This window comes from Myotis myotis, unplaced genomic scaffold (genome assembly GCF_014108235.1).
Source record: "Myotis myotis isolate mMyoMyo1 unplaced genomic scaffold, mMyoMyo1.p scaffold_m19_p_7, whole genome shotgun sequence".
Lineage (NCBI taxonomy): Eukaryota > Metazoa > Chordata > Mammalia > Chiroptera > Vespertilionidae > Myotis > Myotis myotis.
In genome coordinates this window covers 38,146,405-38,390,197 of record NW_023416379.1, presented here as the reverse complement: position 1 = coordinate 38,390,197, position 243,793 = coordinate 38,146,405, and the positions used below count along the sequence as shown (strand labels likewise).

General features: G+C 45.2%; 1 protein-coding gene, 1 long non-coding RNA gene and 1 pseudogene across 6 annotated transcripts; all 3 read left to right on the top strand.

The window, feature by feature from the left end:
- The first annotated feature begins 12,361 nt into the window (after positions 1 to 12,361).
- FOXO3 (forkhead box O3) lies at positions 12,362 to 129,249 on the top strand. 3 transcript variants are annotated; one of them, XM_036316213.1, is made up of 4 exons: positions 12,362 to 12,475; positions 13,656 to 14,401; positions 109,921 to 111,356; positions 124,671 to 129,249. In XM_036316213.1, exons 2-3 carry the CDS (start codon positions 13,784 to 13,786, stop codon positions 111,319 to 111,321), a joined length of 2,019 nt encoding a protein of 672 aa, XP_036172106.1. In that variant the 5' UTR covers positions 12,362 to 12,475; positions 13,656 to 13,783; the 3' UTR covers positions 111,322 to 111,356; positions 124,671 to 129,249. The 3 variants fall into 3 exon arrangements, with proteins under 3 accessions (XP_036172106.1, XP_036172104.1, XP_036172107.1); XM_036316211.1 differs by having other exon boundaries at positions 12,411 to 12,559; XM_036316214.1 differs by lacking the exon at positions 124,671 to 129,249 and adding an exon at positions 111,654 to 111,874 and having other exon boundaries at positions 12,411 to 12,559.
- Positions 64,467 to 78,556, top strand: LOC118659795. Of its 3 annotated transcripts, none has more exons than XR_004968705.1 (7): positions 64,467 to 67,478; positions 68,938 to 68,974; positions 69,074 to 69,227; positions 74,166 to 74,323; positions 74,910 to 75,014; positions 75,633 to 75,705; positions 78,404 to 78,556. It is a non-coding gene; the product is annotated as an uncharacterized LOC118659795 (long non-coding RNA). The 3 variants fall into 3 exon arrangements; XR_004968707.1 differs by lacking the exon at positions 78,404 to 78,556 and adding an exon at positions 76,449 to 76,658 and having other exon boundaries at positions 75,633 to 75,701; XR_004968706.1 differs by lacking the exon at positions 78,404 to 78,556 and adding an exon at positions 76,449 to 76,658.
- On the top strand, positions 84,862 to 84,979 carry LOC118660922 (annotated as a pseudogene).
- Positions 129,250 to 243,793: the final 114,544 nt, after the last annotated feature.

Genomic DNA, 243,793 nt, shown 5'->3' with positions numbered 1-243,793 from the left:
ATGATTTCATTGATTAGAGAGAAAGAAGAAGGGAGAGAGAGAGAGAAAGGAAGGAAACATTAATCTGAGAGAGAAACATCAATTGGTTGCCTCCTGTAGGCACCAGGACTGGGGATCGAACCTGCAACCTGGGTATGTGCCCCGACCAGGAATCAAACCCGCCATCTTTTGGTGTATAGGACGATGCTCCAACCAACTGAGCCACAGTGGCCAGGGCTGAGTATTTCTTGAATCCTGAAGTTAAACAAGAATGACATGTGACTTTTGACCTGGCCTAATTTCAGTATTAATGGATTGCAACTGTGAAAAGTGGAGGGTTACTAACTTAAAACGTGTATAGACAATCTAGTTCTTATACTTTTGAGAAGAGAATGCAATTCTAATTGATCACTTGGGGATTAGTTAGTTTTAGTTTTAAAAGAATCATTTATTGATAATACTGAGTTTATAGGAAGAAATAGGTGAAAATGCCCACCTCTTTCAGACCGGGCCTCATGGAATTCTTTTGCCTGTGATTTCCCCATATCAGGTCTATTCTCTGTTCAGCAAGTGAGGAAACTTGCTCTTACCACTGAGCCCAGAGAGTTGTCAGGTCTGGGGCACGGCTGTCAGTGGGGTGTCTTAGGCTGGTGACCTTCCCTTCTACTGGGCCCTCCTTTCCTCGGCCTGTCTACTGGAGAAAGGCCAGCCTGTGTGGCCACCATCTCTCCTGCTTCTAGGCTCCATGTCGGGCACAACCCTTCCAGTTGATTGTCATGGCAACCCATCCAGTCTTCAATAATATAATTTCATGGCACAACAAATGAAAAAAAAGGCCCAGCTCTAACCAAGTCTTTTAGTGGTTGGCAAAATTCCACAAACTCCACCAGAAATTCCATGCTCCATAGCAAATAAGAAGGCCAGACCAAAAGCAACCGGGTTTGGCTAGTCCCCTAAACAGGACAGGTACCCCAGGGATTATGTTCTTTTATGAAATTATTCATTTGGTTTCATTATTTGTTTCCAAAATGCGGAATGTATCAAGGTCATTTTAAGTGCAAGAAAAGCCTTCAGACTCTACATCTGCGGAGTGGAATTGCAAAAGGACGGACTAGATGCTGCACAAATGTGTGAGGTTCAGACGTTGTCCTTTCATAATATAACTCGTGTTTGGGGGCCTGGACACTTCCTCCTCACACATATCTTAGCAATTTTGTTACCATTATGGTGGCATCTGCTGTCTCTCCAGAAGTGAGCACTTGTAGCCCCTACGAAGGCACAGAAATGGAATTAGGGAATGTGAGCTACCAGAGCGTGGGAAAAGGAGTGAGGAGCCGTCTCCAGCACATAGAGAGCTACCTTCTGAGAAGAGTGGATGGAACCATCACCCAGAATTCCTCCTCTGTGGGGAGCTGGGTGCTCACAGGCCAGGCTCCTTGAACGCCATCTCTGAGTGGGGGCTGAGGCAGCTCGCAAAGTGGGTCCACGAACACCACCAGGACCCCTGCTCTGATAGGTCACCTGAAAGGGCTCCACCAGAACCTGAACTGACAGAGAAGTTCATCCAACAAAGGAGAAACTTCCTTTACGATGTCTGAAGCATTGCTAATGAATACATTCAAACTCAAATATACCACCCTCACAGCGACTGTGGTAACGTTACGTGGTACTTTTCTACACTGGGTTTTGTGGCAACACATGCACAGGCCTCATACTTAGCTTAAGAATTTTAAACTGTTTCCATCAGACTTGCAAAATTTGCCCAACTTTCACACTTTTCCTCTGTCATCTTCCTGTTTACTCCCTCTCCAGGCACAAATGTGGAGAAGCAATGAGCCCTAACACACACCCTGTGGGGGCTTTAGTAGCAAACTACTCCAGAAAACTTTACACCTCAGTGGACATGCCAAACTGCACCAGGGAGATGCAATATATTCCGAAGGGTAGTGAATGGCTCCATATGGCCTCGATGTCTTTTAAGTACCATATCTATGTTTTAAAAGTAATTTGTATTTAAGATTCCAATTACTGGGCATTTTTGGACACGTGCTCACTTCACAAGTTTTCCCAAGAGGAGAAATGGAGTAGATGAACCACCCACCAAGCTGGGTGCTGCCTGCTGCAGGCCAGTCAGCCGGCAGCGTTGCATTGATTCTGCCTTCAGGTCTCCTGTCCCTTGGAAGTAACCTGTTGGGTCTCACAATAGGATTTTCAAAACGTAGTCACCAACTCCGTGCTTCCTGCTGCTTTCAGGAGAAGAGCTGAGCACTTCCTTCAACTGGCAAACAATAACCTGGGTCCTGTGTCTTCAAGGGCCTAAAATCTTGTTGGGAAGAAAAAAGAAAATTAAAAACAAATAAGAAGTACTTTGATTTCAAACCGACTCAGGTATTTTTTTTTATAGCCTCTTGTTCCTTGCTTGTATTTTCAAGCTGCTATTTTATTTGATATATTTTAAGCACAGTATTTTCTATGTCTGCTTACTAAAATACTCCAAATCTTTGTGTGTCTGACCTTGCTTCCCTCCCACCCCCACTGCAGAAATAATTGGCATCACTGTGTAAGTTTAAGGCAGAAAGCATGATGGTTCCATGTACAGATATTGTGAAATGATGACCACAATAGGTTCAGCTGGCATCCATCTTCTCATATGGATACAACAAAAAGAAAGAAAAAGTATGAAGGAAAAAGAACTCTCTTAGGATTTACTCTTCTAACAACTTTCCTATATATTATAAAGCTAACCTTACTTTTTGCTTCCATCTGCTCCTAGGAAACCTTGCTTTCTTGTTTGTGTTGTGTTTCCTATCATGAACATCTGCTCCTGAAACTTTATCTGAGGGCACCCTTAGGGACTGGGGTTCAGGAGAGCCCTCCAGGGAGTTTGTGGTGGCTTCTGCCGGTTGTTTGGAGCACTCCAAACTTGGACTCATTAAGTTTTTTTATTTCCATGGTATCGTAAATTTGGGTCACAATCTTATATGCAGACAACAACATAGTTATGAACTTCCAAGGAAGATTTTTATTCCTCCATCTAGTCGCAGGATCAAGACAGGCATATATTGGGGGGTGGGGGTGAGGGGTGGGGTGCTCTCTTCTGCATAGCTGGTCAATTTCACATTCATCTTCACTTTGGTTCATTGGAGTCCCAGTTTTATGGGAGAAGATTTCTCTCTCTCTCTCTCTCTCTCTCTCTCTCTCCCCATATATGTATATATATGTTTTATTTTGTATGAATTTTTTTCCAGCTGTATTAAGATATACTTGGCATATAACATTGTGTAAGTTTACAGTGTACAATGTGATGATTCAGTATACATGTATAGTGAGATGATTACCAAAATAAGGCTAGTCACCTCACATAGTAGCCTTTTTCTGTATGTGTGTGGTGAGAACGTTTAAGATCTACTCTTTCAGTAACTTTAAATATGCAATATGTATTATTAACCATGGTCACCACGCTGTACCTTAGATCCCCAGAACTTAGGCATCTTCCTGCTGGAAGTTGGTACCCTTTGACTAACATGTCCCCATTTTCCCCAGGCGCTGCTTCTGTGAGTTGGGCTTTTTTAAAGATTCCAATAAGCGAGACCACATAGTGTTTGTCTTCGTCTGACGTTTCACTTAGCACAATGCCCTCAAGTTTCATCCATATTGTCCCAAATGGCAGGATTCCTTCTTTTTACGGTCGAGTGACATCCCATGGCTGCCGTATTTTCTTTACCCACTGAGCCCTCAGTGCACTTGGGTTGCTTCCATGTCTTGGCTATTGTGAGCGATGCAGCAGTGAACATGGGAGTGCAGGTAGCTTGTTGAGACGGTTGTTTGTTCCCTTTGGATACAGACCCAGAAGTGAGATTGCTGGGTCACATGGTAGCAACCTCCACTCGGTTCCCATAGTGGCTGCACCAAGGTACTCCGAGAGGTTCTTCTTGTGCTCAGAATCTTGGACAGCCCTGGGGCTGGCTCCCCCTCTGTCTCTCAGCCCCTGCACACCTGTTGCTGTGGAAGCTTCAGGACACTGGAGCTTGCTGGGTTTTCTAGGAGCTTGCTCAATCCCCAAGGGCCCCACCTTAATTTTGGTTTTGGTCTTTGTGGTTTTATTGCCAGCACCATGATTTATTTATTTTTAAAAAGTAGCCGTAACCGGTTTGGCTCAGCGGATAGAGCGTCGGCCTGCTGACTGAAGGGTCCCAGGTTCGATTCCGGTCAAGGGCATGTACCTGGGTTGCGGGCACATCCCCAGTGGGGGGTGCGCAGGAGGCAGCTGATCGATGTTTCTAACTCTCTATCCCTGTCCCTTTCTCTCTGTAAAAAATCAATAAAATATATTTTAAAAAAAGTAAAAAATATTATGCAGCTTTCATTTTCATCATGAGGTTTATTCTGAATATCTACTCCACCATATTAAATTGAAGGACTTTAAAAACAAGATTGGATCTTGTATAATCAACTGCTAAGCAGAGCTGAGTTACAGTTTCTCAAGTATTTCTAGTCCCTTCAGAACAAATCTTCATCCTCAGAACACCAGACTGTGGCTGAGTAGAGAAAGGGCAATGGTGTGCTGGCCAACTGACTCTCAGAAACAAAAAAAAAAAATAAAGAAGATGACTTGATTGTCGGCATTTGCCAATTTCTGTAGGGTAAATACTCTCATAATGGTCCATCTCAAGCTACCAATTTGATTCACTGAACAAAGAGTTTGGAAGAAATGCTCACAGTTGCTTTTTAAAATATATATACTTTTTTATTGATTACAGAGAGGAAGGGAGAGGGAGAGAGAGAAACATCAATAATGAGGGGGAATCATTGATCAGCTGCCTCCTGCAAGTCCCACACTGGAGACTGAGCCCGAAACCCGGGCATGTGCCCGGAATGGAAATCGAACCGTGACCTCCTGGTTCATAGGCCAACACTCAATCACTGAGCCACGCCAGCCGGGCACACAGTTGCTTCTCATGAATTGCAGTGAGCCAACTCTAGCATGCCACTGTAGAGGTAGAAGACACAGTGAGGGTAGCCAAAATCAAATGCCTAGAGGTTAGTCAGGATAGACAGATGAGGGAAGAGGACCTGGGGATGAGGAGGTGAACTGGAGAGCACATACCAGCTACTTGTGGCCATATGGTTATGGTGAGAGTGTTATCAGTTCCTCTAATTTTTCAATAAGGGTTAGATATCTGACTTTTAGGTGAAATCTCCTTTTAAAATGTTGGCAATTGACTTAAAAAGGACTTTAAAAACATGTGAGAGAGCCAAAAAAACAATCTGATGGGGCAGATTTGGCCAGACAACTACCAGCTTTCAGCTGGTTGGACTAGTGCTTGGGGTTATATGTGCTTGTCTGGTTTCAGCAGCCCCGTTTTTCTAGGCCAAATGGCCATATAAAGAAATACTGTTGGAAAGACAGTGCAGGGTTGGGGGAGGAGCACACGCCATGGATTCTGACAAACTTCATTTCAAATCCTGTGTCTGCCCACTCACTGTGTGCTGTAGGGCAAAACCTTGTAGAATCAGAGGCATGGTTCCTGTTGGGTTAGGTTGTTTACAGATAAAGTGAGATGTTAAGTATATGGTATCTGTCCCTTTGTGTGTAGGTTTTTCTTATGGCTCTATCATCTTTCTTAAGCAGAATCCAATTAGTTATAGCTGAGCACAAACACTGGAAAGTGCAGAAGAGAGACCTCTAGCTCAGTGTTCTCAACCATCATTGCCTCCAATTTATCTGGCAAACATTAAAAAAAAATATCAATGCTAGACTCAACACAAAGATTCTAATTCAGTTGATCTAAGATGGAGCCTGGGCATCACTATTAAAAAACCAAATGTTTTTGTTGATCTTAGGGAGAGGTAAGGAGAGGGAGAGATAGAAACATGAATGAGAGAGAATCATTGATTAGCTGCCTCATGCATGCTCCCTACTGGGGATAGAGCCCACAATTTAGGCTTGTGCCTGGACCGGGAATCAAACCGTGATCTCCTGGTTCATGGGTTGACACTCAACCACTGAGCCACACCGGCTGGGCTGGGCATCACTATTTAAAAAACACCTGGCTCAGAGGATCCCTAGTAGGGGGTGTGCAGGAGGCAGCTGATCAGTGATTCATCATTGATGTTTCTCTCTCTCTTTCCCTCTACCTTCCTCTCTAAAATCAATAAAAATATATTTTAAAAAAATAAAATTTTTTTTAAAACCGCCCTTAGTATTCTAATTCCAAATGCTTTAGATTCATAATCTTATTTAAGCCAAACCTTCCAACAATCCTAGAAGGTATTCTCATTTTATGAATGAGGAACTGAGGCTTAATCTATAATAATAAAAGGGTAATATGCTGATTCTACTGGATGCCCTTCCTGACAAAGCCGGGGCCGGAGGGAAGCCAGTGCCGGCAGCCGGGGGAAAGGAAGGCCTACTCTTGCATGAATTTTGTGCATCAGGCCTCTAGTGGTTAAATAACAGCTCAGGGTCACATAGCTGATAAGTGAGGAGAAAAGACTTAACCTGAGAGCTTGGCTTCTTAACCCTCATACGGTTCAGCATTACTGTACCTATCTCATATGGTCTTTGTGAGACTTAAATTAAGCACTGCAAATAAAGTGCTTCGTTTTAGGACTGGAACATATTAAGTGGCAAATAAAAGTTAGCTATCATTATAACACCAAAACAGAGAGATTCTTTCCCACTTTCTCTTGTTTATGAAATTCTTTGTCATGTAAATCTTCCATCTTTTTTGGATCCTCCTCTGTAAACATATATAGCTGTACTCCAAATGAAACATAAGACAGTCACTGTACTGACCTGGGGGGCGGGGCAGAAGGGGTTCAGAATAGGTTTCCCCAAGAAGAGCTACTTTGGCATGTGAATTATTTTGAGTTAAAGGCAATTGAGACCCTGTGGGTGCAGGAGAAACTCCTGCCTCTTCCTCACAAAAATCTAAATTGGGGGCTTTGCCCAAAATGAGAGTTATCATCAGAGATAAACTTTATGACCTACCTATAGGGCAAGGCAAACTTCTAGTTACTGAACACCTCATCTCAGGGGTGGGCAAACTTTTTGACTCGAGGGCCACAATGGGTTCTTAAACTGGACCGGAGGGCCAGAACAAAAGCATGGATGGAGTGTTTGTGTGAACTAATAAAAATTCAAAGTAAACATCATTACATAAAAGGGTACGGTCTTTTTTTTTTTTTTAGTTTTATTCATTTCAAACGGGCTGGATCTGGCCCGCGGGCCGTAGTTTGCCCACGGCTGACTTATCTCCTTCAAATGGTCTTCCTCCCCTTTGAAGCCCTAGGCACCTTAGGGCAAGATGCCATATATACCTCATTTTCCCTGTCTCTTAACTTCTCATATATGTGGGGCTCCCATACACATAGATGTATGTAACTTCCCATACATGCTAGTATGTATGTATGTTTCTCAATTTGGTCATTTTCTGTTGTTGATCTGTCTCATGTAGATTTAATTATTAGACCAGCTGAAAGAACCTAGAAGGGTAGAGTGAAATTTCTTCTTTTCCCACAGGACTCTGCCCGGGTATGTTATGCCTAAAGGAGGCAAAGAGGAAGAGAGAAGAGCCTCAGATACTTTTGGAGAGGATGGTGATGAAACCTGTCTGGAAGGGAAGCCAAAGCTCAAGCTCTTTGGTACATAATGTTCAGTAAATGTTTTACATGTAAACAGTTTGCTGAGAAGTAGAGAATCAGAGGAAGGGACTAATAAGAGTGTCAAAGGAAGGGGAGCAGCTAGCTATAGACGTGAATATTAGGGATCCTACTTTGCATTTCAGTCACATACAGGGTAGGGCAAAAGTAGGTCTACAGTTGTATGTGAAACAGAGTTTATTCTTATATTACTAGAGGCCCGGTGCACAAAATTCATTCATGGGTGCAGTCCCTAGGCCTGGCCAGCAATCAAAGTGTGAGCATCTGGTGTGGAAGGGCAGGTCCCAACTGGCCTCTGGGCCCTGGGCAGCACCTGGGCCCCTGCACTCCCGCCTTTGCCTGAGTCATCGGACCCCTGCCCTGCTTTCTCAACCCCTGGGAGCCAGGCAGCAGCCCCATCCCCCACCGCTGGTCATTGTCTGCATGGCCCCACTTGCACCCGCCATGTCCTGGCACCGCCCTGCTCACCTGCTCCACCATCCCACCACGGTCCCATTCTTGTCGGGGCCCATCAGGGCTGGCAGCGCCTCCACTGCTGCCCACTGCCAGCGTCACGCCGCCGATGCCCGCCATGTTCCGTGTTGCCCTCTGGCGGTCAGCGCACATCATAGTGAGTGGTCCAATTTCTGGCCGCAGGGACAATTTGCATATTAGACTTTTATTATATAGGATTGACTAGAGCAGGGGTGGGCAAACTTTTTGACTCGAGGGCCACAATGGGTTCTTAAACTGGACCGGAGGGCCGGAACAAAAGCATGGATGGAGTGTTTGTGTGAACTAATATAAATTCAAAGTAAACATCATTACATAAAAGGGTACGGTCTTTTTTTTTTTTAGTTTTATTCATTTCAAGCGGGCCGTAGTTTGCCCACGGCTGGACTAGAGGCTCAATGTACTAAATTCGTTCATGGGTAGGGTCCCCAGGCCTGTCGGGCCATCAGGGCCAATTGGGGCCTTCTGGCTGCCATCTGGGGCCTTCCTTCATTCCATGCCACCCCCTGGTAGTCAGCATATGTCATAATGAGCGATCAAACTCCCAGTCTCCCAGTCAAACTCCCAAGAGGACACTGTGTATTAGCCTTTTATATATAGAAATGACTGTATTACTTTCCATATAAACAACTGTAAGTCTACTTTTGCCCCACCCTGTATTTGTCTGGAGGCTTATACTGTATTTGCATGTCATGTCTTCATTGCTGAGACAGACATAAAAGCCCACCCAAGGGGTTAAATGAGCACTTTGCTGACAGGTAGCATGCTCAGTCCCTAGTATTTGGGCTCTGGACTCTGCTCAGCTTGTTTAGGTGAAACATTAAAAAAATTTGTGTTCCTTCAGTAACTGAATTTACAAAACAGAGTGGACAATTACTACCTTAATTTGTAGAAATAAACAGGGTATAAAAAGAAAGTGGGGGAAGTTTCGACCAAATATTCCACCTCAAAGGTCATGATGGAATTACTTCTTGACCAACCCCTTAACTTACTCAGCTTTCATATACTAAAAACTTGGGGGTGGGGGTGGGGGAAAAGTTTAGGGGTTTGGAAAAGGACCAAGGAGGCCTTTAAGATCAAAGCAATTTTAGGATAAAAGAGAACAATTACTAAAATTCAACTTCTGAGTTTTCAAAGGTTTACCATAGGGCCAAATTACAACGGCAAGTTCTTGGGGGTAAGATGCACATTTACCAAGTTGAACATTTATAGCCACTGCCATTTGAAGTTTTGAACCTCCATTCATTCGAAACTTGCCCAATACTAAATGACTCTTGTATTTGTCTTGTACTGTTTCTAACTCTTGAAATACTGAACTTTTTAACACTGTATGTCTTAACCCCTCCAACTAAGACTGTACGCTCTTGGAGAGAAATGCCTGTATTATGTCCCTCACCCCCATTCCTTACCAAGAGGGTCAACCTTGAACTCTTTCATTTTTTGGAACGCCCTTGGGATATGCATTCTGAAAACGGACACAACATGTTTTTAGTGAAAATCCAAATGGCCAAGAGCCCAGTCAGTGTAAATACATTCTTTCTACGTCCTCACTTTAATGACAAAAGATTGTTTAGATTTAGAGAAGAAAAAGAGTGGATTCATTTTACAGTGTGTTCAAGTATTGGAAACGAAGCCACTGAGAGTTCTTTGGATTTTATGCGGTATCATGGTGCAAAAGCGCAGGCCTTCCTGTTATCCTCAGAGCTGAACAACAGATTCCAGCTCCCCCCACCCCCATTCCCACCCCCACCCCCACCGCAAGGGCACTTGAAGCTGACAGTTGTTTTGCATCAGGGTCCGAACCACCAGGCTACAAAACAAATGCAAACTCAGGGCTTTTCAGCAGACAGGCCCACAATGAGAGGAGTGGAGCCTCACGCAGAGGAGCAACCCCAGAAAGCAGTGAGACGCCGCCTTTCCAGCATTCCGCGTCTGAAGACAACCCCAAATAACAGAAGCGCATTTGCACATGGACAGAACTGTAAGCCCGAGAGACGGACGGGCACATATGGACTGGGGACATTCAGAGCCAGAGAGCGAGGGCACAAGCCGCGCAGGGTGATGAGAGTCCACCTGCGGCCAGGGTGTTGTGTGCTAGTGAGCATGTGGGCGTGTGACATCTGCTCCGGAACCGGTGGCCGCGCAGTCTGGCCTGGCATGGCTTCCAGGTGGAAGAGAAGCAGGTGGCTCTGTTCCCGGAATGTGAATGAGGGAGCGGAGCCCGGGCTTAGAGAAGACAATGTTCCCTGGCGGGATCTCGTAATCTACGCCAAGGCTTGGACAGGGCATGAAACTCATGATCCAGCTTCCCGGCCCAAGCTTCGGACGGAGCCGGAAGCCCGCAGCGGGGACAGCCTGGATGGCCAGCAAACAGCGCCCCCGGGAAGCCGCGATGTGGGCGCCGCCGCGTCCCCCAGCTAGAGCGGCGGCTCCAAGCTCCCGCCACTCTCCCGCGCAGCCGGCACTACATTCCATTTAAAAATAACACCCACGTGCGCCGGTAAACAAGCGCGCGCGCTCGGCGGTGCCGCGCGCTCCGAGCGAGCCATTGCGGCGCGCGCCCGCCCTCCTCCCGCACGTGTCAGCCGACTCCGCCCGCGCCGTTCGGGCGCCGCTCAGGCTCCTCCCCCTCGGCTGGCCGCGTGCCGCCCCCGAACCCGGAGCGCTTGGCCGCCCTGGCCCTGGGGCCCCCGTGTGATGCCAGGCGTGCTCCGCTGAGTGCCCTCCAACTTTCCTCCTCTGACGCTTGCGCTTCGCGGCGAGACCCATCGCCCCAGGTGTGCTCCTTCCCTCCCGTCCCCACTCCAGCCCCCTCACGTCCCCCCACCGGTTAACTTTCCCTCCGCACGCGGAGGGCTGGCTTCTGGTTTCTCTCCTCCTACCTCCCACCACTCCTTAGAATTTTACTCGATTGTTTATTATTTGCTGGAGGGTGGGGGACGGAGGGGGGCGTCTGGGACCTGGAGAATGGTGGCCGCGGCCAGTCAGCGCGCGGCGTGGCTTGACGAGTAAGGGGCGCAGCGAATGGCTTCGCGGCGTGGAGCTCTGGGGTCACGCGCGTGTGGATACAATGACATCATCTGTTTGTACGCGTCGAACTAGCTTGGTGCAGGGGCGGGGCCGCACGTCACTTGAGTGACGGGCCCCGCGCAAAGCCCGGAGCCGGGAGTCGGCCGGGTGGGCGGGCTTCTGCGTAGGCTGGGTTGGGCTTTTTTTGTGTGTGTACGGGGTGCTGCGGAGCCCGCTCTAGACACTTATCGCCAGTGGGAGGATTTAAGAAAAAAAAAAAAATTAAGTTTTGGTGTGCAAGTAGCATGCAGTGCACAGATGAATGATTTCGGCACTGATCATTGGAAAAAGACTTGTAAAGAGGTCTTTTTTTAAAAAGTAAAAAATGTACAATTAGACGTTTGCAGTCATCTGCAAGTAAGATTCAAATTATTTCCCATTCACAATTGTTCAAAATCTGCTCTTGCGTTTAGGAATGGGGCAATCATTTGCTTTTTTTTGTTTGTTTTTCTGAGTTAGTTACACTTCTTCCCTCGTTTGCCATAAAATCCATGAAAAGTGAAACACGATTGCGGTCCGGCGTCCTGGGTAAGAGATTCAGGGCAAACCTCTTGGTGCCGGATCAAATCTGAGGGCGTCAGCTTATCGAAGTCCTGAAGGCTTGACCAACATCTTCACTTGTCAATATTTCCACGCCGAGGTAACCCTTGCCATCTGCGATCGGCATCTTATCTCGGGTGTTACTTGGTGTCGGGTTCTCAATGGGAATCGGACACCAGGGCGTGCCCAGAGCCCAGCGGAGGACGCTCTGGACGGGGGACCCTGGGCGCCAGGCGAACTGCCCCGAGTCAAGGATACCAATCAGCGGCACTGGGAAAGCGTTTGGGGCTCTGCGCCCCCCCTACCTTCCTCTCCTGGGCCCGCACCGCGCTCTGTTGTCGTTGAGGCTTGGGGGCCGGGAGGAGGAGCCCCGCGGGGAAGGCGGCGGGAGCCCGCCGAGTCCGGGCCCGCGGCGCGCACCGGGACACCCACGCCTGCGGCCCGGCGGAGCGGGGCCGAGCCGCGCAGGCGCGCACGCGAGCGCACAGACACACACGGACACCAGCACACCCGGGCTCGCCGCCCAGCCCTCCCCCTGGGCGGAGACCCACCCGCCCGCCGTCATCTTAGGTTGAGGCACCCTGCGTGTGTCTATAACTTTGTGCTGCTGCCGCGGCCGCCCTGCTCGTGGAAGGGAAGAGGAGGAATGTGGAAGGCGGCGGCGCGCCGGCTGACAGGCGGTTCCTCGGGCGGGCTGCGGTGGCGGCCGGAGCGCCTCTCCTTCGCCAAGGTTGCGCGACCCTCCTTCGCCGTGCCCCGGGCCCGCGCGGGATTGTGCGTCCTCTCCCCCCGTCCCTGAAGGGAAGGAACCGAGGTAGGCGCCGGAGCTGTGCAGCGGGGCGGCCGCCTTCCCGGTGACTCCGGATCTGCTTCCGAGCTGGGCCAGGCGCTTCCCTTTTCCCTCCCCGTGACTCGGTTTTGCGCGCCCCTCTTCTCTCCCGCTAGTGTTTTTAAAGGACTTGAGCGAAGGGGGGAAAACTGTCAAGATGGCAGCAGCGGGAGCAAGGAGGTGATGAACGTGCTGGTCCGGGTTTTCTTGCGACCCGGGAGACTTGGCGCTTCCCGACCTGTTGGAAGATTTATGTTCTGACTTGCCACCTCCCCCCCCCCCCCCCACTCCCGTCCTTTCCTGGGAAAGGGGTGGAGGGCAGAGCGTCCGTGAGAAAATAAACCACACAAACCCCCAAAGTAACCCTTTCTGCTAAGCTCGACCCTTGGCGAACACCCGCCGAGCTGCTTGCCCCCCCTTCTTCCCGTATTTTCTTTTTCGGTGGAAGTGACAAGGGCCCGTCTGCGCTCGGACCCGCGTTCGCCCTCGCGGCCCGCGGGCGAAGAGGGGAGAAGGGAGCTGCCCGCGCCGTCCCCGGCCTTGGGCCCGGCCCCCAAGAGGGGGTTGTCAGGGGGGCGCGGTGCTTGCAGGGCTGGGGGCGCGGAGAGGAGCCCTGCAAAGACGCCAGACTTTGGCCGCGGCGCCGCGGGGAGCACTTGAACGGGCCCGAGCGAAACATAAACAAACGCACGCCCGCCCGAGCTCGGGCTCGAGCGAGGCTGGGCTGCGCCGGCGCCCGTGCTGCCCGCTTTAAAGGCGCGGCCCGCGCCCCTCCCCCGGCCCGCCCCTCCCCCTTCGTCCCCGCCCAGCACCTAGCCCCGGAGACCTGCAGATCTGGCGGCGGCGGGGGGAGGGTGCTCCCCCGTGCGAGCCCGTCGATTCGCCTGCGTCTCCCCCGCGGCCTGACCAGGGGGCGGTGTCTGCTGCGCCAGGTTCGGGACGCACGTCTCCAAGTCTGCCTGCTCCTGGAAGGCGGGCGCGGCGCGGTCGGGAAGCGGCGCGGCGGCGGAAGACTTGCCGAGGACGGGGCTCCAGATCGGGATAACCAACTCCCCTTTTTTCTCCACTCGTACTTCCCCAGGCGGCGGCAGTAGCGGCGGCGGCGCCCGGGAGTCCTAGCCTTCGCAGCGTCCCCGTCCCTCCCCCGTCGCACCCCGCCCGGGCAGAGCAGGGAGCGCGAGAGCCCGAGCCGCGGGGCGGGCGGCGAAGATGGCAGAGGCGCCGGCCTCCCCGGCCCCGCTCTCTCCGCTCGAAGTGGAGCTGGACCCGGAGTTCGAGCCGCAGAGCCGACCGCGCTCCTGTACGTGGCCCCTGCAGAGGCCGGAGCTCCAGGGAAGCCCGGCCAAACCCTCGGGGGAGGCGGCTGCTGATTCCATGATCCCCGAGGAGGAGGACGATGAAGACGACGAGGACGGCGGCGGTCGGGCCGGCTCGGCCATGGCGATCGGCGGCGGCGGGAGCAGCACGCTGGGAGCCGGGATGCTCCTTGAGGACTCGGCTCGGCTGCTGGCTCCCGGAGGGCAGGACCCGGGGTCTGGGCCAGCCCCCGCGGCGGGCGCGCCGAGCGGAGGGACGCAGACGCCGCTGCAGCCTCAGCAGCCACTGCCACCACCGCAGCCGGGGGCGGCTGGGGGCTCCGGGCAGCCGAGGAAATGCTCGTCGCGGCGGAACGCCTGGGGGAACCTGTCCTACGCCGACCTGATCACTCGCGCCATCCAGAGCTCCCCGGACCAACGGCTCACTCTGTCCCAGATTTACGAGTGGATGGTGCGCTGCGTGCCCTACTTCAATGATAAGGGCGACAGCAACAGCTCTGCCGGCTGGAAGGTGCGTACCTACCTCGGGCGGGTGGTGGGACTCGCCGGCCTCCTGCGCAGCGCCAGGCATCCAGTCGCTTCGTGGAGCGCGCCTACCGGCGTTGGGGACTGGGGTTGGCCGAGAGCCTGGGCTGTGGGTCTTTGGGGAGTTTTGTGTGACCCCAAAGGAAGGGTACGTGAGGCGGCCTTGGGGGGGTGGGGGGGCGCGGGGAAGGAGGCTCCCTGGGAAGTGTCGGGCATGGCCAGGTTCTGAGAAGGGGCAAGGGACTTTGGAGAGAGAAGGACAGACGGACAAGAGTGCTTATGCTGTATTCCCGGACAGCGCGGAGCAGGTAGGTCCGAGGCCAACTTTGGAGTAGAATTCACCATAGTGGGGGTGCGGCGAGGACGCTGCGGTTAGAGTGCAGGGACGTGGGGTTGTGTTTGGGACTCGGTGCCTGGAGGAGGAGTTGGATTTGAGTTTTCCAGGAGCTTGGTGCGTTGTCACTAGCTGGGTGAGAACCCTAGGGTCCAAGTTTCGGGCTTGTGGGTGTTAACTTCCACAGGCATGAGGATATCACTAGAAAAACCAGTGGTTGCAAACATTTCCCTGGCGGGCTCTCTGTTAACACCTGTATTGCTCAGAGATGTCTTTTCAGTCAGCCTGCCCGCAGTAGCCTCTGAGATATTCTGGGGTCTGGAAGAGGGCAGCTCTGCCATCTCAACGCGGTGTGGCCGCACCTGCTGCTCCGGCTGAGGCCCGGACTCTGGCCTTGTTTGAGGTGGGGTCCAGGTGTGGAGGCCTGGAGGCTGGGTGCCTCACTTAAGCCTTTGGAAGGGAGGTTTGGTGGCAGGGCTGGGCTGTAATGGCTTCTGCCAATAAGTGAACCTGAAGAGAGGCTCTCTACTGTTCCTTTTCAGCCTCTTGGGGGCACTGGACACGTGGTAGGGAGAGAGGTGTGGAAAGGCCTATGATGTAATGACTTCCTGCAGTTGGGCACCGAAAGAGATTAGCTTCTGTGCCCTTGCTGATACCCAGCTGCTTTGCTCCTCCTGGCCCCTTCCCCCAAGATATGAATGTGTCAGTGCCAGGCAGAAGAGACTCCTGCGCATTTGGAGATACTAATTGCTTATCAGTTGCTTCTATTTGCAATTAGTTGCTGCTTTTTTTTTTTTTTTTAAATTAAAGAGGTAGTTGCTTTCTCCTCCTGTCCCTTTCTTTATTGTCTTTGGGGAGCCCTGTATCTTCCTGGGTTTCAATAGGTGTATAAAATAACATGTAGTGGAGAATTGAAGCGTTGGAGAGGAGGCTGCATATGAAAAACTAATTTAGTGTATTGAGTTTTAATTTGCTTAAAAATAAAATCCTTGTAAAGTTCCTTAAAAAAATTATGGCCAGTATTGGAGTGGCCTTGTTTAGATTTAAACCTTTTTTAGAGTAAACAAACTTTAAAAGCAAAATGTGTGCTTTGATATTATTCCACAAATCTGTTTCATTTCCTTTAACAAATGCTGACAGTATGAATGCTACATATGATTTAATTTTATTGCTTTGCAAAGGAGTGCCAGTTGTGTGATATGAGGGCTCTTTAGAGAAAGGCCGAGAGTTCTGTTTCACAGCCGTGCTAATGTTGATACCTTTTAAAATTGAGTTTCCAAGTGGATAGCAAGGGTTAATCTCAGTGTACAGTATCAGGACGGGGTGAGTTTACAGGATTTAAGAAGATAGATTTGGGGTTTTGGAGTATATTTCAAATTTCTCACACTTGGAATTTAGTCCTGCATTTTTTGAATTTGGTGCATAGATACTGTTAATTGCAAGTTAGCTAACTTTCAACTTAGTTAACATAGGGAGGGTTTTCAGCTTTCCTATGATTTTTGCCATTAAGAAGTAATTTCATGCTATTGTGCTTATAGGTAAAATTAACAGTTTGATAACATTGGATTTAAAAAAATATTTATGTGAGAAAGTGGTATTATCAAAAGTAACTGAATTGCTAATTATATTTTTATTATAACTTGCACAATTTGCAGTAGAGATTTTGGGCCTAGTCATAAACTTGGTGGTTTTATGTCCTAAACCATTTTTGGTCTCATAGTTCCTTTTTTCTTTCTCTGCTATCTTATTTCTCTTTAACCAAAATTTTATGAAATATTATACATTGAAACTCTCAAGCCTTAATATGTTTAATACAGGGCACACATTTTATGATTACTTTTACTGTAAATGGTTACATCAGTTCCACTTCTGAGTATTAGGTGATAACTAATTCTTGAAGACTATAGGGGTATCATTGAAAGAGTTTTTGTAAGATGACCTTTACCAAAAGATGCAGCCATGCAAGAACTTCCAAATCTTTGATGATGGTGAAGGCTCTTTGAGACTGGGGCTGGTTTCTTATTCTGATTATGACTGCTAGCCAGCCCTGTTTGTGCTTGTGGTTTGGTGGGGGCAGAAGACGAGGGAAAAGGGACAGGTCAGGAGCTGACTGTGACCCGTATTCATGGGTCCAAGTTTCAGGAGTTGAATCCTATCATGATTAGTCATTTTGGAAACATCTGTGTACATTTAAACCACATTACTTTCATTCTGAGTTATGTATTTGAGTCTTTAACCCCTAAAAATGTCTAGAATTCAGGTTAATGTCTCCTAGACAGGTGTGTACATAGGCACAGAGTGCAGGGTCCAGGCCTTACTTCTTTTGTGGCTTTTTAGGCCATTGCATTATGAGAGCCTGTAACCAGAATTATGACCCTGAGGTCATAGAATGAAAGAGGCCTTGGAGATCAGAATCCAATCAGTGGTTTGAAGCCCCGGTTGCATGTTAGAATCACCTGAGAGCCTTTAAAAACTGTCGATACCCAGAGAGCCTGATTTAATTGTGCTGGTGGGTGGATTAGTGTTTATTGTTTAGGGAGGGGGGGGGGAGGTTTGCAGTTTCTCCGGTGATTCTAATATACAGCCAGGATGAGGTTTGTTGATCTGGTTCAGTGATGGAAAACCTTTTGAGCTCGGAGTGTCAGCATTTTGAAAAACCGTAACTTAACTCTGGTGCTGTGTCACATGTAGAAATTTTTTGATATTTGCAACCATAGTAAAACAAAGACATATTTTTGATATTTATTTTATATATTTAAATGCCATTTAACAAAGAAAAATCAACCAAAAAAATGAGTTCGCGTGTCACCTCTGACACGCGTGTCATAGGTTCGCCATCACTGACTAGTTCTTTAATAGGTGAAGAGCCTGATTCTTGAAGTTAATGACTTTTCTAAGCTCACACAGCTAGTTAGTACAGAGGTAATTAGTAGCCACAGTTCTAGAGATCTTTGTTCTTAATCACGCTGTTTTCCTCTTTAAATTGATCTTTTTAAAAGGTCATTTACTAAGTAATGTGTACCCTTAACATAAGTACAGGTTGCTTTCTTGAAAAACATATTTGTCTCTCAATCTAGTCTTAGTTATTATTTCAGCATCAGAAAGACAGATGAATGTTGATGGAGGCTGAGGAGTGCATCTGTTGTAGAGCTTTCCAGTGCCTATCAGTATGCGTATTTGGGAACTATGAAGTGACAAAAGTGGCAAAAAAAAAGATAGCATTTTAACAAAAAGAGGATGTTCTTGGCTAACTTGGGTTTGTTAGTTACCTGCTGTGCCAGGGAGAAAGGTGATTGCTATCCCACAGGTTCCCTTACCTCAGGCATTAAAGTAGAAGTGAATAATCAGATGTGGTTAAGAGGGGAAAAGGTTACATTTCTTTTAATTCCCATTAAACGTACTTGCACTGCACCCATAATTAAACTGTTGAGAATGGTTCCTCCTGACTTGGGCAGACCTCTAGGACTCCAGCGTTTACCTTGTAAGGCCTGTTTACCACTTGTCTCCTACATGCACGCACACACCTGCATTGCCCGCGGATCAGGGCACTGAGATATTATGCAGCCATGAGTTTCTGTGGTGGCTCCCACAGTTTCACAGTTGTAGGCTGCTGCTGCTGCTGCTGCTGCAGAGGGTGACTCCTCAGGAGACCGGGTCTTCCTTCGCAGGATAATGTGCACCCGTAGAGCATCTTCCCAAGGTGAAGAGATGAGGGCTGACCTGCCACATAAATCTTGTTTACGTGCCCACTGTTGCAGTTTTTTTTAGATTAATGCATTCAGTTCCTTTTCAACATACTGTATTAAGAAAATGTTATTTTAACCGCACTTTTATGTTTAAAAAATACATATTTAAAGTTTCAAAATGACAAAGTCATAATAATTCCATATTGTCTCATAATTTTGACCTCAGTCACCTTTGGAGTAACTCGCCAAAGGGCCGGTTGTGGTGGTGTGTGAGGAATCTGTCTTCTGCTGGGCCCATGTTGCCAGAACGCTGTTTTGTAATTTCCTTTGGCAGTGCTGTCATCGTCAGTGATTCTCAACTAATACACTTCCTCTTCCTACAGCAGCAATACACGAGGGGGACTGTTTTCCTCTTTCTCAAAGCTGTGTCATCCACCTATGAAGTGAAGAAACTGGCCCTTTTGGACTTTGATCTGTGAGCCCTATGTAGCAGAGAGACTCTTTAAAAAAGAAGTGAAGTGTTGGTTTTGATATGTTTATCTCCTTAGAAAATGAAATGAAACTATGCAGACTTATTTTTAGGAGCTTTTAGGAGAGCTCTATTTTAAGAGAATGACACCATACAAGAACATCTTGTCGTTAAACTTTTTAATACTCGTGATTCTTACTTAAAACCTGCAAGATATTTTTATTTGGTAAATTAATGGAGAGGCCTTGTCCCACTAAAAAGTCATTTACTTGCTCTGGAAAAGTTAAGCAGACTCCATCCATCCAAAGATCTTGATTAAAAAATGCAAAGATAAGACTTTTAGGCCTGTGCGTTCTGGTGAGGTATCCCACTTACCCATTGCTTGTTCCTGAAGCTGGACAGAGTATGGGATTTATTTTGTTTTCATACACATTCATCTCACCTGTAGGGAACAGCCTTGATCCTATGCTTGACTCCTCATTTTTCTCCACACCTTTTCCTGTATCACAAATTGAGGGGTCCTGAAGATTCACTTTGGCTTCTTGCTGCTAAAGAAGTCCTTTGGGATGACATACATACAGGTGCGTGAGCATCAGCAGATATTACAGCTGAGGTACAGTAAGTGAGTAAAAGATTGAGAAGAGAAAACTCTTTTTACACATTTGCACCACATGCCATTTCATTCATTCAGCAAATATTTATGAGAGGCATACTGTGTGCAGGGCATTCTGCTGGCCCCAGGGATCTAGTAGTAGCATAAGACAAATAAGGTTTCAGTTCACAGGAGTTCACAGTCTATTGGGGGAAGACAGAAAATAAACATGCAAATATGTGCTCTGTGAACTTGTCCTTATTGTCCATTCTCTTGCCTTTTTTCACATGTGTACTTCTGCTTTCCCTCGTGTTTCAGCTCTGGCTTGACGCTGGCCTTCACTTCTCTGCAGATTGTTTTCAGCTTGCTTTGGAGATGCAAGGCCACTGTAATGTGGCTGCTGCTGTTTGGGAGAAGCGGGGCTTTCCCAAATTCACCTAGATTAGAGCATATCTGGGGCTCTGGACTGACACGGGAGCCCCAGTTTCTGTCTCATGGGGCCTGGTGTGGGACGGACCTCCCCCTGGAGAGCCGATGTGGAGCCTTGAGACAGACAAACTTACCTGCAGCTGTTCTTGCCTCAAATTCAGAGCTAAAGGAGGTCTTAGAGAGCATCTAACTATTTTACAGATGAGGAAACGGAGTTAAGAGTGTCCTCGCGAGCCCAGAGCACCACTGTTCAGTAACGTCTGCTGCTAACCCTTGTGGTTTCACAACTGTTGGTGTCAGTGCCTCCATTTCTGCAAAGTCTTCATTTGCTCCTAGGTGCTCCCCTCCCCCTCCTCTAGGCCGGCTCACACAAAGTGTCTGTGTTTCCCTTTTTTTCATTCTCAGCTCACCTTGCTGAAAAGGCCTACTTTATCCACCCGACCCTACCTGGCCCACGCCTGACTCGTGCCTGTTTCCTTCGTCATTTTTCTGTGACTCCTGTATATTCCCAACCATAGTGTAAGAGCCTTGAGAGCGCGCGCAGTGTGTCTACCAAACAAATAAGTGTTTCTGATACTTGGAGCTGCTTTTAGGATCACCATGTCCTCAGCCCATGAGGACAGCCTTTTCTAGGGTTTGACACTGAAAGGGGATGATGTGACTCAGGAGTGAGGTTATGTCACGTGCTAGAGTCTGGATACTTGTCGCTAGGAAGGTGGCCCAAGTCTTAGACCTCCTGTGTTGATGTTGATACGATGTAGTGTAATTATGAAATGATGCTCTACTATCTAAGGCATTTCTCACAGTGTCTTGTTTCCTACTGTAGACGTCCCTGAAAAAACTTGATCAGTGCCAGTCACAACCCATCACAGAAACTGAGGGAAACCTGATCTTGAGATGACCTTTCATTAAGAGAAAGTTGATATCCAGCTTGTCACCTGTGTGTGTATCGCACTTTATGCAGCATCAATACATACTGTCTAGAAAGAGTCACCACGGAATTGTTCTGCGTCACATTGACGTATCCACTTATAGGAGTCAAGTTGTTGTATAGAGCTAAGTTGTCCATAATGTTCTGCATTTGGGGGCATCAGTCTCAGACGTGTTGAGGTTTTATGTCCATGGATTGGAAAATAGATGCCACATATGAAGGAAGAAGAGAAACCACCTTTTCAAGAGGGACCTTTTCAGGGGGCCAGTCTGTCGTTCTTTCGAGGTAGAGTTTTCTGAACAGGTGGTTAGGCTAGTGATTGTGATAAAAGATCTCGATTTTGATCACATCACTGCCACAGACAAACTCAGTACCTTAACCATTTTATTCTGACCAAACAACTCTTATTTCTCAGCATCACAATTTCCCTAATTGGGAAAAGAAGTAAAGTAGCAGGCATCCATATATTTTTTTTTAAAAAATTTAAATTCTTAATTGTTCCATAGACTATTGTGATGTATTGCTCCATCAGTTCCCCATGGGTTGAGGGGATGGTAAAACGTAAACATGTGATTGGAATACTCTGGGCTTTTCTAGAGTGGGTGTCTTTTACTCTTCAGTCGGATTTCTTTTTTGAGACTTTTATCTTGAGATTTTTTTCTCTTTGTAGTGTGGCAGTTAACTAATATGCGATAACATTACAAAATGAAATGGACTACTCTGATGGCCTGAGGTCCTTCCAGTACTTGCTACTCGGGCAATCCCTTATGGTGAAGATGCCAGGTTAACTTCTGGGTGCTCACCAGGTCTGCATGTCCAGATGCACCCCAATCATGCAGTGGAGAGGTGAACACAGAGCAAGGAAAGCTCCTGGCAGCCTTGTTGGAGGGCAAGGCCAATGTAGGAAGTGACCCCTGTCCCAAGCAAATGAACTGCATTAGCTTTCCCCTGGAAAAGTGAATTCATAGAAAAATCCAACAGAGATACCTTTGGGAGTTTTCAGTACATGTTTGTAATTTCTTATTTATTTCTTTTAAGACCTTTACGTGTGTGTGGGAGAATTCATGTCATATTTTTCCTTGTGTTTAGAGAAATTAATAACTTGGTTCCTGATGCCATTGATAATTTATTTTAAATTCCGAGCCAGCAGAGGGAGTACACAAGATTTTAAGCTGATCTCAAGTATTTTTCCCCATATAGCTAAAGTGGTACCTTGATTAAAAACTATCAAGATCTAATATGTCATGCTTCTGTGTAGGCATATGTCATCGTGATAAAAGGATAGCTTGGAAGGGAGAGGGGCAGTTAAAAACCTTAGGTAACTTTTTAAAGGAAACCTTGGTCCTCTAAAACTCATGTTCATGTCCATCCCCAGTAGTTAAATGAAAGCCCTTTTAACTGAAAAATCTCCTCCCCTGCCTTTAATCTTATTGCTATTCTACTTCTGACGATATATGTGAATGTCCATCTATACCTAATACCAAATCTCAGAGAATGTGTCTAGATCAGTGTAATATTCTGTTCTAGTGCTGTTTTGGTTGAGACTTTTGATATTTTCCAAAACTTCAGTTTCCCATGGGTTGAGAGAATGGTAAAAACTACATCATTTCCAACTCAGATTTCGTAGTCCTGGATCCACTGGAGATCATAACTTGAATTTTTTTACATTTCTGTGATGCCATAATTTGTCATTTTCCTCCACTTTGCCCAAATTTTGGTTTTGGTGATTTACTTTAATTTGCGAGTTATAGTGGGTTGAAAAGTATCCCTTCCAAAATTCGTGTCTACCTGGAACCTTAGAATGAAACCTCATTTGGAAATAGGCTCTTTCCAGAGGTAATTGGTTAAATTAAGATGAGGTCATACTGGACTAGGGTGGGCCCTAACTTCAGTGACTGGTTTCCTTGAGAGAAGAGGGGAGGACATAGATGTGGAGAAGGCGGAGTGAAGGCTGAGGCGAAGACTGGAGTGACGCAGTTCCCAGCCCGGGAGCACCGGGAGGAGGCAAGGCGGGATCCTGGAGCCTGCAGAGGGGCATGGCCCTGCCAGCACCTTCAGTTTGGACTTACAGCTTCCAGCGCTGAGAGAATGAATTTTTGTTTTCTGAAGCCCCTACATTTGCAGTAACTTGTTGTGCTAACATTAGGACACAGAAGCACAGGGATGGAAGAGAGGGACAGGCAGGGTTGCAGGTAGAGAATAACGTTTTAATTAGATTAGAATTAAAATGTTAATCATTCATAGGCAACTTGCTGGTTACTTAAATTTCATTCTTTTTCCTGCTGTGAGGGGAAGCAGGGAGGCATGAGTTCTCCTTGATTTCCCAATTAGAACTATCAGAACGTTTCCCTCCCTCTCATGTCGGCCGGGGCTTGTCCTAGGCTGCCTCTCCACTTACTGAATTTCTTCTTGGCCCGGTTTGGGAAGCTGGAGGTGAGGCTTCACACCCCAGGCCTCACGGTCCTGGTGGAGTGTGGGCTGTGAGATTTACAGCACGGCCATGTGGCCTGGATGACAGCTTTGGTCTAGAACAGCCGGCCTTCCAGGCTCCTCACCGGAAGGAGGTGTTGAAGCGGGATCCTCTCCTCCCTGTTCCTGTCAGGGCTTGAGAAGACGGGGCCCTGTCAGGTTCATTATCTCCGATGGTGGTGAGGCTAATCCAGAATCTCTCTGAGTCCCCTCAGCTCCTAATTAACACCCGTCACTGCACAGTTACCCATTTTGTGTGTGTGTGATGAGAACTTTTAAGATGTACTCTCGTAATACATTCAGATGTGTAGTATTAACTATAATATGTAATGTGTATTATTAACTGCAGTCACCTGGTGTATATTTTATCCCCATTCCTTGCTTATTTTATAACTGGAAGATTATACCTTTTGAAAATAGCAGCTATTTTTTTAAAAAGTATATTTTATTGATTTTTTACAGAGAGGAAGGGAGAGGGATAGAGAGCTAGAAACATCAATGAGAGAGAAACATCGATCAGCTGCCTCTTGCACAACTCCCACTGGGGATGTGCCCGCAACCCAGGTACATGCCCTTGGCCAGAATCGAACCTGGGACCCTTCAGTCCGCAGGCCGACGCTCTATCCACTGAGCCAAACCGGTCAGGGCAATAGCTGCTATTTTAAAAGTTGCTACTATGTGCCACGTTCTTTACATATATGACCACTAACCCTCGAGTTAATCCTTGGGAGCACTGTCTTGCATGCTTGTTTTCCAAGTGTGGCTGACTCAGGTAACTAACACCCCTCTCTGCGAGTTGATGGGAGAGTGGACTTGGACCCGTGACTCAGGCTCCTTCCCTTGATTTTTGCATGAACTAGTAACTTCATGGAGTCAGTGGTGGGCTTTTAGTGGGGAACTGGAGGCGTGGCTTTAGAGTTCTTTCAGACACCTGTTGGTTTGGGGATTCATTTCTGTTTGGTCACTGACCTGTGTGACTGTGGTTTACTATGGGTCAGACACAAAGTGTACTACAGTGGGGCCTTGACTTACGAGTGTCCCGACTAACGAGTGTTTTGAGATACGAACCGTCTCTCGGCCGATTTTTTGCTTTGAGTTGCGAGCTAAAATTCGGGTTACGAGCCAGCTTCAGATACCCTACCGCTAGTTGGCGCAGCGAACGTCACAGTGAACGCCACAACATCAGCCCAGCATCACGTGTCTCACTCGTTCACTTTTTGATTTGACATACGAGTAATTTGAGTTACGAACTCCGTCACGGAACGAATTAAACTCGCAAGTCAAGGCCCCACTGTATTCAGAACTGTCAGAGTGAGACATGGTGTGAAGAAATCCTTTGGGTTGGGCGATTATCTCTGAGAAATTCTCCCTTGGGAAAACAGAGGGTCCGTGCTTCCATAGGCTTTAGGTAGGTAGGTGAATGGAGACACCACCACCAAGAAAAGCAGATTTCTGGGGGTGGGGGGTGGGGGAGGATATTTACAAGAAGTTCCTGGCAGAAGTTTGGCTGCGGAATCAGATCTCATAATTAAAGGTATTAAAAATATTTTGTGAGTGGTTGACTCTTTGCAATGCAGTTACTAGGGTTTAAGGCAGGCTGCCAAGACAGAAACAGAAAATGTTGCATAATGTAAGTTGCTGGCCAGGTTAAAGTGTTTATTTCTGTTGAAGAGCTTACTGCTTTTGTCTTCAAGGTAAAAATATTTATGAGTAGGACCTAAAATGCTGGTTTTAATTGGCTGCAGGAATTGCAGAACCCATGTGCCCGAAGATAAAATGTGGCTAGCAGAGTACTAATCTCATGTGTGTGTTGGAAAAAAATTCAGAACTCTCAGTTTCATAGTAAAGATAGGTGAGTACTGTCTGGATTGTGTCCAGAAGATAGACTGAAACCCTATGATAAATGCAGAGCAGGCAGAACGGTTCTTCCTGATAACTGAATACAGCCACGGTGTGGGGGAGGGGAGGGGCTGGAGGCAGTTGCAGAGGGTGGCCATGGCCACGGTAGACTTTTAAAGGTACAAATCTGGCTGTAAGCCTGAAGTTTAAGGAGAGCATAAAATTATATCCAATATAATTGCTTGTGAGATGTCTTCTTGAAAATTGGTAGTACATTAGAAAGATCAAGTGGATAGTTAAGTCATTAACTTACATAATTCAAGTCTCAAAACTGATTCCCCCCCCCGAATTGTCCTAATAATTGATTTTGAAAATGACATTTCTTTCATCATAAACGATCTAGAGAACTGCCTAGGTTCCCCATATTTGATACATAATCTTTGGCTGAGTGATGTTCAAAACCTCTTGCTCACATTCCTCTAATCTTTTTAAATTTTTTTATTTTACTTAATATTTGAAAAAAATAATCACTATGATAACTGTAATAGTTTTATAAAGTAAAATGCTTTCCATAGATCTCTTCATCAGAACTTTTCATGTTGGTAAATTCCTAAAAAAATGCACCCAGTTTAAAACTCAGTGTTGCTGCAGCTCTTCCAGGGTTTTTACCTCACACCAGAGCTGTCATGGGGCTGCCTACCGGCATTCCTTTCCCAGCGAAGGACTTGTTAATCTAACCCTCGTACTTTTGTATCTCAGTCTGTATTGGGTACCCCCCCCCCCCCCCCCAGTTGGTAGAATGAGAAGGCATACTTTTATTAACTGGTTATTTTGTAGTACAGTTCCCTTAACAAATTAATTTGCCATGTATGAATGTACCCTCGCATTCAAATAAATAGTGGTCCATGGACTCAATTTTTTTTTAAATATATTTTATTGATTTTTTTACAGAAAGGAAAGGCGAGGGACAGAGAGTTAGAAACATCGATGAGAGAGAAACATCGATCAGCTGCCTCCTGCACACTCCCCACTGAGGATGTGCCCGCAGCCAAGGTACATGCCCCTGGCCGGAATCGAACCCGGGACCCTTGAGTCCGCAGGTCAACACTCTATCCACTGAGCCAAACCGGTTAGGGCATGGACTCAATTTTAAGCAAGGTAATTTCCTTTAGGTAAAAATTGAAACTCTGAGCCTAAGCATTCTTCTGATTTTTATAACAGAATAATGACTGGGTGGGTCAGGTGTATCATTTGCGTAACCCCGAGAGGCCTGGAATGGGCTATGAGAATGTTGTAGGCCTGATTATTTTAAAGTTGTCTTTGAGCTGATACCAGTATGAGTGTGCTTGCTTTGGCACATGTGGGCTCTTAGGCTCCTGAGAGATAACTTCCTAGGTGAGCTGGTATACTTTTCTTGAAATGAGTGGCCTAGATCAGGCCTTCTGTCTCCAACCCTGTCCAATAAAGATAAGCTTACAGCCTTCTGCTTGAATAAATGCATGTCCTCTGCTGAACTGAATTATCTAAATCAGTCCTATTTTATGTCCTCCCTTTCCATAAAGATCCTTATTTCAGGCTGAAAGTCTAGGTCACTTGGGCCATATTTAGGTGTTACCACTTTCCTTCTTCACATCAGTTGCTAAGGAGAATTTTGGCACTTGATCATGGGCATCATTTAGTAGGTGTGTTCTTTGGGAGAAGGGGAGAGGTTTATTCCTCTAGTCTTATAAAATCAGGGAATGCTTTGAGTCAATTTGTGGGCAGTTGAGTACTGAGTAAGTGCAGGACCATGTGTTAAGTTAGGAAAGCTAACTTGTGCTAGTGAAAACTTTTCTAAATCAATTTTAAAGTGATTATTTAACAAATGAATGCTTGTATTAAAAATTCTCATTTTTAGGATGCAGATTTATCTACAGTATAGTTTTCTAGTCAAATAAAGAACTTTGAATTGATGAATCAGTTTTCGCTATTAACAAAGTGGAAGTACATCTAGATTTTTCTCTCTGGCCTCCCAGTGTTGATCTTGTTTATGTGAGCAGAAATAATTTCACCTGTCTGTCTGTGTTACCTGCCCTGAGGTTCTGTGTTCTGTTTTGTGTTCATCATTCTGACCTAAACAGGATCATAAAGCTTTCAAACATTTTTCCCAGCTTGTTACTTCATGCATCTGTGCTACTCAAGAAGGAAGAGGAGAAAATAACTCTCTCTTGATTTTATCATCTGCATCACATGATCTTTACAACTTTGAAAACTCATTTGTCAGTGTGGTTACTGGGAGGATAGTTTACCACGTGCTCTGAGAGTTACTTTTTCAGTCTTTTCCCTTGCCTTCCCTTTAAAGAAAAACATTTAATTTTGCTCAGTGATAAATTTTACCGTTTTTTTCTGGTACATGATTTCAAAGTTGATGATTTGTTTGTGAGAAGTTACAGGTCTTTGCCTTGTGTTCCTAGTTATTAACTCTTCTGACAAAAACACAAAGTAGCACATCTTGTTAAAAGGGTTTCCTGATAGGTCTTTGGACTGGTACCAGGTCTTTGGCAAATGACCTGGCAAATGCCTTTGGCAAATGCCTTGACCACCTAGCCATTTCAGGTCTTTGAACCCAAGACAGCTGACGTTGGGTTGATCCTTAGATCCATCTCAGACTAAACGTTTCAGTTTTACTTGTCCTAGTTGTTCCCAGCTGCTCGCTTATTCTTTTCTCTCTCCTTTTATGTTTCCTGGACATTTTCTATAGGAGGCTTCTCTCTTTCCCATCTACCTATTTTCTCTCTGTGACTTTTTCCTGCATCATGGTTTTCAACCTTACTGCATTTGAGAATTACCCAAGGAGCTTTAATAAACCCCTTGTGTCTGGGTCCCATCCTAGGCCAGTCAGATCAGAATCTCCAGGTATAGGGCATGGGCATCTATATTTTTAAAGCTCCCATCTGATTTCAATGGATAGTTAGGATTGAGAACCATTTTCTTAGAAAAATGAGAGATCTTGGCTGTGGAAGTTATCCACTATTTTTATATTGACTTTTAGATCTATTTTCACCTTCTCATCCATGGGAAGATTACAAGGTGGAGTTTGCTCCCTGGAAGCTCCGTATTAAAAGGAGCACCATCAATTTGGGATCTAGAAGAACAGTTGGCCTCCAGGACAAGGGCATCATTGCTTAACAAGCTGTGCTTATCTAGGATCTCCTCCTGTACTTCCTTTCCTATAAATGAATGTGGCTTTTTTAAAGTTTCCAACTCCCACTTGTTTTTCTAGTCTCTAGTGGACCCCAGTTAACTTATTTTGAAGTTTTCAGGAATTTGTTAGAAGAGATGGTGCTATTTCAAGTCATTGCGTAAGACTTGAAAACTGAGACACACAAACTTAGTGTTCCTTCTCTGTGCAACCTGCTCTGGTATCCCAGAGGGTCTACTGTAGCCTGGTGCCTCCGTTAGTGGTCCTGTAAGAGTGATCTCCAGATCAGCACCACCTAGGAACATCCAGGAATCTGTTAGGACTGCAGATTCTTGGGCCCACCCCAGGCACACTGAATCAGGAACTCTGGGCCTAACCATCTGTATTGTAACAAGGCCTCCAGGTACTTCTGCAAGTTGAAGTTTGAGAACCACTGCTTGTAAGTCCTTTGCTAAGTCTGGAATTCCTCTGAATTCCTAGGGGTCAAAAATCAAAATTCTCATGCCATCTTGGCTTCAGAATCCAGACAAGAGTGGGGAGAGATGAATAGCCAGGCTGTGGTTGTGTCTGTTGAAATGTAGCAGAGACCTAGCCCCCGTGAGTATTCTAGACTCGGACGGAGCCTCGTTGCTGTGTAGCTTTCTGCACAGAATAAGGGCACCCACCGCCCTGCAGGGTAATGAAGGGCCTGCTCAGGTGCATTGGGGGAGCCGAGTGTTCGTCCTAGTCATACATTGTGTGCAGAGGACTTGTGTTTAGCTTGGCTTCTTTCTGTTTTCCGATCTTTCCCCTTGTTTGTTTTGGTCTTTGGGAAATGTTCCTCGTTTTCAGACCAGCATCAGACAGGGGAGTAGTCGCACTGACTCATCCACAGACAGACGTGGGACATGTGGGAGAAAGATAAGATTAAAATGTGCTGGGTGTAATCAGTGTGAGAGGGTGAGTGAAGGGAAAGTGATGCAGCTCTCGTGACGAGGCCCGAGGCGAGGCCATGGTGAGGAGATGGCATCCATCTTGGCTCCGACACCAGAAAGGCACACGGCCTCTCCCACCACAAGGGGAAGCCAGGTAAAGATCAGAACCAGTGATGGCTGTGTGTGGGTATCATTGGATTCTGTAGTCCATTAAGCAGGGCCTCATGATCGGCCGTATCAGGCATAGCTGATGGCTTTAGGAATATAAATAGTGCAAAGAACAGTGGGTTGGCCAGGACTTGGAAGTTCATTTCAGGATCTCTTAGCAGCTGCTTAGGAATGTTGTCTGAGATTCATAAATACTCTTATATCTGACACATTAAAAAGCAAACAAAAACACAGGATTTGTTTGCATTATAGGATGTCGCATATTCTTCTGTAAGCAGCATATCTTTTCCTACAAGAAGTACTATCCGAGATGGTGTGGCTTGGGTGCTGCGCTTCAGAGGGGTTTCTCCTTGGGAATGGCAGGGCAGGCGCATCACTCCCCTCAGATTCCCCAGGATTCTTGAGAAGGATCAAGAGGGCAGGCCCAGGTGCGGAGACATCAGAAGGTTGTTGCAGTGGTGGGATAAGCTGCATCCGGGGACTTACGTCTGTGGCCAGCGTTTGGAGGAGGGTCCTGAATATCGTGCCATTAACACTGTAAACGGCCTTGGCCGGGTTGCTCAGTTGGTTAGAGCACTGTCCCAATACGCAGGTTTGATCCCTGGTCAGGGCATATACAAGAATCAGTCAATGAATGTATGAGTAAGTGGGACAACAAATTGATATTTTTCTCTCTCTCTCTCTCTCTCTCTCTCTCTCTCTCTCAAATGAATAAGTAAAAACAAACAAAACCCCACTGTAAACAGCATTCAAAATTGGGCTCCAAGGAGAGTACTAGGGACTTTGAGATCAGACATCAGTCAGATGCAGCTGGTGGGAACTTGAAGTGCTTAGGACAGTGGGATGCTTCCCACAGCTGCCACTGCTCATAGATGAAGCGTGTAAACACGTGTCAGTTCACTTCCATTTTGATTTTCCAAAAGGGTGCTCGCATATTTGGGGGACAGGGATGGGAGGGCATCTTGAAAATATCTGGTTTCTAGGATGCATTTTCAGAGGAGTGAAGTGCCTTCAGGAACAGTCAGGCTCCTACGAAGAAGCCTGTCTGTCAGCAGTCTCGAAGGCGTGGCTTCCAGCCCGAGGATCAGAGGGATCTGAGTGCTTGGCTCCTGTGGCCCAGATGTGAAGATGGTACTAGGGACATCTCTCTACTCAACACTCTTTGGAAATCCCTGCTGGGAGGCCAAAGAGGAGGGCTTTGGTTTTGAGAAGAAGGTCCCTGTGTCTCCGACTTCTGCATAAGGCTGAGTTGGGGAGAGTTGTAGTTGAAATTGGAAAGCTTTTATCCTTGCCCCACCAAAAGGGCAAAACCCATCAGATCTTTAGTCTGCATTGGTACAGATAGGTGTGAGGTGTGTAGTCACAGCCTTAGGTTTACTTATCATTTTCATGGTCATAACTAAAAGCTGCTGTTGACCGAACATTTATTATGTGGCAGACACTGCTGAGAGCTTTATAGGTATTAGGTCTTCCTCTTTACAGATGAGAACGTTGACATACAGGCTGGCTAAGTGACTTAGCCAAGGCTGGACAGTTGGTAGGTGATAGAGGTGAGATATCTGCATCAGCATGTCTCTACTTTGACAAAATAAACTCTAAAATTGCTAATTTATTCAAGCTTTAGGAATTTTGATTTTATAATACTGCCTGAGACTTCACTGGGCTGTTCCTCTCACTTCTCTCATTTTGGTTTAAAAAAAAAAAGAGAGAAAGGAGGGAAGCTTGCATGATCTTCTGTAAAAATTAAGACAACATGTGTTCTACCTGGCTTGTCACTCTTTCAGAACACATAAAGAACAGAGTGGAGTGTTAGGCTGTGGACGGGCATTCGCAGTGAACTCAAAGACCTTTAAGACTTGCACTCCTGTGAAATGCAATTATTCTTAAGGATGGGGCTTTCCAAATTGCCTGTTTCTCCAGGCTGCCAAACAGATGTGTCTTCCAAGGAAGGTGACCCAGGTTGTATTTTGCAGATTCAGAAATGAGACAGAGACGCTTTCACTCTGCACCACATCTGAGTTTCCCTGCAGTCCCTGCTTTTCCTCTCTTCCTTTCCCCTGTGGAAGCAGAAGCGGCCTAAGTGTGTTCTACCACCGGGTGAACAACCATGTCGTGCTTGGCCTGGTTTCGGAAGCAAATTGGTCATTCAGGTCTAGCTTTTATTCTCTTCTTTGGATCTGCTTCACACTTTGAGGCCCAGGACATTGTGTGTGATGGTTTAAGAAGGTGAACTGACGTGAACAGGTGTTGAATGATGGAAGCATCAGGACAAGGAGGCCAAGTTTCGTACGATGCGGGTGGTTAATTGATTGGCAAAGAGGGATCGTCTAGTGTTGGGTTTTGGCCCAGTAAAACTACCTTGGCAGGAGCTGGAGGGTTATAGTTGTTTGATTGTGATGACATATCAGGGGCAATGGCTGGATTTAGGACAGTTAGACCATTATGTAATTTCTTCAGAGAGCATTATCTAACAATACATGCGTACTCTCAGTTAAATGGTATCATTAATGAGCACATTTTATAATTAAAAATGGAACCATTGAGACACTTGGGGAGGAAAGTGAACCATAGCAGTTCATACTCTGGAATGAAAAAGAAAAAGCAGAGTTATTTTGTGGCTCTGGAATAATAAAAATAATGTTTTGTGATTTGATAGTGTTTTCCAAGGAGTTTAGAATTATGAATAATTTCTTCTTTGTCGAAGTGGGAGAAGCATTCTGTCTGTGAACTAAATCCCAGAGTCCCCTGTGCTTGAGGGGCAAAGGAATGAGAAGAAAGAAATAGGAAACTTTATGTTCCATCTTTTCTCCATTATCACCCTTTCATGAAAAATGATCTGCAGCTTGCTGCCAAAGCTTTGTTACAAGAACTTGGTTGTCTGGTATTTCTCATCTGCATGAAAAATAAAAAGCATCTCCATTTTCTCTGAGATTAATGATAAAGATAAAGCTTTCTCAATACTTTAAAATATAGGCTGCATACTCTCCAAGAAAAGCCCTTAAAACAACCAAGGCTATTTTTTGAATATTATATAAAGAGTTTTAATTGTCATATAGGGACAAAATATTTTCCTTGCACTCTTTTACCCCCACAGAAAGAAGAGGAAGTCAACCTTCTCTCTTGGTTGGCCTGGCATGGGTCATTTATTTACTAGCCACTTCAGTGCCTGCCAGTTGCTTTTAGATTAAGTAGAGGGATCATCCTAAACATCTTGTTCTCCAGATGTGGGAAGCAGGCCCAGCAGACTTGTGACTTGTCCTAAGACTCGCGGTGAGTGGAGGTGAAGGTGAAGCCTGTGTAAGAAGCCCAAGATTCCCAGCCCTGTGTTCTAGCAGGAGGCAGTGTTCCTCCGAGAAGTCACATGGAAGTCTCTGTAACTAGTTGTGAGAACTCGGAAACATCTCTTTTCTCAGTCGTTGGCAAATAACATTTTTCAAAGAGGTTAGACTTTTTTAAATGAAAATTTCGCATTCTGCCTGTAAACAGAGCTGTCTTAAAAGAGCTAGGGGAAAATAAGTGAGCTGTTTGTAAGATAATTCATTTACCCTATAAACCGTAATACCTGTCAGTTGGGTTTTTGTCATGTAGATAAGTGACTCCTAGAAGATATTAAAGGGTGGGTTTATTTACTTATTTATTTATTTATTTTTCTGTTTTTAATATATTTTTTATTGATTAAGATATTACATATGTGTCCTTGTCCCCACGTTACCCTCTACCCCCCACCCCCCCCCACCCCCGCTCATGCCCTCACCCCCCCGTTGTCCATGTCCATTGGTTAGGCCTATATGCTTGCATATAAGTCCTTTGGTTGATCTTTCCCCCTTACCCCCACCCTCCCCTACCTTCCCTCCAAGTCCCGACAGTCCAATCAATGCCTCTCCGTCTCTGGGTCAGTCCTTGTTCATCAGCTTATGTTGTTCATTATATTCCACAAATGAGTGAGATCCTGTGGTATTTATCCGCTCTCAAGTTCCATCCATGCTGTGGCAAATGGTAAGAGTTCCTTTTTCTTCTTCCTCTTCTTAAAGAATACCTTTCAGCATTTCATATAATGCTGGTTTGGTGGTGATGAACTCCTTTAGCTTTTTCTTATCCGTGAAGCTCTTTATCTGACCTTCTATTCTGAATGATAGCTTTGCTGGATAAAGTAATCTTGGTTGCAGGTTCTTGCTATTCATCACTTTGAATATTTCTTGCCAGTCTCTTCTGGCCTGCATGGTTTCTGTTGAGAAATCAGCTGACAGTCGTATGGGTATTCCCTTGTAGGTAACTGACTGTCTTTCTCTTGCTGCTTTTAAGATTCTCTCTTTATCTTTTGCTCTTGGCATTTTAATTATGATGTGTCTTGGTGTGGTCCTCCTTGGATTCCTTTTGTTTGGGGTTCTCTGCGCTTCCTGGACTTGTAAGTCTATTTCTTTGACCAGGTGGGGGAAGTTTTCTGTCATTATTTCTTCAAATAGGTTTTCAATATCTTGCCCTCTCTCTCCTTCTGGTACCCCTATAATTCTGATGTTGGTACGCTTGAAGTTGTCCCAGAGGTTCCTTACACTATCTTCATATTTTTGGAATCTCTTTTCTTTTTTCTTTTTCGGTTGGGTATTTTTTGTTTCTTTGTATTTCAAATCTTTGACTTGATTCTTGGGATCCTCTTTTCTGCTGCTGGATCTCTGTAAATTATTCTTTATTTCAGTCAGTGTATGCTTAATTTCTAGTTGGTCCTTTTTCATGTCCTCCATGGTCTCCCTATACTTATTGAGGGATTCATTAAATTTATCGGCGGTTTCCATAAAATTCTTGAAAAACCTTATAACCGTGGCCTTAAACTCTATATCCAATCGTTTGCTTTCCTCCATTTCTGCCATTTGTGACCTGTTTCTTTGTCTCCGCATTTTGGCAGCTTCCCTGTGTTGATAGAGTGGCCCTGTGCGCCAGGTGTCCTGTAGGGCCCAGTAGCTCAGCCTCCCCAGTTACCTGGGGTGGACACTCTTGGTGCACTCTTGGTGCCTTGGTTGTTGTAGAATCACTGGGAGGAATTGACCTCCAGGCCAATTGGCTGTGAGAATCAGCTGTGTCTAAAGTGGGAGAACTTCTGTGCTGAAGACACCCTTCTGGGGCAAGACTTGCTTCAGTGGGGCTTTGGTGCTCACTGAGTCTGCTCCCTGAGTGCGTCCCTTATGGATCTGAGGAGTTGCAGTCTGGATGGACCCCCTCTGACCACTGGGTACAGTGGCTCCTGGATCTAAGGAGGTGCTAATTCAGCCTCTGCCTGAGGCCACACAGCAGGAGCCACGCACGAAGAGGCTCAGCTGTGAAGCAATGCAAGCCGCTGCGGGGCCTTGGGCCTTCTCTTGGAAGTTCCAGGTCTGCCTGGTTCGGCTGCAGTTAGGTACATTCACATGCAAAAGCCTCTGCCGCAGCCTGGGTGGGTCGGGGTCTCAGGGAGTCAGAGGGCGGAGAAAGCGGCCATGGCCGATTCTCCGCCCGGAGTCCTGCGTCTCAGTGTTCCGGTAACGGCTGCAAGCACCTCTGAGGGAAAGCCGCCCTCAAGTTCGCTCGCTGCCGGACAGACCAGCTTCTCCCCGTATGAGACCTGGGTCCCCAGAGACTTCCCGGAACCGGAGTTCAGAGCCGTTGGGAGTTTGTGATTCAAAAAGACAGCCGTGTCCTCAGGCGCCACCCCCTTTCCTCGCGCGCGCGCCGCCGTACCTCTGCACTTCACCTCCGCAGCGCCTCTGGCTCTCAGCGTGCTTTTCTTTCCTTCTAGTTGTGGAATTTACACTCAGCCAGCCTTCCTGTTGTTCTGGATGATGTTTGCTCAGCCCTTTGCGGTAATTTTCAATTGTTGTGTGAGGCGACAATTTCCCGGTGTTTACCTATGCCGCCATCTTAGTTGCTCCGCCTACTTATTTATTTTTGAGGAGGTAATTTGTCAGGGCAGATTTTTGATATTTTGATTTCTCTTGCTTCCTATATATAAAGATAAGAAAGCCAAGTCTGACCCAGAAAAAATAGTGCAGTAGGTCAGTCCACCCCTCGATCTATTATTCACCACCTGTGTTAGGTGTAACTGGCCCCACATCTGCCAGCCCACTATCCATCTCACCTGGGCCCTGTATCCTCAGGGATTTTCTAGGGGAAGGACTCATCTGAGAAGCAAATTAATGCTAAATTGGTAATAGAACCTCTTGAGTTGTGGAACTGAACGCCTTGGATGTCATCTGATTTAACCCATTATTTCTGGATGAGGAGATTAAGGATGAGAGACGCAAAGGAGCTCACCTGGAAGGGCACAGTGACGAACTGACTTGGTGGTCACCACAGTCGCCACTTTTGGAGGAAGAGCCGGCACTGCTGTCATGAAGGCCTGAACATGCCTACACTTGTCTGGACACGCTCCTCACTTCAGACACCACTACATCATCCTCCAGGGAGGAGCAAGGCTTTGTAATTGGCGGTGGCCAGTGTGGAGGCATTCTGTGGAAATGTACCTGTGGGAGAGAGACATCCCCAGGCAGCCAAAATGCTGCCTTATAAACCTCCGGACCTGGGAGAGGGATTACCTGGTGGCAAAGGAGCAAGCTCCATCACTGTATCCAAAGTGACGGGACCTGAGTTTTCTAAGCGGTTGTAACTTGGATGGTTGTGACTTTGGGGGAAAGCATTGCACACCATGTAATGTTCCGACAATTAGGTGCCTTGTGCCAGAGGAGTGGGCACCGTTAGCTGAATCAGTGGCTTTATTTGGCAGCAGTTAGCGGCAAAGGAAATTCACAGTTTTACCAGTCGTAATGCTGGGCAGTCCATACATTAAGTACTGTTTGGTAGACTTGGATCTCTTTTATTGGGAATTAAATTCCCTAAGCAGTTTTCTGTAACTGTTAAAGTCCGAGTGACAGTGCTAAGCTCTTCTGCAGGTATTGGAGAAGTGTGGTAGTCCTTGTAACAAGCAATTTCTTTGGCTTTGGCATTGAGAGCGAAAGCCCCACTTCTGGTCACTATTAATGTTACCTGGAGATTTCAGTCTCAACACGGATTACCGAAAGGTTTGTAAAATGGGTTTCTAATGCTGTTGTGAATTTATCTATATGCGCTTTAAAGGCGAACTAAAAAATACAGAAAATTACCTGACTAAAACTCCTGTGAGCAAAGTTTTCTTAGTAGACACAAATGGTTTGGCAGTTCTGGTCTCTCGGCAGCAGGTTGACGGCCGACGGCTGTGGTGCTAGTTTCAATAGCCTGGGCCAGGGGCCAGGCCTGACCCCAGGACTCACATGGCATGATCATTTGGAGACAGAGCACAGGAACGGTCTGCCTGGGCCACACCCGTGTTCATTCCTTCACCTGTTTCAGTCCCTGGCACGGTGATGCTTGGAAGACCAGATGGATGTAGAAGGGGTCGATGCCTTTGCTGACTTTACAGGGTAGTCAGTGATGGGGGTGTGCACACAAAGTTGCAGCATTGCTTGGGAGGGCCCAGAGTCTCTCTTGCCTGTGAAGAAAGGAAGTCTTGATGCGCTGTGCATCATGACAAGTATTTCTGCCCATCCTTCCTCATTTTCACCTTTGGTAATGAAATTTCTGACGGTCTCTAGTGTGTTGTTGGAGTTAATTTTCTGCTGTTGATAAAAGCATTACAGTAATACTTGAAAGAATTCCTTGTAGAAGTTTTGCAACCCTCCAGGAAAAGTGATAAAACACAGAACCCCGCTTGCTAGGGAGGAGGGAGTTGCCGTTCCTTTCGTTGGGCTTTGTTATTTGTTTGTGTAACAAAGAATACGGAGTCTGCTTTTTGTAAAGGAGATAACTTGGCTCATCCCTAACGTGCAGAGTGTTGGGTGAATTAATGAGGGGAACACACGTACTAATACTATGTGGCACTTACTTGGTCTTTTGGACGATTTCACCAAGAATCTTGCCATCTGGGAACTCGCATTTATGGGGATGCAGAGCCAATTTTGTATGATACCGTTTCCAATGTGTATTTAAAGTGGTTTAGATTTTTATTTGGCTAAAACCTGGGAGGTTGTAGACTAATAGAGTAATAAAGATGACAGCTGTCCCTGAATAGCCTCAGAAGCACTCTAATGAGAGGTAAAAGGCGCAGGAATCTTATTTCATTTCATAGTGATGAAATTCAAACATGGTAGCTCGCACAGGATCATAGAGTTGAATTCACAGTCCAGGGCTTTGACATGTAGAGGAGGAAGACATTTCACTCTACCCTTCTAGGTTCTTTTGGCTGATCTAATAATTAAATCTACATGAGACAGATTAATAAGAGAAAATAACAAAACCTAATTACAAACATTTGTACTGGAACCCCACATACACGAAAGGTTCAGAGACAGAAAGTTAAAATGAGGCAGACATGGCACCAGCACCTCAGGCTTCAGAGGGGAGGAAGGTCATTTGTGGGATGATAGATGTTCAGTAACTAGAAGTTTGCCCTGCCCTATAGGTAGGTCATAAAATTTATCTCTGATGATAACTCTCATTTTGGGAAAGGCCCCCGATTTAGATTCTTGTAGGTAGTTAAGGGAGGGGCAGAAGTTTCTGTGAGCCTACAGGGTCTCCATTGCTTTCAGCTCAAAATAATCCACATGGCAAAGTAGCATGGCTTGGGGAAACCTGTTCTGAACCATCAGCCACCTAACATTGCTATTTCCAAAGTCTTTAGGTCATGAAGAGTCTTTGTCATCTTATTTTCTCAGCTCCTGGGAGCAGAAGTTTCCCACCTGGAGTTTAAATTCTGCTAGAGGTGCCTCAGTCTAAGCCAGATGGGTCCCAAAGCTGGTCCGGGCTCACAGGCCCTTTGGCCTGGGGACCAGCTACTGACTGCTGAGTGGGGATCCCAGTTGACAGTGCATCCACGGCTCCTTCCCTCTCCAGGAGGGGCCTCTGCCCTTCCTCAGCCCTTCAGCAGAGTGCGGCTGGGCTCTCACTCCCAAGAGAGCAGAAAGCCTCTGCAATGTGTGCCCCATACTTTTCCTCCAATTTAGAGATGCCTTTTACCTCCCATTAGTGCTTCTAAGGTTATTCAGGGCGCCTTAGGAGCAGCTATCGTTATTATTCTACTAGAGGCCCAGTGCACGAAATTTGTGCACAGGTAGGGTTCCTAGCGGCTGCCGGCCGCCAGCTGGAGCCTCCCTTCCCCGGCTACCGGCTGGGGCCTTCCTTCGTTCCACGCCACTGCCTGGTGGTCAGCACATGTCATAGCGAGCGATCGAACTCCTGGTGGGTCCAACTCCCAAGGGGACACTTTGCATATTAGGCTTTTATATATATAGATTAGTCTGTAGACTCCTAGGTTTTTAGCCAGTCAAAAATCTAAACCACTTTACACATTGGACTCATTATCACCCAAAATTGGCCTCCACAGAGTATGGAGTGTGCTTCCCCAGGCATCTGGACCTTTCATTCTGGCTCTGCCCTTATGCATCCTGAAAGGTTACATGGAGAGGGGTGTGGGGCACAGACTCATGTTCTGCCCAGGCCCACCTCATTTCCATCTTGCATTCTCAGTAGGTTCCTTGCTACATTATTGTCTCTAAAAACAACACAGATCTGCCATTTCTGGATGGAGCAAGCCTAGGAAAAAGCAAAGACCACCTTACCTTAAGATGTAAATTTCAGATTTATGTTTGTGCTCCAGTTGTACCATAGTGGCAACTTATAAAATTATGTGCAGTATAAAAGGATGAAGCCTAAGGGTAAGGACAGTATAGTACTTGACAGGTGCTAGAGTTAGGCCACCCACTTGGCTCTGGAGTTTCATAGCAGCTGAAGCAGAAAGGGACATAAGATCAGCTTCCACCTGTGTAACTGGCTTTAAATAAAAACAGATCGGTTTCACAGGAGAAGCTTGGCTTTTTCTGTTACCTAGAAACTTTTTTTCTTAGGACGTCATAAAGGGAGCACTGATCTAATAGATGACATTCTCATATTTGAAATGGAGTTCCCTAAGGTCATGAGCCAGTCTGCTTGTTTGAGTGTTCTTTTCTCAGTGATATATTTGTCTGTCTGTCTGGCCTTGTAAATCCTTTTCTGCAATGCCAGGAGTTTGGTTGGGTGTGCTTGGCTCCAGATTTAGGAAGTGACTGGACTTACAGGTGAAGCAATTGGATCAGGTTCTTTGGGAAAGTTCTTGGAGCAGCCCGTGGGAGAAAACTGGGACAGGTTGGGGAAACTGAGGAATGAGACAAGATAGACCGAAGGCAAAAGTCTTGGTATAAGGAATCGCCTGTCCAGTGGTCGGCAAACTGCGGCTTGCGAGCCACATGCGGCTCTTTGGCCCCTTGAGTGTGGCTCTTCCTAAGCCTTAGGAGTACCCTAATTAAGCTAAAACCTACCTATATAGTTTACGTTTAAAAAATTTGGCTCTCAAAAGAAATTTCAGTCGTTGTACTGTTGATGTTTGGCTCTGTTGACCAATGAGTTTGCCGACCACTGGCCTGTACCAAGAAGTAGTAGCAGGAACTCAGCAGAAGGGGCTGGAGTTGGTGTGCAGCAGGTGTGGTCTAGCCTCCAGCAGGACTCTGCGTATGAGACAGGACTGGTTCTTAGGAAGTTGGCTTCAGGGAAGGGGCTAGGGAGCCAGAAAGGAAATTGATTGAGCATTTATTGAGTACCATCCTCACAATAAACCTGAAGGTAAAGGTTTTCCTTTTTAATTGTTGAAGAAACAGGCTCAGAGCTAGGTCTGGTCTGTGATTGGTTCCCAGTAGGTGTTTGGTGCGTCCAGTGGACCAAAGCTCCCCCAGCTTCTGAGAGGCAGAGCAAATACAGACCCAGCCTGCCTCTGCCTGCTCCTGGTTCCCACTGCTCTGTCAGAGGGGGCTCTGTCCCTTAGAACAAGTGCTGGGGGCTGGAGCAAACCTCCAGGGGCAGATGAGGGGTCCTGACACTGCTTCTCTCTGGGCAGAATTGGTCCTCAAGCTGCTCAAGGGGGTGAAGTGGTTCCATTGAAGGGCATCAGTGTGGGCATTGATGGGAATGGGTTCTCAGGGAGCACTGGGAGGTTTGTGTGCCCATTTGTGAAACATATATTTTGCCAGTTCTACAGTAATATATATATGTATGTGTGTGTGTGTGTGCGCATGCACATGTGTGCACACGCATGCACACACACACACACACAGGCACGCGGGCATGCACACACAGATTCCACACTTTGCCTTTAAAGTGAAAGCTGTGGCTCAGTACTGCCCTTGTTTTCCTCCCTTCCATTTCAGGCCCGTCATGTTCAGCAAACAGACAAGGCATTGTTTAAAGTACAATGTACTCTCCTGCTTCTGCATTGTCATCAGAAACCCTTGATGAAATGTTTAATTTCTCTCTGAGGTTATCTGTTCTTAGTCCACTGGCCTGATGGTACATTTAGTTCTGGAACCTGGAACTTATCTTTTGCACTTGTGTTGCACAAAGTCAGTCACAGGACACAATATTTTTATAGAAAAACGTAAGGATTCCTGCATTTTGAGATGACTTGGTGTTTTCAAACTAGTAACATTAAGTGGGACACATGCTGGAGAAGGGCTTCCCCCTCTCCTCCCTCCTTCTCTAGCTTGTCCCCAGTCTAGCTGTCCACCCTTTTGCAGCGAGGCAGAGGGGACCTGTCTGCTTAGTGTAAGGTTCCTTCTAAAAATGAAAATAATGTTTAAGGCAGCTTTAGCAGAGTTAAAAAGCTCTTAAGTTCTGGTGACAATCGGTTAACCAGTTGCATTGCTTGTGACCTCATTTAAGAATGTGTTTTATTTCATCATTTTTAAATTGATAAATTCAACAAAGGTAGGGATGATAGGCATGAGTTGTTTTTTGAGTAAATTTTTATATATACTCTTTACTATATCTAAAAAATTCAGTTCCTATTTTCCTCTGCCCTGGGACTAATTCATTTGCCAGTGTGCTGATTCATTGGCATGGACCATTTTTGACTTGATATAATATTATTATTTTTAAAGCTAAACTACATGAAAAATTAAGATTTACAAAAAGATATAATCTGAAGGTTGTTACACAATAGATTTCTTTCATTAATGAGCTGTTACATTTTAGAAAATCAGATTTCAGAAATTCAGTTATGGTCAACTTCACAAGCATGCCCTTGTCATACCAAATGAGGCATGTATGCCTAGACACAAAGCTTTCTCCCTCTAGCCTCTGGTCAGCACCGCTTCTACTTTATATCTCCTAGTCTCCTCTTTCCTCCGTGCAAAAGGCGGAGGCTGAGTAAAAGCTTAGAATATCAAGACACACTGAGAGTGTCTTTATGGTGAGTCAAGTTACAGGGTCCTGCTGGCTGAGCCTCCCGGAGTGTAGTAGGCTGGAGAAATAGAACATACAGCCCGACCGGGGCCTTGCCCTCTCACGTACAGCATCAGCAGCATGCTTGCAGGATGCTTTCTGCTCTGCTGGGATGATTTTTTGCAACGAGGCCAACAAACAAAACAAAAACACAGTTTGTTGTGGTGTAACAAATGTGGAAAAGTTTGAAGGACTACTTATAATTTTTTTTTTTTTTTTATGGAAAGCAATGATAATATCTTAGTTCCTTAACATTTATTAAGTAAACATAGTGTTGTGGGTTCTGCAGTAGAACATTTGAAGATTGACATTCCTGAGGATATTTCCGAAGACAAAGTAGCCAAACCTGGTTTTGGTCCAGTGGGGTTGGGGTGGTTGGATCCCAATGGGTTTTGCGGAGAACAATGGATAGTATCATGGTGCCTGGGTCCTGTTCTACAAGGAGCTGTTTCCTGTGTTTCAGCTTTGCTTAACTTCTTCAGAAAATTATTGTTTTTGAAAATAAAGTGAAAATCTAAGTGGTAGGGAGGAATATAGGCTGTATTTAAACTGGCCTGTGTAGTTTCTCCTGGTCACACGCAGCCCACGCTTTGGAGCTCCGTGACGTGAGCCCCCCTGCCTGGGTCGGGAGTCCTGGCCGGGCCGGGCTGGGCCTTGGCTGCCCTGGGCCACACAGACGCATGTACAGCCGGGTCCTTGTTTACTTCCTCTCCAAGTGCTGGGGACATTCAGTACTATGGACTGTGCCTGTACAAGCACAGCACTCCTGCCAGCGCTCACTCTCAGCCCTGCCATTCCGGACTGTCTTGGAAAGTGCTTCATCCGTGAGGCAGGCTTTTGTTCTTCGAGTGCAGGCATTATTCCCCAGGTTCCAGTGCAGACTTGCAGGCCCACTCCCCTGCCTTTTAGCCCAGTGGTGCAACCTCAGTTTTCGCTGCTATTAACTTTAAGAGCCGGAGGAGGAGTCAGGGAGGCGGTGGATCTTGCTGGGGCACCGTGGCTGGCTGCACAGCACCAGATCCAGTGACTAATACTTGGGAAAGCGGTGCTTTCTTTCGGAGCTTACGGGAAACTTAAGGGGCTCTTGGATCGCACAATGTTGTCTAATGTGGATTCTAAGACACAGCCTTCTAATTCCAAGTGTGCAAAAAACCCCACCTGTTTTATACTGAATGTTAGTCAAGCTTAAGCAATCCTTTGCAGTTTCATGAATAATCAAAACAAAAGCCTGTTGCCCGGGATGAAACGTGCAAAAACCAGTGGTATGCTTTTTCCAAGGAAACGTTTTACCCTCTAGATATTTATTCTTAATCAAAGGATATCGTGTACTATATAGTAAGTCACAATAAAAACTCTTTTAAACATTAGTATTCAGGCAAAACAGGCACATAGATGTATAGAGTTAAATGTGAAGATCGCGACTCATTAACAGGATTTAACTTCAATCCTTTTTTTAAAAACAATAATACTCAAGTTAGAGGAAAGGGAAGAGGTAATAGAACAAGAGCACTTGTTTAAAGACTGTAATGGGCAAGAATTACAAATGGAGCATTGAGGCTGATATTTCTGTCAGAATTTTGAATGCCAAGCTCACCAATTCTAATATGGTTCAAAAAACTTTTCTCAGTTTAGTCTTGGACTTATTGCTCTTTTAGGAGACTCATGTTACAGCTTTCAGACTGGAGGGAATATTGCAGCTCATTCTAGGTCAGCCACCTCATTCGAGAGAAACTGAGGCCAGCACTTGGTGAGGGCCCAGGGCACCAAGCTAGGGAGTTAGGCGGAGTGGCCAGGAAATAGCCTGTTCTCTCCAGGCCCTTTCCTTTAGAAGACGTGCTGGCTGCCTGCCTGCCTCTGTGACTGCGACGAAGACCCGCGTGGGGCCGAGGAGGACAGTGGGGGCTGAGGATACAGAGATTTCTTTTTGCTGCTTCTGGGGTATGAGTTTCTTATTTCACAACCCAGGTGTAGCTGGGACTCACTGGGAGGTTTTCCCTAGTGGGTGGTCCGTTTGCATTCAGAATAACCAGGCCTGTTCCGGAGAGGCAGCCATCCTAATGCCGAGTACCACTTGAGGGATGTACTTTATGTCTGTTAGAACGATGCTTCTCCAAGTGTATTCCTTGGGAACAGTAGTAGACGTCATGATTTGGGAAGTCAGGTTAAACAAGATTTAAATGGTATATTTATTTTCTTGTCTAAACAGGACTTCTCCAGGTAGTCCCACCTCAGGGGAACCCCATCACGTCCTTCTGGTGGTGGGAGTCAGCGTGAACTCCAAAATTCTGACTAACCAGGCAAAAGCAGAAGGGTCAGAATCGTATGAAACTGTAGCCCCAAAGTTCACTTTTCGGTCAGGCATTCAGGAAGCAGCACATGAAAATTTGCTTGGATACAGTTTCCTCATAGTTCTTCAGCAGCTTGAAATACCATCTTGAGCTGGCAGTAAACAAAAATCTCAGGTTATCCGTTTTTCTTTCCGTCTGATTGAACAAGTTTATTGTATAGGGAGGTGGAACAAGATTAAACTTGGTGCTCCTGAAGCCAGAGGTTTGGGGGTCTGCTCTTTAGAGAGTCACTTATAGGTTCCAGTTACCTTGAAAGAAAGAAAGAAAAAGTTAATGTGTTTTAAAGTTAACCCTTGCCACCGTTTTATTAAAAAAATTTTTTTTTGGAAAATTGTGGTATATTGATCCAAAGGGAGTACTACTCTGCAATAAAAAGGAGCACAACATTGATACAAAACGTGGGTGAATCTCAGACTTATGCAGAAGAAGAGTAGATACTATCTGACTCCATGAATGTGAAGTTCTGAGGAGGCAAGACTAACGCATGGTGACAGAAAGCAGATCAGCGGTCGCCAGGGGCCGTGGAGGTAGGAGGAGACCGACTGCGAAAACTTGCTGGGGAGGTGAAAATGTTCCGTATCTCTGTAGTAGTGATTGCCCTGGTATGTACAAAAATTCATCCAACTGTATGCTTAAAATAGGTGCCTTTTTTGGGGTATGTAAATTATACCTTTAAAACGTTGATTTAAAAAGAAAAGGGAGTTTAGAAAAGGCTATGGGTGGAATTTCTTTGTGTCACGTGAAGAACAAACAGTACAAAGGCCAGTTTTTAAGCACCGTAAGGTAGGCCCTTTGCTTTCACATTTCTTGAGTTATTCCTGTCTTCACCATTACTTACGATGATCTCTCTCTTCTGCCTTCCTCTGTGTTTCGAGATTTGAGCAATAGAAATTCTTTCCTTTCAGGAAGTTAAGAGTTCTTGTCAGTAGGATGCAAGAATGCATTTTACATTCACCTGAAATTATTTTTCAAGTAGGAGGCTGGATTAGCCCTGATGGTTTTCTGGAATGGAAGCATGAGTGTAGGTGTGGGGGAGAGGGCGTGTTCCTCACGTAATGGTGCAGTAGTTCCTCGCACCTGTCTAAGCTCTGTGTGAACGCGAAAGGAGAGGGCCGTGAGTTTTGCTTCTGTCTGCCACAGCGGGGGGGCCTCGGGTTACACATTTATCGTGGTTTCAGAGTCTTAGAGAAGCCATCTGTTGAGAGGGTGCTGAGAATGGTCCCTGCGGTGGTTATTCAAGTGGGTGAGAGGAGAAGGATGCTAGTCCTTTCATTAGACTGCTCTGCAGTCTAATCTCAATCTCAGCACCATTAGGAGTCAGGGCATTTTTCTAGTGTGTCCACAGGAATATATAACTCAGTGGGTAATTTGAACATGTAGGTATTGGGAATATGGGTGAGTGTTTGTTTTTAAAGTTCAAGTCCTCCATGTGTAGTCAGAGTTGCCCTCTAAGAAAAAAACTAGCTTGTCCTTAAATGGATCGTGTTATCTGGATTTGGTACAAGTGTTTTTTCTTAGAAGGGAGGATTACACAGTATAGTAACAAGATGTTCTTTTATTTCCTGGTTTATCAGACGATGTTGATTGTGAAATAGGGTGTGCAGATATTTTAGATATTACTGTTTTTAAATAGATGAACTTGAAGGAGTGAGGAAAGATTGTGTCTGAAGGTTCACTGTGCCTTAGGCAAACTAGAAATTGAGGGGGGAGGGGAAGAAAAAAGGAAATTTTTTTTTTTCTTTGCCATGTATTTCTTTGGGGCATTTTTTGTTTCTGTGTTTGTATAGTGTTTTATTAACTGACTTTTCTTTAAAAAAAAAAAATCACTAAAGCAAAGAGAGGAGAGACCAGTACAGAGTTGTATGCCGATATATTCTCCCTTCTCTCTTGTTTTGCCCTCCTCCAAAAGTTGTGGGCAGATTAATTTGAAGTGGGGCGGGGGCAACTTGAGATTTTTAGATTGATTTAAGCTACAAGTTTGTAAAAAGATGAAAGCAGGTGAGGTTTGCGAAACTTTAGAGAAGAAAAAAGGGAGTTCCTGTTCTCCGTCCCCTTCTCAGGAGAGCTGTAGAATGTCAGAGGCTTGCTTTCTGCTCCTAAGGTTTAGAAGCCAAATAAAGAAAACAAAGCTTTCTTTGTTTTTTTTATTCATAGAATAAAGGTATGAAACAGCCTCATGGACCACAGTAGCACCGTCCACGTTCCCGAGGGGTTTCTGGAAGGTCAGAGGCCTTCAGCACTTTCCTTCCTCTCCCCACCTCAGCCACATCGCCCTCTTTGCTCTGGCCTCCCTCTAACATTCCCTTCTTTTGGCTCAGGCCATTTTTTTTTTTTAAGTTTTCTGAACTCTAAGAACATAGAGGGCAAATCCGAGCTCTGGTCTCCCTGGTGGTGGCCATGGTGTTTCTTTCCCCCGGGAGCCCCTGGGGACTCTAGGCCTGGTGAGTTGCAGGGACCTTGTCAGGTTGGGTCAGGACAGATGGGCCTGCTCATCCCCAAATCTGGCTTTGTTGAATCTGGCAGAGCTCCAGCAATTTCCAAACTGACTCCTGCTGGGGCAGTTTGAGATAAGAATGGGCTTCACCTGAGCAGTTTTGTGTGTGTGGGGGGGGGTGGGGGTGGGGGTGGGGGTGGGGTGGGGTGGCTCTCCCTTCCTCCATGGGCTGATAGAAACCATTTCAGACCATGTATAACAGTGGTCTGTACATGTCAGGGAAAATGTGATTTTGGTGTGTTCATGATCCCAGGGTATTTTTTTCATGGTGTTTTCCCAAACAGCACCAGTAAGAACTAAGAGTTCACTTTATCCTCCTGGTATTTTAATGTTGTACTCAAGGGGAGATCTTTTTTTTTTTTTTTTTTTTTTTTTTTAGAGGCATGACTTCCACCCCTCCCACCCTCCCCTCCCCCAAGCAGCTAGGTTATGCAAACCCTTGTGGAGCCAAGAATTGCTGAGGCCAAAAGCCTTCTGCTAACTTTCGTCGTGTTTATGAGAAGTGTGAGCATATATAGTGTTTTTAGGTAAGGTTGTGGGATGCAAATTGAGTTTTCAAGAATACTGGAAGTATTTCTGCAGCAGGAAGTAGAGTGAAAATACTTTTCATTATAAATGTCACCTCTCCAAATCTTAAGCTGAATTTAACTAATGATACTCAAAAACTTTGGTGCTGATAGTGAATTCTTTTTCCAGGCATGGTCATTGTTTTGTATGAAATACTACATAAATTTTTGTTTTAAAAAAAAACACACAAAACACCACACAAGCTATTGGGTACTGGAGACCCCTTTGTCCTTTCATTGAAATCATTTAAATATGAGTTACTGACACTAATGAGTTAGTGTCAGTAACTCATTATTTCATTTCTCTGTGTTAAAAGTACCTTTTTCTGGAGGAAGATAAGTTTGTTAAAATCACAAAGATTTGGTTTCTTACTGTAGAAAAGAAAGGAGTAATGAAAGCAGAAATCTTGTAGAACCTGCCTTCTTGGGTCCCCCATTTCTAGGTCTTTGGGATAAATCCTGCTTTTCTGTTTACAGTAATTTCTGTCTAAGGGAGCTTTTGTGTGCGTGCACGTGAAGTCCTAGTGACCTCTGTAAGACCATGTGCTGGTGTTAACCTGCCATTTCATCTTGTTAGTGATGAGCTTCACAGTTCTGGAAATTGATTTCGCATTCATGGGCCAAGAGTAGGATAATTCAACATTCCAGTAAAATAAATATTTTAATGGTGGCCACCCCGTTCCTTATCATTCTGCCAGACTCTACACAAGGCCATGCCGCTGTGTCTTTAGTTGTCCCAAAGGGGAAGTGCTAGAAGGTGGGTGTTGTTGGACTCTGCTGAGAAACTTCACATCTCACAGGTTGTAAGTTCTTGGCTAGATGAGAGAGAGAGCCAGACCTGAGAGTGTCCAGATGAGCCATTAAAACCAGTTTCCACCTGAGATTTACTCTTTCAACTTCTGTTCCCATGAAATCCTGAAGCCCACAGGTTGAGATGAGTTAATAGGCTTAGGCACCAAAAAATTGTTTGTGATTCTGCCCTGGATGGTGTGGCTAAGTTGGTAGGAGTGACATCCCGTACTCAGAAAGGTCATGGGTTCCTTTCCCGGTCAGGGCACAGGCCTAGGTTTCAGGTTCGATCCCCTGGCCCTGGTTGCGGCAGCATGTGGGAGGCAACCAATCTCACATCGATGTTTCCCTCCCTCCCTTCTTCCCCTCCCCTCCCTCTAGAAATCAATGAAAAATGTCCTCAGGTGAGAACAAACAAACAAAAAAAGAAATACAGTTGCTTGTGATTCTGAATGTGGAAGGCATTTTTTCTTTTCAGCTGTGAGGACACTCATTTAAGAGAAATTGCTTTCTTACTAAATGAAATTTGCTGTCCTTAATTGGATCAGGACATCTTTGTGCTGCCTTGTGGTATTCCTACCCATACCAGATAATGACTGTGTGAAATTAGGGATTCCATGAGCTAAATTTAAGCTCACAGTGAGGGGCAAAGGGATGCTATGATTCCATTATGTATTATCAGTCCTCTGAGCCCGGCATTCTCTTGGTTAGTTAGATACCCTGTGTTTTAATATTTAAAGGATTTTTAAAAATACAATTTTTTCTGCAATTTCAGTAGGCTTTGCTGGCTCACACTGTAGACCTGCGTCCCACACAGCTTGTGCAGTAGCCAGAGAGCTATTTCAGGAACAAACCTCATGTTTCCTCTAATTTTTAATAAGCACTTAGTTCTGCCTGACTCTTGAGATATATCACAGAGTCCATCACATGCCACCTACTACAGTACTAAAGGGGTACTAAAATTAGACTTCATGCTTTGCTTTTTAAAAATTAGTGATTCTTCTTCCTTTGCTGAAACGTATAGTCATCCATGTTTGTTAAATAACCTCTTCTAAACCCATAAATTCTAGGCTAGGATTTGAGAACCTTTAAGCTAAAGCAAGAAAGAAAAAAAACATAATAAAAAATATAAACATAATTTCTCTCTTGGAGTTTTGAGAATCCCAGTTATTTAGTGGGGTATGTGTTTTCCTTAAGGACCAGTTCCCTTGCAGTTCATAATATACACTGAGTGGCCAGATTATTATGACCACCTGACGTTTGTAGGCAAATTAGCTATAATTTCACGCTGAAGTTGCTAGAGGGCCAGACCATTATAAATAGGGAAGCAGGTTGTTTACCACGACAGTAGAAGTGATTTTTTTCTGAAGATATGGGTAAATAACGCGATTTAACAGCCTTTGAACGTGGGATACACACACACACACACACACTCTGAGTGGCCATATTATTATGACCACCCCATCCGTACTTCGTTGGGCCACCTTTTGCCTTCAATACTGCAGCGATTCTTCTTGGCATTGACTCCACGAGATGTTAAAAGGTGATGCGAGGAATCTGACACCATGCCTGATGAATAGCACTGTCCAGTTCTGTGAGATTTGATGGTTGTGGAACCAGCTGCCTGATGGCTCTTTTAACTTTGTCCCACAAATGCTCAATTGGATTGAGATCTGGTGATTGTGGGGGCCACCTAAGCAAGGTAAAGTCTCCCTCATGTTCTTGAAATCACTCCTGCACAATACGAGCACCGTGGCATGGCGCATTGTCTTGTTGGAAGGAGCCATCTCCATTGGGATACGCTATCAACATGATAGGATGAACTTGATCAGCAACCATACTTAGGTATGTTGTGCTATTCAGACGTTGTTCCACACGAATTAAAGGGCCCAAATCATGCCAGGAAAACATGCCCCAAACCATAACACTGCCCCCACCAGCTTGAAGGGTTGTACTCATGCATGTGGGGTGCGTGCTTTCATGCTGTTCCCGCCAAATTCTCACTCTGCCATCTGCATGATGCAACTGGAAACGTGATTCATTGGACCACATGACTTTTTCCCAATGCTCAACTGCCCAATCCTTGTGTTCCTGTGCAAATGGGAGATGTTTTATCTTGGTAACTGCAGACAGCAAAGGTGTTCGAACAGGCCTTCGGCTTCCATATCCCATACGATGCAGTGTATGGCTAATTTGCCTACACATGTCAGGTGGTCATAATAATCTGGCCACTCAGTGTATAATACTAGAGGCCCGATGCACGAGGATTCGTGCAAGAATGGGCCTTCCTTCCCCTGGTTGCCGGCACCGCCTTCGCTTCGGCCCAGAGCCACCTTTCTGCCTTCGTTCTCGCCTGGAGCTGCCCAGAGGCCTGGAGCGGCAGCTCAGTGCCTGCATATGCAAATTAACCCGCCATCTTTGTTGGGTTAATTTGCATTCTCCTGATTGGCTGGTGGGCATCTCAGAGGTATGGTCAACTTGCATCTTTCTCTTTTATTAGTGTAGATTGTAGTTTTTCTCTGCTTTAATTTTTACCTTCTTCCTCTTGACCCTCCCTTCTCTGTTAGCCAGTTTGGGGAGGGAAAAACCTCCTTGCTTCTCAGTCTGGAGCAGTCTTTTTGCCCTGGAATTGTGTTTTTCGATAGTTTCTTCATCTTCACTTGAGTTACTTCAGCCCCAGAAGAGGAATGGATTGGCTGAATTCTGCTGACTTGTTGCTACCCAGCTCTGCTGATAGGGACATCCCCGTGGGGTGGGGATGACAGGGGATTACCAAGCAGTTGCTGAGTGATAAACTGAACAGAGACAACCATAAGCAGGATACAGAAAAGCTGCTGGGACGTTGCCCCGTGCTCTGGACCGGCTGCCTATGTGAGGGCCTGCTGGGAAATGGGAAATCTAGAGTTCCCTCTTGAACAGTTAAGTACAACATGAGTCAAAAGCACAATTCCAAAGGTTTGGGGTTGTCCAGATTTGGGGGTGGTAGTGGGGCAAGAGAGAAGTGTTAGACATTTTTGTGGTGATTTACTTACTGGAAATTCACCATCATGGGAACAGAAATTTAGGAAAAGAATTCTAAATAGGTTCTGGGAAGGCTCCCATTCATAAATTTGGCAGACAAATGGCTTCCAGGAGTGCTAGCCAGATTGATACAGCAAGATGCGGACGGTTGGTAGTCTCTTTCCCTGTTACTGCGTCCTGATGATGGTTGGAGACTCCCAACCTGGAGCAGGGACCACCTCTGCATGATCCCTCATCTCCGTCACTCTTGGCTTCTTACAATGGCCAGGAAGGAAAGAATTTCTCTTTCTCATCTGTGCATGTTCTTTCTCTCTCCCCCTTATTTTTAGATGTCGTTAGTAAGATTACTGACAGTTATTATATAAGAAACTTGACATGTAAACCGAGTTTTTAGAAAATGGTATGCAGGATCTGTTTGCTTATTCCTAGACTAACTGCAAGTGCAAGTTACTTTTTATTCCTTGTACTCCACCTTCCTTTTATCCTGTTGATATTCCAGTTAATAAGTAAATGACCCTTCTGAAATGGAAACAGGTTCTGGAATGTTCTTGAAAGACATAACCTCTTTTAATGGAGATTTTCTTTTAAGACAGGGCAATTTTATATAAAAGAAGAATATATAATTCTCCTAGGTACTAACTTTGCTGCTTATTCTAGGACCAAAGTACTAGTACATATTAATTTCTATACACCTGTATGGTCTCAGCCTATGCCTAAAATAGGTGCATATGTGTGTGTATATATTACCTCTATAGTTTGCAGATTTATGTTTTGAATACAGTTATTTCTTTTTACTTGAATGGTGTCCAGGGTGTTCAGTTAGAAGGCAGCATAAATAGTTAAAGGTTATAGGCTGTTTATAGTGCTCTGCACAATGACCTTACACACAGTATGTAAAATATTACAATTTTTATGCATCTTGCTCTGGACCTCGACAGGATTGTGCTGTTTCTACAAGACACTCTGGTCTTTTCCTTGGTAATCAGCTACAGAGAGCTTTTCCAAGTTCATTGTGCCAGCTTTTGACTTCAGCTCACTGGATTTCGTTTTCTAAAACCTTTCTCCCACCCTCCTTAAAAACAACAACACAGCAACAACAACAAAAAAGACTTATTTCATTAAAATCTGACTCACAAATTTAGAAATGCTTTAAAATAAGTATCTGGGAAGCAAGCCCATTGCACACTCACCACATGTGGTTTCCGTTAAGGGCCATCCCATTTCATAGAAGTTCCAGCCTCTTCTTTCTGTCCCTTTTGTGCTTGACTGTGGACAATGGATTGTCCCATCTCAAGTTTAAAGTGTAGCCACATTTCAGCACCAAAGCATTGGGTGGCTGGTCTTTTCCTTAAAGACCCATCAGAATCTGTATCAGCCCTCTGAGCAGGATTGAGTTGCTGTGCCCAGCACCACTTACCCCTAGATATTCCTCGCTTTCAAGACTTCTGAAGGGAAAGCCATTCCCTCCCCCTCCTTTCCTCCTTCCTCCCTTCCATGGTATTTATTTTTTTATTGAAATATAATTGACATATAACATTATATTCGTTTCAGGTATACATGATGATTTGATATATGTATATATTGCACAATGATTGCCACCATAAATTTAGTTAACATCCATCACCACAAATAGTTAAAAAATTTTTTTGAGCCATTCACTTTAAAAGACTACTGACAAAACCTAGTTGTGTTACCTGGGAGGACTAACTGAACATAAGTTGGTGTTCCAGAAACATAAGCCTTTAAAAGTTTACTTCCTTTTATTATTAAAGTATATTTGTATGCATGCATATAAGCATAAGTGATGGATGTGGACAACAGGGGGTGAGGGTGAGGGCAGGATTGGGGGGATGAGGGGATATTGGGGGGAAAAGGACACATTTGTGATATCTTAATCAATAAAGGGGAAAAAATAAAAAAAATAAAACACATGCCCTTCTAAAAAAAAAAAGTATATGCGTTCATTGAAAAAAATTTGAAAGCTACAGATTGCAACAAGAACGAAAATAAAAATCACCTGTAATTCTTCAGTTTACTGTTAACATTTCATTGTGCTTATTTCCTAGTTGTTCATTAAGAATTAAGTATTATTCATATGGCTTTAGGAATAATTATGTATTATTCCTAAACCCGTTTTTTCCCCTTAAACCTCAGGGACTTTGTGATCCTATGTCTTAGCTAATTTTCATAAAGGGGGTGGGGGGAGATACTTTTCCACATCATTAAATAATCAATGATGACTTCATTAAAAAGAATAAACGTCTTATTTGGAAATAATTACAGATTCACATGCAGCTGAAAGATATAATACAGAGAGATCCCATGCCCCATTGCCTAGTTTCCCCCGGTGATGACATCTTGCAGAACTATAGTGAATACAAGCAAGTTCCTGACATTGAGAGTCAAGATACAGAACATTCCCATCACCACAAGGGTCCCTCCTGTTGCCTTTCCCTCACTTCCACCCTGAACCCTGAACCCTGGCAACCACTAATCTGCTCTCCAGTTTTATAACTTACTTATTGCAAGAATGGTATACAAGTGGAATCGTACAGTATGTGGCCTTTTGGGATTGGGGGTTTTCATTCAGCCTAATTCCCTGGAGATTTACCCCAGTTGTTACCCATATGAATAGTTTGTTCCTATTCATTGCTGGATACTATTCCATTGTATGGATAGATCACACTTTATCCATTTATCAGTTGATAAATATTTGGGTTGTTTCCACTTTTTAGCTATTTTGAAGAAAGCGGCAATGCACTTTTGTGTGAACACGGTTTCATTTCTCTGGGATAAATGCCCAGTGATATCATTTGAATGATGGCATAATTTTATTGTTTGAAATAAATGTCATTTATTTAGCTTGTTATTTCTATATGGATTGTTACACCCCCTGCTCACCCCACCCCCAGTTTTTCTGCAATTATAAATATCACTGATGACAATTTTATAGGTGTTAATGTACATCTTTTTTTTTGCAATTTCTTAAACTTTATTTTTGTTGTCGACACTATTACAGATGCCCCTGTTGTTCTCCCCTTTGCCCACTTCCACCTAACCCCTGTTCATGTGCCTTTTTTTTTTTTTTTCAGAAATGAAATTGATGCCTCAGAGTAGGCAGAATTTTAAAGCTTTGCTTCTTTGCTTCTTTTCTTTCAGAAAAAAAAAACAACCCCCCCAAAAAACCTTTTCAACTCCTGCCAGCAATGTATGGAAGTGCTCATTTCTCTCCTACCCTTGCCAACTCAGAGCATAGTTACTCTAAGAGATCTTTGTACAGCCGTGCCATGCCCTGTGGCAGCACACACTCAGCACTGGACTGTGGGTTTACTAGTCCCACTTCACCCAAGAAAACCTTTCAGAATAGCAGATACCCCAAGATCTTGTGTTTGCATGAAGTTTGGGGCTCTGCTGAGGTGGTTTTGTAGAGCCTCAGAGGATTTGGTATATGATGAATATAAAGAATTACAAGAAATCACTCCAAGTCCTCACTCCTGTTCTTGTGTGATGTCTCCTATTGTATCAAGAAGGAGCAGAAAAGGGTGGGCTGTCATAACTGGTAGCCTTAAAGAAAGAAAAACAAACCTCCGCGATGTGAGTCACTTTTTATAAAGCCTGATTAAAATACACAGCATAGGTGAGAGTGTGCATGTGTGTCTTATACAGTATAGTCGCTCATTTGAGAGGCCAGAGGTAAGTCTGGCCTTTTAACGAACTGTTAAGAGTGGGCAGAGTTGGTGAGATGCTTTTCCCCTCCTTTTTACATTACAGTGTTTTAGTGTTTCTATGTGACCAGGCAGTGATTTTGAAGCAATAAGATTGGGTTCAATTTTTGAAGCAATAAGAGAGGGTTAAGAATATATACCTACCAAAACTTGGGAAATGTATTTATTTGTGTTTTCTGAGATAAATGAAATCCTTGGTAGAATTCTACTTTTTGGTAGAAGGTAGCAAACACATTCCTCCAAATGTAAGACATTTTTTTCTCTCCTTTTGTGTTTCAATTCTGTGGTGGTTTTCTCCTTTCCCAGTGCTATGATATTTAAGATGAATCAGGCTGACTTCAGTAAAAGTTTTTTTACTCTTAGAATGGCAGATCTCTCGTGGAGAAGGTTGGATGATCTCAGAAGAGACTGTGCTCGCTAACTTGTTTGGTGTTACATTAGTGCCATCTGGAAAAGAAAGACGTCCCAGAAAATCTTTGTGACACTGACTAGGGAGGGTGACCTATGCGACTGAAAACATATGGCAGGGCTCCTCAAACTACGGCCCGCGGGCCACATGCGGCCCGCCGAAAACATTTATCCGGCCCGCCGGGTGTTTTTGCCGCCACTGTGTGCATAGGAATTTGTTCATAGTTTTTTTTTAAACTATAGTCCGGCCCTCCAACGGTCTGAGGGACAGTGAACTGGCCGGTCCCCTGTTTAAAAAGTTTGAGGACCCCTGGTATGGTGTTGAGGGTGACAAAACGTGCAGCAGTATCAGACCCAGACTACAGCGACTGAAATGGTGATGTCTGATCCTAATCGGAGTAGTTCTAGGAGACAAGTCAGCATCCTGCAAAATTGGCTGTTTGAGCAGGTCAGAAGGTACTGCAGGAGAGAAAAACTGACATTTTCAACAAACAAGATTGATTGCATAGATATTTCCAGAAAAACTAGAATGATGGTGGATGTGATAAATAATCAAGAGAAACTGAAAGACAACTGTATATTTCTTGGTAAAATTAAATGAGGTGAAAATTTAAAAATTCCTTTGTCCTCTTCAGGGGCAGATTAAATTTTCATGGATTATGATGCATTATGCTTCTTTTTTCTGTGGAAGAGCTTTCTGAGGCAGTTTTTGTGCCTTTTGGGTTTGGATAACATTTCACAGAGGCATGCCTTTGCCTGAAGTGAGTGAGTAGTTCTATTCTAAAACTGTATTGCAGTGCGGAGGCTGCATATGATTTATTAGTACATAATATCATGTTTGACATCAACCTATTTGTGAACAAGAAATATTCAGTTCACACTCACTGCTCATTATTGTGTTCGAACAACAAATTATTGTTACAGTTTAGGGTCTCTGCTAGAATTGAACAGCCTGTGAATTCAGCCAAAAAAATAAATACCTGCGCGCATACTCTCTCTCACACACACACACACACACACACACACACACCCATCCCCCAACCCCCAACCCCCAGGATGCTTCAGGTCCGGTTAAGTGTTTGAAGGTGTTTTTGTTGTTGCTTTTTGCTTGTCTGGTTGGGACCCTTACTTGGTGTCTGGAGAATGGCCTCGGCTCTGGTTCATCCCTGCGGAGATGCCCTCCTGTGCCACATCTGAATGCCACCAGTGGGCGGTGAATTTGAGACTTCTCCCATTTGTTGTGACATGGCTCACCTGTGGATTTATAATGGCTCAATGAGAAGAGAGAAAGGGGCATTTAAAGCCAAGGCGCCTCTTTCGAAGGTTTTTTTTTCCCACACTGTGCCGCAGGGACATGGCCTCTTGGCTTTATAATTTTTATTTTTAAGTTTAAAATGTCACGTAGGCCAAAACTAAACTTTTTTAAATTGAGCTGTGTGAAGTGCATAGCCACACTCTTTTAGTATGGGGGTCCTCCTATTTAACAACTAATTTTTGAGCACCCACTGTGCATCAGACATTGTGCTAGGTCCCTTACATATAATGTTTCTTATTTCTTAGAAAAGGAAACAGGCTTAGACCAATTAAAACCTTACCCAAAGGGGCACATGTAGTAAATACAAGGGTGGGATTTCAGATCAGATTACCTTAATATCACAAATGATTCAGGGATGATTGGAATTACCTTAGAGAAGATGTGCTTGCTGTAGCACAGTGAATATTCGGGGAGGGGGTTTCCTGTTTTGATAATCTGCTTAGATAAAATGAGGGACCAGGCCAGGACATGGGAGGGGGCCAGGATGGAAATACAAAAGGAGGGTGAGGTAGGACAGCAAATGAAAAGAAAATCAGGTTGAAGGGAAAAGTCATAGTTGCAAATATTTGGTAAAATTGTGGTACTTTCTTTCACATCACTCTGAAGACCAGAAAAAAGTCTTATCTTGTAATGTGAGTATGTGATCCTTGATAGCTAATTACTTTGCAAATTGTCATTGGTGAAATGTTTTGGATATTTTAATGTAGGAATTACAAGTAAATTAAGATGGTTTGTGTCACAAAGCAGCTTTGTTCTGAAACAGAACAACTATAAATTTCAAAGGGGTGGGGCCAGATCAGAAAACAACCCCCTGTGGTTTTAAGGGTTTGGAGGCGAGTTCTGTGTAGTTTGATAGGAGGCTGATCAGAGCCTCTTCCTTCGTTGCCAACAATGTTCATGACTAATTCCTGCTCTTGCCTAGAAATCCCGGACACTCCTGGAGATGAGGAATTCTTTCTGAAACTAATTCCATAGGACATCACCCCTTTCCTCCCCACTGCAGACTGTACCCTGGCTCCTCTTCCCAAGGGCGGTTCACTGGCATGTCTGTCCGGTAGGACGTGTTTTCTGCATGGCAATCGGGCCTCCGCACTTGTGACATTCCTCCCCCTCCCCCTAAACTCTCTGAGTTCTTGACACACAGTGGCAGTGCCACTGATAGCACAGAAATCAGAAGGAGAAAAGGAAAAGAAGTCTTCGCAGATGTGACGTGTCTGTACAGTTCTGTCACTAACAGCTTTCTTCTCCCCTGGAAGCAGCCTCGTGCACAGACTGGGAGCCAACAAACCTTTCCTAGCGCTTTTCCCAGCCTGTCCTACTTTCACCGAGGGCTCTGGGGACCAGTCTGCATGTTTCGAATGGTTAAAATGTGTATTTTGATCACCTTGAGCACATGCTAGTTTCACAGCTGTTTTAAGGGCTGGCTATTTGGCCACTGTAGTGTGTGATTACATTTTTGTTGCCCGCGGTGACACCAGGCGTAGGGGTAATGTCCCATAAAGGTAGCTCAACAGGAGTACATTGAAGAAGGCAGTGCTAGTTCAACCAGCCAAGTGCCCAAGTTCACTTTTTGTTTGTTTGTTTTGTTATTTGTAAAAATCAAAAGAACCCCTGGGATAGTAGAATATTTAGGAGCAAGGTGTTGTCATGGGTTCTCAGACTCACGGAATTCAGAGCTGGACTTTTTACTTATTAACTTGTATGTTTTGTCCTTCATACCCAAAGGGGCATACTTAGGAGATAAAAGGTTGGCTGTTGTTTTTTTTATCACTAATTGAAATATTATAGAACAATAATATTTTCTACACTCTCTTCTTTAGAAACTTGCTTTACTAATGCTATGTTTTCTAGTTCCAGTAAGGTTGCATGTTCTTAAAATTGGGATTGGAAAATGCATTTATTTCTAACCCTGTTCGTCTTGCTCTATTCCAGGGGTGGGCAAACTTTTTGACTCGAGGGCCACAATGGGTTCTTAAACTGGACCGGAGGGCCGGAACAAAAGCGTGGATGGAGTGTTTGTGTGAACTAATATAAATTCAAAGTAAACATCATTACATAAAAGGGTACGGTCTTTTTTTTTTTTTTTTTTTTTTAGTTTTATTCATTTCAAACGGGCCATATCCGGCCCGCAGGCCGTAGTTTGCCCACGGCTGCTCTATTCAGATGCTCAGGCGATTGTGGATAAATTCTGCGCAGTCTCCAAGGCCCAGGGGAGTCCCCCTATTCTTATTTTTCTGCTATCCTGACTCACAGTAAGATATAAGCATCCATTAGGGGCTCACAGATTAAATTCTTTGGATGTTGTACCTCAAATGGTAAGGAACAAATCTGTTGATTCAGCTCAGTAAATGTTTACTGATGCCTACTATGTGCCAGGCACTGAAGTAAACATTCTTTAACAGTGGTTGATCCTGGAAGACGAATCGATGTCATTGCCAGTTCCTCATTTCAGCACAGCAGCATTTTGAGTTGATGCCAGGTCTGACCTTCAGTCCTGTCCTGTTGCTGCCATTTTCCAAGGACCTTGGGATCATAGGATGTCAGAGTTGAAAGATACGTAGAAATTCTAGTCCAGTTCCTTCATTCTATTCATCAGGAATGATGTAGAGCTTCATTTGCATTCCCCCAGTCCTCGAGATCGCCTGAAGTTTCTCTCTTTTAGACCGAAATGTCTGTTTTATACTCAGAATCACCTTTATAATGCTTGAGTTGGGTGAAATCTCTAGCTCAGCCCCGTGGGAAACTGATACGTGGATAAATTGGCACTCCTTCTTAACGATGGTTGGGAATTGGCTATCACAGACCTGTTTCCTGGTATTACAAGTCGTTCTGCCAAAGAGGCTTATTCCAACGAGGGATTCTGTTTTACCCCCAAGAGGGGAATGGAACATGGACTAGACTAGAGAAACAGTCTAAACTAAGTGTGAGGATTCTTAAAGAACTTTCCAGAACTTGTTGGGTAAAAAACAACAACATCCAAAACCCAGTCCTCTTCTGATGCTACAGTAGTTTCCCTATCAAAAACAAAATCCAGAAACAAAAACCCCGCGGCAGAAATCAGGAAACCATATCTCCTGCCTGCTAGCCAGCTCCATGGGCTCCGACAGAGTGTACCCTTTAGGATCCCTTTTAGCTGTCTCTGGGTTTATTTGAAAACCACTCCAGTGTGTTTATAAGTGGTGGACAATATAAAAACTGTTTTTTGGCTTTGGTACTTTTATAGGGTTTAGCATTTCTAATAGTTCTTTTAAAAGTTTGAAGAGAACTATGCAATTTTCAGAGAGGGGGAGAAAAAGCTTAATTTTTAATTTTTCTTTACACCTACCCTCTCCGGGTTAGAAAACTGGCCCTACATTCCCTGGACAGATCTGTTTTGACCGCAGGATAGCTGTGTAAGCAGTTAATGCTCTACATTATAGAGCACCTTTTCTTTGTTAACCTGAGGTGGCCAGTGTGCTTCCACCAGCTGCAGGGTCTTGTCAGCCAGACCTCAAGGTTTTTCCTTAATCCAAATGGACAGTTACCAGAGGACATGATGCAGAAGAGGTTATTGGAGGTTAGTTCTTAAATGCCTTTAAGATCAGCCTACTGTAGTTCACATTGAGGAAAGCAATGGTTTGTAACTGGTAAGCTGAGTAAATGGATTATCTCTAAGCCTTGCCATCTTTAGCCTTTCTTCCTAAATAAATGGTGAATCGTCACGTCACTTCCAAAAGGTTTGTTTCGGTGAGTGCTTACAGACCAAGACAGGTCCCCTGAGTTTTTCCTAGGAGCAAAGGCTGTGGGTAGGAACGGTTGTGCTGAGAGAATGATACCCGCATTCATGGAGAGGTGCCAGGGTGTTACCTACCTAGGTACGGACAGCTGGGGTTCTAGTCCAGGTTTAGCTACTTAGTACCGGGGTGTCTTGGCATAGTTGTAAAGCTCTGAGTCTTGATCTGTTTAGTTTTAAAATTAGCAAACAAAATACTATCTGTCCTGGACATCTACTTCTTTCAAGGTGGTGGTGAAAATACAGTATTGAGATTGGAGGTCGTTAAGAAGGGAGGTGGTTTGCCCTAACCGGTTTGGCTCAGTGGATAGAGCGTCGGCCTTTGGACTGAAGGGTCCCAGGTTCGATTCTGGTCAAGGGCATGTACCTTGGTTGCGGGCATATCCCCAGTTGGGGGTGTGCGGGAGGCAGCTGATCAGTGTTTCTCTCTCATCGATGTTTCCAACTCTGTCCCTCTCCCTTCCTCTCTGTAAAATATTAGTAAAATATATTTAAAAAAAAAAAGGGGGAGGTGGTTAAATACCAGACAGGCAAGTGAATTTGTGTCTTACTGCATCATTTTGTATTTCTGGGTTGGCCACATGGGCCAACAAAGTGACCTTTTAAGTTGGAAGGTAGCTGTGTTCTCACCTGCCTCTTTCTTCATGCCACACCCCTTTAGTAGAGGTGCATCTGATTGCAGGTCCTTCAGTTGTAGCTTAGGGCCCGACAACAAAATACTTACATGTTGGTAACAAAGCCTAGTGAACTCAGCTGTTAACCACAGGGCTACTTGTTGCCTAGGCTAGGGTTCTTTTGTTAAACTCAGGAGATGCACGTGTTGAATTAGTAGAAAACACACACACATACACACATTCACACACTTTTGAAAAGAAAAAAGTTGGGGGAAACCTATTACAACCCCTCTTAATTTATGTGAGTTCCTTGCAAATCTGGTCATATGCACACGATCTATTTACTTAGCTCATTAAGAGATTTCTCTGCTCTTTGTTTGATGTGTTTTGTTTTTATCTGTATATACATTTTATAGTGATTATTTTAAATTATTACTTTAATAGGACAAGTATTGGATGGATTTATAATTTAACTATTAACCTCTTGGAGAGCTCTTTTTAAAACATTTTTAATATTGTTTAATGTTATAGTGATTGCTTTTATAATTTTTTTATATACATTTGCGTGGTTTTTTTAGTATATCTTTATTGATTTCAGAGAGGAAGGGAGAGGGAGAGAGTAATAGAAACATCCATGATGACAGAATCACCAGTCAGGTGCCTCCTGCACACCCCATACTGGAGATCAAGCCCCAACCCGGGCATGTGCCCTTGACTGGAATCGAATCCGGGACCCTTCGGTCTGCAAGCCGATGCTCTATCCATTGAGCCAAACAGGCTAGGGCACTTTTATAATTTTTAAAAGGACTGAATTAGGAGTCATAAGAATCGCTTGGTTTCTAACTGTGGACTCGTGACCAGAAACTCATAGTCAATTAGCTATAGGGAAATTTGCCCCACAAGAAAGGCAACAGAATTAAAAGGAGGATTCAGTGTTCATAAATCGGTATAAATGAGAGTCATGAGACTGGACCTCTCGGCCTAATAGGTTGAGCCTCTTCACCTTGGTGCTCTCTGAGTCAAAGAGGAAAAAAGAATTAGAAAGTACTGGGGGCGGGGAGAGAACGGATTCCCATTCTGTGGTCTTTACAAATACATGATAGGGGGAAAGGTTGGGCAGAATCTGACGCAAATCAGTGCAGTTTAAACAATTCAGAGAATCTCCACATATTTCTTACACTTTTGTTGCTGCCACTGCCAATCTGTAACCCAAAGAATAAGAATATGAAGACTGCTTTCCTACAATCCTGATGTTTGAAGCATTTGGATAATTTTACAGTGAAATAAAATTTTCTCTCAAAAAAAACCACACAAAACTATGGTAATTTTTGTTTGAAATTCACCTGTAGAAAAATTTAATCAATTTATTGAGTTGTATAATTTGAATACAATAAAACTGAACCAATTTAAGTGAAAATTTTGAGTTTTGACAAATGTGTACAGTTATGTAACTGACACCACAATCATGATATAAAATATTTTATCACTCTAAAAAAATCTCCTGGTGCCCCTTTTGCAGTCAAGTCTCTGCTCCCTACTCCAAGCCCCCAGCAAAGTCTGAGCTGCTCCTTGCCTTTTCTAGAATTTTATACAAATAGTCAGACTGTACGTAGTCTCTGTGTTAGCTCCTTTCACTTAGCATAGTGCATTTGAAATTCATCTGCGTCTTACTTTTATCGCTGGTTCAATGCATTTGAATTACCAAGAAGTGTTCCATTATATGAATATTCCAATATGTAAATATAGCACAATATTTTATCCATTGATAGACATTTGGATTGTTTCCATTTTTTTATTGTGAATAAATCTGCTATGAATATTCACGTTGAAGTCTTCAGGGATATATTTTTGTATTTGGAGTAATTTTTTGTGTTGCTAGATTCAAGTTGCTAACATTTGATTAACGATTTTTGTGTTTATCTTCATAAGGGATATTGATCCTGTACCTTTCTTGTAATATCTTTATCTGGTTTTGGTATCAGGGTAATGATGGCATCATAAAATGAAGTGGAAACTCTTCCCTCTTCTGCTTTCTGGTAGAATTTATTTTATCTCTTCCTTAAAATGTTGGAAGAATTCAATAGTGAATCTTTTAAAGCCTGGAATTTTCTTGGGGAGGTTTTTAATGAATTCACTTTACTTAATAGATATAGTGCTATTTCTGGCTTTCTATTTTTTCTGTAGTGGGTTTTAATGTCTGTATCTTTCAAGAAACTTGTCAATTTCATCTAAGTTGCCAAACTTATAATATTCCCTTAATTTTCTTTTAATGTGTATATGATCTGTAATGATGTTTTCATTCCTGATGTTGATCATTTGTCTCCCGTCTTTGTTCTTTATCAGTATGCCTACAACCTTATGATAGTATTGATCTTTTTAGAAAATCAACATTTGGTATCATTGGTTTTTCTTTATTACTTTTATGTTTTTAGTTCCCTTAATTTTTGTTTATTCTTTCCTTCTCCTCATTCTGGGTCTAATTTGCTCTTTTTCTGGTAACTTAAGATGAAAGCTTAGATCATTTATTTGAAACCTTTCTTCTTTCGTAATATAAGCATTTAAGGCTATAAATTTCCTGTTAACAACTGCTTTAGTTACATCCAACAATGTTTGTTTTCACATTCAGTTAAAAATACTTTGTAATTTACTTTGTGATTTCATCTTTGACCTATGGTTTATTTAGAAGTGAGTATTTAATTTCCAAGTACATGGAGGTTTTCCCAGAAAACCTTTTTATTATTGTTTTCTAACTTAATCCTTTTGTGGTCAGAGAACCTACTTTGTATGATTTCAGTTTTTTTAAAATTTATGGAAACATGTTTTATGGCCTATGGCCTGTCATCATGAATGTGTACTGGAAAAGAAGGTGTAATTGCTCTTTTAGGTGATGTGCTCTATAAATACCAATTTGATCAAGAAAGTCACCTTCATTTTGTATTCTGTCAATTACTGTGAAACTATTTTGAGGTATCCAGTTATAATTGTGGATTTGTCTATCCAGCTGTAATTGTGGATTTGTCTACTTCTCTTTTCAGTTTTATCTGTTCTAGCTTCATGTGTTTTGAAATTCTGTTACTGGTGGATAAACATTTAAGATTGTTATATCTTAATACATTGACTCCTTTGTTATTATGGAATAGTAGGGGCCCAGTGCACGAATTCGAATTCATGTACCTTGAGGTTTTGGCCCCCGCCTGGCCCCTCCCGCCATGGCGCCCAGTCCCCTGTCTGCTGGCAGCCCCGCTCCTGCCACTGCCGCTCCCACGTGCTGACGCTGCTGGCCCCACTTGCACTCACTGACGGCATGGAGTGATTGGGGCCGGCGCCAGCAACGGGTGCGAGCAGGGCCAGTGCTGTCAGTGGGTGTGAGAGGCAGCTGCTGACCCCAATCTCCCCTTAGGAGGAGGAGAAGAGGGAGGTGGAGAAGCCCTGAGGGGCGATTGGGCACCGGGTGCGAGCAGGACTGGCGTCGGCAGCATGTGCAAACACTGAGCGGGAGCAAAGAATTTTCAGTAACCACCAGAGGCTCGCCCCAGTGACAGTGCCCCGCCTTGGTCTGGCGCCCCTGCTCACCTGCTCCACCATCCTGCTGTGCTGATGCCCGCCATGATCTGCGTACGCCCCCTCATGGTCAGCGCACATCATAGTGACCGGTTGTTCGGTTTTTTCGCTGTTCTATTTGCATATTAGCTTTTTATTATATAAGATTCCTCTTCATCCTGGCAATATTCTTTGTTTGAAATCTGTGTTAATAAAGCAGGTATGAATATGGTGATTTCAGCTTTCTTTTGATTAATGTTAGTATAGTATATCTTTTTATCTCCTTATACTTTTCACCTGTGTCTTTATATTTAGCCTGTCTGTGTCTGTGTGCATGTAGACAGCAGATAGTTGGGTTTTGTTTTTGTTGTTCGATTCAGTCTGACAATCTCCACCTTTAATTTGGAGGTTTTTTAAAAAAAGAATATTTTATGTAGTTATGATTTGTTTAGGTTTAATTCTACCATCTTATTTTAGGTTTCTCTTAGTTCTATAAGTTCTTTGTGTCCTTTCCCCCTTTTTTCTGTCTTATTTTAAGTTAGGTTGTTGTTGTCATTTTAATGAATCCCTGTTATCTCCACTCCAGGCTTACTAGCTACATCTATTGGTTATTTTATAATGGCTGCTCTAGATTTATACACATTTAACTGTTTGTAGCCAAACTTCAAGTAATATACTACTTACATAGCGTGTAAGGTCCTTGAAACAATGAACTGCCATTTCTTTCTTCTAATTCTCATTTCTGTTTTACCTCTGCATGTTATAAACCCAATAATAAGTTATTGTTATTTTGTTTTAAATATTCATTATCTTTTAAAAAGATTAAAAATGAGAATAAAAATCTTTAATATTTATCTCTATATGGATCATTTCCAGCTCTTCATTCCTTTGTTTAAGTTCAAATGTCCATCTAGTATCATTCTCTTTCTGTTTGATGAACTTTCTTTTAACATTTCTTACACTTGCAACTCTGATGGTAGTAAATTCTTTTAGCTTTTGTTGGTAAAGTCTCTATTTTCACTTTTGAAAGACATTCGTACTAGGTATAGAATTCCGGGATAATATCTTCCCGTATTAAGGATGTTTCTCCATTGTCTTCTGTCCTGCATAGTTTCTGAAAAGCAGTTTATTTTCATTCTCTCTATTCCTTTTAACTAATGTCTTTATCTGACTGCTTTCATTTTTTTTTCTTTATCACTCACTGGTTTTGATGTGGTGTGCCTTTCTGTGGTTTTCTTTATATTTATTCTATTTAGGGTTTGTTAAGTTTTCTTGGGTCTGTGGGATCGTTGTTTTCCTCAAAATTTAAAAAAAAAAAATTAGCCATAATTTTTCAATTATTTTTTCTGTGCTCTCCCTCTCTCTTTTTGATTCTAGTTACACGTTAGACAACCTAATATTGCCTCCGTAATCTGTTAATTTGTTTTTCAGTCTCTGTGTTTTATTTTTGATAATTTTTATTGTATCTTAAAGTTGACTGATTGTCTATAATGTCTAATCTGCTATTAACCTCATCCAGTGTACTTTTTATTTCAGATATAAATGTTACTGGATTTGCTTTGTATCTATTTCTCTGCTTCCTTTTGTTCTACCTTCTTACTACGTGAAGTATATTTATAATAAATTTTTAACAGCTTTATTGAGACATAATTCACATTGGTATCTATTTACCCATCTAAAGTGTATAAGTCAGTGGTTTTTAGTACATTAATAGAATTGTGCTGCTATCGCCACAGTATAATTTTGGAACATTTTCATCACCCCACAGGGAAACTTTGTACCCATTAGCAGTCACTCCCCATTCTGTCTCACTTATCTGCAGCCCAGGCAGCCACTAATCTCTCTTGTCTCTAAAGATTTGGCTATTTAGGACACTTCATATAATGCAATCATATAGTACAGTATCAGTATAACTTTAGAACATTTTCATCACCACACAAAGAAACTTTGTACCCATTAGCAGTCACTCCCCATTGTGTCTCATCTCCAGCCAGGCAACCACTAATCTCTCTGTCTCTAAAGATTTGGCAATATTTAGGACACTTCATGTAAATGAAATAATATAGTATGGGGTCTTTTGTGACTATTTTCTTTCGCTTAGCATAACGTTTCCAAGGTTCATCCAGGTTGTAGCATGTATCAGTGCTTCATTCCTTTTTATTGCTGAATAATATTCCATTACATGGATATACCACATGTTAATCATTCATAAGTTGATGGACATTTGGAATGCTTTTACTTTTTGGCTATTATGAGTACAACTGGTAGGAATATTTGTGTACAGGTTTTTGTGTGGACCTATATTTTCATTTCTTTTGGGGATTCTGCCTATATATCAAAGGCATAGTACCTTATACTTTCTAACCTAAGTCCCTGAATAATGTCACTTCATTATCATGTTGATGAGAGGTGGTAAGAACTTAACTCTTGTTTATATCAATTAGCCTGTAGTAAAATCGGTTTCATTATATGTCGTTTAGCTTAAAGCCACAGACCCTTTTGACGGCATTAAGAGAAGACTTACTATAGCTAGGAGGAATTTCTGGGTCATATTGTAACTTTGAGTTTAACCATTTGAGGAACTGCCAAACTTTTCCAAAGAAGCTACACGAGTTTACTAACTTGTTTAATGCTCTTGTTTGCTAATTGTTGGTCATTTGTGCACCTGTTTCTATGGATTGATTTTTTTCCTCCTGGTTATGGGTTATTTTTTTTACTTTGCATTCCCGATAATTTTTGCTTGGGTGCCAGACACACATTGTTCGGTGCTAGGTTTTGTTGTATTTCTTTAAATAGTGCTGGACTTCGTTCTGGCGTGCAGTTAAGGTACTGGGACTTAGTTGTGTCATTTTGAAGCTAGCCTTTAGGCTTTGTTAGGGTGGGTCCAAAGCAGCCTTTAGTTTAGGGATGACTGGGCTTTAATACTAAGGTGATAGCTTTCTGAGGATTTTAATCTGATGCCATGTGTATTACGAATTATTTCCACTTTTGCCTCTGGAAGCATGAACTATTACCAGCCCTGTGTGAACTCTGGGACTTCTTAGACAAACCGTTTTCTGTTGCTTCTCTCCCTGACTTTAGGTAGTCTCCTCTCACGCAGATCAGAACTCAAGCCAAGGGTCTCAGGGACCTCTGGGGTCCCCCTCCTCCCAGGTGTGCTGCCCTGCCAATACTTGGCCCCCAAATACTGATCTCTGTCTCTTCAAGTCATTGTGACCGCTGAGTTCATGCTGTGGGTTGGAAACTGACTCCTGGCAGTGAGTTCAGGGACTTACAGGGATTGCCTCATTTGTTTCACTCTTCTCAGGAATTACGTCCTGTGCTGCCTTATTGTCCAATATTTGAAAAACAGTAGTTGCTTTCTATATTCTGTCCAGTTTTCGATTAGACCTGGAATCCATGATAAATGTGATGTCAGTGTCAAAATCTCTGACTATATTAACTGTTTAAAGCAGAACCTGTTGTGGGGGGTGGGGATGGGGGTGGGGGGGATTTGTGTAACTGTGGGGCCAAGGCAGAAAGCCTGCCTATAAAGCACAGACATGGTGCCTTTTGTTTCCAACCGAGGATGCGTGTGACTTGAAGAAGAGAGGCCCTGAATTGTCAGTATGCTAGCCATTGTTTGAGTAATTGCTCCTTTTAGTCATTCAAATAATATTTATTAAATACCCACTGAGTACTTGGTGCTCTGCTATGCATTACTTCTCCTTATTCCTACTTCTTAGCAGTTGGAGTATGCCAAACCAGTGAAATAAATAATTTTCATGTTCTGGTTACCAGTTGGATTCTTGGGATGTGTCTCCTAAGCTTTGACATTCAGAAACTGGAAGTGGAATATAGTATATTTTCAGCTGCAAAGTTGATCTCATTCCCTTACTGGCCATCTGTTTGTGTCCAAGAATAACAAAAATTTCATAGCCATATCTGTATTATTTAATTATTTAAAATAATGAATGGGCTGGACCATGCTTGTCCCACTTTTGAAAAAATTCCTCCCATAGGCTGTGGCTAATACCTCTGATTAGGAATAAAGACCAGACCTACATAAGCATATGTTGTATTACTGTATATGAAGTCATGAGGCTATGATTAATGGTCCTTAAGAATTTTAATGTGGCGTGTCTTACTCCTAAATCTCAGTTAAGCTTGGTTGCAAAGCCTGACAAATGAGTCTTTCGTGCATGCCAAGCTAAGACATGTCGCCACCTTCGTGGGGCCTCATTTCCTAAACCTGCCTGGGTTCCTTACAGGTTAAATTACAGGAGCAAGTTTGCTAGGAGTCATAGGGAATTTCCACAGGTCATTCTTAGAGCAGAATAGTTCAGTAGCATTCCTTGCCTTAGAGCCTAGTTCATTTCCTAAACCAGTTCTAACAGTGTCCCCTGTAAGACTTTGACATTAGTTAAATCCTTTCATTATATTCGGGGGGGTTAGAAAATCAGACCATGTTTGCATCCAGGAGCCCAGGAATACACAGTATCATCGACTGATTCCTGACTTAGAGGTCTCACATGGTTTCGTGCTGCCTTTTGGTTTGTTTTTATGTGTGAAACATTTTTCCTTAACACATTGAACAGTACATAATTTTTTGTCTGTGGTTTTCCTCACACAGGAGGGAGGCAGTTTCTTTAGGAGGAAAATATGTGGTGGTAAGTGGCCTCAGTTTATTCCATGTGGGTTGTAGACATTTCCCCTGAAAATGGAAGTTACTAGCTCTTTGCAGACAGGCCACTCTGTTTTTCCCATAGTCCTTTGCAGATGGAAGGGGCTGTGCATGTTTGAAGGCATCATGCTTTCCTGGTGGAATTGGGACCATTTGAATTAAGAAGTCATGTTTCCGAGTCAGAGGATGAGAACACCAAGTTGTTACTTATTTTGGAAAGAACTAATCATTTGTTTACAGTAAGAATTTTATTTTCCAACAGCTGCTTTTGTTGGCACCTTCTTCCTAAAGATTTCAAGTTGTAGTCTTAGATCTGGGGTGGGAGTAGAGAAGAAAAAATTAATATTGTTAATGTTTTACTTGATAAAAGTTGTTTTATTTGATAGGGGGCCTGTCTGGTATCTTTGTTGCTTGGTGTTTTATTACTGACACTTGGAAAATGATTCTCTCTTTGTGCCCTTGGCCTCTCAGAATATCCAAAATGTAGGCACTTTTAAAATGTTTGAATGAAGGACATGACCAAAACATTTTAAAATTATTATACCATGTCTTATTAAGATCATGTCTTGTGTATACTCCCATTTCTAAAAAGCGTTCTGTGGACAGTCATTATTTCAATTGTTCAAGTTGGATAATTTTGTTGGATGGAGAACCTGTGTTCTTATGAAATTGGAGTTTATGAAATAAGATCGGAAAAAAATAGAATGTGTAATTGGGCACATCCTGTACTGCTTTGTGAATCACCAAACCAGTGTAATCGCCATTAGGCACTTTGGAAACCAGACTTGCATGTCCTTGCTCTTCCTGAAAAGCTAGGAGTTGCCCCTGGTGGCAAGTCATCGGGGTGACACCAGAAGGCCCCCCCCCCCCCCCCCCCCCCCCGCTCATGTGAGTGAGCCGGCTGCCTGCTGACTGCTTGTATGAGTCACAAAGGCATCCAGTGCCATCGAGCCAAACCAGGGATTTCTTTGGTCATTTTAAGGAGTCATGTTGAAAATACAATTGATAAGGTAACATCCAGAAGAAAGAATTAAGTATATGTGTGGTGCCTGATATACCTCAGCTATTGTAGTGAATAATTGTTGGAATAAATCTCTCACTACCTTGGCCAATTTCTCTTCAGTACAAACCCACTTTGGAAGGAGTGAATGGGTCATTGGAATAAACACATTGAAACATTTTGAAAAAGTGAAATCCAAATGTAGGCCCAGATTCGGTGTTCACATCCTCCTGACCTTGTAATGTGTAAAAGCCTTTTATGTGTTCTTAAAATGTTATGCAGGGGGAGGTGTGTGTGGCCGTTTTTCTGGGAAGTGGGTGCATAGATAGCATCAGTGGACTTTCAGAGGAGTCATGTCTCCACAAGATGAAGAAGATTCACTGACCTAGGGATGGGTATGGTGGTAGAAAGCAAGCTAAAGTTTTAAACCCAATAGGAAGGGTGATACTTACTCTTGGAAGAAAAAGGAGTATCTATTGGCCTTCATTTGTGCCTGTCTGAAGCACCCCACTCACTGCAACCTCAAATCCTTTAAAGGGAAGACTTTGATTTCCCTTGTGGGCAGTAGTATTTCGAATAGCTGGTTAGGCTGCTGGGTAACACGGAGCTAATTTTTAAAGAACTTTTTGCCTTGGAGACACTTTTTCTTCCCCTTCGCCAGCCCCAGTCTTTAGCTTTCTGTTGAGACTCTCGGCAGTTCCCCAACTCCCTGAACGCCAGCCCTTTCACACTCCTGCAGTGTTGTCTTCAGCACAGCATTGCACAGTGGTTAAAAATGAGTTTGAATTTGAATCCAAGTCCCATTATCAGCTGTATGACTTTGGGCAAGTCACCTAGTCTCTTTGAACCTCAGTTTTGTTGTGTGTGTGTGTGTGTGTGTGTGTTTTCAGCTGTAGAATGGGGATGGTAATACTTATATTATAGGGTTGTTGAAAGGATTAAAGAGGTAATAGTTATAAAGTGCTTTGCATAGAGCTTCGCACATTATAAGCTTCCAGTAAATCTTAGCTGCTGCTATTAGATGGTGAGGGTGTTGATGAATGTGCAATTAACCTTTTCTTTTCCCAGTGTGATTGATTGTCAGCAGCCTGAGGGCAGGAATCATGTTTTATTCTTTTGTGTATCATCTAGACCTCCTAGAACAGCCGTGGGCAAACTACAGCCTGCGGGCCGGAATAAAACTATTGAAAAAAAAGACCGAACCCTTTTATGTAATGATGGTTACTTTGAATTTATATTAGTTCACACAAACACTCCATCCATGCTTTTGTTCCGGCCCTCCGATCCAGTTTAAGAACCCATTGTGGCCCTCGAGTCAAAAAGTTTGCCCACCCCTGTCCTAGAATGATATTATTGGTTGCTTTTCTCAGTGTGGGTCCAAGTGTCTGTGGGGCCACGAACAGAATCACTCCACACCATACATAGGTTTGTGTCTCACCTGCTGCAGTTTTTCTATGGCACAGTTTTCACCGAGGTGCTTGTCAAGTGCTTCTAGAGACAGACTTTAGTCAAAAATGCTGGAATTTTTGGCTCAGTTCATTGGCCAAGTCCAGTTTGACCTTTCAGTCATGGGTGTTTGGTGAGGTTCAGTCTTTCTAAGATTCTGTAGGTTTTTTACAGGATCAAGTCTGTATTTGTTGGATAATACAGACTTGAAGTTGGTTCTGTTCCCTTGTAAATAGGGGGAAAGGCATCTTCAAGTCCTGTGCTGTGAATGGTGCGTCAGCTGTTTCTTCTTGAAGTGTGTTTCCTACTGGCAGCATTCTCCATCCCCCTCCCATCCCCCATCCCCACCTCAGCCCTCAGCCCTGCCACCAAGCCTGAGCTCTTACAGGGTAATCATATCCTTATCTGGCTGTATACCTCTCGGAGCAAAGATTAATTCACACCAAAGAGTTGAGTAGCTTGTGGAAGTCCATGTCTGTCTTCTCCCTCTAAAAATAGTGAAATTTATAAAGAGAGTATGCAGAGGTGATACCTTAAGCCAGTGGTTCTCAACATGGATGGGGCTGAGTGCGCACAGGTCACTCCTGGGAGCGGCTACTGCAGTCTAGTGGGTGGAGGCCAGGGGTGCTTCTAAGTCTACTGCACAGGACAGTCACCACAGAGAACTACCCAGCTCAAATGTCAGTAGTGCCAAGGCTGGTAAACCTTACCTTAAGCCTGAGAGGGATGCAAGCCATCTTGTAACTTGTGGGGGAGAAAATTGAGGTCTTTATCTCCCCTAAGTCCGGCCCCTTGTGTGCTTGCCAGGGAGGCAGTGCCTCTGGGAGGGTGTGCGGTTGCAGTTCCCCTGAATTCGGCCTCAGGTCTCATGCAGTCGTGCTTCTGTGGTCGTGGGGATGGCTGTGGTCCTGATGCCACTGAGGAGTAGCTGCTGGAGAGTTGGGAAGAAAGGGGCAGAGGCGTTTGGAACTGAGAAATGGTTGTAGAGAGCCAGGGGGAGCGGGAGCTTTCTGTCTTGAGATTTGCTTTTGTACATGAGAGTTCACCTGAATCAGCTCAGAGAAGGAAACTGGGTCTTGTCCATATAATTTCCACTTGAGATCAAATCAGAGCAAAGAGCTCCTGCCTGTGGAGAATTACTGAGGATCTGGTTGAGTTTAGATGTTCTTCCCCCACTCATTTTTGGGGGTGTTTTTGTTTTTCAGCATCTCCTCACCCAAGGAGATAGCTTCATTGATTTTATAGAGAGAAGAGGGGTGGGGGAAGACCCAGACACACCCCGAGTTTGATCCTGAGTTTGGGAATCAAACTCGCAACCTAGGTATGTGCCCGACTGGGAATTGAACATGCAACCTTTTAGTGCATGAGACAATGCTACAACCAACTGAGCCACACAGCCAGGACTGTTTTTCAGCACCTCTGTTCCCCTTCCTTTACCTTCCCAGTTTTTTCCCTGGCCTTCCTTCTCCCCACAAGCAGAGACATTGAGGGACTTCTGCTCCTGTAGGGAAGGAGCCAGTACGCGTGGCAACAGCAGCATTCTTACTGGACTGCTTGTCCCTGTTGCTGTGATAATCCTACACGTCCAGTTCCCGCAGATCTCACGTGGACTCGGTTGCCTTACTCACTTATTGAGCAGGGCTGGCAGCAGCACCAGCAGCAGGCATAGATGAAGTGACTCATTTTGCATGATGTCTGTCAGCCCAGCCCTGTGTGCTGTGTCCCCCATTCAGGCATTCTGACAGAAACTTGCTTCTCTTGAGTTCTAGAATCACGTGTCAAAGTGACTTAAAAAAGAAAAGGCCGTATTCCCTTCCTGAGCTACAGTGGAGGCAGCAGGCACTTCCAGGACACGGGAGAGGCCGAAAAGGAGGCCTGAGCCCGGGCAGGTGCTGGGTGCCTCTGCTTTGTGGCTTGGTGCCCTTTCTCATCCTGGACATGTCATAAGACGGAAGCATGCCTCAGAGCCTATCAGAATCTGCTGGTGGTTTCCAGCGTCTGGTTTGGGGAGAAGGCGGTGGTGCTCCCAGGCAGCCCTCAGGAAGGCTCAGGGCAGACACCCCGCACCTCACCGCTGAGCTTAGATGAGGGCTTCCTTCCAGGATTTCTGGGTCACTGGTGAGTGTGGGTGGGATTGTAGGCTGTTTTGTGGGCGAGGGGAAGATACTTGTGGCAGGTAGGCTTTTGTGAACCCACCTGCACATGTAAATCTCTCCTTAATGTCTCACCTCCTCAGTTTGGGTGGAGAACTTGCCACCTCCAGGTTCCTCCCTGGAGACAGCTAAGGGCTGTCTCAAGTTTGGGCCAAATACCAGCTCAGCCCCATTGTGCATCCCTGGGCCTGGGCCTCAGCTGTGGAAAAGCTTGTTTTTTCCCCGGGCAGGCCTTGTCAGACTTCTGTTCCTGGGTGTTTATTGCCTTTTTTTTTTTTTTTTATGTCGTTACTGTGTGAAATCACATGGCCCCTCTCCGGAAAGACAAAGGAATCTACCCGTCCAAGCCACCCGACTTTGTAGAGAATACAGTTGTAACAAAGTTACACCTGTTTGTGCTGTTCTTTAAGGAGTAAATAATCTCAACTACGAAAATGAAGGGGGAAGGAAGGAAATTCAGGTCTCAGGCTGTGGGCTCATAAACTGGACTTAAGAAACGTCTTCCTCTGTTCATGGTGCGAGCTTTCTTAGTGTTTTCTTCTTTAGGAACAGTTGGTACAAGTGTTTTCTCCTTTCAGGTAAAAAATAGAGAACCACCTACAAGTTGTGTTGGTTTGTCCAATGGAATTAGAAGTAATGGAGAAATTTGTATTCCTCAGTGAAAATATGGCAGGTAGGAGTCCTGTGCCACCAAGATCCTGAAATCTGGATTGTTTGTATACTGCGACAGAGCATGGTAAGGTAGTGTTGGGGCAACAGGGACAAGGAGATTTTATTCTCCCCATGAACCTGTTGGGTATTTTGGGGGTGTTCTGAAGGAGGAGTCCTTTCAGGCTTGGAGAACTGTGTGTACCCTGGGTTTCCTAAGGACTAAGGGCTTCTCTTGTGAATGAGCCCCAGGCCTAGAAGCCCATGGGTGATGAAGTTTAGGGTGTATCTTCTTTCCTTACTCTGATGAGGCATTTCTTAGGATAGACTCATAGTAAGAGAATAACATTTTAAAAAATCTATTTGTTTATTCTAGAAAGATACAGCTCTTTGTGCACAAATCCAAGGAAGTACAGTGAGGATTAGGTTTTATAGTTATATTTCAAAATGAGAAGGGAGCAATTATCAAATTTATCAGACAAGTAGGTTGCATGGTTAATAAATGGCAGCAGGAATAAAGCCATGGGTCCAGGATGAGGGCACTCTTTAGAAAAGATTATTTGTAGTTATAGGGCACACCTCGTATGTGGGCTTGGAAATAATTAAAATTGTCACTTTGTGTTTTTTGTTGTTATTAATCCTCACCCAAGGATATTTTTCCCATTGATTTTTAGAGAGAATGAAAGGGAGGAGGGGAGACAGAGATAGAGAAACATCGATGTGAGAGACACTTTGATTAGTTGCCCTGACGGGGGCCAAGGATCGAGCCTGCAACCGAAGTATGTGCCCTTGACCGGAATCAAACATGCCACTCTTCAGCCCGCGGGCTGGTGCTCTAACCACTGAGCAAACCAGCTAAGGTGTTGCTTCATTTTTGAAGGGAATGATCAAAATGTAAAAAGTTAAAGTTGATATTGCATTCGGTGAAACTTTAGATGTGTTTTATATTTCTCAAAATAAGCTTTTTTCTCCTATGCATAGAAGTGGAGGTCACAAGTGCATCCTCCACAGAGTAGAAATGGGTACTGGAGTTTCCCTTGTATCTAATTATGCTTGTAGTTACTTGACATTTTACAGACTCAGTGAAAAGTTTATTCACTGAACACATGCCGTGTGCACGGGATTAAACAGTTTATCTGGTAATTGCTATAGTTTAAGCAGGAGTATGGATAAAACTATATACAGTGAACTAGCTTATATGTGCAGTTATGGCTTGCTTAATAATTGTTATCTAATTTCCTGGGAAAACTTGAGTTTCTTAACATTTCCATGCTTCTTCTTAGTGAGTTTGCTCAATTGTTTAATCTTAAAATATGATTGAAGCAATAATTTTGTTAGATTATTATGTGAGAGATCTCCCCTTTTGTATAGTCCTAACAATTAATTTCGTTCTCTAGGTCTATTGATGTGAACTAGTGAAGATCCTAGGTTGCTAATAGGACCACAGTTAAAAGGGCATTTGTGTGGTTGGTATGAGATACTTGTCTTCATTGTATTAATCATTTGCACTAACCAATAAGTTTTAAGTTCTTTTTTTAATTGATTGATTTTAAAGAGAGAAGAAGGGAGAGAGAGAAACATTGATATGTTGTTCCACTTACTTATGCATTCATTGGTTGATTCCTGTATGTGCCCTGACCGAGGATCAAACCCGCAATCATGGTGTATTGGAAGGACGCTCTAACCAACTGAACAACCCGGCCAGGGCATATTTTAAGTTCTAAATATAGGATGGTAAAATACAGGATATATAAAATGCTGAAAAGATTTATTTCTCTAAAAGTAAAGAAATCCTTCTCTGGGAAGCTGTGGTGAGAAGGATTCTACGCTGTACTGCCTGCGTCAGGTTCTCTGGCAAGATCTTCACAACTTTGATGTCCTGGAGGATAATGCAACTTGGGGTAAGAAGGCTGGGACCCCGCTCCACCTTGCCACCTGCCAGCCGTGAGGTCTTGGATGAGCGAGCATCTTTGTCAGCACCCATTTACCTTATCTTTAAGATAGAAATAGTATTGCTGTGTGCTGGGTTGCTTAAGTGAGATGATGGGACGCTGAGGTGGTGGGGCCTCCCCTGTCACATGTGCTCAGTATGTTAGGGTTCCTTTCCCTGCCTCTTACCTCCTGGGAAGGGAGGCCAGAGCGAATTGACTTAGAATTGTGTCTAAGTTCAGCTGGTGTGTTGCATAACCTTGGTTATCTGCTTTTCCTTTCAGTTCTTCCTTGGTAGACAGCCGGTTAAAAGCGGATGGGGCTAGGGTTGCAGAGAGGAAGCTGCTCGGAGCAGGCTTGGAGGAGAGGAAGTAGCCTGAGTCTATTCAGTGTCAGAGCACACTTCAGTATGACCCTGGGCATCCAGTGTCCATTACACCCAGCGCACTCTTTTAAAATGGCTAACATTTCAATGTTTTGGCATTGAAAAGTAAGCGTTAGTTATTTGAAAAATTTCTCTTATGCGTAACCCCCTTATTTTTCTGTGGTACAGGACAGGTAAGGTATATCAGTTGGCCTGGGTAGAATTTAAATCGGTGTTAACAGTGTAATCTCTGAGGATGCTAGCTTTCTTTCCTGAGGTGTCAGCCCAGGTACTTAACGGCACCTCCTTCTGGCAATTTTCTGGAATATCTGTCACTACGTTCAGGCACATCTCATATTTTAATCCGTGTTCCTAGGTTATTTAATGACTTGAGCACATATATCAGAGATAGACAGGCAGGCCATTGATTTTTGAGATAAAGAACAACTATATAGCCAGGGAGGGAATGACACAATCAGTTTATAAGTTAGAGTGGTTCAGGGTTATCTGCTTTCTCAGATTTTGTTGTTCTTAGGAATCATTGATTTCATGGATTTAAAAACAAAAAACAAACAACTACCTTCACCTTTCTGCATATTTCAAAGTGAATGTCCTGTGAGGATAATCTTGCTTTCTTTAATCTGGAATTTTTTGTTCCCCAACTGGACATTCTAGTATTTTGATTAGGATTTTAGGTGATTTTTAAAGTCTGTGTACTCTGACAGAACTCACTGTCAGCCAGATATACTTAAAATGAGGGGTATCTCTGAAGGTTTCACAGAGGAGGTGGCACGAGGGCAAAGACTGTGCATCTCTAGTTCACCCTGTAATTCTGGACCCTAACAGAGAGCCTGGTGTATGGTGGGTTCTCCAAACATAAGAGTTGTCCAAAGAGTAAATGACTGAGCAGCAGGAAGGCCAGGTAGAGAGGGGAACAGGTCTGCCAAAAGGTGTGTTCTATACACTGTTCTATAGCCTGTGAGAGGCCTTGGACGTCAGGCCAGAGGTGTGTTCTATAGACTGCTCTATAGCCTGTGAGAGGCCTTGGACGTCAGGCCAGAGGTGTGTTCTATGCACTGCAGGACAGGGGTGGTTGGTAGATGCCCCTGTGCATGCTGACATGCTGATTGATGGTGGCACTCCTGGGTCTAGCCAGAAGGAGGGCTCTGAGCTCTTGTGGACAAAAGGCAGGTGAATGGAGCAGGATGTGGCAGCCCAGTTGCTTTGAGTTGCTCTCTGGTGTATTGGAATCCGGTCTTTGTGTTCGACCATTTTCAGCATGTACCAGCCTGCCTTCACAGATCCCCAAAATGGACACACACAGGCTGGCCAGGGGTCTTTGGGGTTGAGGGGTGGGAGGACCTGGAATGAGTGTCAGGGCAGTGGAGCTGCGAGATGCTCCAGCAGTCGGTCCCTCCATGGGTTGCACCAGACTCAGCTATTCACTGACAACTCTGTCATGGCTGGATCTCGATACTGATTGCTGAGTGGGGTACGGAAAGTGCTCCCTTTCTTCCTAGAGCTTGCAGCCTTGTTGAAAAATAACAGCCAAAACAAACAAACAAACAAAACAGACTAAAACCCCAGGAGTATATTTGCAGTATCGCTCCAGGACTGAGAGCACAGGTGTTGGAGCCTGAGTGCCTAGGTTTAAAGGAGGGGGTAGGTGGATGGGTAGGAAGAGATTAACCAAAGAACTTATATGCATACATGCATAACCCATGGACGCAGACCATAGTGTGGTGAAGGCTTGGGGGTTGGGGCGGGGGGGACAGGCTAGAAGGAGTCAATGGGTGTGGGGGAAGAGGGTACATCTGTATTACTTTCAACAAAAAAGATAAAATTTTTAAAAATACTTGCTCTTTTACTTACCAGCTGCATGACCTGGGCTAGTGCTTAATGACAACCTCTCTCGGTTTGGTCATCTGGTGATAGTATCACCTATCTACGTCATAGAGCTGTTGTGAGGATTAAATGAGTCAGTATATGCACACCTACAGTGCTGAGAGTGGAGTTTGGCACCAGTAAGTGCTATAATTACTTGGGAGGTAGAGTCCCTAAGCCTCAGTTTCCTCTTCATAATGAGAACTTCGCAGGATTAAGAAGGTGGTGAGACATGCCTGCAGAGCATCTAGCACAGACCCTGGCAGGTGCTCAGGATAATAACCATTGTCATTCTTATCACTTGGTCCTGCCCCTTGGTGTAATTCCCTCTGTGAACTCTTCTTCCTCCTCCCCAGCAAGAGCTTGAAGTCTCTGGCTTGTGCATAACTAAGGTAATGCATGAGCTCAGCAGGGGCTTCCTGATGGCGAATCCACAGTAACCCACTTGCTTTCTCGGTCTTTTCCCCCCACATGAGAAGAACTAGCAGGGCCAGGACCTTGTGGTGTCCTTTGAGAGGAATGTCACCCCAGGGGTCGGGGGAAGTGTGTGTGTGTGTGTGTGTGTGTGTGTGTTTCACCATGGAGTTGTGTTGTGGAGTTTTGTTGCTCGGTGCATGACTTCTCCAGGCTCATGTGCTTCATCCAGGACTTGAGTGGGGACAGGTAAGAGGACGGAGGCTCCATCAGATTCTCAGCAGGTTCCTTGGTGTTGAAAGAGTTTAAACCCACACTATCAGCCAGTCATAATTAGGAAGAAGTGGGACAGCACCTGGGACAGGGTGGGGAGGACACCTCTTTCCTCCCCCACTAGGCAGTGGCAGGCAAAGGCAAAGGGGAGGAACTATGGGTGGGTAAAAGGTTTTTGCACAGCGAGTGCTGGTGGTCTTCTGATCTCTAGGGGGCCTTTGAATTTCTGGAGCTGGTTTGGAGGCATGGAGGATCCTTTTTGTCTAAGGTTGTGTCATGGTTTTGAGTTTGGGCCTTAGGGACAGACCTGGGTTTCATTCGGGAACTCCTTGACTTGCTGGCTGAGAACCTTGAGCAAGCGCTGTTTCTCATAGGTAAAATACCAACTGATGACACTGGGTTATGCATATTAAGTGCTTAGCATAGTTCGTGGCAAAAAGTATATGAAAACTTACCCATCACTATTGGGGGTGGTAACAGCAGTAATCACCAGCAGTAATCAGGTGCCAAGAAGATAGAAGGGGAAGCAGGCGGCTTCTCCAGGGGCAGAGATAACATTGCCCTCTAGATTGTGAAGGACGCTTCGCGGTAAGACCTTCTCCAGTTCAGTCCTGGAGGGAAGGCAGTAAGGTTGGAGTGAGGGTTGTGTGATCTTCGGTGCCTTTCTGTGGGCGTCTCTTTAGACCTGAGACCCAGTGGAATCGGGCGGGGGAGGGAAGAGCTGCCAGGAGGGAGAGGTTTTGTAGGTGGGATCTGTTCAGAGGGAGGTTTTTGTTTATTGCTCTCCTCCCACCGTTAACCGCGCACTTCGTGCTTGGATAGGATGGCGCTGTGAAGTCAAAGGACGGTAATGTTATAAGCACACACTCGAGCTTTCCAGAAGGGATTAGGAAGCAGTAACGGCTTCAGCTGGGTAATGTTTTTGCTTCGTGGTGAAACCTCCCTTTCAGCAGTATTGTTCTATAATCTTAACAGAGATTGCTTTTTTCCCCCCCTCCTGACAGGAGACATTAAATAAGTGAAGCATCTGCTCTTTATGTGCTTTTCTCAGGCTTTTTTATGAATAAAGCAGCACTTGTATTTAAGCACCTTTGATAGGAATTCAGATAACAAACCGTGAAAAGAGATCATTCTCACCCCTAAGTCCCTGTGGCCTTGACAGTGAACCCATGATAGAAGGGTTAGACACCCAGACCACCGGGTTGATTTAGCGACATTTTCCTGGTTATATAAATTCTGTACTTCTGGCCCTGAAATAGGAAGAGCTCACCTTAAGCTTTGGGGGTCTCCTTACTACTTCTAAGTCATTCTTGAAGGCTTAAAAAAATTTTTTTTAACATGACCAATTTTTAAATATTATATTGGTTTAAACTTTTGGCTCTTTCTGAGAGAAGATTGCTTCCTCTGGTTTGGTCGTAGATGACTGATGGCTACAGGGAAACCTAGGTGGGGAGGGAGGGGAGGGTATAGAAATTGGGGTGGGGTTTGGGGGTGAGGTACAAGTAGGAGTGGGAATCATTGTCACACAAAGAGTGAGAAAGGAATGAAGAGGAGGGAATAGAGGGAAGAGCAGGTTTGAAGACAAAGGGAGAAAGAGGACAGAAGGGTGAAAATAGGGAACAAGGAACAACCTAGAGAAGATAGAGTGTTAGGCAGGGATGGCCAGAGATGAGGCTGAGACAAAAAGGTGGAAGTGGATGGATGGGGAGTGTGGGGAGGGTGCATTCGATCTGGGGGAGACCAGTGCCTGAGGGATGCCTCTGGGGCTGTGAGACTTTCAAGGGAATTAGAACATTTTGGGTGTCCAGGGTGACATCTGGAACCTGGTTGAGCTGGGGAGCACTTGGGCATTTGTGTGTCTAATGGGATCACCCGAACTTTTGCGCTTTGGACAGTTTCGCCTGTCCTTGTATGTTAATTTTTCATTGTCTAGTGACTAAGGGCTATCTTTGTTGGCTCACCTGGTTCTACGTTTCCACCTCCTTTCTCGAAGAGTGCCTCTCTATAACTAACCCAGTGACTCGTTTCACTTTAAGAAGAAGGAAATGCTCTGTTAGACTTTCTCAAATTCTGCGCTCCTTTCTTCCTCTTTCTCCCCTGTTGCCACCAAGGATCATTGTCTTCCTGCTCAAGGATCCCTTGTAAAAAGGCTGTGTTTGTTAGTTAATTGATTAGAATGCATAAAATAATCGTGAACTTCAGAATCATCCTTTATTCCTTTTCTTGGGTAGAGGTTTGTTGGGTTTTTAAAGCATATAGAAGTGCCCAAGCCCATTTATTTTAGACATTTTAATAGCAGTCTTTCTAAAATACATTAAAGTGTACTGCTTTATTATGCTAAATCTGTGAGACTTAGTTTATCATCATGGATATCAATATTTTTTGTCCTCTTCTGGTTTTGAGAAGACAGAAGACTGAGGTAGTTAGGACTGTGGAGATATATACAGGGCTGGGCAAAAGTAAGTTTACAGTTGTTAGTATGGAAAATAATACAGTAATTAATAAATAATCATGCAAGAGTAAACTGTTTTATGTACACACGGCTGTAAACCTGCTTTTGCCCCACCCTGTATTACGTGTAGGGCGCCTGAGTGTAGTGGTGAGCAAGACTGACTCCTCCCTGCACTAGTAGGTGATGCAGACCTGAATGGTGATGCAGACCTCACTTACACATCCGTTCGGCCAGTTACACCTCTGCTCTGCAGACACCAAGTTCCTCCATCCAAATGCAGTTTTGGGTTTGATTTTTGGGGTGGAGGGCGGTGAGAAAGAGGGTCAAGAGAAGGGCACACAGTGATTTAACTGAAAATAGGATAGTGTGTTGGTCTAGGATTTTTCTACTCTCTAAATGATTATTTTGTCATCTTTAAAAAATACACTTTTTTTTTCTTGGAGAAGACATTAAATATATTTTCTTGTGGTTTTCTCGGGCTTTTTTAATGAATAAAGTAGCACTTGTCTTCAAGCATCTTTAGATAATAAACGCGTGGAAAGTGTGGTGCTATGCCTACAATGAAGTACCTCCTGACACCCCTCACCCTGCCTGAGTTTCGTCCACTTGGTTCTTGTCAGCATTTCTCTTTCAGAGTTGCTTCCAGGGGCCCAGTCTTTTCTAGCACAGGAAACGTGCCTAAAAGTTAGGACACTGCTTATGGAATTACTATTTATTCCTAGTTATTGCTGTCCTTCCTGGTACAGGAAACATGTCAATGGGCTGCTGAAGAGACTGTGTCTAAGGATGGATGCTGCTTACAGCATTACTGTTTATTACTCATCTGATAGTATGTAAAACGTTTTGTCCTTAAGCTGATGTGGCTCAGTGGTTGAGTGTCAGCCTATGAACTAGGAGCTCTCGGTTCAATTCCTGGTCAGAGAACATGCCCTGATTGTGTGCGGGGCGGGAGGCAGCCAGTAAATGGTTTCTCTCTCTCTCTCTCTCTCTCTCTCTCTCTCTCTCTCTCTCTCTCTTCTCTCTTCTCTCTTCTCTGAAATCAATAAAAATATATTTTAATAAAAGTTTTGTCCTTATAAAAAATATTTGGTAGAGGTGATCAGAAAAGAAAGCTGATTTTGTTTGCCAGACAAAGCACATGTCTCATTTGGAGGTGTTCTCTGGAGCAGACGCTCCCCAGGCACTGACTGCTGGGCCCCTCCCACCATTGTCAAAGGGCTGGCTTTTGCACACTGTGTCCTCCCATTTTCTCTTTCATCGGTATCTTAAGTGTGAGACTCTATGAACATTTTGTAACTCAAACTACCTCATTGATAAGAATGAGAGTGTGGTCAGAGAGGGTTGAAAATATTTGCTTAGCTTACGCATAAAATTACTGTTTGAGCCCCTTCAAACTTAGGAAAAAAAGGCTAACAGAAGAATAGAGTATATATTTTAACAGTTATCAAGATTTTGCCTCATTTATCTATACTTTTGATTTTTTTTCTTTAGAGCTTTAGCAATTCCTAGGCATGTTGTTTCACCTCTACACGCTTCCGAGTGCCCCCTGCAAAGCTGTAGACATTCTTACATAACCACCGCCCCATTAGGACAGCTGTATCACCACAGTGTGTTGGTATCATCTAACGTCCAGTTTATAGTAAAAAAAAAATAATAAAAAAATTTCTAATTGTGTAAAAAAAAAAAAAAGTATGTTCTTTTAAAACAGTTGTTTTGCTCTCTTCTCTGAAAATCAGAATCTGAACATGTGGTCCACACATGGGTTTTGGATGTTGCGTCTTTTAATCAAGAGCAGCCCCAGCCCCCTCCTCCATTCTTTTTTCATGCTGTTGACTTGTCGCAGAAACTGGGGTCCGTTTCGCAGGTCGTCCCACATTCTGGATATATCTGCTTTCTTGTGGTGCCTTTATCTTGTTCCTTTATCGCCTACATTTCCCAAACTGGGAATCAGCTCAAGAGGCGTGATTAGATTTAGGTTCAGCCTTTTTAGTTTCGCAGTGCCGCGTACTTCACATTGCTTCACACCAGGGGAAGCCTCCTTTATTTAATTAAACTTTTTATTAGCGAGCCCTGAGTTTGGATAAGACACAATACTAGGCACTCTGGGGACTACAGAGGCGAACCTAGCGTGGTCCCAGCTGCCTTCCATTTCTTTTGGTCGGCAGACTGTGGCCAGCAGTGAGACGGAGGATAAGAAACGTAAAGCCAGGGACCAGGAAGTCAAGAGTTAGCCAGTGAGTAAATACCTGGTATCAAGGGGCATCACTCAGGAAGCCTTTGAAATGTTAGCACTCTAAAGAAGTTAGTAAGAAATATCATGCTTTCTCCTATGCAGCAGCAACTCTGCTTTTCCTCAACCAGTCCATATCATTCTTTCCTGAGCACCTCCTCTCTCTCCACTGACCCCCAGTGCATTGTATTATCCGAGGTAGGGTACTATTGCTTTCTGTGCCTTTTTTATTCCACCTGGGTCAGGATAGGACCTGCAGACATTCCTGTAACTTCCCATATCTAGTCACTGAGGCACACAAAAGGCAAGAGAAGTTCATGGTCAAAGAGAACACGCACCATGTCTGAACTGGTGATTCACTGGTGCCAGTGGCTGTGTTTCTCTATCTTCTCCTGCCCGACCCGTGTAAGGTTAGGGCACGGAAACAGTGCAGTGTAAAGACTTCAGCTGTCTGGTGTACACCCGAGTATTTCTTTTCCTCCTTTTGGAGGCATGTTATTGGAGAGGTTTACACTTTATCAAGAATAAAGTTGAAACTTTAAAATTGTGTGTATGGCCTTTATAAAACTATTTCAAAAACCTATGAAATAATGTTACCATATTACAGTGATTTTTTTTTTTAACATAAATGTCTCTTCTGTACCCAATCTCCACCCCTTGCAAATTTTATTTTCCCACAAGAAAATAAAATTTCAGCTAGAGATGTCCTCTTACGTTGAGGCTTCATAATTCAAGAACGTAAGCAAAAGTGGAAATTCCTCTGTATATTCAAAATAAAAGGCTCTCTGAGGAATATCTTGTTCACTGCTGTCTTTCAGCATCTAGTACAGTGCTGGTTACTCTGCTCAGTTTTGAATAAATAAAACGAGATGTTGGGGCAGTTGTATTCACTCTCATTAAGGAATTGCAAGTAAACAATATGGTCATAAGTGAGAAATCCACCTTGGATGAGGATCAGGCACTAGGGGGTGAGGCTGGGGAGTGGGGGGTGGCACATAGCAGAGAAGGATTTATCTTATCTGCTGATGGTTTTCAAGTTGTATGTTTATAAAGTCCATAGCATTTAAGATATACAGTCCAAGCTTTGCACAATGGCAGTATCATGGCCAATGAGGTTTATCGGAGGTGCGATTATTGCTAATTATATATATATATATATATATATATATATATATATATATATATATATATATATATATATAATTTTATATAAAATTTAAAAAGCTGCTGAGTAATTCTGGATTTTGTTCTTAAAAGAAAAATGGCATTTCTTCCTTCAAAGCCAAGTTCTATTATAAACGACCGAAAGTAGTTTTGGACCAAGCTTTGATGCGTTTACTGCATGAAGGTCAGATGCTTAGGTCATTACAATTCTGTGCCCCCCTTTGTGCGTGCAATACAATGAGCTCTTTGATACTATGACACCACCCTCTCAAGATAAAGGGAGGCCACGTGTGTGTGGCATTAAGAGCGTGATCTACTCTTTTCTGGTTCCCTGTTAGAAGTGGCTATTGAGGGTCAAGTTGAGGGGGGAGAAGCTGGAGTAATAAATGAATGGCTTTTGTCTACCTATGTACTATTTGTTACTTTTCTTACACAAGTTGAATGTGACCTCTTAAAAGGAAAAGCTGAATGTCATAGAGCTAAGAACCAGCTGCCCAGAGCAGTTCACATACAGCCTTCAGTCTGGCTCCATTGCTCGGACTTTATCACATACTTGCTAGTAGAGTTTTGATTGCCTCCAAACATTCATCGAGTATATGACTTCTTTGCATTCCCCCGGGAACGGGTCCTTTTGCTAAGGAGACAGTGTGGGTTGTTGTATGTGGGCCCTGGAGCTAGTCCACTGGTGTTCAATACATAGATATTAGAAGACTGGTCCTGAGGCCGGATGATGAGTATATGGGGATTTATAATAACTCTCGACTTTTGCATATGTTGGAAACTCCACACGGAAGTTTTTGGTTTTGTTTTTTTAAATGAGCAAAAAACGCAATTTGCTTCACTGTAGACAGTTTGGTGCCATTTATATAGTTTTAAAACATTCAAAGATTATTACATATTGTGTGTGTGTGTGTGTGTGTGTGTGTGCGTGTATGAATATATATCCTTATGTAGTAAAAATTTTATAGAAGTAATAAATACTAACTTTAAGGTAGTGGTTACCATGAGGAGGGTGAGAGAGAAATGGAATGAGCAGGGGATACACAGGGTATTTCACCTGTATCTGTAGCATTTTATTTCTTTCAAAAAAAAAGTTATTTGAAGCAGATATGGCAGGATATTGAGATTTGTTAAAATCAAGCAGTGGGTGTTATATTGTGTATAATTTAGTTTTTGTTTGCTTAAAATATATCACAATAGAGCAAGAAGTATTCTTACACATGCCAGGAGCCGAGCTGCAGAAGGCGAGAGGGGGGCCTTCCCTTCCTGTTAGAGATGTGCGTCCTGTCATTCACATGGCGGTGGGGGTGGGTGGGGGGTGGAAACCAGTGCTGGCCACTCGCACAGCTGCATGATGGGAGGGAAGCCCTGGTGGTCAGGAGAGATGGAAGTAAGGAGGTCAGATTAAGGCAGTTGGCTATGGCACTGTTCTCTGGAACATGCTGACCTATTGCCTCATTAGAAAGTTTGGGCTAAGTCCTGGGGGATGAATCAGTTACAATGACTTGAGTGTTTGCAGGCAACAAGGAAAAGAGATTTTGAAAAAGCATCGCTTTTGTGTATAATTTAATAACTGGTTCCCTTGGTAAGACTTCTCAGAAAAAAAGAAAGCTATTGCACCTCCTGATTGGTTGTCTGTGGTCATCTTGTCAGCCTAGGGAGGCAAGCCCTCAGTTTGGGGAGTGAGAAGACCCATTGTTCTGAGGCCTGGGTTCATGGCCTGCTTCCAAAATGTGACGAGCACCTCCCTGCCTCCCCTCCTGTGTCTGGGGAGGAAGACTCTGAGAGGGCAGTGATCCTAGTGCCCCAAGTTCTGTTCTGTGTGTGACTTAGTGTGTTTACAGATAGTGGAGGTAGTGAGCATATTCAGTGTGAGCATGTGAATGTTAACTTGACCTCTTGGGGAATACAGACGTAAGATGTTCACTTCTTTGAAAATCTTATTCACTGAACCTCTCATCAGATCACTGTTTCCTAGGCTCAAGAGAACTCATTTAACAGAGGGAAAGGATAAACCCAACGTGCCTTACAGGCTCCATACAGAGCAAACCCTGTGTTGAGCCCACATGGAGCTGGGGGTAGGGAATGCATGGGGTTAGAGACCAAGCATGGCAGACCCTGCCTTTAGCACTTGTGTGCTGGTGTCCTCAAGTTTGAGGAAGGAGGAGCCTGGAAGCCCAGCCCTTCAACACCATGCTTCCCAGGAAAGGGCCTCCTCCTTTCATGGAGATGGAGGCCTGTAGAGTGTGTGTATTCAGAAGTTTGTGAGGAAGAGGTTTGGAGTGAACTCACTACTCAAAGAGACCTCCCTTTGGCTTGTGCCAGGTGAGAAATCACAGGAAGCTGAGACCGCCCAAACAGGCAGCTCCCAGCCGAGCACTGTTCTCGGGGAGGACTGACGCCTGTTCCAGGCTTCAGTGACTCCCTGGGGGGGTTGGAGAGGCTACAGGACCAGGGCCGTGGCAGCTCTGCAGCTTCCTCCCAGGCAGTCCCGCTGAACTGCCCTATTGCAGCTGTTCTGACTGAGCAGCCCTGGGATGGATGGGAGATCTCAGGCACGCAGGAATGAAGTGGGAGGTTCAGACCTCTGGGTGCTGGGCGAGATCCTGCTACAGTGCGTTGCCCTTCTAGTTTACAGCGTTATGTCTTCCTTTAATAAAAGTTTTTTTCCCCCCAAAGCTGGCAAAAAATAAAATAAATTGAGGTATTAAAAGAACACATGTAACTGAGAAGTTATTTTTCTGTCACCTATTTTTGTCTCTCCTAATTGTTTGGCTAGTTTAGCACCACTTGAAAAAATTACATTTAAATAGGATGAGTTCCCCGTGAGTGTGTCCATCAGTAGCTTCTCATGGTGCTGCTGGGTCCAGTGACACAGGAGAACGCCAAGTTAGAACGCCAGAAACCGGCCTAGCAATGAGGCTTTGTCCTGCAGTCCTGCTTCTCTTGTACCTTGTGACGGATTTTAAAATGTCCACACCCAGCCCTGGGTTCTCCAGAATAGTGGGAGCAAAGCTGGTCAAGAACAGAACGGTGTAATTAGCCTCTGAATGTTTGCATGGGTGTATAAAAGTAATATTAGCTGGGTTAAGTCCATATGGGGTTTACTGTGCATATCAAGACTGAGTAAAGAAATAGTTCATTTTTCTGGAGTTGTGGTTCTCTAAGACTGTATTTTCACCAAGAATTTGCTTAGCATTGCTTTCCCCTGAAATCTTCTCTGCACGTGGGAGTCGGAGTATGTCCTTTCCTCTGGTCCTGGTTTTTCTGTCTCCTCGTCAGTAGATTCTCGGTGTCTGTATTAACGTTCCCCCCCCTCCTCCCCTCAGGCACTCAGGTTGAATGATTGTGACGTCTGAGTTTCCTGATGTATTTCTAAAGGTAGTCATTTATCAAAAAGAACATCCTGAAATCCTCCTGCGTGTTAATAAAAATTTAATTTGTTAAGCAAATATACATCCAATGTCAAGTCAGTAAAACAGGACAGTAAATTGTTTTCAAATTTGTAAAACAAATAGGAGGGAAAAAATGAAAACAAAATATATCCAACTGTCAACAATGGCTAAGTTAGGGTGGTTGGAATGAGTAACTTTTTACCCTGTTTTTCACATTTCAGTAATGTCATTTTATGCATGCTTATATTTACTCCCCGCCCTCGTCCCACCCCCACACACATATCCATATGGCATTTTTAGGTGTGTGGGAGGGCTGTGGTGGACAGTGGTAGTTTCCACAGACAGTCCAGAGCAGAGGTCCTCAAACTTTTTAAACAGGGCGCCAGTTCCCTGTCCCTCAGACATTCCACACGTGCGCACTGCGGGCCCGGGACGAGTCGGCTGCTCAGCAGGACAGGCAGCGGCGGCAGAAACACCCGGCGGGCCGGACAAATGTTTTCGGCGGGCCGTAGTTTGAGGACGCCTGGTCCAGAGAGACCCAGAGATCCTCAGAGGGGCTGCAAGTCCCCGAGGGAGGGTTGGAGTTGTAGATTTCATTGGGGAAAAGGATTGTACTGCTGAAGATAAGATTTGAAAACCCCTGGTGCAGAAAAAGGAGTAGACCTCAGTGTCAGAGCCAGGACCCCTGACATGGGCCTGCCCAGCACTTAACGAGGAGTGTGACTGTGTGCAGCTCTTCAGTACTCTGAACACTGGTGTTCTGCCTCTGAAATGATGCACTAGGGCTGTGGTCGGCAAACTGTGGCTCTTTGGCCCCTTGAGTGTGGCTCTTCCTAAGCCTTAGGAGAACCCTAATTAAGTTGATAACAATGTACCTACCTATATAGTTTAAGCTTAAAAAATTTGGCTCTCAAAAGAAATTTCAGTGGTTGTACTGTTGATATTTGGCCCTGTTGACTAATGAGTTTGCCGACCACTGCGCTAGGGCGAGGTGATGTTTGAAGGCTCCTTACAGCTCTGACATTTTAGAATTCTGTTCAGGTGGTGTCAGAAAATAAGTAACTCCAGGTAAAGAGGCTGTGATTTCCAGCCTGTCCCGCTGCCCTGACCTGCAGGATGGCAAACCGCTTCGCACCCCCATGGTGTGGGGTTTGGGTTTTTCAGCGTGTATTCTAATAGCCACTCAGTGGTATACATTGCTGCTTTTACAGATGACTGTCGCTACTTTCGATGAAAGGTCCAGGTTCTTTAGAAAAAGTGGATGGTAATTTCTCGCATCCTAATTTTCTCGACAGTAGGAAAAGGGCCAAAAAAGTGGCCCCTTGTCCCGGCTAACAGGTCCAGGGCGTTGGCTGCCCTAACCCTTCCCCACTGCTGTGTCAGCGCTGTCTAGATGGCCTCAGATGGTGTGCGGAGGAGGCTGTGCTGGCATCCAGGTCTGTGACAGACCTTTTATGTTCATGGACCGAGAGGAAAGGTAACCTCAGATCTGTTCTTTCTCGCTGGAGACACCTGGAGCCCTGGCTGGCTCCAGTTTGGGCCTTTGACCCGAAGATAAAGTGTCCTCTTTCAGACACACCTCTCCTGGCAGATGAGGCTCAGCAGATCCTGCTTCTTTCATATGCAAGAGCTTTTTTTTTTTTTTTTTTTTTTTTTTAAATCTTTATAAGAGTTTATTTGAGCCAAATTAACAACATATGCCAGGGAGCGAGATTTCAAATGCTCCAGAGAACGGCAGTTTTGCAGCCTTATTTATTTATTTATTTATTTATTTATTTATTTATTTATTTATTTAAAGCTTAGTCTCTTCACCAGGACCCCTCTGGGGAAGGAAATAAGAACTCTTGCGACACCATTCAAGCATTAGCTTTTTTACTTTTTCAAAAACATTTTATTTCAAATTACATAAAGTATATGGTGTAAATGAAAAGCTTAGCTTGTACATCACAAGTGCATTGGACTTAAATAAGAGAAAGGCAGATGAGATCGTCTTATTTCTTGTTGCACACTGCTCTCAGAAAGCTTTCCCTGGGACAGAAAACCTGGCGTAAGTGTGGGTGCAGCGACCCCAGGTGATAGCAATGTCGGGGCCCTTCAGAGAGGAGCACCTTCAGGCACCTTTGGGTTTGCTCTCAGGTTGAGCTTAACACTCCCTCCCTCCTGCCCTGAGATCCTTGCCCCCACACAAAAAATCCAGCTACTGAAACTACTGTAATTCCATATATATGCACATATGTGTGTGTGTGTGTGTGTGTGTGTGTGTGTGTACGTATATGTATTAATTTCAGAGTGGAAGGGAGAGATAGATAGAAACATCAATAATGAGAGAGAATCACTGATCAGCCGCCTCCTGCACCCCCCACTTCCCCCCTCCAACAGAGGATCGAGCCTGCAATCCGGGCATGTGCCCTGACTGGGAATCAAACCATGGTCTCCTGGTTCATAGGTCGATGCTCAACCACTGAGCCATACCAGCCGCGCTATACCTTCCTTTTATATTTAACTTGAATAAATGAAGAATGGACTAACTCTCCCTGAAAAGTACATATCAATTTTAAGAGGACAGAACTTGGATGATCAATATATTGTGGTCTCAGTCCTTAGCAAAAATATTTATGGAACACCACACTGCATGCATCAAATCACCATTCACTCTGAGTTGCAGAAAGAGTAAAAAACTTACTCCCTGGTCTCGGAGTTTACAGTCTGCTTGGAATGGCAACATCACACAGAAAAGCATACAACGATGAGATCAGTTCAAAACTGCAAAGCACCGAGCATAAGACAGCTCTGTTTTTCAACTTGGGGTACCTGCCTTTGGCTGCAGAGGAGCATAGCAGTGATGGCGCGGTGGGGGGTGGGGAGGGCGCGGGGGGGCATGAAGCCAGTTTTTCTGCACGTAGTGAGTTTCTAGTTGGAATTTGAAAGAAGTAATGCATTGCTGGAGGAGGAGCGGGAGAGATTGTGCTCCCAGGGACTCATGGAAGGAAGCAAGCAGATTGTTTCATTGGAGAAGAAAGGTAGGGATGATGTTGTGTCTATTCAAAGGGCTAAGGCTTTGAATACACGTGCTAGTGTGCTGATGAGGTTAGCTGCAGCACTGTAGGCATAAGGATAGTCTTAGGCAGGAGAATTTTTCAGGTGTCATAATTTGGGCAGCAATACATACAGGCTGAGTTGAAATGGAGATACCTTTCCTCTCCCACCTCCTAGTTGGCCATGTGCTTGCCCCATGTTGGCAGGCCTCTGTGTTAACAGCAGCATACTGTATTTTTATGAGCACTAGGCACATGCTAAATAAATTCACAGAGATAAGCTTTGTCAGTAACAAAAATGTCAGTATTTCATGTGGATATAATTCCATTTATCCTGATATTTAAAAAAAAATTGTTCGTTTTCAATTATGTGAACTTTTTAGCATCTATTATATAGTACTAGAGGCCCAGTGCATGAAATTCGTGCACTGGGGCGGGGGGGGGGGGGTGGTCCCTCAGCCCAGCCTGCACCCTCTCCAATCTGGGACCCCTTCGGGGATGTCCAAATGACGGTTTAGGCCCGATCCCTGTGGGTTTGGGCCTAAACTGGCAGTTGGACATCCCTCTCATAATCCAGGACTGCTGGCTCCCAACTGCTCGCCTGCCTGCCTGCCTGATTGCCCATAACCACTTCTGCCTGCCAGCCTGATCACCCCCTAACCACTCACCTGCCAGCCTGATCGACACCTAATTGCTCCCCTGCCCTAATTGCTCCCGATTGCCCCCAACTGCCCTCCCTTGCCAGCCTGGTTGACCCTAACTGCCCTCCCTTGCAGGCCTGTTCCCCCCAACTCCCCTCCCCTGCTGGCCCAGTTGCTTCCAACTGCCCTCCCCTGCCGGCCATCTTGTGGTGGCCATCTTGTGACAACATGGGGGGGGCATCTTGTGCAAGGGCATGATGGTCAATTTGCATATTACCTCTTTATTATATAGGAAGGATGTTATGGACATTTAATCAATTTGGTTTTGTTTGTTTTTAATCAATCAGAATTTCATATGTGCAATTAGTAGATTTGATATTTGGGTTGTTAATTATACAGTTCATTAATGCCTTCCAACTTCGTTTCTATTGCTTTGAATGACTTTACTTCTTCATGTTGGATTTCCCCACAAAGTTAACGTATCCTCTTCATTTATAAGTTTATTCAGCTAATAGCTATTTTGGCCCTATTATGTTGTTACTGATTAGAAACAAAACTCAGTATTTCAGTGTGATCGAATTGTTTTAGCTAATTTTAGTTTTCTTATGATGCTTTTGAGTTATTTAAACATATTTCATCATTAATAGCATCCTGGGTGGTTTGCTGAAATCCCTAAGCAAAAGGAAATTGTGACTCGATGTAGAAAATTTATACCTAAGAACAAAATGTTAATATCTAAACTGATAAACTAAAATCAGTTTCCAAAACAGCTGTTAGTCCGATAAAACATTTATTGTGATTGGGAGGGTTTTTTCTTTTTCAAGTTTCCTTTACCGTGGTTGTAGTTTAATGAGAAAGTGTCTGTGGAGTGCCCAGCCCTATGCTCGGAGCTTTGTGGGAGATTCCAAAGAAATGGGCTTCCCTGCCAGTGGCCACTTCCTCCAGCAGAGGTGTTGGTGCCACAGATCCAAAACTGTGCAGGTTTATTTATGAAGTATTAGGAGTAGCCTCCGTAGCATATCAAGAAAGGGTTAAAAGGTGTTGAAAGGGACAGTTTTGGGCAAACTATGGCCCGCGGTCTGGATGCGGCCCGTTCGGCTGTTCTATCCGGCCCACGGAGCCGAAAGAACGGAGGGTTCTCTTGCTCTCCCCTCCGCTCCTTCACCAGCAGCAGTGTTAACATGGCAACGTCGGGAAACACGGCTGCAGCTCCTTCTTCTGAGTCCAGTTTAAGAACCCATTGTGGCCCTCGAGTCAAAAAGTTTGCCCACCCCTGGTTTAAACTCTGAAATAAACCTTTTTAAAAAAGAAATCTCATGCAAGTTTTAGGGGAGTAACTGTAGTATTTATCAGTAAAATGTATATAAGCTATTAGTTACTAAGCAACCTCCTTTCCACTGAATCAGTTGCCCATCTTTTCTTCTTCCCTGGGGATGGCCCTGTTTCCACTAACTGTCAGTGACCACAACCCTGCAAGTACATACCTCGTTAGGAATATTCAGTGCTTTCCCCCAGCATGTTCTCTCTTACCTATGGACGGGATTAGGCAACATAGTTAAACATTTAGTACTGCCCTGTTCACTAGGCCTTCATAGGCAAAGCTTTTAACATCTAGTTATTAGACATGAAAAATTGAGACAGTCAGATAGTGTCTTAAAACAAAACTTTTATTCTCGTATAGCATTCATTGTGTAGACCATTGGAATAGCTTTATGACAGATTTCCGTGCTTACTCCTTACTGCTGGTTGAAAAGTCATTTTAGGGAAGGACACTGACTGCATTTTGGTTCCGTGGGAGTACGGAGGTTTCTGAAAATACTCTTAATGGATGCTGTCCCGCAATGTCCAGCTAACACACTGTTGGTTTTCGCATTGGGTAGCATTTTTATTTTTTGGATTTGGTGCTCTGGGCTTGAATGGAAACTGGTAGGTCACGATGCCTGTCTTACTTTCTGCTCGGTTCACATTGCTTCAAAGTCAGAAGAGCGTAAGTTTGCCCCGTTGTTATGGGGTGAGGCCACAACATTAGTAACTAAGAAACAGAATTTCAGGAGGATGAGGCCCAGAAATCAGGATTTTAAAAAGATTCCCAGGTGATTCTAATGTGCAGCCAAGGTTGAGAACCGCTGCTGTAGAGGTAGGCCAACAAGAGGAAAAAAAGGAGAACAAAGGGACTCTCATCGGAGTCAGCTGCCTTTACACGGTCTTCCCGAGAGTTCGAGGAGTTCTTCCACTTACATGTCCTTGGCCAAAGCTAAGTCTCGGCCACATCTCACTTCAAGGAAGGCTGGGAGTTCAGTCTCTTTTTTTCCGGGGCAGCCATGTGCCAAGCTAAAAGTCAACATTCTGCTGATAAGGAAAAAAGGGAGAATGGAGTAGACTGTTCCTCTAAGTCAGAGGTTGGATACAGTTTTAATATTATCTTTATAATATTATTATTTGTAAAAGTTCTCACTCACATAACTTTTGTCAGTTAATCCAAATGTTTATTTTCTCACAGTTCAAAAAAAAAATTCTGAGTCTTAATTAAGATAAAATGTTCTCTCCTATGTTTGGATTGTGTAGTCCACCTGAAGCACAGGCACGATTTCTAATAAAACTAATGCTATCTGCATTTTGAACTTCTAAGTGCTTTTGAAGTCTAAGGCAGACAACTTTATTTACACCTACTGCTTTCTTTCCTGTGACTTTCAGTGCTAAAGGTAGATTTCCTTGGAGATGGAGAACCTGGGAAAGGAGGAGTGTCTACCTCTTTATGCTAGACTTCCTGGAGTGTATTGCAGATGCTGACTTATTCAGCATGGGTTAGTTCAAAAGAGAAAATAAAGGGGAGAGTCATTTATCCTTTGAAGAAAATGTATGGAGTGTTTCATGTGTCAGGCATCTTCAACATAGAAGGAGAGATATAGTTGTGCTTTCTTTTGCTTTGTCATGCTTTCCTGTTGCCTTCTTATATGAACTTACATGGTTTTCCATATTTTTATGCACCCCCCCCCCCCAGCCCAAGAAATAGCTCAGTAATCATCACTAAACATAGTACTGCATAAAAGAGAGCTGTCAGGAAAGACAGAAAAGCCATAGGCCATTTTGAATGTCCAAGTGGTATCTAAATGTTAAACTTTTACTTTTTCTATTTTTAGACCTCATCTATAGGTTTAGATAGACAAAGTAAAACCTATTTACTATAGTAAGAATATTTCACTATAGCTTGAATTGGTCTTTTTAAAATGATGGCTTTTGCCAAGTTCTTTGGCAGCTACTCTAGACTGAAAGCACTAAAAATTGATTCCTTGCAGATTATTGCTAATACTTCCTTATTTGTGCAGCCCTTGCCACCCAGCCCCAGGCTGGGGTCACTGTCCGATGTTAGTATCTGGAGTTCCTGTGCGGGGACCTGCTGTCCAAGCCGAGGGAGTTGACCCTAATTTGCTCCTGGGTGCCTGCATTCTTTTCCACGTATGTCCACAAATAGCGTCAGCAAATTAACGTAACTCTCTGATTGTTGTGAAGAGCACGGAAGAAAGCTTGCAGTGTTTGGTGGCCAAAATACCACACAGTGTGAGCAGAGTAGAACTGCTGGCCCATTTTATAGCACTCTAATTGATAATTATTTCTCAAAGAGCACATTATTTGGCCATGTGGCAACAATCCAGTATCATTCCAGAGGCATTGGACGTGTAGGTGCATGTGAACTCTATAGTAAATATACGCCTCCTTCTGCCAAGAATGGAAGTAGGTTATCCAAGAGGAAAGGGGAGGGGAAAAGAAAACACCAATTTCCTATGTACCAGAACATGTCTGGCTTAAATCGGTAGTTAGAAACCGTAGATGCTGAAATCTTGTAATGTTTTTCTATTTCATAGCTGAGTCTCCTGGTTCATATTCTGCAGGCTAGAAAATCAACTCTCTTCTTTCGGGAACTTGGAGAGTATCTCAGCGTGTACGTGCACGTGTTTGCTCTTGGTTCATGGGAACTGCCTAGTCCGTCTTCATTTTTGCAGGTCTAAAGCTGCTAGGCACTGCCTGCGGGATGAAGATAATGTGTGCAGGAGAGCTAAAGTGGAGGGAGTCCTGGCTTTTTACACATTAAAGCAACAAAGTCACCAAGTGCTGTCTTTATTGACTGTGTGGCAAGAGAAAGAGACCTTGAAAGCATTTACATCAGGGTTGAATTTGGGGCAGCCCATAGACAAGTCAAAGGGACTGAGGAGAAGTTCTTCCTCTGAGAGTGCGGGGCTCCATACTGGAGATCTGGCCCTCACAGAAAGTCAAAAGGTGTCATGGAGAGGACTGCCGGACGCTGGGCAGTCCGTTGTCAGGGCAATAGGGAGGGTGGACACGACGCTGTAGAAGAGGAAGGCAAGAAGAGACAAACCCTAACCTGCTGCTCACTCAGCTCTGCTCTTCACAAGCAAACCGCAACGTTGAGCAACAGCTGAAAAAGAATGTGACTGACGCGGATGAAATGCTGCAAAGTGACTGTATCGGGAGCTCTTCCCCCCACCCTGCCACCACCCCTTTCAGTTAATGGTTTGTTTTCATAAAGACGGATGGGTCTTCCCAGAGCAAGGCCAGAACATTCAAATGCTGGAGCCATGTGTTCGCCTCTCTTACTTGTGACCTCATTTTCCTCCTTATCTTGTGTTATCTTTTCCATTATCTTGTGTTCCTTCTCATTTATGTAGGGGTAGAGGAGAAAGTTAGCCAGTGGTGACCTGCCCAGTCTCATTTTTTGCAGTTGAAAGTCCAGCAGTTCATAAGCTAAAGCAGTGTACTGTCAGGAACTGTGAGGGTCTGAGATTTGACCCTTCCAGCCACAAGGCTTTGGGGTCAGAGGCAAAGGAAGTTACCCCTCGGCCGAGGCACAGCAGGCAGCACTGACAGCAGCATATTTTGCATTTGTTCTTCCCTGGCCCCAGGTCCCATGGGAGTGACACAGATGGTCTCAGGTGGATGCCCAGGTCCCTCTCTGTTCTGGGAGAGGAAACCTGAGTTTAGGGATCCTAAGTCTGTTGACATGGGCAATACGCTGCCCTTTGTTCTGCAGGGAGGCCCTATCTTTCAGGGCTGTTCACTGTGCAAACGCAAACATCCTTGAAAGATAGTCCAGGACAGAGGCTTTTAGTGCTTTGCTTGCAAAACGTGCAGAAACACCAGAGACCCAGGGAGAACTGTCTCCCGACTTGTATTTGTTAACCTTATAAGAAGCTTGTGTGACTTCCTTTTCTAACCACAAATTAACATCAGGACTCAGCTGTCTTTCCTAGTTCGGGACACTGCTGAGGTCAGGGCTGTTTAGAAAGAAATTGATGAGCTTATTTTTGGGGTAAGTGCTAATACAGGGTACTACTGTTCCACAGAATGCCTCAGAGAGTTGGAAGTGTGTTACTTTCAACTTGAAAATGGCTCAGCAACTAATGTTCCTGTGTGTTTTTCCTCCTTGTCTTGATGTGAAGGGTTTGATCTTAGTGGGTCCTCTATGTAGTGATTGGTTCAATCTTAGGGAAGGACCTAGTACCTGGTCATGCTGTGAGTGCTCACACATACCCTATTGGCAAATGACTAACCTAAGGGGAGAGAGTTGGAGGAAGTTGAGGGAGAAAATCTAAGGGCTAAACCAGTGATGGCGAACCTTTTGAGCTCGGCGTGTCAGCATTTTGAAAAACCCTAACTTAACTCTGGTGCCGTGTCACATAGAAATTTTTTGATATTTATTTTATATATTTAAATGCCATTTAACAAAGAAAAATCAACCGAAAAAATGAGTTCGCGTGTCACCTCTGACACGCGTGTCATAGGTTCGCCATCACTGGGCTAAACCTACCAAGTCAGACTCAACTTCAGAGGCAGCTATAAGGCCAGGGGCCCTGCATCCTCAGGAATGGCCCTGGGATCACTGGCAGGTAGTAGGTGGCGAGCAGTAATTCCTGGAGCATTGTGACACCTGCAGGTTGAGGAGTGGCCTCTCCCCCCCACTCTCCACCAAACTATGATCTCTTCCTCTTAAGCCCTTCTATCTTCTAAAAGCCTCCTGCTGGGAGCCACAAACAGGGCCTGAAAGAACTTTCTCCTAAATTCCTTTAGCCCTCGAAACACTCAGTTACAGGAATTCTTTGTTTCTACTAGATAGTCAGCTCCTGTAGTCTCACATGTGACTGTTACTGCCCTTTGGGTAAGAGATATTACACTAGGCGCGAGTGCGTCCCGTCTCCTAAGTGCCTGGAAGCTCACCTAGCGGCAGACACGACGTAGAGCCTAGTACGGAGGAGTACTAAACTGCTGCATTCCTGTCCTGTCCTATAGAGACCGATTTAACTCCTGCAGCTTCTACCTGCTCTATTCATTTTAGTTTGGGATCATCCGGATTTTAAATTTAGATGCACTGATATCTGAATGACTCAGTGAGTGCGGGGTATGTTTGTTCATTTGTTTGTGTTTTGTTTCTTCCCTCTCTCCCCCCAGAAAAATGGAGTGAGTGTCTGGTTCTTTAGTCAGTGGAAATGTCCTCTCTGTTCCTTATTTGATCATTTTATGTGGACTTCTAAGCTGTCTGGTGCTCACCTGTGTAATGGGCACTCAGGGGTATCCTGGATTAAATGGTTAGTTCACTCGGCATTTAGCAATATCATTATATTGGTCACCAGCTACTTTTGCGTCCTGTGGTTTTAAACAAGAAGAAATCTTGCAAAACCCGTGCAGTGAAATGCTGCGCACAGTCAGGTGAGGGGATAGGGTGAATGGGTTCCTCCCAGGCTCCTCATTCGCTGAATTTCCTGGGGGTCTGGAGGGGAGTGAGGGTTCTGTAGGCCCGGGTCATTTTGAAGAATTGACTTCTGTACTTTTTATTCCCATAAGGAAAAAGTCCATCAGTTGTTTTGTTTGCAGTAGCCAACAGGAGAAACTCCGTTATGTGGCATTTACTTTCTTTGCTTCTTTCACCAGTAACACCTTGACTTTGGTGACTGTTAGAATAATTAACATGGACACTTGGAAGATCGCCTGCTTCCAAATGCATACACTCTGGTCTAGTTTGTAAATACGAGCCCAAACTTTTTCCTTCCTTAGCTGAAAAATGTGCCTCCACCCCTCCCAATCTTTCCAGGGTGTGGGCCTGTGTGTGACTGTGCCCACACGTTGGCATATTATTTCAGAGCTTCCAAAAAGAAATGGGTTGCTCTTGAAATAACAACACAAAAAAGACCGGTTTTTCTGAGCCATAACATCTGAGGAGCTGGAAACTGATGTTTATATGTGTGTGTGGAAGCCAGTGAGTTTCATGGGAGAGAAGGGATTACAGACCAAGAGCAGAAAAGCAGTTCCCCTGGATTTCAGATGTCAGACCCTCACACTGTTTCACCCACTCAGCACCTCCACATCCATCCCTTTAATGTGCTTGCGTTGTCAGTGCTTTCTGTTTGTGCATGTTCCGATGCCAGAAGACAAATAGTAAAATAGCATGCATATGCAACCTAAAAGCAGCTTTCTACCCCAGTTTTTGATTGAGGTTAAACAGAAGCATCTTGGTCTTCCCGCCAGTTGGCAGGCAAAGGCATCATATTTTAAAATGCACATAGTTTTAAAGCAAGCTCATCTCTTCTGGCTCAATAATAAACTAATTACATATTAGATAGTATAGAGCTGAGTCCCTGTTTCAGATTAAGCCTCGTAATAGCAAGGTCCAGGGCAAAGCAGACATTTGCCTGATGTCTCTGGCTTGAGGACCCATAGCATGATGCCAACTGTTTGAGGGCCTGGATCTGCCTGCCAGGTAATATGGCCTGACTCAGTCCTGGGCTAATACTCCCCGAGCACAGAAGGCACCAGATGTGCCACTGAGGAAGGCCTGGATACCTCACAGTTTGAGACAATAATCTTGTTTGGTCTGTCCGTAAAATTGGTGATCCCTGGTCAAGTTAGGACATGCCAGGAGTGCCCCTTTTCGGGTATGTCTGAGAAAAATAAAAAAGGTATTATTTCTAAAAATGATCTGGTCCAACAAGGCTTGCTTTATGGCTCGTCATTTTTCTACCCTTTCTCCACTCTGATAATCTTCGGGACTATGTGCAAAAACTCAGAGATCGGAGCATTTAATTCAGCTAACAGGTGTTTGTAGTCCTTAAAGCTGTGAATGGTGCCTCTCTCCTTAGGCAGTTTGGTGACTTCAGAGAGAAAGGCCAGGCAGTGGTGACAGTTTTGCTTTTGGAGTTAGCTTCTGGCTTGATTTCTAGCAGCACCTAGTAGACAAGTAACTTTTCTGCCCCTTAGTTTCCTCCCACCAGGCTTGTCATAAAAATAAGACAAGATTAGATATGTCAAGCACAGAGCATTGGGCCTGGTAGGCACCAAACACATTAAGTTCCTTCAGATTGCAGGTGAAATAGACTCTGGTATTTCTCTTGTTACCTGTGTGCTTGCTTGGAGGAAGTGTGGAACTAAGATGTGTTACCTGTGGATTTGAGTAGGCCTAGGAGGGCTGTTGGCCAACCTTATTACCAAGGTGGGCAGGGAGTCAGCTCTCTGCCCTGGATGGATCCTTGACCGTTCTGGCAAGCCCTTGCTTCCACCAAGTAGCCAGCCCACACACAGTCATTTTGCCCTTCTCACCCTCTCCTGCTATAGAGAACCTGAAGCCTGCTTGTTAGACCATATTGTCTGGTTTTTGGAAATTGGGTTGTATAGTTGAAGTTAGTAGTACCCAAGGATAAAACTTGGCAACTTTAAAATAACTTTATACTTTACAATGGAAGCTTTCTTCGATCTTCACTCATGTGAGGATTAGTCACTGGCTCATGTAGACTATTTCGTTTAAAAGTACAATTCAGCTGCTGCCCCCTTCCTACTAATTCCTTGAGTGAACAAATACCTTTTTTTGAGCACCTGCTATGTACCAGGCCCCGTGCTAGGAGCTAAAGCTATAAGATACGGTATCTGGTTTTAAAGAGTTTAATATTTATTAGAGGAGACAGAGTATATTTCTCAAGTTATAAAGCAAGACAGACTGAAGATGGATGGATAGATGGATGGATGGAAGGAAGGAAGGAAGGAAGGAAGGAAGGAAGGAAGGAAGGAAGGAAGGAAGGAAGGAAGGAAGGAAGGAGGAAGGGAGGGAGGGAGGGAGGGAGGGAGGGAGGGAGGGAGGGAGGGAGCTATTCATTCATTGTGCTCCCTGCAGCTTATTCTTTCAGTGGGTACAGTAATCTAGACGTTGGCATTAATGTTCTGGGCTGCATTACTGTTTCACCACAAGGTCAGGAGACCTGAGTTTGTTTCAGCTCAGCTGCCACTAACTAGCTGATTGAATTTAGGTATGTCCCTGTACCTCTTTGGTCTTCAATTTCTTTCCCTTTAAAGTTGAGGCTGATTATTACTAGATGGGTTTCATAGCCCTCTCCACTTTTCCCCTTACTTTTTACTGAATTTCCTGGCCTGGTCACTTATATAATGTCATGTAAGTGATTAAACTCTCTGATGTGGTCCTGAATTCTGGATGTATATTTACAATCCCCTTTTATTCTCTCCATATCCACTCAAAATAAGTTTTCAAACTGGAAAAACTTGCAGATTTAAGGGCCCATTTTGTGTGGCTACCCGTGCACGGTCTTCAAAGAGAATTTAAGTAGCTCGCGTGTGTTTGCTGATCCCTTCTGAGAAGGAGCAACAGATTCAATAAAATCAGGGAAGAAGCTGGAGAAGGGGGAGGGGAGGCAAACACTGCAGCTTTATCCTGCTTTGGGGAGACTGATTCCTTCCATGGCTGCCTGTCCTCAGCCCTTGGGGAGAAGGATGTGAGGTTGGAAGCAGGCGGGGTGGGGGAGGGGAGGGTGTTGCAGGGAGGGGTGTGGGCAGAGGTTGCAAGGCTGCCAGGGTTCTCTGTGTGCCGGAAGTGCAGGTTTGGCTGTGGGGAATGGAATGTTCCCTCTTGCCCTCCAAGAGCAGAAACAGCTGTGGAAGAGCTTGAAAAGAAGATTGCTACATGAGGAAAAAAAAAAATTAATATGAAAGTAAAAACCACTCTAGAAAACGCAACAAAAATGTCTGTAATAGAGCGGTAGCTCTTTAACAGAACTTTCTTCCCATCTAGGATTTCTTTTTTCTGTTGGGGGCAGGACACATTGTCCACCACCAGCCTTTCCTCCCCTAAGAAAGTCTCGTGTGCCTCATTTTGCCTGGACAGAAAATGGGTTCATTATGCTGATCCCAAGATGATGATGACTTTATTCCTCCTAACAAGGGACCAGAACCTGTCGCTTACTGCATGAAAACTTGAAACAAATACTAGTTTTCAAAGGAGATCCCTGTTAGTAGAAGATTATTGTCAGCACATTTAATGGAAATCTTGTTTGTAGCTGGAAATTTAATCCCTCAGCCAAGTTCCCGACAGTATTTATTTTAGAACATCATCTCTTTTAAATAAGTCCCTTAATGGTTTAAACTTTTAGTATTTTAGGCAAGGATAAGCCTGAGCCAGCCTGGAACTTGTCTTGCACATCAGAGTTGATTGTGCAATCTTTTATGTGAGTGTTTATTTTAAGTGTTCTTCTGAGTCTGAAAGGCTTTTTTGGCTATTATAGCTGGTATTCCATATAGTTAGAAATAACAACTCTTCTGGTTTCAAGTCTGTTTTACGCCATCATATTTTCTCTACTTGCTTTTAAAAAAAATCACAGGTTTTAGCCAGCCCCAATGTAGATAAAATCTAGTGTGAGAGGGCAAGCCAGCTCCAAGCTAATGACTAAATCAGAAGGACCGGCCCTCACACTGCTCCTTCAGATGGTGCCGCTACTTGGCCCTTTGCAGGGTCCACCCCAGGGTCTTTGCATTGAGTGTAATGATGTGGTGTATTTGTCAGTCAAGCGACGAGAAACAGTGTGTGGTTGTTATTAACGTTCCCGAGGCTATCTGAATATGTACTTTCATTCTTGGGAAAGTTCCTGAAGTAATACTTTGCTCGATTCTTAACAATGGAAGCTAATAAGTACCTCAGGGCAGGGGATGGCTTTTTCAGTGGCTAGTTTTACCCAGTCTTTTGGCGTTTTGCTGGGAGGGCAGTCTATGAAAGGGATTGTGTGAGATTGTGTGCTAATTCAGGGAGGCTTCTGAAAATTACAGGGATCAGTGATTGCCCTAGCCCAGTGGTTGGCAAACTGCGGCTAGCGAGCCACATGCGGCTCTTTGGCCCCTTGAGTGTGGCTCTTCCACAAAATACCACGTGCGGGCACGCATGTACAGTGCGATTGAAACTTCTTGGCCCATGCGCAGAAGTCGGTATTTTGTGGAAGAGCCACACTCAATGGGGCCAAAGAGCCGCATGTGGCTCGTGAGCCGCAGTTTGCCGACCACTGCCGTAGCCCATCCCTTCTTCAGCCTACATCAGGCCTACTTTCGTGAAAGTCCACTTGCCCTCTTTTTTGTCCGTGCCTGTCCATGGTGGGTGGAGGAGTGGCCCAGGCAGAGTGGATGACTGTCTGCAAGGCAGTGCCAAGCCCAGGACCCTTCCCCGCCCCCTCACTTTGCCTTTTCTTTTTTGTTTTTTTTTTTTTTTTTTTAATAAGAAAAAATATATCTGGACCCCAGTGATCTGAAAAATTGCTCTAACTCTCCATGTTACTCTGCACCTGTAATCTATGACTTTATCTTCTAAGTGGTGGAAACTTTGACTTAAAGAACATCAACTGTGCTGGGTCACCAGGCCCGGGAAGACTAGGAATCGGACTGGAATCAGATTCTCAGTCAGCGGAAACGTGAGAGGGAAACTCCAGTCGTCCTCAGCTCTGATTGCACATTGGACTCACCTGAGGAGCTTTAAAAACGCACCTCTGCCCAGGCCCTCCCCGCGACCGCTGAATCGATCTCTAGGCGTGTGGGGCGCACGTGTCTAATGTCCCCCAAGGTGATTTTCAACTGGGCACAGGTGAAGAACTAACACTTAAGAGAATCAGGGCCTCCTCGAGAGCAATGCCTTTGAAAGAGCCTGTCGTTATAAATCAGGGACAGCTTCCCAGACCCTTTCCTGGGCAGCGGCGGCGGGGGCTCTGCTGCGGTGCTCAGTGACTAGTCGTTCCCGTTGGACTTTTCACGTGGCCTTTGTCTTCTGCAGTTCCGCAGATGCGTGTAGTTGAGTCTAGGGGTGTGGCAGGCTCATTCTGAATTGCCAGTGCCCAAACTCAGAGCAGGGGGACCTGCTTGAAATGTTCAAGGTGGAGGAGGACTGTGTTCAAAGGCAGCCCTTTGCAGATGGTCCCCACCAGACTCTCTCGTAGGGACCAGGGAGACGCCTGCAATCTGCCTGGGGGAAGCAGTGGGTCTGGATTGGGAGCTGACCATCCTGTAACTCTCATTTGGCTGCTTTTTTGGAGGGTGGGGTGGGCGCGGGGGGTGGGGGGGAGTAGGAAGAGGCTGTCTTTTCAAAGAAAAAAAAGGCACAGGCCTTTAAGAGTTAAATTACCCAACTCCCTTTTTATTTTTAAAGTCAGTGGGTTCCTTGTTGCCGTTGCTGAGAAAGATAAATTGATACCACATGTTGCTTCCAGACAAAACCCTCTCTGTTCCCGGGGAAGCACACGCAGCTGGTGTCTGGGTTAGTGGACAGTCTGCACAAGGTAAACATGGTTAAAGGGGTTGGAGCCGACGACATAGGGTAGCAACAGTTAAGAAATTACCAGTGACTCCTGCCTGGCACGGCCCCTTTGAAATACTTTTAAGAGTTTGAAATCTTTTCCTGGAAGGCGCCACCCTCTCACCTTTTGGCTTAAAGTAGATGATGCTCGGAAAACAGTAAGTGAACGTTTGTGATGTCACTGCTTCCGTATGTGGGATCAGACAGTTGAGTAGTTTGCATGCGTAGTTTCATTTACTCTTCCCAAAGATCCTAGCGTTTAACAGAGAGGGTGTTTTTAACCCTATTTCATGAAAGGGGCAACCAAAGTTAAGTCAGTTGCCCAAGGTCACAAGACAAATGACAGGGCCATGATTCAGCTAGGAGGGAGCTGGCTGACATCAAGGCTGGTGACTTTCCTTCCGCGTCACACTTCGAACTGCATCTGTGAGTTACCCACCTTGGGAAGTATTGATAGAATGCTTTTTCATTTCAGGCGGCTTCTCCCCCACACCCGAGCTGATCTGCTTTGGGTCCATGGGTCTTCGCAACCAGTTGCTGTATATGTAGTGACCGCAGGCACTTTAGCATTAGCAATAAAGGTATCTTGTAGTAGAAAACTGTCCTCAGGGTCTGGATAGCAAGACAGATAACTTGCCAGTTCTGATGAGTACAGTCATCTTCATACTAATTTCTTTGAGGGGGGGCCACGCAAAGGGACCGCTCGGCTGTGGCCCACACCACCACAGTCAGCCCGAGTGTGAAATGTGGGTTCCCTCGTGCTGCCGCCTCCACACGCCGACTGCACATGCCTCCTGAAAGGAGTGGGCCACTGATTGCGGCTGCAACCCCACAGGTTTGCCAGTGTTGTTACTCATTAACCACTAACGCTTGCTTCCGTGTAATTCGTTTTTGTAAAAGGCAAGATTGACATAAAGATGAGATGAAGGGTATTCTTATCTCTTCTTTTCTCTCCTCAGGCACATTGTGATAGATGGGCTTTTAAGGGTTCACTAAACCTTTGGGCCCAAGATAGAGAAAAACTGGCATATTTGTCCCTGATTTGCTCTCCTGTAATTCATCAGTATCTGGAGTTTTCAGGGGTGGATTTAAACTCCCAGAACTGTTCACATGGTTTTGGGTTGGGGTTATCATAGCTTCTTGGCTCCTTCAGTGAGCAGATGTGATGACAGAGCAGCCTGGGCTCTGACTGTAGGAGTCTTGTCTTGGTTGGTAGTGTTTACTTTATCACCTGAGCCTTAAGGAAAGCTAGTACTTTGGCCCGTCACCATTGGCCTGCCTCAAAGAGTGTATTTCGATGTGATTAGAAAAATCACTCTAGTCCTGCCAAAGCATTTCTCCTGTACCTTCAGCTCCCAACTCCCAAACTAAATTTTAGAAATGTGGACCATTTGGCACAATAGACGAATTAGTAGGAAAAAGATCACACACTAAATTGGGAGCTAATTTACAGACCCTAATGGAGAGTTCTTTAGAGAACTTAAAGTATACATCGTAAGAGGATTTTACACTTGGCTTGTCTGTGTTTATAAATCCCATTCCTTCACTCCCAGGATTGAAGTGAGGGAGGGGCAGTTTGAAATCTTACAGAAATCATATCACCATTAACTTTTGTTGTCAGGGAAGGTGGGAAAATATTGCAGTTCTGACATTTTATCTGGCATTTTGTTATTTACCTATTTCGTGCTTTACCAAAATTTAGGTAGAGAAGCTAGTGATTTGAATCATGACCTTTGAAGAAAACGAGAACACATTGCTGGCCTCTGACCTGGATGGGGTGAAGCAGACATTTGAACTGGAAATGGACCGACGGGCCATATTTATTGGCCTTAGGTCCCCCACGTTCAGATTGTGGATTTTTTTAAATGGAAGGCTGGCCAGCCTGTATGCTTAGGGGGCTGTGAGGATGGTGGTGGCACAGTATTTATTTGTGTTGTCTCGGTAAAGTAACTGGAAAAGCCTGTCGGAGTGTTGTGTAGGCAGTACGCCTCAGGAAATGTATTCTGCTGCTAATAACCTCTAAAACGAAGAGTTGAGCAAAGATTGGACCCCAAAGCTAATCACCCACTTAATAAGTTGGGTTTTGTTTCAGAATCCAAGGGTAGTTAACACTGGTTTGTGTAGTAGCTGCTGTCTTCCCCTTAGAATAAATGTTATGGCCAACTAGCAAACGCAGACGTGGGCTCTGGAGTGAGCTTTCTTCGCTTTCAGGTTTGCTCTTTTGAGAGACTTATTTTTTTTAAGGGAAATACCTACTAAATTATTATCACTAACTATTTCATAAACAAAATTACAGTAATAAGATTGTGCTTTTGTATCCTTCTCAGACATTTCTTTCTGTAAATGTTAGCAGATAGGTTAAGTGATGACATCTGAATACTTTGGTGACAGGCGTGTGAAAGGTTGTGGTAAAAGCATTGGATTGAAGTTGGGAAAACACATTTCCGTTTAGGTTCTTATAGGCACTAGCTGTGTGACCTTGTGTAAGTTATTTAAAGTCTCTCAGCCTGAGCCTTCATGTCTATGGTGAGGGCACTGATACCACCTTTGCAGGTTTACTGTGAGGATTAAAGACAATGAACCTAACACCTGTGGCCCAGTAGCTAACAGGGCTATAATTAGGCAGGCTCTCATTTCTTCTTCACCCTTGCAATTAGGGCCCTGACACCCTGTGGTTCTGGTCCTGGATGTGGCTATCCCAACCCCTTTACCACATGCCCTTATTGGGCAAACAGAAGCTTGGTTTCTGTTTCCAAATGTTAACCAATTGTAGCTTGTAATTTTATAAAATTGCACACATACATTGTTGGGGTTTAGAGTTGCAGTAATAGATGGCCATTAGAAAATCCATATAGGGCATTTTGGAGATCTGTAAGGTGTGTTATTTTTCTCAGTTGACTTAGAATTGGCGAAACTAAAAATACGTTTTAAAAAATAGTGTTTCCCTAAATGCTTTCTTTAAAAGGAGGGATCATTGGAAACTTATGATTGCTCATTGTTAATTTGGGTGTTGGTATGAACTCTTTTCAACATCTAGAGCAAAGGAGCCTGGCCAGGGTAGGAGTAATTAGGCCAGTGTCCACATTGGCCCCGCATAGCCTTAGGACTTCCTTGTTTTCTCACCAGGAAGCTTGAGTTTAAGTTTTTATTTAATATATCTAATCATCTGAGTACTCAGTAGTAGAACCACCTTGCACTCGCCTGTTTTTTGAACCCTGCAGAATGAGTTTTAAGAGCATGCTTTATATCTACTGTTGAGAAAGTGTTTTCCTTTTTAAAGAAATGTAATTTCTGAACCATTAGCAGAGACGTCATTATTCTTTTAAAAACCATAAGAGTAAAAGGGAAGCAGGATAGATAGTCTCTTGGGCAAAGTTCATCTCATCAGATACTCAGCATGTTGCCTTATTTCTTCTCTCAAATGTGTCTTTATGGCTGTGGTAGAAATACCGACTTATGACCCAGGGCTGCTAATGCCATTGCCCAGCCTAAGATGTAAGCCCTCCTTGCAAGGGAACATATACGTGGGAAAGACTGTGAGTATTTTGAGTTATTTACTTATGGTAACAGCCTGCTGACTTTGTGTTTTAAAAACATTTGGTAGAACACATGTATTTGTATCATCTTCTACATAAATACACATGGTGATTGCCAATTTTTAAAAAACTAGGGTAACATTTAGGATTGCTCATATTTAATATACAGCATCCATACCTTTGGTCTTTAACTTGGAAATACAAACTCATCTGGCCTTCAGGTGCTGTTCCAAATGTGGAGAATACCATCAACTCCTCTCTTTTACTGCCCCTGAGACATTTTACAGGTTAGAATGAGCCCGCACCAGGCAGTGCGCTCTCCTCATGGACTCTGTACTTGACGGTAGCAGCAAGAACGCCCTGCCTTGGTAGCGTGACAGGCTCCTGAAGTATATTATCATATATCATCCTTACATCATCCCTGTCAGGGAGGGATGGTTTGGATATTTTTATGGCTATCATGAAGATGGGTTACTGAACCTACAGCAGACAGATTACCTGATTTGCTCAGCGTCACGTGGCTGGTCAGTGGCAGAGATAAAACTGGATCTGGGTCATCCCTGTCAACTGGGCTTATCTACCAAGCCAGCAGGATTCTTGCAAGATGGGTATAGTCATTAGTGTTTAGGGGATGTTTGGCCCTATTTCTCTTTAAAAAAAATAAACTTTTAAATTTAGAATCGTTTTAGATTTGCGAAAAGTTGCAAAACTGGTATAGAGAGTTCTCATATGCCCAATGTCGCTTTCCCTATTGTTAACATGTTGTATTAGTTTGGTACATTTGCCACAATGAATGACCAGTATCGATACAGATTGCCTTCGTTTTTACCTCCTGTCCTTTTTCTGTTCCAGCATCCCACCTAGGACACCACATCACATGTAGTCATCATGCCTCCTTAGGTTCCTTATGGCACTGGACAGGCCTCTGTTACATGTCCCTTATTTGGGATCTGTCGGATGTTTTCTCTCATGGTTAGACGGGGTGATGGGTTTTGGAAGGAAGACGGCAAAGGAGGTGCATTTTCATCACATCATATTGAGAGGAGATAGTATCAACATGACTTATCCCTGGAGATGTTGCCCTTGATCATCTGGCTAAGATCACATTTGTCAGGTTCTCCACTATGTAGTTACTCCCCTCACCCTTCCCTTACTGTACTCTTTGGAAGGAAGCGACTATGCTCAGACCACATTACTTTGAATGGGGGAGTATCTATATAAATGAGATACTTGAATGGGAGACTTGCTTACTTCTGCCAACTCGGCAAATCCTACTCTACAGGCTTTTTTCTTACATCTGTCAGGTGTGAAATTGTGATTGGAGGAGATGGTCATAGGTAAAATTTCACAGCGGTTCTGAGTTCATTAGATGTTGTTAAGAAAATGTAGATGCTGCCTATACACTAGGGGAGAATAAAATAGCACCTGGGTGATTAATTACCATCAGAGAGCCAGGGAGGTTTGTTGCAAAGTGTGAACTTCAGTATAGGAAATACAGTTACAGAAAGGACAACAGAACTTCGGAATTTGTGAAAAACTGTCAGTGAGCTTATACAGTCCCATCATCTCCTGAATATGAAACCATCTCCCACCTCCAAAATAGGAAACTTGCCATTTGCAATGTCATTTAGTTCCGAGCCACGGAGGGTCATGCAGGCATTTAAAAATTAGCATGATCAACTATTTCTTCTTGGTGCTCAGTTTTCAGACCATTCTGGCTCATATTCCACATTTTCCCTCCTCTCTCTACAGAATTCTATCCGACACAACCTCTCGCTACACAGCCGGTTCATGCGGGTCCAGAATGAGGGGACTGGCAAGAGCTCTTGGTGGATCATCAACCCCGACGGAGGGAAGAGCGGGAAGGCACCCCGCCGGCGGGCTGTCTCCATGGACAACAGCAACAAGTATACCAAGAGCCGTAGCCGTGCAGCCAAGAAGAAGGCAGCCCTGCAAACAGCTCCTGAGTCAGCAGACGACAGTCCCTCCCAGCTCTCCAAGTGGCCTGGCAGCCCCACATCTCGCAGCAGCGATGAGCTGGATGCATGGACGGATTTTCGCTCACGCACCAACTCCAATGCCAGCACGGTCAGCGGCCGCCTATCGCCCATCCTGGCGGGCACAGAGCTGGATGATGTCCAGGATGACGACGCGCCACTCTCCCCCATGCTTTATAGCAGCTCAGCCAGCCTCTCACCCTCCGTAAGCAAGCCGTGCACTGTGGAGCTGCCCCGGCTGACTGACATGGCCGGCACCATGAATCTGAATGATGGTCTGGCTGACAACCTCATGGATGACCTGCTGGATAACATCCCGCTCCCACCGTCCCAGCCGTCCCCCACCGCGGGGCTCATGCAGAGGAGCTCTAGCTTCCCATACACCACCAAGGGCTCCGGCCTGGGCTCTCCAACCAGCTCCTTCAACAGCACAGTGTTTGGACCCTCATCTCTGAATTCCCTGCGCCAGTCTCCCATGCAGACCATCCAAGAGAACAAGCCAGCCACCTTCTCTTCCATGCCGCACTATGGCACCCAGACACTCCAGGACCTGCTCACTTCAGACTCACTCAGCCACAGCGATGTCATGATGACCCAGTCGGACCCCTTGATGTCTCAGGCCAGCACCGCTGTGTCTGCCCAGAACTCCCGCCGCAATGTGATGCTTCGCAATGACCCAATGATGTCCTTTGCGGCCCAGCCTAACCAGGGGAGTTTGGTCAACCAGAACTTGCTCCACCACCAGCACCAGACCCAGGGCGCTCTCAGTGGCAGCCGTGCCTTGTCTAATTCTGTCAGCAACATGGGCTTGAGCGATTCTAGCAGCCTCGGGTCAGCCAAACACCAGCAGCAGTCTCTTGTCAGCCAGTCTATGCAAACCCTCTCGGACTCTCTCTCAGGCTCCTCTTTGTACTCAACCAGTGCAAACCTTTCCGTCATGGGCCACGAGAAGTTCCCCAGCGACCTGGACCTGGACATGTTCAATGGGAGCTTGGAATGTGACATGGAGTCCATTATTCGCAGTGACCTCATGGATGCCGATGGGTTGGATTTTAACTTTGATTCCCTCATCTCCACACAGAACGTTGTTGGTTTGAACGTGGGGAACTTCACTGGTGCTAAGCAGGCCTCATCTCAGAGCTGGGTGCCAGGCTGAAGGCTCACGGAGGAAAGGGGAAGTGGGCAAAGCAGGTTAGTGCCCAGTGCTATGGCATCATAATAACCACGTGGGGGTGTCTGGGGGCGGGGGGGGTTGCCTTTTATTTAGTGTGAACTTGACTCCACGTTGAGAAACTTAGAGCTATGAAGCAGTGGTATACAGTTTACACAGCAACATAGCTCCCAACCAGTTCATCTCCGAGTTGTACCTGCAAAACAAATAGGGCTGTCAGGTGCCCCTCCCCACAAGCTGACAGCTCAGGAATTGTATTGCCCGTAAAAAGAAAACACACACACACATTCATAAATGTCATTCTTCTTTGTATCCAGTCACCCTTGCTGACCTATGACTCTGGTCCCCCTATTTGATGGATGGATGAAAACAGAAGGGAAGGGGAGGAAGGTAGGACCTGAGTCACACAAACTTCAAGGTTAAGGACTCAACCAAAGGACTTCCTTAGATTCCCCGGTCCAGCACCCTTATTGTTGATCTTCGATGTTACCATTTCATCTTCCTTTCCATTAAAGTAATGATTTGCAGGTACTTCGAATTTAACTGTAGAATATGTATTCTGGACTCCTTCATACATGCATACTGATATTTCCATCAGAAGCAAAATCTGTTAGATTCTTCACCATAGTACGAAGCATCTTTATTAGGGAGCATTCAGCATCTGAGCCTTAAAAAGAGCAAAAGAATTAAGTTGAAAACAGAAGTGTTTATGTTAGAGCACTTACTCAAGGGCGTCTTGATCCCCACTGTATAAATGATGTCAGGTTCTAAACAGAGTGACATGGGCTGTGAATAGTGGCAGATTTTTTAAATTGTGGCATTTCAATACTGTTGGAACTGGAAAGATCACGCAGCATGGTGTGGTAAGAAAAGTATTTGATTGGCATCAGAAGTTGAGTGTTCAGTACGCTTCTGCTTTCTGGCTGCTCTTGAGAGTGTGTCAGCCCCTGAGCCTCAATTCCCATTTTATAAAAGGAGGCTGATAGCCGCTATTACTTTACAGGGTTATTGCAAGAATCAAATGCACCGAGGTATGTGATAGTGCTTTGTAAAACTGCAGTGGGCTGAAATGGGTACGGTATAAATTAGGTAAGCATACTGCCTAACAGATGAGTAGTAAGCAGGGAGCGCAGGGAGGTTAAGTAGTTTGTCCAGGGTCATACAGCTGGACCCAGAATCCATATTTCTTGAATGGCTGGAACCATAATAGTTCTTTCTAATTTTATCTAGATCAGGGGTCCTCAAACTTTTTAAACAGGGGGCCAGTTCACTGTCCCTCAGACTGTTGGAGGGCTGGACTATAGTTTTAAAAAAACACTATGAACAAATTCCTATGCACACTGCACAGATCTTATTTTGAAGTAAAAAAACAAAACGAGAACAAATACAATATTTGTATTTGCATGTGACCCGCAGGCCGTAGTTTGAGGACCCCTGATCTAGATAGTAAAAAATGGGAAGTGCTTTGGACTAGAGCTAGAGTAGCAGATAATAGACAAGCTTGTCCTGAAACTCTCCTCCTCAAGCAGTGAGATGAGCCCTGAGGTCTTCTGCTAATAGGTTTGCACCCCAGACCTTCCCATGTTCAAGGACTCTGCTCTGTGCTTCAGCTCCTTTTGACTTATTTATTTTTTAATCTCAGAAAGCATTTTACACCCTTCTTTAAATGGTATAAGAGGAAAATGGGATTCGAAGCATAAAAAGCTGAGCCTTGTTTAACCCTCTGCCCTGGTGAAGGAGTTACAAGGGTCTCCTCGAGTGAGCGCACTCCCGCTCATGAGTACTTGTAGAAAGTGGAATGTCAAGAGCGTTGTGAAGCTGAAGGCTTCTCGCTTTCCCAGGCATACGCGGGCCCCACATGGAACTCAGACATCTGTTTTCAGTCATTTAATAGCCACTGAGGTAGTAAAGAGACTGTAATGGAAGCTAAAGAGGGGACACTTTCGTGCCAGCCAGTTCAGGTCATACCCGAACTCGGGTGGTGGAGACTGGCCTTGAGAAATTTGGATACTTGGCTTTTAGAAGAATAAAGAGTTTGTCTTCCTTTAAGAAGAGGAATGCAATTGTGGCTTCAAAAGACACAAGATGTTTTAATTTTGGTGGAGTTGTAAGGAGGCCACTTTCTAGCTCATTAAAAAGAGTAAGTGCAGAAGAAAATGTACTGTCAATTTTTGCCTGATTTTTGTCAGTGTAGATTTCCATTGAGTTGAATATCAGACCTTTCTAGTGTATGTATAATTCTAAGATTGTATAAAAATATTTTAAGGGAGATTTAGTCCTTAAGTTTTTAAAACACGAATGAAGAAACGTCATGGAGACGGGGGATGGGGAGTACTTTGAGGGAGTCTGGTTTCTGGGTTTAGGGTTTCCATTTTGTTTTGAAATGAATTGCTCCTCTAGACAGCCAGAAGCACGTGTGGCCTGGTGTGTGTTCTTTACTTTTAAACTTGTGGCTATCATTATATTGAAGGTTCCTAAATCGACAAAACAGGCCTGAGGTCACAATGTCAGGCCTCACCTCACCCAGATTAAGCACCCAAGGTTCCCCAGAGTCATTGTACTGACTTCTTTAAACCAGAAGTCTTGTATTCTCCAGACTCACTTCCTGACTTGCTAACTGAAGGTCATGTGAGCCTGAATTGGAGCCATCTAGTTACAGAGCAGTCGGTCCAGCCAAAGTCTCGCTGGAGAACTGTGGCGAGATGTTCTCTGGAGGGCTGAGTGTTCCCCACATGTCACTCACTTAGACCACATGTAAAATCCCTCAGCCTGTGGGTCTATCTGGAAAAGAAAAGAGTAACCATACCTTTTCATGAGGGCCAGCTGCTGGGGTGTAAAGGGCTTTGTCCTCTCTCAGGCACCCATAAAACTTGGTGAAGAAACATACAAGTTGGCAGCAGAGATGTCTGTGAGCGACTGTAGTGGTTGCAAAGCTGAGTTTCTAATAAGCCCTCCTGAGTTTGACACGTGTCTGCTCTCGGAGGGAAAGCAGCATCAATCTCACTGTAGTTTTGATGTCAAAAGATGCCTAATTTCACAAGCTCTTTCATTCATCTTCATCTTTTGGCATTTGAAGACGCCCCATTAGGGAGCAGCCCAGGATTTCGTTTTAAACTACTTTATGGTAAGGATTGGAAAACATCAACCAGGAAATAGCCCAGATGGAGAGAAGAAGGGTAGTTTTCTTTCTGTTTCTGCCACTGGTCACGACACTGATGAGTCTCTTAGAACTGAAGGTTTCTCGTCTATGAAAAGAGGACAGGATCATAGAGTTTTAAAGGTACAGTGTATGTATAATTTTAAACCTGAAACCTAACATCTGTCTGTGAAATGGTCCTAATTAGAGGTACATGATGGCATGGAAATATAAAGAAACAGTGGTAAACCAGTGTGGAAACGGCAGGCTCCAGCGTTGGAGGCCATGGTGAATTTACATTTAGGCCATTTCCCAAAAGGAGCATATCTTTGATACTTGCCAGAGTTAACTTTGAATGCTGTGATTCTATTATGTCTTTATTCATGTTGGGAGATAGGACTAATTCTAACCAAATACAGGCAATACGGGCTATTCCTGCCACATTTTTTCCTTGGTGTAGGTCTTTCTGTGTCAGGGAATGTAGCGCATGGTAATATGAATCTGTACATATTGCGTGGAGAATATCCTTGGTGTTTTTTTTTGATGGCAGTGAAGGAAAATGGACAGAGCTGTGAAAAGGGGTTCTCTGTGCAGAGGCTGGTACACGCCGTCCATGCATTCGTGTCCCTGGAGAGCAGGGACATCACGCCCAGGCCGCTCTCCCCGGGCCTGTTAGTTTTCCAGGGCACCTGTGGTCACCCCTGGCCGGCCTGCTGGACGTGGGGACGGAGCCTGTGTGGCTCTCACTTCGAGCAGTTGCATTTCTAAGTGGCTTTCTGGACGGTCTCTCTTGGCCACAGAGCTTATGTGGAGCATAAATAAATGGGGTGAAAATCGCCAGAATTACCACTGGAAATTCTTGTAAACTTCAAGCTCCCATTAAATGCTTCTTTTTAGAGTGTTCATAATGCTCAATATTCAACATCTAATAAATAACGTTTCAGAGCAGAGCCCCAGGGACAGTGAGCTGAAGTGGGTGGCTGGCTCACGTCCAACTGTGATGAGCCTGCTCTAGAAGTCAAACGTAAACTGAAGCAAGCGTCCTGAGGGCTTTTCACAGAAACCTGTATCTGGGTTTAGTCTGACTCTGGCCTCTTAGTATTATGGAGCTCCTGAAGTACGAGGGCCTATGTTTTTATCCCCCAAACAAAAACAGACCGTGTGAGAATGGAATAGGTCAATAGGACATTTGAAAGCAAGGTTGTCCCAGAAAACCAAGCATGTAAGATGGCCACACACCCTTGGGTCCTTTGCTTCAACCTTGCATGTAAGGCAGTCTTTTCCTCACTACCACCACTGCTCCACCTCCCCAACCAGGCCATGCATTTCTTGGGGGTAGGGAGAACCCCTGTTTTATTTACCTCTATGCCCTGTGCCCAATGCACTGCAGGTGCTCAATAAATGTATTTTGTTTAATGAATTCAGGCTTCTCTTGAGCACGTGTACTCATGTGGGGCCTACCGTTTTGCCAGGCAGCTCATCCAGCCTCAGAACCCACTCCATGGCTGAGAAGAGCTTGATTAATATGATAAGGGCATACAAAACACTTAGTAAGAATCAAGGGCAAAAGGGCCAAGAGTCCATAGTAATCAAGGGGGTTGTTGACCTTTTTCAGCACTATGCTAGGGCAGGATTTCTTCAGGGGCTTCCTTAGAACACAGGTCCTGTGGTTTGAAGAAAAAGGATTTGGTTCAAGACATCAGAGAGGCAAGACAAGCCTGTTCCTGAAGCACACCACTCTGTGGCGAGCGCCTGTGCCCTTGGTTGCTGGTGTTTTGTTTCTTTCTCTTCCCACTAACAGACATGGACCTTCCCCTGTAATTCTAGATACTCTGTTTTTTTTTTTAAGAACCTCTTCTTTGTGTGCTGAAATCTATAACACTCATGTATTAAAGGATGAGAATTACTTAGTCATGAAGGCCTCCAAGTTAATTCCAGTGTTCTGAAGGATAAAACTTTAATTGGCAGTCTTGGCTTGATTGAAGGTTTGCATATCAGTATGTCTTCTCCCTCCCCCTTCCTTCCCCTCCCACTTCTCTCTCCTCTGTCTCTCTTCTCTCTTGTGAAGAAGTTTGGGCCATAATTTTTTTTAAGCAGTCATGTCTGTGTGGAGTGTTTGATTTGATTCCTTGGGGAAATTAATGGCCAAGAAGAGAAGGCCAGAGGTTCTGAGGTTGAAACCCACTGGGCCTCCATTTCTGTCCATGCCGCTGTAATTAACTGGAACTTCCGTTGGTCATTTGTTAGTTTAGTTGATCAGAAAGCAGTACAGCCCAGCATATCTGTAAGTAATCAGGAAATATTGGCTGGTAGACCTGTTGGACGGCGTCCCTTCGTCTGCCTCTTGAGTGTCTCAGGCCAGAGCACTCTCTACCCAGCCCCACTCAGACCAGGTTGCCCTGCTGGCTGGGAGCCGGGGCCATGGAAAGGAGGTCCAGGCACTTACCCCGCAGTGCTGTCAGGCTGAGCCGGGAGGTGAGGGTCACGCGTGCCACGTAAAATGCAGACTTACCTCACTGCAGGAACCAGTGCTCCGGCTGGACCCCTGGCGCCAGGATGGCCCTTTGTCTCTGCTGATCTTGACTCCCCCCCTTGAGTTGCTCCTTTCAGCTCCTCCTCGGTTCCCTTCTCCTGTTATACTGGTGTGATTGTTGTTTCTTGGCCACCACCTGTGTCACCTGCATGCCCTGGTCATACCTTACAGGAGGATGAGTGGGACTAAAATAGCTGATTTTGTATTTTCAATTTCAGAGTCACCTTGGAGAAAATTAGATTGAAATCACAACTGTATTATCTAACGCAGGAAGAGAAGACTTTAGAGACCCTTCTCTCCCGTGCTTGGTAGTGGGATGTTTAGGTGGGTGGTGCGTCATGCCCCAGGGCCCCAGGGCATCCCAGCCTGGAGGGTGGCTGCACCCTCTCCGTCATCCCCCACCCCCTCCAGCCAGTGAATGCAGTGTAGGGTCACACAGGATGGGGTCGCAGCCGGCAAACTAAACATTGTGATATTCAGGCCCTGGTTTTAGCTAAACATTTGCTCCTGGACTAGAGTTCCCTTTTTTTTGTAAACAGTCACTTCAGTGATGACAGCAGTTTGAGAGTTAGAATAGCAAGACTCTTAATTTGGGGGCTGGTAATAAAGGATGTGTATGGTGGGATGTGAAAAGGTAAATTTTTGATTAAGTACTTACTACTTAAAATGTTTTTATTAATTTTCTAAAATTAAATTAGTTGAATGTTAAAATTGTGCCTCCTATTGATCCTTAGGGGGTTTCATGAGTTTTAGAAACTTGATCGGAACCGCGAAAAAGGGGATCAATACCCTCCCCCCGAAAAAGGCATTAAAATTCCAGGTCTTGCCCCACAAGCAGTAGGGTTTCTGCCCAGATTCAAATAAGACCAAGTTTTAGCAAACGTGAGTAGTCCTAAAATGCTTCTGGAAGCCGAGCTCTGAAAGGGTGGCATTTGAATTGGCAGAGAAGAGAGGGCTATTCCAGAAGGACGGTTCGGCCCTTTATTCAGCCACCGTGTGTTGCACAGCTCATCTGTGTGTCAGCTTTGCAGGCTTCTTGGGACGTCAAGAAAACTTTGTTTCCCCGGCGAGAATATGGGCTTGAGAGTAAATACCATGTCTCCGACAGGGCTCTTAAAATAGTTGGTGCTTCGTCGGTGATTTGACTTGAGGCTTTTGCTCTGTTTTCAAGGAATTCAACATTTCAGGAGCTCAACGTCTATGAAAAAGTAACCCCTCTGGGTACCATGTGATTAGGTGCCCGGTGAGCGGTTGAGGAGTTTAGTAGAGGACAACCTAGAGAAGGAGGGCTGGATGGATGGGTGTGGTTCACATGGGCGGGGAGAGCAAACCAGACACAGTGTGACTGCACCTGACTTACGGACGAGGAGGTCTGTTCGCAAAGCCCAGATGAGGACCCCGGAGCCTGACCCCAGAGGCCTCGACCAGCGAAGGTGTTTGGATGTTATAATAGGGTCAATTGACCATGAGTCCAGAGAAGGTCCACATGCCCCTTCAAGGCATTTGCCTTAAAAATGGTTCTTTAAAAGGACATAATAAGAAACTTTACATGCTGTTCTGTGTGGTTTGAAAAATCTAAGAATCTTTAGGGAATAGGAGACCTCTGCAACTTAGTTATTGACAGCAGATTAATCTGTACATTTGTGCCATGTCCGTCACCATATTGTAGTCTGGGTACACAAAGAATATGGGTTGATGTAATCCCTGCCCCAATATAAAGTCAGGTAGGGCATTCCCTGCAGTTTAAGCCTCGTTGCAGGTCACCCCAGCTCTCGCTGTGAAGTGTGAGGACGGTTGCTTCTCTCCTGTGCTCCCTGTGCCCTGTTAGCACAGCACTGAGGCCGGCAGGAAGGGCATCCACACTGGCTCGAAGTTTGGATGCGTCCTGGAGGCAAAGGCTCTGTAGAGGCTTGTTACCAGCCTTCACAGGCAGGCTCCCCCTGCCACCTTGCAAACGCCCAGAAGTTACTGGGAGATGGCAGAAAGCGTACCTACCTACACAAGACACGCTTTTCTGTACACAAACTCAGCTGCTTTTTTTTTTTTTAATAGTGCATATAGGTGAGTGTCTTCCCAGTATCTCCCTAAGTGGCACCTTTGCCACAAGAAGCTTATTTTAAGCATCCCTGTCACATCCTCACCTTCTTCATAAGCATTTCCTTGCCCATCAGAAAACTCCGGAGCCTGTGGGCTGTGTTTCCTGGAAACTTGAGTTTCCTTTTTGGGAGGCTCCTCAACTGAATGCAGATTGGCCTCCAGCCTGGCCAGAGCTTCCATACCTACCTGTTCTGCTTCCCTCGCCGACTTTTCCTTGTCTAAGCCGGCAAGTTGACAGCACTTGCCAACATGTATTTCCCTGGAGCGGCACCTCCCACGCCCCTTCGCTGGCAGTCACAGAGGACGGCGCTGCTCAGCTTAGGCCAAGGCTGGATTGTAAGCCCCCAGGCCCTGTCAGTGGCCCCAGGCTGGTTTCCATGCACCTCCCGGAATCCTCTTTATCACCCACTCCAACCTGGAAGACACTGAAAAATCACCAAAGTAAGCCAATGTTGTGTCCATGCGCACTGTCTGGAGCTGCTGCATGTTTTGCCTGTGAAGGTGACCTCCAAGGGAACTGCTTCCATTTGCGTGTTCCAAAAACATGTGGCTGCCTGACCCAAGGACCCCCCCCCCCCAAAAAAAAAATGCCATCTTTTTCTAGGGTGACACCAGCTACAAAACCCTTGGTGGATGCTGGCAGATGGCAGTGGCTCATTATGAACTAACTGGGTGTCCCTTGGCTCTCTCTGGGGCAGAGCAGAGGGGGTGGCAGGCAGGCGTCTCTTTGCTCTCAGGGGCAGAAACAGCCACACTCTGAAATGCAGCCCTGTTCTCCGAACTCTGTGTGAGGCTTCGCTGTCAGATTGTGTGAACATCCATTCGTTTTCTTTTCTATCCTGAATGTTCATAGTTATAGTCCCCAGCTTGCCCCGGGGGTTGCAGGTTTGGCGTAAATGATCCGTATGTTTGATTTTATTTCTCAGGCAGACTTTCCTCCAACATGTTTTAGTTTTAGCTAGGAGAGCAGTCCATGACCTTCCTGGGTTTGTGGATGTCTCTTTTTCCTCCGGTGACATGTTTGGTATTGGGGTCCTGTTCCTTTCTTCTCTGCCAAGAAGATGAAAACACGACTGAAAACCCCAGATCTGCCGCCTGGGAGTTCCTTTGTGGGAAGACAGCAGTAGGAACGTTTATCTTTTTATTCCCAGATTAAAGTTGATGGGGTTGTTATGTTTTGTGTCGAGTTTTTTTTGGAGGCGTTGCCCTTTCTTGGAACATCACGTGATTTCGTGGTGCTAATTAGGCAGAAACTTGTCTTCCCTACAGATGCCAAGATTATAGAGGGACTTACTCTCACCAGAGACCCGATGACAGTGTCCATAGGTCATTTTAGCATGGGCCTCATCCTGCGGCCTCCCCATTTTATTTTCCTTGCATCAACAGCCCAATTTCAAACTTATTTATTGGGCAAGGAGGGGGAGGGGGGGATCTTCTCCTATTAATGCAAGTCACTGATGGGATAGCACATTTTCATATTTCTTGTTAGTTGGCCTGTTGCCTAGTAACTGTAAAGTGATAGCTGTAATTCCCTTCAGCTGTATGCTTTCTTTTCCTTCCAAGTTTTGCTTAATCTGATGTGTTTTTAAACTTAGCAGAGCATTAGCACATGCACATGAGCCTCACAGTTAACTACAGCATCGCTCTTTAGCCCAGGGGTGGGCAAACGTTCTGACTCGAGGGCCACAGTGGGCTCTTAAACTGGACCGGAGGGCCGGAGCAAAAGCATGGATGGAGTGTCTGTGTGAACTAATATAAATTCAAAGTAAACATCATTACAGAAAAGGGTACGGTCTTTTTTTTTTTTTAGTTTAATCCATTTCAAACGGGCCGTAGTTTGCCCACGGCTGCTTTAGACGATGTAAGAATGGTGGGGTCTTCACTGAAATCCATGAGACTTGTACCCAACCTGAGAATCATTAAATTCCCAGCTCAGTAGCTGAGCTCACTCCTAAATGTGCTCCCTCATTCCTTCAGTCCTTGGTGGAGTCGGGTAAACGTGCAAACATCGCCTCACCAAAGAGTGGCCATAAATCTCAGCCAGGTGAGGCGGCCCGCCTTGTGACTGCTTTCAGTCATCAGGCCTTCCTAATGCAGGGCGACTCCGGTTCTCCTCTTGGAAGGATCTTGTATTTCTGTTCAGTACTTATCTGGTTCCTTTATGTTTTCACATTATTTTACGATCTGTGTGCCTTCCATCACGGAGAAAACAAGTCGCCTCTCTGTTCTGTGGAGTGGGAGTTTTTGTATAAAATTGTTTGAGAGCTGCCTCTACACCTGGGCCTGGGCCTCTCTGGCTTAATCTCCAGGCACAGGTAGTTTCAGCACAGGCGGGAGGCGCACCTGTGAGACTGGGGGAGTTCCAGTACCTAGCGCCACAGGTGGCCCCCAGGCCATTCTGAAGGAAGGGAAAGAGACCCATGCATCTCCTTTTTATTTTTTTTTTTTAATATATTTTATTGACTTTTCACAGAGAGGAAGGGAGAGGGATAGAGAGTTAGAAACATCGATGAGAGAGGAACATCGATCAGCGGCCTCCTGCACACCTCCCACTGGGGATGTGCCCACAACCAAGGTACATGCCCTTGGCCGGAATCGAACCTGGGGTCTTTCAGTCTGCAGGCCGACGCTCTATCCACTGAGCCAAACCGGTTAGGGCCACGCATCTCCTTTTTAATGATGCTTCCTGAAGAGTCTGGGCCTTTTGATGAAGGAATGGGCATTTGGCCTCAGGATTGTTGTTGGTTGTGCCCATGTGGGCCTCCTGCCCAGGTTTCAGGGCTGATGCCTGTTCTGCCTAGAATGATGCCCTATTGGGGGCTATCGTGCCCTCCGCCTCCTTCCTGCCTATGCTGAGCCAGCCCCAGCATCAGAGCAAGCTGTATGCTTGGCCTGTGTACGTGTGGAAGAAATATGTCACCATCCCAGGTCCACGGCTGGATAATTAACACCAAGGGAACCGGGGGAAGGGGTCGGAATTAGGTAATACTTCATAGCTTCTCCCTTGGCACTTTCAGTAGCTCAGGGTAGAGAGTTGGGGACCAAAGTCCCCTGATGACTAATTGCATAGTGATGTTAGGTTGTGGTTTATTAAGTGTTATTGTGAAGGAAAAAACCAAATCCCCTTCTAAAGAACCCTATTCACACCCTCGTTTGTTCATGCCTCAGGGGTCCATGGTAGAGGTGCTGAAATAGCACTAGCTCTTGGAGGCTCAATTCCTCACAGACACTGAGATCTGGTGTCTAGTTTAGCCTTTCCCCTCTGAAATCAACAGGCCATTACTTTATAGTCCGGGATAAATTGTCTCATACCCTAGCAAAGCAAGGAACAGCTCCAGAAAGGCCATCGGCCAGGGCAACAAAGTGCTGGGGGTGGGAGAAGACAGGCCTTCTTTTCCTGCTTTTGCCTCTGCTGCCGGTGAAACAACCTCAGTTCTTGTCTTTGGGGCTGTGACCAGGGGAACTGCGGCCATGGGTGTGTAACATTACACACACCAAGCCCTGGGGTCGTTCTGCACATCGGTAGCGGAAGGTAAGGCTGCCAACCGGTGCAGTCACAGAAGAAATGAAGTCACAAGTGCACTTGTGAAAATTCCACAGGAGCTCATGATGGTATCTCTGAAGAGGAGGGGAGATGTCCGTGTGTGTGAGAAGGCTTATTGATGCATTTTTCATTACTTGTTCACCTTATCCGGTGAGCAGATCTTGAGTTCATGTTGCTTTGCTACCACTTTTCTCTCCATCTTTTGGCCTGGAGCCATTTTTTTCCTACCATGACAGCCAACTGTCTCCATAAACAGTTTTATGTCTTGAGACCTGTCATGTCAGTTCCTGTGGCTACATCTCTATGAGTATACAGTTGACCCTTGAACAACACGGGTTTAACTGCACAGATCCAATTATACGTGGATTTTTTTCAGTAAATATATTGGGGAAAATGTTTGGAGATTTGCTACAATTTGAAAATACTTGCAGATGAACCACATAGCTTAGAAATGTAAAAATAAATTTTTTAAAGTTATGTCATGAATGCATAAAATACATATATATATACATATTTTCTCTTCCTTATGATTTTCTTAACTTTTTTTCTCTAGCTGATTTTATTGCAAGAATGCAGCATATGATACATATAACTTACAAGTTATGTGTTAATCAACTATTTATGTTATTGGCTATTAGTAATTTTTGGGAGACAAAGGTCTCCCAAAGATACATATGTTTTTGATTTAAGAGAGGAAGGGAGAGGGGGAGAGAGAGAGAAACATCAATGATGAGAGAGAATCAACGATTGTCTGCCTCCTGCACACCTCCCACTGGGAATCGAGCCCGAAACCCAGGCATGTGCCCTTGACCAGAATCGAACCTGGGACTCTTCAGTCCGCAAGCCGACGCTCTGTCCACTGAGCAAAACCAGCTGGGGCCTAACCGGATTTTTGACTGCACTAGGAGCTTGGCACCCCTAAATCCCACATTGTTCAGGGATCAACTGTACTTTATAAAAATATCCTCTAACTTTTCCAGGCTCAGTGGTTGCATGAAATCTGATAAGACGTGTGTAAATTAGATGCTCTGAGAGGACCTCTTTTGTGCCTTACCACTGAATACTTTTAGAGACAAAATAATAATGTTAATTGTTAAAGGGATGTTTTATGAGAGGTAGTTTTTTGTCATATGTGTGTTATGTAATTTTTCCCCCTCTGTAGTTTTTTTAATTGAGGGTTTTTTTTTTTAGAGGGAGAGAGGAAGGGAGAGAAGGATAGAGAGATAGAAACATCTATGAGAGAAACATCACCGATTGGCTGCCTCCTTGCACATCCCTCCACCAGGGATCGAGCCCTCAACCCAGCATGTGCCCTGACTGGGAATCGAACCGGTGACCTCTCAGTTCATGGGTCGATGCTCAACCACTGAGCAAGACTGGCTTGGCAGCCTCAGTAGATTTTTAATATAAAAATCAAATTCCTATGACAGCCCACCTAGAGATTACTTACTCCTTTTTTAGTGGGGGAGTCAAGATGACCCCCACCCAGCAGTGTAGATTTATTTAAGCCTTTGTGGAAAATGACCATTTCATCTCTGGTTTGGGGGTATTAATGGAAAGGTGGGAAGCAAAGTCCACAGAGCCAGTGGGAGAGACCCAGAAAAGCATAGCTGGCCTGCTTAGGGTGACCCCGCCCTGGGCTTAGCATAAAAGTCCTGTCTCCCAGGAAATCCCTGGTCCAAACTCAAGAGCAACATCCCACCTGCACCCTGGACGTCCCTATCTTCAAAGGGCCGCCAAAACACTCCTAAGTTGCTCGTCTTTGTTAACCTCCCAAGTGAATGACACCATCTCCTTTGAGCTTTGTCCACTTGAGAACGTTTTGTAGGCCAGCAGAGAAATCAGGTAAGTCGGCATCCCCATGCTTCAAGCTGGTGTAGCCAAAACAGCTTGACTGAGCGTGCCCTGGGCTCGGAGGTGGGTGAGGACCTGGGAGGCCGATGCCGTGTGGCCGCGAGGTGCCTGCCCACTCTTGCCATTGGGACGCCTTTAATCGTCTCTGGTTTTCTTTCTTCCTCCTCTAGACCCTCAAACTGACACAAGACCTACAAAGAAAACCCTTTGCCAAATCTGCTCAGCAAGTGGACAGTGACACCGTTTACAGCTTAACCCCTTTGTGAGCCCCACGCCATCTTCCTGACCCAGCGGAGACTGTTAACGGCCCCTTACCCTGGAACAGAACTCTCTATATAAAGTATGCAAACCTTCCTTGTACGAGGTGACGCGCCCCCGCCCACGCCCGCGCAGGACAGCACCCGCCAGCACCGCCCACCTCGGTCAGAGCACACCGGGAGCCCCCGTTGGCGATTCTGTGGTTTCATATCATGATGGTTTATGGGATGTTTTAAGTGTTGTGTGTTTGTTTTCCTTTGACTTTCTGAGTTTTTCACATGCATTACCTTGCGGTATTTTTCTGTTAAAATGTTAACCATTCTTCCCTCGGCAGATTTAAAAACAGAAGGAAAATGTACCAGTTACCATTTTGGCTTTGGGCACCACGAGTGGTTGAGCCCCTGGAACTCCATAAACTAACAAATTACATAAACTCGAGGGGGATATTCTTTCTTCTTTTGTTTGGCAGAAAAGGATCCTTTTCTAAAAACTGAACAATGGCACAACTGTTCGCTGTGCGCACCCATCCAGGACTGAACCCTGCATAGGCAAAACGAACGGACCACAGCCACCGGCCCAGTGGGTTTCGGTTCTGAGTCAGGGTAGTTGGGGGACGAAACCCCAGCACCTGGGCTGCAGGTGCCAGATTGGGGTTGGTGGTCCCCTGTCAGTATCCTGAGCGAATGCAGTGAACAGTGATGCTGTGTTGGTTAGAAAATAGGGTGTTTTTTTTCAAGAAAGAAATCAGCTCAGCTGTCCACTAATTGCCAAATGCCACTAAAGGATTTAGTTTTAAGGAGAAAAGAAAAATTAAAAAAAAAAGGAGTTCTGTTTTGCTTTGCAGAAGAAATGAACTTGCAGGGGAGCATGAAGCCTACAGAGAGAAATGTGTGAAAAGTATAAACCCAAGTCAGTGCAGACGTACATACACACCCTCCATAGTCTCCAGCCTTGTTGTGTATAAGCTGATCTACTAGACGTGTATGAGTGAGAGGCAATAGCGTACAAACTGATTTTTTTCATATATAATCATAGATTGTAATTGTACCAGTGACACGATGGAAGTACAAGGTAGGGCAGTTTTGACTATTGTTTTTTCCACTTTCCTGCTTCTATGGATTTCATTTTGTTTTGGTTTTTTTTTCCTAAAAGTTACGGTGCTGTATAGGTGCTTTCTGTTTAACCTGGAACGTGTGATCATACTACTTACCCTTCTTTGATAGAATAGTGGGGAACACCTTTGGTACATAAGAAACTGGTGTAACGACGCTCTGATTAGCACAGCACATGCATACTTCTCCAAAGTGATATATGAAGATCTTTTCTTTGCATAAAATGCACTAGGCATATAAATGTATAAATATATTTTATCATGTACAGTACAAAAATGGAACCTTCTGCATGGACGTTAGGAATACAGGCTAGTATTTCAGCACAGACCTCCCTGCATGAGTTCTCGCTGCCTCTTACACCGTGCAGTGGGCACTGACTCCCTTCCACCAACACAGACGTGCTGCCCGACCCCCTGCACTCACCACCGGCTGCCAGGGGCCCCCTTGTGCACCTTCGCTTTAGAATTCCTGTGGGGGTGATGGTGGTGGTGATCACAGCTCCTAGCACAATGGAAGTTCCATTTGGTATTGTCACGCGTCTTTCCCGCCTCGCTTGGGTTGTCATGTTTGAACGATGGCCCTGTTGATTTCACCCTGCCTTTTACTGAATCTGTAAATTGTTGTGCAATTGTGGTTATAGTAGACCTGTAGCCGTATCGCTTTTTCTGAACTGCTACAAGTTTATAATCTTCATTTTAAAAGTATGTATAATTTTTTTAAATATGTGTTCTATTCACGTGGTCTGCTTGTCAGAGAGACAGACTTTTGCTTACTATATTCCTTTATATAATGCCAGCCGCTTCCTCGATTCTTTGGTCGTCTGCTGTGCACAAGAACTGTCCGGTGTCAGCGAGAGGGCTGCCTCTCTGGGTCCCTCAGCAATGCTGCCTGGGGTGGAGTGTAGTTCAGAGACAGCGGCAGTTGCTGATGGGGAAAGGGATGGAGGGGTGTAGGATACAAGGGAGAATCCAAAGTGCTTCCAACAGGAGAGCCCTGAGAATCTCTCCTGAGTTCAAAGAAACAAGCAAACTAACAAAACAGCTCTTTGCCTTTGCAGTTTTATAAACCCTGGGAGCTACTTTGGGAGAAAGAAAGGCAACCCTCAAATGTGTTTTGACTTTAAATGTTGCATTCCTTACAGACGTGGGACATCTCCTTTATTCTCTCTTCCCCCAGTTTTATTAGATTTCAGGCAGAATGTCTTACAGAGTGTCCTAGAATGAGATTATAATTTAGAACAGACGAGGGAGGGACAGAGCAGTATGAGAGCAGAGCAGGAAAATGGAGGGGAAGGGGTGCTTGGAATTTTTTTTTTTTTTTTTCCTTAGTAACAGCATCTACATGTAGAGAGTTGTGGAGAGCTGTCAGGGCAAAGTCAAGTGCCAGCATCAGTCCTAGGAGAAGGTCAGGACGGAATAATTAGGCCCGTCCAGGAGCACAGCAGCCCACACACAGCTGGCCACCCGCCCAGAGGCCAGCTTTCCCTAGCCCAGTGGGTGCTGACATGGTCAGACTGAGCAGAGGTCCCACACAAGCCCCTGCCTCTTATATCGACACCTGCTTTCAGGAAGGACCACCTGTTGGCCACCATGTGGGGTTCTGAGTGCCGTGGGTCCCTCACATCGGAGCGTCTCAGAGGAACGCTGAGTAGCCTCCAGGGCCGGCTGCTGCCATGGTTGCCTCCCGATGAGAACGCTCCGAGGCCACCCGAGGCCTCCAGATCAGCTGCTCCAGGAGGCCTTCCCCTTTCTGATGGGAAAGGAGAAGATAACTGATATTGCAAGCATGACGTGTCCTGTGGCTCTGTTGTTCTCCTAGGACTCCAGAGCCTTTTACCAAAGTCGGAGGAGAGCTTTCTCACAAGCTTTTACTGTCCTGGAGTGGGGTCTGACTGCCGGTCCGGGTGCCCCGCCAACGGTGAATGTTTCCTTTAGCGCATCCTCTGCGATGATTGCTAACACCCATTTCCTGTCCGCGGGAGAGTGGTGCGGGCACCTGTGGTACAAGGAGAACTTTGTGTGTTTGGTGTTGAGTTTTGACATTACATGTGTGTCACTTCCCCTCCCTGAGCTCACTGCCCAGGACAGATAGGCCCAGCCTCAGGGTATCATTTCGGGGGGCTTCCAAACCTGACCCCGATGGTAGGCACAGACTTCACTACTACCTAATGAACCCCCCTCCCCACTTAAAGAAGAAGGGACGTTGGAATCTCTTAGGATTGTCAAGAGAAAAGCGGTCACATAGCCAGTTCTGTTTCCAGCACGGACGCCACGGGCTGGGGAGGGGAAATAAAAAGGTTGCCCTTTCTCTCTCAACGCAGAAACAGAGCTCTGGCAGCTCTGACCTCTGGTTTCCCATTTCCTGCTGTATTTGAGGAACATGGTGTGATTAGGCATTAGGGTTTTTTTCATTATTATTATTATTATTAAGAAAAGCAAATTTTTTTAATAGAAATGCAATCACTGGCTAAGAGGTACGAAAAAGCCAGCCTCTTGTGGCGGTCAGGGCAGCAGGGCAAAGTGAAGGCTGTGTGGTCAGTCTGTCCAGTGAGGTCTGAGAGCAGATGCCCAGGGAGTTGAAGAGTCTATTAATAATTTTTGATCTAAATCTTTTGTGGGTAACATTTTATGCAGTTGTAATGACTGAAGTACTTTTGTCTAATTTTACTTGTATGTATTTTTCTTTGGTGGATGATAGGTGACAAGGCCTCTGCCACACTCCAGAGATACCGTGTATGTGCGGCTGCTTTTAAAAATTGTGTGTCTGGTCATTTCTCTAAAATTATCTCATTGCCTGGCAATCAGCCTTCTCTGGTATACTTGTCCTAGCACATTATGTACACAAGAAATGTAAACAGGTGTGAAGGAGGACCAGGAATTTAGTTAATATTTTTAAAAATGTATTGTGTGTTTTTGGCTTCACATATTGAACATTTTTTAAGAAAAAAAAAGTTGCATGAATGGGAAAAAAAAATCTGTATACAGTATCTGTATAACTGTCTTATCTGTTTCAATTTCTTGCTCATACCCCATACAACTAGACTTAAATATGGCATGTGGCCACATTCAAAACCCTGAGTCACACAGTCAATACTTTGGTTTGAAGCACCTCATCCTTTCTTCCAAAGCAAACACTATCATTGCATCTTACTGAGGATTTTGTCTAGCCACATGTTGCCATGAATTAACTCTGCCATCTTACTTTTCAAGAATCAAAGCCAGTTTGATTTGGGAATCTGCCCCTTTCCAAATAAAATAGAGATACAGTCCTTACTTTCCTTGGTATTTGTACATATTGCCTTGTGTATTCCACTTAAAACCGTAATCTAGTTTGTAAAAGAGATGGTGACGCATGTAAATAAAGCATCAATGACACTTTATCTTACTCCAAGAAGTCTTTGTTCTCCCTCCCCCTTTCTTTAACTCCAGAAGTGAAATAGCTGCGTTTTCATCTCACAGTCCTCCTGTGCGGGACTTCACAGGCTGGGAGAGGCACAAAGCCACATGCCTCTGTCATGAGATCTCCCACTCAGTGAGTCCAGCAGACTTTTTCTCTGGCCCACTTTTGACCTCCACCGACAACCAGACAATTCAATAAAAGCAGATCTGTGGCGCTGTTCATGGTGACGGTGGCCATTGTGGATGTGCGCTGAGCGATGTTGCCTGGAGGAGCTGTTAAGCAGGGAGGCGGGTTTTAGATTCTCTGCCTTCACTAAGTATGGGAGGTTTTGACCTGTCAGAGTTTGGGCCCTATTGAGAGTCCTCATGTGAGTCTAGCAGACGGACATTGGTCATGGGCCCTGCGTGCCCCTCCTGCATGTCGAAAGGCAAACAATCCTTCAAGTTTCTTGTGGGAACAGCATAACTATTTCCAATGTTTGTATGTTGTAGGGCCTCTCAGTCAAATTAGGAGGAACTCCACCCTATTGTAAAACGATTCCTAGTAGCCTGGGCTATGTTTTTTTCATTTTAATACACGTTATAAAAATGATTCAGCTTTCCGAAACCCCCTAGGATTAGGTTCAAAAGCTCAAACCACATGATGGACTTTTATTTCAGGTCAAGTAGGTAAAAATGACTTTGAAGTTTGCCTTCATAAGTTGGTTCTTACTATTGTTTTAATTACCTGTAAGGGTACAACCTCACCGTCTTCTAACACCCAAGCCAACGGGGAGAACATACTTCATTTGAGACTGATTCCCAATTTTGATTCTGTCTCCCAAGAGGTTAAAGATGGAAATCCAACACTAGCTATCACAAGATTCTCAGTAGAGTGCTCCCAAGTCAAGTAAAAATTCAACTAATTAATAAAGTTCACAACAATTACTAAGTCAATCCCAAGGGTCACAGTGGCCAGACCCTGTGACGGGCACCAAGAGAACTAGGACCCGGGCCCTGCCTTCTGTGAGTTTGTACTCTCAGGTATAGTCTATCTGCTGCACCTTGGTGAATAAAGAACTAATTCTTGCTGACTCTGAGTCAGCTTCGTGTTTAAAAGAGGAAGAATTTAGGCTAATCTCTAAAATACTTTAGGGATTTGTTTTTGCAGATGTTCAAGTAATGAAGGCAAACCTTCAAGCCAGCAAATGTGACATGTATCAGCCATGTCACCCACACCAAGCTGGAGTACAGCAGTCCAAGGTGGAGGAAGGTAGAATTCATAGCTACAGTCTGCCAGACTCTTCCCTCCCTTGGGACATAGGAAGGTCTGGAGATGGCTACGGGGTAGCTGTGGGGGGAGGCCTGTGGTGCCCGGCTGCCCCTCAGCTCAGCCTGTGGTGGGAACCAGCAGGGAATCTAAAGTGAGGTGAAGAGGGCAGCTCCCATCTCCATCAAAGAGAAGCAGTGGTGCTGGGCTCAGAGAACCGGAGACATTGGAGCTGGAGGAAGAGGGCTGGACACTTTTGCCTTTAACAGTGGACTCGGGACCTCAACGTGTCCACCGGGAACGGTCTGTAACTGCTCCTCAGTCATTCCCTCCACATTCAAAGGCAGAGAGCACCCCAGCCACCGATGCCCAAGCCCCAGCTGGCAGGCGGCGTCAGCAACCATGGCCTGTTCCAGGAGGGGGGAGGGCCCGTCTTCCAAACCATTGGGTAACTTCCCTAAGTAGGAGGGGGTTCTCATGTGGGAGGTGTCCATTGTATTCTGGCAGTTGGGTTGTGGGATGTTTTGGTTAGACTTCTCTTCATTTTGTTGCGCTGTATTTTTAAGTATTTTGAAAGGTAATGACTTCACATGATTCAAAAGCCAGAAAGCATATATGTACACACAGGGAATGTTTTCTTCCCATCCCTGTCTAGTTCTCTCCCTACTTCCTCCCACTCCAGTTTCTTGTGTATCCTTCCAGAATTTCCTATGCACCTACAATCAATCAAAACACAGATTCTAATTTTCCCCCTCTTATGACATAAAACAATGCATTATGCACCCTGTTGGGCATCTTGTTTTGCCAATGATTTCCTCACAGTAGAGGAGATATTTTTATAGTTGCATAGTACACCACTGTACTCACGTATTATAACTCATTTAACCAGTCGTGTCCTGTGGATAGACACTGGGTATTGAATTGTTTCTAAACAGTTGTTATTATCAGCAACACTGCAGTGAATAACCTTGTACATATATTACATACATGTGCCAGAATCTTTGTAGGACTAATGGCCAAATGTGGAATAGCTGGGTCAGGGACTATATATACAGTTCCAGGGCTGATAAGAGATTGAGCAAATTGCCCTTCAAAGTACCAACTCACAACACCCACAAAATATGAGAATCCCTGATTTCCCCAGCCTCATATTTTTAATGTTTTAAAAATGAAATTGCCAATTGTTCCCCCCTCCCCACCCCCCAGCTCCTTTGTTTTACGGTAACGAAGGCCTGGTGAGAGTGAGTGGTGGGGGGTGGGAGAGGGGTTCAGGAGGTGAACTCAGAGTGGCTGGTGACTGCCAGGGAGGGAGAAGGAGCTCTGGGCACTCCAAGCTGAACACCCAGCATGGTGCCAGCACGCTGAAGAGTCATGCTGCCAACCTGCCCATCCAGTCTGGCCACGGGCTCCTCCCCTCACGCCACCAGCTTGGACCGCCCAGCCTCGGGGTCAGCAGCCTGACCTGACAGCTGCACTCCCTCACCTCCCAGAATTCCAGAGGGGAGTTGTCACCCAAAGGAAACAAGTCTGGCCTCTCTGGCACCACACCACACACCTAGACCTATTCATAGCCAGATTGCACAACCAGCTGGAGGAGAGGCGGCAGCATGGGCAGCGCTGTGCTGCTCCGGAGCAGGCCCTGCCCCACCGCCCTCCGGCTTCCAGAGCAGCCGTTCCCTGGGGACGCGGGGCCTCCAGGGGCTGACGGCTCTTCCTCCCGAGTCGGGGGACTTGCTCCTCCGAAGAAAAAGCTCTAACACTCTCTACGGGTCCTCCTCTGTACCGTGCAGGTTGGCCCCTGGGTAGAGGGCCTCTCTCATCAGGGAACACGGAAACCCAGAGGCTGGCTTTGACAAAGAGGAAACTGAGTCACCTCATCAATAAGCCCTTTGTGTCTTTGTGAGGAGCCAGTGTCACGCAGTCGGGGAGGAAAACGCAGCTTTGGAAGGGGCCAGCCCTTGATTTGAACCCAACCTTGCCACAGGCCAGTCAGTTCACTTCTCTGGGCCTCTGTTTTCTCATCTGTGAGATGGGAACAAGGCTGCCTGTGGGGCAGGTTGTGAGGGTCACCTGGGTGCCCGGGAAGTACTGCACACACTTCCAGCAAGTCAGCAGCAAGTCCTTCGTCAGAAGTTCTCCTCATTATACACAGCCCATGGGCCCACACTCTGTGGGGTGCTGCCTTTTTATCATATAAAAACATAAAACAAAGTTTGACACATTAATGAGCCCCAGCAGTGTAATTAGATGCATAGTAATTAAGCATAAAGGTAACCAACTTGTTAAGGTTTTCCTGCTCTCGTTTTCTTTGATGTTCTTCAGGATCTGTGGGCAGCAGTCACACTCAGGGCTCATATCCTCTGTGTACCATGCCATCGTCGTCACGAAGAACTCGTGTCCTGGCCAGGGAGGGCCGGGAGACTGTTTCTGGTCCTGGCTCTGCCACTAAGCGCTGTGCGGCCTGGAATGAGTCATTTCCCTCTCTCTGGGCATCAGTTTCCCCGTCTGCAAAGTCTGCTTCGGAAACACTGTGCTTCATGAGGCTGTCCTGACAACCCCGAAATGGGGCACACAGAACCACAAGCAAGTATTAGAACCACAGGTGCTGCTGTGAGTCAGGAGGTTGGCAGACATTGATAATATTCATTTTCCAGGAGGGAAACTAAGGCAGAGCCCAAAGTAGGCTTTTAGCAGTGGTTCTCAACCTTCTGGCCCTTTAAATACAATTCCTCATGTGACCCAACCATAAAATTAGTTTCGTTGCTACTTCATAACTGTAATGTTGCTGCTGTTATGAATCGTAATGTAAATATCTGATATGCAGGATGGTCTTAGGAGACCCCTGTGAAAGGGTCGTTCGACCGCCAAAGGGGTCGCGACCCACAGGTTGAGAACCGCTGGCTTATAGGGTCATGGTTTCTTGCTGCAACCCTCTCCTCTGCCCCAGGTTTCCAAAGCCACACACAGGAGAGATGGAGACAGGAAGGATGAAGGGAGAAAGGGGCCCTGGGGATGAAGGAGGTGGCACTGGGGGATGGCTTGTTCTGTGGTATCCATTCCAGAGGAGGGGGTGCACCCTGCACAGACGTTAGCCCTGTACCCTGGCGGCTGCTACACCCATTCCCATGCAAAAGAAGTGAAATGACACAGGGGCCAAGAGTGGCCCCGGGGGGAAGGCCTGTTGGACACAGACAGGAGGCAGGGCAGGTTGCTGCTAGTTCGAAGGGCTCAGGGAATGGTGACAAGCTGGAAGCTGCCCGTGTAATGAAACTGTTACCTGGCGCACATGCTCTGTGTGTGTGTGAGAGAGAGAGGGAGAGGGAGAGGGAGAGGGAGAGAGAGAGAGAGAGAGAGAGAGCGCTTCTGATGTTTCTGTCTCCAGGATGGGCGGGATGACCTTTCCTAACTGAAGAGCTGAAGAAACGGCATCTACCTGGGTGGTTTGAAGCGTCTAACTGCTGCGCGCACATCCCCGAATGTGAAGGCCCGACCTCCTCCCTCAGCCTGGCTCTGCCAGCGCTAGCTCCACCACCTGGCCTGGTTTTGCACAATTAAATTCTTGTTGATAGAAGCCACTTGTTAACTACAGAACTCAAAGCCAATTTAACTTCACAGCAGTGAACTTTCTGTACAGTAATAAGTGCATGACAAGGGAAACAGTCCTTTGTACCAACACGTGGACTGCTGCTTGGAGGCGCCCGGGGCTAGTTAGAAGCATGCGGACTTTGGAGTGGGACACAGGGATGGGCCTTATCCTCTCCAAGCTTTCCGTCCTTGCCTGTTTCCCGGGGATCATCATAATACTTCCCTTTAGGATTCTTAGCAGGATTGGGTGAAAGCAAACAAAATGCCCACCTATTTATTCACCCTGTAATTCGACATATATTTATTGAGGGCCTTCTATGTACTGGTGCTGTGCTGGAGTTAGTGGTTAAGAGCTCGGCTTAGAAAAAGAAAGGAAAGTAGATGGATAGGTATCTTAGCTGTGCCTGTGCGACCTTAGGTAAATGACTGAGGCCCGGTGTCTCCATTTTCTCATCTGCAAAGTAGAGGTGATGTACCCCCACCTCATCATGTTATCATGAGGATTAAGTGAGATGAGGCATGAACACCACTTAGAACATAGTATCTTGCACATAGTAAGTGCTTGCTAAACTTAGTTACATTTATTAGTACATTGAAGTTGCTCAATCAGTCATAGGTCATAGGCTTTGTAATTAGGTTTCTAAAGTGTAGCTCCTATACCCTATCCAAGGACCAAGGAGAGCTGATTTTTAAGAAATGGGCTTGGGTCCTATGTATCAGGAAAGCAGGAGGGAGCTTACTACAAACTCCGATTCCTGGGGCCCATCCAGAAGTGCTGAATCAGACTCCCTAACATTCTGCCTTTGCAAACGTCGTTTCCCATGATTCTAAAGGGCACCCCAGTTTGAAAACCCCTGGGAGTAAAAGGTAAAAAATGTTCATCCATTCAGGGGCACCCTCTGTAGTGGGCAGAGTAACAGCCCCCAGGTGTCCATGTCCCAATCCCTGAAACCTGTGGCTGTGCCAGGTTGTAGGGCCCGGGAAACGCAGGTTTGCTTCTCAGCTTTACAATGAGATTCTCTGCCCAGGGTAAGCCCAAGGGTCCTTACATGGAGGAGCAGCGGAAGGCGGAGGGCAGCCTCTAGACCAGTGGTTCTCAACCTTGGCTGCACATTAGAATCACCTGGGAATCTCTTTAAAATCCTGATTTCTGGGCCTCATCCTCCGGAGATTGTTTCTTTGTTACTAATGTTGTGCGCCCCCCCGCACCCCCCCATAACAGAGAAACAGAATTTCCTGGGGATGGGGCCCAGAAATCAGGATTTTAAAAAGATTCCCAGGTGATTCTAATGTGCAGCCAAGGTTGAGAACCACTGCTCTAGACAGACCTTGAAATCTCGCCGAGGGCCTCCAGAAGGAACCCGGTCCTGCTTGATGCTAGCCAGGGAGACTGTTCTGGACTTGTGACCTCTAGAGAAATGTGTGCTGTTGTGAGCACTAAGTTGTGGTGATTTGCTCCAGCAGCAACAGGAAACAACGATGTCCTCTTCAACGTGACTGGATTCGTGCGGCTGGATCTGGAGGAACCCTGAGGGCCAGCCCGGCGGCAGAGGGGCCAGCTGCCCCTCAAGGGCAGTCCTCGTGGCTTCTTCCTCGTTCAGTTATCCTCGTTCAGCTGCTCCAGACAGCTGTTGAGCAAGGCTCTTGCACGTCCGGGGCTCAGAGTATCTACAAATTGCCAACGATCGGGAGGCCAAAGGATCCCTGTCATGCTTCCCACCCTAACCAAGGGCCTGAGCTCCTGAAAATGGTCCAGTTGGTTCTTCTCAGAGCCCTGAGAGAAGAGAAAGGAACATGCCAGGAGCCCCCTGTTTGGAGTGGATCCTGAAGGGCAGTTCTCACACCCACACCCTCCGAGGGTGGGAATTGCCAGGGCTCCTGGGCCTCCAGGTTCAGCTTCTCACTCTCCCTGGGCGCCTCCTGCACTGGACCAGCCTGTAGCCTTTCCCCTTCTCTCCCCTCCCACCCCCTCCCTGCTCTTATGCCCACGGAGACCTCCTGAGTGACAGGCACTGTACTGGTGGTCTCACGTATGTTATCACCTTTTCCTGAGTTTATGAAAATTTTCAAACATAAAAAAAAGTTGATAGAATGATTACCCATATACACATCACCTGGGTTCAACAATGCTTAAATTTTGCCATATTAACTTTCTATATTTATGTACATATGTATGGATGTTTTGTTTTTGCCAAATTTTTGAAGTTCAGCCATCATAACACTTCACCTTGAAATACCTCAGCACGCATCTTTCAAACCCCCGAAGATCCCACACCTGAAGCATCTGAATGTAAGAACTTGAAATTCTAAGAAATGAAATTACTTGCCACAAATCACACAAATGGTCAGGGGCGGAACTGAGATGAGAAGCAGAAAAGCAGACCAGGGGGCCAGACCAGGTTCACATCCTGTCTTCTCTCTGAATGGTTCCAGGGCTCCTGATTAGGGTCATCCCAGGAGGCTGAGCCTCTGGCCTTGGGGTTTCTTCCTGTGAGAAGACCCAAATATTTCAAAAAGACACAATTCCATCTTAACAATATCCCCTGAAGGTGAAGCCACCACTCCCAAGAGGCTGGTTAAAGCCCCAGGGGCCAGGCTCTGGGGAAAGATGTCCAGGCTGCAGGCCCCAGGGGAGCAGGTCCTCGGTGCTGCCAAGCCTCCTGGAATGCAGGTGGCACCACAGAGCACCCCCCGCATGCACCTGGGTGTCCTCCCACCTAGATCCTGACAAAGCAGGAGACGGGCAAATTGTTCCCATTTTACTGGTGTGAACAATAAGGCATAAAAGGGGGCTGCTCAAAAAAGAATTTAATTACCATATAATGAAGAAAAAGGCCTAAATAATGGGCCTCAGCATGTGGGCTGTTAACCACCTGAACCAAGATAACCTAGGAAGCTTGGTTATGGGGGGTTTACTGGGACCCAGGGAATCAGATCGCCTGGGGGTGGGGCCCCAGACCCTGCCCACCTTCCCCAGGTGATTATTCTCACAAATGAAATAAAAGGCTCTTGGGATGTTAGGCCCCAGAACTCGGTCTGACAGCCTCGGGGTGAGGCTCTCTGCTCCCACAGGGGGTCAAGGAGTCCCTACAGTTTACGAAGCTTTTGCCCAGTTGGGTCTACTTGACCTTCCCACAAGCCCACGAAGGAAGAAAGGCAGATATTTTTACTGCACTGTTTTGAAGATAAGGTTGGAGGAGCTCAAGGAAGCTGATACTTGTCCAAGGTCAACAAGCCTCCTTGGTTGGGGAGAAAACCTGGTTCCTCTGATTCTCAACCTAGTGTTTTCTGGTTTTAAAGTTTTACAACGTCTACAGATGGGCCAAGCACATTTGAGAATAAAGTCTTGCTCAGAGTAAGTCGTCGGGTGGGCAGAAGAGGGCAGAGCCAGGTTTAAATCCCGTCTCCCTTTGCTAGCTGCGCGGCCACTGTGTCCTCATTCATAAAATGGGCGACACAATTCCCACCTCCTTGTGGTGTTGCAAAGCTGAGAGGGAACAGAAGAGCTAATAAGGCAAGTGGGTAAGGCATCCCGGCGGCAACTGTTACTAATGTGGTTTATTAGGGGGAACCGTAGGGTGCCCTCTGCTCTGAGCGCTGCTGCCTGGCGTTTCTGAGGCCTAATGTTTTTCTGGCAGCAACAGAGGGAGCCAGGGGTGAAGGCGGAGGCCGGGAAGCTGGCACAGCTGGGGACCATTACTTCCTAATGAGGGGCCAGCCCGGGAAGGAGGCCGAGGCAGCTGTGAGGAGGGGCACTGAGGGTGTCTCCATGGAGGAAACTTGGGCCACAACTTTGTTTTTCTTGTTTCTGAACTCAGCGTTACACTCCAGAGGGGAGTTCTCCGCGTCTGAACGTGGGTTTTGAGCTGTGGCGCTGGTGGTTCTGCAGTCAATGGCTCGCCACCCCTTGTGGAGCAATATTGCTATTGATGTCGGGCCAAGGTGGTTAGGAAACGGGATCTTCCAAATGGGGACTTGTGGTTTGGCCGCGCTGAGCTGTGCCTCCACAAGCACAGTTGGGGGGAGACAGCTACCCACAGGGTGCGGCTTGAGGGTGAAGCAGTGCCTCTCCTCCGCCCGGCGCTGCCCCCAGCGTTATTATTATTGCTCTGGGGTTGCAGTGTCCTGGCCTCAGACTGCCCCTAGAGAAGGGCTGTGTCAGGAACAGCTGGGCCCTGAGGAGGCACCTGCAAGCAGTAAAGCAGACCAGGGGGCCAGACCAGAGAATGAGCTGTGTTCTCTGCCGGCCTGTCTCCCGGAGCTCAGGCCCCTGTGCAGGGCAGAGCTGCCAGTGCCCGAGAAGGCCTGAGTCCCCTCCCCTCACACCCCCCTCCTGGAAGCCTCCAGGACTACCAGGCAGCCACAGGTGCCCTCTGCCCCGTCCATCCTCAGCCCTCTGTCCCCTCCCTGATGTAGCACAACTGCAATCACTGGTGTGGCTGGCTGTGCCCCCACGACACCGACCACGTGCAGCTGTGGTAGCTGCTCCAACCACGCGGATGGAGCGATTGAATGACTCTGAAGGGAAGAGGGAACTCTGAAGGTAGCTCCAGGAACGAGCTGACGGGGAGCCCCCTGCCTGGCAATTTGCCCTGATGGAAAAACTCCCCATGGACTGGCAGGTAAGCGTCCTTACTGCTGCCCTTGGAGTTGGATTTCTGTGGAGCTTCCCCTTCCTTGTTGCTCTGACTGCTCCCCAGAAGCAGCGAGTACTGGCTCAGTGTTAGACATGTGCGACATGGGTCTCATAGCCAGCGGTGTTGCCAGAGGACTGACCCTAGTTCTGCCGCCCGCTCTGGGTCGGCCCAGGTGTGCAGAGGCAGGTGGGTCAGCTGGTTCACAGAACTCAGTTAGCTTGTTCTTGATCGTATCCCTGTGATGCAGAGGTAAGAGTGCTCATGACAACATCGTAGTTACAAAGAGGTGGCTGAAAAGGAACAAAAGCATTTAAGCCAAGCACCTGCTGTGCGTTGGGTAATGGGGAAGGGAGGAGAGAATACAGGGGCCTGTCCATGGTCTAATGACAGCCAGTGATGACACAGTGTGAGAGGGAGGATGGGGTGAGTGACTGAGCAGTTAATCCATCCAGGTGGCAAATCTGATGACCTCTGTAGACTTCCCATGGTTGACAGGGACTGCCCTCCTCTTCACCTGGGTCGGTCTGGTTAGTTCCTTGCCTGCCTCTCTCAGCAGGAGACCTCTCTCCTGCCAGGTGGAGAGGCAGGTAGACAAGAAGATGCTCAGGAGTCAGTGTGAGCCTGTTAGACATTCGGTTGACGCGCAGCTTTTATTTCCACGTATCCATTTATTGGTGCTTTTCCTCTTTCTCATTGCCCAAAAGGATTGCTTATGCACCAAGCTGTGAAGCATATTCTGTTACCTTCTGGGGGAATGACCTCAACGTTGGCCAGAGCTTAGCCTCCTTGACCACATGGGGCTCTGGAGATATATTCAGAAGGACCCAGAAGTCCTGGATGCCCTGCAGGCTGGGAGCCAGCAAGGAAGAGTCAGGGACTAGGATGCCAAGTAGGAATGGAGGGTACAGAATAGCCACCCCTGGGCTCGGGTCTCCCTCTCTGAAGTCTGCTTCTCCCACCAGCTCCTGCACCCCTAAGCCTCCATGGGCTCCCCCTGCTCCTCAGACCCCTGTCCTCTCCTCCCAGCTGAGTTTCCCCTTGCAAACCCCAAAGCCCAGATGCAGGGGACACAGTGATGGGACACCGTGAACTCACAGTTCAAACCAGAGAGAGGAATCCTGGGCCTGAGCTATTTTTAAAGCTAAAATTGAAGCCCAGGGTTTACTTCCTCGGGACTTAATTAGACTCCAGTGCTGCCAGGGCTGCCTCCTTCCCGCCCACGAGCAAAGCCTGACCAGGGTTTGGGAGCTGACGCCATGTCACAGGCGGGAGGGCTGGGGCCCGGTGGCGTATTTTTGCATTTGGGAGGCTCTGGAGAACAAAACTGCTTGGCCCCCGGCCAGTTAAACTAAGTCAGTTGGGGAAGGGAGGGCGCAGAAAAGCCGTTAGATCATCCTTCCTTCTTTGAACTGCATCGTAAATCTGCCAGACAGGAAATGGGGATTTGGAGGGGAGGGGGCTGCACAGTGAGGCTGCAGCGGGGGCTGGGTTTCCTCCACCCTCAGAGCCTGGCCCAGGAGGGACTGTCCTGAGGCTGGGCGACTCCCCTGGGCTGGGGCAGTGGGGGGTGAGAGGGAAGCTTGGGTCGAGTCAGAGCTTCAGCGGGTATGGGAGACTGTAAGTGCCTGCGGGCGACTCCGGGGCCTGCTTCGGGCCTCCCAACTAAAGCCGCCTGCAGAGATGCAGTTTTCAGAGCTGGGAGGGACCTTCGAGGCTCTTTAGTGAGGATGTTGAGAACAACAGGAAAAATGAATTATCTGAAGACACACATGAGAACGGGAAGTGGGCTGGGGTCTCCTGACTCTGAAGATGGCTGTCTGCTGCATCACCCCTTCCTGCTAGTTCTTGGCTTTTGTGGGGACACAAGCCTACATTCCAGAGTGAAGGTAGGGCAGACATTGCAAGCTCTTCACTCAGTTCACACGAAGAGCTAAACAGCTGGTGTTTAATACTTTATGGAGAAGAGGCTCTGGGCGCGGAACCCCTGAGCCGCACCGAGGAGCGCTTCTGATCGGGGTGGGAGGCATGGCCTGCTCACGGTACCTAAGGCCATCCCAGCCCGGGGATCTCTGAAGGGAGAGGTGGGGGGCGTTGAGACCTCTGTTGTCTCTGATATCGAACCAATTTCCTCCCAAGAAGAGTGAGAACAGAAACCTGGCTAATGACCGTCCACATTGATACATTTCTGCAAGTTTTCTCCAGAAAGACCTAGATACCAGTCCTGGAGCACCATTACTGTTGGGTTAAATGTATGCTCATCCTTGAAACCAGGGAAGCCCCTGTGTTTTCCATCTCTTCCTTCCCCTCCCACAGCATTCCCGAGGCTGCCTCTCAAATGAGGAATGCGACAGACAGGAGCAGTGTAACACCTTCCTGCACACAGCAGGACCCTACATTAAGTGAGAGCCGCAGCCAACATATATTTTGCTTCTATTGCTTTGCCAAGTACTTCACTAGCATTATTTCATGGCATCTTGATAACTATTATTATCATCAGGATATCGAGGCTCAGAGAGGTTAAATAATTTGCCCAAGGTCACCCAGGTAGCAGTCAGGGCCAAGACTTGAACCAAGGCAGGCTTACTCTACAGCCTATGCTTCAGCCACCCAGACTCTTCCACTGGTGGAAACAAAATTGACTGGAGTACAGAGGGAGCTAAATAGAATTTCATTCAACAGCAAGAATGCAGCTCACTCCATGCATTGCCTAGACTCAAGGATATAGAAGGGGGAATAGTCAGGCTTGGGGAATGTCTGGCTGAGGGCTGAAGTTAGATTGGGACTGCGATGTTCTATTGTTTTCAGTGATTTTTAGAGAGAGTGGGAGGAAGGGAAGGAGAGGAAGAGAGAGAGAAAAACATCAATGTGAGAGAGACACATCAATTGGTTGCCTCCTGCACATGTTGGGGCCGGGGATCAAACCTGCAACCTAGGTACGTGCCAGGTATTAAACCTAAGACCTTTCAGTGTGCAGGCCAATGCTCTAACCACTGAGCACACTGGCCCAGTCTGAAACTAGTTCTTGATACTCAGGGACAGTGGACATAATTCTTGGTTGTTCTCAATCCTCCTCCTGTTACTTCTTCTCTGCTCCTTACTTTAGACATTTCATCATCTCCATTAGGAAGCACACAAGTGGAAGGAAAACTTGCTCATTGTTAGTCTTTTGCTGTCAGCTAACTTATTTTAGAAGTTCCCACTGGAAAAAGACGAGTGGGGAAGTAGTTTGAGGCTTGTAAATTACCTTCTTGCTTGCACATTCCCTGTAATCCGATAGCCTAGATAATGTCTAACCTTTTTCCTTAGTTGGGCTCTGGCTATGTTTGTTGAACTATATGTCATTTTCACCCATGACTCACCCTTGGTCAAATGTTGTGATTAAGGAATATGGACAGCATTAGCCATGATTGCATCCCATTAAATGAATTAATACATGTAAGGTACTAGAACATTGTTTAGCTCAGAGTAAACAATAATTGTGAGTTATTATTGCTATTGTAAGATGTTGCTTGGAAAATAATACTCAATATCCAAGGCATCAATTATTTTTGTTATACTGAGAGTTTTCATCATAGCAGCTGGGACTGAGTTTTAAAGCAGAATGTTTCTCAAAGGCAGGACCCAAGAGTGATAAAATAGAGCAGTGCTTCGTTATAAACTCCTTCAGGGGGGACTTCTGCCTCTAGTTATGATGGACTGGCTTGTATTAGACCAACCCTCTGTATGAGAACAACTAGAAAAACCTAGGTTTTTTTTAAAAAGTGAGAAACGTTTATTTGAAAGCACCAGCGAGCTAGTAAGATGGGGGTCCCAGGCCCTGGATTTAAAGGACACACAGGAAGGTGAGTGGCTTACCGTATGCAGCTATTTCCCCATCATGCACTTGCTGGTTCTGAGTACGTGCTGAGATGCTGAGCAGGACCGTTGGCAGTTTCACAGGCCTGAGGAGACAAAATTGGAATTCAATGCTTTCCAAGAGTAGGAGTCCTCATAAACATTCCAGTCCTTCGCCGGGGACGTCGGAGGACTACACACTGGTAGAAAAGCTAGCCTGAAAATAGACCAGCACTCACAGAGACTGAAATTCATATCTGAGTCCGTTTACTCTCAGGTTAGATTAAGGAGATATTTTTCCAGCTAACTGTCTGCCAGAAATAAAGTACATATTCTTTGGAGGAAGATAACAATATCCAGAATCTCAAATTATCACTACAATTTTTCTGGCAGAAAAAAATACACCACAGTGTCTGGCATGAAAATAAAATACAGGAGATAAGACCAAATCACTGAAAACCAAGGGGAAAAATGTGACAATCTAAACAAGTATGTTGACTCTATTTTTTAAAAATATCAAATGAAAATTCTAGGACTAAAATTAAGACCTTGATGGAAGGGTTTAAAAGCAGGTTAGACACAACTGAAGAGATGACTCATAGTCCAGAAGAAAATATCCAGACTACACTACAGCAAGATAAAAAGTTTAGAAAATACAGAAAAGAGCCTGGGAGAGAAACGAGACGTAATGTAAATATTTGAGTGTAGCATAAACAATATTTGAAGAGAAAACAATCTATTTACAAACCAACAAATTACATAAAGCCATAGATTCAAACTGTGAAACAAAACCCAAGCAAGTGAATACAAAGAAAGCCACAACCAAGCACAACATAATAAAATAGCTGAAAACTGCCAAATTAAAAAAAAGGTAAAAAAATACAAACCCCAAACAATAAAAAACATGTCGCTCAGAGACACAATAATAAGATAGCCAATTTTTCAACAAAAACAATGGAAGCCAAAAAATAAAATATCTTTAGAAAGCTAAAAGAAAACAACTGCTAACCTAAAATTCTATACCCAGAAATAGTATCATTCAAAAATAAAAGTGAAATAAAGATATTTCTAGCCAAATAAAACTGAGATGATTTATAGCTAGCCAATATACTGGAGGAAAAACTAAATAAATTTTCAGGTAGAAGGTAAAGAATTCCAGATAGAAGCAAGAAGATGCAGAAAGGAATGAAGAACATTGAAAGCATAAACATGTGGAAAAATCTAAATTAATATTGACTACATCAAACAATATAATATCTTAGAGAGTTAGAATCTATGTAGAATTAAAACATGCAACAATACAGAAAATATAAGTAGGAAAAAGGAATGAAAGTATCCCAATGTCCCTAACATTACTTGGGAACTGAAAATAGTACCGATTTAGCCTGACCAGTGTAACGCAGCGGTTGAATATCGACCCAGGAGCAAAGAGGCCGCTGGTTTGATTCCTGGTCAGGGCACATGCCTGAGTTGTGGGCTTGATCCCCTGTAGGGGGCATGCAGGAGGCAGCCAATTGATTATGCTTTTTCTTTCATGTATGTTTATATCTATTCCTTTCCCTTCCTCTCTCTCTAAAAAACAAAACAATAAAATTACACAATAAAAACATATTTTTAAAAAAGAAAGCTTGCTAATTTATACTGGACTTTAATAAGTCAAGGGTGCGTGTTGTAATATTTAGGTCTAGGGCAGTGATGGCGAACCTATGACACGCATGTCAGAGGTGACACACAAACTCATTTTTTTGGTTGATTTTTCTTTGTTAAATGGCATTTAAATATATAATATAAAATAAATATCAAAAATATGTCTTTGTTTTACTATGGTTGCAAATATCAAAAAATTTCTATATGTGACACGGCACCAGAGTTAAGTTAGGGTTTTTCAAAATGCTGGCACGCAGAGCTCAAAAGGTTCACCATCACTGGTCTAGGGTAACCAATAAAAGGATAATAAAATAATAAATAACTAGTTAATAGAAGAGGGAAATAGAATAATAATAATTAAAAAATGCTTGCCCTAGCCCTGTGGTCGGCAAACAGCGGCTCGCGAGCCACATGCGGCTCTTTGGCCCCTTGAGTGTGGCTCTTCCACAAAACACCACGTGCGGGCGCGCACGTACAGTGCGATTGAAACTTCGTGGCCCATGCGCAGAAGTCGGTATTTTGTGGAAGAGCCACACTCAAGGGGCCTGAGAGCCACATGTGGCTTGCGAGCCGCGGTTTGCTGAGCCGCAGTTTGCTGACCACTGCCCTAGCCAGTTTGGCTCAGTGATGGCCTGTGGACCAAAGGGTCCTGGGTTCGATTCCGGTCAAGGGCAGGTACCTCATTTGCAAGCTCCTCCCCAGCCTGGGCCCTGATCCAGGCTTGTGCAGGAGGCAACCAATCGATGTGTTTCTCTCACGTTGATATTTCTCTCTGACTTTCCCTCTCTCTTCCACTCTCTAAAAATCAGTGGAAAAATATCCTCGGGTGAGGATTAAAAAAAAAAATGCTTGATTAATCCAAAACAAGGTAAGAAAGAAGAAAGAAAACAGAACAATTGTAATAACTAGAAAACAAAATGGTAGATTTAACCACAAATATGACAGCATACTAAATGAACAGATTAAGTGCTTTAATTAAAAGACAAAAATTATCACACCACTGCATCCAAATATACAGAAAGAATGAGAGTAAAAAGAAATGATATATTTCTAACTACTTAGAAGAAAATTGGTTTGTCTACACTAATATTAGAGAGAGTGATGTTTAAGGCAAGTAGCTTTGTAAGAGATAAAGAAGTACATTTCATAAGGTTAAAAATGTCAATCCATTTGAAAGATATAATAACTCTAAATTGCACCTAATAATACATCCTCAAATTTGATAAAGTAAAAATTGGCAGACCAGAAATAAAAAGAAAAGGCAGGGGAAAAGAGCACAGGCATATAAAAGATTTGAACAACAGCTACAACCATGACCTAATTATCATTTATAGAATGTAGCACACAATTGAAGAATACACCTTTAAAATTTTGAATACACATGGTACATTTACCCAAGTTGACCTTATGATGGTCTGTGAAACAAATCTGAACAAATTTCAGAGGATTCAAATATTTTTTTCCAAAAGAGAGAGCACTCAGGGACATGGACAACAGTGTGGTGATTGAGTGAGGGGGAAGTAGACGAGAGCATAGAAGAGATGAATGGTGATGAGAAAAAGAAATTAAAAATGTATATAATCATTTTTTTCTTCTCTTCCTCCCCTCCCCACACATAATATCTTTGTCAGGTTTTGGTATTTAGGCTAAACTGCCTTCAGAAGATAAGTGGTAAATGTTCTTTCCTTTTCTATTATCTGGGAGAATTCATTGTTCTATAACCACAGTAAAATTAAGCTAGAAATCAATAACAAAGGATACTTTTAAAAATCCTCAACTTTTAAAAAAATTTGTGATGTACTTTTAAATAATTTATGGATTAAAGAAAAAATAAAATATTTTAAATGATCATAAAAATACAACATATCAAAACATGTAGAATTCAGTAAAAGCTGTGCTTGGTGACAGGCAGCAATGTATAGCTCCAAATGAACATGTTAAAAGAGAAGAAAGCCTGAAAACTCATTATGTAAGAATCTATTTCAAGAAATTAGGGGTGGGGGGCAAACCAGCATAAGAAAGTAGAACATAATAAAGATAAGAGCAGAAAATTAATAAAATAGTAAACAAATGTATGATGAGAAAATCAACAAATCCAGAAGTTGGTTCTACAAAAGGATTGATAATACTGATAAACCTCTTGCATATAAATTCAAGAAAAAAGCGAGAAAACAAAGTATCACCATCAAGAATGAAAAAGAGCACCTCACCACAGATCATACAGATATTTAAAAGAATAAAATACGAGGGGAGGGGGAGCCAATATGAGGATATTATAAATAACTTTTTGCCAGTAAATTTGAAAATACGAAATGGTAAATTCTTTGAAAAAGACACTGCACTAAAGCGGAGGCAAGGACAAATAGAAATCTAAATAGTCCAATATCTATTGAATCTGTAATTAAAAGCCTTCCCTCAAGAAAAACTCCAGACCCAGACGACTTCAATGAATTCTTCAAATATTTAGGGAAGAAACAGCAACAATCTTACATAGACATAAACTCAGAGAATAAACAGGAAACAGTTACTACCTTGTTTTTGGAATCGTTTAACCTCGATACCAAATCTTGACAAAGTTATTGGAGGAAAAGGAATTACAAACCAAACTCTTACTATCAGAGATGCAATCACCCTATTCAAAAATTTGCTTAAAATATATGAAAAATATAATAGAACAAGTTTGAGTTTATTCCAAGAATATAAGGAAAGGTTAACATTCAAAACTCGATTAATGTGGGCAAATACCAGTTTAACCGTGTGATCAGGGTTACCATCACCAGATAAGACAGGTCATGTCCCCCTGACACGATGCACTGGGAAGCGCACATCCTCTCTGGATATTTCCCCAAAAATGGAAAACTTCAGTCTAATCATGCACAGTCATCAGACACCCCCAAATCAAAAGATTTTCTAAAAAGCACCTGACCAAGTCTCTCCAAAGTGTCATGGTCATGAAAGACTAGGAAGGACTGAGCTGTTAGATCAGAATGGACTAAGGAGACATGTCAACTGGATGCCATATGGGATTCTGAAATAGAAAAGGAACACTAGTGGAAAAACTAGTAAAATATGAATAAAGTATGTAGTATAGTTAAAAGCATTGTGCCAGTGCTGATTATTTAAGTTTTTATGATTGCTCTATAGTTACATAAAATGAGCACTAGAGGCAGCTGGGTGTAGGATATAAGTTGTGAAAATCTGTACTATTTTCACAACTCTTCTGTTAAGTCTAAAATTATTTCAAAACAAAACGCTAAGATAATTCAATTTAATTAAGTTACCACATGAACATAATAAAAGGGATCTTATGATCATTTCAATAGATACAGAAGAACACATTTAATAAAGTGTAATATTCACAATTAAAAAAATTCTTAGCAAACTAGAAATATAAGGAACTTCCTTAATCCTATAAAGGGATCCCATAAATAACCTCATCGCAAATATCATAATCACCTTAATTTGGAAATGAGACAAGAATGTCTGTTATCATGACGTTTATTCAACATTGCACTAGAGTAGTGGTTCTCAACCTTCCTAATGCCGCGACCCTTTAATACAGTTCCTCATGTGTGGTGACCCCCAATTTCATGGTTACAAATTGAACATAATTAAAGCATAGTGATTAATCACAAAGACAATATGTAATTATATATGTGTTTTCTGATGGTCTTAGGTGACCCCTGTGAAAGGGTCGTTTGACCCCCAAAGGGGTCGCGACCCACAGGTTGAGAACTGCTGCACTAGAGGTTCATAGCTTGTGCAATAAAGCAAAATAAGTAAATAAATAAATAAACAGGCATCAGGGTAAAAAAAAAGAGGAAGAAAACTGCCATTATTCATCAGCATTGTGGATAACATGTAAAAATGTATAAAGATATGTGTGTACATACATATTGTTTATGTAGATAAAGCTATAGAGTGAAAATTCAAAAGGCCCTTCAAACTATACATATTAGTAAATGAATTTAGCAAGGTAGCTGGAGGTAAGATTAGTATAAAAAATCAATTGCATTTTTGTACACCAAAAATAATCAGAAAATGAAATTTTGAAATGATAGTTTTATAGCATTAGAATAGTATAAAAACATTAATTACCTAGGAATAAGTCCAATGGGTGATATGCAACTTTTTTTGTGCAAAAATAATAACATGTTATTAAGAAATCCCAAGTAAATTGTTCAGGTCTCAGAGGACTCGATATTCTAAAGATGCTCTCCCAAATTATCGACAGATTCAGGACAGTCCCAATCAAACCCCAAGAAATTGGCAAACTGATTCTGAAACCTGTGTGACAGTGCCACAATCCAAGAATGTCAAGATAATCTCGAAGGACTGAATTGGAGAACTTGTGCTAGCGGTTATTTGGATTTATTTTAAAGCTACAGTAGCTAAGATGGCACGGTATGGTGCTAAAAAAGAGATTTGAGTATTTCAAAAGTGACAATGCAGAAAAGTGAAGGAAAGGCCATGTTTTCAAAATCATGCTGGATCATTTGAGAATCCATATCAGGAAAAAAGGGAACCTTAATGACTACGTCACACCACCCACAAAAGCTAATTCCAGGTGTGCTCTAGGTTTAAATAAGATAGATAAAACAATATAGCAACTGGAAGAAGTAAAATATCTTCATTGTTGGGGGTAGACAAATATTTCTTTGAAAAGACACAAATGTACTAACCCTAAAGCCACAAATTTGATAAATTAGACTGCTTTGAAATGTAAAACTTTAAAAATCAAAAGATGTCATTAAAGGAGTGCATGGTTCCATTTACATAAAGTTCAAAACCAGGCAAAGCGAATCTATGGTGTTACACAGTCTGTGGTAATCTAAATCGTAGTAAATCGTAGCCTCTGAAAGATGTCCAGGTTCTAACCCCTTGAACCTTCGAATAAACCTTATGTGATAAAAGAGAGATTGCAGAGGTGATTAAATTAAGGATTTTAAGATGGGGAAAGTACCTGGATTATCCAGATGCCAGGGGCCTAGTAAGAGGGGGGCAGGAAGGTCAGAATTGGAGAGAGAGAAGATGCGATGATGCTGGCTTTGAAGATATAGAAAGGAGGCCAGAAGCTAAGAAATCAGGTGGCCTCTGAAAGCTGGGAAAGGGAAGGAAAGAGATCCCCCCTCAGAGCCTCTGGAAGGAATCCGCCCTACTGACACCTTGACTGAGACCGATTTTGAATTTCTGACCTCCGGAGCGATAAGAGAATAAATATGTGTTGCTTTAAGCCACTAAGTTTGTGGTAATTTGTTACAGCAGCAATAGGAAATGAATACATGGTCAGAACACTGGTTACATTAGGAAGAAGAGAAGGTGTAGCACAGGTAGCTTATATACCCTATTTCTTGATCTGGGTGGAAATGAAAATTTATGATTTGTGTACCTTTCTGAATGTATATTACTAGAGGTCTGGTGCACGAATTCATGCACAGGTAGGGTCCGGCCAACCCACCCCGATTGGGCCAATTGGGCCAGGCTGGCCAGGGGGAGGGGCTGTGGGAAGTTGGTGGGCTGGTCCCTCCCCTGGTTGAACTCCCAGTTGAACTCCTGGTCGAGGGGACAATTTGCATATTAGCCTTTTATTATAAAAATTTACATATTGAAAAAAGCAAAAATTCCTTATGGGGAGTGTATGTTTTCCTACTACAGCCAGCACAAATCTTTCCCAAGAAGAGGTATTCAGTGTCTACCTGTGTAATAGCCGAGCAGAAAATAAATTCCCAGATATTATTTAATGATACCGCTAATAGGAACATGTAGCTAATTCTACAAAAAGAGGAGTCCTGTGCTACTGTTGGAAGGTAGTCGTGGCTTGTCTCACCTACAAGGATAATCCTCCTTCTTGGAGAAATGTATTTCTTTCAATCAACAGATGAAAGATTGTAAAAGGTTCTACAGCAGCAATAATTAACCTGGAGAAATTATCCCAAGTGGTAATGCAATATTAAAATCATAAGTATGTTTTTAAAAGTTTTAGATAAATTTGTGGGTGTTAGATCCATAACTGACTATTACAGAGAAGCTGCGGTGCTTGGGGTATGGCTCCAGTCTTTCAAGTTGACCTCCATGAGCGTAGCCGGGTGCTTCCTCCGTGGGTGGGTCCCAGCTCTGGTTCAGTGCAGCCATTCTTAGGTTAGCAAGAGGAAGAAAGTCAGACCAGAGGCTCTTCAGCTGTGAGATGAAAGCTCCAAGGATCCAAGCATTGGCCTCACACTAAAAAAAAAGTAATAATACTGTTAAAGACCGTGTTTGTATGTGGGAGCAGCTCAGGTCATTTTGGAGTTGGTGACCTGGTTGTCCCTGCAGCAGTTCCAGGCCTGCCCCTCATCAGCTGGGAGACATTGGACACTGGGCATGCCCCACAAGGTCTCTGCACCTGGCCTCTGAGTGCGGATGCTAAGAGCATCTCAACAGAGTTGTTTTGGGAGGTGAGTAAGAAGTGATATGAAAACACCGGTCAAGTGAGATGCACTGTGCAAATACGAAGTATTGCTATTGGTTTTATCTTCAAAGGGAAAAAAATTGTGCTTGGTTACCATATTTAATTGTCAAACGATTTGTCTAGTGCAGTAAGATGTAGTAAAAAAAAAAAAATAAGAACCTCTGAATTAAGGTGTCCCAGCCTCTGGAGCTTCCCAGTGCTCATTAGCCCTTTTTGTCCTCTAGAAATAAGAACGCTCACTGGTCTTTTAAAGGCCTTGAGGAGTCCTGAGGCAAAGAACCCAGTTTAAGTACATTTAACACAGTGTTTTCCAAACTAATTTGACAAATGAAGTCACATCTTTATGCACATTCATACTTTCATACTCTCCCTGTGTGGCCTTATCATGCCCAAGACCTCAATAATCCTCATATACCAATGACTCCCAAACTGGTATTTCTAGTGCAGACCTGCAGTCCAGATCTAGCCATCCAATGGCTTCCATTTGGATGTCTCAAGAGCACGTCAACTCAATCTGTCCAGAATGTCTAAAATCAAAATCAGTACCTTTCATTCCATACGAGATCTTCTCCAGGGCCCCCAACTTGATGAATGGCTCCAGCATCCAACCAGTTCCACAAGGCAGAAACTTTGATACCTGTTTCCCCCTCATCCCTCACACCCCAATAAATCAAAATTAATTTTAGAGTGTCATAAAGAATAAAAAGCATTTTTGGAGCAAAAAGAGCTACAGTCTGGGAGACACAGGTAGCAACTTAAATTGTATTCCGAAGAGACAAAGGGGAGGCTCCCTCTATAGGGAAAGTTCCTGCCCAGGTTCCCAGTTCCGTCCATCTTATGTAAATAAGGTATCCAAATTCATGCACTTCTGATTGGTCTGAATTGCACAGTCCTGATTGGCCATCATTATATGTCCTGGCTGGTCATTATAGACCGGTGCTGATTGAATGGGACAGGTTTCACTCTATTGGTAGAAAGACTAAACAGGAACACCCCATCCCCCCTTAAGAGTTGACACAGCATAAACAAGCAGGACATGAAGCGGGAAGCTGAGAGTTCAGTCCAAGGTTCTTACCTACATACAGGAGAAGCCCCGTCCGCAAATGGCCATTCGACCGTTATTATTTATAAAATTCAGGCCCTCAGATGACCATCAGGAGTCCATCTTATCAGATAAGTTTATTCTCAGGGTTCACATCAAATGAATCTTTCTTTCTTCTCGGGGTCCACCCCCACATTCAGTCTATCACACTTTTCTGCCAAATTTATACCCTAAATATATCTCAAACCATCCCATGCTCCGCATCCCCATCGCACCATCCGGTCCAGGCCACCGTGAGCTCTTTTCTGTCCCCTTCTAAGAACTTCCTCACCGGGCTTTCTGCTTGTTCTCCTGCCCCCTCAGGTCACCTGCCATGAAGGAGTGGGATAAGTTTCAGAATCCAAGTGTGATTCCTGCCTCAGACCTTTCAGTGATTCCTCCTGCTCTGTGTTCTCTGTGCCCCGGTCACCAGATTTCTTCTATTTCTTCAGGTATCCCCACCACGGGGCCTTTGCTTATGCCCTTCCCAATGCCAGAATGTTCTCACCCTGACCCCACTCTACCCCCGTTGTCTAATTAACCTTTGCTCATTCTTTAGATCTCAACCTAAATACCACTTCCTTCAGGAAGCCATCCTGACACACGCCCTAGACTTAATTGGGACCCCGACACACACACCCAGCAACACCCACCAGCACGGTCCTCTCCTGCATGCCTCTTCTCAGCTTGCAATTACACGTTTGTTTTTATATTATTTAAATCAATGTCTTGCCTCACCTCCTAGACTGTAAGCTTTATGAGGGTAGGACCTCGCTGTTTTACTCCATATTACCCAGCAGAAAGATTCACAATTATTTTTTGTAGTAGAAAGAAAGATCTCTTTTCGACACATCTCACACCTCTATTTCTGTTGTCTCTCCTTACTGGCCTCCAGCTTCAGAAAATAAAAACTCAACTGTTAAGCTAACCTCCTCTTTTCTCCCCAGTGACTTCTCCAAAGAGCCTCTTTCCTACTAGCTCTGTTTCCAAACTCACATCCGGCTGCTGCACTGGCTGCATGCGGCCCACGGCAGGGCAGGCGGGCTCTTCGCAGAAGGTAGGGGCGTGGTGAGGGTGCAGGGGCATGGTGAGGGTGCAGGGGCATGGTGGCCCCTGGAGCTGTACAGTGCTGGGAGCTGAGCCTAGTCTACCTTGTCTTTAACCAAAAGGTCCGTTATTTTGGTCTGGTGTCAGTATCCTATGCACAGCATGTACGGGGGCTTATACTTATCACCACCCCAGGTTCCCTCCCTCCTGAAATCCAACCCACTGCTCATGTGCAAAAGAAACAGGCTCCAGCTTTTGCTCGGGGAGACCAGGCTGCCTCCATTTGCCTGCATGCTCAGGTTCGATTGATTCTCAGGTCAGTCCCCTGTCTTTCCCAAGCCCAGGCCTTCCCATAGGCTGCTCTCTCTGCGCATGAAGGCCACCCACCCAACGCCCCACCTCCTTACCTCCCTGGTTTAACTCCTGCTCATCCTTCAGGCCTCAATTTACATGCCACTTCTTCAGGGAAAGCTCTCCTGACAGGTCAGTTTAATTCAGTTCACCCTGCTCTTCCCTCGTAGCATTCTTCACTTCTCCTTCAAGACACCCATCACGATGCATACTTCATATTTACGTGCATATTTATTCATTTAATGAACATCTCCCTATTAACCGTAAAGTTCATAGGGGCAGGGCTTGTGTCTGTTTTGTCACCAACCCCGTGTCCAGCCCAATGCCCGTTTGTGAGTGGGCATCCCGTGGATGTGTGCGAAAGACAGTGAATGAACCATCGGATGTGGCCGCTTTTGACCTTGGAAACCTGCCTGGCTTGCAAACAACTCCAAGCCCAAGCAAAAATCAAGGAAGTGTAATTTGAAGAAATGCATCGAGCCTTGAACGTGTCCATGCCAATTCTCTGTCTATTTTGATTTGTTTTTTCACTTCTTGGGTTCACAGTGACCTCGCGGGTCTCTAATCTCCAGGGGCAGGTACTTCCCTTCTCTCCTGTAATAATAGGCCGCCTGGGGGTTTGCTGGGCTGTGGTTTGAAAAGTCCACAGGTGGCTTCTCCTCTGCACAGCTCTAGGGGCCGTTCCAGAGGGCAGACCTGTGCACTGCCTTTCCCTGCTCCCCGGCCCTCAGGGGCACGGCTGGGCACGCGTAGTCTTCCGGTAAAAGAAAAAGAATCTGCTTTATTGGAACAGACTTGCTGTCCCCTCTTGGTTCCCTGTTTTTTGTTTTTTTACTTTAATTCATTCTTATGAGGAGTAAAGCAACTCCAAAAGCATTTATGTAGTAGAGCTGGTAGCAGGAAATGCCAGGGCCTCCCTCCCCATCCTCCCCCAAGTCCTGTCTGCCATTGCTGTGCACCGCAGGCCCTGGTGCGCTTTCAGTTCCAACATCAGACCTGTGGTGCTCTTTTGCCGAAGGCCCTCGGGGCTCTGGAGCTGGATGGCTCCATGGAGGGAGAGCCTCATGCTGGCAGACCTCCGGCTGGAGCACAAAGGGGCAGGCTGAGGCACCTGCTGTGTCCTGGGCCCGCACTCCTCCCAGGCCCTGGCCCGCCACCAGCACTCCCCATCCGTGTCCTTACCCTACGTGCACACAAATCCTCATTGGGTTCAGCTCTGGGGGACCTGATCTAAAACAGTGGCTGCACGAAGCCACCAGTGAACAAAACCAGAAAAATAGATCTGAGAGCACAGATCCTAACAGAGCACAGACACTGTCCCCCACATCCCAGTGAAGTTCACTCCGTCCTAGCACGAGTCTTCATGCTGGAGACGGGCCACGATACGGGGAGAACCTACAAGAGGAGGATTCGTGGGATATACAGCCCTTACCTGTGACAACTAGTCTGGGGGCAAAATTGTTATCCACATAACCCTCCTCTACCCTCACCCTCACCTGGCTGGCACTTCTGCTAGTTGTTCCCTGTCAAAGTGACCCAGCCCTTCATCCTTGAGGGGCCCCTGGTCACCATGCGTGGTTGCTGTGATTGCGGGTCACAGTTACCGCTGGGCATGTGAGTAACCTAGATCTGCCCGAGTTCCACACGTCCTCCCTCGGGACTCATGGCAGAGGGACAGCGCCTCCTGCTAGTGATCAGGGTCCATCAGCCAGGATCGCAGCTCCTTTCTTTGCCTGATGGGAGCCCCTGAGTGACCAAGTGGTTGTCCTGGTTTTAGGTTTAGGTCAGTGATGGCGAACCTATGACACACGTGTCAGAGGTGACACGCGAACTCATTTTTTTTGGTTGATTTTTCTTTGTTAAATGGCATTTAAATATATAAAATAAATATCAAAAATATAAGTCTTTGTTTTGGTATGGTTGCAAATATCAAAAAATTTCTATATGTGACACGGCACCAGAGTTAAGGTAGGGTTTTTCAAAATGCTGACACGCTGAGCTTAAAAGGTTCATCGTCACTGGTTTAGTGGGTGCTTCCTGTTCTCTGATAGAGGTGTGTCTCCCACTGGGAATGGGGCCCTCCAGACCCACAGAACCTAAAGTGATGGCAACGGAAACACGTCTTCCCCCGGGTAGGTCACTGGGAGTAATGGACACTCCCACCTGGTGGCCTGCCCTTCCCTTGTCTGAATTTCAAGGGATGACTCAGGTGCACATGCAGGGTCCCCTCCTGGGTCAGTCTACAGCCGCCCCCTGTGAGACTTTGCTGAGACCTCACCCTTACTCGGTCTTCTCTTCTTCCCTGTTCTCCTCCTCCCACCCCCTTACCAGTTACCTCTGGGAGCACTTCCTTGATAAATTACTTGCTCCCAAAGTCGGCTTTCTCAGGGAGCCAACCTCACACAGAAATGGAAGTCATGATAAGGGGGTGGGCAAAGCATTCCAGTTCTGCACATATGGAGGGAGACTGAAGCCAGGGTTGAAGGGAGGAAGTTTGAGCCACTGCAGAGAACCTTGCACTGCCAGTTGTGGGAGCTGCTACTATGGCCACACCAAACACTGAGAAAATGGGTCTCGGCCTCGCCAGGTGTCTGAGAGGAATAATGCTTTAGCTTCGAGCAATATAGGAAAGGCATTCTTATAAAGTGCTCATAGCACATTTATTTAAATGCAGTGAATTTTGAAAATGATGAATTGATTTGCAAATAATGCGCAATAAGATAATTTAATAACAGTAGCTAACGTGTGATTTTTATTTGGGCCATGCACTACGCCAAGTATTCTACAAGATTCTCTCCTTTCATCCTTACATCCACCTCACGCAGAAGGTGTGATTCTTAGTTCTTAGGCCTAGTGTATAGATGTGGGACTGAAGGGTGGCAGGTGAGTCACCTGTGTGGACTAAACCCAGGCCTGTGCTCTGAACTGCCCCACTGCCCCACACGCAGACACACAGACATGCTCCCCCTCTCCCCAGGGTGTCTGTGGGATGGGGTATTTGCCATTCTGGGTTTTCAGTGTGCACACCCAGAACCCAGGGTTTATGTGAGTTGATGAGAAAGTGCTACTTGGCTGGGCTCCCCAGAGAAGCTGAGGGCAATCCCAGAAGCCTCTTTGATCCTGCTCCAAAGCAGGAATGTGGCTGATGTTCATTTCATTTGATATTACTAATGCTTTCATTTGGCATTTTCGTGAGGAAATCTCGCGATACTGGGTTCTTGGGTCGGCAGTGAGCCCTGCGTGCAGAGTGCTGCAGCCCTGTTAGCAGCTCCCCCTGTCCATTTGGATGGTCCCAAACCTTTTCCCCAGGCCAAAGCCACCTTTAAAGCACTTAGAGCTGTTTTCTTTAAGGAAGATTAAATTTTGGCTCCTGAGAAATAATTTGTCAGGACCATTGACCACTAATTTGGTTTTGTGTTTGAATTTGGCTTGGTGATGGGTGGGTCTGGATTCCTACTCACCCTTGTCCGCTCTCACAGACCAGACACATGGTATGAACATCCTTGCTAGACTGAAAGCCTTGGAGGGTAGGCCTGTGTTTTGTTCAGTAGGCTTCCTATAAGTGGTTGTTGAATTAGCAAATGACTGAAGAGAGCCTGCATAGTTTGCAGTTAAGAGCCCAGACTCTGAAACCACAGGCCTGGATCTAAATCCCAGCCAGCTGCGTGACCTTGGGCAGGGGACGTAAGGTCTTAGTAGCTTGTTTTTCCCATCTGTACAATGGGTATGACATTACCATACATCTCTCAAGATTGACGGGAAGATTAAATGAGTTAGCATGTGTAAAGTACTCAGAGCAGAGCCAAGCACAGAGTAGGTGTTTTCTCACTGAATTTCTCACAGACCATGAAGAGAGTGTGGCCTTGGGGCTGGCACAAACTCTCCTCCCATTTCTGCCCTCTCTCCATACCACACCAGAGGAAACACATTTTGCTGTGTCTGCATCATTTTGAAACCCCCTCATTCTCATTCCCCACCCAAGTGCTTTTGTGCCTGGGGGTGGGGCTGGTAGAATGCAAGATCTTACTCTTTGCCTCCTCCCCACCCCAGACTTGCTGAGATCCTTAAAATCCCCCCTGTGAGGAGAGAGGAGAGATATATTTCCTGAAGTAAAGCTAGCAATTTATTACATCCTGCCAAAACCTCCTGCTAAGGCAGCGGTTCTCAACCTGTGGGTCGCGACCCCTTTGGGGTCGAATGACCCTTTCACAAGGGTCGCCTAAGACCATCGGAAAACACATATATAATTACATATTGTTTTTGTGATTAATCACTATGCTTTAATTATGTTCAATTTGTAACAATGAAATTGGGGGTCACCACAACATGAGGAACTGTATTAAAGGGTCGCGGCATTAGGAAGGTTGAGAACCACTGCTCTAAGGCATCACTTCTCAAACTTTTTAAACTCTCTGCCGGCACAGTCAGAATGACAAAGACCAGAGTTATTCTCAAGGGAGAGGAGTGACAGGAATGGGCCAGTGGCTGGAAGCCAGGCGTCTAATGCTTTAGCAAGGAGGGAGGGACAGTGGGGCTCTCCAGGGAGAGGGGAGAGTCAGCCAGCCACCAGACACGTAGGAACCTAGGAACCGGTAGTCAGCAAAGGGCTGCCATTATGGGCCACATTAGCTCAGAGCAGTGGTCGGCAAACCGCGGCTCGCGAGCCACATGCGGCTCTTTGGCCCCTTGAGTGTGGCTCTTCCACAAAATACCACGTGCGGGCGCGCACGTACAGTGCGATTGAAACCTCGTGGCCCATGCGCAGAAGTCGGTTTTCGGCCTGGGCGAGTCCATTTTGAAGAAGTGGCGTTAGAAGAAGTGGGGGGTGTCGGTCGGTGGGGCGACGGAGACGCGGCGCAGGCGGGCTGCGGGATACGCAGTGCGGGGGAGGTGCATTGTTTTGAGGTACGTTCGCTGAGGTCAACCCCTTCCCACTCTCCCATCCACACTCCTCTATCTGAAACAAGTATACAAGACAAGTGTGGATGGGAGAGTGGGAAGGGGTCGACCTCAGCGAACGTACCTCAATCAGATTGAGGATGTTTTTAGCAAAGGCCAGCTTAGGAGCACCCTAATTAAGTTAATAACAATGTACCTACCTATATAGTTTACGTTTAAAAAATTTGACTCTCAAAAGAAATTTCAATCGTTGTACTGTTGATATTTGGCTCTGTTGACTAATGAGTTTGCCGACCACTGGCTCAGAGGGGCTGCTTTTCACAGGCTGAGAAAGCCACCCGTTTCCTTTTGTACATTCAGCACATATTTACCGAGCACTTCCTGTGTGAGAAATGCCGGGGATGCAGAGATGACCAAGATGTCCCTGCCTGCATGGCGCTTGCATTCTGTGATCACTGAGGTCTACCCAACACCCACTGAAAGCACGGCACACACAGGAAAGCTCAACTGAACCCGGCAGCTCCGCAGGGATTTTCCGAGACTCATCTGGAACATGCCTCAGGGCTGCGGGCCAGTCAGAAAGGATCACTTGGCCTCTTTGGCCACAGGGAACATGCGACCGGAACTCTCGTTGCCATGTGCGAGCCTCGGTGCTGGCCGGGGACTTCCTGCTCAGGAGCGAGGCGCTGCTCTTCACACGCGTCAGGAGGGCCACTATCAAAACCCAGAAAATAACACTTGTTGGCAGGGAGGTGGAGACACTGGAGCCCTTACGCACCGTTGGTCGGAATGTAAAATGGTGCACCTTCTATGGAAAACGCTGTGAAGGTTCCTCAACATTTAAAAATAGGACTAACTGATGAGCCAGCATTCCCCACTTCTGGGTATATATCCAAAGAATTTAAAGCAGGGTCTCAAAGAGATATTTGCACACCCATCTCCACAGCAGCATTATTCATAACAGCCCAGAGGTGGAAGTCACCCAAGTGTCCATGGAGGGATGAAGGGATAAACAAACAATGGAATATTAGCCTTAAAAGGGGAGGAAGTCCTGTCACATGCTACAACATGGATGAAGCTTGAGGAATGATGACGCGAAGTGAGAAAAAGACAAATACTGTATGATTGCACTTACATGAGGCATCGAAAAAGGCAAACTCTGTCCTGACTGGTTTGGCTCAGTGGATAAGCGTCGGCCTGTGGGCTGAAAGGTCCCAGGTTCGATTCCGGTCAAAGGCATGTACCTTGGTTGTGGGCATATCTCCAGTAGCGGGTGTGCAGGAGGCAGCTGATCGATGTTTCTCTCTCATCAATTTTTCTAACTCTCTATCTCTCTCCCTTCCTCTCTGTAAAAAAAAATCAATAAAATATATTTTAAAAAAGAAAAAGGCAAACTCATAGAGACAGAAGGAAGAAAGGTCGTTTCTAGGTCATTTCTAGGGCGGGGGGCGGGGAGAAAAGGGGAGGTGCTGTTTAATGGGTGTCATTATAGATTTGCAAGTTGAAAAGCTCTGGGGAGCTGGTTCACAATAATGCTAATGTTCTACTGAACTATACACTTAAAATGGTTAAAGGGGTAAATTTCATACTACTTTTTTTTAAACCACTTTCTTTTTTTTTAAAGGGAGAGTTAAGGCTTCAGTGGCCAAGGGCTATGTCTGCTGCCTGGACATGAGGAGGTACACATGTGTAATGTGTGTGGGGGGGGGGAGAGGGAAGGGCAAGGGGAACAGGGGAGGTCCTAAAAGTCAAAATTAACCCAGTCACTGGAGAGTCTGGGGTTATTTTTACTTAGATGAGGCCCACAGAGGAAATAAATTGGGGCCCGTGGCTGGTGGTTTGTCCCCTACCAGGTGTCTAAGTCCCCAACTTCCTATTACAAGTGCAGATATGGAATATAGTGCAGAGCAAGCTCTCAAGAGTTCAACTTCCATCTTTGTCACTTAGCTATGTGGCCACAGGCAAGAACCTGAGCTCACTAGTGCCTCACTTTCCTCATCTGTAAAATGGGGTCAAATAGCGAGGACACAGAGTGAGGACTAAATGATTCATTCAGTGGGAGCCCTTAGCATTGGCCCAATATGCTATGTCAGTGTTTAAGAAGCTTGGGGATTCTTGACAGGGATGAAGCATGTAGGGGAGAATTCATGTTGTGACGGAATGACTGGGCATCTGGGTGGAAAGGTGCTGAGTGAAAAGAAAATGTGGTTACTGAGAGGTTCGGAGTGGGCCGGGGTCGCACACCTATGGCATGAAGCCATAATGTGTCAAAAGAAGCTTTTATTTCTGGCACCTGTGGGCAGGTGGGCGGAGTCCGACAAAAAGGAGTCAGTGAGTCTAAAGGGGGAGGCAGACTTTTATTACTCCTTGCTGCCTGCAAGCCCTTCTGCTGATGTAAGTCCGGTCCGTCCTTGGCTGCTCCTGGCGCCAGGTGTCCAGTGGCTCTCTGGGCTATTCGTGCTCAAGGTGACAAGCTCTCTGCAAGAGAGCTGCTCAGCACAATAAGTTTTCTCTGCCCCGTTTTCTTCTCTTTAACCCTTTCAGTTACTTAGGGCCAGCATAAGCTGGTAGCCTGAGCTGAGCCTTCCCAGGTCAGAAGGCAGAGTGGTGCGTGCATCCAACGCCATTCTGCTCAGGCTTGCGAGGCCACCTGATAGCAGGCTGGAATCACAGTAGGCTGGAAGAGTGGCCGGTGCTTCCCCAAGCATGCCTCCCGAGGCATAATTCATTCTCCTCCCACACCCACAGCTGGGGCGGGGGTGGGGGTGGGGGAGGCAGCCAGGTGTGTGGGAGGTGATAGGCCACACGTGCAGGAAGCTGCGAGAAACTTGGGGGGGGGGGAGGTGGGGTGGACCTCGGGACACATGCCAATTTGGGGGCCCGGAGCCTCCCATCCAGGCTCCAGTCTCCCTGAAGAATCACCCAGACTAACTCCCGAGGGTGCATTTTAAAACCGGCTTTTCCAGCTATTAACCCTGCAACTCCTGACAAAACACACAGCCAGGTGGGGCTAATTAGGGCGGGAGGGAGATCAGGACTCTAGGAATTCAGTGCCAGCCTCCCCTGCAGGTCACTCAGGGGTTGGGGCCTTGGCAGCCACCAGCTCAGAGTCATGCAATAAGCAGGCACCACGTCCCTGTCTGGGCGGCAGCCGCTCCTAGGAGCCCACATCTGACGGGGGTGCCCCTGTCCTCAGGTACATCACCCTGGTCTTGGGGAACTTGGGAAGCCTGCAAGTGTAACCATAACATCTAAAAATGAAGGCTTCAGATGAAGGACCATGTGTCGCACCCTTTCTGTCTATGGAGCCCGGAACTTTACAGTCATTATCTCCATCCTCACTTCCACCCTGTGCAGTGGGTACAATTATTACTCCCATTCTACAGATGAGGAAACAGGCTTGGAGGTGGCAAAGTGCTTGTTTAAGGCCTCCTGCCTTTAAATGATGGAGTTGGTATTTAAAGCCAGGTCGGTTGGACTCCAAACCTTACTCATAGCCACTTCCCCTTCCTGCTTCACACTAAAGATAACATGACCAACCTTAGCTAGTGTACCTGCACCGCCTGTCCTGCGTATCGGCAATTGCTCGTGTGAGATGGAGATGCGAATGATGTGAAACAGTCAAAACCCGAAAACTCTTCGCCTAAAATAGGATCACGTCACTCCTTTTTCAAAAAATCTTCAATGACTTCTCTACTTACCAGATCAAGTTCAAACTCTGTAGCCTGCAGTACAGAGCACTAAAGAGAGTGTGACACCATGCCAAACTCCTGTTGCCCTTCTCTTTCAAGAACGATCTTCAGACTGGGAAGGGAAAAGTAACCCGGCTGAGTTGGAATGGGAGCCCAAGGTCAGGGAGAAGATGGCCGAGGAGCATGCTGGGGTTGGGAGGGAGCCCAGGTCCCCTCCCTGACGGGGACCAGGGGGAGGACGGGAGCTCAGCTTGTGCTGTGATTGTTCATCTTTCACAGACCATTGCCAAAGTGAGAGGGCCCCAAAGAATGGCTGGGCTTCCCAAAGGGAGAACACTTTGGATTCTGCAGACTACATACCTACCGGTGTGAGGGGAGCCACCGTAAAACCGGAGTGCATGCGATTAGGCAAACAATTTGCGCCCCTTAGAAATAGAAGCACACATCACTAAAGAGCTTCAGGGGTCCACTCAAAACGAGTGATGCCGGTGTCCCCTCATTTCCTCCTCTAATGGGGTTGCTGGGCTGGTAGATTAGGTAGATGATGATGTGGCACATCCAGATCTCAGCCAGACAGCTGACAATGTCTCTCGTGACTTTCTTGTAGACAACATTGGAAAATGGTGAGCTAGACGTGCTTTTGTTTAGAGCTCGGAACTGGCTGAAGGCTAACCTGGGGAACACTGGCGGATGCCACCTCGGGGGAAGAGGCCTGCAGTGGTGGGCAACAGGGCTCTGTCCTGAGCTGTTATTCTGGACATTTTTATCAATAACATAAAAGGTAGATGATGCCGCGTTAGGAGGGATGATAGTTTGGTTACAGAATTAAGGACCACACAGACTGAAAGAATTGTCATGATTTAATAGAATGAAACTTAATTGGAATAAATGGAAAGTTTGGGGCTTCAGTTTACTAATCAATGGCACAAGGTTACTTAACCTCCTTGTCTGCTTGCTTATCTGGGAAATGGGGGTAATAACGTCACCCACCTCATCGGGGGATTAGATGTGACAATACATGCAGCGTGTTTAGGACAGAGATCGCCATATTCTGTAAACGTTCATTTACAAATATCAGAGGGCGTGCTGTTCCGCAGAGCCTAAAGGAGTTCTCTCTAGAGCCGAGATTTTCAACTGGTGTACAGCAAGAATTTTAAAATCATGCGCTACCTGACTATTTAGTCAGGGACACTGACCTCTTTTCCCTTAGATTGTCAAATAAAAAAACAACAATAGCCAGCATAACAATAGCTGTCCAGTGTGAGTGAAATCAAAATTATACCCCCTTTTTCTTTTTTTGTCAGAGTGGAAAAAAATTTTTGTCAGAGTGCCCCAGAATTTTAATAATTAGTTTATGTGTGCCATGAGATGAAAAAGGTTGAAAATCTCTGCTCTGGAGGGTGCAACCACCAGATTCAGCTTCCCTGTGTGGATACAGAGCCCTGGCCCGTGAGCATCGGTGGGTAGAGCCTCCTCTGCTTCCCCTTTGCCTGAGCTCCATACTCTCAGAGCCCAGCCTCTGGCTACAGAACCAGCCAGCTCTGGCCCAGGCCCACCTCTGAGAGTGCAGGGCTGTGGCAGCCTCCAGTGCATGAAGGTCACAGATCAAGCTGACAGCCATTAACTAAAATACGTTCCATCCTCATAACTCAACAGCTACACCTTCATAACAATGGAAAGCCAGGTTCAATTTCAGACGGCCTTGAAGTGCTGTGTCGAATGCTGTGGCATGTGGAGAGCTGGCCCTGGCCCTGACCCCCAGCACCTGGCGTGCAGCCTGTCCCCTTCTTTTCACACCCAGATACATCCCTCATCACGAGGGGCTGTCGCATGCAGCAGTGTGGACACACCAGTTGTGTGGTGTGTGAGCTGTGTTTACAACCACAACCTCCCTTCTCTTCCCACTCCCCTGCGAATAGTCACCCTGAGGTCTAAAGATGCTGGTGATTTATTCCTAAGGCATTGTCCACCCTTGGAGGACAGACTGGGGAAAAAGACCAATTGGCCTTGCAAACATGTTCCGGGCTGCTTGGGCATGGAATTCTGATGTCCTGAACACCCAGAGGCTGGGTATGATGGGGGGAGCAACAGGGGTAGCCAGTTCCCCTGATCACTTGGAATCCTGGCTTTTCCAAGCTGAGACCCAGAGCAGCAAGCCCAGCCCAGGTCCGAGGGCAATGCTGTGTCTGTGAGCCCTGGAAGCCTGTCTGTGCTCACTCCAGCTGCTGCCCAGTTCACCCTGCCCAACACGATGGGGTTAGTGTGGGGGCCATGTGCTTGCCACCAGGGAACCTAGCGTTGCTTAGAAAGAAGGAAGGGTGATCTGCTAAACCTCAGGATCAGTTTATTAAAGAGAGAGACAGAGTGTGGTGAGGCTTTAAGGAGAGAGGAGAGCAGGGGCAATGCTTAAGGCCTGGGGCCAGGAGGACACTGCCCTGAGCCCAGAGGAAGCTTCGTGTTGGGAGAGCAGGGCTTCAGGACATCTGGTCTCCAGTGCTGGCCTGGGCCTTTGGCCCTCAGGCCTGTTCCTCAGTCTCCCCTCTGCCCTGCATGGCAGGGAGTGGGCCCTGCAGGCTGTACTTTCTAGGGTGCTGGGTTATCGGGCTGCTGGCCAGGTGTCACCTAGGAGAGCCTGTGGCAAGAGGTTGGAGAGTGGGTGGGGGTGGGAGGAAGCACGGAATTTCTGCCCCTCCTCTGCCTTGGGTGCCATCTCTGCTAGCAGCTGTGTTTGTCTCGTGACCCCAGCTCCCTGTGCTGTGACCCAGTTTTCTTCCCGTGACTTGGGAGCCTGGCCTTGGAGAGCCCTCCTCCTCCTGTGTCCCTTTGGCTTCAGGTGGCGGTGGCTTTCTGCTGTTGCTGATCTCTGCGTTGCCTTGCTGTCTCTTGGTTGACTTCCTAACCTTTCCCATCACCCATGTAATCAATTCCTTGCATTAAATTCCTCCTGTTTTATATCCTCAGAAGTTGCTGTTTTCCTAACATTGAAACCAATGTGCATTGAGAGTATTGTATCATTTGATTTCATGTCTCATCAGTGTTAGCACGCAGACCCCATCTAATGCACACACACTCATTTCTCAAGAGAGGGAACTGCGCTTCTATGAGGCTACACAATTCTCTAAGGTTTTCATGGTAGAACAACTAGGACTTGAGCCTGTTTCACTCCCAGGCCCATTCTCTTTCCAGGCCTTACTGCCTTCTGGAAAGTCTTGGACAACACGTTGGGAAGCATTTGAGGCAGCGTAGGAAGCTGTGGAGGAGAGTTCTGGGTGAGTATGGCGTCTAGCCTCAGTGCTAGGGAACCGTAAATAAATATAATTTTTTAAATTCTCATTTTAAATACTTTTTAAGAAAATCTGAATAGAAAGAAATCTCACTGAGCCCACACTAGACTGCCATTCAGACTGCTGGGAATAGATTTAAATCGCTAGGCTTAGTGGAAAGCTAGGTGAGACACTATAATTTCTTGAGAAACAAGAAGCCAGGCTGAAAGGAAATGCCTGCTATAATGAGACAATAATCAGATTTAATCCTGTTAATACCAATGCAAATAATTCTTCATTCTGTCCCCCACCCCTCACCACCTCTCTACGTCACTTCTCTTTTAAAAGCTTAAGCCAGTGGCTCCTAGCTGACACTTTTGTATCTCAAGCTGGGTCAGGTGATTTATTCCTAAGGCAAAGAACTCAGGTCTTTTCCCAATCCACGGGGGAAGAGCCAGTAGGGAAGGAAAGGGTGGGAAATTAGGTTCATGATATAATTTTTTTCAATTTAAAATTTTTTGTTGTCTAATTTTTCTTAAAAATCACCTGACATGCTTATGTGGATCAGAATCTAGACTCTAAAGTGAGGTGCTGTCTGACTTACAGTGACTTACAGAGTTTATTTATGAATAATTGAAGGCGTGCCAAAGAGTGGCAGAACTTCGGTCACTGCGCCCTAAAGACAAGTTCACAAACCACTGCCTTCCGCAGGATGCCAAGACACCCAGCAGCCGTTCAGATTCTGTTCCCGGAGGGGAGCCATTGTGAGGGACGGTCATGGTGACCCTCAGCGTCCCCGACCAGTCCAGCCCCAACTCACCTGACCAGCCACAAGCGCGATTGCACTCGGACCAGGAGTCCTCCCAACCCTCTTCTTGGTTCAGAACACATCGTGGTCTCAGGCAGAGGAACCTGTTCCAGGTAGGGTGACCTACATACATCTCAGAAGGCGTTGTTCTCCAGTGACCTGGCAGCACTGAAAGGACTTAGGACAGAGATGGCGAACCTTTGAGCTCGGCGTGTCAGCATTTTGAAAAACCCTAACTTAACTCTGGTGCCGTGTCACATATAGAAATTTTTTGATATTTGCAACCATAGTAAAACAAAGATTTATATTTTTGATATTTATTTTATATATTTAAATGCCATTTAACAAAGAAAAATCAACCAAAAAAATGAGTTTGCGTGTCACCTCTGACACGCGCGCCATAGGTTCGCCATCACTGACTTAGGAAGTGCTCCCTCCTGCAGGTATGGCAAGAGAGACCGTCACTGGTCAATGTCTTCTCCTTTCTGCCCATCACGCCTTGAACTAACCCAAAGGCAGCTAAGACCCGTGAGTAAATTGTTAAGCTCATCAGTCTCACAGTCTGAGGTTGGCCAGAGGGAGAGTCTGTGTGAGGTCCATGGCCTGGGAGTGGAGGGGGGAAACACCAGCTCCAGTTCATGGTGGGAAATCCCTGAACATGTCCCCTGGAGCCTGAGGCTCACCCTCTCCCACCCCCAAGACTCTTTTTGTCAAATAAGCACAGCAAAGATATAGCCTGTCTTGCTGTGTGCTTTGCCAAGGACAAAAACAATTCCCCAGGAATCAATAGTTGGTGGCATTTGAAGATCCCATCCCAGCCCCTACCTCAGTGGTTCTCAACCTTCTGGCCCTTTCAATACAGTTCCTCATGTTGTGACCCAACCATAAGATTATTTTCGTTGCTACTTCATAACTGTAATGTTGCTACTGTTATGAATCGTAATGTAAATATCTGATATGCAGGATGGTCTTAGGCAACCCCTGTGAAAGGGTCGTTCGACCGCCAAAGGGGTCGCGACCCACAGGTTGAGAACCGCTGCCCTACCTCATTAAACCAGGCCACTGTGTTCAATATTTGCTCTGCAGCCAGGGAAGGGTTAAAGAACCCATCCTGTATATGATTGTCTTTTGTCAATGGCAATAAGTCACCAGTATTGGCAGGTTGCAGGCCAGCTTTTCAGAACAGCCAATATTTAACAGACGAGCACAGATGATTAAGTGGAATGATTTCTTGGAGCGGTCCCAAAGATGGCTCTAAAAGTTGTCTCAGCTAATTATTGCAAACTGAAGAATAGACTCCTAATGCCACTTGCCAGTTTAAAGCTGGCTTCTGCCAAGACTAGGGCTTCTGAATCTAGGTTCTACGTGCCCAGAAGGTCCGTGGTGGGGCCACAGCGGTACAGTGAGCACCACAGGTTTACGCACAGTTGTGTGCGTTTGTGTCTGTTCATCAGGTTCCCAAGTGGATCCAGGACCCTACAGGGAATAAAACTGCTGAACTGGATCTTTGGTACCATTTATGTTACATGTCCATTTCTGCAATCTCTGACGAATTTTTCTTTTTCATCTCTGCTTTTATCCCCTTACCTACTGGGCCTTGTGTAAGGACCACTAGACCCAAAATGACGTATTAAACTGTTTCTGTAGCTAAGGAAGAAACGGGATTATTTGTTTGGGAAGCTAACACCTTTCGCTTGTCTCTTCTCTCCCCCCCTCAACAACCCCTCCTGCCCAACATTAAAATGTTCAAAACTAAACCTGGAATAGTGTGGTGATGATCAGTGTCTTCAAAATAAAGGCAAACCTGAGGTCCCCCTGCAACAATAAATTACATTTAAAGTCATATTTCCAAACATTCAAGGACAGGGCCTATTTTGTGTCTCGGTGGGGTTATTATAAATTATACTTCGTTTCCTCCGATGAGGTCTTTTCCTCCCCACACCCTGGCAATTACTTGCCAATTAATACAATCGCGTAACCACCTTATGAACAACTTTTAATTTTGAGTGTCGGGTTAACATTTCCCTCACTCTCCTCCACCCACGATTTCCTGAATGTTCAAGGTGTGGGCTTTCCCTCCTCTCCACTCTCATTCAGCTTAAAACTGGGCAGTGAAGATTATTATTCACGGGAACCTCTGAGTGGAGGACTTCTGCCCGCTTCCTTCCTAAATGTACTAGTCAGACCTAAGTAGCAAGGTCAGCAGGGGCTGGGCAAGAAGCCTTTGGACTCTGAAAGCCGACCTTTTTGTGAGCCCAGAATTGCAGTTCTGGGTGACAGTAGGTCCTGACACTATCTGGCTTCTCCAGAAAACAAAGCCCTCTTGTTTAGGAAGTTCAAAGTTCTCAGCACCTACACATTCATTCCCTCTTCCCTCAAGCCCCACCTGGAAGGGAGGTTAGGAGGGGGTGAGTCAGTGGCACCTGCAGGGTGCTGTCCTCCTAGAGCAGTGGTTCTCAACCTTCTGGCCCTTTAATACAGTTCCTCATGTTGTGGTGACCCCCAACCATAAAATTATTTTCGTTGCTACTTCGTAACTGTAATTTTGCTACTGTTATGAATCGTAGTGTAAATATCTGATATGCAGGATGTATTTTCATTGTTACAAATTGAACATAATTAAAGCATAGTGATTAATCACAAAAACAATATGTAATTATATATGTGTTTTCCGATGGTATTAGATGACCCCTGTGAAAGGGTCGTTAGACCCCCAAAGGGGTGGCAACCCACAGGTTGAGAACCGCTGTCCTAGAGGCACTTGTACCTGCGCCTCTGTCCATTTTCATCCCAGTGACCATCTCACCTTGGGTGGGTGGCGGCAACCAGGGTGACCTTCTACTCTAGTGCCTTTCTTACTCTGCCACTTGCGGTGTGACCTTGGACAAGTCACTTCATTTCCTTCCACTGACGTCAAATGGAGCTAATGATGCCTATATTACAGAGATAACTTAGATGAGATACATAGAGTGGTTAACATTCTATGCTAGGTTTCTTCTCATTTGTGAAATGGGAATGATGACACCTAACAGTAATATAATACTACTCATTAATAGCCAACGGTGGGCTCCGTAGAAGACTGAGGAGTGAACACGGCTGAGTATTTTAAAATAAAATTTATTTGGAGGGTGAAAGCTCTGAAATATGCCCCTGAGACATAAGTAACACTCCATCAGCTTTCCTACAGTTTGTCCTTTTGGGACCAGGAAGACAGCGAACTGTGCGAGAGCTCTGAGGTCAACGTGTTTGGGGAACTCCGCAGCCTCTGGATTCCTCTTGGAGATGCGCACCCGGGTCCCCAGTGTGCTGGTGTTAGGAGGCGGGGCTCTGGGAAGTGATTAGGTCATAAAGGTGGAGCCCTAAGGACGGGGTGAGTGCCCTTAAAAAGAGACCCTTGAAGCTCCCACATCCCTTCTGCCTGTGAGGACGCAGGGAAAGACAGCCATCTGTGAATGAAGCAGTAAGTCCTCACCAGACATCAAACCTGCTGGAGCCTCGATCTTGGACTTCCGGCCTCCAGAACTGTGATAAATGAGTTCTGTTGTTTATAAGCCACCCAACCTCTGGAATTTTGTTATTGCAGCCTGACTGGACTAAGACACTTGGTAAAGGAGGAAAACCATCTGACCTTTTCAGTCAATGCAGAAAAGGCATTTGCTAAAATTCAGTGCCAATTCATGATAAAAACTAGAAACAACTAGACACTTCTTCAAATTGATAAAAGGCATCTACAAAAACCTAACAGCCAACATCATACTTAATGGTGAAAGATCCCTAAGGTTAGAAACAAGGTGAGGACGCCTGCTTTCACTTCTATTCCATTTTGTACTGGAAGTCCTAGCCACTGTAATCAAGCAAGAAAAAGAAATAAAAGTCATAAAGATTAAGAAGGATCAAATAGCCCTGACTGTCATTGCTCAGTGGTTAGAGTGTCAGCCTGCACACTTAGGGGTCTCAGGTTTGATTCCTCAGTCAAGGGCATGTATCTTGGTTGCAGGTTTGATCCTTGGCCCCCGTTGGGGCATGTGCAGGTGGCAACCAATTGATATATATCTCTTATATCTCTCACATTGATGTTTCTCTCTCTCTCTCTCTCTTCTCCCCCCCCCCCCCGCATCCCTTCTACTTTCTCTAAAAAATTAATGGGGAAAAAATATCCTCAGGTGAGGATTAACGAAGAAGAAGAAGAAGGAGGAGGAGGAGGAGGAGGAGGAGGAGGAGGAGGAGGTGGAGGAGAAGAAAAATGTTCTTATTTGCAGATCTTATAACTGTTTATATATAAAAAAAAAGCCCAATGAATCTATAAAGTAACAAATAGAATAAGTGAATTTAGTAAGATTGCAGGCTATAAAATGATTATAAGAAAATAAACTATTCTTATATACTAGCAGCAAACTCTTTGAAAATGAAATTTTTAAAAAGCAATTCCATTTATAATAGCACTGTAAAATAGCTAGAAATAAATCTAAAAAAGGAGTCCAAGTCTTTCATGAGGAGAACTACAAATCATTGCTGAGAGAAATTAAAGAAGCTATAATTAAATGGGAGGCCATACTGTGATGGTTGATGGGAAGATTCATTATTCTTTCCAAATTGATCTACAGATTCAATATGCTCTCACTCAAAATCTCAGGAAGGCCGTAGCTGGTTTGGCTCAGTTGATAGAGCATCAAAGGGTCCTGGGTTCGATTCCGTTCAAGGGCAAGTACCTCATTTGCAGGCTCCTCCCTGGTCTGAGCCCTGGTTGGGGCTCATGCAGGAGGCAACCAATCATTGTGTTTCTCTCACATCGATGTTTCTCTCTGTCTTTCCCTCTCTCTTCTACTCTCCCTAAATGCCAGGGCTTACCAGCAGACCCTGAGTGATGGATGAATGATTACTCTGACACATGATTGCTGTGTGAGAGAGGGCTAAGAGACCGCCTGGCTAGAGGAACCAAACAGCCTCATTCGCCTGCCTCTTCAGGCTTTTATTGTAACAGCAGTTTGGGATAAAGTTTACCTTTTAGATACAATCAGTAGAGTAAGTAATCTTGGGAGGATACATGTATCTGCAGTGTCCTTTAAGCAAGGACATCTAAAGATTAAGCATAAAGATTCCAGTAAACACCTGAGGTTCCACAAAAACACAGACTTGTTTGAAAAGGTCAAGGAACATTTAAGGGTGGCCGCCTTCAGCCAACTCCCGTAGGTCAGAATTTCCTTCTTACAAACTTTCCAACCAAGTCTCCTGTGCTCCCCCACACCTAAAAATCAATGGAAAAATATCCTCAGGTGAGGATTAACAACACACACACACACACATACCAGGAAGATCTTTCATTAAGATTGATGAACTTATTCTAAAATATATATGAAATGTAAAGGATAACCAAAGCTAACTTTAAAAAGAACAGAGTTGGAGGACTTACTCTACCTGATTTCAAGACTTATAAAGCTACAGTAGTCAAAATAGCTTAGCATTAGCAAAAACATTGGTATATAGACCAATGGAACAAAATAGAGAATGGAAATATAGCAATAGAATTTTTGCAATAAAGGTGCCAAACCAATTCAACGGGGCGGTAGGGGGGGCGGGCTGGGGAGGGAGGGGGGGGGCAGTTTTCAACAAATGGTGCAAACCAACTGAATACTGCATACTTAAAAAAAAGATCATCAACCTTACTTCACACCACATTAAAAAATTAACTTGAAATGGACTGTAGACCTAGATGTAAAACCTAAAACTAGAACAGTACACAGGAGAAAATCTTTGCAACCTTGAACCATGAGAAATGCACAATAAGCACATGAAAAGATGTTCAATATCATTAGTCATAGAGAAATGCAAATTTAAATCACAAGGAGATATCACTATTCCCCTATCAGAATGGACAGAATTGGAAAGACTGACCATTCTAAGTATTGGTGAGGCTGTGGGGTCAGACGGAATTATACATTGTGGTAGAAATGTCAAATGGTGCAACCATTTTGAAAAATAGTTTTGATAATCTCTTTAAAAGTTAAATATTTATCTACCAAATGACTCAGCCATTCTATTCCTTTATTCTATTTCATTTACCAAAGAGCAATGAAAACTCGTGTCCTTAGAAGGGCTTGTCCACAAATGTTCATAGGAGCCTTGTTTGAAAAATCACCAAATGGGAAATAACCCAATGTCCATCGACAAATGAACGGATAAAGAAGTTGTGATCTGCCCATGTAATCTGCCTTTGTAAGAAGGATGCTACTCAGCAACAAAAGAAATGATCACTACCTGCAACAACACGAGTGGATTTTAAAACCATTGTAAGACCCCCCCCCCCCCCAATGCATACAGTGTGTTTCCATTTATTTAAGGTTTTAAACATGCGCACTGATCTATCACGACAGAGAGCAGACCAGTGGCTGCCTCGGGATGGGGGTGCAGGAAGGGCTAGATTGCACAGGGGTGCAGGACACCCTTGGGGGTTAGGAAATGTTCATTCTCTTGATGGTGGTGATGGGTTTATGAGTGTAAACTTTTGCTAAAATCGTTGACTTGTGCAAGTTTAATTTTTGTGGTTTATTGAATGCCAGTTACACTTTTGTGAAGCTGAGAAAATTATACCTGTCCTGGACCCGTTTGCTCAGAGCATGTTCCCAGGTTCCCCAGGGCCAGATCACTGAGTGGCAAACTGCCCGAGAGACGAGAATTTAAGGAAGAGGGACCACTAAAAGGTAGGAAGGGCCATCCAGGTTAGGCTCCTTTTCTTTTTCTAAAGGGCTGTGGCTTGGAGAGGAAAGGAGTGTGGGGCACGGGTTGGAGGACTCAGGCGGGCAGGTGCTTGAGGTGCTCTCATGGCGCCTGGGGAAGGAGACTTGGCAGTGCGGAGATGCACGGGCTGCATGAAGATGCCGGTGGATGGGGTCGGGAGGTTGAATGACCCAGATGGTGCGGACGGAAGGCCTGACATCACCCAGAGGGCGATGTCTGCTGGCAGCCACCTGCCCCCACCTTGGCCCACTTCTGTTTGGAATTTTCATTAGTGATTGAGATGAGAACATAAATTACATGCTTGTTAAATACACATTCAGCAAATATTGATTGAGTCCTACAATGTAGTAGGCACTGAGCTGGCCCTGCAAAGGGCTAAGACACTAAGTCATGAAGGAGATGGCTGGGCCACCTGAAGCTCAAACAATAAAGGGAGGTGGTGAGACATACTCACGAATCCCAAGAGCTCAGCATTTGAGAAACAGCATGGAATTTTAGGGGCAGTTTGGAGGAATGAGTGTGGGGGGTGGAGGACATGGGGTCAGGAGCCAAGAGGGCTACATGAGTCCACCCTGGACGATTTGGGCTTTGACTCTGAGAAAGGGGCAGCAATGGCTGATTTAGAGCAGGCAGTGACAGTCAGATTGGTGGTTTGAATAGACTGCTCTGGTCACTGGAGGGGAAATAGTGCAGGTAGAAGAGGCTGGTAGCCCAGGAGAGAGAGGACAGGGCCTGAGGGGGACAAGGGGTGGGGCACACGCACACAGCTCCTGGACACTGGCCTCAGCCCTGTCACAGTAGCCTGTTGACACTAACCTATCTCCTGGGGGGGGGGGGGGCTACATTTTGTTCCTGTCCCCACCCCTCCAGCGTAGGCTACTCATGTCCCTCTGCGTCACTGTGAGCATTGTGTGTCTGAGCTTATCTCGAAGTGCCCCGATCTGTTCCCCTTCAAAAAGCATGTGGATTTGGGTGTTGACAGATCTTGGTGTTACAAATCTTGACTATACCACTTCTTAGCTATGACTGAAGGCACTAAACTTTCTGAGCCTCAGTTTTCTTATCTGTACAATGGGGATAAAAGTATCTACCTCAGTAGGATTATTGTGAGGATTAAAAGGGACATATATGTAAAGTGCTAAGTAAAATGTAGGCCTTTCCTCAGCCTTTGCCCCAATGAGTCAGAATTGCTGTATGGCCTTTGCTGTATTTGGGGGACACAGAGGCCAATGACAATAAAGTTAGGAACTATTAGAAATGTTAAAAATCAAACGACATCTAAGGCAAGGGTGTCTCTGGGCAGATGCAAGGTTCAGTGCAGTCACTGTTCCCAAAATGTCAATAGTGCTGAGGCGGAGAAACCCTGGGCTAGTGGGAAAGCTGGGTTCAAATTTCAGCTCTGTGACTGATATCTGTGTGGCTTTGGGCAACTTACTCTCTGTGCTCGTTTTCACACATGTAGAACGAGGGTGACAATAAGAGCTAGTACCCCACAAGGCTGTTTGGTGTGAGCATTAAAGGAGTTCATAGTATGTAGAGTGTTTAGATCCGGGACTGGTACTGCGGAAAGCCTATACAGGAGTGTGGTATTGAACAGTCCCCCGGGGGCAGAGAGCTTCCCCAGGGACCACCCATTTCCAGGCAAGTCTTCTCTCTCCTGGCTACACCTGCCCATTCTCCTCAGTGCACACAGCTCCCAGACAGTTGACCAAGCTGGTCTCTTTTCTGGAAGGAGTCTAGTGTGCTGATAAGCCTCCCATGACTGTACCCAACAAACAATGTCCTGGGAGCACAGGGGGCCATGCTGTTACCTTCCTTGGCTAGAGGAGCCCTTTGATGAGTGCTAAGTGGGGTTGGCTTCTACAACGAGAGCGATGTGCTGCCATTGGCTCCTTCCACTCTGGCCCACTGGAACCTCCCTGTTCTTATTCCTCAGAGGAGGGGTCCCTAGGTAGAGAGAGTCCTGGAACCATAGGGAACGGGGCTCTCCAGGGACAAATGGTGTATCAAAAACGAATTTTCCTCTTCGTCTGAAAGTTCAGTTAAACAAACTCTGCGTCCCTTGAGGTTAAGTGGAGTGTTATTGAACTGGAAGGAACGTCACAGAAAAACCCTGTCGCCAAGTAGAAGATGCTGGCCCCTGCACATCTTAGGCCCCCCTCCTCTCAACTAACTCCTCGACGGGGTCATTAATCTGCTTCACTTTTTTATCATTTCCTAAAATCCGCAGGGTCTCGCCTCTTCAAGAGACAGGAGCTCTTTGTCTAGCAGCCTGTAGAGCGGCTGTTTGAAAAAATAAAATAGGGGACCTCTCGCTACTCTGAATAACAAGAGCAAGTTCACTTCCAAACTTTTCGAGGGAGCCCACTTAAGCATTTCTCCATAGACCTCCGGGAGGATCTATTAACCTGCAACGGCTTCGATTTGGCCCAATTAACCTCACACTGGGCTAACTTCTGCCCTTGGCCGTGTGTTGGCAGCTACTGCTGATTCCAAGTACAGTCGTGGGCAGGTAACAGTGGAAACTAACTTGGTGCATTAAAGGAAAAAAGGTTGACCACGTCCCCCAAGCATGAGGGGAAAAACAACCTGGCTAAGGCATGCTGGTCAGAGGTGTGCAGCCCCCTCGCCCCTGAAACCTCCAGAAAAGCGAAATCAAGGGGAGATGAAGTGCGCGGCCAACCCAGAGCCTGAGTGAGTGCGTTTGCTTGTCTGTTTCATGGTGTCAGTTGCCTTCTGCTTGCAGAGCATGTTGAACCGCTATTATTCTAGCTCCCTGTGATCACAGGTCTGAACCAATTCCTTTCAGGTTGTAAACTTTTTTTTTTTTTGTTAACCCAGTTTTCTTTGGGAACCCTTCACTCTAGGTTTATACTTTCTGCATAAGGGGGGTGGGGACGGCATTCATACAGCTGTTCTGTGGGAGACCTGGAGCTGCTGTTTTCTTTTTCACTCAGTGTCCCTTTGTGGTATCGTCCATGTTCAGGTTTAAGCCCCTCTACACACACATTGGAACGATGGTTTTTAGCCGAAGGCTAGGGTTTGTAACTAGACAATGGGAAATGGCCGCAGAGTGAGCAGACAGGGCCCGGGGAGCTGAGGGCCTCCGACCTAGCCTCTCCTGTGATAGGAGGAGTTAGGACCCAGATTCCGGACTATGTTCCCTGGGTCCTCTGGGGGTTAAAGTGGAGGGGCGGGGGGGGGGGGGGGGGGGGTGGTGGGAGAAGCTGAACAAATCCCAACTGCTCTTCCTGTTCAATGTATTTAGAAAAATGCACTGGTCAGAAATGTGCGGCTCAATGAGTCTTACAAGTTGCACACACCTGTGGAATCAACTAGATCCAGAAGTAGAACTTCCAGTCCCAGGAGCCCCACGCTCCTTTTCAGTAGCGCCCCCGAAAGGGGAGCCCCCCTCCCGACTTCCCTCGGTATCTCACTGATACATGTTATCTATTGGGGCCCCACATAGGTTTTCTTAAACTTTTTATTTTGAAATAATTATAGATCCACAGGAAGTTGCAAATATAGTTTAGAGAGGCACATAGGATTTCATATTTTTTAGTTGTTCAAATTATTTTTGAAAAAAAAATAAAGGAAATTTAAAAACCAGTGGTGTAGTCGAAAATGGGTAGGTTTTAGAGTCAGGCCCTCATGGAATTGAGTCCAAATTCCTTCCCTTACCCACATGTAACCAGCCACGTCCCTCAACTGTCCTGAGCTGCGGGTAAGGTTCACGCTGGTGGGGTGACGGTGCATGAGTGTGCGTGTAACCTGTGGGCAGTTCATGGAAGCAAGACTTCTCCAGGCCCAGCAGAGTGACGGACAGAGCAGGGTGGGCCAGCTACGCCTTGCCCATCTGCAGCTTTGTTTGGTTTCCGGTCAGGTATCACTGGGCACTCGTACCCCAGCCCTCCCACTATTCTCTGCCTCCCACACCCGCAGCATCTCCCTCCAGCTGTTTGGGCAGGTGGGGTGTGGAGGAGTTGCAGCCTGGGTGGGAGGGCTGGGGAGGGATGACCAAGCAGGTGCAGGAGGCGACGTCCTGCCCAGACCGCCCTTGGTCCCTTATCTGTGGGCTGGCCACTGTGAAACCAGCCCTGCTCACATGCCACCTGGAGAGGGACCCCACCCCCACTCTGGGGCGGAGGGTGTGGCACCCTGCTCATTAAAGGAGACTTCACTGTGGATGGGTGACAAAAGGCAGCCTCAAGGAGTGCCCTTACTAAATCAGAAAGAATCTGACCTCCTGTCATTATTGGGAGGGAGCTGAGGGTGACTCTTGGCCAGCAGGCCCTGAGTCATCCCCGGGAGACAAGCCACGCCTTCCTGACCCACCGCAGAGACCTGTGCCTGGGCAGACAGGTGCCTGGAGCCACCTGAGAGATAAAATCTGGGTGGGCCAGATCCACCAGTGGTTAACAATGGACAAAGGCTGTGGGTTGGCTCCTGTCTACTCTGCCCAACTCCAGCTGTACCTGCCACACCTCTGAGCCAGAGAAGGCGATGGACATAGAGGAAGGACTTGTTCCTCTAGTTGCCTTGCCATCTTTTAGGCTTCTAAATGAGGCACACACCAGTGCCACCTCTGGGGGCCACTGTGCCATTCTGGGAAATCCGCCCCCCCCCCCTTTTCCTTCCTTCATTGTTAACCTTTCCAGGGCATCTGAGGGTGGCAGTCTTAAGCTTAAGGTCAGGAAGCACTGGGGCAGACGAGGCGAGGAGATTGCTGTTGATAATAATAATAATAATAATAAGAATAATAATAATAATAACAACAACAACAACAACAACAATAGCTGGGGTGGGATGGGATGGGGGAGCAGTGAGCAAGGTGGTAGTGAGGACCAGCCCTGGGTGGTAGCCTTAATAACCTGGACAACCTGCTACTAGTGATGGGTAATCAGTTATTGACTATCTATAACCATGCATTGCACTGACTGCTTTGCATGTGTTGTGTCATTTAATCCTTCCTATAACCCTATGAGGTCATTATCATTACTATGATGTCCTTCAAGTAGCTGGCCTAAGGTCATGGAGCTAGTAAGTGGCAGAGCTGGAATATGGCCCGTCTGTGTGACTCCAAGCCCCTCTCCTCTTTCCCCAGCTGGTTCCTTGTCCACCACACAGTGGGGCAAGGGCGTCCTCAGCCCTAACTTCTTACTCTGGAAGGTTTACTCCTAGCCAGCTACCTGCGGTGCTTGTTGGGAATCCTGACACCTGTGAAAGCAGAAGGTGTCTGTGTTTTAATGGGGGCGGGAGTGTTAAAATAGCAACCAGGTTGGCATGCACGCTCTCTGCTCTATAGCAGTGCTTCTCCGTCTTCAGGGAGCTTGGGACACACCTGGGGGTTTATTCAAACACAGAGTTCTGGCCACCACCCAGAGCTTCCATTTCTGTAGGTCTGGGTGGGGCCTGAGAATTCGCATTTTAAACAATTTCCCTGGTGCTGCTGCTGCTGCTGCTGTTCTGGGCACCACCCTCTGAGAGCCATTGCCTTGTCCCAGTCCCGCAGGATGAGAAGAGCAGGTGTCACTACTGTCTCCATCGTTTAGCTGAAGAAATTGATGCGACTTGTTATCAAAAAGCAAGAGTAGGACTTGAGTCCAAGATGTGACATCTTGCCCGCCAGAGCACCACTTCCTGACCGGTCTGTGCAGCACTGAGATGTCTGTGATGTGCTCTCCTCCAAAACACAGGAGCCTCTTCTGAACCATCGTGGTGGCCACCACGACCCGAGTGCACGTGCTCTTCAGGGCAGGTGTCTGCCTTGTGTCCGGGAAGGCACTGCCCCTGGCCAGGTGGGAGCCTTGGGCCTGCCCTGAGCATGTGGCAGGAGAGGCCTGCCTGACTCAAAGGTCCACATCACGTGCCTATCACACACATCTGTGTCTCCACCTCATTTTTAATCTAACAGCTTGCGGGAGAATTGGCCAGCAAGACGTGAAGCTTGTCTTCAAGAGGAAGAGGCCGAGGCTCAGATGGCCTCCGTCGGAGCTGGCCCTCAAGGTCTGAGTCTGACAACCTGAAAGCCCTGCGGTTATTAAGGCCAGTTCCCACGATGTACCTGGTGCGCAGGCATCCTCTGCGAAGAGCATGCTGAAGGTCAAGCGCAGAAACAAACGTAGACCCACACTCAATCGGCATTTCATCCAGCCCTGGAAATTTAGTTTTAGCAAAACCAGACACTTACCTATGGGCCATAAAGTTTAAGGAGTTCTTAATAAATCTCACACAGAGCTTATATTTCGTTTGGACATAGTCAAGAAACAGAGAAGATACTAGTAATTTAAGTTGACACCGGGGAGCTTGAGGATTATTGTGGTTTGCTTTTATAAACAGAGGGACATACTTCTTAAATTCAGAAAATGTTGCTCTATTTTCATTGCCCCCTTTAAGTCCTAATAAATAAATATCTCACACCAGGATGCCTAGGGGTGGAGAAGGCAAATATCATTGTGTGGGATGCCTCCCTCACTCCCAAGAGCCACAGCTTTTCTTATGGAGGTAAAACTGAGTCACAAGAACAGGAGAAGTTTGATGAGTAGGATTAAATAATAGTAAATCAGAGTAACAAGGCACCCAAGAAAAAGAAGAACTGTTCCCACAAGCCACCCGAGGGCCTGCTAGGGCAAAGGGCTCCTGGGCCCTGGCCACACCCTTGCCTCCCAGTGGCTAGGCCCGGGGTGTTATAGCTGGACAGTCAAGGAGTCCTGAGGAAATGGCCCTGGCACCGTGGGGAGGGCATGGCTCTCAGGGCAGCTGGCAGGCTCTGCTCTGCTGTTTCTAGCCGTGTGACCGTAGACAACTCACGTAGCTTCTGCGCCTGTGTTATTGTCTGTGAAATGGCGGTTGTACTCTAAGGGCTTCTCCACTTTTAATATGGAGATAAGGTAAGTAAAAGCCTGTCTAAATGGCGAAGTGCCATACAAATGTTTATCCTTATTGTTTCTCCAGCTTTATGGAGATATAGCTGACATATAACATTGTGTAAGTTAACGGTTACAAGGTAGTGATTTTTATACGTAATATTGCAAAGTGATGACCACAATAAGGTTAGTTAGCACATCCGTCACCTCACACCCTCTCGTTCGCCGATGAGAACTTTAAAAATATACTCTCTTGGCAACTTTCAAAGGTACAACGCAGTGTTGTTAACTACAGTCACCATGCTGTATATTGCATCCCTGGGACTTATTAAACTGGAATTGTACCTTTTGACCACCTTCATCCATTTCCTCTACCCGTTCCCCCCTTCGCCTGGCAACCGCCAATCTATCTTCTGTTTCTAGTTTGTCTTTTTCCACATTCCTGCACGTAAGTGAGATCACACTTTGTTTGTCTTTCTCCCTCCTTGTTGTATCTGCCCTTTTATGAAGAGTGCTAGCTGGCTGCCCCACCAACTTCTGAAATTCCGTTCTTCCTTCTCACTGCCCCTCCTGACGCATTTACAGAGCGGGACCGGCCACTCCATCACCACAGCCACGCGGGTCAGTTCCCCGGAGGCCACTTTCCAGGGCCCAAGGAGGGAGGGTAGACTCCTCCTGCTAGACCTGGGTGGGCCGTGGAGGTGTTCTGGGCCCACCCCTCCCGTGAGAGTTGAGGAAGTGAAACCAGAGACACAGGATTTGACCTTCTTAATGCCACAGAGGGAGTTACTGCCAGAACCAGGAATGTACTGTCTGGATCATTTTTCAACAAATCCTCTCCTTTCCTTATTCTTCCTGTTATACACAAGGGTTAAAAAAAGGCGCCACATTTTCTGGAGGCTCAAGGCCCATTTGACAGAGAGTGACGTGCACAGCCAAGTCAGAGAGCCCAGCCTGGGAGGATGGAGGGTCCGGCTGGGCTCACCTAGTGCCCAGGCATGGGGAGCAGGAGGCCGAGGGCAAAGGGAAGGAGCCACTGGGATGGTGCCAAGTCCTCAGATGCTTTAGAATGAAGGTTGAGGTGTTTCTGTTAAGGATACGCTGAAAAGACTCCTTCTCTTGGGAGGGAAGTTCATTTTTTTCTTCTATTTTCACTCATTAAAATGGTAATTGCAAGAAAAAGAGAAAAAAAGTAATTTCAAAGAACACCTGCAGCAGGGGAGGGGGCTATGAGCGGAAGGGCCTGTACAGAGAAGGGGAGTGAATCATGCCCGAAAACCTGAGGGACCAACGGGGAGGGGCCTAATGATCTGGGCAGGAAAGATTGGGCCCTTCTTAGTCACAGGATGTGTCAACCATGTCAGGTTGGCAAATGGCAGTGAACCTAAAAGGATCTTCCTTTCACACTGGAATTAGGAACCTAAGTCTGAGGACCTATTGAATTTAAATAGAAATTATTTGTCTGGAAATTGAAAGAAAAGTGAATTAAAATTTTTTTTTGAATGCATAGACTATGTAGAATTCAGAGAAGGTAGGCCCAGGCATTAACTTAAGAGAAGAGTGAGTTTAATTTTTTTTCATTTGCCAACCGTTCCACCTGAAACCCATATGTGGTGCATGTTTGCTGCATAAAGCTTATTCATGGTAAGTGCTTTTAGCCATTTGAACATGTAGATATTTATCAGAAAAAAAACATACAACAGTCCAAAGCACTTTGTTCAGGTCAGAGGCCTAGAATTGGTCTTGAGTCATATGTGGTGGAGTCAGGAGATTATTGGTATTTAGGAGTCGGAGCTAGCCTCAAGAACTATGGAATGTTTTATATCAAAGTCATCTCTCAGTTCTGGATGCAGGTTGCCACTAGCAAAGTGGTGACTTTTTGACTTCATTCCAGCTGATTTATGATGTAAGCGAGACATGGAGTTGCCTCGTCACAGACAACTTAAGCACTGTTCCGTGAAGTATCTTTAAAGTTCTGGAAAAATCATGTCAACTAGGGGGCCCATCCAATGAAACTGAGTCACCCTCATGGGTCAGATGCTTGATAACTCAGCCACACCCCCGGCTTACACTCCAGAGGCAGCCAGGGAAGCAGGCATGATTCACATTGTTTGATCTATGACTCTTTTCTTAAGTTGTGACCTCATTTCTTCCAAATAGCCCTGCCGTGGTTCAGTGCTGCGACTTGGTGGCACCCAGGGCAGTTCAGGAATGGGAGAGAAAGGCAGTTTCTGTTTCCTTTTCAAGCCACACGCCCATGTACATGTGCTCGTGTTCTATACTACACTTCCATGTTCTCATGAGAAATGCTCTCCTTCCCCCAGCAGCCTCAATCCGGTGCATTCAGATGACATGTCCTTATAAGAAGGTACAATCTACTGCAGGAGCCACGTCAGAGCACCGCGATGCTAGTAAGACCTGGATGTGAGGAAGCCGCTTAGTAAATCTCTCCAGGCTTCTACAACCCAGCCACTGCTTGCATTGAAATTAACTGAATGTGCACACTCTGCTTTAACTTCTTCCAAGTGCCCTGTAAACGGACTCAGTGGAGGCCATGAGCATGAAGGAAACTCACCACCCCAGTCACGCCCTCCACCCCCTCGCACCTGCCAGGAGCCTGACTCCCCAGGTTCCTGAGTCTCTGATGAGGATCCAGCAGAAAGTGGGCACACCTATCTTCCCTATTAACTTGAATAAACGGTTCCATCGGCACCAGGTGAACTCCCTTTTCCATATTTAGACCAAATGTCTCAAGTTTCCTACAGGCGGGTAGGTAGTCCCTGACTAATTTGTATGTACTAATTGCAAGCATACCTCATTTTATTGTGTTTAGCTTTACTGCATTTCACAAATATTGTCTTTTTTTTTTTTTTTTACAAATTGAAGGCAAAACACAAAAAGATTACGACTCGCTTATTGCGATACTTGCTTTACTGTGGTGGTCTGGAACTGAACCTGCAAAATCTCTGAGGTTTGCCTGTAGTTGGGTAAATGATAAGATTTGCTAAAAACCTCAGGAGTTGGGGCAAAAAGGTCAAAATGCCTGTCTGTTGGATGAACCTTCCTTTTTTAAAAAAAAAATGTAATTTATTATTATTTTTTAATTGATTGATTTGAGAGAGGGGGGAGAGGGAAAGAGAGAGAGACAGAGACACGGAGAGACAGAGAGACACTTTGATTTGCTGTTTCACCCATTTATGCCCTCATTGGTTTGCACTTGTATGTGTCCTGACCGGGGATCGAACCTGAAACCTTGGTATATGGGGATGATACACCAATTAACTGAACTACTCAGTCAGGGCTCAATGACCCTTCCTTAAGACAAGCAGCAAAGAAGCCACGCTTTACTGCAAGGTGGATAAAGCCTTTGTAACTGGCTGATGAATGTCCCATTCAGAGCCCCCAGGACCGTGGTCGGCAAACCGCGGCTCGCAAGCCACATTCGGCTCTTTGGCCCCTTGAGTGTGGCTCTTCCACAAAATACCACGTGCGGGCGCACACGTACAGTGCGATTGAAACTTCGTGGCCCATGCACAGAAGTCGGTATTTTGTGGAAGAGCCACACTCAAGGGGCCAAAGAGCCGCATGTGGCTCGTGAGCCGCAGTTTGCCGACCACTGCCCCAGGATATGGGATAGGGTGGGACAGGAATGACAAAGAAGTTCAACTCACATGCCAAATTCAAAGAGCTGCTGGTGGCCACTGAAAGCCCTCTGTGAAGAAGGATTCTGGGGCAGCATCCAAGCTCACTAGGAACCAGATCTGTGATCGTTTAGCCGGGTCTGCTGCGGGCACAGGCTGCAGGAGCTGTTGTGTCTGGCATCCTGGCGAGGTGTGCTTTAGACAATAGCCAAGAATTCTGCTAATCAATTTTTCCAGCAGAGAAGCCAAATCAAATTTAACTTGGCCTCCAATCTCTACAGCTTTGCCCAACATCCAACACCAGCTGAAAGGATCTCCTTGCGGCCACGTAAGAAGGAAAAAGTCAGGCCAGTCAGGGGCCTGCCTGGGCGAGCTGAGGAGATGCCCTAAGCTTTTATGGCTTCCTCTTGCCTGTTACTTTGGGCGCCCACCATCAATTTCTGCAGAGGGATTAGCAGTAAATTTTTTAAAGGAAAGGGGAACTGATCACCAACTTGCTTGTTTTGAGGAATGAGGTGGAGGGGAGGAGTTGGAGAGACTGGGCCTTGCCCAGGAGCTGGTCGGGGGGAAGAAAAGTGCTCTTTGTTGGAAGTGGCAGCACTGGAATAGAAGGAAAAGCAGGTCAAACCCACGCCTGGGGCCAGATGTGCTGCCCGCCTGGGAGGGTAGGTGATGGAGGGGTGGGCAGGTGAGAGCCAGGTGACAGGGAGACTGAACAGGTAGGTGTCCTCTGTGATTTTTTTAAACTACACTGAGAACGTTTGCTGATGTTTTCCTCTTATAAGATAATGATGGAAGGGAAATATTGATAATTTGATTACATATGTGGCAATAAAAGGAACTAGCCTGCAGTTTGGGCAAAGAGACATCCATGGAGATATTAAAATGTCAGCTTCAGAACTGAAGATTTTGCTTTTTCTTCTGTTGAAGTAGCTCCCAAGTTTATAAAACTATAGTAATGGACGTTAGCCTGCTGACGAGTTTTTTTCTAGTTTATTTTATTTTATTTTTTTGTGATTCTAACAGGGGCTAACCTGATCTCTAATTTTATATCCCTATTAGACTTGGTTTCTTCACCACTCTCTATTCCTGGAGACATTGCCCAATTAAGTCTTCTAAGGAAACTCAGTATAAATTATTTTCATGGCCTAAACAGTCTTTGAAGAATGAAGAAAAACAAAACATGCTCCTTTTCCTTGGAAAATTAGCTGGGGCTATTTTATGAATTGAAACTCTTAAAATTCAATCATTTTAGTTGAAAGAAGCCAGAACACATATTCGCCCTCGATGCTTCCTGCCTCTTGCTGGGATGGTGGACAATTCCAGAGAGCTGCGGTGCCAAAGTTCTACAAGGCTGATCTGTAAACCTGTTTTCCAAGCTTGCCCTCCAGCTGTTTGTGGAGAAACACTCCTTTCATGGTGAATGGAGACATGTCCAGTGTCAAGTTCCATGCTCCGAGCTCTAAAATTAGAAAGCATGGGTCGGGGTGGGGGTGATGAGTGTAGGACGGATGGTAGTTACTCAGAAACTCAAATTAGATGGGATTGTACAGATTTTGTAATACGTGTTTTGTTTTGTTTTCCTCACGAAACCCAGGGGCATTTTTAAGAACAAAGTGGGATGCGCTCCCAGGGAGAGTGTGAGGAGAGCTGCGGTGCTTGGGTTACAGTTTATATTAAAACAGGACCCCCTACCCCCAGCCCATCCCCAAGTCATCCCACCACATATCCCCATGCCTGTGTTTTCTTTATTTTTACTTCTAAACGGTAATAGGTAGGTGGGTGAATGGATAAATGGATAGATGGATAGATAGGTAGATAAACTGTGTGCATACCACTTGGGGAAAAGTCTGGAAAGTTCTACCTCTGAACTTTCCCTGCACATCACCCTCCTCCTGTTTGATTGTTCTGAGTGCTGGGGTGTCCTGACTTCCCTGAGCAGAACCCCGGTGGTGAGGGCCCCCCTGCCGGAGTCACAGTGATGGGCTGCGATGGGATGGAAGAAAGTCGGGGGCCAGTTCCAGGTCCATTCTCCTTCACGGGCGGGGGGTAGGATGTTGGTTTCTTTTCCCTTTCATGCTACCAGAAGGGGAGGAAGTAAGTGGAATAGGTCCTTGCCCTCGTCCCCGGTAACATGAGTAGTTTTGCCCCACCAATCAAAGCAGTTTTGCCAGACCCATTCTAAGCCTATTGGTTTGTCTACATCCCCCTTTGTTTAGTTTTAGGTTATTTTCCCCAAATGCTGGCTCCTCCTTTCATTTCTGCCATAATAATAAAGCCCTCCGGACTGCAGGGCCCAGGCTTCATTTTTTAAAAAAATGTATTTTATTGATTTGTTACTTCCTGCAACCCCCCCCCCCCCCAACTGGGGGTGTGCCCGCAACCAAGGTACATGCCCTTGACCGGAATCGAACCCGGGACCCTTCGGTCCGCAGGCCGACGCTCCATCCACTGAGCCAAACCGGTTAGGGCTGGCTTCATTTACCTAAGTCTGTCTTCAGGGCTTGGTACAATGTCTGGTCCATGAGTGTTCAACAAACGTTGGAGCGAGAACGTCTCTTCAGCACGCGGCGATGACGTGAACTGTATGCAAGACCCGTGCCCACACAGTGAGTGCGAGTGTGGAAGAAGGGGTGTGTACAGGGGATGCGGACACCCACACCTTGCGAGGTCACAGTCATGGGAGGGGCAGGGGGGAGCAAGGCCTCTACTGTGGTGCCAGGAGGGGCGAGAGGCGCAGAGGACGGAGGCGCACAGGTAACGCACGTTCTCGGGTCTCTGACTCCCACCCAGCACTTGGCACATAGAAATGCTTGTGGGTCTCGTTTGCATGTTGTGAAGCCAAAGAAGACTCATTTCTGAGTGATGTTTCGGGTTTCTAGCCTCCCTACTTTGCAGCTTAGTCAAACCACTCCGGAAGCTGTGGCCCTTCTCGCTCCAGTTTTCCATGGGGGAGGGGGTGGGTTGAATAGGTTCCAACAAATGCGCTCCTTGCCTCCCCCAGGTTCGGTGGCGCCTCTTTCCCAGGCCCGGGAGGCCCTGGCTCCCACAGCTGCGAGGCAGAGGCTCCCAGTGCGCACCCTGCGGGGCTCGGCCACGTGGTGACTGGTTGCAGTGAAGCAGGTGAAATTAATCTCAGGTGGAGCCTGGGCTTTGTTCTGGAAAACTCCATGGCTGCTGTCGTCCATAGCGCACAGGGCTCTGCAGCTGGGCCCACTGAGGAGCGTGTGAGCAGGGAGGGGTGGGGAGGGGAGGCCACGCCGACGCTCACTAAGTACAGATTGGAAAGGCCTGGTGGCCTCCTGATTGCTCCCCAGTTGTGAGTCAGATGGAGGAGGGGCTGGGGTCCGGCTGGGAGCCCCTGGAAGAGCCCGTCGGAAACCGTGAGTAGAGTTTTCTGCTTTGCTTTAAACAATTGAGACGATGTTGCCCAAAGGGGAAATTTCGAAGTCTGCACCTTGTGGCAGGAGTTTTTCGGAGATTCTCGGTTCATTTGACATTAAAATGTGGTGCAAATAAACAGCCTTGGGGAGTTTGGAAATGAGAGAACACGGGAGGTCCCCCAGGAGGCCAAAGGGGGCCATGGGCACCTGGAACCCCCAGGTCTCTATTTTAATGGCTGATGTGTGTCCAGGAGAGGGAGCAGCGAGGCGCGGCCTGTGTCTGGGTCTGGGGTGCAGGTGCGGGGCTGGGAGAAGGTGGCCCCGGAACGCGGCCTCAGGACTGTGAGGCTTCTTGAGAAATTGGAAAGGCTGTGGACATGCTCACCCACACATATGGTGCATGAGCACAGAATGTACCCCACTTCAGAGGCTTGCTGGATGCTCTGAGCCCATCCACGGGCCCCTAATTCCTCTGCTCCCCAGGGTTTGGCCCCCCTTCACCTCCAGAATCAACTCAGTCCTTATCACGGCGTTCAAACTTCCCTTTGTGCGGCCGCAGCCCCCCTTCTCTGCCCCATCTCTCACTGCACGTTTGGTTTGGGGCACAAAGGATGTGGGGGGCAGGGAAGGTCCTGGGCACACCTAGGCTCCGGGCCTGTGTCCCCCTGTGCTCTGCCAGCCTCTCCAACCCCATTTCACCCCTCCCGGTCCCCTTGCCTCCATGTGAATGAGGTCCCCCCCAGCCCCCACAGATGGGAGTAATCATTCTCTTCTTAGCACGTACAAAGTGCTTGGACTTTGTTAGATTTGTTGGATGATGCTGGCTATTATTGCACCTTCCACGTGTGTCACACGACGTTTGTCCACTGGGCAGAAGTTGGGCTATTAACTCCCAATGCCTGGAGTCCTGCAAAGACTCGAGATGGGGCTGGGCTCTGCATGCCTGGGAGGCCCCACCCAGCAAGTCCCAGACCCCGACACCCCGCGCAGGGCTAAAAAGCAAAGGGGAAACTCATAAGTTGCAAGATGGCATGAAACGGGCTTTTAAAGTAGGTGGTGATGATATGCATTCTCTGCATGTGGCACTGAGGAAAACGTTGTCTGGCAAAAAGCTACCGTCGTCCACATTTCATGCGAAACTCCAGCCCCTGACAGGGTTCCTGAGTCCCACAGTCTCCCTCTCTTTTTCTTAGACCAAAGACTTCTTTGCTCTTTACCAAACAATTTGGGCCTTGTTCTCATTTTTCACTTGGGATGTTTAAAATGCTCTCGGGAAACAGTCCTACCATTCAGAAATTCCAAATATACCCATGGGCCTTTATTCTTCTTCAAGGTTACAGGAATTTTCCTTGGAAACGATTTGAATTTGAGTAGATGTTTTGCCTTTCATGTTTCTTACTTTGAAAATGAGTTTCGGTAAATCGAAGTCTCTGAACTTATATTTACTTATTTTTGTGAGTGTGTGCCTGTCTAAATTTAGTCTGTCTAAATATGCCTTGTCATTAGAAAACAAAAAAAGTCATTTCAGGCCCTCCCCGTACATTTCCTTTTAGAAATTCACTGGGCAAGGTATGATAATGTGTCATTTGTTACCTTCAGCCTTTAGCTGGTGTTGACATTAAAAGGCGAAGCCAACCGAACGATAAAAAGACATCTTTGGGCATCTCTCTTAACACTCTGAACAAAGCCTCGAAAGCTGTTCTAACCTCTGACCCCAGCTTCGTGAATTAGACCCCCTGGAAAGCACCAAATTTTTGGAAGTCTTTTCTCTTTGTGCCAAGATGCTCCTCCAAAGAGAACACAATGGATTGGATGCTGCCAGTGGGAACACAGGCCGCACATCTGAGGCTCAGGGAGGGACGCTGGCCTCCCTTCTCACCTGGCCCTCCCAGAGGAAACGACCGTGCTGGCGCAGCGGCCTCTCCCACGCGGCTAGTGTGTGGGCTCAGAGCCGCTTCCAAATCTCAGCACTCGGTCCTGCACACAGGCTCCCGGGCTACCATGGAGAGTCCTCCTCCTGTGTCATGGCTCTCTCCAGGAATAAGAGCGCACCCCCCCACCCCCCTACACCTCCCCCCCTCCACCCCCCAACCGTGAGCCCGATGAGCAGAATTGAAGGAACCTCGGAAGGACTGTGCTGTAACTAACGCGGGCCCAGCGGTCCTGAGAGCTCGGTGTGCAGTTATTGGTAGGGTCTGACCAGGTTTGGTGGGAAGTCCACCGACTTGGGGGTCACATGACCTGAGGCCATCATACTCCCCCCTTTTGTCACCAGGCATCCTTGGCAGCATCATTCAACCTCTCTGGACCTGTGAAATGTGGAAAATAATGTCTGCGCCACTTCCCTCCGGCTTGCTGTGAAGAGTAAGAGCGTGGAGGCTAGGAATCCAGCCGGTGATCTGTCAGTGCCTCCACACGGAGGTGGAGGTGGAGCGATAACCATCGGGGGCTCTGCGCTCTGAGAGGGTGCCCTGGCCTCCAGGCAGCTAGCTGGTGGCTTGTGTCTCCCGAGACGTGTGGCTTCACAGTTGTTGCAAGAGGCCATCCTCCTTCTCTCCTCATACCTGTCCTGCTTCACCTGGCACCTTGGCTGAACCACCCTACCCATCTGTCCCTTAGCGGCTCCCTCTGGAAAGGGGTCTGCTACCTGGTCCCACCCATCAGAGCCAGTCATTCCCTGAGCCAGCATTTGGTGATAGTCCATTTGCCCAGCACATAGGGAAGAATCGTGAGTAAAAGAAAACTCCTGCCCGAGAAGAGACAGACCAGTGATCGGTCAGTAGTACCAGGGCAATGCAATTCGATACAGAAGAAAAATGGGGATGATGTCATGAAAGCCACCATGAGCCCTGCACTTAAAGAGCAGAATGTTGAGGGATCTTGCCAACGAATTTCACCGACACCGCTGCACGAGAACGGGAGCTGTGCTCGTCTAGGGAGGTATGGTGAAAGCAGGAACCATTCACCCTTCTCCCCCAGGGCTGGTCTCCATAATACAGAGCCCAGAAGGAGGCGTTTCTGCGCTGCTTACTGTCTTCTCAGCCAGCTGTCCAGGGAGTGTCCTGAGCAGCCCAAAGTACACCAGACAGAGGGTGATGTCACATCTGGGCATTTGGCTCACTTGCCCGCTGAGAGTCATTACTTATTGGGGCCAAAGTAGCACTTAGCAGTTACAGTGTTTGATAAGGTCCTGGTGAATGACCAACCCGCAGCACACCTGGGAGAAGTCAGGAGTGGCAGGAGGTCAGCCTTCCCTGACTCACTGACCTGGTGACTTTTCCTAACCACACTCCACAGCTGGTGGAGAGGTCTCCTCCGCCTGCAGCTGAGGGAGGGACATCCTCCAGACTCTTGTCATAGGTGGGGTGGGTGGGGGACACTGGAGAGGTGGCCATAGTGCCAACCAATTATACAGAAATGATTTCTTTCACTCATTCATTCATGCATGCATTCTTTGATTCGCTTATAACTAGTGCCTCGAATGGGCTGGACTTGGTGGGATATATCCAGGAAATAGCTTAGTTCCTCCCCCCCACCCTCCAACCCCCATCCCCCCCGCACCCCCTTCTATCCTCACTGCCCTTCTAAACTGCTCTACCAGATCTTCCTTCACTGGTCACCATCTCAGGCAGATCCCATAACTATTCAGTCCCTTTCAGGGATCAATAAACAGTCCTTGTGTTAGAGTATTTTAAAAGCTCATTCCCATATACATTTAAAATCATTTCCATTAAATGTCTTTGTTTGCAGCAAAGCTTTCCCACTCCCTGCAGCTCAGGCCTGACCCGAACACAGAAAGGTTGCACTGCTGTCTTTTGTTATTGTTGCATGCCTTTCACCAACTGCCCCTGAGTCCCCGAGGAAGGGCGGAAGGAGAAAGGAGCAGACATGTCTCTTTACTTGGCCAGGCCGCTGGGATTGAGCGCTTGTTGTGCTCTGAACACAGAGGCTCAGGTGCAGGTTCTTTCCCTTGTCAGGCACACGAGTGAGCTCCTTGAATCTGCCCCACCCAGCCCAGGGCCGGCGCCTTAGTCATCAGCGCCTGGACTTAGAAGGATGGCCTCTCTGGCTGACTCTTCTGGCTCCCCGTTAGCTCCAGTGTCAGTGGGATACCCCACAGGGCAGCTGACGTAGGCTCCCCTCTCCCTGGCAGTCGGGGCCCTTGGCTGGTCTTGTCAAGAGGACTCAAGCCCAGCTAGCATCCGTAGAGGCCATGGGGCCAACAGAACTTTTCACCCGTTGTCCCAGCAAGCTCTGGAAATGCAGGCCTTGCCCAAGAGCTCTTTGTTTCCCACGATGGTGGCAGCCAGAACAGGCCTGCAAGACCCTGCAGCTCAGCAGCTCTGGCCACTCCCATCTCAGAGCGGTGCTCTCGGAGCCATTCCTGCGTGGCTGAAGGATGTGGGAAGCACTCCCCCAAGGAGAGGAAGAGGAAAATAAGTGCACAGAACCTCTTACTAGAAGTCTCTCACAGTCCATCCAAATCTGTGTCATTTGTAGCTCTTATTCTGGCCAGTTCTTAACAAGTCTTGTGTGGTTGGAAGCTGCATCGCTCTCTGCAATATGGGACTACTTGCTACTCAGCTTAGGGCAGTGATGGCGAACCTTTTGAGCTCAGCGTGTCAGCATTTTGAAAAACCCTAACTTAACTCTGGTGCCGTGTCACATATAGAAATTTTTTGATATTTGCAACCATAGTAAAACAAAGACATATTTTTGATATTTATTTTATATATTTAAATGCCATTTAACAAAGAAAAATCAACCAAAAAAATGAGTTCGCGTGTCACCTCTGACATGCGTGTCAGGTTCGCCATCACTGCCTTAGGGCATCAACAGAAATTCTCAACAGAAAAATGTCAACTTAACGTTGTTATTCACTCATTCATTTACCACACTATTTATTCCTCACTTATCCAGCACGGACCCTGTGCCCAGGACTGTGTCAAGGTGTATCCAATATGAAGCAAAACTGGCCTGTACTCAGCCCTCTTCTGAGTGTGCTGTGGGGGCCGGGAGCGTGGGGGGTCCACCAAGCCTGGCCTCCAGAAACCTTTCCAGAACATCTAAATGCGCTTAATCCCATGTCCACCAACAGGAACTCTGCTGTTCAGCGCTGCCCCATGACCACAAAGACAGTATAACTTCATGCTTGTAACAATGTCCCAAGCGCTACAAGACCCTAAAGTGCCCTTGGAGTCATTACTGATAACTTAGTCATCAGATTTGCTTTAGTATTGAATGTATTTGGCTGATATTTGATTCTTTAGCCAGTACAAACTTGCTTTAGTATTTTAGTATTTTAATACTAAATAGACACATACTCTAGGACAGACGTGGTTCCCTACCATCAGAATAGTTGTTAAATCATAACATCCCAATTATTGACCAGGCTGGGGTCAAACATTTTCCCATTTGTCTATAGAGTTGTTCATAATTCTGTAAAGGGTGTAGATGAACGTGTGTGTATATGTAAATTTTTTTCCATTTTTTTGGTGTGTATTTCCCTTTATTAGATTGAGTTTTCCTGGTCTTCTCCCTTTTATCCCCAAAATAAACGTGCCCACTTTCTTGGCTTGTATGGATAACTCACTGAAGTATTTAATTTAACTTGTTTTTTAAAGTGTAAACCACTGCTCCTGTTTTTGTCACTGCCAATCAAAAACATTTGACTTAGAATGTTTGCCTTGTTTCTGAAGTTGGATTCTGTGTGTTTTGATTTTGTGGGAATTTTTTTTTTTTTTTTTTATCTCATTAACCTCAGCCCAGATGAAAAGTTTTGATCTTGTGCAGGGAGCAATACCAGAGAATCATTATCGTTGCCAACTATTACATTTAAAAGTCTTCATTCTGACCCTCGTTCCCTGCTGTAATATACCAGTCTTGTTAACCTTATAAATACAGTTTTTCAAGATCAAAGAACGTCTCCCTTTTACCTTTATTATGCCAATTTGCATATTAGCACATAGTCCAAGTGTTGGCAGATAATATTTTAAAGGCCATGGAAGTATAAGAATAACTACATACTTGCAGATGTGTTACGAAATATGCCCCATTAGTCACTTTGTATTTGAAAGGCAAAAAATAGGCACCTAGCAACAGCATGCCATCACTCAGGATTAGAGAAAAGCCACTACACCCAGGGGAGATTACCCCCTCTGTGGGGGGCTGTCAGGCTAGTATATTTAATTACACAAAAGATCCTCACAAGGAGACTCAGCTGTTGCTTGTCCATCTGCATGAGGAGCAACAGGAATGACATCCCCAGAGGATGGCTTTCGGTGGAGGGTGGAGGAGGAGATGGGTTTACTGGGAGCTTCCAGACAGGTTCATGAGTCAGTCCTGAGGAGAGAGACCCCAGCACCACTGGAGAACTGTGCTTTCCCTTCTGGAGAGCCACCACGCACCCTCCTTCCCTTCCTCTCTGTGTGGTTCCCCAGGAGGGGTGCCGGCTGCCAGACCCAGCAATAAGGATCCAGCTCTTCACACCCATTCAGGACCCACCTTCCCCCACCAGTTATGAGGGACCATGTCAAAATGCCGAGTCCACATGAACACCCAATTAGACTCAATTTCCAGAAGGTTCTTTTCTCATACCAGTTAGGACAAGAAAGAAGTAACAGGAGGCAAGCCAAAGTGATGAAGAGAAGAGCATATCTGAACTTCAACATTCAGCTGGGAGAGACGCCTTGAGGAACAGGCACTGGTGTCCCCGCCAGTGTTGGAGAGAGCTTCCAGGCCTCAAGGTCACCTGCAGACTCCCAATGAGCCCCTGTGGCCAGTTCGGGGTCTGAGGATACACAGCCCAGCCCTGCCCTCCAGCAGGTCCCCTGGGAACAGGGGAGCTCAGCACCCAGGAACCTTCCCAGGAGAGGATGGAGACTTGAGAGCAGGCAGAAATTCACATATGATCAAGCCAACATCTTGCCCTCAGGTGTTGGCCGAGGCTGTTTAAATGGAGGAATGTGAAGCGAAGCAGTGCAGTGGGATTTGCGTGCATGAGGAAAGCCAGGACTGCAAAGACAGCGGGGAGATGGACTTTCCTCTCATTAAAACAAAAAGGAAAGAGGGGAAGGAGAGAGGGAGTGCGTGTGTGCAAAAAATGGTATCCATGAGAAATAGTGGTGATGACTGGGCAACACTGTGAATGGAACCAATGGCGCTGAATTGTACACTTAATGATTAAAATGGCAAATTTTATATTATATATATTTTACCACAGTTTAAAAAAATAGCGTAATATAACCATAACTACTAAATTGTACATTTTGTTTTTTTATTCTTTAAACATTTTTTTCAATGACAGTTTACATTCAATATTATTTTGTATTAGTTTCAGGTGGACAGCATAATGTTAGACAAGCATAGACTTGACAAAGTGTTCCCCCTGATATTTCCAGTACCCAGCTGCCCCCATGCATAGTTATTACAACATTATTGACTATATTCCCCTTGCTATACTTTGCATCCCCATGCCTATTTTGGAAACTACCAATTTCTTCTTAATTCCTTCACCTTTTTCACCCAGGCCCCCAACCGTCCTCCTCTCTGGCAACCATTAATCTGTTCTCTGGATTTATGAGTCTGTTTCTGTTTTGTTTGTTTGTTTGTTTTTATTGTTCTTTAGATTCCACGTGTAAGTAAAATCATATGGTATTTGTCTTTCTCTGGCTGACTGACTTCCCTTAGTGTAATACCTTCCAGATCCATCCATGCTGCCGCAAATGGTAAGATTTCATTTTTGGGGGCCGAGTAATATTCCGGTGTATACACGTACCACATCTTCTTTATCTGCTTGTCTATTGATGGGCACTTGGGTGGCTTCCATAGTTTGGCAATTGTAAGTAATGCAGCAGTGAACATAGGGGAGCAGATCTTCTTTCGAATTAGTGTTTTGGGTTTCTTCAGATAAATTCCCAGAAATGGAATTGCTGGATCAAAAGGCAGTTCCATTTTAAATGTTTTGACGAAACTCCATACTGTTTTCCACAGTGGCTGCACCAGTCTGCATTCCCATCAACAGTGCCTGGGGTTCCCTTTTCTCCACATCCTAGCAACACTTGCTTGCTGATTTATTGATGATAGTCATTCTGATAGGTGTGAGGTAATATCTCATTATGGTTTTAATTTGCTTTTCTCTGACAATTAGTGATGTTGAGCATCTTTTCACATGTTTATTGGCCATCTGTACGTCCTCTTTGGAGAAATGTCTATTTAGGTCCTATGCCCATTTTTAAATCGGGTTGTTTGAGGGTTTTTTGGTGTTGAGTTGTGTAAGTTCTTTACAAATTTTAGATATTAACCCCTTATCGGATGTATGTATCATTGGCAAATAACATTCTCCCATGTGGTGTGTCTTTTCATTTTGCTGATGGTTTCCTTTGCTGTGCAAAAACTTTTTAGTTTGATGTAGTCCCATTTAAAATGTTTTTCTTTTGTTTCCCTTGCTCGAGGAGATATATCAGAAAAAAATATTGCTACGAGAAATGTTCAAGCCTGGCTGGCGTGGCTCAGTGGTTGAGCATCGACCTATGAACCAGGAGGTCACGATTCAATTCCCAGCCTGGGCACATGCCCGGGTTTCAGGCTCAATCCCCAGTGTGGGGCATGTAGGAGGCAGCCAATCAATGATTCTCTCTCATCATTGATGTTTCTATCTCTCTCTCCCTCTCCCTTCCTCTCTGAAATCAAATAAAAATATATTTTTTAAAAATGTTCAAGATTTTACTGTTTTCCTCTAGTATTTTTATGGTATTGAGTATTACATTTAGGTTTTAATCCATTTTAAGTTTATTCTTGTATATGGTGTAAAAAGATGGTCTAGTTTCATTTTTTGCATATATTTATCCATTCTTCCTAACATCAGTTATTGAATAGGCTATCTTTACCGCATTATATATTTTTACCTCCTTTGTCAACTATTAATTGACCATATAGGCATGGATTTATTTCTCAGCTCTCCATTCTTTTCCATTGATCTATATGTCTGTTTTAATGCCGGTACCATGCTGTTAAATTGTACATTTTAAATAGGCAAATTGTATGGTGTCTGAATTTATAGCTCAGTAAAGCTGCTTTTTAAAAATGGTATCCATGAGCAGTGGGTGTGTGTTTGCGTGCACACATTCATGCCATGAGAAAAGACTGTCTGTTTGGGTAAAAAACGTCAGAGTGAGTACTAGACAAGGACAGGGAGGAGAAATTTAATGTGTCTGCCCATTGTTTGCGGAAGGAGGGAGAAAGAAGTAGGTACAATAAATGCTAAAATAATATAATAGTACAGGTTTCGTGTGTGTGTGTGTGTGTGTGTGTGTGTGTTTAGAGAGATTAGGAGGGCATCAAATTGTTGTTCCACTTATTCATGCATTCGTTGGTTGATTCTTGTATGTGCCCTGACAGGGGATTAAACCTGAAATCTTTGTGTATCAGGACAATGTTCTAACCAACTGAGCTACCCAGCCAGGGCCAGGCTTCACATCCTATATAATAAAAGCCTAATATGCAAATTGTCCCCTTCAGCTGCTCACTATGACGTGCGCTGACCACCAGGGGGCAGCACAGAACATGTCGGGCATTGGCGACATGGTGCTGGCAGCGGGTAGCAGTGGAGGCACTGCTGGCCCCGATGGGCCCTGACGAGAGTCTGGTGGGATGGTGGAACAGGTTAGTGGGCGGTGCCAGGCCAAGGCGGGTGGGAGTGGGGCCCGATTGCCCGCCGATCACCCCACAGGTGGCAACCAGCAGCGGCTCTAACACTTCCATTACAGAGAAGGGCAAATAGCAATATTAAAATATTTCTTCTAATTATTTTCCTTTCAATGTGCACAAATCTGTGCACCAGGCCACTAGTATTTTTATAAGAGAGAGGATTCTCCACCAGAAAGACCATGTCCGGTTCTGCTTTCTGTATGTAGTTTGTTTTCAAAGTCAGAGGCATGGCCAGCTCTGCCTACAGAGGCTCATGAAGGCGTGGCAAGTACTGATCAAGCTGAAGCTCCTGTTTTCCTCCTGAACTCTCTGGTTGTGCTGAGGAATGCAGCACGTTGCTTTTGATTATACCTTGGGCAGAGTCCCTTTTCCTGGGGGCACACCTCCCATATCAAAGGGGCATGGTGGAGGCAAAGCTGGGTCTAGGTCAGGCTGCCTCACTGCCTGGGAGACCTTGACCAGTCAGCGGTCATTGTCTGGGCTTCTTCGGCCATAAAATTATGTGATGATACCTCCCTGCCCTCTTCCTGGAGTAGCATGAGAAGCAGAATCCAAACAAAATAACATGTGAAGGCGTTCAGCAAACTGTGAATCACCGCCTCCGTGGAAGCTCTTTTGGATGCCCGTAATAGGAACCCGATAAGTAAGCAGAAGGGAAGGCACTGAGTTGAAACTTCTCAGAAACCATGAGCAGGAAAGAAGGCTGGGTCCAGAACTGGGGTCTGGAGAGGTTGCCCCCAGGCAGCTCCCTCCTGTGGGCTCCTGAGTATTCACCTGTTTTGATTTCTCTCTATCTGCAGTCTGGCTTCTGTTGTTCTGGCTTTCGGGGCCAAACAGTCGGCCCATGGCACCTGTGATTACACCTGTGATCACATAACCCCATTCACGCCAGGAGCCCAGACTTTTCCACTGGGCCCTAATTCGGATTGGGTCAGCTTGCATTGGGGGTCACTCTGTGTCTGGTGAGCCCTGAGTCTGGGCAGGGGCACAGGGGATGAACTTGCCATCTTTTGTCCATCCCTGTGGGACTGAGCTGAGCAGGTACCAGGAGAAGTGCCTTTTACAAGCATCATGACAACCTCTAGTGGAGTGATTACAGCAGTCAGTGGGAGAGTAAGATTTGATCGTAAGATCCCCTTTTCATAATAACCCCATCTTTTTTGCCTTCTGTGATTTCTATCATGTAAGTCCTGTAAAGGCTGGCGCTGGCTGGGCATTAAAGCCGAACAAAGTGAAAAGGTGAGGCTGGAGGGCCCCTCAGTAAGTGGGCTGGGCCGGTGGGGTGCTGTGGGGGGCCCTGAAGCCACCTTGCAGCTCCTCTGAAATGTGACCAGGCTCCCAGGCTCTTCTGCTTGTGCCGAGGGATCCATATTGCATTTCTCACAGAACGTATTAGAAATGAGAGTGAGCACAAGTCAAAGAAGCCCATTTTAAGCTAGTTTAAACAAAAAGGGAATTATTCTGGGGCTGCTTTTCCAGATCCCTCTGTCCTTTCCGCCTGCTGCCCTTTGAGCTGTTGCACTGTCTCCCTGCTCTCCGCCCAGAGGCAGGTGAGGGCTGCGCAGACCGCCTCCTGCGGAGGGCTGGTGGGGAAGATGCTGCACGCAGGGCTGCTGATTGTATCTTCCTTTTTCTTTCGCTGCCTGTGGCCTGCAGGTCCCCATTCCCCTCTTGGCCTTCATAGCTGTGAGAGGGTGAGCAGGTGTTGAGAGCAACTTTGTTCTTTTTTAGTCAATCTCATTACATGGAAAAGGTCCAACTCTCTCTGGGTAGCTGGCAGCTCCTCCAAGGCCAGACCGCTGGGCAGGGCTCCCAAGAGCAGCGCTGGCTTGTTTGGTGTCATGAGGCACTGGGCCAGGCCTGCTCATCTCTGCCCACGAGAACAGGCTGCTTTCAACAGACGCACCAATAATTGGATGCCTTGGGTAGACTGCAGTGGTATAGAAGGTAACAACTCAGCCAGACTTGCCCCCAAAGTAAAAAGAGTAACTCTGAGCTGAGGGGCCTTCTATTGTCCCCTTCAGGTCTATGCTGCCTCCAGACTCTCTTCCGTCCTCCTCCACTGTAGAGCGCCAGGGAGCCAGGGACTGCACTCTGACCCGTAGACCTGTTCTGCGCGCCGCAGGAGATGCTGACGCTGGGAAGGCCAAGTGGAAGGCAACGTGAAGCATGCAGAATGCCAGGCCTCTTCCCGGCCCTGCAGGACTGAACCCTTAAGGGTTAACGCTGGAAAAGCCACGTGGGTGAATAAGTGCACGATTATATTCCCAGCTAGTTATTTAATAATAATAATTGGCATCAGTTCCTGGCACGACCCAGTTTACATTTGACAATACATTTAGTCCTCCCAGTGTTATAGCACTGTGGTAGGCACCTCATAATAACACCCCCGTGTTATCAGCTCCATTTCACAAGTGAGAAAATCGAGGCACAGACTGGTTAAATAATGTGCCCCATTTCCCACAGTGAATAAGTGGCAGAGGCAGGACTTGAACCCAGATAGCCTGCCTCCAGGGTCACCACGTGAATTCCTTCCCACGCTGTCAGTCTCCTCTGAGGACCGATGGAATCAGTCTTGTATGCCTGTGATAATTTGCATGATGAAAAGATGCCACTAGAGAGAAGAAATATTTTTAAAATTCTAACCATTAGGAAAAAATAGTTTTAGTGACTAAAAATTTCATGACCTATTGAAAGCTCAGTGGTCAGTTTGCAATTCTTCTCACTTCCCGTAAGAATAAAACTGGCTGTTCTCACTGCCGTTAGCGTAGAGGAGCCATGACCTTGATGTGCAGGGGGAGGGAGGGCGGGGCATTATTTCAGCAATGTGGCCTGATGGGGAGTGCTGGAAACTGAACAGAGCGGGGCCCCGTGCCACAGAACTCACCCTGACTTCTGTGATTTTACAATCTGTGAACACATGGAAACTGCTGGAAGCAGGGGATGCACCTGGACACATGCGGACCTCGGGACAAAGCCAGCCACTCTGATTCTTCTCCCCCTGGCTTCTCCCCTCCCACAACGTCCCAGAACCCATAGAATGCAGCGGTTCTGCTAGCCTTTTCACTCTCAGATCTACAAAAGCCCAGGGAGAAAGGATAAAATATCCCGTTTTCTTCAACTTACCCCCTTCTCCCCCCCCCCCCCCCCCCCCCACACACACATCCGTGTAAGAAGTTTTCCCCTATAATAGAAGTCGGTGTTTTGGTTCTCAGCCATGATACTTTCTCTCCGCGGTGCCCTTCCCTGGTTTTTGGGTCCTGTCAAATCCACTTCTTTTTTTATGTGGCTGGATGGAGAGCGAGGCACATGCGGAGGCCACTGTTTTCTGGGATCCACAGTGGCCCTTGGGAGTTCAGGTTAAGGGTTGCTTCTCTTGCCAGTTGGGGGAGCCCTACTGTGTGGCTAGGCAGCAACCAGTTCCTCTCCCAGACACAGCTCTGAATCTTCCCCTTCCTCTCCGACACCTTAGGGACCATCCCGGTGGCGATGACCACTCCCTTCTCTGTGCTGATGCGGAATCCACTTAGCCTTTATTTTAGTTCGTTCAGGCTGCTATAACAGATATGCCAGAGATTGGGTGGCTTATAAACAACAGAAGTTTATTCTCACAGTTTCAGAGGCGGACAAGTCCCAGACCAGGGTGCCAGCAGCATCTGTGTCTAGTGAGAGCCTGCTCTCTGGCTCGTATCCTGTGTCCTCACATGGGGGAGGGGTAGAGGGCGCTCTCTGAGGGTTTTTGTTGTTGTTCTGGGTTTTTTTTACAAGGTCACTAATTCCATTCATAAGGGCTTCACCCTCATGACCTAATCACCTGCCAGTGACCCCACCTTTGCAGTGGGGATAGGTTTCAACATAAGAATTTGGGGGGCATCACAAATATTCAGCCTATAGCAGCCTCTCTGACGGTCTGGTTTATATGTTTCGTCTCTCTCTTCTAACCTGTAATGTTCTGGAGGTTCAGAACCATGTTTTCTTTATTTGCTGCCTCACTCCATCAACAAGCAGTGGCCCAGCCCAGCCACAGTGGCTCAGTGGTTGAGCGTCAACCTATGAACCAGGAGTTCACGGTTCTATTCCCGGTCGGGGCACGTGCCCTGGTTGTGGGCTTGATCCCCAGTAGGGGGTGTGCAGGAGGCCTTCAATCAATGATTCTCTGTCATTGATGTTTCTGTCTCCCTCTCCCTTCCTCTCTGAAATCAATAAAATATATATTAGAGAAAAAAAACACAAGTGGTGGACGAGAACCTCCTGTGTGAGCATACATGTTATGTGTGTGCAGTGCCGAGCACACTGCCTTTGATCAAAAAGTGAATCTGCTGCTTTTCAGAGATTTCCCTGTTTTCTGAAGCCCCTTCTTTCCTAACCAAGTTGTGCTAGGAGCTAGGGGCACTGCCAGGGTGAAGCCAGCTTTGCCCCTCTTGGAGAGAGGTTTGGGAGTCAGCTTCATGGGTCAACAGAGGCTCCCCCAGATGTCTGCCCTTTCATATAACAAGCTCTCCCAGAAGGACCAGTCCAGGCAACACCTTCTTGTCTAAACACATCCTCTATCTAGAATGTCCCAAACGGAAAGGGCTAGTTTCCTGTGCAATATCCACTGTCTCCCTGTGTCATTCTAGGTGGCATGGTCCAGTGAAAAGACTAAGTTTTCATGCCTTCCTCGTAGGAGATAAAAGCAGTAAATTGTTGGGTGAGACTTCTGGGAAAGCTTTCTTTGCCATTCCATCCTACCCGCCTCCTGTAGTTTGGGATGAAGATGTGTGTGATGGCTGGGGCTGCAGCAGCCATGTTGAGGCCATGAAGAAAAGACTAAAGGAATCACAAAGACTTAGTCCTGATTCTGTTGATTCGAATTGATTCTTAAGCCACTAAAGCAATGCCAGTAATTACCCATGTGTGCATTTCTCATGACAAACACACAAGCAAAACCTTGGTGTTTAAGCCACTGTAGCCAGTTCTCTGCTACTAGTAACCAAAAGCAATTCCTAATTGATACACCAAGTTTGAAAGAAGGTAGTTCAGTGATTACTCAAAGGCCTTCGTTACAGGGAACTGAGCTCTCATGAAGACCTAGTTCTCAGAATTTCTTTTTTTGCTGTCAAGCCCTCGTGTCATTCTTTTCCAAATCAGGAGAGCTCCTTTTGGTGTCCCCAAATTTAACTTCTTCCGTGAAAGTGGACCATGAAAGTCACGGGGCTCCCCCCGGAGAAGCAGTTTTAGGGAAGCAAGTCCTCATCTCCCTTTGACCTGTGGTCCCCTGCAGAAGCGTCGCTGACACCATTCCCATGAGCTACATGTTGACGTTCTCCAACATCTGGCAGTTGAGCTGCTACTTGCTTTTTTAAGCACAAGTAAAACCAAGCATTCAAATGTTCCCAATTTAGCCTCATAAGCATTATGCTGGGTGCGGCTACCTTAGCCCACAGCTGCCAGCAATTCAAAGCTCTCTCTTATACAGACATTTTCAGTTTTTTAAGACTGTGCATTCTCTTCATTCCCAACTGTGGGAAGTCACATGGGAGGGATTTTTGTAGAGGTGACCACTGCTGTGTCTTATCAGGGGCAGGTGCCCAAAGGCTTCTCTGGGGCTGGGATGGTGGGGAGGGTCCTTAGAAGATGGCAGGAAAAGCTGCCCATTAAGCAGAAAGCTTCATTTGCTCTCAACCCTTCTTAGACCCACCACCATTCGCCTTCCTATAGTCTCTCTCCTTCCATGCTCCAGGTTATGCCACCTTCCGCAAGGGATACATGGACTCAGAGAATATCAGCGCTGGAAGGGGCTTCAGAGATTGCCTTGTCTCACTTTCTATTTCAACACGTGGGTAAACTGAAGTCTGTGGGAGCGAGATGGCCTGTCTCAGGTTGTGTTACTGGTTAGTGGCGTAACTTTAGGTCGGACCCTAGGCTGGCATTCTTGGCACAGTAATATGTGATAACTAATTCTTCTATAGTGTTTACTGTGTGTAAGGCACCATTGTATGGTGTGCGCGCATGCACGCGTGTGTGCGTGTGTGCATAATCGTTCCCATTTTATGCATGAGGATCTTAAGGCACAGAGAGGTTACGTAACTTGTCTAAAGTCACAGCTACTAATTTGCAGAGTCAGGATTCGAACTCAGACCATCTGGCTCTGTTCTTGACTGCTACACAATACTGGCATGCTAATGCCCAGTCTTTGACTCTTAACTTCAGGTCCAGATGAGAGCTCTCTAATAAACTCCTTGGCCAGAGGATTACTGGCTTAATATCCTACCCCTAGAGCAGTGGTTCTCAACCTTCTGGCCCTTTAAATACAGTTCCTCGTGTTGTGACCCAACCATAAGATTATTTTTGTTGCTACTTCATAACTGTAATGTTGCTACTGTTATGAACCGTACCGTAAATATCTGATATGCAGGATGGTCTTAGGCGACCCCTGTGAAAGGGTCGTTCGACCGCCAAAGGGGTCGCGACCCACAGGTTGAGAACCGCTGCCCTAGAGGCCCATTTCCCCAAACATGATAGCAATAGGTGTTAAAGAAACCAATCAAAACAAAACAAAACCCCATGCTCAGCGAAATTTACAATGTTGTATTAAACCAAGTTAAACAGGTTCCTTTTATTTTTTTATTTTTTTACTACTCAAGCCTTTAATATGCTAATAGACATTGTGAATTCTCTAAGATTCTAGAAAGCATTTGCTAAATTTTTCAGACCACAGAATCTTTTTTGATGCAGTGAGGTCATCACACATCATCTGGCCTCTGAAAAACTCAATTGGGTGAAAAAGGCAACTTGTATCATATTATTATGAAAATAGTTTTGGCATCAAGGATCACCTAAAATGGGCTCAAAGGCTCCCTAGGGTTTCCCTGGAACTGCTGTCCTAGAAAATAATATGCTTCAAGTCTTATTTTTAAAATATCATGGCACTAAATATCATCTTGCTCCTTGCAAAGGACAAAAGAGAAAAAGCACATGAAAGAATACGGATATGTGTTCTAAGAATCAGTCCCTCATTCGAATTCCTCTTTTTCCTTTATCTAAAAAAATGTTTTTTATTGATTTCAGAGATGAAGGAAGAGGAAGAAGGAGATAGAAACATCAATGATGAGAGAGAATCAATGACGAGGGGCCTCCTGCACACCCCTTACTGGGGATCGAGCCCACAACGGGGGCATGTGCCCTGACTGGGAATCGAGCCATGACCTCCTGGCTCATAGGTCGCTACTCAACCACTGAGCAACACCAGCTGGGCTCATTTCCTTTTTTACCTTCTCTTCCTTCCTTTCTTCTAAAAACTCTTTGTTGTTCCATAAAGGATTTAAGGTAGCTTACTCTTCCAGGAAGTCAACAGTGAGAGGTGTGGACTCATTGGGTTCAGCATATGCGTGAGCCGCTCAGACTAGGGAGGGATATATAATATATAATATAATCGTGCACTTATCTTTGCATGATGAAAAGATGCCACTAGAGAGAAGAAATGTTTTTAAAATTCTAACCATTAGAAAAAAAATCATTTTAGTGACTAAAAATTTCATGACCTATCGAAAGCTCAGCATTTAGGATACTGAGCTTAATATAATTCACTTCATATGAATTTGTCGCCATGAAAAAAGTTCCTAGATCTATTGAATTTCGAGCCCTGCCTGCAGTTGCCGTGGCAGGACAGACTAAGAGATGTTGCGGGCCTTATACAGCCCGCGTGCTGGGTGTTCCCCACCCCTGGCCTATAGGATTCTAGCAGAGGAGAATTTGGGGGCTAGGGTGGAGGTCAGGAGTCCCCCTAAAATAGTAGCACCTTATTTATACTTAAATATGCCTCTGTCAACAAGAATGCCGACTTGCCCAGGGAGGGGCAAGCACTGCAGTAGGTACCTGCAGGACCCTAGAAAGTGAGGTGCCCTGGTAAGAAGGAACCACTTTTCCTTTTAGGAAAATGTCCAAAGATGCATTTTATTCATGTAACAATTTCATCCAGGGCCTGCCCTTGAACGGAGGTCATTGCATGTTTATTCTAGACCACAGGCCTTTGAACCTGACTTCTAACCTTTGGTCAAAGCTAATGTGGCATTTAGGAGATTGCCCTGGAATTTGACAACCCAGACCAGGTGGGAAAAATGAAATCTGCTGCAGGCAGGGCGGCCCGGGATCCCCCTTTGTTATAGTGGCCAGCGGCAGGGGACGGTGCCCTTTGCTCACAGGCAGGCCAATCGCAGGAGGACGCTCCAGTCCGCACAATCTGGGCCAGACGGAGAGTCACAGATTGAGGGGCAGTAAGTGTCCTCTCCCTCTGAGAACAGAGCACCACTGTCCACACTTCTTTGTCTTCTCCATCCTCCCGGGTTTCAGGGCTCTGACGACCTGTAACTGAGTACGTGAGAGGGCAGGCCTGCCAGACGATGCTGACAATGAATCGCTAAACCCTCACACTCGGCATTGTCGCGCACTTAAGCTCTAATGGTGGGCGAGGCGCGTCTCTAGCTGTTTGTCTGGGTTGGTCTTGTATGGCTGTGTGCCCCTCGTCAAGGCGAACCCATCCAGCTCAGTGTTTTATTAACAACAAAACACGTTTATCGGGAGTTTTCCCACATATATTAGTACATACATTAACAACATATACTGCTTGGAGAAACTACATCTGAGAAAATGGAAAAGTCACCCATAATCCGATTCCCCAGAGATAACTAGTCTGCTTCGGGTGTAAATCTCTTCCTTCCTTTCTCTCTAGCTCTCGTTTCACACGCAGTATGTATCCACGTGGAAGGTCAGATATGTGGCCAGAGTACTGACCAGTATCCCCATCCTTGCATCCGTCCCTGCACTGATTGGTGGCAATGGTTTACACAGGGGAAGGGCCATGTTTTGTGTTTGGGCCCTCCGGCCTGGAGGGTAAATGGAGCAGACGGCACCGAGTCTGGTCCCCTTCCTGCCTCAGGGGCGAGTCTACTCGGGGAGAGAGGAACCTCGTCACAGTCTGGGTAGAATTCCGTGTGGCTCCCACGCAGTGAGGGGAGGGCGCACTGAGAGGAGGGAGGGTACTTGTCCTCAATAATGTATTGAAGCGGCTGCTTTCTCTCTTGACACCCCCTGGTCATGGAGTGGGGTCCCCAGGCAAAGAAGATACCACCCTCTTGGCCGAGTGACTCCCACTCCAATTCATAGCTCCCCAGGGATGTTGCTTTGTTACTCATCTGAGATTTCCTAATTTGAAGTCTGTAGTTAGTCTTTCTGCAATGGAACACTTCCAGTAGATAAATATGAAATCTAAGGCGTTGTAAACTAGCAGCCTACTATTCCAAATAAAATGTGTGGAGAGGCGTGAGCATTCATGGGCTGTGATGAGTCACCTTGGGGTTCTCAGCACCTCACCATCACTCTTAATTCCTCAGATTAACCCCTAGAGTGCCGGGGAGCGCGATTGTGCTCCTCCTGTCTTTCGCCAAAAGTGCCAGGAGCGCTATCAAAGCTTCGAAATGGCGTCCAGTTCTAAGTCTGCTTTTTTTATTAGTGATGATGATATTGCTAAATATGTCAATGTAGTAAAGGTTTCCTTAAGTTTTTGAATATGTAACTTCATTTACTTGCGATTCATAATTTTTTTCCTAAACTGCTATAAAATCAGCAAAAATGCCTGGGCAATTTTAGCATAGTTCCTAGGATATTGGTTGGCACTCAAAGGGTTAAGCGGAGAAAGAGTGAGGAAAGTTGAGCTCTTAGGAGGCCAACACCAGTCAGCTAGGCTCTGCTCCTCTCTGCCGGCTCAGCCTCTCCCAGGCAGCCCTTTGCTTTCTCTGTTTATTTTGCAATTAGTGCTAGAAGGAGACTCCTGGGGAAATTTTTGCTTGGGGGCCCGAATTTATATTTCAGAATGTCTTCCTCTCCTTCGAGCACAGATTCTGTAAGGAGCGTTTGAAAACAATAGCTCTCAGTATGCTGCCAACAAGGCTCTTGATAATAACCCTTGGTAATTTCAACATCCTCAAACATGACCCTTTCCATTCGCAGCCACCCAGGGCCTCCACTTCCTCTGTTCCGGTGATCTTGTCCTTTATTGCATCTTGGCCACCTATACCCATGGCCATGCCTTTGACTTTTTTGCCATCACCAACAATCGCGTGCTCTCTCCATAATCTCAATTCCAAACACCCCACTCTCCTGTCACTATTCCTCCTTCCAGCTCAGTGTTCTGTTCTCGCCAATGATTCTTCAACCACCTTGAGTTCTACGGTGAATTGATCTACCACGTTTTCACTGTTCCTCACCCCCCACCAGCACCACCCTCAAGTCCTCACTGCCCTCCTTATCCACTTAGGTTCTGGGGTTCCCTCATTATCCTGCTGCCAATTAATACACGGCTCCCTTTGATCCCTCTCTCCCTTCATTGTACCTTCCTGGCAAAACCTCGACCCTGGCTGAACCTACCCTGTGCACTCCGTCTGCACCTGCACAGCTGGGTGTGGTGGCCTGGTTTTACTTTAAGTTCATTATCACAGCGGCAGGTGGGCCCTCAGTGTCGCCTGGAACTCCTATCATTTTCCTACACCGCTTATTCTCACCCTCTCCAAAACAGTGACTTCTCATTTTCTCCTCCCTCCTCAAACCCTCAGCCTTCTTCCTCCATCCTCACGCTCAGCTGAGGACCCTGCTTCCTAATTCACTGAGATAACAGACCAATCAGCTGACAAGTTCCGTGTTTCCACCACCATACCCACTGCCCACCCTCACCTGTGCCTATCCATTCTGCCTTCCTGCAGTACAGGATGAATTCCCAAGCGTCTGTGAGTGATACTCAAAGTGTGGTCCTCAATCCTGACCGGCAGCATCAATATCAACTGGAAGATGATTAAAAAAATGCAAATTTTGCAGCCCCACTCGAGCCCCACTGAATCAGAGTTTCTGAGGTGAGGCCTGGGCGTCTGTTTCAACTGGTTTTCTAAGTGAGTCTTATGCACAATGAAGTTTAGGAAACATAGGAAGCTCCAAATTAGATCCTCTTCTCTCTCCTCTACCCTAGGATATCTCTCCAGGGTTGCCCCTCTCTTTTGTAACATCACACTTCTCCCCTCTCTACTGGATAATTTTCCATTATCATACAAACAAGCTGGAGACAAAACAAAACAAAACAAAACAAAACAAAAAAAGCATCTCTTGGTTCCAAATCCCACTTCAGCTACCACCTTTTTCTCTTAAACTCCCCTAAACCAGTCTTTTGCTCCCACCATCACCCCAAACTGATCTTGCTGAGGTCTTTATAGCAGAAATCAGCCAGATGGTCACCAAATTGTTTCCTCTTCTGGGCACACAGCTAAGTGATGTTTCCAAATTTCTTTGCATCTCAATGAGGCTATGCGACTAGTTCTTGCCATAGGAATGTGAAGGGGGATAATGTGCCACCTTCCGGCTCAGGTGTGCAGTGTGGGTCCCTTCCACGCACTGAAGATGGAAAGAGGCTGAGCACCTAAATTACCACATGGAAGGCTCTCTGCCAAACACTTGATTGGACTGTGACATGAATGAGAAATATGCTTTTTATTGCGTTAAGTCACTGATTTGGGGACTATTTGTTACAGAAGCAAACCTACCTTAAGTAAATTGTCAGTGACCTCCACATTGCTAAGTCCGATAGTGAATTCTCAGTTATCAGCACATATAAACAAATAGCAGCGTTTGGTGAAGTTGGTTGATGGTTCCTTCTTGAGAAATTTTCTTCACATATTCTTTAGGCCTCTTTTATTTATTTTTAATTCTTAAACTCAGTTTAATATACGTTGCTAATTCTTTGTGTTAGCTTCCCCCAGGGCTCAGTCCTTGCATCTCTTCTTATTAGCACTCACTTCTCTATTAACGTCACCCTTGATCATGGCTTTAAATACTTTCTGTACAGCCCAGCTGGCATGGTTCAGTGGTTGAGTGTTGACCTGTGAATCAGGAGGTCGTGGTTCAATTCTCGGGCAGGACACATGCCCAGGTTGCAGGCTCGATCCCAGTGTGGGGCATGCAGGAGGCAGCCAATCAATGATTCTCTGTCATCATTGATGTTTCTACTCTCTCTCCCTCTCCCTCCTCTCTGAAATCAATAAAAGTATATTTAATAAGTAAATAAATACCTTCTGTAGATGATTCCCAAGATTACATCTCTATCCGGGACCCAAGACTTGCCCACTAGACATGTCCACTCAGTGTCTAACAGACACCTCAGACTTAACATAGCCAAGCCATACTCCTGATGCCTTTAATTCTATGTCACCTGTAATATTTCCCATCTCAGACAAATGTTAACTCCATCCTTCCAATTTCTTAAGCCCCAAACCATGGACTAATATAGATTCTGTCTTTTATTTCCCACATTCCATTATTATCAATTCCTATAGGTCTTACCTTAAAAATACCCAGATCCTCATCTTACCCTTTTATGGCTACAGTCATGGTCCAAGTCACCACGCTCTTGCTTAGATTGTTGCGTTATCCTCCTAGTGTTCTTCCTGCTCACATTCTTCCTGCCTACTTTCTGTTCTCAGTGGACAGCCAGATCTTTACACACATAAATCAGATTATCTTGCTTTTCTTTTCCAGTGCCCTCTTCATTCCCTAGTTCCCCAACTCCTGCTGACATACAGTGTTTTCCTAGATCACTCAGAATTGAAACCAAAGGCCTTAAAATGGCTCTCATCCCTACATGAGCTGGCTCCCCATTACTTCTCTGACTTTGTCTTTCCCGACTCTCTCCTTGGCTTGCTCCATTCCGGCGGCACTATCTTCTTTGCTGTGTCAAACATGCTCTTGCCCGGGACACACTCGCCCAGATAGTTGTAGCTCACGCTCTCACTTCCTTCAGACCTCTGGTCAAGTTTATCTCAACACTGTGGCCTCCCCTGGCATAAGCTCATGCTTGCCTGCACCTATACTCCCTCCGCCTCTTCGCTCTTATCACCACCTGGCACAATATATATTTACATATTTATTTGCTTATTATTTGCCTAATCCCACCAGAATGTAAGGAAGGCAGGGACTTTGTCATGTTTGTCCTGTGTCCACAGAATTTTAGGCACACAGTCCGTGCTCAATAATCATATGTGGAAGGAATGAAAGGATGGTTACCTAAATGGGCCAGCTGAGCTGCACTGCCCCTAGTTGGGAAGCAAGTCTCATCTGCTGACTTTTGCATATGGGCTTCATTTCTGGTAAATCTAGTCCCTTATTGCTCTCCCAAAGAATTTTGTCTCAAGGATCTTTCTTCAAAGTCTCTGGTGTACCCTGTTTTGGACTGTGCTGGGAGACTTGTCCACCTTCTTATAGCGTTGGCCTTGCAGACACTTGATGATGTTTTACATGAGTTTTCAGCACAGATTCTTGCTCATTAGGCTCCAGGCTGTTTTGCACTGTGGGAAAAGATGATCCCCCCCCCCTCCCGCCCCCCCCCCCCCACCAGCTCTCTTACCGGGAACACCCTGAGGCCGGACTGGGAGAGCAATGGGCAGCATTGGGTTCTGCTTTTGAAAAAGTGCAGACAAGAAATCGAGACTTTTAGAAGAGAGAATGGAGGTTTGGAGGTCTGTTCAGTCACAGGATTCTTCCTCCTCCTCCTCCTCCTCCTCCTCCTCCTCCTCCTCCTCTTCCTCCTCCCTCCCTCCCTCTCCTCCTCCTCCTCCTCCTCCTCCTCCTCCTCCTCCCTCCCTCCCTCCCTCCCTCCCTCCCTCTCCTCCTCCTCCTCCTCCTCCTCCTCCAACTCCTCCTCCTCCTCCTCCTCCTCCTCCTCCTCCTCCTCCTCCTCCTCCTCCTCCTTCTTCTTCTTCTTGATCCTCATCTGGGGATATTTTTTTCCATTGATTTTTAGAGAGAGTGGAAAGGAGAGGGAGAGACAGAAAGAGCAAAACATTGATGTGAGAGAGGCATCAATCTCCTGGTGTGACCCTTCAATCTGAAGACGGATGCTCTAACCACTGAGAAAATTGGCTAGGACCAGTTACAGGATTCTTAAGGAGGGATGAGCAAGACTGGGCAGGTTGCTAGGAGGTGCTGTTTCCTGGTCCTCCCCCCTCTCTGACATTGTCTTTGGAAAAGGTTGTTGGAAGCAGAAAACACACAGGCTTGGTTGATGAAAAGCCTGTTTATTCCTAGTACACTGGACACTTTGTTCAGGAATAGTTCATCCATTTGAAAATATTGCCCTTGTAAAGGTGCCAAGGTCGTTGCCTGCTGGGGTTATCAGCAGAGTACGTGCCAGCTCTGACTGGGGTATTTTAATAGGTGTATCACTTCCCTGCCAAAGTGACTAAAGAACATTGCATAGTTAATTTGTATTCAGTGCTCTCCCTGCAAGCATTCTTAATGTGCAGTTTTTGTTGGGACTTTATGAGGAAAAATCAAAGAAATGAATAAATAGGTTAGGTACAATGAGCTGCTTGAAAAATGAGTTCTAGGTTCTGACGCATTTTGGAATTCTCTGTACCCATTTGATAATAATAATGTGCTTCACTAAACATAGGGGAGTTTTAAAAAAATTTATATCCATTCTCTCCTTGGATACTGAAATCAGTCTTGTAAGGTAGGGTGGTATGGGCCCCTATTTTAGGTGAGAAAACTAAGGCTCACGGAAATTGAATGGCTTGTCTAACAAAGTGAAAGAATTAAACATGGTGGAAGGTGCAGGAGGGCCCAAGTCTCTTAATGCCTAGGTCAGACCATGCCCATCCCATTGTGGTGAGCTGGGCAGGTAGAGGGAGGTCCGTGGAGGAGAAGGATTTAGCTGGGCTGGGTCAGAGACCCTGGAAGTCTAGAAATGAAAGTGAGTAGAAAGCAACCACAGCCCTCTGTATCGGCCAACACAAGGCAATACATAGTTTTGCCCTGAAAACTCTGTGGAGACCCTACCTGCTGCGTAGACAATGAACATCCATTCAGGTGTAGCAGGGCATGAGGGAGGCAAGCATCCTCATGGCATTGTGGGAAAATCTCTACCCTGGGCCTCAGGAGACAGAAGTTCCAGCTCCAGCTCCACAGAGCATTGGTCTATTGTGTGTTCTTGAACAAACCCTACATAAAGCAGACTTGATCACATCAGCTCACCTTGGCTGTATACGCACAACCAACTTTCATTGCAATGTAGCAATGGCTGGAATAAAGAGTTCAATGTATGGCTTTAGTTGGAAGCCATGGTAGGTCAGCTGTAGATACCCTATCAGAGATTTTATGTGATTTCTTAATGGAAAATGTATATGAAATTCTAATAGGTTTCCCCTATATAATGTAAGCCAGTAGAATATTTCTTACAGAAATAGTCCTTTAGACATAGAGCATAGACCTGTCTCCACCTCCTCCTTACAAACGGAACACTAATTTTGTCCGAGGCAGCAATGAGCCAGGCTCAATATTTCCATATTTCAGCTTCCTGTGCCAGCTCACCATGGAACTAAATCTAGCCAATGAGACATACGTGGAAGTTGTTGGATGGGACCCAGCTAACTGGCATGCACATTTTGCTCTTGGCCCTTCTACTTTTCCACTTGCAATGTGGACCTGATGGCTAGAGTTCCAACAGCCATCTGATGACCACGAGGACGAAAACCACATGCTAAGGATGGCAGATGGAAGAGACCTGGGCTGCTCGTAGCATTGTAAAGCCACCACACCAAGCCCTGGATGCCGTCCCAAGATTTCTGTTCAATATGAGAAATAAAGCTTTTAATATTTACTTACGTATTTTTTCAGGTTTCTGTTATTCACAGCCAAATGCAAGTCCTTGTTGATACACCATTGTCTTAAAAACTATGAAATGCTTTCAATTTTAGAATGAGTTTGAGTTTTGCAAAAGAAATAACAAGAATAAGACATTAGTCACTGATTCAAAATAATAAGTGTCAACCCAATAAGCATGTCTATCATTTAAAAACCTGGAAGGAAGCCTGTGGGAGCCTGTGACATCAGTCACTTCCAAGGCACTCCTGGCCTGCTCGAACCGCTTGTCTAAAAGGGTGAGAGAATAGCATGACTATCAGTGTGAACTCAAAACCACCTACATGCACTTTGCCAAAGGGTAATAAATTCAAAGAACATCTGGGTTCTTGTGGTGGAATTCTGTGAAAACAAACTAACTCTTAATCACATCCTAAGAAAATCATAGTTGTTGTGGGGAAGGAAGAGGTACTAGGCACCCATTCCACATCAGGCTCCATCTTAGATTCTTATAACTGAATGGGAAGTTCTTGTTTGATTGAAAGCTCATGTCAGAAAGTGGATCCTTCAACTCTTACTCTACCCTCACGCTCTGGCTCCAGCCAGCCACTGATCACCTGACTGGCCAGGGCTAATGCCATTCTCCAGGAAACAGTCTCTGATTGGCCTAGCACAATTTGTAGGTGGGTTCTTCTCTCAACCTCTCTGAAGGCCTTGAGAAGGGGTGAATTTTATGTTTTTAATTTTCTAATGGTTCAACTTCATTTGTTTGTTTATTTATTTTTACGTGCACTCATTTTTGGTTCACGAGTGCACTCCTATGGGTTTGGCCAGGGCAATAGCAATTCTTGGAGCATGGGAGGCTGGACTGGGGCTGGGGCTGGGGAGGGAGTCCCAATAACACCCAACTGTGGATTATTAGGAGCAAACAGCTGATCTCCCTGATTCGACTTCCAAACCTGCCACCTTCCTTATGTGTCCAGTCCTTACTCAGACACTGTCATGTTCTTTCTGCGAGATATAGTCAAAATCTGTATTTTTCATATGCTTTACAGCCTGTCCCCAGTGTCATTGTGATAGGGGCAGAAATAGAATATTGAGAACCAGCTAGAATTGTAAGAATTATTAATCATGCTCTGTTGCCCATGATTGTTTTATTCTGATTAAAGAAGGCACATTCTAACCTGGCTGGGAGCTCACCTGGAAATGCAGCCCATCCTCCCCATCAGGGAGCTGCCTATTATCATGGAAAGATTAACAACCTTGTTACAGAAACCAGAGTCACCAGCCCTTTTAAGACCCCCAGCCCTTTGCGTATTGCCAGTCCTTTGACAACCGCCCCGCCCCCCCCCCCCCCCCCCAGCCTTTGTATACTCACAGGCCTTTGACCCTTTTGCCTACTTCCCCATGCAATCTTTGTCCTTCTACCCAACATGAGCAGCTGGCTTAGGGGAGGGGCAGAGCAGATTTTTGTGGATGACCTGCTGCTCTCCCATACTGCCGGCAGTATTAGAATGAATGCTCATATGATTCAACCTGTCTCTGCTGAATTGGCTCAGGTAGTGACAGGAAGCACGGACCCATTGATTGTCCGGTTACAATTGTGCAGTCTTAGTGACTTCTGGCCATGAAGAGCTAGGGTGAGTTCTAGAAAACAATGCTTGTCCGGCCACTTCTGGCACTGTGACCTTGGGCAAAACCTCTGGCTCCAGCTTCTGTATGGGTCGTGATGATGGATAGCAGGAACACTTGAGTGGGTTTGTCAGAACCCGGAATAGTAAGAACATTTGAAAGAGCCTCCTGTTTTAAGAAGGTACTTGACTACCTCTGGATCAATTCAAAGAGACGTCAATGACTTTTAAGAGGATTAGACCAGAGGACTTCAGTGAAACTTCAGTGCTTTTGTTCCTTAGGGTGGGAGCCCTTGACAAGTGTTCTATACGAACAACCACTGGTGTCAAACAAGAGCTCTACAATGATCTGTCTGCATCTCAAAATACAATTCAGCATCTCTTGAGAGCTTCAGAGTCTATAAACATTTTCAAAATATTTTATGTAACCTTCACAATCATTGAAATGCTTGGGGAAAAAAAACCCTCATTTTAAGATTTCTCTAGTAGAAGCATCACTAGGAACCTCAACAGCCATTCAAAAAGACACAGCGTCTAGACCTGTCACCCTCTTACCTCTCTTTCTCTCTCTCTCTTTTTTTTTAGAGATATTGCCTGGAGTGAGGTAAAGTGAACATGGTAAGCCCCATTTGCAGGAATTGAAACTTGGAGTGATGAAATGACTTTTTCAGAATCATAGCAGTAAATGGTGGGGTTAAGAAGCTAAGTATGAGCATCTGAGTTCTAGAAAAAAATACTTGTCCTGTTGAGGAGTTAATGAGAGAAAAGGAAAATGGTGATGATGAGAGAATAAAATCCATCTCATTCTGCTACTCCTACCCCCACCCTTGCTAAGACTTCAGAGCAGCAGGAAGAAGAGAACACATGACTGGTGTGATCGGTCACAGCCTACCACACACCACAGTGGGTTAGACACCCAAATCTGTGCTCCTGTGGGATCCTTATCATCGCCCTCATCATACCATATACTAGTAACTATTCATCGGTAACTTGTCTCTCCAATAGACTGTCACTGTTTTGAGGCATAAACTGCAACTTTGTCATTCTAGTATCCCCAGCACCTGGCACGGCATCACAACACATTGCAGATGCTCAGTAAAATACTGTTCCGTACAGAACTGAACAATACCTTTTTAACAGAAGGGCCAGATTACCTTACAGGGTATCCAGCTTCATTGCATGTTTGTTCCCAGCTTGCACATATGTCAATTAGCCCTCACTGAACATTTCTGAGTACCCTATATGCAAGCCTTATTCAATATAGATATTGGTTTTCTTTTATTTTTAAAAATAGTATATATACAGTAAAGCACACAAAACTTAAATGTACAGTTCAGTGAACTTTCACATATGGTATATACCCATGTAGCTACCACCTAGAATAAGATGCAGAACATTTTCATCACAACAAGCTTTTTCACACCCCCTACCCCAATCAATACCATCCGCAAAAAGTAACCACTATGACTTCTGTTACTTCTTTTGCGAAGGGCAATTTAAGTTGTTGAATGTTGAAGCCATCCTTAAATAGGCTCATGACCATAAGATAGCTGTCAGCAACTCCCAGGACCATATACCTTCCAGGTTCACAGCCAGCAGAAATGAGTTGTCTCTGTCCTGGGATACCTGGGAAAATGTATCCTTTATAATCGCTCGAATCGGTTGCTGCCCACTCCTAAATCAATCACTTTGCCTAGGGAGCGATGGAGTGATTAGCACAGGCCCAGGCCAGGTTCCTGATCCCCGGGCTGGGGTAGATTCAGCTCCTCCAGAAATCCATAGATTGAGAATGGGTTTAGTGCTTGTTTCCAAACAGGGAGTTAGGGTGTGGTTACCACGAGAAGAGAGAACAGATGCTGGACAACTAAAAGAACAAATGTCTACTTCCACGGCTAAACCCGATCCTGACTCTTCATCACCCAAGGAACTTGGAAGATCACAGTCTTCTTGCTCTGGTCCCCCAAGGCTAGTTCAGTGATCCTGCTCTGGGACTGGGACTCCACTCCCCGCTCACTGCCACATGCTTTACCCCACCCTCTCCAGGGCACACAGGCAGCGCTTCCAATCCTACCACGTCCTTACGCCTGTGTTCTCTTCTTCCTGTTACTCTGAAGTCTACTATAGAGGCTAAGAAATTCTAAATATTCACTTTCTCCGTGTCCCTTGCAGTTGGGGTGGCCATGTGACATAGCCTTTCCCAGGGAGATAAAAACAGAAGTCTACTGTGGAGTTAAGAGTATAATTTTATGCTCCCCCCCCCTTTTTTTTCCCCCTCCTTGAAACAAAGATGTGATGTCAGGAGCCATTTTGACACCACGAGGCCACACATTTGGAGAAAAATGAAATTGAATCATAAATGGCTGCTTTTCTTAACTCTATGCAAATAAATGGCTAAATACATGTTTTCCTAGGAAATATAAATTGCCAAAATTGATCAGACAGAATGAAAATCTAAACAGGCCAATTAACATAAAGCAATTAGAAAGTATTATTAATGTGCTAACCCCCAAATAGCAACAGGCATATATAGTTTCTCTGATTCTGCAAAAGTTTTAAGGAATTTGTAACTTCAATGCTATTTAAAGTGCCTTAAAATGAAGAAAAAGAATCAAAGGCACAAATTGTTTTTACAAAACCAGTGTAACATTGATATTAAAACCCAATAAAAATGGCACCAAAAATAAGCAAAATCATAGCCCAACATTGCTTCTGAATATTGCTATAAAATCTAGAGTAAAAGACACATATGTAATACCCTTTGTAATATTTTAAGCAATAAAAAAAAAATCTAGAGTAAAAGAAACAGTTTTATTAAAGTTGGGAAATAGGCAACATAATGTATTTTTTTAAAATATAGTTTATTGATTTTTTACAGAGAGGAAGTGAGAGAGATAGAGAGTTAGAAACATCGATGAGAGAGAAACATCAATCAGCTGCCTCCTGCACACTTCCTACTGAGGATGTGCCCTCAACCAAGGTACATGCCCTTGACCAGAATCTAACCTGGGACCCTTCAGTCCACAGGCCGATGCTCTATCCACTGAGCCAAACCAGTCAGGGCAACATAATGTATTGTTAACATTATTATTCCATTATGTATTGGAAACACTAATAAACATAATTAAGCAAGAGAAAAAAATGAGAGGTTCATGAAAACTTTGAAGGAGGTAAAGTTATTATTCTTTGAAGATAATATTGTTTTCCTGAAAAAATTCAAGAGATTCAACTTAAATCTATTTTAAGTAACAAAACACGTCAATTCTCCCTAGATTAATTTATGAATGTAAAACAGTGACCATAAAAACACTATTATAATATTCTTTTAGAATTAGATAATCTGATTCTACAGTTTATCTGAAAAATAATTATTAACCAGAAAAAAATCTGGAAAAAAAGAAGAGGAAGATTAAGAGGGTGTATTGATTTCCTGTTGCTACATAGCAAATGACCACAAATTTAGTGGCTTAAAACAACAGCTGTTTATTAGGTCATAGTTCTCTCGGTCGCAGGTCCAGGCACCGCCTGACAGGGCTGTTAGCTCAGGGTCTGGAGAGGCGGCACTCCCTGGTGGAGGATGTACTGGGAAGAGTCTGCTTCCAATTTCATTCAGATCGTTGGCTGAATTTAGGCCCTTGTGGTTGTAGGATTGAAGACCCCATTTCCTTGCTGGCTGTCAGCCAGGAGTTTCTTAGCTCCTAGAAGCTTCCCATATTCCTGGTCATACTGTTTTCTCTGTCTTCAAAGCCAGTGGGGGAATCTCCCTCGTATTAATTCCCTTTCACATTTTGCATATGTTTCCAGGAAGAGCCCAGTCCTTTTTAAGGCCTCACCTGACTAGGTCAGGTCCACCCAGGGCAATCTCCCCTGCTTCAAGTCAGCTGTACCAAATAACACAACTTAATCCCATCAACCCCAAGTCCCAGGGATTATAAAGGATATGTGTACTAGGGAGCAGGAATCTTGTGGTTCAATTCAGAAACCTGCCTATCTCAGGGGATGAGAAAGTTGTAACAGTAAACAGTGTGATACTGGTGAATAAATAGGTCGATATTCATTGATCAATAAATAATAGGTCAACATATGGATCTGGGTTGAAAGTCCAGGAATAAATCCAACAGCATTTAGATATATAGAACATAAGAAAGGTGATTTTCAAATTACTGGTAAAAATAAAAGATTAATTATACTATAAGTGATATTGGAACAAATTGATAGCCATCTGAAGAAAGTAGAGTAGGAGCCTGTATTAGTTATATGTAGTCATGCAAGTATATAGAACTCTTACAATTTTAAAAGAGCAAACCCACCCAATAGAATAATGAGCAAAACATGTGAACAGATAGTTCACAGAAGAGGAATAAGATGGTTCTAAAAAGTATGAAAAGTCTACGGCCATACCACCCTGAACGCGCCTAAAAAGTATGAAAAGATTCTTGACTTTGCTTATAATAAGAGAAATGCATTTTTAATTTGTCAGATGGGCAAAGATGAAAAGATTGATAAGACATTGTTTTGCTAAGGGTGTGAGGTCATGTTGGTGGGGTTATAAATTGATCTAACCTCTGCAGAGATTATTTCAGCAATAAAATTTAACATATCTTTTTAAAAAATATGTATTTTTTTTATTGATTTCACAGAGAAGGGAGGGGAGAGAGATAGAAATATCAAAGTGAAAGAGAATTATTGATTGGCTGCCTCCTGCATGCCTCACACTGGGGATCAAGCCCAGACCAGGGCATGTGCCCTGACTGGGAATTAACTTTGACCTCCTGGTTCATAGGTTGACCTCAACCACTGAGCCACTCCAGCAGGGCAAATTTAACATATCTTAATCCTTTGATCCAGTAAGTCCACTTCTAGGGATTTATGTACAGATATACTTGTACATAAATGAAAAGACAATTTACAATGATACAATAATCATGGCAAAGAATTAGAAATACTTAAATGCTCATTAATGTGGAAACAGTCAAATACAATGGACTACTATGGGCCCATGACAAGAATGAGGCATAATGTATACAGTCATGGAATTCTAGTCAAGATATATTCTTAAGCAGCAAAAACAATGTAAGAAAATAATATATCTAATATCAAAGAGTGGAACAGAGATTGCCTTCTGGGAGAGAAATGGGAATTTAGGAGGCAATTAGGTCCCTAGAGGAAAAAGAGGTGAGAACAACTTTTGGGGAGGGCGCCGCAGGCAGCAGGGAGAGCCTCAGAGAGTGATGACATTCTGACCTCTGAGAAGAGAGGGAAGGAAGCTCTGACGTGGCCAATAGGGGTCCTTGCGCTGAAACGGCCAATCAGAAGAGTCCACCTCCTGCAGGAATGGGTGTGCCTTACTCTCCCTGCAGAGCTTAGTCCTTGGCCAAAAGCAGCCCAGCTGCGGCTCTCAATCAGCTGGACTCCTGACCCCAGCTCCTGTGGCCGCAGCAGCTCCAGACTGTCTTCTGACCATCCATTTACCAGAGTTTGCAAATACTTCTCTTACGTGATGACTTACTTTGATTTTACAGTTGTAGCGACTTGGACTTTTCTGTGTTTGAACACTTTTTCCTTTAAACTTTCGCTCATTCATCCAACCAGTCTTAATTAACTACTTAGTTACATACCATGCATTGAGCGAAGTGCTGGGAACACTGAGGTGAGCAAAACAGACACAGGTTCCAGGCGCGTGGACCTCAGGGTCGGCTGAGCAGGCTGACATGAGTCCAATGACCAGACAGCATATGGTTTTACACTCTGAGTGCTGCGGTGCAGGAAGCCATGCATGCATCTACCACCACGCTGGGGGGTTGGAGAAGGCTCCCCCAAAGAAGTGAAATACTAGGAATAGGTGCTCATGGAGACAACAGAGAGAGCACAGAGGAGTTTGAAGAGCAAAACTGAAATCACCTCTAACTCTAAAACCCAGGGATCACCTCAAATGGCAATTTCTTTGTCTTTTTTGTTATGTTAATCTCATCAGAGGATATTTTTTTCCATTGCTTTTCAGAGAGAGTGAAAGGGAGGGAGGGAGGGAGAGAGAGAAGGGAAGAGAAAGAGAAACATCAATGTGAGAGAGACACATGGACTGGTTGCCTCCATATGTGCCCCAACCAGGGGTGGGGAGCAAACCCAAAACCCAGGTGTGTGCCCTTGACAGGGAATTGAACCCGAAACCCTATGGTGTGCAGGCCGATGATGCTCTAACCACTAAGCCACACCGACCAGGGTATCTTTATCTTCTTTCTAAGTGCAGTTGTCTAATACAGCACTGCTCTATAGAAATAGAATGTGAGTCACATATGTCCTTTTAAAATTTCTGGTAGCAACATTAAAAAAACTACTAAAAATAAACAGGTGAGATTAATTTTAATAATATAATTTAACCCAATATGTCTAAAATATTATTCCATCTGTAATCAATATAAAAATTAATTTTTCATACTAAGCCTTTAAAATCCGCTATGTATTTGGCACAGCATAACTCAGTTTGGACTAGTGGCATAGTTCAAGTGCTCAATAGCTACATGCGGTTAGTGGCTATCATATTAGCTAGCACAGGTTATACATAACATATGTATAGGTACATATGTATGTGTATACACATATGTATGTAACATCACATTTGAGACCTTAATGCATATTCAGTTTTATATCTTATTTTTTCAGTGAACATTGCGTCATATGCATTTTCCCGTGATAATAAATATTTTTAAAAAGCATCTTAATACGTGGTAACTATTGTACAGTTCCACCATTATTTATTGAGCCATTTCCATGTTATTAGATATTTAGGTTATTATCAGCTTTTCAGTATCATAAATCATGCTGGCTGCAATGAACATAATAATAAACACAACTCTTCACTTGCATCACAGCTTGTTACCTTGCCGTCATTCTTGTTGGACTTCCTGCATCAAGTGAAAGAAGATTTTAAGGCTCTTGGGACATTCTGTAAAATTGCTTTAAGGACAGCCGCACTGACTGCATGGCCTGCACCCTGAGAACACGCGTCTCGCCGTGACTCTGGCAACAACGACCACTGTGATTTCTTCTAAAGTTGTTCATTTGATTTGCCAAATTTGGCGTCTCCTTATTTTCACAAGCAACTCTTTGGATTCCAGAAGGGCTGAACACCCTTCGTCTTTCTCTTAATTAGCTAATTCATTTCTAAGTTTAAATTACTAATTTTTTTTTCTGACAGTGAATCTGTGGTGCCTCTTACATTAAATGGGACAGGATTAGGCCTGACATTTGTGTTTATTTTCATCAGCTAACGTGGTTGACTGTAAATTCCATCGACTGTGGTTGAGATTTACTAATTGGGCAACGTTGGGCTGGGAGTTAGAGGAGATACACTGAGATGTGGCTGACGCTCACAGGAAGCTGTAGATGATGGAGGAGAAAGGCAGGCACAGGCACAGCCGGCTGGCCCACAGGCTGCGTGTGCAAATGACGCCGTGGAGGGTCACAGGGCCAGGAGAGCACAGAGAGGGGCTGGCTGACTTCAGGTGGATCAGACTTCAGGAACTGAGATTTGAGACAGGCCTGGAGGAATGAGTGGATCTTGACAAGTGGAGTGGGAGAGAGGACACCCAGGCTGAGGCTGAAGGACGGGCAGAGACGATGGAGGTGTGGAAACATCCTGGTATTTCAAGTAGAACTGGGATGAGTCTAATGAGATGTCAATGGTGGAAGATGAAGGGGGAGAGGCTGCGGGGCTCATGTTCCCGCAGAATTTAAATATCCTGCTAAGGCTTTATTTTATAGATTTGAGGACTTTTTGGTATTTCTAGCGAGTTTTTTTTTTTTTTTCATATGAGAAAATAAAATCAGAATTTATAGGAGCTTTTTAAGGGAATGGGTCTACAGAGAGGAAAGACTGCTATGTTATCAGATCTTTGCATCCATTCCCCATGTTAGTAGACAGTGGAAGATGCAGAATGAAAAAGCATCCTGGAAGTGTAATCAACTAAGGCCTGACTCAGATAGAAATTAACCTGAAATCCTGGTTCTTTACAATATTGGTTTCAGCTAATGATTTCCTGGGTCATAAATTTACATGGCCACTGAGACAAGGGACCTTCCTGACAGAGTCCATCTCATAAAGGACCACATCTTCCCATCTCAGAATTAACTCGGGTTGAAAGTGAGGTGACCTCAGCTCCCTTGTGGGTATGTGCTCCCGACTGGCTGCCCCCTCACAGGCTCTCAGCATCTGAGTACCACCCAGCTGGACTGGGGGACTGTCTCCCCTGCAGTCAGCCCAGCAAGAAGAGATCAGCTTTGGTTCCTCAGAAACACACCCCGTGACTCTAGGTGCGAGTCATAGAGTGGCCAGACACCCTAGCCCAGTGGCTCTCAACCTTCTGGCCCTTTAAATACAGTTCCTCATGTTGTGACCCAACCATAAAATTATTTTCGTTGCTACTTCATAACTGTAATGTTGCTACTGTTATGAATCGTCATGTAAATATCTGATATGCAGGATGGTCTTAGGCGACCCCTGTGAAAGGGTCGTTCGACCGCCAAAGGGGTCGCGACCCACAGGTTGAGAACCGCTGCCCTAGACAGTCTCACAGAAGAAGATTCTCTGTGGTGCCAGAGGCTTGCCTGTTATGGCTACTGCTCCGCCAGGTGTCAGGTTACAACTTGAAGCAGGTTTCTGCCAGGTCTCCCCTGCCCCTCCTCCTCCTCTCATCATCTTCACCTCTCCCAGCTCCTCCATTCCCCCTCCTCACCCCCCCTTCACTCCATCCTTTCCTTTTCACTCTCTCCACTACCCACCACCCCAAACACACACACACACACACACACACACACACACACACACACGCACACGCACACGCACACACACGCACGCACACGCACGCACACACACGCTTCATCTACTTTAGGCTCTAGTCCTTTGGGGGAATACGAACGTGTCCCCCTTCAGAACAGGCTGACCTCTGGCTAGGTCTGATCCAGGAAGGCTTGCTGCAACACTAAGGACTTCCTGTATCTTTGTTATCCCAAAGCCTGAGCAACAAGCTTTGGGTCCTCCCCACCTCTGGGGAAACAGGAGGGACAGGGCATCTAACTTGGTCTCTACTCTGGGGAGGAGAAGCATTTAGAGGCAGGGACAGTCCCCTTCCAGCACAGACCAGGAAGCCCTTCCCTCAGGGGGCGTCCTTTCAGAACCCAGGAGTTAAAAGATTAAAAGCTATTCTACTCGCTAATTTAAACCCAGCCAGCGCTGGATTGGACATTTTTTGTTGAGGTGTTTTTTACAAATGCCAATGAGCCCCTCTATTTGGCCTCATAGACAAGCACAATCCTCAGGCAATTTGACATCGAGAAACTCCCCTTGGCTCCATAAACAGTGGGTGCCAGACTTGCAGTGCTGGCAGATTAGAAGCCCATTGGGTAGGCTTTCTGAAAAGGGCCCAGGCTGGGTTAGGGTTCCACCTGCCTTCTGTCCTTGAGTGTGGGCCAGGTGGGGCAGAAGGCAGGTGAGAAGTGGTGCCCCTTTTCCTGATCTCTGGGTTTCCTTCTGACTCCCCATCTACAAGTCTGTCTCTCTCTCTCTCCCACTCCTCATCTCTGCCTGTGACTGATCTCTGTCTTGTCAAATAGACTCTGTGAGGGGCTGGATGAGAGCTGGGCACATTTGGGGGAGAATGTCCAATGATAGCCCACTCCCAAAGATTAGCCCCCAATCTGTGGGTGGGTGTTGGCAGAAGGTATGAGGCAAAACAAAACAGGAGGATAAACATTTGCACCAGCATGATTGCTTTAGAAAAATAGGACAATTTGCAAAGGCTTTCGTTTCTGTTTAGAGCAGTAGTTCTCAACCTTCCTAATGCCACGACCCTTTAATACAGTTCCTCATGTTGTGGTGACCCCCAACCATAAAATTATTTTCGTTGCTACTTCATAACTGTAATGTTGCTACTGTTATGAATCGTAATGTAAATATCTGATATGCAGGATGGTCTTAGGCGACCCCTGTGAAAGGGTCATTTGACCCCCAAAGGGGTCGCGACCCACAGGTTGAGAACCGCTGGTTTAGAGTGAAAGACATCCCTTCTTCCTATTTACAGAGCCTGGAGTGGGCACCACCTGTGTCTTCTGACTTTGATTCCAGTTGAAGTTTTTGTCCTTTGCTCCACCCCTGTGAGCCAGTCTCTGTGCCCTCCGTGGGGAGGGACGGGAAGCTGAATGGAGGGAACATAAGATATTAGGGAACCCAAAGGAAAGAGCAAAAGAAACGGATATGGCAGACTGTCCTGCGGCCCAGGAATGATGAAGGGAGACTGCCACCTATGGGCCAGGTTCCAGGGAGCCCACACGTGGGGCTCAGCCAGCCAGATGCAATCTCAACATTGAAGGAGTCTTCGTGGAAGAGTTAGTCACCAAAAAACACTCTCAACTCATTCATGACAAATGAGCACTTTTCCCAATTTAAAGAACATTTTTCTCTTCATAAGAGTACAATCTTGTGAGCCAAGTTCTGTGTACAAAAGAAAAATAATTATATAACAGACATCTCTGGACCCACCATCAAATTAAACAGATGTTCACATCATTTGGCTAATCCCGCACACCACCTAAATCATCATGGCTGCTTAATAAAAGTGAATCGGCACAATTAGAGACAAACACCAGCTTGCTGTGCCATCCTCATAGAAAAGCAATAGGATAAATAGTGATGGGGCACATGTCAAACAGATTGCAGCAGATGCCTGTGAGGTTGGGAGGGATGGGAACTGAGAGTGGAATCAGGCACAAAGGGGGAAATACAATAAAATAAAATAAAACTAGAGAGGGGCCTTGCCTATGGTAATGGTAGTGGGTTAAGAACCAAAGAGGGTAATTGAATCAACTCTGCTCCCAAAGTGAAAAAGAAAATTCACAGGCTTTGAGCTTGGGTGAGAGGGGTGAGTCCATTATGTTACAGTGGTTTCAATGGCGTCCTACAGTTCTCCTTTGATATTTGAGATCTACATGTTTGTGAATAGCAAATTCTATTATTCCCATTGTCTTCCATTATAAAATCAGATCTGCCACATCATCTCTACATAATATTGGATTTTGAGTGACTAAGCAGAGGAGGGGAGTGGTGTAGGTGTGTGTTTCTTTGTGTCTGTGAGTTTGTGCACATATGTCTGTATGTAAATGTGTTTTTGCATGTGTTTATGTGTATATGAATGTGCGTGTGTGTGCGTGCACGTGCATACATGTGTGTACGTGTGTGGAAGGATTATGGTTCTAGAACTCTAAAGCCAGAAATGCAGCACCTGAAGGAAAGCTAAGCCCATCCAGGGAAGCAGCGCCCCCTGAACAGCCACAAGCACAGGCCCTGGGCATGGATCAGAGAGGCAGAGCTGGGCTGCAGAATTTTCTACAGAGGTCAGCAAGTAACACGTAGCATGCCGGCCTGTACTTCTGGCAAGAACTCAAGGAAGCACAGGAAAGTACACAGCTAAAGCAGGAAAGGGATTTCTCAGCACAAAGCAGGCTGGGTGAGGGAGAACAACCTGGGCCGAACCATTCTCTTAGGCCCCCGGCTGAGGGTCACCATCATCATTCCTTACTGAAAAGGAGCTCGCCACTGATACCAGAACCTGCCAACATGCCCACGGTTCTTTGCACATAAGCACATAAATGGTTCTGAATTCTCAGTGGCTTAATCATTCTCGAAAAATTCTTATGTTTTATGACATGTAAGTTCAAGGAACTCTCTAGATGTTGTGGTATTAGGACACATGGGAGGTAAGTCATAACCAGGAAGATTTTGGTGTCTTTAATGGATTAGTAAATACTGTGTACTGTTGTTTCATTTTTTAAAATGTTTATAGAGATACTAGAGGGCCGGTGCACGGATTCGCGCATGGGTGGGGTCCCTCGGCCTGGCGTGTGGGGATCGGACTGAAACTGGCAGTCTGACATCCCCCGAAGGGTCCCAGATTGCAAGAGGGCACAGGCCAGGTCAAGAGATCCCCACCGGTGCACGAATCTGTGCATCAGGCCTCTAGTATGCATATAAAATCTTTGGTTAATCTCTTCCCGCCCTCTCCCCTCCCCTCTTCACGCTGAGATTCATCCATCTGTTCCCTGTTTCCATGCCTGTGAATTGAGCATCTGCCCCCTGGTGGTCAGTGCATGTCGTAGCTACTGGTCGAATGGTCGCTTCAGCGCATATATATATATATATATATATATATATATATATATATATATCATCTATAATAATAAAAGTGTAATATGAAAATTGACCAAATGGCTGAACAGCAGAATGACAGCCTAGATGACCTTCCAGATGACCTTCCAGATGAAGCCGGGGCTGTGAGGGCCGAGGCAGCCAGGGCTGCGAAGGACTACTCTTGCTCAAATTTTGTGCATCGGGCCTCTAGTACATAAATATTTTCTTTGCATCTTTTTAGCTTACCAGTATGTATTTTAGATTTATATCTGTGTAGGTGATATAGATCTAGTTCACTCTTGTTAACTGCTGTGCCACGTTGCATTGCGTCAGTAATCCACATTTTATTTGCCCATTTGACTCCTGAAGGTCAGCCAACTGGCTTCCACTTTTTAGCTATTACAGGGAGTGTGGAAAAGAACATTCTTTTGTATCTCCTTGGGTCCACATGTATCTCTCAGGAACTCCTAGACACATAAAGGTGAGATTGTTGCTCTTCGGTTATATATTAACTTCACCAGGCACTGCCAAATCGCTCTCTCTAGTGGTTAAATCATTTTACACTGCCCCAACAGCAGACAAAAGTTTTCATTTCTGCATTCTCACCAAGTGTTGATACTGTCAAAGTTAATATTTTTGTCTTACTCTAAGTGTGAAATAATATCTTTGCTTCTAATAGGCATCTCCTTGACTAATGATGTCAACCACATTTTCACGTGTCTATGGCCATTAAATGTCCTCTTCTGCTAATAGCTTTTTCACATCCTTTGCCATTTTCGTGTTTGGTTGTTTCTCTTTTTCTTGCTTATTTTTAGGAATTTATTGTACATTTTTTAATACTTTTCTTTGGTTGGGAATGTAGGTTGCAGGTATTTTCTCCAAGTCTGTGCCTGTCTACTTTGTTATTGATATCATTTGTCATTGGAAAGTTTTTTTAAAATTCTGTAGTTCAGTTTATCACTTTCCTGTGGTAATTTTTGGTTTGTGCCCTCTAGGATGTCATACATGTTTTCCTGTAGTCTGTCTAAATGTTTACAGCTTTCCAGTAACACTTTGAAATTTACTTTTGCGCATGCCCTGAGGTATGCATCTAATTTTCCCCTTTGAAAATATTGTTAGCAAATAGTCTCAGTGCCATTTATTAGGCACTTTCCCTCCCAACTTGTAATATCGCCTGTCATAGTCCAGGTTTCTATTTATGTGTTAGTGTTTGTGCTTTTTCAGAAAATCTGTCTCATTGATCTATTTATCCAAATGCTGATTGCAGAGCATTTGAGTTACTATAACTTTGTGAAAAGTCTTGATATCTGTTAGGGTGAATTCTTTCTCTGTTTCAAAGTTGTTTTAGCTGTTCTTGGCCCCTTACTCTTCTGAATAGATTTTATGATCTGCTTAGCAAGTCAGTGAAAATTCCTCCAGGGATTAATAAAATATATTAAATTTGTAGTGTATATTTAGGAAAACTACTATTGTTAAGCTACTGTTATCCCATATGTGAACATGTTATGTCGCTCCATTTTTTCAGGTTATCTTTTATGTCTTTCCATAAAGCTTTAAAGTTTTCTCCATAAAAGTTTTTTCTATTCTTTTGTTAGATTTATTTCTCTGTACCATATAGTTTTTTGTAGTGCTGCAAATGGCATATCTTTTTATTTCATTCTCACTCTTGAATGATAGTTTAACTGTATATAGAAGTCCAAGTTGGCAGTGATTTTCCCTCAACATTCTGAATATATTTTCTCTTAGTAAACTAGGAAAAGAAGGAACATATCTTAACCTGAAAAAGTGTATCTATCAAAGCCCTATATCTTATTCTTAAAGGCAAAAATGCCTAAAAACATCCCATTTAAAGTCAGATACAAGACAAGGAAAAATATTCAAATGCAATTTCATCCTAAATACCAGGAACAGTTAGAAATGTAATTCAAAAAACACCACATACAGCTAAATTTGTTTAAATTAAATCTGAGTTTCAGCCTTTTAACTGGTGAATTTAGTCTATTTACATTATTATAATTACATTCTGTGATGAATTTATTCTTTAATCTTATTTTATGCTTTCCATTCAACATGTTGTTCTTTTTTCTCCTTTCTGCCTTTTATAGAACTGATAAATTTCCTTCCGTCAGGTGATTACATTTGTTTTTTTCATATTTGCTTTTCAATTTAGCAAGCATACCATTCAACAATTTGTAGATTAATCAACACCCCTTGCTTTCCTTTTAGACAAAATAAGGATCTCAGGTACTTTGTCTGTCATTCTCTGTCTCTTCTCACATATTATTATTTCTAGTATTTTAGTTCCATCTTTATTCATAACTTTTGTTAGTGCTTTTGCTGCTATTACTTCAAACATTCAATGTCTGTTTTGATTTGACTATACTCTCCATTGCTTCTTTTCAAAACATTAAGAAATCATTCACATACTATACAATTCACCCACTTAAAGTTTACAACTCAATGATTGCCAGTGTATTTACAGAGTTGTATAATCAACAAAGTCAACTTTAGAACATTTTCATGATTCCCCAGAGAAACCTCATGTCCATTAACAGTCATTCCCTGTTTTCCTCCAATTCTCCCGGCCTTAAGCCATCACTAACCTGCTTTTAAATCCATAGATTTGCATATTCTGGACATTCATAGAAATGGGATTGTATAATAATATGCTCTTTTGTGACTGCTTTCTTTCATTTAACATAATGTTTTCAAGGTTCATCCATGTCGTAGTCTGTATTGTACGTCATTCCTTTTATGGCTGAATAATATTTCATTGTGTGGAAACATCACCTTTTATTTAACCATTGACCACTTAATGGACATTTGGGTTGTTTCTACCTTTTAGCTACTATGAATAATGCTGTTACGAACATTTGTGTGCAAGTTTCTATGTGGACATATAGTTTCATTTATCTTGGGTGTATATCTAGAAGTGGAATGACTGGGTCAAACACTAATTCTCAGGTTAGCCTTAGGATGAATTTCCAGACTGTTTTCCAAAGAGGCTATATATCATTTTACATTCCCACAACAATGTATGAGAGTTCTAATTTCTCGATATCCTTGCCAACACTTTTTATTATATCATTTTTTATAGCCTTCCAAATAATGTGTGTGAAGTGGTACCTCATTATGGTTTTCATTTGCATTTCCCTAGAGAATAATGATGTTAAGCATCATTTTTTGTACTTTTATTAGTCATTTCTATATTTTCTTTGAAGATACAAATCTCCCCTTTTAAATTGGGTTATCTGTCTTTTTATGTAAGAGTTCTTTATTATAGATACAAATAACAACTACTATATGATTTACAAATATTTTTTTCCATTTTGTGGGTTATAGTTTCACTTTCTTGATCGTGTTCTTCAAAGCACAAAGGTTTTTGATTTTAATAAAATCTAATTTGTGTATTTTTTCTTCTGTTGCTTGTGTTTTTGGTGTCATATCTAAGCAGGTTTTGCCTAACCAAGGTCATGAAGATTTATTCCTGTTTCTTCTAAGCATTTTATAGTTTTAGCTCTTACATTGAGGTCTGTGATTGATTTTGAGACAATTTTTGTGTATACAGGGGAGAAGAGGTTCAACTTTATTCTTTTACATATAGCAATCAGTTACCCCAATAACACTTGTTGAAAGATTGTTTTTACACTGTTGTGTTGCCCTTTGTTGGGAATTAATTGAACATAAATATATGGTTTAATTTTGGGCTCTATTCCATTGATTTATAGATCTATTCTTTTTTAAAATATATTTTTATTGATTTCAGAGAGGGAGGGAGAGGGGAAGAGAGATAGAAACATCAATGATGAGAATCACTGATCGGCTGCCTCCTGTATTCCCCCTACTGGGGATCGAGCTGGCAACCCAGGCACATGCCCTTGACCAAAATCGAACCCAGGACCCTTCAGTCTACAGTCTACTCTATCCACTGATGGCTAGGGCTATATGTCTATTTTTAATTCAGTGTTACACTGTCTTCATTATTATAACTTTGTAATAAGTTTTGAAATCTGGAAGTGTGAGTCACCCAACTTTTTTTCTTCTTGTTTAAGATTGCTATTCTGGGTCTCTTGTACTTACATGTGAATTTTAGTATCATCTTCTCAATTTTTGAACAAAAAGCCAGCTTGGATTTTGATAAACATTGCATTGAATCTATAGGTGACTATGGCAGTATTGCCCTCTTAACAATATTGAGTCTTTCAATCCATTAGCATGGGATGTCATTTCATTTATTTAAGAATTCTTTAATTTACTTTAATACTGTCCTGTAATTTTTAGAGTATAAGTTTTGTAATTTTGCTAAATTTATTGATAGTTTATTGTTTATTTTTTAAATAGTTTATCTTTTATGCTAGTATCAATGTAATTGTTTTCTTTTATTTCAGATTGTTCATTGCTAATTTATTGCTTCTTAAATTCTTCCTCACGGGTTCATTTTTCCTATTCCCTGAAGGACTTCCTTTTGTAGTTCTTTCATAAAGAATCTGTGAGTGGAAAATTCTCTAGTTTCTGTCTGAAAATGTCTTTATTTCACTCTTATTCATGAATGATAATTTAGCTGGGTATAGAATTATAGGTCAGTAGTTCTTAAGATAGTTTTCTATTCTATTTTTGCCTCAACTTTTGCAGATGAGATGTTAACTCTCAGTCTACATAATTGTTCCTTTATAGACAATGTGCCTTTTCCCTCCTGGTTGTTTTTAAGTTGTTCTAAAGTTTATTTCTTGAAGTTCCACAGTTTCACCATATATATCTGAGATATATTTGATTTATTCTAGTCAATATTTCTTGTGCTTCTTCAATCAGGGGCCTGAATTTTTTTGTTCATTCTAGAATATTCTCAGCTATTACCTCATTAGTTGAATACCGCATTGCTCTAGTCTTTTTCTTGCATGTCTATAAATATTATACTTTCACATTTTATTCTTCCATTCTTTTAATTTTGTCATTAAAAAATCTCATTATGAACTGTATTTTGACTACTTTTCAGATCTATTTTCTAGTTCATTGTTGTCATTTTTTTATTTAATTCAAAAGTAAGGGAGCTGACTTTCCTCTCAAAGAATATTAAATCTCAAAAGGAGGATAAAAATTTCATCTAGGGGAAACATTTTCCATAAAAAAGACACTGTGCCTTCTCCAATCATATCATTTAAAAATATAGAATATTCTCTAAGGTGGCTATGATTTTTTAAAATAAGTATTTTTTAAATGATTGAATTTATGCTAAGGAAATATCTCTGAAAGTGGTGATGGGGGAAAAGACCACATATATCTTGCTTTTACTTGTTGAAACTGGCTGGTCAGTAGGATGCAAAAGCATATATTTTGAGGTCAACCAGACCTGAATTCAAATACCAGCTTTACTATTAACCAGTTATGTGACTTTGGCAACTTACTTTAACCTCACTGAATCTCTCTGAATGTTAATTTCATCATCTATTAAAAACCCATCAGCGTTGACAGGAGGAACCAATGATATGGTGTATATAAAGTGCCTTGTGCAGAGTCTGGCCAATGGCAGGTGTTTCATAAAAGATTATCATTATTTCCTGCATAAGAATCCTAATCAGTACTGGTGTCATCATGTCAGTTATCCCCATATAGTATCTGAAATATTTTCATTAGTCATGTCTCCTTTGCTGTAACTTTGCTATCTCTATAATATACAGATCAATGATTAATCCAGGTAAGGGATGGAACAGTTGCTTGTGGAAATGTTTGTGGTCAGTTATTTTTCATGAACTTTTCCTTTGCACCAGTCCCTATTGACAGCGATCAAAGCCCCAAATAAAACATCCTGGGGTCCTTTCTTGCAGTGGATGCTATAATGCAAAGTCTGTCTGGGAGGCACCTCCTGTAAGCAAGACCTCTAGGATTCTTAAAAGATAAATGCTTAGAAAATGGATTCAATCAAAATGGAACTGTTATAAACACACCCGCTCTGTAATTTCTCAGGCAAACATATTTAATTCTGTCTGGCAGCATCCTCTAAATTGAATTCACATTAGATAGATGAGTTCATTGGGAGGATATAATATATTGATGCAGGAATGACTCTGCCTTTGGTGGGGGCACTCCGTGTCTTCAAGAGGTGAACATGCCTCCTGCTCAGGTATTGCCTTCACCAGGCTGTTCTCACAAACTCATTCTCTAGTGATAATTATGCCAGGAAATGGGATTTTTCCTGTACACACATTTTAGTGACCAATATCCCTATATATGTAGTGTATTCAAATATTTTCATGGATAAGCTTCTTGACTAAACAGCCACAGGAATGTAGAATTAATTAAACACCTTTATTAAACAACAGAATTAGCCTATTATCTGCAACCCACCATGGCAGGTCTTCAGTGCCCAGAGCACAGAGACTGCTTGAGCCATTGACAAAATGGTGATCCCATTGTTAATATCACTAAACCATTTAATATAGGGGAAGCTTAAATGATTTAGTGATATTAATAACTATACTAGTTACTATTTATTATGTGGCCTCTGTGTGCCTGATATTAATATATATTATTATATGGTCTCTGTGTGCCTGATGTTAATACATATTATTAACATATATCAACATATATTTATATGTACATAATAAATATTAAATTCAGTTTCCACCGTAACTCTGTGAGGAAGGTAGTATTATTAGACCCATTTTATAGATGAGGAAATGAAGCACAAGGAGTTCAGTGCTCAAGGGTGCACAGCTGGCAGCGGGAAACTGGGTTCAGCAGTAAAGTCATTTTACCGTCACCGCATGCATGTGAGGAGGCCGGAGGTGCGAGGGCTGTGCTCAGTGATTCCTGGACTCAGCTGAGGAGCGGGAGCCTTGCTTCTCCCCACCTGCCGAGCACGTAACGCCTCTAGATTTACTGTCAAAAAGCTTAAAATTAAAAAATTTTAGCTCCACTTAATTTAAATTTTATGCTTACCTTACCTTATATTTACCTTAACAATTCCATTGACACTGAGGCAATAGTTCTGCCCTTCCTCCCTCCCTCCCTCCCTCCCTCCCTCCCTCCCTCCCTCCCTCCCTCCCTCCCTCCCTCCCTCCCTCCCTCCTCCTTCCTTCCTTCCTTCCTTCCTTCCTTCCTTCCTTCCTTCCTTCCTTCATGTTTGCTGAGTGCTTAGGGATAGAATCTAATAAATAAAATAGACTGACAAACAAAATCGATCCAGAGACATGGAAACAACAGACTGAAGAACCTCAAGAGGGGAAGGGGGAAAGATTAACCAAATAACTTATATGCATAATATACATAACCTGTGGACACAGACAGTAGTGAGGTGAAGGCTGGGGGAGGGGGCGGGAGCAGGAAGGAGGGGGTCAATAGGGGTGGGGAGGGGACATCTGTAATACTTTCAATAACAAAGATACATTTTTAAAAAGAGAGAATGAAGAGGAGGATGAGAAAAGATTCTCTTCCCTTGGGAGTTTGCATTCTAGGCCAGGAAACAGACTGCACACACGTGAAACAGAGGATGAGACAACAGTGCCGGCCACGGGCTGACCCCTTGGTTAGCACGGGCGGGACCATTTCAATGTGCTCAGCCTCTTCCTCCTTCACAGTTAGGCTCCCGCCCGGCTCTCTGATGGAGTTAATGCCCCACGTCCCACGCTGCGGCCTCCCCAGCTCATTGCCTTGGCTCTGCCGTGGTCCTCCCGCCTTTGCTGCCTGTTCCTCGTCGGGTCTTCTTGGTGAGCAGGGCCAAGGCACTCTGACCAAGTGGACATCATAAACTTCAGACCCCTCGAGGTGATGGAAGTCCACCTCCTGGGCTGACGGAGGTGCAGTCAGGGCATCACATTGGCTTAAGCACACAGAGTGACGCTTATCTCTCTTTAAGAGGGGTCTGAAGACACTGGCCATCAACGGGCATTTCAGGACGTTGATATGGTGATTATAAAACAGGGAGATTTGTGTCTCATCTTCTGTCCTCGGCTGCCTTCATCAGTCCGGGCTGTCATAACAGAATCCCATAGACTGGGTGGCTTAAACGACAAAAATTAATTTCTCACGGTTCTGGTGGCTGGGAAATTCAAGATCAGGCTTCCTCTGGGGAAGGCCCTTCTCCTGGTTTGTAGAAGGTCACCTTGCTGTACCCGCTCATATAGGAGAGAGGAAGCGCTGATGTCTCCTCTTTTTATAAGACCACGGATCCCATCATGGGGGCCCTCCCTTCAGGACCTCATCTAAACTTAGTCACCTCCCAAAGGCCCTACCGCCCGATACCATCACGTTCAAACTTAGGTTTCAACATATGAATTCTGGGGGGCACATCCACTCAGGCCATAACAGAGGTGAAGATGCTTTTAACTCCTACAAGTAAGATTGTCTTCCTGGCTCTCTCTTCTCCTGGTCCCCTCCCTCCCCCACCACCAAACTGGACCTCACATCTTCCCAGCTGATTCTCTACCAAGTGGGACATTTACTTTTATGAAAGATCAGAATAACTCATATTCCCAGAGTAGCCACCTTCTACTACTAGCTCACAGATCAAAGGAGGTAGCTTATGTGAATACTTGGCTCCATAAAACTTCTGAAGAATCTAGCTCAAAAAGATATTTTCATTAGAATCGTTTTTTGTAATACATGCACAAAAATCAGAGTTCAAAAGAGCATAACATCCATTTATCAAACCTCATCAAGTGGTATCTCTTTAAAGCTGACACAAACTGGAAAAAAAATACTGGTTAGTAAAAGCAATTCCTGTTCCCCAGCCACTCTATCCCTCTCTGGAGGCCACTGCTGTCTTTTTTTTTGGGGGGGGGGGGGGGCGGGGAGTGGGAGGAGGGAAATGGGAGAGTGAGTGGGACATAGCCTTTTAGAGGTAACTGCCTGCACGCACTTATCAAGTTGTTTTATTTAAATAGAGATGGCAGGATTTTGTGCATTCAGCTCTGCTTCTTGCTTCTTTCTGTCTCTTAATGGATGGCGGCGACCACTCTGCCACTGCGGTGAGTACCGCCTCTGTCTTTGGATGGGCAGCGTAGTTTCCTCATATGGATACAGCATAGTATCCAGGCCAGTTCTTTTTAAAGATCTTTTAGGCTGTTTGCAATCTTTTGTTGTTTCAAACAATGCTTATATGTAAGCGTAGCTATAGAATAAATTGCCATATAAGGAGAATCATTGGGTCAGATGGTATGCACGCTTTAAAAGCTGTGAAATAGTTTAAATATAGAATGAAGAATAAAGAATAGTGTAACTAACACTCTACCCAGCATTCTTACACCTCAACAAGGAAAATCACATTTCATTTAGGAAGCACCAAAGTGTAAAGTAAGTACTCCGTGGCTTACGCATTAGTGATTTGGAACGAGGAGGTTATCTGATTTCACGTTGAGATCTAGGAGCCTGCATTCAAATGGTGCTAGGATTGTGAATGTGTTCTAGCTAGAGGCCTCAGCGATGTCCAAAGTGGGTTGTTTTTCTAACCCATCACCTGTTTATTCCTGAGTGTATAACTGTTTGAAGTGCTTGACCCTAATCAATGATAGTGCCCAGGCCTGGCCTGACAAGGTGTGGGGCTGGAAAGCGACCTGAACTAGCTAACACGGGACTGCCTGGACCATGTCGAGTCCTCCCCAAGTATCCAGCTGTATGAGTAAGTGACTTCACAGGGATTAGTTTTATTTCTTATAAAATGGAATGAGCTTTCAGTTGTATTCTTAGCTTCCAAATTGATTGTGGATTAATCTCTTTATAAAAGTCATGTGTGCGCTGTGTGTGTAATTTCCATCATACTTTATCACAGACCTCATACCTTCTGCAAGGATTTTAATAATGCTTTTCTGAATAGGAGGTCCCATCCCCTGCTCCCCGTGGGTTCACTTCCTCTGCTGGTTGCACACGTACGGTGAAGGTTTCCCAGGTTTCCTGTGAATGCTGATTTCGGGATTAAACACAGCCTAGTAAGTTTTAGCCTGCCATGTGTGCAGATGCCTCTCCAGTGCTTTAAAATTTACTTAATTAAAATTCTAGGATATGATTCCAGTGGGTTACATTAGTCTCACTCTTACCTTCCTCAGTTTTCTCTTAGACTTTTTTTCTTATCAGAATTCATATTGAAGCAGCCTAGCAGACTGCTAAACTCGTAATTTATTACTTTAAAGAACCCGCTGAAATAATGAAAAGTATTCACTGTTGAGCACAGTGGAGTTAAACTCAACTTGATATTTATACATCACTGCCCCAAGGATGCAGCTAACGGACGCTTACAATGAAAAGGGAATGGCTGCCGAGATCTCCTCTCCATCTTTTATTTCTCTTTTTTTCCTTTGAGCTAAAATTATTCTGCCCGTTAGCCATCGAGTCAGATTTTATAATCTGCTTGCAGTGCAGGCGGGGACAAAGGATGTGTACTGTCTTTCCCCTTTATGCCCAGCACACAGTGACGTGAGCACAGCGCGATCCATTGCCTGGGCAGGCGAGTACTGCCATGCACCGTTCAGACCTCTGGGGCCTCTGAATTTCCCTCCCTTGGTGACAGAAAACCCACTGGACTCCAGCAGCCGCTGGGCTCCGACAGCCATTGGCCGGGACGCTCTACCTCCTGCCTTTCAGTAGGTAGAGGCCAGGTGGGGAGGTGGCCAATGGGTGCTTTGTATCCAGGAGAACATGGCACAGTTAGCTATTTAAATCCGACCAGGGTGATGTCAGCCGGTGGGGCTGAAAGGGTTAGGAAAGAGGCTAAAGGGAGAAGAAATCTTGTCAGGCAGCATCATTTACGGGGAGCTGGGCTGCGCATCGCCTGTGCACTGAGCCAGACTCCTAGGGCTCTCATGTGCCTCCTCCTCGCCTCCAACGAGGGGGAATGGCTGTGCAGAATAATCTGATGCTAAATTGCACAGGGAGAGTGTCATTCTTACATGATTTCTCTCTCTCTCTCTCTCTCTCTCTCTCTTTCTCTTTTTACTGGAAGGGCAGGTCTTTACTTAGATAAAAACAGCCAGCCCCGCTCTGGTTTGCAAACTGCGGGGTTTCACAGGAAAGCTGGGCCAGCTCTCGCACTGATAAGAGGAGAGCGTTTGCTCCTGCCTCCGGGGGGCTGGGGGTCCAGTCACCCCGCGGGAAGCTTGGAGAGAGAGTTCTCAGCTTCGATGCCGTTTTGCAGCACCAGCAGAAGTTCAGACTCAGGAAATGATGCTAAAGACATTTTGAAAAATGTGAGATGGGCTTGACACGGCGTTGGCACAGGATATGTGACAGGAAGCGGCGTGGCGAGTGGTGATAACGGCCTGGCCGGGGCGGGGTGGGCAGGGAGCGCCTTCTCCGCGGAGCCCAGTGCCTGCGGTGGGAGCGCTCTGAGCACCCAGCCGGTGGTCTCACAGAGGGCAGACTGAGAGCCGACATCTGTCATGCCCTCGAGGGCCTGGGCAGGGGACAGGCGGTGAGGAAGGTGGGTGGGGGCCCTGAGAGCACCGTCTCACCATCAAGGACCTGACAGTCCACTGCACACAGATCGCCTTCTTCGAAGTTGTGTTAGTTCGGGGTGTTCTGGGCTCTGCTCACACCTTTCCCAAAGCCCCTCCTGTAGTGCAGAGCTGGCCTGGGGACCGCGGGATGCAGTGTTTGTCCCTGGGGCCTCTCACTGTGTGCCGCGTACACAGGTGCTCAGTAAGAATTAGATGAAGAGGCCACGCCGATTCCTGTTGGGCCGGAGTAAGTTAATAACGGCAAGGTGCCCGTCTCCAGGCAAATCCACTGCAGCGGGAGGACCCGCGGCGGATCGGCTCAGGGGGGCTGTCCTTCCAGATGGCGTGGCCTTTGTGTCAGGGAAGGGCTCTCCCTCAACGTCGGGTGCCCCCCCTCCAACCCCCGCTTGCAGTGCAGATTAGGGATCTGGTTTTACTCGCGCTCGTAAAAAATCAACATCCTGGGCCCCCGACAGGGAGCTTTTCCACCCGAGAGTGTTGTGCGTGTTTGAGTCCACAGGGCAAGACCCGCTCTTGGACAGGTAGCAAGTGCTCCTGCACTGGGCTTCGTCCCCGCACCCGCCCAGCACTGTTCCCACAGCTCTGTCTGACGGGTTGCCACTCACTGAGTGACTTCTGCTGTGAAGAGCGGAGGGGAAAACTTGATGATGGTATGAATTTAGAATAATTATTATATCTGTGTTTCTCCTGCAGTATTCTTCCTTGAAGGGGGAAGAAGGGAGGTATTGGTAACTCTTTGCCGCTTTGTCTTCCCAATGTAGTTATTGCTGCTGTCATTTTAACGTGCGGGAAGGCGGAACTATTTGAGGACTCCTTTGAACAACAAACTCTGCAGGAGTCCTGAAGGGGTCACTAAATTTAAATAATGCAGAAGAACCCAGCATAGGCCACGACGTGACAGAGAGAGCACAGAGGAGAATTCCACAGCATTGCAAAGTCAACCGGCAGTATCTCATCTCTGTCGAGCATGTCCAGGCCCAGGAAGATAAAAGTCCTTATCTCTAGGTAGACGCGATTCCTGCTTCAAGTTGCTCAAAACCTAGTGGAGGAGACAGACATGTATACCAGCGCCTCTGAGACAAGGCACGTTCGTGACAGAAGGGCCGTGTGCACCGAATGCACCCGGAGCACTGAACGCACCCGGAGCGCTGAAGAGATGAGGTCATCCACTGGGTGAGGCCTCCAAGTGGGACCTAAGGGAGGAGGAGGATTGCAGCAGGTGAGATGGTGGAGATCTCAGAGGAAACTCTGCAACCTTAAAAAAAGAAATCTCTACGTCTGTGTGAACAAATAGAGCGTGAAGTCCAATACGGATTACATTGGCAAGGAGGTGATTCAACAGTGTGTGGGGAGTTCCCACCTTTAAGAATAAAAAATATATATGCACGTCGTTGAGCTGTTGAGCCCTAAAGGCAGACTGGATCCAACTCTAAGCTCAGCCCTTTCAGTGCATTGTGTTATTGTTGGAGGTATTTACTGTCTCTTCCTGGGGAAGGTTTTTCTTTCCTGTTCAGCGGTGCCAGGCTGGTCATGTGACCTGCTTGCCAGCAGTAGTGAGGTATGCCCCTTCTGAGCAGATGCTTTAAGAGCCATCATTGACTCCTGCCATGTGCTCTTTTCCTGAGATTCTGGTGATCGGCTACCTCCTCGATAGAGAGGGCTCCTTAGGCTTCAGCGTGGGTTCTGGAAAGAAGACAACCTGGAGCAGATACGCACATGATTGACACAGTTCATTGGCATAAGCAAGAAACAAACTTTCATTATTGTCAGCCACTGAGCGTTGATACTATAGCATAACTCAGCCTAAGTTGGCTGATAGATATCTTACAACCAATGGGGTTTTATTTGACCCCTTTAACCCTCAGTTTCCTTGTCTATAAAATGGGGATATTAGTAGTACCTACCTCAGAGGATCACTGTGAGGTTAAAATTCGTTCACTTTAAAGAACACTGCAGGATGTCTAGTCCATAAAAAGAATTCAGTAAATGTTAGCTATCTTTAAAGCTGCATAGAAAGGTCTGGAGGATGTACACCAACCTGTTAAAAATAGCTATTTCTTTAAAAAAAAATTTTATAGTTGGTGCACAGTATTATTAGCTATATTAGTTTCAGGTTTATAATATTATAATTTGACATTTTTATACCTTATAATATGATCACCCCACTAATTCTAGTAAACACCTGTCACCATGTAAACTTATCACAATATTATTGGCTATATTCCCCTTCACCTTTTTCACCCATCACCCTACCCCTCCCCTCTGGCCACCATCCCTTTAGTCTCTGTTTCTATGAGTCTGTTTTTGTTTTATTTTTGTTTAAAAAACAGTTCTCTCTTGAATGTGAGGTTATGGGTAACTTTTATTTTCTACCCAATTTATTTACTTAATCAAATTTTTATAATGAATGTGTAATAGTTTAAGAATTGTAAAAACTAGGTATTTCCATTTTGGAAAAATGAACAATAGACCCAGTACAGTTCTCTATCACAGTGCTTATTGCCCCAAACTGACTCATATTGCCCTGCGATATGAGCATCTGGCCTACTGGATGGCACAGGACTGGTACTCAACACATGCTGACACTAATGTAATTGACCCCACTTTCTCATCTGGATGACTGGGCGAATGGTAGGCCGGGAACCTAGGCATGGCTTAGTGGGTCCTCTGTTTCAGGGTCTCTTACGAGGCTGCAATCAAAGTATTGGCCAGGGCTGGGGTCTCATCTGAGGCTTGAATGGGGAAGAATCCACTTTCACACTCTGTGGTTGTGGGCGGGATTCAGTTCCTTGCATGTTATCAGACTAAGGGTCTCATTTCCATGGTGGCTGTCAGCTGGAGGCTTCCCCAAGTTTATTGCCAAGTGGGACTCTCCATATGGTAGGTTATTTCATCAAAGCCAGAAAGGGAGAGAGTCAGTAGAGGAAGACTGCTAGCAAGATGAACGTTATAATTTTACATCATGCGATCACAGGAGTGACATCACTTTTGCCATATTCTGGTTCGAAACAAGTCACAGGTCCCTCCCACACTCAAGGAAAGGAAGTCCACAAGGCTCTGAATACCAGGAGGCAGGAATTATTGGGAGTCACCCTCGAGTCTGTCTGTAACAAAAAAGAAATGACCAATTTTGAATACAAAGAAGGGAAACTGAGGGAACTAACACACAGAAGATGGTTCCTCTCCTAGTAAAAAAGGAGATAGCCCTGGCCGTTGTTGTTCAGTGGTTAGAGCATCGGACTGCATACCGAAGGGTCTCAGGTTTGATTCCTGGTCAAGGGCATGTACCTGGGTTCTGGGTTTGCTCCTCACCCCCAGTTTGGTCACATGTGGGAGGCAACCAATCAATGTGTCTCTCTCACATTGGTGTTTCTCTCTCCCTTCCCCTCTCTCTGAAAAGCAATGGAAGAAATACCCGCAGGTGAGGATTAACAGGAAAGGAAAGAAGGAAAGGAAAGGGAAGGGAAGGGAAGGGAAGGGAAGGGAAGGGAAGGGAAGGGAAGGGAAGGGAAGGGAAGGGAAGGGAAGGAAGGAAGGAAGGAAAGGAAAGGAAAGGAAAGGAAAGGAAAGGAAAGGAAAGGAAAGGAAAGGAAAGGAAAGGAAAGGAAAAAGAAAAGAACAGAAAAGGAGATGAGGTCACCCCTTGAGAGAGAAGGGGTTAAAATGGAGAGAATGGAGGATGTAGGGGGAAAAAATGTTTGCCATGAGGAGAGGGAGTTCATAGGTTAAGTAGGTGACTTCTGAACAGCCCAGCCAGATTACAAAGTGTGGATCTGATGTGGAGGCAAATGGCAGTTAAATGACTCACTCCAACAATAGATGGTCTCCCGTTTTCAATCTGGAAACTAATGGATGGAGGAGGGATTGTCCCAGGGTTGAGTGTGTTAAAAGTCAGGGTCAAGAGTGTACTAAAAGGGTGTGTTAAAGATCAGGGTCAAAAGTCTCTATGGTGCAGGTAAAAAACAAACAAACTAACAAACAAAAGAACCCAAGTGACTCAGTTATTTTTCTACCTTTTACTTCCACGTTCCTACTTCTCCAACTGTCCTAAAGTAAGTCTGAGTGTTCCAGAGTTGGCCTGGCTCTGTGAAGACAAAGGGACAGGTCCCAGCAGGGCTTCCAGACAGCCTCCATGTGGACACTGCAAAACAGAAGCTCTTTCTGTGGAGACAGGATCCCCCTAGGAGGCCCCCAGGCCCCTTCCCTACCTCCAAGCACTTTTCTGGCACTTCCAATGGCTCTCATCACCTTCCTCTCTCACCTGTGTCCACCTCTTCTTCATCCTCTCCCTCAGCTAGTGCTTATCAAGTTCCTTTTATTGGTTAGTCCCATTCTCTATACAGTTAAAATGAGTTACTGACCGTCACTACACTGACCTTGGACTCATAATGGGTCAAGGAGGTTAAAATGCGGAAGTAAGTAGAAGACACTGTGATTAGTTTGTGAAGAAATCTGATTGTCAATTTCCTGGATTAATTGTTGTCTTTCGTTACGATGCCATCACTTGGGCTTGGCATTATGCTGTTGAATAGGGCTAGACCAACAGAAGAGAAAAATGCATGGCCTTTGAAGGTCATCCTGCCCAGCCCCCTTCCTTCCAGCAAGGCCCCAGCAGTCATCGTCCTGTAGGAAGACTTCAGGAGGAGGACATGAGCTCCTGGCTACATGCAACGCTGATGATAGAGAGTATTTTTTTAAAAGCTTTGAGTCAATGTAAAGTTTTCTTGCTGCAGAGAACTCTTAGAGAGAGGAAAATTTCCCACATGAATAGAGCTATGGCAGGTCTCATTCACCCTAGTACCCAGCCCATTGCAGGCCCGTAATACTCATTCAATAAACATTTGTTGAGCTGAAATGAACTTATCAAAGGATGACACATGAGCAAATATGAGTCATTGTTTAATGAAGTCAAATATAGTCATGTGCCTCTTAACATGGGATTAGGTTCTGAGAAATGCATAGGGAATTTCATTGTTTTGTGAATATCACAGAGTGTACTTGCACAAACCTAGATGGGACAGCCTACTACACACTGAGGCTGCATGGTATAGCTGCTCCTTGGCTACAAGCCTGTACAGCATGTTGCCACACAAAACAACACGAGCTTAAATTAAGCACAAGAGACATGGTAAACATGAGGTGGATGAGGCTGCTGCTGGTGGAACACAGCTACTGTTTTACAGTAAACATTTTTCTATAAGTAGAAAGAGCACACTCTAAGGTAACTATGAAAAATATAATATAGGAAATATATAAACCAGGAACATAGTTGCTCATTGTCAAGTATCATATACTGTACATAATTGTACATGCTATACTCGTATAGGACTGGCAGTGCAGTAGGTTTGTTCAGACCAGCATCACCACAAACACATGAGTTAACCCACTGCACTATGATGTGATGATGGCTTCAGTGTCACTAGGCGATAGGAATTTTTCAGCTTCATTATAATCTTATGGGACCACCATTGTATATGTGGTCCGTTATTGACCAAAACATTGTTATGGGACACATGACTGTAAGTGAAAATGAGAATTCCCAATGCTTCTTACAAGAGGCTGAATATAAAATGTGAAGAATTGCTGCTATAGAAGGATTACCATCTTCCTATATAAGATACTGCTTTTTTAAAAAGCACAGGGTTAGGATCTATTTTTTTTTTAATATATTTTATTGATTTTTTACAGAGAGGAAGGGAGAGAGATAGAGAGAGTTAGAAACATCGATGAGAGAGAAACATGATCAGCTGCCTTCTGCACATCTCCCACTGGGGATGTGCCCGCAACCCAGGTACATGCCCTTGACCGGAATCGAACCTGGGACCTTTCAGTCCGCAGGCCGACGCTCTATCCACTGAGCCAAACCGGTTTCGGCTAGGATCTATTTTTAAGAGAAAACTTTGGGTTGAAAAATTTTAAATGCACACAAATAAAGAATAAAATAGCAATAACTGCACAGCCGGTGTGGCTCAGTGGTTGAGGGTCAACCTATGGACTAGGCGGTTACAGTTAGATTTCTGGTCAGGGTATATGTCCGGGTTGTGGATTTGATCCCCAGTAGGGGGCATGCAGGAGGCAGCCCATCGATGATTCTCTCTCATTATTAATGTTTCTGTCTCTCTCTCCCTCTCCCTTCCTTTTTGAAATCAATAAAAATATATTTTAAACAATAGCAATGACCCATATTCAGAAGTAAGTATTTCCACTTTGAGGGTAACAGCCTGAGTCAGTAATACTCCTGGAATTGTTCCAGACTGTGGTGATGGCTGACCCTTAGGAAGCCCTGGGGTAGGGAGCCACAGCCTGAGAGTCTTCTGCGCCTCCAACCAGTGCAGTAGGATGGGGCCTGGCCCAAAAGAACCAAAGAAAAGAGAGAAAGAACTTGTGTCTCTTTTTCAGTCTCTCGTGTTCACTTACCTACCTACAGACAGACCACATCCTTTGTCTCCTCACATCTGTCTCTGCCTTGCCTGACTTCGACCTCGAGACTCCTAGATACATACATTATTATACAAGTGACAACATTTTAGATCCTATTTAATGATTTCTTTGCACCAAACTTCCTGGCCTTAGTTCCTATACCTTATCTCCCCCATCCGCCTCTGTTATTTTTCCCTCTCCTAATAAAATGTCTGCTGAGGAAATGTCACTGGAATGAGCCTTTGTGCTAATAGGGGCATTATTTTCTAGGAAAGCCATGCAGGTGGTCTGGGAACATAAAATGCTGCATCAATAATATAACAAGAG

Coding starts and splice junctions, on each gene's coding strand:
- FOXO3 (XM_036316213.1), top strand. CDS start 13,784: ATGGCAGAGGCGCCGGCCTCCCCGGCCCCGCTCTCTCCGCTCGAAGTG. Junction 14,402..109,920: donor ACAGCTCTGCCGGCTGGAAG/GTGCGTACCTAC, acceptor CTCTCTCTACAG/AATTCTATCCGACACAACCT.